Source organism: Schistocerca serialis, chromosome 7 (genome assembly GCF_023864345.2).
Source record: "Schistocerca serialis cubense isolate TAMUIC-IGC-003099 chromosome 7, iqSchSeri2.2, whole genome shotgun sequence".
Classification (NCBI taxonomy): Eukaryota; Metazoa; Arthropoda; class Insecta; order Orthoptera; family Acrididae; genus Schistocerca; species Schistocerca serialis.
Genome location: NC_064644.1, coordinates 73,849,703 through 74,138,060, shown reverse-complemented (window position 1 = coordinate 74,138,060; position 288,358 = coordinate 73,849,703). Strand labels below are relative to the sequence as shown.

At 43.9% G+C, this 288,358-nt stretch overlaps 1 protein-coding gene across 1 annotated transcript; it reads right to left on the bottom strand.

Moving 5' to 3' along the window:
- Positions 1 to 93,852: 93,852 nt before the first annotated feature.
- On the bottom strand, positions 93,853 to 233,433 carry LOC126412539 (zinc finger protein basonuclin-2-like). The gene is made up of 7 exons (XM_050082183.1): positions 233,177 to 233,433; positions 232,787 to 232,872; positions 168,757 to 168,859; positions 111,476 to 111,687; positions 107,503 to 108,474; positions 103,746 to 104,047; positions 93,853 to 97,914 (listed from the first exon to the last, which is right to left on the bottom strand). The coding sequence occupies exons 1-7, from the start codon at positions 233,193 to 233,195 to the stop codon at positions 96,549 to 96,551; spliced, it is 3,060 nt and encodes a 1,019-aa protein (XP_049938140.1). The 5' UTR covers positions 233,196 to 233,433; the 3' UTR covers positions 93,853 to 96,548.
- Positions 233,434 to 288,358: the final 54,925 nt, after the last annotated feature.

Below are 288,358 nucleotides of genomic sequence, written 5' to 3'. Positions count from 1 at the left end.
GGTGTGCCAGACGAAATACAAACCTACTAATAAGGCCTGCTCACTGAGCTGACACCGGTGAGCGTGCCCCTGGCACTGGGCTGGCCTACTACTTTTGGAATCGCTGCAGTCCCTACCTATGTTAGTAATGTTAGTATTCTGATTTTACGTTATTCTAGTGTAACTACTTCCTATCAAATCTTAGTGCATATGTCAAGTCCGGGAATGGTGCTCCTGCTCCCCTGATCCGACAACGCGGCGGATTCCAGTTGTGAGACAACCGGCCAGTACCGCGCTCGGCGGAAATTGCGGGTGCACCTAAGTCTTCATCGAGCTATATTTTTTGATCTCTAACCGTGTTGGTTACTAATAAAATCCCTCAAGATCTTTTGGGATATTTCATTTGCCAAATTGTTGAGGACATTGAAGGCCTCGGCAGGTCGCAATAATGTGTATGTGTCTCTGTTTGGTAATTGATTCCTAAGTTCGAGCGCCACATCGTCATATAACGTGCTGTCATAGACTACATGTTCGGGTGCTCCATCCGGAGCACCACAGTCGCACGCTGGTGTCGCCCGTTTTCCGAATCGACATAGATATGTCGGATATGGCCAGTGACCTGTAAGAAAGTACAGCAGATATCTGCTCGGCTCAAAGTGGCTCATTTGAAGCCTTTCTCTGATGTTCGGTAGTAGCTGGAATACCCTTCTTCCCGCTCCCTCAGTTTCCCATTGCTGTTGCCATAACTCTTCGCCCCTTCTCTTTATTGCATATCTATCCCCAAATTGTATCCCCATGGTTTCCCTGGTCTTATCTATCTTTCCTTTGGAGACCCAGTACCACGCTCCCTGTTCTCTAATTTTTATGTCTAAGGGACATAATCCTATTATTGTCAGTAAGGCCCCCCCAGGTGTTGTTCGGTATGCCCCGACTGAACCCAACAGCATGTTCCGCTGCACCCTTCTCACGGTCACTGCGGGCACCACCCTCGTGAGCCTGTGTGCCCAAACCCCGCTCGCATATCCTACTAAGGATGTTAGGATACTGTTGTGATAAAGTTTGATCAAGTTGGGAGGTAGGTGGAATCTTCTATGGCCTATACTGATAAGATTATTTAGAACTTCTAATGCTCGCTGCGTAATGTTTTCTATATGAGTATTATAATTCCATTTTTCATCTATTGTGACTCCTAGGTATCTAGCCTCTCGACGCCGAAGAACTGGAGTTCCTTCAATTACGACGGTTGGATTTCTCGCGAGACTGCCTTTCATTAATAGATATGTGGACTTGTGCGGTGCAACTTTCATTTTTGCTTCTTGGCACCATTTCTGAAGCACTATCATAGCTTGCTCTACCTTAGGCTCACGTTCCTCTCCGCTGCGGCCGCCTACCAGCAGGAGGAGGTCGTCAGCATAAGCTATCACGTTTAGCACGTCCTCAGTTGTAATTTCTCTAGGAGGGGTTCTATGTTTATATCCCAAAAGAGTGGCCCCAGAACTGATCCCTGGGGACACCCTTTCGTGATGGTTTTACTTGTTCTTCCGCTAGGCGACGATAGCCATACCACCCTGTCCATGCAATAGCTCCTTAGACAGCCATAGAGGGGCCCTGAGCACTCCTCACGCAAGCGGGAGAAGAACGAGGGCCACCACAGGTTGTCGAAGGCGCCACTGATGTCCACCATGTCCACATACTTGTGCGGGGTTGAGCTGCAGGCCTCAGCCGCCAGGGCAATTGCGTCAGACGCCGATCGCCCCGGCCTAAAGCCCAACTGCCTGTCGCTCATCCCGCGCAGCATCCTGTGCGCTGTCAGTCTGTCAGCCAGTAGCTTCTCTAACAGTTTTCCTAGATTGTCTAGGAGGCAGATTGGCCTGTAGGGGTCCTTATCCTTCCCTTTTTTAATGATTATTACGTTGGCCCTTTTCCAGATTTTAGGGAATCTCCCTGTTCTTAGACACTCATTGAACAGTCCCGTGAGAGACGCCACTAGCTGAGGGGCAAGGAACTGCACCACCTCCGCGATTATGCCGTCTGGCCCCGGTGCTTTGCCCTTTTTTAGTGATTTGATTTGTGCAGCCACTTCTTCCTCTGAGAAGCGGTACACCATGGTGTTGTTGGTGTATTCATTTAGATCCTCCCTGCGAATTTGTTGTTGGAGGTCATCCTCCCCATTTTCCTCGTCATCTGGCAGCAGAGTGCGAAGGAGAACTTCAGCGGTTTTCTGCCACCACTCTGTCATTCTGTCTCCGTCTCTGATTGTCGAGAGAACCGCAGGGGACCTGATTTTTTCCCTGACCAGTTTGTATGGTATTCCCCAAGGATCTGTGGCTAGCTGGCTCAGAACATACCTCTCCCAACTTTTCATTCTTACTTGTTTTAATTCTTTTTGGAATCGTTCTTTTTCTTCCCTGTACTGCTGCAGCCAGAACTGTTTTTCTTGCCAGACAGCACTTCGCTGGTAGTACCTCCTCGCCCGTCTCACAGACTGACGCATACGTTCAAGATCGGCAGACCATGGCGATGGGGAAGCCGCCATGGCTCTCCTCCTGGTTGGCACAGCGGCCTTGACCGCGCTGACTATCGACCCTACCAGCTCTTCGGCGTACCTATCTATGTCCAGGTCACCTTCCGGCAATGGCGGAGTGTCACACTCCCGAGCCAGGCAGTCCCAATCGGTTTTATTGTAATTTAGTTGGATTTCCCATCCTAGGTCCCAGCGGCACCCTTCTTCTCTGAGGCAGAAGGTAATTAAATTGTGATCACTTGTAGTGGCGTGTTCAATAACCTTCCATCCTTCAATGATGCTGATGGCGTTAGCAGTTGCCAGGGTGACATCGATGTTTGTCCCCTGCCCTCCATCTCTACTGTAGGTGGGGGGATTACCAGGTTTATTTGCCACTACAAGTTGGGAACCCATGATTAGTTCTTCAGCCTTCTCACCATTACCATCCCTTGTGCCACTGTACCACATGGGGGACTTGGCATTGATGTCTGCCGTAACAATAACCCTACGCCCACGTAGTGTCGTGATGATTCTCGCAAGGTGGTCTGAGAAATCTTCAAAATTTCCTCCATATTGGAAATACATGTTCACGAGGTGTATTAATCCTACTGGTGTTTGTAATTCTACTACATTGCAATGACTGTTTGATAGCTGTGTTAGTGTAGTGGCCCTTAGGGCCTTGTTTGTGACTATTAAGACTGCCCTCGGCTCTTCTCCGGTAGAGATAGTCTGCCAAGTGGTAGACATGAAGGAGATCTGCCCCGCCCTGGAGTATGGCTCCTGCAGACAGACTACATCCAGTCTCCTCTCCTCCACTACCTTCCTAAGCTCCTGCATGACCAGCCGACCGTTATGGGTGTTTATTTGTCCTATTACAATTTCAGATGTTATGGGAAGTAAGTGTGGAAATAGCAATCAGGCCATGGTTTGTTGTAATCTGAAGCAATTCGGCCATTTGCAAGGACAGATTGCACATAGATCTCTTGCATGTTGAATTCCTCTCCTCTTCTCTCGAAAACCCTTCTGAGCAAGTCACGCAGAGCTCCGAAATCTGTGGGAAGATTCATTGACTTTAACTGTATCCTATCCACAGCCTCCACTGTCGAGAAGGTGGCCTTTCTGCCATATTTATGCCATATACGTACGACGTGCCTGAGTGCTGTGGTAAGGACAGCCGGCTGCTCCAAGCGTGAAAGTTGCATAGCAAGCTCCGGGTTCGGGTAGATCCTTCTAGGATCCGGATCTGGGGCTCTCGGAAATGCTTCCATGTGCATTGTACTTGTGATTGTATTATCATGTACAATAGTTTGGAGAGATCCTTTTTGAAGCGGAACAATGCTATTACTTTCTGCCGGTCGCAGACTATCTTCTGTTTCCTCTTCTGGCTCCGTCTGTATGCATAGGTCAACCATGGTTGTCTGTTTCGGGCTTGTTTTTTCATGATTGGTGATGAAGCTTTCTGCCTCTGGGTTGAGTGTTGAGTTGACACTCAAATGAACCAGAGTCTTGGGCTCTGTCAAAGTATCTGAGTCAGCCATTTCTTCTATTTCTATTTCTGGTTCAGTTTGGGTGCTTGAATCAACCACAATTATCTCCTTTTTCTTTGTCTCCTGGAGAGATTTCAGAAATTCTTTGAATTTCTCTGCTGTATCAGCGTCCCTTCTCTTCTTACTTGGAGATTTTCTTTTATTGGTTGATCTGGTTCTGTTGTTGCCATCAGCCATAATCTGTTCTGGAGATTAGGCGTTGTTCGAGTAATTTATATGTTGGGCAATTCCTTCCGGTTGTGCCGCATGTCTTTTTGCCCCTTCGTGTACCTGGTATGCATACAGCGGATTTCCTTCAATCTTTTCTTACATGATCGTCCTCTCCGCATCTGGAGCAAGCCGGCTTCCTGCTGCAATATTTATGAATATGATCAATGTCCCCACAATTGTGGCAACGGGGTACAATTAGGTAGTCTTTCACGTTTATGGCGTGAAAACCTATGTACACCCTGCCCATAGCTGTCAGTTTCCTCCATAGTCCCCCTGTAACTTCAGCAACATGGTGAACGACGTCTCTATCCCTAGGTCCTGTCTTGAATCTGAGTTTAAAATCTTTTAGAAAGGTTTCCATACTTATATTTGAATCGTCAAGGTTTTGTTGATACAGGGTCTCACATAGGTCCTCGTCCGTCATTGATTTTGGGACCTCATACAGAATGACCAGTGGATTTCGCTTTCGGGGGGGTTCACATTTTACTGACTTACATAATTTTTGGTCTTCTAAAAGCTTATTTTTATCTTCCTCTGAGGCTACATCTACAATGACTACATTTTTTGTTACCTTTACCTTGTTAATCCTGATCTTTTCTCTTACGGGATTTACTGTGGTAGCAAAAACTTCCTGCACCTTCTTAATGTCCTGGCCGGGTAATGGTCTTAAGAAGACTGCTGTATTTGGTCGTTTAGAGACTTTTGAAATAGTCTCTTTTGTTGTTTGGGCCTTTGGCGCAGCTTGTGCTGCAACGCCGGCCTATGTCTTTCCTGGTTGTTTCCTGAGCCATTCATTTACCCTTTCCAGCTCTTCAATACTCCCTTCTAGCTTTGCATTGGCTATCGCCCATGCCTCCAGTTCATTTTTAATTGCCTGCACTGCAGCCTGACTAATTTTCCCATTTTTAATGTTCTGATCGAAAAACTGTGTAATCCTCATATGTCTCTCTAGATTGCTTTCTTCCGTGGTCTGACCCAGGCCATCCTGTGGCGAGGGATCAGACAGCATCGAAGCCCTTATGGGCGCACTTAAGTCGCTTGTCTCTTCAGTGGCCATCATTGTTAGACAAGGGAAAAAAAGGGGTTGGAAGCCCGTCTCTTACCCCGGACCGGCTCCTCTGGCATGAGGGGGGGGGGGGGGGACTAAGATGCAGCTCACCCACCAACCTCGTCCCTAGGTCAAGGGCATCCCTGAGCCGCCGAGTTCAGTACACCATTGCCAGTGTCCTGGTCCCCTTCAGTGGCCTCATCACCGACGATTTCTCCCAGTGTTTATCGGCAAGTGCACCCCGCATTCTGGAGAAGCGGATGCACTTCTCGTCCTTCGCCGCCTACTAGCCCGAGCTCCCACCTTGCAGGCCAGGGACCCGCTCCTACTCAGGTGGCGGGCCGGTCGCCCAGTCGTTCGACGGTCTGGACCCAGCTAACCTGGCCCAGGCGATGTCACCACCCCCTAGGTTTGGCAGAACACGCCCCGGTTACCCATGGGCGCGGCGAAGCGCACTTGCCGACTCGCGCCGAGGTCCCACGCCGACAAACGAGGTCGCCGGCATGCAGAGCACCAGCTGGTCTTGTGCCCTGCGAAAATAAGGGAGGGACAGATGGATAGTCCCTCAGACACAGCTCCCCCTGTGCCACGCACCCTTCGCTTTCGCCTTGGGTTGGGGGCGTTTAACGTCCTACCTTGACGGGAGTTTAACGTCCTTCCTTGACACAACGACAACCCTCACCGTTCCACAGCCCGGAGGTGTTATGAGAGTGATGATGTGATATAAATGATGCTATGGCCCGGGTCTTATATTGTGGAGTTAGACATCATCGAGACGGTGCGGCACTCAAACCCGAGGGCCTCCACACGTACTGGGGGATCATGGCCGACCATGTCTCACCCACCGCTTTTGATAATTCACGGTGGGCCAGTGCGGTTCAGTGAGGATTGCACCCAGTTAAGAGCTAGCCTTTTAACGTCATGCATGGACGGCCCTTCCCGTGTTAGCTTCACCCCATCTAAGGGGGTTACTGAGCGCCGGGGCCACGTCAAGGCCACGGGATAGGACGTTGCGGTCCCCGCCCCACTCAGGTTCCTCTGAGCCACAGAGCACTTCAGACATTCTGAAGGTTTCCGGGAATCAGAGGGTCTCCTGGCGGTTTTAACCTAGTTTCGGAAGGCAACACACCTTCCCCAGGTGGCGCCACGCAGACCGCTTTGATTTACTTTTGTGTAATTTTACTTGTTTTCTTTGTGAGGTCACCAGCCGTTTTGCTTTGGGGTCGTTCCACCATTCTTCTCAGTTTTCCCACCCGGGGGAAGGTGGTTGTTTATAAATTGGGTGGTCCGTTTTTCCCTTGTGGCGTAGAGGCGGGTTAGAGCAACCTGCATTTCGGGTTGTTCGATAATCTCCCCATCAATCTACCGTACGTTAGTTTGTCGGATTTGGTGTGTTAAGGAATTTATTTCTCGGAGTGTAACGGCCTAATACCTGAAATATGTTTTCATCTTTGGAAACTTTGATATTATTGCCTATGATTTTGAGAGGCGGTATCTGTGTACTGTAAAGCATCTTAACTATTGTTCGGCCAACCTTGTAGAATTTTATATAAGATTGCATTTCATGGGATTTTATTTAAATGATCATTTTAGTACATAAAGTTGCCACCCTTTCGCCGTAAGACTTTTTTAGAAGTTAAAATCATGTTGCACCTTCGGTGGCAAGGTTAATATTTTAATTGTTAGTGTTTTGTACCATTTCCATCCCTCCTATGGGGGGGGGGGGGGAGGAGGTGGATAGTTTGTGTGCTTTTGTAAATTGTTAAAACTCTTAGTTTAAAGTAATCTGGTGTGTTGCAGATTTGCACCAGTGTGATCTTTCAGAGGCTGTTGTGAGCGCTCGTAACTACGGCCGTGTCAAAAGGGAGCTGTAAGGTTCTCTGCGCGAAAGCTCATACATTCAAAACGTGTTTCTTTCTGCCTCTGAATAAATTGTAACTTTGATATTTAGAGGGTGCTTTCTGATTATAAATTTAAATCTGTTTCTTTTAAAAAATGCTTTTTGGCACTATTAAAGTGAATAAAATTACCCTTTCTTAAAAGGAATTCGGTTATGATTTCATCAGTTACTCCCTGGCAACTACTTCCATGCTTACACAGTGTGATTAAATGTGTTAATGTTCTTGATGAATCGCTAGTAAATAAAATAAATTCTTAAGAGTATTCTTTGTAAATAAATAACGGTTCAGGCCTGCTAGAGTAGTCCGTGCAGTTTTGAAATGCTATTGTGCCAGGGTGGCATAGAGGTTAGCGCTTCTGCCAAGTGAACAGCAGACCCTGGTTCGAATCGTGGCCATGGTACAAATTTTCGTTCAGATCCTTAGTCCACGTATATACATCACAGGTATTTGAGAGTTGAAAAGGTCTCTAGAACCACATAGTTTCATTTGATTAAAGAACCTACACTTGGGTCTCAGGCAGGACCCTACGTTCGCCGGCCGGAGTGGCCGAGCGGTCCTAGGCGCTTCAGTCTGGAACCGCGCGACGCTACGGCCGCAGGTTCGAATCCTGCCTCGGGCATGGATGTGTGTGATGGCCTTAGGTTAGTTAGATTTAAGGAGTTCTAAGTTCTAGGGGACTGATGACCTCAGATGTTAAGTCCCATAGTGCTCAGAGCCATTTGAACCATTTGAACTGTGCTGGTAAAGTTCTACGTTATTTGATACAAAGACAGCTGAGTAAAACTGAACGTACTCAGACAGTTCTCTCTTTACATATTCTGATCATCTCTAAACTGACACGTAATATTTTGTAGCACTACGCAATCTGAATTTCAATAATCCCTACAAAAGAATGGCCCTGACGAACAATAACCTATACCTTTCATGAATCACTTACCTCATAAAAATCTTCGTTACTCGAACTACTGCAATACAGCGAGCGTCAATACTGCCAGCTAATTAAAAGATTGCAACTACTGAAGGCACTAGCTACTGATAGGCATAATTAGAAAATGAAAGATTTTGATAGAGAACAACAATGTATTTACCTTAATCAAAAGTCATCATATATATATCTATCAATTCATGACATCCATCTTTACAAATTTCCTTTTTCTGGAGGACACACGTCCAGATCGTCTGCTTATAGCAACCTCTCAAAACTCTGGCATCTCTCTCTCCACATCCCCCACTGCTGGCGGCTCACCTCCAACTGCACAACGCTACGTGCTGTTCACATCCAACTGCCCAACACAACAATAGCGAGTATTCCAACAATGACAACCAGCCACAGACCTCACACAGCACAGTCAGTGATTTTCATACAGAAAGCTACGTGGCGTTACCAACATAAAAACCTAAACAGGCTACTTACTCATGTGCTGCCACGTGAGTGTTGAACAAATGGACGAAAGTCGAAGGACAGTACAGAGCCTGCACTGAGATGCAGCGTAGACCAACATTCATCGAATAACCGACATGAAAGCGCGAGGGGGGAGGGGAAGGGGGCTGGGGGACACCACGTGACTTTCTTCAACGTCTGCCTGCCGACGCACCCCTCTAAAACTCGATCTCTTGTGTACTGGTCTTGCTGCTGTGCAGAAGGCTTTAAGCTATCTATTTTTGCCACTCTTGCCTTTTAGCTCTACTCTGTCCCATCATCTCTCTTATTTTCAGCTCTAGTCTCTTAATGTTACCCTGCATTCGCCCTGGAATACGATCGTTCCTTATCCAATTTCTTTTAACTGTTGGCCACCCACTCCTACCTTGCCCATGGGACTGCTATATGTTGCAGCTGCATCCATCCTGGGTCGTCCCAATGCAAACCCTAAATTGCAACGAACGTAGAATTTTTTTATGACTTTCAGTCACCTTTGACAACCACCTGTTTTGCGCACACATCCCAGTCGCCGTCTTGTACAGTTTTGACACACTGGCAGAGGAATGGTTGACGCTGCTCTTCGTTCACAGTGACACAGAAAGAGCTGAAATGTGCCGTCAATGAGCTTCTTCATAATAATATAGCAGCAGATACAAATTGTAATTTAAAGGTCCCTTGTTACAGACTCGAATAATATTCGGTGGAGATTCTGTTCTGCGAACACCTACTGTCCTTGCAGGGGTGGTTGTGTTTGACACATATTTTGCACATATCTCCTCCTCCCCTATCTCTGTGACTACAACATTCTACTCCCCCCCCCCCCCCAACCTGTTCACGTCACTCTCCCACCTCTATCCCGTCCTTCCCCTCCTCTGCAATCTCTCTGTCTCTCCATTTCCTCCTCCAGTTCTCTTTGTCCATTTCTTCTGCCCCTCTCTTCAATCGTGTGTTCCTCCTTGTGTCCATATCTCCTCCCCTCTCAATGCACATCTTATGGCGGAACAAGCGCTGTATCGTTTGAGAGATACAGAGGTGAGCGACTCTGCAGCGACTTACCCCAGTTCACTGCTAGTAGTGCCACGTCACCAGAAGGTGAAGTATTGCACCATGATTAAGAATGAAATTAAAAGTTAAAGTTGGTTTTTCAGACTTTGTCATCATATGCTTTAGTGTGATAATGTTTAAACTGTCAAGTCTCAGATTCATTAAGTCAATATTTTTACGTAAATACGTATTTTTAAGAAAAAAATAAGTGGCGCTAAATAATAAAGCGAGGAAGCCAGCAATTGGCCATAATGTGCACATGAATGTCAAAATTAAGAAAAATTGAAGGCACTAAATACTAGACTTAGAAATGTGAAAATTTGTATGACGCTTTAGTTCAACATCACAATAATAACTACGTGACCCCATCAAGCTACCTCTAATAGTTTTCGAGTAACTGACTGAAAACTAAATTTGGAACAAAACGTCCTTATTTGTAGTATATTAAGTATCTATTATATTAATGCTAGAAAGTTTTGGTTACAGCATGTGATGAAACCTATTAAATAACACAGTTGTAACAAGTTTTAGGACCTTGATGTTAACAACAAGCAATACAAGGTCTCTTAAAGTTGTAGTTCAGAGGTCATGTTCTACTGTCAGTTCCGTCCTAAAACTTCTAGAAGGCAAAGTTTTAATGCAAGCGAGGTAAAACTTTTTGTGTAATTTTAACCAACTTAACTACAAACATGCAAAGATTACGAAGATACTAAATTGATTTGTAACATTGTTATTAAATATTGTGTGTCCGAGAGAGCGGCCGTTCAGAGACTGCTGCCGTATGCATACGACGGATGACAGCTGGTGCTGCCTCGGCCGTCGGCTGCCCCACGTATATAAATACAGCCCGAGGGCAAGACCAGGCACCCAGTCACCGTAAGATCCGCGGCAGTCAAACGCTGGAATGCGCGCTGCCTCGGATGAAGTCAGAGAGAGGCTGTTTGTTACGAAACGCTTATTTTCAGTAATAATAGAAAATTAACTCGTGAGGACTGGATCGCTTGAATTTCGCAAAAGTAACTGTTAGTCAGCTCCCATAATGTTAACAAATCCACGTGGCAAGTGGTGACAATTATTTTCCGCTTTTGTGGCGAACATTTATTTTGATTATCACTAGTCAGGGCTAAAACAATTTAGTACGAACTTACCTTAGAGGTCGCCTCTGAACAGCTCATAGTGCTGTTTAGGATAGAGAGATTTACTGTCAGTATGAACATAATGAATGTTACAATGTTGAGCATGTGAAACTTTATCAAATATAAGTAGCAATTACAACTCAAAATCTTCCTTTATAATCATAGTCCTGACCACGATGAGCAAATAGAGAATAGAAACATTTCTTTCAGTGAGTTGGACAAGAAAGAAGACTTGCAGACTGGGAACTATGGTCCGTATGTTCTCCATCGCTTTCTGGCTGACCACAGAAATAGTTGCCAGGCTCTCGTAAAAGATGGCGAACTATATTAACAACAATTCCAGTTTCCTCCTATGACTAATGATTATTATTATTATTATGACCAACCCGCCGCCCCACAATCTCCTCTTCCCCTCCCTTCCTCTTCCACCAACCCAATGTAGCTCTACAACCGCTACCTGCCACCTGCATCTCTCCCTCTCTCTTTCCACATCATACTCCTCCATAGTCCGTCTCCGTCTATGTCCTCCTCTTCTACGTCTCTCAGTTCATCTCATCCTACCCCTCTCTCTCTGTCCATCCCCTTCTACCCGCTCTCTCTGTCCATCACCTTCTTCAAATGGTTCAAATGGCTCTGAGCACTATGGGACTTAACAGTTGTGGTCACCAGTCCCTAGAACTTAGAACTACTTAAACCTAACTAACCTAAGGACATGACACACATCCATGCCCGAGGCAGGATTCGAACCTGTGACCGTAGCAGTCGCGCGGTTCCGGACTGCGCGCCTAGAACCGCGAGACCACCGCGGCCGGCTCACCTTCTTCCCCCTCTTTTTGTCTCTCTCTTCCATCCCCTCTCTCTGACCATACCCTCTGTGTTTATATTATCATGCCCTATCCCTCTGCACATATCCTCCTCCTTTCCTCTCTCTCCTTCACCCCCTCCCCCTCTCTGTCCTTCTCCTTCTCCCCACCCTGTCTTTCCACCTCATCTTTCCCCCTCTCTCACTATCCATTTCCTCACTCTGCTGTCTTTCCTCAGTCGCACCCATCTGTGGATGTAGCACCTGAAAGACATGGTGATACTACCCACACAACATGCCTCCTCCCTTCACTCTCTCTGTTTCTCTCTCTGTCCATTTCCTCCTCCTCCCTCTTTGTGACCATCACATACTCTCTCCTATCCATCTCCTCCTTCCCCTTGCAAGTCCACCACATTCTCCTCCCTTCTCTGCCCATCCTCTCCTCCCCACTTTCTTTCCCCAACTCCTCCACTCCCTCTCTCTGTTCATATTATCCTGCCCTCTCCCTATGTCCGTACCCTACTCCCTCTCCTCCTGTCCATCTCTCACTCCCAACTCTGTGTGTCTCTCTCATCCTCTGTGTCTCTCTTTGGTCATCCCTCTCCCTCCTCTCTCTGTCCATCACCTCCTACCCCATCTGTCCATTTCCTCCTCCCACTTTTTCTGTTCTTTTCATCCTTCCTCCCCCCTCTTTCACCATCACTGTCCTTCCCCCTTTGCTCAGCCATTCCACAGCCCCCCTGTAGCTACTGCAAGGCATGACAATACTATCCACACAATACAGCTCCTCCCCTCTCACTTAGTTCACCTCCTCATCCCACACTCTCTGTCCATCACATTCTACCCCTCTATATGATCATCACATCATCCTCTGTTTCTCTCTCTCTATCTCTCTGTCCATCGTTTCCTATCCCATTTCACTGTCCACCTCATATTTTCCCCTCTCTCACTATCAATCTCTTACAGCTTACCTCTCCACTCAGCCATTCCCATCAACACCTTTCAACATTACACTTGTCTACGTGATTAAATGGCCGCACAGAATTGGTAAGAGGTTAATTCGTTTGTACAGCTGAATGCTAGTAGGCACAGAGCTCATAGCACAGCAAGTCCGGCTCAGTCAAAGTGTTGCAGCTAGGCCAGCCAAGTGGACCGCTTCAGTCGAGCCCAGGTGCTTTGTTGTCATCAAAGAGCTGGATGTGAGTAAATTCCAGTACAGGATTTGGACGATGGTCGATCCTTTAAGAGGGCCGGTGATGCACCAGCAATGGCCTAATGTCAGACAAGCTAAAAGATGGAGTCTTACAGCACGCAGAAACTCGACATAAAATCACAGTCAAATAAAAAAAAAAAATCTGAATTTATGTGTAATCTCAGAAAATTGAAGCGCATCCAATGACATAACAATGTTTTCAATATCTTTAAAGCTACAGAAGTTAATACTTTACAGTAACTAAACTTTTCACAGTGAACCCCTGAATTAACAACTTTTAAAGGTTTCATGCGATTTTAACCAACGATGTCTCAGATAATAGCATTGCACTGTAGCTATCATCCTTGAAAGCTACATATATCTACCTATTCTTATTTATTGAATTACAATGTCTTTCATAGCGTTTTCATTATATAAATGTCCGTTAGAACAATGTATTCGTATATCTTTTACTATTGCAAAATCGATTTTCTGTCACTGAGTGACCATCTTCAGTGCTATATTGTGAGTCTATGTGATTGCCGTAAGCTTAGTGACAACAGTGCATCCCAATTTAAGTTATACAATATAGCACTGAAGATGGTCACTCAGTGACAGAAAATCGATTTTGCAATAGTAAAAAATATACGACCAATGCTGTCTCTTTTTTCAAGTATACCTGTTATCTGGTCGTAGTGCACAAGACAACATGGAGTCGCCAATCAACATTGTATTCTCCACAAAACATAGCAAATGAATGCAGCATGAATACCTAAAAATATTTTAGTGGAAGAATCTTTACAATTTTTTTTTATTTGTCGTCTACAATAAGAGCCACACAGCTAATACAAAATTTTAAGTTACCTTTCTTTTATCAATGAAAATAAACATTGAATTCTGAAAAAAGGAGAATTTGCTAAATGCTATACATTTTTCAGCAACAGCGAGGTAAGTGCCACTAAAAGGAACCTCAAATTCCTCAGTTTTTTTCAATAATAAACATTTACAGATACATTTCACAGATACATTACCTGTGATTAAATTATTTGTAATCCTCCTTTTCATTTTATAGAGCACAAAGCAATTTTAATTGATTAACCGTTCAATACATGTTCTTTTAGCTACTTTCAAATATGGCAGCATCTGTCGCAGATCCCTTTCTTTCAGCTGACAAGTTGTCATTATACTGAACATGACGCCTTCTGTTCGCATACTTAATGACTATCAAGGACTTCACATAATCATTGGTGACATAAAAGTCTTGGAATATAACTTTTCTTTGTTTATGTAAGGCACAAACACATGAATGCTTGCACTTAAACCTGAATTGAAACAAGACAGGTCACGGATTTATTTAGTCATCATATAGGCTAGGAATCGAACTGATAAGTCATTCCTCTGTAAAAATTCTATAAAACAACAAAATTCGCATAATAACATTAGATATTAGTAGTGAATATTTAGTACACACCTCTTCTTTAGGCTGCTTTTACTTCTACCAACAAGTTTTTACTGTTAACGTTAGGTTCCCCTTCAGTTCTAAGAAGCTTTCTCTCATTGTGAACTGTTTCCTTTTCGGATCGTGTCACTATGTAAATTCATCGTTTTAACAATGAACGTTACTGAAGTTAACATACAAAACAAAACAAAAAACAGAGTGTGGCCGCACAGTATTGTCAGACGTAATGAATGCAAACAATTAAAAGCTTCGTGGCACTTATCCTACTGTAGCCTCATCGGTAGCCCGGCACATACCTTTCGTACCATCTTTCCGACATTATATGCACTACCAGAAATGATCGTAACGCTTGGCCCGCTTTTTAGGCTTTTGGCAACGGCACTTAGCTTTGTTTTTGGGTTATAACTAACAAAATAAAATTTTGTCACTTAGCTCGTTATTCATTGCCACTTTACAAGTACTGATTACAAATGATAACACTAAATCATGGTAAATTAGAAGTGGTCAGTCTCTTGCGTTAGCTAGCACCACTATTGTAAGGAATGCCAAAAGACTGTATCTAAACACATGTAAACAACTACTTAGATAATATTTAACGACAATTTGTTATCGTTTAACGTCATCGCATTGGTGTAAGAACGCTGGAAATTTTATTTATGAACAAAATATTATTTATATTTATTGTAAATGATGTGAATGTGCCCAAATGTTTCAAAGATTTCTTTTCTTTAAATGTTGCTGAAATGTATTAGTTTAGCGCAGGAAACGATCAATTTGAGTCAAATGACGTAGAACTTTAGAACTATGTTTTTTTGGTGGGGATAACTGTCAGCTAATGGAGAAGTAGACATTGTCGGATCACCTCTGAAATCAAATTGGAGAGGGATAATCTCCGGGCAGTGCGCTCAAGAATGCGGTCGAGTGCACTTTCGCATTAGATCTCAAAGGACTCTTCTGTGTTAGTTCTGGAAGAAGGCTGGCCTGCCTGTAGTAACGCGCATGATTCGGGCGGTTTCTAGTCGCAACTTTACTGTATTTGATAAGATTATTTTTTGTATATATTTTACCTAGACATCCTAGGATTACTTTGCGTTTAATTGTTTAGTTGTTTGGTTGGTATGTACTTTCATGAATAAACATAATTCTCTTTATTCTACGTCAATTTCAGAGGTTGGAATAGAGCCCTTTTTATTAAATTATTTATTTATCTTTTATTTTATGTTTCTTTCTATGTTATCAATTAGTAATGCTAGCCAATGCATAGGCTATTTGAGTGCAGGATCGGAGCTACTGATTGTTATTTGTAGCGGATAAGCTGCTGGGGATGTAACCAGACGTGTGGGGTCCTGTGATTACACCAAGCTTCTCGTTTTCAATAGGGCGGTGCATAATAAAATTAACTAAGGTGCGAGCAAGGTCAGGTAAAGAAGAACTTGTTTGTTCATGTGGGATGATGTTTAGAGAGCAACTACTCGGCAGAATAACCGTTGGGTAATGTCGCAATGTGTAGCCCCTGCAGGGCAAGCTGGTGCTATCTGTACAACATGCCTCTTGTGCCGGACAGTATCCACGTCAGGGTTAGAAAATCATAGGAGGTTCTAACTACCACAGTTGTGATTCTCAAACACCTATCACTAGCTGATCCAAATTCGGTTAAAGCTGATTCTGTGGTGTAGGAGGAGATGCTGGCCATGTGCATAGACATTACATTAGTATTTACTTCTTTTGCATACTAACAGTTATAGCTATATAGTGTAGTATGCTTTTAGGTTGGTGAGTACCTGCAAGTACTCATGGCACAATCAAGCCGTTATTTTTCCTTGAACAGCGGGTCTGGTACTGAAGTGCAGACACATATACTAACAGGTGCAGCTGCGACCGTGCAGAAAAAAACAAGTAGTAAATTATGTGGTGTATTTGCACGAAGGCTGTGAGATGTAGAGAAAGAACTACTAACACATTGACGTGCGTACATATCAAGGTACCAATTACGTCAATGTGTGTACCAATGCCCATAACTCCCTGTACACTCATCAGCCAAAACATTACGATCACTGCCCACCGCGGCGTTGGATGCCGCCTGGTGGCGTTGCGGGCGCGTGACGTGGTAGCAAAACTATGTAAGCGGAGCAGACACAACGGGTGAGGATCACCCTAGCGAAGATATACGCTGGAAATGGGGAAATCCACTGAGATAAGCGACTTCGATAAAGGACACATTATTATTTCGCAAAGCCTGTGAACGAGCATCTCGAAAACGGCGAAGCTAATCGAATTTTAACGTGCAAGTGTCTTGAGCATCTACGGAAAGAGATAGAAGGACAGTGAAACTATCGCTAGGCTCTAAATGCTTGGACGTCCCAGACTCTTCACAGAACGTGGGGTTCGGAGGATTGTCTGCTCTGTAAAGTAGGATAGACTGTGCTCTGTGTCATTTCTGCCGATAGAGTGTAAGGTGTCAGGACATGGGCACTTACACGTTAGCTTACCAACATTAGTGTTAATAGTAAAGGGACTGGCAAGGGCATCAGATCATGACTCTATTGGATTATGATATATATGAGGCACTCTCGAGCAGTATTCCCTGCATGTTTGCATGATTGAGCCACTAACTTAAAGCCTTGGTGAAAAGAGTCGGAGGTTGAGAATTGTGGAATATAAAGTCTGCAGATGGCCGTAGCTCGGCGGGCCGCCGTGGGCGGCAGGTAGCGGTCACCGGAAACGCGGAACAATACGGCGATTTTGGGGACAGCCCGGCATCAGGAGCCACCTGTGCTGGGCAACACGTAGTGAAGACGGGAATTTCGTTTGCGTAGGGGCGTTATGACCTACTCGATCATTGGGTAGATGTCAGAAATGCCGTTGGGGGGATTTCGGCGATAATAGAGTGTTCGACATTGGCCGAAACTGGTATTCTTCTGCCGTGTTGTCGTACGCGTGGGAGACGGGAGAATTGTGGAGAGAGAGTGAACTTCGCCTTCAGCCATCGAGCGGTGCGGACTTGAAGTCTTGGCCATCGTCTTCGAAGGGGGATATACGGTCTGTATCGCAGCACTGCACCAACGCGCGTTCCGTGCAGAGTTCTGCGGTTAGAGCTCTTTGTGTGCTCAGGAGCGAGATTTTCACCAACGTTTAACCACTTCCAACAACTCACCTAATATTCTTTATCTGGTAGCTATCCTTGCGAGGTGCCGAGTATTTCAAAATGGTTCAAATGGCTCTGAGCACTATGGGACTTAACATCTGTGGTCATCAGTCCCCTAGAACTTAGAACTACTTAAACCTAACTAACCTAAGGACATCACACACATCCATGACCCCGCCGGGAATCGAACGCGGGAACCCGGGCGTGGGAAGCGAGAACGCTACCGCACGACCACGAGCTGCGGACCCACGGACGCAGGCTGGCGGGAGCAGTACTATGCTATGGGAGAGATTCTTCCTTGCTTGTGTGGGAAGAGTAGTAATAACCGAAGACAGCTGCGAAGCACCTTTGTCCCTTCACGTTTGATGTGTTCCCCGACGGCGATGTCATCTTTCAGCAGAATAGTTGTCCGTATGGAGCCAGAACCGTGCTGCAGTGGTTTAACAAGCATTGTGGTTAACTCACGTTGATGTCTCGCAGACCAAATTCGCCTGATGTAAACCCTATGGACCCCGTCTGGGTCGCTATCGGGCGCCATCACCGCATATGCAGATCAGCGGCCCGTTATTTGAGCGAATTACGTGATCTATGCGCAGACATCTAATGCCACATACCTCCACAAACCTACCAACAAGCTGTCGGATCCCTGATATGCAGTTTAGTGAAGTATTTCGTTCGAAAGACGGACAAGCAAACTATTCAGCAAGGCGGTCATAACGTCTTGGCTCATCAGTGGACATTACTTATTTACTGCGAGAGTCCTGTCGTCTGCCTTGTAGATACTATGGCTGCTTGCAAAATTTCGTCAACTGACAGAATGGGCAATCTTTGTCCAACTAACAGCTTCAAATAAAATCATGACATTCAGTCATAATGCATATGTGCAGTCTGGTTCAAAATTGTGATAGCAATTAGAGTAATAACAGTATTTCTAATGGTTTACAAAGTCTGGCCCTTCTTAGTGCAAAAATATAAAGTAAAACTATATGGCAAATTGTAGAAATGTAATTAAAATATAATAAGAGGAAAGCACGATTAATGAACTGGGTGAGCCATGGGTAAATTCCCATCGCAGCCGCTGGAGATTGTGGACTTGAAATGGTGTTCCACACACCATAGGCGGATAATCTTCCGTGTCACGGAACCAATTTTCCTTAATCAGAACGATCACTAGATTAGATATGCGTGATCTTTCTCAACTTATGTTACACACTTCTAGAGGCTGTAGAGGGGAATTAGTAGAAACAGTTTTACATAGGAACCAATTTCGGGAAGACGCTACAGAGCGTCACAGTTATAGGCGCCGGGGCCTGTAAATGTATGTATATACCGGGTAATACCCTGACAATGTTACATACTTTCTTGGATGATGGAGAAGCATATAATGTATCAATCTTAGGGAAGGGATCGAAAGTTACAAGCGTCAACCGTTCTGACACCTCTGAAAGTGAAATACATGTACTGGTATTGCTGTTGCTCAGATTATAGTGTACACAACTTTCAGGGGTGGTATTATGGGCCAAAGCAAGGAAAAACTGTCGGCTAAACATAGGCTCTAAAATGTATATCTTAGGAATTATGGGCAGTGGTTGAGTAGACGAGACGAAAAGGTCCTCATAGCTCAAAAGATATGTGTTTTAGAGCCCATGTTTACTGGACATTTTTTCCTTTTTTTTTGGTCCGTACCACCTCTGAAAGTTGTGCACACTATAATCTGAGCGACAGCAATACCAGTACATGTACTCCACTTTCAGTGGTGTCAGAACGGTTTTCGATTATAACTTTCGACTTGTTCGCTTCCGGTACAGGAACCCTTATCTCAAATTGTTACATTTATTCTCCTCCGTCACCATAGAAAGTTTATAACGTCATCATGACATCACCATGTATGTACATACATCTACAGACGCCTGCACCTATGACCTCGACGCTCTCTAACGTCGTTGGATAACGCTTCCGGACATGGGTTCCTATGTAAAACTTGATTCACTAAGTCTCTTCTACAACCTCTAGAAATGTGTAACTTGAATTGCAAAACACCCAGTGTATTTTGTTTCATAGATCCGTACTGAGGATGCCGGCCGCGGTGACCGTGCGGTTCTAGGCGCTTCAGTCCGGAACTGTGTGACTGCTACGGTCGCAGGTTCGAATCCTGCCTCGGGCATAGATGTGTGTGATGCGCCTAGGTTAGTTAGGTTTAAGTAGTTCTAAGTTCTAGGGGACTGATGACCTAAGATGTTAAGTACCATAGTGCTCAGAGCCATTTGAACCGTACTGAGGCCGGCCGCGGTGGTCTCGCGTTTCTAGGCGCGCAGTCCGGAACCGTGCGATTGCTACGGTCGCAGGTTCGAATCCTGCCTCGGGCATGGATGTGTGTGATGTCCTTAGGTTAGTTAGGTTTAAGTAGTTCTAAGTTCTAGGGGACTAATGACCACAGCAGTTGAGTCCCATAGTGCTCAGAGCCATTTGAACCATTTTTGAACCGTACTGAGGAAATCATTACTGGTGCAGTACATGTCATCAGACAAGAATATGTAACACATATTTAATATAAATGCCTCTAATACGTGTGCCCCTTCTACAGATCCTAAGTGAAAAGATCCCCATGAAAGTAGACTAAGTCAAAAAATCTGAAATATATTTGCACTTCTTAGGTTATACTAAACTTGTCACGAGTCAGGTAAATGGACAACACATTGAGGTGTGTATGACAGTTATTAGATTCTTGTAGCCACGCATCATGTCACGTAAAAACCAATGTAAAACACTTATTTGCGTTTACGACATTACATTACGTTATTAGATTCTTGTACCCATGCATCATGTCACGGAAAAACCAATGTAAAACACTTATTTTCGTTTACAACATTACTGCACTGATGATATGCTGAAGTAATAATTCGTGTAACATTCACGTGATTTTAGATTATCAATAACGTACACATCAATCGGTTCTACTCAGAAATTCCTCAGTGGAGTAGAAAGTATTGGCCACTAACAAATCCTTTTAAGCTTCTACACTTTACTGAAAGAAAGCAAGTGACTTTATATATCTAGGGAAATTATTTTTATTTCTAGTACTGATTCCATGAATTGAGGAGTTGGTTTGAGAAAGAGGTTTGCTATTTATGAAAACTCTCAATCTGGAATAGATCTGTTTGGAAGCAGTAGATAGTATCCGCATTTCCTTTAAAAAGCAACTGCAGCACGTTGTTAAGTTAACACAACAAATAATTCGTATGAAACGCTTTTTGACTCGGAAAATATTAACTTGGCTTGATGAGCTAGCCAAAAAAATTACCTCTTGTGAGACGATCTAATGAAAGTACGCGAAGTATGTCAGATTTTCTTTATTTTTATGTTACCTTTTTATGTTACAACACCCCCATTGCAGATGAATATTTGTTTTGACTTTCCAGCAATTTTTTCGTATGGTACTCCCAACTGATTTCATTATGAAGCTGTAATTCCAAAAATTTAGCACATCAAACACTTACATTTGCCCGTAATAGTACTTTAAACAATTTACTTCGAGGAATTCTCTTGCAAGTTGTGAACTACATATACCGAGCATTTTTAAAGTAATGAAAAGAAAAATAGATAGGAATCATTTATTAATGCCCAAGAATATTGAATAAACCCATGCTCTCTGTCTTAACGCACGAAAGCTTACGATGTGACCAGCAACAGGTGACAGTTTGTTATTCTGTGAAACAAGCTGCTTAACGAGTGACTTCATTATTCGTAACAGGCAGCGAGGTAATGCACTGGTAAGACACATTGAACTCCTATTCTGGGAGTCAGCGATTCAGATCTCCATCCAGTAATTCTTATTAACTTTTCTGTGATTTTCCGTACATCTCTTAAGACGAATGCCGGGATTTCTTTTTAAAAAAAAAAAAATAGAAGTACGGCAAATTTACTTCAGCATTGTCGCCCAAGTCAAGACTGTACTCGTCTGTATATATCTCGACGTCGACGGGACGCTAACATCCAGTTTCCATTTCCTCCTTCATACTGTTCATCTGCTATGGCAGAAGGCCGATTGAAACCTATTGTTTCTGAGCCTCCTTGTAGTAGTGACTCAACTGACAAAGATTTTTGTTTGAGGATTTATTGCCACTAGGATAGGGATAGATTTCTGGTGATCACTCAGTGCGAGATACGCCGCCTCTGCTCACAGGTGGTGATTATTTATTTGTCTTTTATCTAGATTCTAAAACAAACCATGTGGCGGAGATAAAGTTGTATAGAAAATACGTCATATATTTACATAAGACTGAAAATAACGTATGTATCTAAACATTATGCTGTTTACCGTAGAAATAAAGAGAGAGAAAGAGTAATTACAAATAACAAAATGGGAAAAGCTCTGCAACGCCCCACCGGTCATCTGACAGTTAAATACACTCCTGGAAATGGAAAAAAGAACACATTGACACCGGTGTGTCAGACCCACCATACTTGCTCCGGACACTGCGAGAGGGCTGTACAAGCAATGATCACACGCACGGCACAGCGGACACACCAGGAACCGCGGTGTTGGCCGTCGAATGGCGCTAGCTGCGCAGCATTTGTGCACCGCCGCCGTCAGTGTCAGCCAGTTTGCCGTGGCATACGGAGCTCCATCGCAGTCTTTAACACTGGTAGCATGCCGCGACAGCGTGGACGTGAACCGTATGTGCAGTTGACGGACTTTGAGCGAGGGCGTATAGTGGGCATGCGGGAGGCCGGGTGGACGTATGGCCGAATTGCTCAACACGTGGGGCGTGAGGTCTCCACAGTACATCGATGTTGTCGCCAGTGGTCGGCGGAAGGTGCACGTGCCCGTCGACCTGGGACCGGACCGCAGCGACGCACGGATGCACGCCAAGACCGTAGGATCCTACGCAGTGCCGTAGGGGACCGCACCGCCACTTCCCAGCAAATTAGGGACACTGTTGCTCCTGGGGTATCGGCGAGGACCATTCGCAACCGTCTCCATGAAGCTGGGCTACAGTCCCGCACACCGTTAGGCCGTCTTCCGCTCACACCCCAACATCGTGCAGCCCGCCTCCAGTGGTGTCGCGACAGGCGTGAATGGAGGGACGAATGGAGACGTGTCGTCTTCAGCGATGAGAGTCGCTTCTGCCTTGGTGCCAATGATGGTCGTATGCGTGTTTGGCGCCGTGCAGGTGAGCGCCACAATCAGGACTGCATACGACCGAGGCACACAGGGCCAACACCCGGCATCATGGTGTGGGGAGCGATCTCCTACACTGGCCGTACACCACTGGTGATCGTCGAGGGGACACTGAATAGTGCACGGTACATCCAAACCGTCATCGAACCCATCGTTCTACCATTCCTAGACCGGCAAGGGAACTTGCTGTTCCAACAGGACAATGCACGTCCGCATGTATCCCGTGCCACCCAACGTGCTCTAGAAGGTGTAAGTCAACTACCCTGGCCAGCAAGATCTCCGGATCTGTCCCCCATTGAGCATGTTTGGGACTGGATGAAGCGTCGTCTCACGCGGTCTGCACGTCCAGCACGAACGCTGGTCCAACTGAGGCGCCAGGTGGAAATGGCATGGCAAGCCGTTCCACAGGACTACATCCAGCATCTCTACGATCGTCTCCATGGGAGAATAGCAGCCTGCATTGCTGCGAAAGGTGGATATACACTGTACTAGTGCCGACATTGTGCATGCTCTGTTGCCTGTGTCTATGTGCCTGTGGGTCTGTCAGTGTGATCGTGTGATGTATCTGACCCCAGGAATGTGTCAATAAAGTTTCCCCTTTCTGGGACAATGAATTCACAGTGTTCTTATTTCAATTTCCAGGAGTGTATATGGCCACGCACTGTCCAGAAGTGAAATGCTACTGTACCTGTGTTCTATAGTCTACTGCTAGCTAGCATATTTTGTGAGTTATACGTCTGCACTACAGAAATCTACGTTGCACATGCTATACTACACAGAACTGCAGTACACAGCTGAATTTGCAGTCATATACAAAACTGCTTATTCCGGATGTCTAGACCCAGACGCTGTGAGGCATAATTCATCATTAACAGCTACCCTGCTATAAAGCCACCGTTAATCTTATTCTTCAATTTCGGGTGTATCCGCGAGAGAGATGGCTGTCAAGGCCTCAGAAAATCGTTCTGGTCGCACATGAGGCTCATCTTCCGGGTGCTTCCGTTGTGGCTGGGTACTGGGTGTCTCTCATGGCGATGATGTATGACTCCATCCAGTTCGTCTCTGTCAGGTAGACATGAAGTTCGTATGCCAGCGAATTCAGCTTCTGCCACAGCTCCTTGTTTCTTATTGTGTTTTGGACTGATGTGTTAGCTCTTAACATACAGAGCGTTTATAAATTAATTATACAGACGTAACCTTTAATTCTGAAAAAGGTAAGTTACTTACATAGATGTTGGATACAGCACTTAATGTAGTACATCTTCAAGTTTCATTTACAAATGTTCAGTCTGGCTATCTTCTGAACACTAGTGTTGCCCCATTTGTAACCTGTTTCCTGCCAGATCGTATGAAGCAAGTCTTGGTGTATGTTGGCAGCTACTTGTGTTATCCGTTGTTGCAGCTCGTGGACGTCTCCCGGAAACGGAGGAACAAACACTCTGTCTTTAATGTAACACCATACACAGAATTCCATTGGTGTTAAATCAGGTGATTGTCGTTCAATTGCTGCGTCATAGACCGATAGCCGACCGTACCCGACGTCCGATGTGGTACACAGCCAGTTTCGGTGAAACGATTTTACCGATTAATAACAGTTTGTCGATGATGCGGTAGCTCGTGATATTCAGTCCTGAATTACCACTGAACTGTAGGAACTGGCTTACAATTGGCGAAACCACAAACAACAATGCCCTCGCTCTACACCGTTACGCGTCACGATGCTGACTATTGTAATAATGCATTCGCTTATGCCATCTAGCGGAAACCGCGAGAACTATGAGTGTGGACGATTATTGCCGTTCAGCGCTGCGTGAAACATTTCTGTAAGTCATTTAGCCTCTTCAGAATTAAAGGTTACTTTTATATAAGTAATTTATAAACACTCATGTCTGTTGGAAGAATTCTAAACGATGTGGACCATGGTGCTGACTGCTCCTCATTGATATCTGTCTGCAGTGCGTTGGCGTATATTTAGGACACAGGTGGAATATGGACCATGTACCGACAAGTTGTGTATTCCTCTAGTGGTAGCGAGAGGAACGACATTCCTGCTGTTTCAAAAATGGTTCAAATGGCTCTGAGCACTATGGGACTTAACATCTGAGGTCATCAGTCCCCTAGACTTAGAGCTACTTAAACCTAAGGACATCACACACAGCCATGCCCGAGGCAGGATTCGAACCTGCGACCGTAGCAGTCGCGCGGCTCCGGACTGAAGCGCTTAGAACCGCTTGGCCACCGCTGCCGGCCCTGATGTTTCGTTATATCAGAGATGAACTTGTAGATTCTCCCCTTTCTTTCTGCCCTGCCCAGATTTTTTGCCGTTTTCTATCAGTATATACCTTTATTTCTGTCTTCGATGTGGCTCTTGTGCTCAATATCGCCTCCTCCTCCCATTTTCAGCCAAATTTACGCGTACCTCCCCCATCTAATCTAACCACCCCTCCTCTCTCTCTCTCTCTCTCTCTCTCTCTCTCTCTCTCTCTTTGATTGTTAATCCAGAGCTAGTAAGCCTCGTGCCACCAGAAGCGTCTGTATGTGATTCAATACGCGCCTGTGAGACTTTGGGTATCCTTTTTAGTGCTCGTCGAATGACATCCTCTGCCTTCACCTTCTTGGCTCTGCGAAGCCACACATAGTAACTCCATAGATCACAGAAGTGATTACGTTTCTGTTGAAATGGGTCCCTTGTCAGTAACAATAAGGAGAGGGGTAACTATTCATAAAATAAGACGTAGTTAGCTTTAGTCTAGTTGGGTTTAGGGAAATATTCTGACCCACGCTCTACGCTTTCTTAGAATTCACTGGCTGGCCTTAGCGGCAGAGGAATTTCCATGATGTTGCTGAAGATTTTTAGAGTCGGGGGCAAAACCAGACAAACGTAGGAGAGGACAGAAAGTACAGAAATATTGTCATTTAGTGTGAAAAACTCGTGATTTTTGGTTAAATGAGCTACTTTCGACTACGGGAATACAGAGTGGGGCACGGTGTTCTGAAAAGTGGAATGGGGTGTTCTGTTCATCGTATGGGCCACCGTATAACTGTGACAGGTTCGCAGCTTGTGTTTGTAGCGGTCGTTGCTGGCGGCAACATTGTTTTGGACTGTGGAGTTCGTAGATAACTGGGGAAACTTCCAATCGAGGAAAGCAATTTGCTTTGGATAAAGCAACAATTAATTAAATGTTTTCTGTGACAATTAACTTGCTTGCATTTGTGCATGTGGGCTCTCATCCTATTCTTCTGACGAGACTTCACTTTCCAGAGTTTTAAAGAAGTCCTTTCAACCCAGTAGACGACTAATTTGGAGCGGCAAGTCGTGTAGTTCTTCTTAGCCAGCGAATGGGTTCGAAATTTTCTACAGTGTAACCAAATAGCAACAGGGCTAATATCACTAACGGAGGACTGAGCTGTACTAGTCTCACGGCTCAGTGCGTGAATCTTGAATGAACTTTAAGCAGTTTGATATACACAGTGACGGAGGTGGTTCAGGCAGGTCCATCAATAAAGCATTTTGTTTTGTGATCGTAGGGTAATTACGGCTTGTAGAATAATCACATACATGGCGCTTTGTTGGCGGATATGAATGTCGAGAGCGCGATTTCTCCTTCAGTCACATAGACAAAAAGGATAATTTCATAATTAGCGATAATAAGTCAGCCATCCTTTCTTCTCAAAGCTTGAATTAGGTAGCACAAATTAGTGTTATGACCAAGAATGTGTTTTTCTTTGGCGACCTCTACGTCCTCATACAACGAGGAACCAACACAATATGACCAACTGCCTAACGCATTGTTGGTCCGTCTTTGGAAAGAGGTATAGCAGCGATTCTTTGAGTTACGGATTCTAAAAGGGCGTTATAGATTTCTAAAGGTATGAGGCACTTGATCATTACGCATAGATCACGCAAATAACATAAATAACGGCCGGGGGTTTATAGGTGCGCAACTGGATCTCGATAGCGTCGTAGATGTGATCCATTGGGTTCAGATGAGGCAATATTGGTGACCATCAAGTGAGTTCACTACCATGCCTGTCAAACCTCTGTATCATGATTTTGGCTTTATGATACTGCTGCTGGATGACATCGCTGGAAGATGCATGACGCGAGGCAGGTGGTCCGCAATTACATTCACGTCACGGTTGTGACGCTGTCTAAGATTAATATCGCAGGTGCCATGTAAGCCCAGGTTAATACCCTCCATAGCATCAAAGACGTGAAAAGCAGTAATCGTTCGCGCAGACTCCAGCTACACAGTGCAAAAACGATATTGCAAACATCTGCCGCAACACCAGCGAAAATGTGCCTAACACTCTTCGGAGAGATACGTAACTTATCACGTCACATGTCCGGAACGTCACCAGGCGGCAGTAAATCACGTGGTGAGTAGTGGTCATAACGTTTCGGCTCATGAGTGTACCGTTGCTTAGTGTTGGTGAAACTCTATCCTGATGAGATCAATCATAAACTTGCCACCACTAAATTACACTACTGGCCATTAAAATTGTTACACCACGAAGATGACGTGCTACAGACGAGAAATTTTACCGACAGGAAGAAGATGCTGTGATATGCAAATGATTAGCTTTTCAGAGCAATCACACAAGGTTGGCGCCGCTGGCGACACCTATAACGTGCTGACATGAGGAAAGTTTCCAACCGATTTCTCATACACAAACATTAGTTGACCGTCGATGCCGGGTGAAACGTTGTTTTGATGCTTCGTGTAAGGAGGAGAAATGCTTACCATCACGTTTCCGACTTTGATAATGGTCGGATTGTAGCCTATCGCGATTGCGGTTTATCGTATCGCGACATTGCTGCTCGCGTTGGTCGAGATCCAATGACTGTTAGCAGAATATGGAATCGGTGGGTTCAGGAAGGTAATATGGAACGCCGTGCTGGATCCCAACGGCCTCGTATCACTAGCAGTCGAGATGACAGACATCTTGTCCGCATGGCTGTAACGGATCGTGCAGCCACGTCTCGATCCCTGAGTCAACAGATGGGGACGTTTGCAAAACAACAACCACCTGCACGAACAGTTCGACGACGTTTGCAGCAGCATCGACTATCAGCTCGGAGACCGTGGCTGCGGTTACCCTTGACGCTGCATCACAGACAGGAGCGCCTGCGATGCTGTACTCAACGACGAACCTGGGTGCACGCACGGCAAAACGTCATTTTTTCGGATGAAAAGGTTCTGTTTACTGCATCATGATGGTCGCATCCGTGTTTGGCGACATCGCGGTGAAGGCTCATTCGAACGTGTATCGTCATCGCCATACTGTCGTATCACTCGGCGTGATGGTATGGGGTGACATTGGTTACACGTCTCGGTCACCTCTTGTTCGCATTGACGGCACTTTGAACAGTGGACGTTACATTTCAGATGTGTTACGACCCGTGGCTCCACCGTTCCTTCGATCCCCGCGAAACCCTACATTTCAGCAGGATAATGCACGACCGCATGTTACAGGTCCGGTCCAGGCCTTTCTGGATAGAGAAAATGTTCGACTGCTGCCCTGGCCAGCACATTCTCCAGATCTCTCACCAACTGAAAACGTCTGGTCAATGGTGGCCGAGCAATTGGCTCGTCACAATACGCCAGTCACTACTCTTGATGAACTGTGGTATCGTGTTGAAGCTGCATGGGCAGCTGTACCTGTACACGCCATCCAAGCTCTGTTTGACTCAATGCCCAGGCGTATCATGGCCGTTATTACGGGCAGAGGTGGTTGTTCTGGGTACTGATTTCTCAGGATCTATGCACCCAAATTGCGTGAAAATGTAATGACATGTCAGTTCTAGTATAATATATTTGTTAATGAATATCCGTTTATCATCTGCATTTCTTCTTGGTGCAGCAGTTTTAATGGCCAGTATTGTAGGAGCAGCTTAAATTTTGCAGGTCGCCAGCTGATCGTATTTGCTGCTGGGCCGTCACGTTCGTCGTCGAGAGAGCGTTCTTCCACCGCCACCGGCCGGCACCTGGGGAGGCGCCGGGGTCGGAGAAATCGCGGCAACGCCAGAGCAGCTTTGTGGGGCGGCACTGCCTCCCCAGAGAGGCTGCCGTCGTCAGGCGAGGGGGCGGGCAGTTAGCGGCCTCGTCCTAATCACCTCGCCGCTGATCGATAGGGCCAGGGGTCGTCTCCAGGCGCACACTTCGCCTGGGGTCGCACGCACTTTGCTGTCTGCGTCTTCATCCTCCGGTAACGCTCTACCATCTGGCAGCATGAGCCGTTGTCTAAGGCAGCAGGTGAGCTAGATCCAGTCTTCCTCGATTCCCAAAAGCCATTCAGAAACGTGCCACATCGTCAACTGCTAGTCAATATACCACAGGGTGATTCAAAAAGAATACCACACTTTAAAAATGTGTATTTAATGAAAGAAACATAATATAACCTTCTGTTAAACATCATTACAAAGAGTATTTAAAAAGGTTTTTTTTCACTCAAAAACAAGTTCAGAGATGTTCAATATGGCCCCCTCCCGACACTCGAGCAATATCAACCCGATACTCCAACTCGTTGCACACTCTCTGTAGCATATCAGGCGTAACAGTTTGGATAGCTGCTGTTATTTCTCGTTTCAAATCATCAATGGTGGCTGGGAGAGGTGGCCGAAACACCATATCCTTAACATACCCCCATAAGAAAAAATCGCAGGGGGTAAGATCAGAGCTTCTTGGAAGCCAGTGATGAAGTGCTCAGTCACGGGCTGCCTGGCGGCGATCCATCGCCTCGGGTAGTTGACGTTCAGGTAGTTACGGACAGACAAGTGCCAATGTGGACTCTCCATACAGTTGATTGTGGAATTTGCAGCTCTCTGCTAGCTCTGCGAGTCGATTTTCCTGGGCTGCGAACAAATGCGTGCTGGATGCGTGCTACATTTTCATCACTCGTTCTCGGCCGTCCAGAACTTTTCCCTTTACACAAACACCCATTCTCTGTAAACTGTTTATACCAACGTTTAATACATCACCTATCAGGAGGTTTAACACCATACTTCGTTCGAAATGCACGCTGAACAACTGACGTCGATTCACTTCTGCCGTACTCAATAACACAAAAAGCTTTCTGTTGAGCGGTCGCCATCTTAGCATCAACTGACGCTGACGCCTAGTCAACAGTGCCTCAAGCGAACAAATGTACAACTAAATGAAACTTTATAGCTCCCTTAATTCGCCGACAGATAGTGCTTAGCTCTGCCTTTTGTCGTTGCAGAGTTTTAAATTCCTAAAGTTGTGGTATTCTTTTTGAATCACCCTGTATAATACGGATTAAGAATATGGCTGTAATCGGCTGTAAGGTTTGCTTTTAACGCCACAGTGTTTTACTCGGCGTCTTCCTGCTGGAGGCTGTGTACCATTGCCTGCCTCCGGCGTTCTAGCTGACTTAGCCAGCCAGTTACACTGGTCAGCCAGATCCTTAATAGACAGTATGTTCACCTTTGGCTCTGCTAAAAGCGACGACGTCTCGTAGCATGGATGCAGTGAGGCCTTGGTAGGTCCCTGGATAAAACTGGCCCCACAGCTGCCGTAAATTCTGGGGAGGGTGGCGATGAGCTCTGACGCTACGATCAATCACATCCCAGACGTGTTAGATCGTGTTCGGATTTGGTGATCTGGAACTCGCCACTGTGTTCCTCCTTCCACTCCTTGTCTTGTGACATGGCGCATGCTGAAAAATGCCACTGCCTTCGGGAAATATGATCGTCATGAAGGGTGTACGTGGTCTGCAACCAGTGTACGATACTCCTCAGCTGTCATGGTGTCTCACACGAGCTTCACCGGACGCATGGATGCCCACTTCAATGTTCCCCAAAGCATAATGAAGCCGCTGCCACCTTGTCTCCATCCCGCAGTACAGTTATCAAGAAGCCCTTCGTCTGGAAGGCGACAGATTCACACCCTCCCATCATTATGGTGAAGACAGTACCGTGGTTTATCAGACCACGTACGCGTTTCAGTCGCAGCTGCCGATGTCGTGGTGTTAACATTGGCACAAGCATGGGTCGTCGGCTGCTGGGGCCCATCGTTATTAGTGTTCGGTGCAGCGTCTACTCAGACACACTTGTACTCTACCCGGCATTAAAGTCTGATGTTAGTTCCGTAACAGTTCACCCCCTGTCCTGTTTTACCAGTCTACTCAGCGTACGACGTCCGACTTCTATAATGAGGGGTGGCCAGCCAACCCCACAACATCTGGGAGTGATTTTACTCTGGTTTCACCACATGTTGGCAGTACTGAGAATACTTTTGTCGGCATCTGTACTGTTCGCCAATATTCCTTGCATTGACAGTAAGACAAAACTCTCCCTCGGACGTACTGGCAGTAATGTTGAACGTGTGAGCGCCCTGTAACTCGCTCTCTGCCCCACGAATTTCTTCTGCAGGTAGGATTGGGACTAATCGCTGGCCACACCGGTTACGCACCCCTGGTCCAGATCCCAGTACACTATACTCCACGGCAAACAGTCCAGAGAAAAGAAAGTAACATCAGTTGTGCCCCAAGAAAGCCTAATAGGGCCCATAACGCTTTCAGTGTATATAAGATATTGATGAGATAGGATCTGTAGCACTGTACCATTGTTCGCTGACGACTCTGTTGTGTACATGGAAGTATCGTCTTTCGACGAACGTAGGGAATCGCAGAAAGGCTTGAATAAAATTTCTTCTCTGTGTGTGATACCGATCGAGGTGGCGCAATGGTTAGACACTGGACTCGCATTCGGGAGGACGACGGTTCAATCCCGTGTCCGGCCATCCTGATTTAGGTTTTCCGTGATTTCCCTAAATGGCTCCAGGCAAATGCCGGGATGGTTCCTTTCAAAGTGCATGGCCGACTTCCTTCCCCGTCCTTCCCTAATCCGATGAGACCGATGACCTCGCTATCTGGTCTCCTTCTCCAAAACAACCAACCTTCTCTGTGTGTGAATGGCAGCTCTCTTTAAATGCGCACATTCTTGTCTTCGACTTTCATCTTGTATGGACACACTACAAGAGCGGTTACTGTACAAATTCATGAACAGTCTATTCCTGTCGTGTCTTTCCTAAAACTGGATATTCCATTCCACTTTGTTAGATTTATGTTCCAAGCCCACGAAGGTTTCACATTGCCATACACATTTTACGCAATATGTTGTCGTGTAAAATGTGTGTTGTTTAATATAAGATATCACAGAATATAAATGTATACGAGTTTTCGAGAAACAATGTCTCACAGACTGTCAGTGTAGGAAGATAAGAAGAGAAATACTGAAGAGACCAGACACAGCTTTGAGCTAACGGGCCGGCCGGAGTGGCCGAGCGGTTCTAGGCGGTACAACCTGGAACCGCGCGACCGCTACGGTCGCAGGTTCGAATCCTGCCTCGGGCATGGATGTGTGTGATGTCCTTAGGTTGTTAGGTTTGAGTAGTTCTAAGTTCTAGGGGACTAATGACCTCAGAAGTTAAGTCCCATAGTGCTCAGAGCCATTTGAACCATTTTTTGAGCTAACGTTTGGCCAGGCTGCAGGTAATCTAGAATTTTGCACCATCGGCACCAAATAAGTGAGAAGCCCTGCGATATTTGGTTCATAGCTCTTGGAATCTGAACTAAAAAAAAAAAAAAAACGAGGGTGTTTTCTCCAGACGGTCTGGAATATGTTCTACAGTTAACTGCAATATACAAGAAACGACGGTCGAGAGTATCTTCTAGAATTATCTGTAATATACTAGAAACACTGGTTGTGTCTTGTACATGGACATGCACTTTGGTCCTAACAGTGGACGCCTCATTTCGTCCTATGGACATACAGGGTGTTCCGAAATATCTGTTCCAAACTTCTCGTAGTGGTAGAGGGGAATGAGTACAAAATAATTTGAATAGGAACCCATGGCCCGAAATGTACCTTTCCTTTATACAACGATTTCAATTTAATTCTACTTTTACTTGAGGAATTTACTTAGGCGTGACACAGTACAGTTATTAGGTAACATTTAGAAGGGAGACATAACGAAGCATTAATCTATCATTCAATAACATTTATTTGTATTAACACTTAAACATTACATATTTGTATTATTCCAAAACAAATACGAACCCAGCATATTGTACGTACGTAACAGTACTGATGCATTACAACGACTCTATACGGTGACCACAGATGTTGTTACCGACATTGCACCTACGAAGCGTTTTCTGATACATACTCTCCATCCCATCTGGAGCCTATTCAGTTTTAGTACAGCGGCCGGAATTCTTTCCAGCCGATGTTCCTCTGTCTCTACAGCAGTCTCGTAAATTAAACTTTACATACGACTCCACAAGAAGACTGTAGGAGTCTACCCTATTGTGTACCAGGACAAGCAACTCGATTTTTCTCTTTCCCTCAGCAACCCTGGATGCGTTACACATCTGAAATGAAACCGTCGTAGAACGGAAAAGATAAGTTTAGGGACATGGGTTCCTATTCAAAATACTATGTGCTCACTCCCATCTACAAGTCCCGGAAGTTTGTAATGGGAATTTCCGAACACCCTTTATACAAGAAGGTCCTGCCTCGACTTGGCAGATAGTCGGATAGGCGCAGATGACATAGTACAGCAAAGAGACTGTGGCAGGGCACTGCAGTATTCGAGACTGTAGAGTTACTAGGATTCAGGTAGTGTTCAGACGTTAGTTCTGATATCTGATTTCTGAAGGTTACGCAGAAACAAAACTCACTGTGAACTGTCGTTCGCCAATGAGCAACGACGGCAGCGGCGTTATGTGGACTTTACCTGACAAGGCACTGACTGAGTCTCCGAGATATGCGTAACAGAGGGCTATGTCGTGAGATTGTGTGGTGCTAGTTGATCATTTAGTACACCCCTGATATGCTACAGGATCTATCCTCGGCGACCCACAGCGGTAGCTAGCTCCCCGTAAGATCATGCGGATTAAAACAAAGTTGCGCAACGGGAAACAGCTTCTCCAATTATAAGCAAATTACCAGGGGTGGCCCAAGTAAGCATGAACTATGGGTACCGCCGCTCACATACACGTTTTGATACCGGGACACATCAAACTACGAAAAGAAACTATGGGCCACTGCGGCGGGGCGGGTTGTTCTCTCACTGTCCTTTAAACAATCAGTCCACCTACGCGGATAGGCTTCAGGTTGTCTGCCCCTCCACTCTGCTGCGATGGTTTTGCCAACATCAATTACGCAATGTTAGTGACTTTCTCTCTTCACACCCGAAAGCACCCAGAAGTTACACTCCTGGAAATGGAAAAAAGAACACATTGACACCGGTGTGTCAGACCCACCATACTTGCTCCGGACACTGCGAGAGGGCTGTACAAGCAATGATCACACGCACGGCACAGCGGACACACCAGGAACCGCGGTGTTGGCCGTCGAATGGCGCTAGCTGCGCAGCATTTGTGCACCGCCGCCGTCAGTGTCAGCCAGTTTGCCGTGGCATACGGAGCTCCATCGCAGTCTTTAACACTGGTAGCATGCCGCGACAGCGTGGACGTGAACCGTATGTGCAGTTGACGGACTTTGAGCGAGGGCGTATAGTGGGCATGCGGGAGGCCGGGTGGACGTACCGCCGAATTGCTCAACACGTGGGGCGTGAGGTCTCCACAGTACATCGATGTTGTCGCCAGTGGTCGGCGGAAGGTGCACGTGCCCGTCGACCTGGGACCGGACCGCAGCGACGCACGGATGCACGCCAAGACCGTAGGATCCTACGCAGTGCCGTAGGGGACCGCACCGCCACTTCCCAGCAAATTAGGGACACTGTTGCTCCTGGGGTATCGGCGAGGACCATTCGCAACCGTCTCCATGAAGCTGGGCTACGGTCCCGCACACCGTTAGGCCGTCTTCCGCTCACGCCCCAACATCGTGCAGCCCGCCTCCAGTGGTGTCGCGACAGGCGTGAATGGAGGGACGAATGGAGACGTGTCGTCTTCAGCGATGAGAGTCGCTTCTGCCTTGGTGCCAATGATGGTCGTATGCGTGTTTGGCGCCGTGCAGGTGAGCGCCACAATCAGGACTGCATACGACCGAGGCACACAGGGCCAACACCCGGCATCATGGTGTGGGGAGCGATCTCCTACACTGGCCGTACACCACTGGTGATCGTCGAGGGGACACTGAATAGTGCACGGTACATCCAAACCGTCATCGAACCCATCGTTCTACCATTCCTAGACCGGCAAGGGAACTTGCTGTTCCAACAGGACAATGCACGTCCGCATGTATCCCGTGCCACCCAACGTGCTCTAGAAGGTGTAAGTCAACTACCCTGGCCAGCAAGATCTCCGGATCTGTCCCCCATTGAGAATGTTTTGGACTGGATGAAGCGTCGTCTCACGCGGTCTGCACGTCCAGCACGAACGCTGGTCCAACTGAGGCGCCAGGTGGAAATGGCATGGCAAGCCGTTCCACAGGACTACATCCAGCATCTCTACGATCGTCTCCATGGGAGAATAGCAGCCTGCATTGCTGCGAAAGGTGGATATACACTGTACTAGTGCCGACATTGTGCATGCTCTGTTGCCTGTGTCTATGTGCCTGTGGTTCTGTCAGTGTGATCATGTGATGTATCTGACCCCAGGAATGTGTCAATAAAGTTTCCCCTTCCTGGGACAATGAATTCACGGTGTTCTTATTTCAATTTCTAGGAGTGTATTTAGTCCAGCCCGATATTCTGAACGTCCTAACCATTCATTTACCCATCACTACTTGCGAGTTAACACATTCAGACGTCCTTAGGGTTTTTGTAACGAAGAGCTTGCCATAATGTCTTGTAATCTGCACGAAACAAGCTACACGAAATTTATGTACGACATGAAATGTTCACATGCGAATATCTCCTAAAATAAAGCACTCACGAAGCTCAAACTTTGACAAAATACTCAATACTGTAGTCGCTTTTCTTCAATGACACGAGAAGCAATGAAAATGCGCCACTTTCTTCATCGTGGTAAAAATCTGTTCATAGATAGGTATTTACCAGAAGACGGCTCTCGAGCGACTATGTCGAGTCATAGATCCGAGCCACAAAGTCCTACTCAAACAAGCGGGAAATGCTGAATTCCTATTGGCTAACACACAAGCGGTATTTCTAATGTCAGCCAGTCAGATTACCACAAGTAATTTAGATTAGAAATCTTGTAACTCCGAAACTAAATATATTTTAATGAACACAAAATGCGATTCCTTTCCACAAAATATGTTACTAATAAATTTAATATTCAATGCTCCTTCTGGCTGCCTGTTACAAAATTAAGCTCGCTCGGACATACGTCACGAATTCCTCTACTGCACAAGAACTTTCTCACGGGTACATTTACATAGTTTTAATAAAATATCACATTCTCCCTTTACGAATGTCCTCCATTCACTCTCTCAATCTCTCCATAAATGATACAAAGGATATAAAAACTGTGTTCGTGAATCCCACCTATGACTACTGAGCAAGTCAGTGAGCTAAAAAAAAGTCCTAGAAAGCACTACCGTGTACAAACACTCTCATCTAAGTGCATAGTGGCTGCACCTAGCTGGCTGTCAAAATCATATCTTGGTGCAAGGTAAGTGACTTCACACTCGTCAAGTCTCGATGATCACAAATATGGCTCATGTATACCTCTATAGTGACGTGCGAGTGCAGAGATGGCCCCAGCACATGTATTCTGGGCTGTTTTCGAGACATCTGGCTCTACAGCTCTAGGATGAAGCGTACAAAAATATGGTTCAAATGGCTCTGAGCACTATGGGACTTAACATCTATGGTCATCAGTCCCCTAGAACTTAGAACTACTTAAACCTAACTAACCTAAGAACATCACACACATCCATGCCCGAGGCAGGATTCGAACCTGCGACCGTAGCGGTCCTGCGGTTCCAGACTGCAGCGCCTTTAACCGCACGGCCACTTCGGCCGGCCCGGCGATGAAGCGTACAGTCTCAAGTTCTGCAGAGAAGTCTTCTCTACGGTGTCCTAAGGAGGAGTGAGGTCCCTGCAGCATCTGCCCTCTGTTACACTCCTCTACAAAACGTACTGCCAGTACCACAATTTCTTCGACCAATTGCAATAGAGCTTACGAATTCTGATCAACAACAATTTAATAAACTTGCTAAGAAATTCCGTAATCTTATGTATTCTGCTGTGGTTAACCACTGAAACACATATCTCTCTTGGAGTGGGGTATAAAATACGAGTAGTAAGTCTCCCCCTGTATGTGACCGATACCTCTACGTGACAGATACGACTAATGGGAACGTGTGCAGGCATACAAGCATAAGTTCTCTCCTCCACTATCAAAATAATTTCTGTGGGCCATCATGAATCTTCTTGTAAATAGTGAAAAATATTTCAGCTGACCTCTTTCAGTCCTAACAGCTGAATCCCACACTAGCAGCGTCCTGTTTTCTCCTCCCCTCCAGATCTCATCTTTGCTAACAGGTACTCTTCGCACTTCGCGCCCAATGAAACGGTATAACGGGCTGTGCTACCTTTGCCTGCTGATTCCCCCCCCCCCCCCCCCCCATATTGGGCTAGCAAAAAAATGTTCAAATGTGTGTGAAATGTTATGGGACTTAGCTGCTAAGGTCATCAGGCCCTAAGCTTACACTCTACTTAACCTAAATTATCCTAAGTACAAACACACACACCCATGCCCGAGGGAGGACTCGAACCTCCGCCGGGATCAGCTGTACAGTCCATGACTGCAGGGCCTGGACCGCTCGGCTAATCCCGCGCGGCGTTGGGCTAGCAAAGAGCGTTTTGCAGTGTGGATGTGACCAAGATCTGGCGTTCAGGAGAATCATTTGTTACGATCCTTGAACTTTACCTCATGAACCTCACCATTCGCCAGCCAGCTAAAAGTGAGCAGTGTTAGTGATTTGATTTGATTTACTAGTCAGATGTGTGTATTTATTTATTAAACAAGTTACAGGGCAGTTTCGGAAAAATCTTCCACGTGACAAAATCGCATCATATAATGTTTCATTACTGCAGCAGGAATAAATTGCCAATCAGCATGTTTGTCTCTGGTCACAAAGCCACGCAGGGTAGCCGCGATGAATGAGGCGTCTTGCCATGGTTCGCGCAGCTCCCCCCGTCGGAGGTTCGAGCCCTCCCTCGGGCATGGGTTTGTGTGTTGTCGTTAGCGTAAGTTAGTTTAAGTTAGATTCAGTAGAGTGTAAGCCTAGGAGCCGATGACCTCAGCACTTTGGTCCCACAGGAATTTACCACAAATTTCCAAAAAAGGTTCTGGTCGCATATAGAGACTACATTTTGGGTGACTCCGAAGCTGTTTGTGGATTCTTATTGAATCAACATACATTAGTTTACTCATATGGGCATCTGGCACGAGATTTTTATAATAATCTGTACGAAGATCTGATGGTGGTAACATAGTTTTACCGAAAGCTATAGAGTGTTTTATTGCAATCTTGGGTAAGAAGTTTTTCTTCTCCTAAGAATGAATCAATGTCGTTTGTTAGTGTAAAACATCTGATCAGCAGTATCCGGACACCCCGGTGTGATGTGGAATTGGCCGCCAGACGTCACAAGAAACAGACTCGCCAATATAAAAAGAAGTGGGCAGTACAGACGGTAGACAAGTAATAACAGCAGAATGGGTCGGTCAGGAGAGCTCAGCCCACTACTAGTGACGTGACTGTGACATGGAAACTTGGAGGCAGAACCACAGATAAACGAAGGCCGGGCAGAGTTCACGAACTGGTGGACAGGAACCATCGAGTATTAAGGAGGGTGGTTGTAAAAAGTAGCGTGAAATAAGCGGAAGGAATCATTCGTGAGCTGCAAAGTGCTACCAGCCCGACAGTTAACACAACGACTGTCGATGTCGTTGTTGTTGTTGTTGTTGTTGTTGTTGTTGTTGTGGTCTTCAGTGCAGAGACTGCTTTGATGCAGCTCTCCATACTACTCTATCCTATGCAAACTTCTTCACCTCCAAGTAACTACTGCAACCTACATTTTTCTGCATCTGCTTATTGCATTCGTCTCTTGGTCTTCCTCTACGATTTTTAACCTCCAAGCTTCCCTCCAATACTAAATTGGTGATCCGTTGATGCTTCAGAACATCTCCTACCAACCGATCCCTCCTTCTAGTCAAGTTGTGCCACAAATTCGTCTTCTCCCCAATTCTGTTCATACCTCCTCATGAATTACGTGATCTACCGATCTAAAATGGTTCAAATGGTTCTGAGCACTATGGGACTTAACAGCTGGGGTCATCAGTCCCCTATAACTTAGAACTCCTTAAACCTAACTAACCTAAGGACATCACACACATCCATGTCCGAGGCAGGATTCGAATCTGCGACCGTAGCAGTCGCGCGGTTCCGGACTGCGCGCCCAGAACCGCGAGACCACCGCGGCCGGCTACCGATCTAATCTTCAGCATTCTTCTGTAACACCACATTTAGAAAACTTCTATTCTCTTCTTGTGTAAACAATTTATCGTCCATGTTTCACTTCCATACATGGCTACACTCCATACAAATACTTTCAGAAATGACTTCCTGACACTTAAATCTATACTCGATGTTAACAAATTTCTCTTTTTCCCAAACGCTTTCCTTGCCATTGCCAGTCTACATCTCATTTACGCTCTACTTCGACCACCATCAGTTATTTTGCTTCCCAAATAGCAGACCTCATTTGTTACTGTAAGTGTCTCATTTCCTAATCTAATTCCCTCAGCATCATCTGATTTAATGTGACTGCATTCCATTATCCTCGTTTGGCTTTTGTTGATCTTCATCTTATATGCTCCTTTCAAGACACACTCCATTCCGTTCAACTGCTCTTCCAGGTGCTTTGCTGTCTCCGACAGAATTACAAAAAAAATGGTTCAAATGGCTCTGAGCACTATGGGACTTAACATCTGAGGTCATCAGTCCCCTAGAACTTAGAACTACTTAAACCTAACTAACCTAGGGACATCACACACATCCATGCTCGAGGCAGGATTCGAACCTGCGACCGTAGCGGCCACGCAGTTCCAGACTGAAGCGCCTAGAACCTCACGGCCACACCGGCCGGCGACAGAATTACAATGTCATCGGCAAGCCTCAAAGTTTTTATTTCTTCTTCACGGATTTTAATTCCTATTCCAAATTTTTCTTTTGTTTCCTTTACTACTTGCTCAATATACAGACTGAATAACATCGGGAATAGGCTACAACCCTGTCTCACTCCCTTCCCAACCACTGCTTCCCTTTCATGCCCCTCGACTATTATAACTGCCATCTGGTTTTTGTATAGTTTGTAAATAGCCTTTCGCTCCCTGTATTTGACCCCTGCCACCTTTAGAATTTGAAAGTGCGTATTCCAGTCAACATTGCCGAATGTTTTCTCTAAGTCTACAAATGCTACAAACTCTCGATAAGGAATTAAAACAATAAAGTTAAAAGGCTGAGCAGCTGCACACACTTCTGTATGCAATGGCTAGCGACCCTTGAGGTGGTGTAAATATTGACGCCACTGGACGGTGGATGACGAAAAACGAATAATTTGAAGTGATGAATCGCGTTATACGCTGTAGGAATCTGATAGAACGGTGTAGGTTTGTCTGATGGCTGGAGAACATTGCCTGACTTCTCGTGTAGCGCCAACAGTGAGGTACACAGGAGGTCGTGTTATGGTATGGAAGTGTTGTCTCTGGTTAATATGAGGTCTCCTTATTGTGCTTAATGAAACGACAAAACCGAGAAGATATGAACACATTTTGCTGCATTGGTTCTCTGTGTGCACCAGAGGAATAGTTCGAAGGAGACGATTGTCAGCATGACAATGTACTCTGTCATAAGGTAGCACCTATGAGGCAATGGTTTTTGACAATAACATACCTCAAATGTTCTGGCCTGCTCAGAGTTCCAACATGAATACACTAGCGCAGGTTGGGACGAGTTAAAGGCTCGATTTAGTCCCAGACTGCAGTGTGCGACATCGCTGCCTTCTCTCGTTTTGGCTCTTGAGAAGGAATGGGTTGCCATCCATTCATAGACATTCTGGCACCTTAATGAAAACGTCCCCATCAGGGTTCAAGCCGTCATAAGACGAAGGATGAACACACTCCATAATGGGTGTCCAGATATGAATGGTGTCCGAATACCTCTGATCAGATAGTGTACATATCAAATTATTACAAGTTTATAAGTCTTTCTGTCCTCCTGTTGCCACCCTTTTAAAAGCTGTTGCGATTAGAAGGAATCATTGCGTCTTGCCTTCACCAGACTCCGACACTGTGGCACGACCTCTCACGCCCTGTAATAAGTACTGAGGCGAATCAACGTTCGTCCCCGGGACAGTGGACCAAAGCTGGTATAATATTCTTAATATCCAGGTTGCGTGTTAGCAGAGCCCCTTCGAAATAATACGATATTATCTTCCATTCATGCCGTTTTTCAAAATATCACACAATGCTTGTCTCGTTCCTCTACCTTTCCTGAAGACGCACTGGTATTCGTGAAGATATTGGTCGATTTTAATTTACAATATTTCCTTAATGAATATCAGAAGTTTTTTTGTGGACATGAGGCGAAGTCTATGTTCCACCGTTTGGTCGAAGAAAGCCCTGAGCTCTGTCACGTAGCTCGATGGGTCGCGCCACGCCCCTGGGTTCCACAGGTTTTACTCCCGAGAGCGTTCGCGGCTGGGAGGCACGCGTGGTGCACGCAGAGCTCTCTTAGCGTAAAAGGAGCGAGAAGAGGCGGTCAGTCTGGAGTAAGACATGCACTCTTGAATAGGACAGTCCGCGTTTAGCCGCCGAGGGAGGCGGGTTTTCTGTCTGGGAGAATGGACACGGAGCCTGTGTTAGCGTTGGAGAGCGGCCGGGCATGCCGACACCCGGAATTCATCAAATCAACAGCGTCCCGCCAGCCGAGGAGTGGACAGGAGGACGCGTGGGCAGTGGCTCAGGGTGGAAGACGCCATCAGCGGTCGGGTGTACAGCCATAACAACCATGCGAGTCTACTACCACTGGCAAGGCTCCTGTCAAAAGACTATACCGGATAGGGGCGTTAGAGAACAGATTCAGAATTGTGGTTGCTTGACTCCATTGTGCGACCTCGAATCACACCTCAGCACCTAGTTTTGACGGGCCTGTTGTGTGACTGACACCTATTAACAATCATAATTCTGCACCGTTGTGTCAACCATGTTTAAGCGGTGGCTCTAAGTACTGTTTGGTTAAATCAGTGTCAGCTTTAAACGACCAGACATTCTGTGTCTTAGTCAGCGGTACTGCTCAGTATGTAGTGCTGCAGGTATACTCATGGGTTTTATTCTTGTTCTCTGTGTTTTGAAATAAGCTTTTGGAGATCGTTAGAGGTGTGCTGTTATCGTGTGCCAAATGTTAAGAGGACTTTCTCACGTAGTTTTACATCTGTATCGAGCCTAGTTGGAGAAACATTAATATTTTGTTCTGCTAATTATGTTTTGCTTATCGGTGACCAAATTCTGTCTGCATTAAGAAATTGTTGTTTGCTTGCTACTATCTCGCATACCACCGATCTGTTGTTACTCCTTCACTGAACTGTGAGGCTGGGGCGTCGCATTGCAAACTGGGCACCCGGCGATCATTTGTATTCTGTTGTATAGCGTTATGTCAAGGGAAAGGTTTTGATTCTGTTCTGCTTCATCTCTTTAATACAGGATATTTAAAGTAGCTCCCATTTGACCTGCGGCCAACTGATTTAAGTTTCTAAATTGTTTAGCTTATTAACAGCCTGAATAGGGTCGTATATCAGCATTTGTTATATTGAAACGTCCCCTTAGAAAAATTGTGAATGACTGTACTGGTAAACCTCTTACGTTATTTGAATTTCAAACAGCTGAGCAAAACTGGACGTACTCAGACAATTCTCTCTTTACTTATTCTCTTCATCACTAAACTGACACACAATATTTTTAGCGCAACGCTATCTGACTTTCAATAATCCCTACAAAAGAGTGGCACTGACTAACAATAACCTATACCTTTCATGAATCACTTAACTCACAAAAATCTTCGTTACTCGAACTACTACAATACAGCGAGCGCCACTACTTCCAGCTTAATAAAAGATTCAAACTACTTAAGGCACTAACTACTGATAGACATAGTTAGCAAATGAAAGATTTTGATAGAGAACAAACAATGTATTTACCTTAATAGTGTCCAAAGTCATACCAGTTCATGACATCCAGTCTTACAAATTTCCTTTTTCTGTCGGACACACGTCCAGATCGTCCGCTCTCATAACTCTGGCATCTCTCTCCCCACATCCACCACTGCTGGCGGCTCACCTCCAACTGCGCGACGCTACGCGCTGTCCACATCCTACTGCCCAATACTACAATAGCGAATATTACAACAGTGAGTCCAACCAGCCACAGACTGCACACAGCACAGTCAGTGATTTTCATACAGAGCGCTACGTGGCGTTACCAACATAAAAACCTAAACAGCCTACTTACAATATGTGTTTTAAGATACCTTGTGTACGTGTTTTAGAAGTGCCCAGTGCTTGGTTTGTCCGATCAGTGAATGCTGTGGCGCGTCCTGACTAGGGGTCGACGCCGGGGTGTCACTGGGCAGCGGGCCGATTGTGTTTTTCTGAAGCAGCTTTTCCTTGTTAATGTATTTTCAAACTGTCAGATTATTTGTCAGTTTAACGCAGCACTGGGAGATCTAATAAACTGTGTTATTCAGTTAGCCATTGTCCGGTCCTTTGCAAGAAACTACTAAAGGTTGACGACATATCAAGCATGTCCCTTTCTAGGTCTGAGGGTTGTTCTAGTTTTTGTATAGTCCGCCAGTAACTCAGTTGCACATGGGTACGTGGAGAGGAGTTGCAAGGGGCAGGGAAGGTTTACCTCTAGACTGAAGGCCAGACGTCCGTATTAATCCACGTGGCGCAGCGACTGAGTAGGAAGGAGGCCAGAGTCTGTGGGGAGGGACGCCGCTTCCTCGAGCAACCGTCGGCGGACGTCGTGAAGGCGTGAGTCTCGCTCGGATCCCCCCCGCAGCCCTCGCGCTGGCAACAGGTTTAAACAGCGCCAGCGCCCGGGACCCACGGGATAGTTGGATTAGACTGCCTCCGGCGCTTTACGGCGCAAGAAAACTCAACGGCGGGGAAAGAATTGGCCGGCGCGAGGGGAGTGACAAGGCGGCGTTTTATTACCTCGAGTGGATTAACTGGGCCCGCCCGGTCGCGTTGGCCCAGGCGCCGCCGTCCGGGGCGCTTTCAGGCCGGTGCCCCAGGGCGCTGAATAATTTAATACTCTCCCTCGGCGATGAGGCTTAAAAAACTTTAAAGACGGCAGCACCTGTTACCCTGTTGTCAATTGGTAGTGAAACGAATCCCCCGGCTACTGTAGCTGTGGGGTGTGAGGAAGGCCGATTTTCTTTTGAGAGTGTTCCTACCCTGTTCTGATAACACATCTGCACCAACATCTTTACTGCGCAAGCCGGCTTACATAGTGTGTCTGAGGGCACTTCCTGTACTGCTATCACAACCGCCCCTTCCGCCCCCCTCCCCCGTCCCTGTCCCACTCGTGAATGGTCCCAGGGAAGAACGATTTTTGCTAATCCTCTGTGTCAGCTCGAATCTCTGACTTTATCTTCATGGTCCCTTCTCGAGGTATACGTGAGAGGAAGCAATACATTCGTCGACTCTTCTAGGAACGTTTACTCTCGCGATTTTATCAGTCAACTAAACTGTGATGTGCAACGCCTGTCTCTTATGGCGTCTATGAATGGAGTTGGGTGAGCATCTCCATGACGCTTTCACACTTAGGATGGCTATTTTTTTTTTTTTAGGTCCAGTCAGTCGTGAAGTGTAAACCACAGTGAAACTCAAAAATGTGTTACTTGGAACATGTAGGTACAACTTCTACCTACTTTGCTAGATAGTCACCGCTCCGAGTTAAACATCTGTCGTGGCGTTGTACCAACTTTCTAATACCCTCATTGTTGGCGCCTGTGCTCTCCATCAATTCTCTACAACGATCTGCAGCTCTTTGTCTGTGCCAAAATGCTGTCCTCATACTCATCGTCTTAGGTGAGAAAAGAAACGAAAATCAAAAGGGAGCCAAGTCCAGTCTGTGCGGTGGGTGATCAGACACTTGCCACCTAAAACGCTTTTCACTGTTGACACCCCCATCTGTCGTTGCCAGGCTATAGGGACGCATTTTTTTTTTTTTCTTTTCAAGGTGGGCGCAGGGTGCTGTCGCTCCGCGATGGCCGCTTCGTGCGAATTTTTGCGTTTTTTCCTGATCTTTGATGGACAACAAGCTGAAACTCTTGGTCTTCATCCCAGTTAGGTTGTTGTGTAAGTAGTCTAAATGGTTCAAATGGCTCTGAGCACTATGCGACTTAACTTCTGAGGTCATCAGTCGCCTAGAACTTAGATCTAATTAAACCTAACCAACCTAAGGACATCACACACATCCATGCCCGAGGCAGGATTCGAACCTGCGAATGTAGCGGTCGCTCGGTTCCAGACTGTAGCGCCTAGAACCGTACGGCCACTCCGGCTGGCTGTAAGCAGTCTGTTTAGGTTCTTATATTGGTAACGCCACCGCCACGTAGCGCTCTGTATGAAAATCACTGGCTTTGCTGTGTGCAGTCTGTGGCTGGGTGGCATTGTTGTAATATTCGCTATTGTAGTGTTGGGCAGTTGGCTGTTAACACCGCGTAGCGTTGCGCAGTTGGAGGTGAGCCGCCAGCAGTGGTAGGTGTGGGGAGAGAGGAGACGGTAAATTTGTAAGACTGGATGTCATGAAGTGATATACTTTATGACTTTTGAACAGCTTTAAGGTAAATACATTGTTTGTTCTCTATCAAAATCTTTCATTTGCTAACTATGCCTATCAGTAGTTAGTGCCTTCAGTAGTTTGAATATTTTATTTAGCTGGCAGTATTCGCGCTCGCTGTATTGCAGTAGTTCGAGTAACGAAGATTTTTATGAGGTAAGTGATTCATGAAAGGTATAGGTTATTGTTAGTCAGGGCCATTCTTTTGTAGGGATTATCAAAAGTCAGATTGCGATGCGCTAAAAATATTGTGTCAGTTTAAGCACAGTCATTTATAATTTTTCCAAGGGGACGTTTCATATGTCGACCCTTAGCCGAGGATTTCTCACTGGAATCTTCTGATTTTTTCTTGTAGTTTGTGTAATTAGTGTAGCTATTGTTTATAGCTGGCGCGTAGTTGTAGAGTGAATCTTCTTTGTAGTTGTAGTTTTTCATTGTTGTACAGTAAAACAGGGGTGACATCCATGTAGATTTGCACCAAGTATTTCGCAGCTGCACTTGTAATTAACTAGATATTATTTTCAGTGCTATGTTAATGTGTTTCCTTGTTTTACTCTTCCAATTGTGCTTTTCTGTGTTATCGTGTGAAGCATTGTGACAATTATGGCGTGTGAAAAACGAAATACTAGGCTCCAAAGTAAACTGAGAAATGACAGTGAAGACGAAAGCAGTGTGTTAGCGCCACCGAGCAATGAATTAACTAATGTTCAAAGTAGTAATTTGGTAATTGTGCATAGGGAAATGGAGCAGGCTGCAAATAATGGTGTCGACAGTGAAATAATTAGTGAACAGGAAAGCATTATCGATCGATCGGTCGGCAACAGCTCGCCTCACGAATCCGAAATGACAGGAGACAATCTTGCAAATACTGTAGATTCAGGTTTTGCGTCCTCGCCATTTTCTCAAATAAGTCAAGACACATTTTCTGCTCGTCAAAATGTGAATGTTGCCGGTGCAAATGCACTGCCGAAAAGCGTAGAGGAACAGATTCCATACACTAATACATTATTATTGCAATTAATGCAACAAATGAAACAAACAATGTATTTACCTTAAAGCTGTTCAAAAGTCATAATGTATAACAGTTCATGACTCCAGTCTTACAAATTTACCGTCTTCTCTCTCCCCACATCCACCACTGCTGGCGGCTCACCTCCAACTGCGCAACGCTACGCGCTGTTAACAGCCAACTGCCCAACAGTACAATAGCGAATATTACAACAATGCCACCCAGCCACAGACTGCACACAGCATAGCCAGTGATTTTCATACAGAGCGCTACGTGGCGGTGGCGTTGCCAATATAAGAACCTAAACAGACTACTTACAGTTGAGTATCGTCGTTGTCCGACATGTTCGGTACCTCAGACTCTGTCGAACCGTGTAACTCTAGCGATTCAGCTTCATTAGATACGATGTCCTTCCCGTCATCAATGGTAGGTGTCATCATTTCACGTCTTGCTGAGAAACTTCAGCACGTCCGTTTCGGAGTCTCCTGTGCTGGGCGGTGATGAGGTGGTCTTGTACAGTAGGCAGTCGTTGAATTGTCTGGATACGAGGAGTATGTGATTCTAGTGCAACGATCCTGCTTCATTCCGCCTGCCGGGTTCCTGACAGCGATCTACTGTATGTCTGAGAGAGCGAGGGCTGACCTACTCAAGGTGAAGCCCCTGCAGTCCGTTGTCCCTGCGCGAGATCCTCCTGCGTGTCTCGTGTCCTTTGCCTGGTTCGTCATAAGCCTTGTCCGTCCGCCGTTGCCAGGGTCGTCGTAAGTGGAGCGGACGATGGGGCCGGCGGCAGGGCTTCAACTCCCACAGGACAGCAATCGGGCAAGTCTAGCGCGGCTGAGCCGGTTGCTACTCTCGCGCGCACTTCGGTCCGTATTGCGTGGCATCGCGCAGTCGGCTACCCCGGTCGAATACATCGTGAACGTCTGTACGTCCTGCTTCAAAGTTCCTTCAGAATTGCCACACTTTACTGTTCAGCCTTTTAAAAAAGTTGTGGTAAGGACTATGGGACCAAACTGCTGAAGTCATCGGCCCCTAGGCTTATGCACTACTTAATCTAACTTAAACTAACTTACGCTAAGAACAACACACATACCCATGCTCGAGGGAGGACTCGAACCTCCGACGGGGGGAGCCACGCGAACCGTGACAAGACGCCTTAGACTGCAAGGCTACCCCGCGTGGTTAAGCTTTCCAGTTACGTTACGTGGGCTGAATTAATTCAGATGCAGCCTTTCAGGCTGAAGAACTCGAATGACAGAATGCACCTCACGTCTGGTGGTAGACTCTGTTGTTCCAGCTATCTTTACGTGCTCACTGCGTGCTCAGATCTGAAAAGTGCTACGTGGCGCGATCGAGAGGCATGCTAGAGACAGTGCACACCACATCTGAGGAAATGTTCTTCATATTTGCACGGTGCTTTTAACCTGGTGATCAATCGGACCTCTGGAAGCCATTGCAGTTAACACCTCCACCTGTTTTGGCATCATTGCAGTGCCTGCGGTGTATCTTAGCCCTCAGAGATCGTTCGTCAAGGATGACCTTCTGCTATTATTTACTCGACCAAGAGAATTCTGCTCTATGGATACCGCAGCGCCAAGCACTTCGCGTTGATTTGGCGTTGTACCAACCCACGAGGGAATCAGCTGTAAGACTTGGAGGAACGACTGAAACCCGCCACATTCGAACCAGACTATCCAACTCATGCCTCAAACAATCCAGTCCACGGACCCGACGTGTTGGACATAGCTGTCACGAAAAATCTAAGGCTCGATCTGCGTCTTCAAACCAGTAATGATCTGATGTTCGGTGGTAGGTATCATCACAGAGGCGGTGGAAAATCTACGCCCTCCAGTACAGCAGACCGCGAACTGGGACCTGTACCAGGCGCTCTTAGCAATAATGCTCGCCACACAACAGCCGTATCGACAAGAGGTCTGACAGAGGAGGCCGTCCTTCCATTGACCAGAAACATCCGAAGGGCCTACTGTCAGGCTACAGTCGCAACTGAGCGGCGTGCATTCTACGTTGAAGAGTTCTCACCACCGCTCCTGGAGTTGAAGAACCTTACAAATGGGATTAAAAAAAACGATGGCAGCGGTACAGCCACCCCGAGGACCGCTGCAAACTCAAGCGTCTCTCTTGGGAGCTATACTATACAGCCGTTTAATTACGTCAAGAAAATTGGGGAGATAAGATAGCCCTCGCATTAAGTTGCCTGCAACAAAACGTGCTGCTCTTCTTTGGACCTTCTGCAATTCCTATGTCAATACCATCTGGTATGGGTCCCAGAGTGATGAGGTATATTCAAGTGATGGTAGAAAGAGGGCTTTGTAATCTGCCTCTATTGTGGGGGGACTACACTTCTTTCCAATAAATCTCAGCTTGGCATCTGCCATTCCTATTATTAGTTTAACGGGATGGTCCACATTAAGTCCCTTCGTAAGCACACTCATGATATACCGGGTAATCAAAAAGTCAGTATAAATTTGAAAACTGAATAAATCACGGAATAATGTAGATAGAGAGGTACAAATTGACACACATGCTTGAAATGACATGGGGTTTTATTAGAACCAAAAAAATACAAACGTTCAAAAAATGTCCGACAGGTGGCGCTTCATCTGATCAGAAGAGCAATAATTAGCATAACAAAGTAAGACAAAGTAAAGATGATGTTCTTTACATGAAATGTTCAATATGTCCACCATCATTCGTCAGCAGTAGCCGTAGTCGAGGAATAATGTTGTGACAGCACTGTAAAGCTTGTCCGGAGTTATGGTGAGGCATTGACGTCGGATGTTGTCTTTCAGCATCCCTAGAGATGTCGGTCGATGAAGATACACTTGCGACTTCAGGTAACCCCAAAGCCAATAATCGCACTGTCTGAGGTCTGGGGACCTGGGTGGCCAAGCATGACGAAAGTGGCGGCTGAGCACACGATCATCACCAAACGACGCGCGCAAGAGATCTTTCACGCGTCTAGCAATATGGGGTGGAGCGCCATCCTGCATAAACATCGTACGTTCCAGCAGGTGTTTATCAGCCAGCCTGGGGATGATGCGATTCTCTCACCCGTCGCGGTAGCAGTTTTGCTGTCCAGCGCCATCTGTCGGACATTTTGTGAACTTTGTTTTTTTTCTAATTAAACCCCATGTCATATCAAGCATGTGTGTCAATTTTTACCTCTCTATCTACGTTATTCCGTGGTTTATTAAGTTTTCAAATTTATACTGACTTTTTGATTACCCTGTATTTAATGGTCGTGACTGCTGCCAATGAACGTTTTGAAATCCTATAATCATACAGTGATGGATCTATCTGTCTATTTATGTGCAGTCCGTTATATTTCCTTAGGCTGAGGGTCAACTATAAAAACGAAGTAAGTCGCGTGCCCAGTACAGGATTAGTGTCCTTCTTGATTAAGTGTTCTTCATTCCATTGTAGTTACCGCATTGTTTGATTGCTGCCCATCACGTTTATTGCGACGATCAGTCTCCAGTTAAAAAGCAGGACGATAAGCTCATGTTTACGTGTTCAGATGGGCCGTGCGGGTCAGATTATCCAAAAAACGAATTAAGCGCGTCGATAAGTAATCCTCGGTGGACCGTGGTGAGGGCCGGCAGCACGTTATAATGTGAGGGCAGCTGGGGTGGGAGGGGACAGGTGCGCGGCAGGTGGAGGCGGATCAGCAGCGCCGTAAAGCCGTCGCCGCCTGACGAGGTGCTCGTCAGCTGCGGCTGCCCGCCGGCCCCGTGTCCGCGCATGGCGGCCGCACAACCTTTCCTCGGTGCGCGACTGCGATTCGTGATGACGTAGCAGCGCGGATATAGTACATGTGTCGCCCCGCCCGGGACGTTTTAAGGACCGGCGACACAGGCCAGTGCTTTGGGCGTCAAGCCGTAGAGGTGCCAGAGGCACCCGCGTGCAAGATTTGTACACAGGCTCTACCACAATTATCAGCAATAATTGCCACAGCTAATAGCATAGAAGTAAAAACATTCCAGTAAACTCGTATCCGTGGACAAGCCATCTGGTCAGTAACTGCGAATGTCTATTTACGAGATCCCCATTGATTACAGTATGGGGTACTGTTATTGTTACGAGATGCTTTTAATAATTTCCACAACGAAATTCTGTCTCGAAACCTGGCAGAACCCAAAGAGATTCTGGTCTCACATATTGCACACCAGTGGCAAGACACAGTCAATACCTTCACTGCGCGATGACAACGGTGAAGTCACTGATGACAGTGTCACTCTAGCAGAGTTATTAAACACGGTTTTCCGAAACTCCTTCACCAAAGAATACGAAGTAAACATTCCTGAATTCCAATCAAGAACAACTGCCAATAGAATAGATATCCTCGGCGTAACAAAGCAGCTTAAATCACTTAATAAAGGCAAGGCCTCCGGTCCAGATTGTATACCAGTCAGGTTCCTCTCAGAGTATGCTGATAAAATAGCTCCATATTTAGCAATTATATACAACCACTCACTCACAGAAAGATACGTACCTAAAGACTGGAAAATTGCTCAAGTCACACCAATAGCCACAAAGGGAAATAGGAGTAATCCGCTGAATTACAGGCCTATATCAGTAACGTCAATTTACAGTAGGGTTTTAGAACATATACTGTATTTGAACATTATGAAGTGCCCCCAAGAAAACGATTTATTGACATATAGTCAGCACTGATTCAGAAAATATCGTTCTTGTGAAACACAACTAGCTCTTTATACTCATCAAGTAATAAGTGCTATCGACAGGGAATGTCAAATTGATTCCATATTTTTCGATTTCCAGAAGGCTTTCGACACCGTTCATCACAAGCGTCTTCTAATCAAACTGCGTGCCTACGGAGTATCGCCTCAATTTTGCGACTGGATTCGTGATTTCCTGTCAGAAAGGTCACAGTTCGTAGTAATAGACGGAAAGTCATCGAGTAAAACAGAAGTAACATCCGGCGTTCCGCAAGGAAGTGTTATAGGTCCTCTATTGTTCCTGATCTATATTAACGACATAGGTGACAATCTGAGTAGCTGTCTTGGATTGTTTGCGGATGATGCTGTCATTTATCGTCTTGTAAAGTCATCAGATGATCAAACGACTTGCAAAATGATTTAGATAAGATATCTGTATGTTGCGAAAAGTGGCAGTTGATCCTGAATAAAGGAAAGTGTGATGTTATTCACATCAGTACTAAAAGAAATCCACTAAATTTCGATTACGCGATAAGTCACACAAATCTGAGGACTGTAAATTCAACTAAATACTTAGGGACTACAATTACAAATAACCTAATTTGGAACGATCACATAGATAATATTGTGGGTAGAGCAAACCAAAGACTGCGATTCATTGGCAGAACACTTAGAAGGTGCAACAGATCTACTAAAGAGACTGCTTACACTAAGCATGTCCGCCCTACTCTGGAGTATTGCTGTGCGGTGGGAGATCCGCATCAGGTCAGACTGACGGATGACATCGAAAAAGTACAAAGAAGGGCAGCTCGTTTTGTATTATCGGAAAATAGGGGAGATAGTGTCACAGACATGACACTTGAATTGGAGTGGCAATCATTAAAACAAAGGCGTTTTTCGTTGCGACGGGATCTTCTCATGAAATTTCAATCACCAGTTTTCTCCTCCGACTGCGAAAACATTCTGTTGGCATCCACTTACATGGGGAGAAACTTTCATCACGATAAAATAAGAGAAATAAGGGCTCGTACGGAAAAATTTAAGTGCTCGTTTTTCTGGCGTGCCGTTCGAGAGTGGAACGGTAGAGAGACAGCATGAAGGTGGTTCATTGAACCCTTTGCCAGGCACTTTATTGTGAATAGCAGAGCAATCACGCAGATGTAGATGTAGATGTGTGTGAACTGAGTTATGGATCCTTTCAGGCAACACCATATCATATCTTAAATCTTGACTAGAATGTAAAATTCGCTGCTGCATTTCTTCAACGGTAATAACGTTTGTTCGCATACTGAACAACTACAGTAGTTATTATTCATTAATAGAATAGTTCGTTCTTGTATCACACAAAATATGTATTTTCCTTTTAGGCTGCATGCGTAAAAAAACTGACCATATTTATCAATTTTCAACTATTTTAATTGCAAATTCCCTAAAATTTAACTACTTACGGGCGTGTTTCCATATCCAATATAGAACATGCGCTTTTAAAAAGGTGCTTATGTTTAACGCGCCAATACAGAAATATATGATTTTTTTCTGCTATGTCCCATGGTTTGAGACGCAAAGAGAAATAATTTTTAAATTAAGAATTAAAAGTTTTCACTGCTACAAAGAAAGCTAATTTTGTGTTGTCACTCTTTCCACTCAGTTTAATAGACAGCACGTTTTTATAGGAACTAGAACAATACAATGTGTCTAGTTCTTTCCACTTTCACCAAAAACTTGTAAAGTCTTCAAGAACAGACATAAATGGAAATAAACTGTTTCTTCTTTTAATAATTTGCACTGGAATAAGATTCGGAAGTAAAAGTAAATAATGTGTGAAAGGGAGGTGGGGAGGGGTCGCCAAATGATTTGTTGCTTGTGTGGAAAAATGTTGTCGAACTGGCCTTGCACGTCACAGCGGAGAACTAACGCCCAATATGCTACCTGTGAACATCTGAAGTTGCTGACTACCAGGAATGAAGACACAAACATCTACATCTATAGCCACCAAGATACCTTATGACGTACGGGGGACTGTACTATCTGTGCCACTGTCGCTTTTCCCTCTGTTATAGACGGGAATGGTGGATGGAAGGAACAATTGTTGCCACCCCTCCACGTGCGCTACAACTCTAATTTTACGTCTGTGGTCCTTTCATGAAATGAACGAGAGAGGATCAGTAAACTAGTTTAGTCTCCTAGGAACGTATGCAATCGCAGTTTTACAGTACTCCATACAGTATTTGATAGTGTCTTTCACGTATCATTTACCATTCGAATAGGAAGATCAGAGTGACGCTTATACACTAACAAAACGAGCTGCTCTTCTTTGGATCTTCTAATGGTTAGTTATTCATCGAAGGAGGGTTTTGTAAGATACCTCTTTCGTGGGTGGACTGTGTTTCCTGAGGACTTTTACAACGAACCGTAGTCTGGTATCTGCCATTCATACAACCAGTTTTACATGGTTATTCCACTTGAAATCGCCTCGTATGCCTATTCCAAAATATTTAGTGGATCTGGTGATTTGGCAATCGTGTAGCTAATGATACAACAACTGGTCTTACCGCCTATTTGGGCACACTATGTTACATTTCATCATGTTGAGCGTCAACTGCCGGGCCCTGCAGTAATGGTTGATACCTGCAGGACCTTTTGGATTTCGCTAAAATTTTCTAGTGTTGCGACTTCTGTGTATGCAACAGCCTCGTCCTCAAACACACTCGTGGAGCTTCCGATGTTTCCACAGCGTCATTTACTTCTACTGTGAGCAGCACTTTTTTTTTAAATCTCATTTTGTTCCATATTGTTTGTTGAATTTGTTCGTGGCAGATGTCCGACGAGACTCGTTCAGGTTATTCGTGGATCCGTTTACTCAGATTTTTTATTGTAGAGGGTAGCTAAACCCTACCGTGCCGGCGTACACTTCGAGTGTACGCCATATTTTATTGCTACGTCTCAAGTTTTCAGTTCTTTGCAAATGTCTGTGTTCTATTTGCTAACCAAACACAAAATTACACTGATATTTCGTGCGCTCGCATTTTGTTTAATAGGTGACAGTATGAAACTGTGTAGAAGTTAGGAAACTCTGTCCTCTGAGTCTCGTGGATGAACGTTGTTTTCGGTTCAAAATGGTTAAAAACGGCTCTGAGCACTATGGGACTTGACATCTGAGGTCATCAGTCCCCTGGAATTTAGGACTACTTAAACCTAACTAACCTAGGGACATCACACACATCCATGCCCGGGGCAGGATTCGTATCTGTGACCGTAGCAGCGGCATGGTTCCGGACTGAAGCGCCTAGAACCGCACGGCCACCGCGGCCGACTGTTGCTTTCGGAATCCATGTTAATTCCAACAGAGGAGATTTTCGGTTTCCAGAAAGGTGAACGTAAAAAATGTTTCAAAATCTGCAACAGACTGATTAGCCTTTAGTTGTGTGCCTTTGTTCGACAGATATTCTTGAAAACTGGAATGACTTGCACAGGACTGAGGAATCGAAATTACACACCGAACATTGACGCCACTACGCACACAGCGCAACGACAGAAATTCTCACTTCAGTACTGCGAAAAGCCGTGTACACAAGATTTAGCACCTCCTGGGTATTACGGTACACTGAGTGAGCAACAATTGTAGCGAAGGTGTCTGCAAACCGTTTTAGTGTCAACATAAATGGCGTAACTTTCGAAATAATAGACAGTCGTATGTGATGTACCCACATAGTGATTTCCAGCTACTTATTTACCAAGAACGGTTGGCTGTGGTAGAGTGTTATACATCACGAAATATTTACACATGTGAACTTATTTTATGTTGCAGCAGGCCGTAGTAGCCGAACGGTTGTACAGAGAAAAGTTACGCAATGGTTGTCATCTGAACTTCTCAACACTTTTGACCTTGGGTCCACACGTACGAGAGACTTGTCAAATCACAAAGACCTGGTAAGGAAGCTAAATAAATAAATAATAAATTGTCACACCACTATTTGCGGAGATGAAGGAGAACGCTTCTCAATAGCACTTTTAAACTAATCATTTTGCATCTGAGATCCACACGCTGAAGAGTGTGTTAGTGGAAGTGCGGTCACTCGCTATCAGAGACAAGTGCCACAGCTGGGGTCAGATGATTTTGATTTTGATTATTATGTTCAGTTCTGTCAATGGATTATCCAGCAATTACGACATATCGAGCTCCGTACAATATTTGTCCTTCGAACTGAGCTACTTCTGGTGTCACTATACTCTTAAATTAGCAGTATTTCGTTTCCGTTTTTTTGTTTTTTAGATATTTGAAATTCCGTCAGTTTTAATCTCATATGGAACATAGATTAACAGATAACTGGGACTTACCACTATACCTACATCTATAGTAGCGTGGACTCTCTCTGGTAGTAGAGATGTGATTATTCTCCAAGCTGTAGTTAAACGTGTAGAAAATGTTGAAGCTATAGGATTATAAGCCAGTTAAAGGCAGAAAGTCGCGGTGGCGGTCAACCAATGGTGCACCAGTGTGGTATTCTTATCGTCTCTTTCTCTTGCAATAATATTTGGTTGTACTCGAGTGTATAATATTATTTAACACAAATTAATTCAGAAAGTGTCCTGGTAAATATCGTATGGTGCTGGGTCTTCTTGTATCTCTCTTAGGTGCGTCTTTTATATGTATATTTCTGTGCTACTTTCCTTCCATTGGATTTCATATTAAATGATAGCTATAAACTGTAACGATACAATAAATTTTTCATATGCGTCATAGTATCTTTATGGAAAACTACGATTCGATGAAAAATTTGATATGGGAAACTGTGTAAAAAATAAAATACAGAACCGACTGAAAGGGGAAAGAACAAACGTAACCATTATTCACAGTGCTGTCCCAATATTATCATCACTGCAACAGCTACCCCTGCAGTGCCTGGCAAGTATGTTACGAGCACAACAGAAGTGCGGTTGCATTATGTTTCCATTGTTGTACAGGACCAAATAACACTCGTTGGCAGACTGGTGGTTTCTTAGATTTACTACTGGAGAGGCCGAGATCATACCACAGCACATAAAATAGTGCATCATTTCATTGCAACGGAAACAGGATGACAAACTTAAAGTAACTCTGTGAGAAGCCAACGTTACTGTTTACTGTATCTGTCGAGGTAGAAGTAACCCACAATACCGGCCCACAAATTAAGCATAAAATGATGACCACGCAAAATTGTTGTACGTGGATTTACATCCGACTGTACGTGTGACTTACAAGAATTGAACACGCTTTCACGAGTAAATTGAGCCATGTTCGTAAGCAGAAATAGGCGCATTTACGCACGTTTGGAGCTCGCTCAATACGCTTTCCCAATTCTTGGATCCTTAACGAACTGTCGGAAAAAAAATTGCAACACTAAGTTGCTGTGCGACATAACGATAATGGCTAGGCGTGTTTCTACATCTGAAAGATCATGTTTACTCAAATGTCGCACCAGGCACGTAACAGAGCCGTTAGTTGCACCACTATGCGGATGCAAATCATATTTGCTTCAAATACAGGCTGTATCGGTCGTGAGTGTTAGTTTCCTTTGAGACTGGACGTAATGAATTGATGGTTAAAAATGCCTTTAAGGTGACGGAAGTACCTTTATCCACACCTCACGGAATTTGAACGAGTTCGTGCAAGAGGGCCACGAGAAGCTTGTAACGCCGGAAATGCATATCCTCTTATTTCCATCTATTGTACTATATATATATATATATATATATATATATATATATATATATATATATATATAAACAGGGTGTTTCAAAAATGACCGGTATATTTGAAACGGCAATAAAAACTAAACGAGCAGCGATAGAAATACACCGTTTGTTGCAATATGCTTGGGACAACAGTACATTTTCAGGCAGACAAACTTTCGAAATTACAGTAGTTACAATTTTCAACAACAGATGGCGCTGCGGTCTGGGAAACTCTATAGTACGATATTTTCCACATATCCACCATGCGTAGACAACGTGTCTGGCGGAATGGCTTCACATGCAGATGAGATGTACTGCTTCAGCTGTTCAATTGTTTCTGGATTCTGGCGGTACACCTGGTCTTTCAAGTGTCCCCACAGAAAGAAGTCACAGGGGTTCATGTCTGGCGAATAGGGAGGCCAATCCACGCCGCCTCCTGTATGTTTCGGATAGCCCAAAGCAATCACACGATCATCGAAATATTCATTCAGGAAATTAAAGACGTCGACCGTGCGATGTGGCCGGGCACCATCTTGCATAAACCACGAGGTGTTCGCAGTGTCGTCTAAGGCAGTTTGTACCGCCACAAATTCACGAAGAATGTCCAGATAGCGTGATGCAGCAATCGTTTCGGATCTGAAAAATGGGCCAATGATTCCTTTGGAAGAAATGGCGGCCCAGACCAGTACTTTTTGAGGATGCAGGGACGATGGGACTGCAACATGGGGCTTTTTGGTTCCCCATATGCGCCAGTTCTGTTTATTGACGAAGCCGTCCAGGTAAAAATAAGCTTCGTCAGTTAACCAAATGTGCCCACATGCATATCGCCGTCATCAATCCTGTGCACTATACCGTTAGCGAATGACTCTCGTGCGGCAATGGTAGCGGCGCTGAGGGGTTGCCGCGTTTGAATTTTGTATGGATAGAGGTGTAAACTCTGACGCATGAGACGATACGTGGACGTTGGCGTCATTTGGACCGCAGCTGCAACACGGCGAACGGAAACCCGAGGCCGCTGTTGGATCACCTGCTTCACTAGCTGCGCGTTGCCGTCTGTGGTTGCCGTACGTGGTCGCCCTACCTTTCCAGCACGTTCATCCGTCACGTTCCCAGTCCGTTGAAATTTTTCAAACAGATCCTTCATTGTATCGCTTTTCGGTCCTTTGGTTACGTTAAACCTCCGTTGAAAACTTCGTCTTGTTGCAACAACACTGTGTTCTAGGCGGTGGAATTCCAACACCAGAAAAATCCTCTGTTCTAAGGAATAAACCATGTTGTCTACAGCACACTTGCACGTTCTGAACAGCACACGCTTACAGCAGAAAGACGACGTACAGAATGGCGCACCCACAGACTGCGTTGTCTTCTATATCTTTCACATCACTTGCAGCGCCATCTGTTGTTGAAAATTGTAACTACTGTAATTTCGAAAGTTTGTCTGCCTGAAAATGTACTGTTGTCCCAAGCATACTGCAACAAACGGTGTATTTCTATCGCTGCTCGTTTAGTTTTTATTGCCGTTTCAAATATACCGGTCATTTTTGAAACACCCTGTTTATATATATATGCATTTATCTCGATGTACAATTGGTTTGTTTTGTAAATATTATTTGGGGAAAACTATGCTATCGAATGATTACATCGATAGGTCGTGTGGAGAACCGAAGTGTTTAGGATCTTTGGTAGTGTTAACTCTACCGCGTGGAGCGTGGGCAGGGCAGAGTCTGGCTGGAGTAGGGCGGTGGAGCAGGTGTGTTGTGTGACACTCCCGCGAGTTGCGGCGCTTTCGGGGTTTGGCAGCATGTAATTGCGCTCGACTTCCTATGATAGTTTCTGACACGGTGTCGCGGACGGGAAGCAATAGCTGGCGCACATCAAGAGCCCGTTTCAACTGGTGACCATGTCGAGAAGAAGGCGCGCCAACATCCAGCTTCTGCAACAGCGACGGCCGACAATGAGTGACTGTCGCCACCTCCTCGATCGACGACTCCAAGCCTTCAATCAACCAACAAGGAAGACTGGAAGCACGTAAAGTTTTAGAACTGTATGGCAGACCTCACCTTTTAAAATTGTTCCATTTGCCTCACAAAATTACAGCATCTTAGCACGAACCTTTGTTGCTCATTGTCCGAATTGCATTATCAAGCAGGGTCTCTTCCTTTTCCGAAATGAACCCGAGTGTCGTTGAAATTCAAACGCCAGCATTAAAGTAATATCATTCCATTTCACTGCTTTAATTTCAAAGTTCAGTTAAAGTATTAATAGCTGGCTGCAATATTTAGATTACACAAGCACAAATTAAGAGTGCGAGTTTTGTTACCAAGTTTTAGCTTACCTGTGACTGCACTTCAGCTTGGTACGTACTAAATTCTACTATTGTTAATTGTTCAAAATCATTTAATTCAAGTTCAAAGTTAAATCTCTTATTTCTAAATTGCGTAGATTCAAGTAGCTTTTGAAATGATTGTTGAGGTAGCCCAAGACTAACCTTATTTTAATGAATTTCGTAGTGCTTCAGAAACAAAGTTCACTATTAATTTCAGTTACTAAATTAACTTTCAATTTTCCAGTTTTATTAATTCTTTTCTAAATTAAGTGAGAGTGGAGCGAAATTTATTACTTCTGACAAACATTCAGTTTACAGTGCTAATTTATATGTGCAATAACCTTTCTTTTTCAGTTATTGTAGTAGTTGTCCATAGGACTGGCGACCGTAATTTACCCCAAATCTCAAATATCTAATTAACGTCAGTTAATTGTTAATGTAACGACCGCACATTTACTTTCTTTATTAACTTTACCCTTTTTCTAAATTAATTTCCACCAATTTCACTTGCATTTTTCCTTTCGTTTAGATGTAACCCTTCCTCCCTCTATACCGACAGATTAACTTCGGTGACGATTGCTTTCCCCAAATTTCCATTAGGTACATGCGGTTTACTTCTTCACTGTCATTGAGGTCGATAAGTGAGGGGGAGGTTACAAGCTGGATGGTGCTTCTGCGATTTTGCGGAAAGACTTGGCAGGAATGTAGCCACTGAACATGATTGCTGACAGCGGTGGTAACGAGAATGTACGGTACAAGATGACCTCGCTGCGGACGGCCACGCCTCATTACCGGGAGGGAAGAACATCCTGTTCGACGTAGGGCTCTCGTGCAGCGTACTGCATCTGCAGCAGCGATCTGGGCAGTAGTTGGCAGCGCAGTGACAGAAAGAACTGTTACAAATTGGTTACTTCAAGGACAGCTCCGAGCCCGAAGTCCTGTAGAGTGTAATTCACTGACCCCAAACCATTCCCATTATGCGACCTCAGTGATATCAAGCAAGATATCGTTGGAGGGCAGGGTGGAGGCCTGTTGTGGTTTCCGATAACAGCTGGTTCAGCCTCGGTGCCACTGATGGCCATGTTCTGGTTAGAAAGAGGCCATTTGAGGGACTGTTTGCGTGCTAGTCGTACGGGACCTACACCTAGGGCGCGATTCCCTATGACAGCAGGAGCACTGTCACGATTATCCCACTCACTCTGACTGCAAATTTGTACGTTCCTCTGATGATTCGACTTGTTGTGCTGCCACTCACGAACAGCATTCTATGGTTTTCCAGCTGGATAACGCTGGCCCACATACTGCTTTTGTAACCCATCATGTTCTACAGAGTGACGACATGTTGGCTTGGCCTGATCGTTCACCGGATCTGTCTCCAATCGAGGACTTACAGGACTGTGGTGTGCGTACTGTAAGACCTTCGGTACACACACCGTCAGATTATTTGACTTGTCGCTCTAACGAAGTAGGCGAGTGTCAGCAATATGTCTCGTGGTCTTATCGTGGCGTGTTTATCTTCTGCCGTTAGGTCAGACGATAGAAATGCCACTTGCACGCTCAGAGTAGCAGATTGACGGTGACCAACTTAAAACAGAACTTGATTAATTTTCACACACATTTATTAAAATAATAACAAGCATAAACGTTACTTAAGTCGATTCTGGATGCTATTTACAATTGACAATCTGAAGTTCCTTTGGTCTTGGTACGTTAATCTATTTCTCACACATCTCTGATACTTGACAAAGTATCTATTTATTTATCTTCATGGCTATGTAGAGGAATATGATAATCTTATTGGGCGCAGACTGAAACTTGACTATAGACTGGTACAGACTGGTGCAGACAAATGCAGACTGAGTAATCGAAGGTCTGTTCACTCGTTATAATAACACGTGCGTTCATGTATCACTGCGCGAGTGTGATCCGCGAGGAGAAAAGGTTCTACGTTAGCAGCGATCTCATTGGCTGCGTTACATATTAATACGCGGATCGGCGGAAGCAGAATTTGGTCCGTCTCTGGCAGCGCCATCTCGTAGTGCGGAGACGGACGAGCGCTGCGCCTGCGCTGTTGTGCTTAGCGGGGCGCGCTCTAGTGGGAAAGTTGTGTACGCGCTGACTACGCGGAACTATGTACACAACAGGGACATCACTGGACGACAGCTCCAGCATCATCAAAGAATAACATTAACTATGCCTGTACGGTTAAAGGCGCTGCAGTCTGGAACCGCAAGACCGCTACGGTCGCAGGTTCGAATCCTGCCTCGGGCATGGATGTTTGTGATGTCCTTAGGTTAGTTAGGTTTAACTAGTTCTACGTTCTAGGGGACTAATGACCTCAGCAGTTGAGTCCCATAGTGCTCAGAGCCATTTTAGAACCATGCCTGTATTGACCGACCAAGTGCAACAAGCATGGGACCCAATCCCACAATCTGACACCTGTACTACACAATGCATGTATATTGGCATGCTTGCATTCAACATTCTGGCGGTTCCACTGGTTATTAGTCAGCGCGTACACAACTTTCCCACTAGAGCGCGCCCCGCTAAGCACAACAGCGCAGGCGCAGCGCTCGTCCGTCTCCGCACTACGAGATGGCGCTGCCAGAGACGGACCAAATTCTGCCTAGAGCCGCTCGGCCACACCGGCCTGCTTAAGTGGAATAGCCGTATAAACTACTAGTAGGGAAAGCAAATGCAAGAGTGGTATCATTGGAATAATCATAAAGAAGTGTAATTTACTGACGAAACAAGTGGCTTATAAAACATTCGTTCGACCAGTTCCTGACTGAGTCTCTTACCGGGCTGAGTTAATGTAGGAGATAGAGAAGATCCAACAAAGCGCATTTCGTCACGGGTTATTTTAACAGCCGGGAGAGCGTCACTGCGATGCTCAACGAACTCCTGTGGCATGCCATACATCAGAGGCGTCGTGCATCACTGAGAAGTTTATTATTAAACTTCCAAGAAAAGTGTTGCGACGTTTTGCGTTTCCCACATACGCATCGCGAAATGACTAAAATTCGCAGAAACTAGAGCTCATACGGGAGGTTTGGCGAGTCGTTCTTCCCACACACCAATCAGGGATGGCGCAGGGAAAATCAGTAAGAGGGGAGAAAGAAGGGGGAAGGGAGGGAGGTGATGATGGTACCAGAAGTAACCGTCATCACAAAATGGAAGTGTATTACGCAGTTACAGATGTAAATGACAAGGAACATGGTTCTGCAGTTCTTGCGGAGTATGTCCGTCATTACTTTCCAACTATATTCCTGGTATCATGAAAACAATTAAGAACCACGTCTGGTACATATCACAACAGCTGCCCTCACAGTGGATACGGCAAAGTAGCGATACTTCTCGCTAACGAGTGCTTCCATCCAGATACTAATACTCTTTTACTCGATACTTTTCGACTGTTACTTTTACTTATATCAGTACTTTGTTGCAAATACCCTACCGAATGACTCTATTAACGATTTATTGCGTTTTTATTTCTTATCGAAAATTTTGGCTGCACGACTCAGTTCCAACCGTTTCAACATTCTAACGAGAGAGCAACAAGGGGCCAACAATTTAAAGAGCGGCGTACGTGCGTGCAGCAGAGAGAGTGTGCGAAAACTGATCTGGACGCACTGAAGATAATCATTTGGTTGCGACAACATGATTGGTTGACTCAAGGTTCAGATTTATACATTTTCGGGATCCCAGAGCCTGTGGTCGGCCAAGATCTACAAGAAACCGCTGATCAGCCAGTAACTTTGCTGCTGCCGCTGGCATCAGCAGCAGCAAACCAGACTGTGGCTCTTCTCTTGAAACGGTACATGATTCTTGGAGTCATCGTAAGACAGATGCAAACAGCAAAGAAAAGTAAGACGATGGAGCAGTTACCTCTTTCTAAACTGCTCTGCGTCATAAAAACTGATAGAACGAGCCTTCATTCGCCAACATCTAAGTAACTACTGTTACCTAAAGCTTATACACTCCTGGAAATGCAAAAAAGAACACATTGACACCGGTGTGTCAGACCCACCATACTTGCTCCGGACACTGCGAGAGGGCTGTACAAGCAATGATCACACGCACGGCACAGCGGACACACCAGGAACCGCGGTGTTGGCCGTCGAATGGCGCTAGCTGCGCAGCATTTGTGCACCGCCGCCGTCAGTGTCAGCCAGTTTGCCGTGGCATACGGAGCTCCATCGCAGTCTTTAACGCTGGTAGCATGCCGCGACAGCGTGGACGTGAACCGTATGTGCAGTTGACGGACTTCGAGCGAGGGCGTATAGTGGGCATGCGGGAGGCCGGGTGGACGTACCGCCGAATTGCTCAACACGTGGGGCGTGAGGTCTCCACAGTACATCGATGTTGTCGCCAGTGGTCGGCGGAAGGTGCACGTGCCCGTCGACCTGGGACCGGACCGCAGCGACGCACGGATGCACGCCAAGACCGTAGGATCCTACGCAGTGCCGTAGGGGACCGCACCGCCACTTCCCAGCAAATTAGGGACACTGTTGCTCCTGGGGTATCGGCGAGGACCATTCGCAACCGTCTCCATGAAGCTGGGCTACGGTCCCGCACACCGTTAGGCCGTCTTCCGCTCACGCCCCAACATCGTGCAGCCCGCCTCCAGTGGTGTCGCGACAGGCGTGAATGGAGGGACGAATGGAGACGTGTCGTCTTCAGCGATGAGAGTCGCTTCTGCCTTGGTGCCAATGATGGTCGTATGCGTGTTTGGCGCCGTGCAGGTGAGCGCCACAATCAGGACTGCATACGACCGAGGCACACAGGGCCAACACCCGGCATCATGGTGTGGGGAGCGATCTCCTACACTGGCCGTACACCACTGGTGATCGTCGAGGGGACACTGAATAGTGCACGGTACATCCAAACCGTCATCGAGCCCATCGTTCTACCATCCCTAGACCGGCAAGGGAACTTGCTGTTCCAACAGGACAATGCACGTCCGCATGTATCCCGTGCCACCCACCGTGCTCTAGAAGGTGTAAGTCAACTACCCTGGCCAGCAAGATCTCCGGATCTGTCCCCCATTGAGCATGTTTGGGACTGGATGAAGCGTCGTCTCACGCGGTCTGCACGTCCAGCACGAACGCTGGTCCAACCGAGGCGCCAGGTGGAAATGGCATGGCAAGCCGTTCCACAGGACTACATCCAGCATCTCTACGATCGTCTCCATGGGAGAATAGCAGCCTGCATTGCTGCGAAAGGTGGATATACACTGTACTAGTGCCGACATTGTGCATGCTCTGTTGCCTGTGTCTATGTGCCTGTGGTTCTGTCAGTGTGATCATGTGATGTATCTGACCCCAGGAATGTGTCAATAAAGTTTCCCCTTCCTGGGACAATGAATTCACGGTGTTCTTATTTCAATTTCCAGGAGTGTATATCAATGAGAGGAAACGTAAGTTTTACTCTCCCAATTCCGTCGAGCGACATAATGCCCTTCCATCGTTTGTTTTGAAAGGCAGGTAGCGAGTTGTCAGTGTCACGCAACAGATTACTGCCATAACGACTGTATAAAATATTGTTTTGAGTGGCTACTCTGAGGAAGAATGAGAAGCTTGGATAAGATTTAATTTATTTACTTTTAGGTGTTATTTAGCTATTTTACTGATAATATGTGCTGTTGTTTCGTATCCGAAGATCCAAATTTTTAAAAACTGTGATCTGTGTAATGCTATCTGCCTTCAGTGTACTACTTAAGTCAAGTGAACTGCTCTCGGCAACTTGTAATGGCAACTATCCCAACACCGGTAATTCTGATTATTTTGGGTTGTCAGTCTCACTATAAAAGGTGCACCCCGTGTGAAAAGGGGAATTATTCTAAACAGAAATCAGTGGTCCATCTTACATTCGCGAAGACACAGTGTCCGTTCTTAAGGATCGTCGAACATTAGGGAAACAAGTGCAGCACAAGAGCCTAGCCTATGAACGCACAAAGATAATGGCGGACACTGAAACAGCGATGATAGCATATAGGACATTGAACACTTAGAGGTGGAGAGACAGACTGTTAAAGGGATAAGGCAATATAGATTTAAAGTGAACATTGTTTCTATTCTCATTCTTTAACATCAGTTTCCATGTTGTTACTCTTTGACAAATAAGGTCTCCTTTGGCCTTCCGGTTGGCCGTGCGGTCTAACGCACGGCTTTCCGGGCGGGAAGGAGCGCCTGGTCCCCGGCACGAATCCGCCGGGCGGATTTGTGTCGAAATACGGTGAACCGGCCAGTCTGTGGATGGTTTTTAGGCGGTTTTCCATCTGCCTCGGTGAATGGGGGCTGGTTCCCCTTATTCCGCCTCAGTTACACTGTGTCGGCGATTGCTACGCAAATAAGTTCTCCACGTACGCGTCCACCACCATTACTCTACCACGCAAACATAGGGGTTACACTCGTCTGGTGTGAGACGTTCCCTGGGGGGTCCACCGGGGGCCGAACCGCACAATAATCCTGGGTTCGGTGTGGGGCGGCGGAGGGGTGAAGTGGACTGCGGTAGTCGTCGTGGGGCTGTGGACCACTGCGCCTGCGGCGGGGACCGAGCCTCTCCGTCGTTTCTAGGTCCCCATTTAACATACAATACAATACAAGGTCTCCTTTAGTCTCTGTATTTTACGGTTTACACTATGACACATTATGTTTAAAGTAGTCCCTGTTACATCCTTAGATACTTTCAGGCCTTTCTGACAGTTGGTAAGACTCACAAACTACAGTCCTCAGTCTTCGATCGATCAGAGTTACTTACTCCCACCCATGAATGAAACTACGGAAAGTTTACTACGGTGCTGTAACTTTGACAGTGAGCCCTGTGTCTCTCCGTTCTCCGGCGGTCTTTATTGAACAATAGTCTCGTCCTCCAGCACCTCTCGCCGCTGTCACCACTTCACAGTTCCACTAGTAGCGCCAACTCCTGATGAGCACTCACTGACTTCACTCTTTTCACTCCTGTAATCATTACACCACTCTTGGCCTCTGCCCTCTTATGATCGACTGTCTCATAAACAACCGCAGAGACGAACTCTCATTGCCCACCCTGTTCCCTGCTACACCCATGGCCTCTCTTCCTCCTTCCAGATGACATTCCTGGTATAACTGTGGCCTGGGGAACTCAGCTATTGCAGTCTACGGGAAAGCAACACTTGGCAGTAGACTACACGTTTCCGTTACGGGTTTCCAAAACAGCCTCGGAGCCCACAGACCCAGTATGGGCCGCAAGGCGCCTCGACCAACACTTCCGAGAACGCGGCAGAATCTCTGTGTCGAGCGTTCGTAGGGTTCTCGTCACCGAGCGAGCGGGCAGTCTCCATCGCCGGAAACCGCCATCCAGCCAGCCACTCTCCTCGCAGCCGAAGTAGCAGTTTCCCATCCACTCCCTTTAGGTAAAATATGACCAGCATCGTGCTTAACCTTATCTCCAGACTGTAGTCCCGCTAAATGAGCCGTCACATGTGTAACGAAAACAAAAATTATTGCTCAATTTAACGCTTGGGTTATTGTACTCAAAAATTGTGAAAATCGACTATGTATACAGAGGGGTCCAAAAAAATGTATCCACTGTTTAACAGTCCATAACTTGCAAACTAATTGACGAAGTTGTCTCATTTTTGGTGAAAGTGTAGCTTAAAGTCCAACTTAAAGATATCACTGTAGGTGTTCGAAATGGTCACCATTTACATCCACACACAAACGATGCCGCCTAACTGCAGCGCGAACTACTGACTGCAACGTGTTCAGTTGGATATTTGCACATGAATGTAAGATGGATTCTCGAAGTTCATCCAATGTGCGTGGCTTTTGTCGATAAACGACGCTCTTTAGTGTTACCCACAGGTAAACGTGCAGAGGAGTTAGGTCTGGGGAACGTGATGGATCCTCCACAGTACGTCTACGGCCTACCCATCTTCCTGGTAGATTTTCGTTGAGATACGCCATAACACGAATTTGGTAGTGGGCTGGGGCAGCATCTTCTTGAAAGTAAACTCTTCCGTCTCCATACAAGTCTCGGATGTCAGGTAAAATGGATGTCTGAAGCTTCTGAAGGTACACCTCACCGGTAACTGTGCCATCAAAGAAGAATGGCCCAATCAAGCCCCGGTCAGACAACCCACACCACACATTTACTCCTGGCAAATTCACGGCTTTGTCTACATGGACGTTCGTATTTTCGGCGGCCCAGTAGATGCAATTGTGGCGATTTACTGTACCATTGAATTTCAACTGTGCCTGTACCATTGAGTCTGAACTGTGCCTCATCAGACCACACAATCATCTCTGCAAACTCTTCATCGTTGCGCACCATGTTAGTAAACCACTCGTAGTTCTCCATTCTACGATCTGGGTCGTCCTCGTTCATTGTGTGTAGCAATCGTGGGACGTAGCACTTCCACTTTGCTGTCTTCAAAATTCGCCGAACACTTGAGCGACTCACTCCAGTTTCACGGACACACTGTCTCACAGACTTCTGTGGCGAGCGAGTGAATTGTTGTAACACACGACTGGAGTTAGCTGGACTTGTTACTGTTACAGGTCGTCCTGATCGTTGTGTGTGCACATCTCTAACACAGCCTTCGGCTTCAAATTTGTCTCGAATGCGACGAATCGTTAAACGTGTCGGTGGCTCTGTTTGATACTCATTTCGTCACTGCCGTTCAACCTCATTAATGTTTTCGTACTTAAAATACCACTTCAAAACTGTCTTCCTTTCATTGAATGTAAGCCTTGCGCCAGCCATGTTTACTCGAGTAACTAGATGCAACTAAGAACAAAACACTGACTATCTGGCGACTGTCATCTGACAAAACAAAACAATGCAATACAACGCTTGTGTGGCGATTGCCAGAGCTACAAACTATTACACTACCAAAGATGAGACAACTCCGTCAGATAGTTTGGCAGTTATGGACTTTTAAAGAGTGGATACATTTTTTGGGACCCCTCTGTATTAGACACATCTTAAAAAATGAGATGAGATATCGAAGATAACTATCGATACCTGGAGGTATCAACACTTTTCTTTCGATATTTTCTTTAATTGCAGACAGATTTTAAAAACTGAGATGGGAAAATAGTGAAGAGAAGTATCGATAACTTAAGATATCAATACTCCTCCTTTCGTACTTCAAGGCGTACTTTTCTCACGATACTAGAATGAAGTATTAGGTCTTTTCGTTCGATACTGTGCCCTAGTCCGCACTGTTGGTCTACGACAAGAATCAACATGCATTGTTCGTAGGGGTGAAAGCAGCGACCTCGGACGACTGGAGCTCTTTCCCGCACAACAGCTGGTAGTGTGTCCGAGCCGGCGCCTGCCCTCCGCGGCAGTGCTAGATTCCCAGAACCGCGGACGCTGCGTGTTGTCGGACGCGACCTCTCCTCGTCAGGGCACGCCAGGCGGGCTGCTAATTGCACGTGGAGACGCCGAGGTGACTGACTGACACCGCTCCGGCCGGCCAGCCACGCCGCCGCCCGCTGGGAACGGCGACGCCGGCGACGCCGCCGACGCTGCTCGACGTCCGTCCGTCAAGGAGGACCGAGCAGCCAGCGAGGCCACGCGCTTACGTGGAGGGTCGCTGCACTGCCAGAGGAGCTCGGTGTGCGGTGCAGAGCAGCGCTAGCGAAACAACCACTGAAGCTTAAGGGGGAACGACAGGGTGACGGACGAAAATATTGCTCAAATTCAGCAATTGCTGCAATGAATAAAGACGACACTGAAGTTTGTATTGATAATGTTTTATTGAAAAATATAAATATCTTCACTGAGTAAATGGGACTTTCCCGGTCGTGCGGTAGCGTTCTCGCTTCCCATGCCCGGGTTCCCGGGTTCGATTCCCGGCGGGGACAGGGGTTTTCTCTGCCTCGTGATGACTGGGTGTTGTGTGATGTCCTTAGGTTAGTTAGGTTTAAGTAGTTCTAAGTTCTAGAGGACTGATGACCATACATGTTAAGTCCCATAGTGCTCAGAGCCATTTCGGATTTTCCCGAGGCAGCAATGGAAGGAAGTAGATGGACGGTTGTCACTTTAACACTGGTTATGGTTATCTGAAACACGAAATTAATTTTAGTTCATTGTAGGGACTTGCAAAACAAAAATTTTTGGCGAAACTATACAGTACTGGCCATTAAAATTGCTACACCACGAGGATGACGTGCTACAGACGAGAAATTTAACCGAAATGCTGTGATATGCAAATGATTAGCTTTTCAGAGCATTCACACAAGGTTAGCGCCGGTGGCGACACCCACAACGTGCTGACATGAGGAAAGTTTCCAACCAATTTCTCATACACAAGCAGCAGTTGACGACGTTGCCTGGTGAAACGTTGTTGTGATGCCTCGTGTAAGGAGGAGAAATGAGTACCATCACGTTTCCGGCTTTGATAAAGGTCGGATTGTAGCCTATTGCGAATGCGGTTTATCGTATCGCGACATTGCTGCTCTCGTTGGTTGAGATCCAATGACTGTTAGCAGAATATGGAATCGGTGGGTTCATGAAGGTAATACAGAACGCCGTGCTGGATCCCAACGGCCTCGTCTCACTAGCAGTCGAGATGACGGGCATCTTATCCGCATGGCTGTAACGGATCGTGCAGCCACGTCTCGATCCCTGAGTCAACAGATGTGGACGTTTGCAAGACAACAACCATCTGCACGAACAGTTCGACGACGTTTGCAGCAGCATGCACTATCAGCTCGGAGTCCATGGCTGCGGTACCCTTGACGCTGCGTCACAGACAGAAGCGCCTGCGATGGTGTACTCAACGACAAACCTGGGTGCACGAATGGCAAAACGTCATTTTTTCGGATGAATACAGGATCTGTTTACAGCATCATGATGGTCGCATCCGTGTTTGGCGACATCGCGGTGAACGCACATTGGAAGAGTGTATTCGTCATCGCCATACTGGCGTATCACCCGGCGTGGTGGTATGGCGTGCCATTGGTTACACGTCTCGGTCACCTCTTGTTCGCACTGCTGGCACTTTGAACAGTGGACGTTGCATTTCAGATGTTTTGGGACCCATGGCTCTACCCTTCATTCGATCCCTGCGAAACCCTACATTTCAGCAGGATAATGCGCGACCGCATGTTGCAGGTCCTGTACGGGCCTTTCTGAATACAGAAAATGTTCGACTGCTGCCCTGGCCAGCACATTCTCCAGATCTGTTGCCAATTGAAAACGTCTGTCAATGGTGGACGAGCAACTGGCTCGTCACAATACGCAAATCACAGTACGAAGCCCACGCCTACCACGGTAGCAGAAGTTTATATGCCAACTAGCATTGCAGGTGACGAAGGGATTGATGAAATGTATGATGAGATAAAAGAAATTATTCAGATAGTGAAGGGAGACAAAAATTTAATAGTCATGCGTGACTGGAATTCGATAGTAGGAAAATGAAGAGAAGGTAACGTAGTAGGTGAATTTGGAATGAGGGTAAGGAATGAAAGAGGAAGCCGCCTGGTAGAATTTTGCAAAGAGTATAACTTAATCATAGCTAACACTTGGTTCAAGAACCGTGAAAGTAGGTTGTATACATGGAAGACGCCTGGATATACTGAAAGGTTTCAGACAGATTATGTAATGGTACGATAGAGATTTAAGAAGCAGGTTTTAAACTGGAAGACATTTCCAGGGGCAGATGTGGTCTCTGACCGCAATCTGTTGGTTATGAACTGTACATTAAAACTGAAGAAACTGCAAAAAGGTGGGAAGTTAAGGATATGGGACCTGAATAAACCGACAGAACCATAGGTTGTAGAGAGTTTCAGGCAGAGCATTAGTGAACGATTGACAAGAATGGGGGAAAGAAATACAGGAGAAGAAAACTGGGTAGATTGAGAGATGAAATAGTGAAGGCAGTAGAGATTCAAATAGGTAAAAAGACGAGGGCTAAGAGCAATCCTTGGGTAACAGAAGATATACTGAATTTAATTGATGGAAGGAGAAAATATAAATATGCAGTACATGAAGCAGGCGAAAAGGAATACAAACGTCTCAGAAATGAGATCGCCAGGAGGTGCAAAATGGCTGAGCACAGATGGCTAGAGGACAAATGTAAAGATGTAGAGGCATGTATCACTAGGGGTAAGTTAGATACTGCTTACAAGAAAATTAAAGAGACCTTTGGAGAAAAGAGAATCTCTTATATGAATATCAAGAACTCAGATGAAAACCCAGTTCTAAGCAAAGAAGGGATAGCAGAAAGGTGGAAGGAGTATATAGAGGGTCTATACAAGGGCAATGTACTTGAGGACAATATTATGGAAATGGAAGAGGATGTAGATGAAAATGAAATAGAAGATATGATACTGCATGAAGAGTTTGACAGAGCACTGAAAGACCAAAGTCGAAACAGGGCCCCGGGAGTAGACAACATTCCATTAGAACTACTGATAGCCTTGGGAGAGCCAGCCTTGACGAAACTCTACCATGCGGTGAGAAAGATGTATGAGACAGGCGAAATACCCTCAGACTTCAAGAAGAATATAAAAATTCCAGATATGAAAATTACCGAACTATCAGTTTAATAAGTCACGGCTGCAAAATACTACAACGAAGTCTTTACAGACGAATCGAAAAACTGGTAGAAGCCGATCTCGGGGAAGATCAGTTTGGATTCGGTAGAAATGTTGGAACACGTGAGGCAATACTGACCCTACGACTTATCTTAGAAGAAAGATTAAGGAAAGGCAAACCTACGTTTCTAGCATTTGAAGACTTAGAGAAAGCTTTTGACTGTGTCAAGTGGAATACTCTCTTTCACATTCTTAAGGTGGCAGAGGTAAAATACAGGGAGCGAAATGCTATTTACAATTTGTATATCACATTCTTAAGGTGGCAGGGGTAGAATACAGGGAGCAAAAAGCTGTTTACAATTTGCACAGAAACCAGATGGCAGTTATAAGAGTCGAGGGGCATGAAAAGGAAGCAGTGGTTGGGAAGGTAGTGAGACCGTGTAGTAGCCTATCCCTGATGTTATTCAATCTGTATACTGAGCAAGCAGTAAAGGAAACAAAAGAAAAATTCGGTGTAGGAATTAAAATCCACGGAGAAGAAATTAAAACTTTGAGGTTCGCCGATGATATTGCAATTCTGTCAGAGACAGTAAAGGACCTGGTAGAGCAGTTGAACGAAATGGACAGTGTCTTGAAAGGAGAATATAAGTTGAACATCAACAAAAGCAAAACGAGGATAATGGAATGTAGTCGAATTAGATAAGTTCATACTGAGGGAATCAGATTAGGAAATGAGAGGCTTAAAGTAGTAATTGAGTTTTGCTATTTAGGGAGCAAAATAGCTGATGATGGTCGCAGTAGAACGTACATAAAATGTAGCCTGGCAATGGCAAGGAAAGCGTTTCTGAGGAATAGAAGTCTGTTAGCATCGATTATAGATTTAAGTGTCATGAAGTCGTTTCTGAAAGTATTTGTATGGAGTGTAGCCATGTATGGAATACGAGTGGACGATATATAGTTTAGACAAGAAGAGAATAGAAGTTTTCGAAATGTGGTGCTACAGAAGAATGATGAAGATTAGATGGGTAGATCACATAACTAATGAGGAGGCACTGAACAGTATTGGGGAGAGGAGAAATTTGTGGCACAACTTGACTAGAAGAAGGGATCACTTGGTAGGACATGTTCTGAGGCTTCAAGTGATCGTTTAGTACAGGGCGGCAGCGTGGAGGGTAAAAATCGTAGAGGGAGACCAAGAGCAGATTCAGAAGGATGTAGGTTACAGTAGGTACTGGGAGATGAAGAAGCTTGCGCAGGATAGAGTAGCATGGAGAGCTGCACCAAACCAGTCTCTGGACTGAAGACCACAACAGCAACAACAGTTCCTTAAGAAACAGTAAAAGAGATAAGGTGAAATCTTCCTTTTTATCCTAGTTACTGTAACTCCTGGGTAGACTGTATACTGCAACGCGAAAGTAGTATGCTGCACAGATTTCTGAATACGAAACGTGACTATACTGCACTTTGAACATCAAGTGCTGCAGAAATACACTAGACTCTCGCTAATCGGGCCCTCAGTAGTCCGGCCTCTCAGTAATCCGGCGCACATCCAAAAACACGTGCACAATGAATAGTGGTGCGTAAAAATGCTTAATGAGACAATGCTTTATATAATGTATTTGAAATTGTAGCTTACTTTACAGTTCGGAATCATGCTTTCTAAAAGGAAACATGTTACGCTAGACCTTGTAACGTCGCGAGTTAATGCGCTATAGCATTCGTTGCTACAGGGCACGCATTATTGGAGCCGGAGGCTGTGGAAGAAACCGCCACTTGTGTCTTAGCCAATGAGTCATGTACACCTGCTACTACGGCAGCGTGAGAATGGCGCCTGTGTCACTTCATAACGACTGTACATTCACCGCCTATAAGAACCTAAATAAATGATATTAAATATTAATCAATCATTTTCAAAATCGGTACACTACCTTTTGACATTCAGGAGAAGATTGTATCCGAATTTCAGCTTTATAACTATCATAGTTTCAGTGATGGAAAACATTGGTAAAAAAGTGGAAAAAAGGCACTTACGGAACTATATTCAGTTTGGAAATACAATAGTTTATCTTTTGGTATTATCTAAAAACATAAACAGAACTCTCCGTTTGCAGAATTAATTAATTGAGATTTTATATTAAAACTTTAATTATTTTTCGTGTTCTTAAGATAAAAATCAGACAAAATTATTATTTGTGCCTGATATTGTTGTGCGAATAAATGCGAGTGAATGAGAGTGTGTACGTGGGACATTAGTCAAATTTTTAGTGTTGCTTTACATACCGTCGTAAGTAACATGCAAGAGTTAGGGAATTACCCACTTTGCTGATGACGTACGTCCAGGCGTGATTGCTATTGCAACAGGGCAGCCAGAAAGTCAGCTGGAGTGTTATTTGTATCGAAATTATATTTCCAGATTTATTACCTTTTCGTTTATTAAATATTACTTTTTTTTCACAATAAAGGATGGCAGCCAAAAACAGTTGCAGGATAGAATTTTTTTTATTAAAATTTTAATAAAAAAAATTCTATCCTGCAACTGTTTTTGGCTGCCATCCTTTATTGTGAAGAATTTTAACAGTTGCTGCTGCAGCCATGTTTAAAATCTTGAAATATTACTTTAATATTTGTAGATCAGAATGGCGTAGATGCGTCTGCGTATAAGGACTGGTGCAGGCCAGTTTTGGAGCGAGTATGGTCATGGGCGAGCATTCTGGTTGGCAGCCAGTATGGTTAGCCAATCAGAATTGAGACGGTTCCCGCTCGTTACCTGATAGTTTTACTTGGAGTGAGGCTGCAAGAAAGGAGTCGCTAGCCAGCTTCGGTCGCGGAAGGACATGTTAAATGTGATGTTTCTAATTATGTGTAAAATGAAGGAATAATGAGTTCCCTTTTCTCTGCCTCGTAATGACTGGGTGTTGTGTGATGTCCTTAGGTTAGTTAGGTTTACGTTGTTCTAAGTTCTAGGGGACTGATGACCATAGATGTTAAGTCCCATAGAGCTCAGAGCCATTTGAACCATCTGATTTGAAATGAGTTCCTCATGTTTGATATGTGGCGTGACCAACGCTGATGTCGGTATGGACAGTTTTGTGAATGGAAGTTCTGGAGTTGTTTTGTTGGACTGATATTCGCGTGTGAAAATTTTGCCTTCATAGTATCCGCATGGCATGTTTCAGTATTCAATCACTGAGCATTTTTGGCGAGCAGTTTCTTTCTTTTAGAAATCCACAAGAAGGTCCGAATGCAATAACTCGAATTAGAGGGGAAATCAATGACTGTAAAAATGATCTTTGATTCGGGTCAGATTTGGACAGATTTCTGGCTGCTGTGCGTGTGAAATGCGTGTATGAGTTGTGAATTGGAGGGTAATAGTCAATAGTTTAAATGTGGACTGAATAGTACCGTTTCTTTGGGTATATGGACAAAATAAACCTTTTGTCTGGAAATTTCGCACATTATTTTCCAAACGCCAATCCATCTTCTTACTGCACGATAAATATTTTAATGACAGTTTTTCTACACAACGTTATTTCATTACTAGAGTTGCGCGGCCTTAGTTATTGTACGTATTAGATGGTGTTTTTTATCAACGCTGCTTTTTCATCATCTTGTAAGTATCTACGTTGCCGAGTGGAGGGACATCGACCAGACGCCGTTCTGAGGTAGATGATTTCTAATTTGCAGCCTGCACGCGCCAACACTCAAAAGCCCAGCCACGCCGCAACCACAAACAGAAACTCGAAATTTTAGATCAGTTAAGTCGAATGTCTTCGCAGAAAGCCATTGCTGTTGAGCTCTATTTATGACATCGAAAAGAAAGAATATGTTATTCGACAGTACACAACACAAATGGATTGTCAGTTAGGAAAACGGAAGTTTATGCGAAAGAGTGTGATTTAAGAATTGGACGCAGCTGTTTATAGATGGCTCACACTTCAACGCAGTAAAGGAATTACAGTCAGTGGCCCGATTGTTAAAATAAAAAAAAAGCAGCTGCATTTAACAGACAGCCGGCCGGAGTGGACGAGCGGTTCTACTCGCTACAGTCTGGAACCGTGCGACCGCTACGGTCGCAGGTTCGAATCCTGCCTCTGGCATGGATGTATGTGACGTCCTTAGGTTAGTTAGGTTTAAGTAGTTCTAAGTTCTAGGGGACTGATGACCTCAGCTGTTAAGTCCCATAGTACTCAGAGCCATTTAAACCATTTAACAGACAACTTGGCGGTAGTAACTTGTCTGTACGGAGCGAAGGTTGGTTATAAAACTGGAAAGAACGACATGGCATTCGGCAGCTTACAGTCTCCATCGAGAGTCTCTCATTTGATGATAAGGATGCTGATGACTTTATAAGCAAGATACGGAAGATAATAGAGGAAGAAGATTTAACTGCTGATGCCTTGTATAATGCTCATGAAACAGGACTCTTTTACAAGATGGTTCCCTGAAAAACATTAGCTGCCAATGTAAGTAGGCTGTTTACGTTTTTATGTTGGTAACGTCACCTAGCGCTCTGTATGAAAATCACTGGCTGTGCTGTGTGCAGTCGATGGCTGGTTGGCATTGTTGTAATATTAGCTATTGTAGTGTTGGGCAGCTGGCTGTAAACAGCGCGTAGCGTTGCACAGTTGAAGGTGAGCCGCCAGCAGTGGTGGATGTGGGGAGAGAAATGGCAGAATGTTGAGAGCGGACGATCTGGACGTGTGTCCGTCAGAAAAAGGAAATTTGTAAGACCGGATGTCATGAACTGGTATGACTTTGGACACTATTAAGGTAAATACATTGTTATCTATCAAAATCTTTCATTTGCTAACTATGTCTATCAGTAGTTAGTGCCTTAAGTAGTTAGAATCTTTTATGTAGCTGGCAGTATTGGCGCTCGCTGTATTGCATTAGTTCGAGCAATGAAGATTTCTGCGAGGTAAGTGATTCATGATACGTATAGGTTATTGTTAGTCAGGGCCATTCTTTTGTAGGGATTATTAAAAGATTGCGTTGCGTTAAAAATATTGTGTGCCAGTTTAGTGATGATCAGAATAAGTAAAGAGAGAAATGTCTGAGTACGTTCAATTTGCTCAGCTATTTGAAAATCAAATAACGTAAGGGTTTTACCAGCACAGTAATTCACTAATTTTTCTAAGGGGACGTTTCACCAAGAACGAGAAGAAAACTCGTGGTTACAAGCAACAGAAACAGCGCGTAACATTAATGGCATGTTGTATTGGAAATGGGAGTCATAAACTACCGATTATGGTGATTGGAAAATCCCAACATCCACGTCGTTTCAACACACTGAGTTAAATACTCTACCAATGCAGTATTGCGCTCAGAAGAAAGCGTGGATGGACAGACAAATATTCTCTCGGTTGTTCCATGAAACGTTTGTATCAGCAGTGAGTCAAAAGCTAAAGAAGAAAATGCTTTCACTGAAAGCTTTCTTCGTAATTGACAATGCTCCCAGTCATCCTTCAGATGTTTCTCTAAAGTCCGATGGACATGTACAAGCACTCTTTCTCCCACCCAATACGACAACCCTAATTCAGCCCATAGACCAGGGAATTTTGTAATCAATTAAACATCATTATCGACATTCACTTCTCGTCTCCTCGCTGAACGAAAGTGAAAACGGCTCTATCGACAATACGTTGAAGGCGTGGAAAACAATTAACACACTTGATGTTGTCTTCCAAGCAGCCGAAGCATGCGATAAAGTGGAGAGCGCTACCATAATGACGAACTGAAGAAAATTGTGGCCATGCGTTGATGCCGATTTGGATCCAGCAGTGAGTCACAGTAATGAGCCAGTCGATTCGGAATTATCAATTATTTTGTACACTGACACGTTCCACAACCTTCCAGGAGGAGAAGAAATTGATGATGAAAAGTTACTAAGTGGATGAATGAGGGAAACTGTGGTACGGTCTAAACTTTAACAGATGAAGAAATAATCAAAAGCGTGCAAGAAAGTAATGATGAAAGCAATGAAGAAGATGACACACGAGGAGAGAGCATGAAGATTTCTCACACTACTGGTGCTGAAGCTGCCGAGGTCTTCCTGGAGTACATTATGCAACAACCATATACATTCAGTACCGATGTAATGCTTGTAAAGAGGTTCCGTGATAAAGCATGCCACCGTCGCGTATCATCATTATGACAGTTAAAAATTAGGGACATGTTTAATAGTGAGTGATACAACTGTATAATTACGTATAGTATACGCTAAAGGGATAAGCTTTCTTTGAAAATCAATGTACTTTTGGATTTAATAAAGTATATCCTCTATGTTTTAAAATTGTATCCTTCGGTTTAATAAAGTACTGTACACTATACCCCCTATGTTTTCAAAATAAATAAAAAACAAAATAAATGAATAAAATAAATTTCAGACACTCAATAATCCGATACTTCCGCTAATCCGGCATCCATATGTGTCAGAAATGGCCGGATTAGTGAGTCTGGTGTATTCTAAAAGCAATATTCCAAATTGTAATAGGAAAGATGAACTAGTATCTGTTACTTATCACTTTCCAAAAGTTCAAACTGAGATATAAATTGGCTTAAAAAACAACCACATATATTTGCTGATACTATTTTGAATCTATATATGAACTGAGATGTAAACTGGTGTAAAGAACAGCCATTTGCTGATACCAATGTGTAAAAGTTTACTAGTCACAGAACACTCCGAATAAAATTATATCGTGGCCCTAATTTTAATTCTTACTTTCTCAACAAGGATAGTGAAGCTCAGCTCTGTTCAGCTTCTGCCTCCCTATTTGTAAGGCAATATTTTGCCGCAAGGTCGCCCGAAAGGAATAACGCTGCTGCTGCTAAGGCGCTTAAATAAAACATACAGTGTGCAGAAGTGTGAACACGCTACAAATCAGGCAACGATGCATGTAGTATGAGCATGTAAGTACTCAGCACGTTTTCAGTCGACAAACTGGAGTACGAAGGCTCCGTATCCAGTAAATCAAAAATCTGCATCTTAGTTCCTGCATTTTAACTGAGAATGCATAGGCGGTTGAAAGATTAGTATTTCAAAATGTAATATATCTCTGTTTAAACACTGTTGAATTAATAATCGCCTTGACACAAACTTAGAAACATGAAACCATGTTAGTAAATCAAACAATTTTACTAAGATCAGTTTCTATATTAAGTGTATTTAAAAGTATGAGAGATAATGTAATAATTCACTGATTCCATGCATGGTAATTTGAAATAACTACCCAAACAATATTGTGTTAACCAAGAACGGAATGTTGGCATAATGACTTGCAAAATGATGAACCTTCTCTAGCCATATCATTCAAACATTTGTGATAACAGCAAAAGTAAATACCTTGCCGGATACTACCTCATTTAGTGTACCCCGAGACGGCGACAGCAGAGTCGCGAATAAAAAATCCGTACCATCACTGACAACAGCACAAGGCCTACCAGAAGCGAGACAGCCGCCGTTTGACATCATGTACCCAAAAAAGCATTAACCCTTGTAACCAAAGAGATCTCCTTAATACGTGTACCCAGGGACCAAGCTCTCTGTGGCAAAGATTACAGAAACCACTGACACTTCTCCTCATACAGTCACCTCACAATTTTAAGAACAAGTTAACACAGGGATCGCTTACACTGCACAAAGACTAATCTATAGGATTCAGGTGCACCTCCCTATGGGCTTTATGCAAACAGCAACGCCTTGAAATACAATGTGCAGATTTTCATATTGTCTCATTCGCTACGCGCAAACTGCACTAAATTTAAGGTAGTTAAATTTTGTACTGTGATATGTTTTCGCAGGGGGCCCTAGTTATCGAATTACTCAAGAAAAATGCACAAAAGTGACCTTCAAAATTAACTAATATCCTACAAAACGTCCTGGTCATTTTTTCTATAGGATCAAAAGTTTATGTGTAGCGAGAGACTGAACGTGAAAATCTTATACATGGTTTTTGAAGGCATTGCAGGTTGCATAAAACCCATCAGTAGGGGCAGCTAATTCACCCTGTATGCCTCAGTGATCAAATTTCCTGTAGCTCACAGCTGTGACCTAAGGGCTTTTCCAAACCAAGTCCAAAAAAACTGAATAGTAGAATATACACTGCCTGGATCCTGAGATATCGTTAGATGCCACAAAGATGTCGATGCAAACTTATCTTCCAAAAACTGAAAGATTCGCACGAAAATGCTAATAATAATTTGTTCCTGAATAAATGAGCAAGCAGCTCTCAGTGAGTAAATACGTTTGTTGAAGACAAATTAGTTTGTAAAGTCTACGACCAAATGACATGCTAAATAGAACCATAAAATTTCTGCTATCAGTTTAACAGTGGCAGGGTACGTAAATACATTTAAGTAGATCATTTTCAGACTACTCAATACTGCAAATCAAAACATAGTTCATAGTACACAGAAGAACACACTTACTTCTAACTGAACCACGTGACATTCTACATCACCACATAACGACGAATTTACCCACAAAATATTCAAAAGATTTATGAAATCATCAGCTATCATTAAATGAATGATGAAGAGTTTTACATTGTCCCCTACGATTTGTTGTAATATGTACAGGAACAGAATTATTGTCCACGTGAATCGAGACAACATCACACGGTTACAGAGCTAGTTGAATCCTATCACTCTTAATGGTCCAGTAAAGTCGTGAATTTGCTGCACTGAAATAATACGCTAAGCTCTGCTATGCAAAGCATTATCTTGAAACTCATAGTTCGTGACCAGAAGACGCAGGAAGCAAGTCTCTTAGGAAGTTTGTACAAACAAAGCTAAGCAGCAACTGCCATACAACCTCTCCGTCTAAATACACTGGACTAGACACAGACAAACATCAAGACAAGCCTCTTTGTTCTTATCTGGACGCCGACCACGCCGCACCGGCCCGGAACGCGGTGATCTCTTATTGGACCAGGCACTACTCGCTAAAGGAAGTCGCTCCAACTATCCATCTTGACTGAGCTAATACTCTCTACACCTCAGACATCGACTACTGGGCATCAATAATACTAGCATAAGCACTCACGAAAAATAATGAAAGCCTATAATTCACATATCAGACAACCAACCATCCAAAGGTACACTCAAGATTTTCCGTATGGCTCTGAGAAAATACGACAACGAATTTTTCAGTTACATGAAATTGTCAGGAAGGTAGTTTCTAACGGTATTTTTTCACTCTTTTAGAATTGAGGGTAGATAGAATGACAGCGAGCTTCTACACGTAGTAACACCGTTTCAGGAGTTTGAGATCATTTCAGAAGTTTGTTGATAACTTGGCCCACAATCTCCGTGAAATTTTTAATGAAATCATTCCGCTTTTGGCTGTTAAGACATTTTTACTGCGCTTGCAAATGCGGCGGGTGGCCATTTCAAAACATTGTGGGATGTTGCAACCCATTCAGTAATATAAAGTTGTCACACGCTGTGTAAGAGCAGTTGCATGAGGTGTTATGAATTTACCTGCTGTTCCGTAATAGCATACACTTTAGAAAGCTGATCAAATAATAATATAAACACTTACGTTCAGGAGCGGGTCGTGATTAAAGGCTCTGCGGCGGTGCCGCCCCAAAATATGTATTAAAATAAATTTCTCAATACCGTATTATAGGATTTAAATTATCAGAACGCATTTCGCATATTTTCCACAAGAATATAAATTATGCAGGTCAATGTTTTTGGAACTATTGATGAGTGACGTCACGCAATGTGTTTACAACAGGTAGTAGGTAGTCTAAAGGCTGCTCCTTGAACTCCCGCTTGTCTCTATGTAGCAGAGGATTGGCGGCTCAGCTTGCTCGGAGTACAGCTCTTGTGAGCGTCCTGAAGGCTCTGGTGTTTCAGACTGAGGGTGTCCTACCAACCTGCACACAACTTCCACGTTCCACCACTCAGTTCAGAAGGGAATGAATGAACAGAGTCGCTGGAACTTCGCTATCGAAACCTCGTCTTTGCATGTCTCTATAATGCTTTGATGCGTCATTAATCGACGTTTAGTATTACTGTTTTGATAGTGTTTTAGACATTTTTATGTTTCCGCTGGAATAAATTTAAAAATGTCTCGCCAGAATGCACTACAGTACAGTAACGTAAGTATCACGACCTCGTGAGAGACAGGAATGATAGAGGAGAAAATATGCGGAATACACCCCTTGCGTCAGATACGTTGCGTTACTTTACTTTCCTTACATGCTGACTGAGGGTAACGTGCGTTATTAGCAACATACTTTTCGCGAGTGTATTGAGCACGAGTTTAGCGAGTTTTACGTCCTTGCTAATAACAGCAGCATACTACGAGTTCGAAAACAACACAATATGAATTCAGTGTGCAATTTATAAGATAAAATTTTGGAACGTGCGGATAGCATTAAAGTGAAGGAACTAGGTGCACTCAAACCTGATGTAAACACAAATCAAGAAGAAAAACGATGTAAATCCAGACAAGGTCAAGGCTATACACGCAATTTTAACAGAGCAATGTACAATGCAGCTGAGTACTTGTGTGCGGTATATCACTTGAAATGCATGTTTTTGTAGTACAGGCCGGCCGGAGTGGCCAACCGGTTCTAGGCGCTACAGTCTGGAACCGCGCGGCCGCTACGGTCGCAGGTTCGAATCCTGCCTCGGGCATGGATGTGTTGAAAGGTGGCTACACTGAGTCACAGCGCCAGAGATCGCGCCAAAGAGTTTTATTCCGCCGCCTCCACTGGCAGTGCTTGTTCAGAAGTGGTGGTGGTTAGTGCTTTGCTGAGAGGATGTTGATAGCTGTATTATTTGCGGCCATGTCGTGTGCAGTTGTTTTGATGGGCTAGACAGCAGATGTTGTTCGAATGGAGATGTTGTAATGATCAGAGTGTATTTTTAGTCAATATATATGAAGGTAAAAAACATTTTTTTTATTTTTTTTTAATTTTCCTAACTAACAATGCCTCTTGGTCAAAGGTTCAGTCAACAAATCATCTGGCTTGTGTTCATGTATTAGACTGTAATTCGGGTTTCTATGTGCAACTATAGTATTTCAGTTTTATTTAATTAATTCAGTGTAAATACTATTTAAAATATCTTGTCTTATTGAGGAAGAACCGTGCCAGATGTGTACGTTGAATCACACTTCCACACACAGAACAGTTACACTTGTGCTTTGTTGTTCGTAGTTTTTGTTTCGTAGCTTTTATAGTTGCTGGGGACTTAATTAATTAATTAATTGTGGTAACGGAAATTTCCTTTCATTCTTTGTTGTTATTCTATGCAGTCAGATTGCGTACTAATACTAGTCAGGGCCAACCGTTTACGAGACTTCGTAGCCGGACATACAGCGACTAAAATTAAAAATATTTTCATTCTATTTAATTAAGCCCCCATGAAGTGTGTGATGTCCTTAGGTTAGTTAGGTTTAAGAAGTTCTAAGTTCTAGGGGACTGATGGCCGCAGCAGTTAAGCCCCATAGTGCTCAGAGCCATTTGAAGCATTTTTTTGTAGTACACAAGTGTAAATACACAAACACGGTGTGTAAATTTCCATGTTGGTTGCTCGGATTGCTCATGTCAACCATTCACAGGACAAGGTCCGTGACGTCATGGCAACATAACTATCGTCACGCGAACCCATAAATGCAGCAATCTGAGTGCACAAAACGTGATACGTCTGAATTTTAGAAATTAAAATACCTAAAACGTTAAGCACACAGCAAATCTGACATACAACACATAAAGGTCTCTCAAAAACACGTCTTTTAGCACGATTTGCTGTGATAAACTGTCGGGAAATGTTGCGTTGCGGGATGAAAAAGCTACATATGGATTTCAGCTTGGACTTAGCTTTTGATGTTATTTAGTAGTTGCTTATGTTACGGAAAGACGATGCAGAATGTAAACGTTTGCCTAGAGTGTGATACACATCCTTCGCATCTCCATAAGAAGAAAGATCAGCCACCTCCTTACTGTGAAGAACATCCAGATGACATCGCACAGATCTACCATGTGATACGAGCATGTCGGCCGTAAAGATAACGGCGTAAGCTTCTCAAGAACATCAGAAGAGCAGGAATTTCCCAACCTACGTCTGTGACAGCTGTTCAGACCTGTCACTATTATCCGGTTTCTGAAAGAAGCGGGTATACAGGTATAACGCGGACACAGAGGCAGAAGAAATTTCACTACAGAAAGATTCCCGTACTCAACAGACCATGTGATACATTCTTTCATCGTCAGTTAGAATTACGGGTGACGTGATACGTGGATAGTGTTGAACAGTAGTAAGCAAGACGCTTCTGGCGAGATACACTCTTCCCATCAGTGCAGTGACCATCGGACTTCGCATATTCAAGATATCGCGACACTGTGTGCACAGAGGACTGTCCACATCGCCAGTGAACGTTTATTCCACACAGCTGTTGTGTTATTCCAAGCACTGAAACGAAACAGTAGCTTTCGGTTCTACCAAGTGTATCATGAAGTTGAAGCTGTATTACTGGAAATTAAAATGCCGAGATGGTGTATATGATACTGAATAACAGTTAGAAACTAAGCTAAGAAGTAAGTAAATAAAAAAAAGGATCATTTTAAAGAATGAAAATTCAGACTTGTTTATCTTATTCTGCCACCTGACTTTGGTGTCCCATAATCTTCCTAAATCGTCACTGTAAGCGGATACCAGAACTGTTCCTACCAACAGACCATATTCGACACTTTCCCCTCTCGTAGCTTCTTACAATGACATAAAATTACGTCAGTTCCTCCACTGTATGGTTATTATGAGTAGTAGAAATACTGGTACGACATAGCCTCTGCCATGCGTTCTACAGTGGTTTCCTGAGGATGTACTAGATACAGATCTATTTTTCATTGGCATTTTTATTTTCGGTTCTCGTTGTTCAACATATTACAGTTCCAACACTTTCTTAAAGCTCTGGCGTGTGCTAAAACTTCGTGTCATTGGTGCACAGGGCCAGTTCAACTGAAACAGAACGAAGTTAAAAAGTAAATATAGAATGTTCTCTGTGACATCAGCTGTATACACATGCGAACACGTTTTCATCGTCCTACACTTACGTTCTGTGCTCAAACTGCAGCAGACAGTTATGTCTCCGTCGCGTTTCACTGTCGTTCCACCACATTTTGTATATAGTATTGATAAGTGTCTAGCAAGTTACACACACGCGCGCCAACCACAGGACCACTGAATACTGCTGGATAACGGAAGCTGCTGTGAAATCTCTATGAGAGAATGTCCATTCATTCAGTCACAAACTGTGTTCCGTAAATGTGATTACGACGAACAGCCTTCGTTATCGTGGGCGGGTCAAGTTATGCAACACACGTAGAAGCAGCTACAGCGTGTTACTTCCGTAGAGTGTACAAAAATAATCATTACTGTAACTCTACACGCATCACCGTTAGCAGTTTGTACATGGTGAAGTCAAATTCCACAGACAAAATTTCGTGGCTCTGGGATATTTTCTGAGTATTTTGATAAAAGGAACACATCGTCCCTGGAGTTTCGTTCCAGAATAATTACTTTTTTGCTTTCTTACCACAGTTATCTTTGTCTCTGTAGAAACACCTTCACAGCAGCGGATTCCGCGAACCCGTACATAAACGTGAAGCGCGTGTCGGCGAGCTCTTCATCAGTATACCTGTCAGTACATACAACTAACTCTACAGAAAAAAAGCAGAACTGAGCAGTACTCCAATTTCAAGATTGAGAGCGAAGAGTAAAGTGGGCATTACTGTTGTCAACACTATGTACCGAGGGTACACGTAACATTGGCATTCTTGTCGGATGTTTCAAGAGCAGTATAGATAAAAAAAATAAATGTTGTAAGAACAAGTGCAATTATCGTGTAACGAGCCACTGGAGACCTCAGGTTCCTTATACCAAAATAATCAGGAAATACTTACGTACAACCGCCGAAATTTTGACAGATAAGTTCGGCTTCACTCAGTATATCCCAAAGTCAAGATCTGCTTAACCCTAACAGAGAGTTACACGGAATTTACATCCAAGAATCGAGATAGGATCTATTGTGAAGGATGACAGAAGGTGCGGTATTCATTTTCTTTGATTCTGAAGATTTGGGTATTTTCCATTTCCTGAGTGATAGCTACCGGTAACCTGTAATGTACTTTTACTCGAGAATATCAAACTCCATTCTAAACCCAAGAGAGGAATACATATAGTCTATAAGCAAATTATTTCTAATTCCCGTATTGTAGTTGTAAATTTCTGAGTTTTTCCTGAGCTCACTCTTGTTAACAGCCGTAAATACCATTAGGGCAGTGGTAGCCAGAGATTTTTGCTTCAGAACCAATACTCACAATACGGGGCATCACGTCTCGCCGCATACGTACCGAGCTTATTTTTAATTGGTAACCTAGATAAATTAGTTTGTTATGAGCCCCCAAAGGACAAGTTATAGAAGGACGCAATAAGTTGGGCATCGGCCCATAAGTACTGATAGATAAAAGTTGGTACCATTTAGAGTGTTTCGTGTAGACTGTTGTTCATTTCAGATTGGTGTCGCTCTCAGCGATCTCAAAGTTGTGACCCCGGAAATTATCTGACGAAGAGTTGCTTTATTGTCTGTGTGAGCGGTTGGTTAATTGATTGATGACAGTGACTGTACCTGTATTAAAATGCATTATGCAATCTGAGACACGCAAATGTTGACTACATGTATTGCATGTAATTTTTCGTCTACTCATTGCATTGCATCATAACGTCCTTAATTTAATTTCATATTCCTTGCTACAAATATGTACGGCATTTGTTGATGATCGTTAACAATGCGCATTCAGGAATCCATGTTTTCTGCGTTTGAAATTCATACCATAGCAGCTTATCAGTACGAATCGCGCGCGCCCATGAGTTGTCAATGATGGAAGACAAACAATAAAGCCCCTCTCCCCCCCCCCCCCCCCCCCGCCTCCGTCACTTCTTCTAAACACTGGTACTACCCCTCTGCCCCAGAGGTTAGCGACCAACTTCATTAAGCTCACAGCCGCATTCACCAGAGTCAACTAAAATTAAGCACGCCTTAAAAATATTTACCCTGTAAGTACTTTTGTTTGTTACTGAGCAGAAAAACTAAACTGTTGAGAAGTTCTTAATTTAAAGGACGTTTTTGGATTCGGCTGTTAGTTGTTAGATGCATATTATTGTAAGATATGTCTGAGAGCCGAAGAAATATTGGAAGGTGGAGTAAGGTGGCTACTGTAAATAAAATTGAATTTTCATGAAACCATGGATATTAAATGAAGCTTGCGGCACATACAGCTCCGATCTTCATACTGTAAGATATCACACCAAATATTTATAGCTGCGGTAAGAATACATTTTATAGGATACATTAACGTTTTTCTGAATGCTTGCATAGTGGCCACTTTTCCCTACCCAATGGGGTAAAGTGGCCTGATCTTTGCCACCATTCCCAAATAGATTGTTTAGTTTTAAAAAATGGGTAGGCTTATAGTTTTTATTTCAACATTGATTATTATTAGGAGAACAATAATACTAACGAGGAAGAAACGTATTGCAATACATTGTCGCCACAAAATAGTTAACAAATTCTAATTACATAAACAGAGAAATATACAATTAATTATGGATTTCTAATTCATCCACAGTTTATCCGGTTAGAAACAACGTTAAGTCATGTACAGAATTTGCTTGTGAAGTTGTCGTCGTCCCCGTCCCATCCAATACACAGTTCATGAACTCAGCGTTTACAGCTCCGACATCTTTATCACCTAGTCTTTGCCTGCCATTTCAGACTCTTTCTCGAAACGATGTGGTATTCTGTTGTGCTCTACCAACTGGAATGCCAATCGCCACAGGTCTTTCATTGTAATTCCATAAAATTGCTTTTCTTTTCCAAATGTGTAATTAAGGATTTCTTGCTCTTGTTCTTCACCGAACACTACCCTTAAGCTGCCCATAACCTTTTTACTGCCAACTGGACCTCTATTTTTCCCTAGAGCTCTTCGTTTTAGGGTATTACCTGGAATAATGAATTATTTTGCTGCTGCCGAGAAGACATGTTAAAACTACTGCATTACCTTTTGCATTGCAACAGGGTCTCAAGTTTGTTGCTCTGTTTTCTGGATGTATTTTCTTGGTATCTTGAAGCTCTGTCAAAGTCTTGCAGAAGAGCAGTATAACGGATATTAGTTTTGTGTATAAAACGATTTCTAATGCTTTAATTTCAATTGCTATACTACGCATTAAATATGGATTTAAAATGAAAATGAATTGTAGGGAAGAGTGGCCACCTTGGCCACTTTTCCTGACGTGTAGCGGGACCAGTTTTCCCGATCAAACGCCATGTCTGTATCAGCATCCCACACGTGAAACAGTACAACGGAGGAAACGACAGAGACTTATATTTGCAAGCCAAAAGGCATAGCGTGAACCGTGATATCGCAGAAAACTACTGCTGTGCATAAATTGAAGAAAGTAAAGTAATATGAGTGACTTAAATTACATCAAAGGATCGGAAGAACCTAAATGTTTTCACAGAAAGATTCCTTTGTCGACGTCAGTGACAACGCTAATGGTGTAGCCGGCCATGTGGCCGAGAGCTTCTAGACGCTTCAGTCCGGAACCGCGCGACTGCTACGGTCGCAGGTTCGAATCCTGCCTCAGGCATGGATGTGTGTGATGTCCTTAGGTTAGTTAGGTTTAAGTAGTTCTAAGTTCTAGGGGACTGATGACCACAGATGTTAAGTCCCATAGTGCTCAGAGCCAGCCATTTTTTGAGCGCTAATGGTGTCGATTACAGCTTGTCTGACCACTTCTCGGCAGGGAGCAGCACTACTGAAGACATCAAATAAGCAGGGGTCCCTTTCCCCAGCCTGGCCACATTACCTTCTCACCCCTTCTTGATCCGGAGGCTTGCGGTCCGCTTGCCGTAAAATAAAATGGCTCAAATGGCTCTGAGCACTATGGAACTTAACTTCTGAGGTGATCAGTCCCTAGAACTTAGAACTACTTAAACCTAACTAACCTAAGGACATCACACACATCCACGCCCAAGGCAGGATTCGAACCTCCGACCGTAGCGGTCGCGCGGTTCCAGACTGTAGCGCCTAGAACCGCTCGGCCACTCCGGCCGGCCCGCTTGCAGTAGTTCGACGAACACTGCGTTGTGAGGTACGTGTATTGACATGTAGGTAAAATAATCACTACATCACTCAATAAGATGTTGCAAGATAGTCTATTAGTAGCTTTACATGATATTCTCACTGCACGCTTCGTCAGAATTAAATCCAAACTGTACTGCCCTTAAATTATCACCTCTAGAGCTCACTGTGATATCTCCACTAACTCGTTGTGTCAGAAATCACAGCTGCGGCACTGAAGAACTGCGGCTAGGGTAAAATACTCTTTAAAGTGTTCTGTCGGCGCCTTCAGATTGTATTTTAACATGTTTGATTTGTGAACGCAATGTAAATCACATGAGGTTAATTGCAGTATTGAGCTGAATTACAAGACTATTGATTCAGCGAGAGAAAGTTCGTGGTACAACTGCGGAATGGGGCAGTTCTCGTCCAGTGGTGAAACCCGCGTCACCTGTCTGGCGAACACAACCAGGGCGGACCTTAGGCAACGGCGCAGCGTCCTGCTGCTACATATTGCATGAGACAATTAGCTGCAGGGCTAATGAAGAGGCCGTTCCTTATACATTCCGTCATTGTGCGTCAGGCGGGCGTGACTAATTGAGAGCGCCGCGGGGACGCTGGTCGCCGGATGTCCTCACGGCGGACGGAAGCCGCGCTGGCTGCTGCTCCTGCCTTCCGTGGCTTCTTCCCACCAGCTGACTGCCTGTCCTGTTCTAGAGGATGAACAGAACAGACAGACTGAGTAAGGCTCCAGTTATCGTTAACAGAACTTCAACAGTTTTGTAAGAATAACAGAAAATGATATGAAGTCGGAATTGCACAAGTAACTGCTGTTCAGATTGAAGACATGTCAGCCAGTTTGAACAGCAGATTCAAAGTGTTTGGTTACCACGCAGTGACTTACTAGAATGTCTAACTCTTGACTAGCTCTAGCAAACTTCAAACTCATTTAGATTATTCGCCCAGTAGAAACATAGACTGCTTGCCGCAGCTGGGGACTACGTTGTATGCACGGCGACTCAACTGCCCCTACCGATAGGTTTTATGCAACCTGGACTCCTTCTAAGAGCATGTAGGAGATTTTCATATTTTCTCGCTCGCTGCATACAAACTATTAGTCCTACAGAAAAATGAACAGGATTTTCTCGTATGAAATTTAATGTAGATAAATTTGCGATGTTTTCGTTGGAGGCCATAGTTTTCGAGTGTTTAAAGAAAAACGTGTTTGAAGGTAATTTTTGCTCGTTTTCCTTGAATAATTCCAAAACTGCGGCCTTTAGTGAAAATTTATCCCTGTCCAAAATGTAACTACATTAAATTTCCTGTTCATTTTATTCTGTAGAACTAAGAGTTTGCACAGAGCGAGGGAGAGAATAAGTATATCTTACACGTGGTATCTGAAGGCATTGCGGGTTGCATAAAACCCATGGGTGGCCACAGCTGAATCATTCTGTATAAGAGGAATATTTTCCTAGGTGCTAATCACAACGTCAGTCAAGTGAAACCGGGTCCAGTCACTTCTTTAAGCAACGATGTTAAGCGTTGCAGTCTTACACAAAGAGACGCGAACATAAGCTCTTTGGACAAGACACTAGACACTACCTCCAAAGGGCTAACGGATCTCGCCGGACCGCTGTAGATGTTGTAAAACTGGTACCAGGAGGTTACGTGATCCTCCTCGGCTGACGTATGTCGTGGCAGTGAAGTGGTGTGTGTATGGGTCGTTGATTGTGTGGAATCAGCACAATAAGATGGGTCCGCGTGAATACGTGATAGAATAGGATAAAGAATCTGTCGTGCCTGATCTTGTCCATGGCGGCTCCGCAACTGATGTTGACCAGTGTGTTGATATACACTCCTGGAAATTGAAATAAGAACAACGTGAATTCATTGTCCCAGGAAGGGGAAACTTTATTGACACATTCCTGGGGTCAGATACATCACATGATCACACTGACAGAAACACAGGCACATAGACACAGGCAACAGAGCATGCACAATGTCGGCACTAGTACAGTGTATATCCACCTTTCGCAGCAATGCAGGCTGCTATTCTCCCATGGAGACGACCGTAGAGATGCTGGATGTAGTCCTGTGGAACGGCTTGCCATGCCATTTCCACCTGGCGCCTCAGTTGGACCAGCGTTCGTGCTGGACGTGCAGACCGCGTGAGACGACGCTTCATCCAGTCCCAAACATGCTCAATGGGGGACAGATCCGGAGATCTTGCTGGCCAGGGTAGTTGACTTACACCTTCTAGAGCACGTTGGGTGGCACGGGATACATGCGGACGTGCATTGTCCTGTTGGAACAGCAAGTTCCCTTGCCGGTCTAGGAATGGTAGAACGATGGGTTCGATGACGGTTTGGATGTACCGTGCACTATTCAGTGTCCCCTCGACGATCACCAGTGGTGTACGGCCAGTGTAGGAGATCGCTCCCCACACCATGATGGCAGGTGTTGGCCCTGTGTGCCTCGGTCGTATGCAGTCCTGATTGTGGCGCTCACCTGCACGGCGTCAAACACGCATACGACCATCATTGGCACCAAGGCAGAAGCGACTCTCATCGCTGAAGACGACGCCTCTCCATTCGTCCCTCCATTCACGCCTGTCGCGACACCACTGGAGGCGGGCTGCACGATGTTGGGGCGTGAGCGGAAGACGGCCTAACGGTGTGCGGGACCGTAGCCCAGCTTCATGGAAACGGTTGCGAATGGTCCTCGCCGATACCCCAGGAGCAACAGTGTCCCTAATTTGCTGGGAAGTGACGGTGCGGTCCCCTACGGCACTGCGTAGGATCCTACGGTCTTGGCGTGCATCCGTGCGTCGCTGCGGTCCGGTCCCAGGTCGACGGGCACGTGCACCTTCCGCCGACCACTGGCGACAACATCGATGTACTGTGGAGACCTCACGCCCCACGTGTTGAGCAATTCGGCGGTACGTCCACCCGGCCTCCCGCATGCCCACTATACGCCCTCGCTCAAAGTCCGTCAACTGCACATACGGTGCACGTCCACGCTGTCAAGGCATGCTACCAGTGTTAAAGACTGCGATGGAGCTCCGTATGCCACAGCAAACTTGCTGACACTGACGGCGGCGGTGCACAAATGCTGCGCAGCTAGCGCCATTCGACGGCCAACACCGCGGTTTCTGGTGTGTCCGCTGTGCCGTGCGTGTGATCATTGCTTGTACAGCCCTCTCGCAGTGTCCGGAGCAAGTATGGTGGGTCTGACACACCGGTGTCAATGTGTTCTTTTTTCCATTTCCAGGAGTGTACATAAATGACCTTGTGGATGACATCGGAAGCTCACTGAGGCTTTACGCGGATGATGCTGTGGTATATCGAAAGGTTGTAACAATGGAAAATTGTACTGAAGTGCAGGAGGATCTGCAGCGAATTGACGCATGGTGCAGGGAATGGCAATTGAATCTCAATGTAGACAAGTGTAATGTGCTGCGAATACATATAAAGAAAGATCGTTTATCATTTAGCTACAATATAGCAGGTCAGCAACTGTAAGCAGTTAATTCCATAAATTATCTGGGAGTACGCATTAGGAGTGACTTAAAATGGAATGATCAAATAAAGTTGATCGTCGGTAAAGCAGATGCCAGACTGAGATTCATTGGAAGAATCCTAAGGAAATGCAATCCGAAAACAAGGGAAGCAGGATACAGTACGCTTGTTCGCCCACTGATTGAATACTGCTCAGCAGTGTGGGATCCGTACCAGATAGGGTTGATAGGAGAGATAGAGAAGATCCAACGGAGAGCAGCGTGCTTCGTTACAGGATCATTGAGTAATCGCGAAAGCGTTACGGAGATGACAGATAAACTCCAGTGGAAGACTCTGCAAGAGGGACGCTCAGTAGCTCGGTACGTACTTTTGTTGAAGTTTGTGGAACATACCTTCACCGAGGAGTAAAGCAGCATATTGCTCCCTCCTACGTATATCTCCCGAAGAGACCATGAGGATAAAGTCAGAGAGATTAGAGCCCACACAGAGGCATACCGACAATCCTTCTTTCCACGAACAACACGAGACTGGAATAGAATAGAGAACCGATAGAGGTACTCAAAGTATCCTCCGCCACACACCGTCAGGTGGCTTGCGGAGTATGGATGTAGATGTAGATGTAGAAGGCACTGTGCAAGCTGGTGGTGGCTTCATAACTGTGTAAGCTGTGTTTACATGGAATGGAGTGGCTCTTTTGGTCCACCTAAACCTATTATTGACTGTAAACAGTTATGTTCGAATACTTGGAGACCATTCCCAAACAATGATGGAATTTTTATGGATGACAATGCGCCATGTCACCGGGCCAGAGTTGTTCGCGATTGGTTTGAAGAACGTTGTGGACAATTAGAACGCCCGACATGAAGACCATCGAACTTGTATGAGACATAATCGAGAGGCCAATTCGTGCACAAGTTCCTGCACCGCCAACACATTCGCAATTACCGATGGCTGTAGAGGCAGCGCGGTCAGTATTTCTGCACGGAACTTCCAACGACTTGTTGAGTCCATAGCACGTCCAGTTGCTGCACTGCGCTGGGCAAAAGCAGACCCGGCACGATATTACGAGGTACCCCATGACTTTTATCACCTCAGCCTCTAGTCTCTTAAGAGCCTGGTTAGCACTTTGCATAATGGCAATGCTATTCAGCTGTGGTCTAATAGATGGTTCGCTCGTTTCGTTCGTCGTGTTATTCGGAAGTTAATCAATATTTTAACGCCCCTCTTTCAAAATGCTTTGTGAAATCAGATCATGAGATGAAAAATGAGATGGAGGAATGAACAGAGTCGCCAATCAGTGTATCACTTTATTGTTTTCAAAAGATAACAGCATCGCATCAGCAGTTTTCCGTATCGATCAATTTCTGCTTCAGCGTATTTTCTACGTAACAAGAGGAGATTTTGATTTTGAGTATCTTACTTAGGCGAAATAAATGTAACAATTGATTTCGGAAACAGATTTGCATTGTTTCTGAAATTGTGAATCCTTAAGTACTATATGGAAAGGCAGGAAATCAAATAAGAATGCTGGGATTAGATCGCAGACCTTTAATTGAAACATTTCTCAAGGAAAACGTACGTTTCACTATAAGAGAATTTATTGCAGTACGTATTTAGCAAATACTATCTACTGTCCTCTAACTTATTTTCCTTAAGTTATCAAATGGTTATGACTGCGGCATGTAAATAGCTGTACTATAGTAATAAAGGAAACACTTAACATTACTATGTAGGAAATACAGTTCATAAAATGTAGAAACTAAGTTTCTTATTGCCTATCATGCTGAAGAGCAGATCACAAATCAATTGTAAATTTCTGTTATTACATTTAAAGAAGACACAGCACATCAATTTCTCTAATACATGTAGGTCTATCAATTACGATTCTGATAATGTTACATTTATAAAGCGACGGATGGGTTTACATGTTTCCATGATCTACATAACGAAATTCAGAGTTCTCTCATGTATTTACAGCCCCACATTATACGAAAATCACCCTCAGGGTTCTATACACATAAATTATAATACATGACTGTCACATATTCAGCACATTGCACTAAATGAAACAGCTCGTAAAGCACAAAAGGTTTCTGGTCGGAAAGCAAGACTACGTCGGTTGTCCAAGTGGCCTGTATTCTACAACTGCCTTCAGTAAACAGTTTGCAAAACGAGTATATTAGCTTAGATTATCAGAAATCACAATGAAAACTTAAACTTGATTCAATACAAATAAAAAGTCTGCGAAATACGCTATGTAATATGGGAATAACGTCTCTTATTAGATGATCTCTAATACATAATATTCTACTATAAAATTGCACACACTATTAAAACTGCTGTGGATGAAGTTATGTAACGGAAAATTTGCTGCAGAATGTATCTAAAATGAGTAACTTGTACAGTTGTTTCGATGTGGCTTCTGCTATTGTACTTCAACAGAAATATCAAAATTTTGCCACTCACGCTACACTTTACCAGAGTATACAGAACTTCAAAACAGAATAAAGAAAATGAGAAAGAGAATATGTATAAACACATAATACTGTAATCCCAGCAACATTAGGGTGTTATGTCAGTCAGACATGAACCACTGGACTAGTGACTCTTCATTCATACTTCTGCCTCAATCATGACCGCTCACTTAATCACGTAATGAATCGTTATGTGGAAGCGAACAACAATAACGGAAATAACCTGTCCACAAGCTGAAGTTTTTATGGTAGCAAACCATCACGAACGTGGCATCTAAGGGCAGACCATTTCCTGTGTAAGTATCTGTATTGTTGTACATACAGTTCAAACGTATAATTTTGGATGAATCATAATGTCATGTTATCAACTCTTACTGCACGCTTCACATACACCACTTCATGTATTGATCTACCGACTCAGATGACAAACTTCTGTCTGTCTGACATTGATCTCTACTCTTCCAAACGTTCTCTCTCTCTGTCTCTTTCTTCCTCCCTGCTGCCTTCCTGCGTAGGTATTATTTTACACATATTTACCAATTAAGTCGTATACATAAATGTACTCTTTTTGTCCAGTCAACATTTTAAAATGCTTCACTTCGATAGCATGAACTCCATCATACATTCACTTGCATCAGCATTACACCAGTTTATCATCTTGCTGACGAATCAGTCACAATCAGTTGATAACATCCCACAATCTCCAATTACAGATATTACAACTGTCCAACTCATCCCGTACTGTGCTGCTACTACTGTATGACTCCAATGTAGGTTACCAACAGTATCAAGGGTTTTTTCCCGTTTAGCATCCCCAATATTCTGATTAGCAAGTGTGCTCGCTATCTTCTCTATATTGTTTCAAATAGAACTTGGCGTCAGTCACTAGCTAGTACCGCTCTATCTTTGAACTGTAGAAGAAAGTTAAAAGGTTTATTCTCTTCTGACTCGCATTACAGCACGAACCTTAACATCTGTCCTGTATGTATTGATATACACGTGTACCTGGAACTGCTGTCTTGTAATAGGCTTTGTGTTGTGTCCTTGTTAGATGGCACAATTTTTTTCTGAATTTAAAATAGAGGGAAAAGTTTTGACTTATTAAACATGTGAGGTTACTAAACCTCATTTTGAAGACTGAAATTATGTATATGCATCATTTTACCAGTAGATCACTTCGTGGCTTTGATGGGCCAGCATGAGAAGTAATATTATTGGGTTACTCGTCCCAAAGAATTCGCTTCCTCTGGTCCACTGTGGCATAATAGGAGGACGGGAGTTGTACTGAGGCACCATCGGTTCTGAAGAACCTCAGGTCAGTTCACATGTCGAAACGCTTGTGGTGGCACTGACTGGGGAACGCGTGCCTAGCGACATCACACGTGTCTTCTTACCTCATTTCAGAGAGCAGTACTATGGCTAGGCTTTAGTACGCTTATGAGCGGTAGCGCGGCACTGACAGGGAAGCGCGATAAGTAGTGTTTATTGGATTACTCGTTTGAGGTGGTTCGTCGGTTTCTACACAGCAGCACAGTAGGAGGACTGGGGAAGTAGTGAGGCAGCGCCGGCTCTCGAGCACCGCGGACCAGTTCCAGTTCACATATCGACAGACCTGGGGGAGGACTCGGGAAGTAGTGAGGCAGCACCGGCTCTGGAGCACCTCGGACCAGTTCCAGTTCACATGTCAACAGACCTGGGGGAGGACTGGGGAAGTAGTGAGGCAGCACCAGCTCTGGAGCACCTCGGACCAGTTCCAGTTCACATGTCGACAGATCTGGGCTGGCACTGCTTGGCAAACGCCTCGCTGGCGGCGTCGCTGTAGGCCATCATGTCGGCGAAGAGCGCGGCGGCGGCGGCGGACGCGGCATCTGAGTGCGGCGTGGACAGCAGGCGGCGGTGCATGCGCAGGTTGTCGCTGTGGCGGTCGCGGCTGCGGCGCGACGGGAAGGCCGCCTTGCAGCCCTGGAAGCTGCACGCGTGCACCAGCCGCATGTGCGCGCTCTGCATGTGCGCGCGCACCGCGAACACGTCGGCCAGCACGTCGCCGCACACGGGGCAGCGTCGCGGGTTCTCCGGGTCCACCTCGGGCAGGCAGCAGTCGTCGCAGCCGCCGCTCGAGTCCTTGGACGAGCCGGAGGGGCTGGTGGACGGCGCCGCCGACGCGGGGCTATGCTGGCCGGCGCCGTGCTGCAGGTACTGCAGGCCGCTGAACTGCCGCTGCGAGAGGCACTCCAGCTGCTGCAGTGCGCTGCCCACGCTGAACGAGGAGTTGGCGGATTGGTGGTGCTGGTAGTAGTACCCACCGGCGGCCTGGTCCGCCGCTGCCGCCATCTGGTCGGAGAACTCCCGCTTGATACTCCCGCAGGAGGCAGACTGGTAGTCGGGCTCTAATTTCACGCTCGCAGTTTCTTCCTTTTTCTCCCAACACTGTTCGTCAGGACCCATCCTGCTGGACTCGCAGTCGGCATTGTCACTCCTGGCGCTCTCACAGTGCACCACGTCTTCACTCTCCTGTCTTCCTTGCCAGTCTTCTTTCGCATTTACCTTCTCGTCCTCTTCCATGGGCTCCGTTTTCACTTGCGCCGTCAGTCTTTCGTTGTCAATCCTCTCCTCGTTACAAGCAGCTGAGTCATATGTTTCGTCACACACTGACCCGTCCTCCACCGACGACGTACCTTCTTTGTGGTTGGACACCATGAAGCGCGTCGGATTTTTGTTCTTCCTCTTGCGAGAACTCTTCGGGGACGAGACGCCGTCCACCGCCTGCTCCTGCTTTAACCCGGTGCCGTCGGCCGGCTCCAGAGGGGCGTCGCCGCCCTCCGGGTTGCTCTGCACCTCTTCGTCAGTCTTGGTCTCGGCGTTGAGCTGCGCCCCACTGGCCTGTGAGTCGCTCACACTGGCGTCTTCCGCCTCGTCGTTCTTCGAAGAATGGTCGTCAGTTTCGTCGCGTTCCTCCATCTCGTCGTCGTCCATGTCTCCGTCGACGACGATGCCGTAGTCGTCGTCGTCGAACATGTCGTCCTCCTCGGTGGGTCGGCTGCTGCTGCTCGACGCCGCGTTTTCTTCCGCAGGCCTCGCCAGGCTCATACTGTTCCACTGTTCCTGGCGGCATTCCTCGCCGAACCTGCACACAGGTACATCGTTATTAACACCTATAGTGCACGAAAGCACTACATATCAGCTAGAGTTGCTTTGGTTAAAGACTGTGGTGGCCATGATAATTTCTAGTTCAAGAAAACCTTGTCTGACTGACCCCATATAAGAGGACTATGTAGGGCAGTGCGAGGCAGTGACATGATAAGTTTTGCACTTGCATGGCAGCGCAATAGTGTGAACAAGGACCCCACTAATAAATACATGCAAAGCGTGTTAAAATAATTTGAAAGTTGGTACTCCTCAGCAAACAAAAAAGGAAAACAAGTATACAATGATCTAGAAACGTATAAATTCTGAGACCAGTATACTTTTTCATAGGAAGAACTGAAAGACGTTTTGTTGTGGAATTAGCAACAGTCCCTGCAATGACCCTCTCTCTACAGTATCAACAATGTTTTTTGTCTTTCTATGTGACAGGTACAGGTTCATCAAGTAGCTAATCAGTTGTGTGAATCGTGGCGTGCTGTGCAGTAGTTGTTTACCTTGTAAATCTAGATAAAAACCCTGGTGTCTCGCCTCCTTACACAACCATGTGGCCACGATAGATGAACTTTTCCAATAGCATCAGTCAAGTAATCAATTAAGCATATTCGATTGTAAGCACTGAAGGACAGTGAAGGAGAAATGGCGCCAGGATAGATAGGAGGAAATCAAGAAACGTATGATCGGCTGGAGGACTGATTCAGCATCTAGAGACGTCAAAACAACCTTTGGTGAAATTAAAAACAATTATGGTAACATCAAGAGTGCAACGGGAATTCCATTACTAAACACAGTGGAGAGAGTGAATAGCTGGAAGGAGTACACTGATGTTAGATATGAGAGAGGGAACTTGTCTGATGATGCGATAAAAAAAACTGGAGCCGATGTGGAAGACATAAGGAATCCACTACTAGAGTCAGAAGTGAAAAGAACTCTGGAAGACATCTGATCAAATAAGACGGAAGGGATAGATAATATTCCATCAGAACTTCTAAAATCATTGGGGAGGGGAAGGGGGGGGATGTGGAGTGGCGACCCAACGAGTATTCCAGCTGGTGTGTAGAATCTACGAGACTGGCGAAGTACTATCACACCTCCGGAAAAATATCGTCCAAACAATTACGAAGACAGCAATGGCAGATAAGTACGGGAACTACTGCACAGGTAGCTTAGCAGCTCATGCTTCTATGTTGCTGACAATAATAAAATAGAGAAGAACGGAAAAGAAAATTGAGGATCTGTTAGATGACGATCGGTGTGGCTTTACGAAAAGTAAATACACGTGAGAGGCCACTAGCACGTTGCCCTTTGGTAATGGAAGTGTGCATGAAGAATAGTCGGGACACGATCACAGGAACTGTCGACCTAGAGGAAGCTTTCGACAGTATAAAACGGGGCAAGATTTTGGAAATTCTGAGAAAAATAGGAGTAAACAACAGGGAAGGACAGGTAATGTGCAATATGTACAAGAACCTAGTGGGAAGAATAAGACTCGAAGACCAAGAACGAAGTGCTAGGATCAAAGAGGGTTTAAGACAAGGACGCACCCTTTCGCCCCTGTAGTTCAATATATACACCGAAGAAGCAATGATGGAAATAAAAGGAGGTTTCAAGAGTGAGATTAAAAATCACTGTGAAAGGATATCAATGATGAGATTCGTTGACGACATTGTTATCCTCAATGAACGTCAAGAATAAGTACAGCATCACTTAAATGCAAAGAACAGTTTAAAGGGTACAGAATATGGATCGAAAGTAAATCGGAAAAAAACACAAAAGCAATGAGAAGTAGCACAAAAGAGAAAAATGAGTTATTTACTATCAAAATTGGCAATCACGAAGCAGACGAAATTAAGGATTCTGATACCTCGGAAGCAGAATAACCCATGACGGGCAAAGAAAGGAGGGTATAAAAAAGGAGACTAGCACGGATGAAGAAAGCATTCCTGGTACAGAGAATTGTAGTGGTATCAAATACAAACCTTAATTTGAAGCAGAAATTTCTGAAACTAAGTTAGTCATGAACTGTATGAAAACCGGAAAAGAAGAAAATCGAAGCGTTAGAGATGTGATTCTGTAGAAAAATGTTGAAAATGTGATGAACCGATAATATAACTGATAACATAACTGAAAATAACTTATCTAACTGATAACATAAGATATTGTAATACACTAGGTGAACTGATAATACAATATAAATAGATTCTCCGCAGAATCAGCGAAGAAAGGAACATTTGGAGAACACTACCAATATATAGAGACAGGCTAAGAGTACAAGCGTTAAGACATCGGGAAATAGGCTCCATGGTAGCAGAGAGAGCATCAGAGGGTGCAAACTGTAGGGGAGTACGTACATTGGAATACATCTAACAATAGTTGAGCGTCTAGGGAGCGAGGGCCACTCTGAGCCGAAGAGGTTTGCCCCCGAGGGGCATTCGTGGCGGGGCTAATCAAACCATTAAGAGGACGGATGACTCAGAAGGAAAAAAGCACTGAAGATAACGAAAACTTCACGTTCATGGACCTCATTAATGCTCTTCTGACGAGACTAAATGTTACTGTTTTGACTGTAAGAACAACCTCTATAACATGTGATACTAACAGAACATCTTGCTTAATTTGTTTTATACTATTTATTGTATCCTATGGTATATACCTACATACAAATATGTGCAGTTGGAGTCCAGTAAACAGATATGATTTTGCAAGTTCCATCTGGCCTCCGTGTAAGCCCATGTTACAGCGAAAGGAGGACAGAGGGACTTGGTAGGAATATGGGTGTACATGGTGTCTGAATAGTCTGTTACATGGAAGATATCCTGTCTGGCTGTGAGAAAAAGTAAAGATTTGCTTCCAGTTTGAGTATCTATGGTTTTCCATTCCAGCTGCTATAGGATAAGTCACAGATGATTGTAGGTCAGGCTTCAGCAATTAGCATGTAAGTTTTAAGGTATTGCATATGAAATACTGATTACAGCATGTAAGGCACTCCGTCTTCAGGCCACGAGTGGCCTACCAGGATCATCTGACCGCCGTGTCATCCTCAGGGAGGATGCTGATAGGAGGGGCGTGGGGTCAGCACACCGCTCTCCCGGTCGTTATGATGGTATTCGGTCGAGTAGCTCTTCACAGCGCATGGCGGCCTGGATGGTCACCCATCCAAGTGCCGACCATGTGCGACAGCGCTTAACTTCGGTGATCTCACTGGAACCGCTGTAGCCACTGCGGCAAGGCCGTTGCCAATTACAGCACGTAAGTTATCTTTTTCAGTTGCGTCAAAGACCTCCATAGCAATGCACTCATGGAAGTTCGAAGATCCTAGGTCGAAATCTACGGTAGCTTTGCTTTTAGGAGTAGTAAGCTGTGAGGTGGTTATTATGTCATGTTGGTGGTAGTCAGCAAATGGACCGACGGCTGAGGTCCTGCAGAGGATAGGCTATGGATGTTTAGTGTCCTGGCAGCAATGTAAGTTGTGAAATGTACTGGTGAAAAGTCATAAGAAATGTGATGAGATGGAAGAAGTCGATAAGGGTGAAGTGTTTGGTATGATTGTTAACAGTGATTGTGGTTAAACTGAAAAGGGAAAAGCAGAAGATTAGGGTTTCAATATACATCGGAGTCAAGGTCAGTAGAGAAGGGGATTGGCGAAGAATGGGGAATGGAATCGGCCGTATCTTTTTCAGAGCAACTATCCCAGCAACTGTCTTAACTGACATATTTAATTTTTCCCTCGTGAACGGAATATATCCCACTGCATGGAAAAGAAGCCTAATTCGACCCATCCCTAAGATCGAAAACCCGCAACTGCCTAGTGATTACCGACCAATTAGCATACTGCCTGCTGTTTCCAAAGCACTTGAATATATTGTTCATGACCAAATCACTGAACACTTGCATGAATTCAGCCTATATGACAAATTTCAATCCGGTTTCCGTAAACATCACAGCACAAACACTGCTCTAATTAAAGTAACTGATGACCTGAAATATGCCATCGACAATCGAAAGGCAACAATATTGACGCTACTGGACTTCAGCAAAGCTTTTGACACTGTTAACTTTGACATATTGCTCAGAAAAATGCAGCAGCTTAATTTCTCTGATAGTGCAATGAGATGGTTTGAAAGCTACTTAAAAGACAGACAGCAGTGTGTTGTCTGCGTAAATGAAAAATCTTCCTGGAAACATGTTTCCTCGGGAGTGCCACAAGGATCAGTCTTAGGACCACTTTTGTTTTCTTTATATGTCAACGATATTTCGTCGGTTCTGTCCTCCTGTAAATATCATTTCTATGCCGACGACCTCCAGCTCTACCTAAGCGTCAGACCTGAAGATGTAAACACTGCAATCGCTCAGATGAATGATGATCTGTCTTCAGTAGTGAGATGGGCGAAAAACCTGGGGCTTAAACTAAATGCAAAAAAGACGCAAGTAATCTTAATAGCCCATCAGAAATTAATAAGTTCAGATTTCCGCGAACGGCTACCTCCTATTCTGCTCGACGGTACTCCAATACCATATCAGAAAACAGTGAAGAACTTGGGTGTAACTTTGGATGAGCATCTCAACTGGGCGGAGAATACAGTCGCAGTGTGCCGAAAGACGTCTGCTTGTCTCTATGCTCTCAAAAAGTTTCGTAACATATTTCCACAGGACTTGAAACGCCAGCTCGTGCAAGCACTCGTTCTACCGAACCTCCACTATTGTGATGTGATTCAACAAGGCATGAGTAGTGAAAGCAAAAGACGGCTAGAGCTAACCATGAATGCCTGTGTGCGTTACACCTGCAACATTCGCCGATATGATCAAGTTAGTGCTTCATACTCCGAGCTAGGGTGGCTGCGGCCAGACAAATTGCGTGACTACCACACTCTATGTCTACTCCACCGACTCCTCATCACGCAAGCACCCCAGTACCTTGCTTCAGAGATTAAAAACCTGTCATGTTATCATAATCGAAACACGAGGTCACTCTTATTTGGTATCCTAACTGTGCCCACTCACAAAACAAAAACTTTTGCAAACTCCTTCTCAGTTGCCGCTGTCCGCCTCTGGAACAAACTGCCCCTTACCTTGCGCAAAATTCGATCTCCTGCTGCTTTTAAGAAGAAGTTGACGCATTTCCTACTATCATCCTCACAAAGTTCTCCACAAAATTAATGTACAAGGACAATCCCCTCATCTGTCAAATAGCAAAGTTAGCGTCTCCTATCTTGCTCCTGAGATGCCTTCCTCTTCATCTTTCTCTATTAGCCACGCAATCTTCTTTTCCGTTATATTTCCTTAATTATGTTTCATCATGTCTCTATTCTTCGCCTCCCTTCATCATGAGTCTCCCTCATACTCCCTGCTGCCGGCACTCCGATCTAAAATCTGTCTCTTCAATAATGTCTAATTATAACAGTACTTGTGACCTAAGAATATAAACTCTATATGTATGTATTTCTCCAGGTGTACCTTTCAAATTGTTTATTTCACTTTTTGTACTAGATGTAGTTTAACATGCCTACTAAAACATATGAATGTAAAATAAGTAGAATGCCTGGTTAGATGTAAGAGAGGGCCTGATGGCCCTAATCTTGCCAGGTTAAATAAATCAATAAATAAATAAATAAATAAATAAATAAAATGTTCAACGAAACCACAGATAAATCAAATCTGGATGGACAGATGAAGATACGAACAAACGTCCTCCGGAATGCGAGATTACTGTCTTACCACTGGTGGCCGAGGAGGCATAACAGTTCCATATCTGCTCACGAGCAGTGGGCTACTTGTGCGGGTATAGCCCACTGGGTGTCTGCGTCGTATGCTCACCTCATGTCGAGTCCGTGCTTGAGCAGGTGCGGGGGCGGCATGAGCAGCGGGAAGGGCGGGAAGGGCAGCGAACCCAGGGCCGAGGACAGCGCCAGCGGGTCGCCGGCGGCGGCCGCGGCGGCGGCGGCGGCGGCTGCGGCGGCGGCGGGCGGCGGCAGCAGCATCTGGCGCGCCTGCGCAGACCGCCCGTCGTGCGGCGACATCTTGCGCCGCAGGTACGGCGAGTGCAGCTTGGGGTTGGGGTTGGCGCTGTGCCGGTTGCGCGACCTCCGCGAGCTGAACATCATGCTGCAGCCCTCCACCTGTCGACAAATAAGACTCAAAGTCCTGTGTGGGGCCAGATTTTCCTCACGCGTAACGTAAGGACCCTGCACAAAAAATTTGTCACCCCAGGAGACATTACGCTACTAAAATGTAAACTCACCTCTGAAATAAATAATTGCTTTATTTCGGCGAAGAAGAGACGCCCATATACAGCGGAAGCCATTAATTGATTATCATACTTCACAGAGCTAGCAAATTTCTGTGATAACTGGTTCAAATGGCTCTGAGCACTATGGGACTTAACATCTGAGCCATCAGTCCCCTAGAACTTAGAACTACTTAAACCTAACTAACCTAAGGACATCACACACATCCATGCCCGAGGCAGGATTCGAACCTGCGACAGTAGCGACCGCGCGGTTCCAGACTGAAGCGCCTAGAACCGCTCGGCCACCCGGCCGGCTGAGATAACTGGAAAAGGTTTTTGAAATACCTCCACAAGGCACAAAATTTGACTAATTTAGTTATTTAATTAACAAAATCTTTCGTGGTTACAACTCTTCATCAGACTACAGTGGCTGTACAAATAACATTTAACACAAGTGAACACAGAGATTAAAGTTTCTTGTGAAGCCCTGACATGTGCTGTGCTCATCTTTGGTCTTGTGAAGTGGCTGTCTTTTTACGAGTGTTCCGGTACCCCGTTCACAACTTCGAAAGGTAACTTGAAACACGACATCACAAACAACAGCGCAAGAAAACATGTTTCGTGAGTGGTAGCGGTATCTGAAAAACCTCTTCATATTTTTGAAACAAACATGGTCGGTTAACTGTCAATATGTCTTTAAATTCCTGTGATAACAGATAGCTAGATTTCATCCCACTATTCTAAATAGCCGCTGATGTTATACTGTATATGGGATGAAGATTGCGTGATTTTCCAGCGCGCCAGTCGGGTGCCATAAGCTGGCTGAGTGTGCGATAAACCAGGAACGTATACATGCAGTGCTGTGACCACAGCTGTCATCGTCTTGGAACGTGGGAGTGATCACAGCATACTCATCACGAAGAAGAGGCAACAATTAGTCATCGAGTATGTTGGATGATCATCCTGGTTCATATTCATCCTAGTGTGAATGAGAAGGTCCAAAAACACCAGTAATACATCACAAACCATCCTCTGGCCTCTAGATCTCTTACTGTAGATGGCTGTAGTTAGTTGGCAGATCATTTCCATTTTGTTACTGTGTGACACGAAGGCTTCTTTATTTGATAGATTAGACTCGATGGATTGACAATGACATTTACAATTTTCTTTCGGCTTAATTTTTCCTAGTCCGACCTGCAGTTCTATTGTTATTATTATCATTTTATTGTTATTTTATTTTTAATAGCCCTTTTGAAGAGTACAATAAATCAACATTTTTCTGCTTCATTGTTTTCGACTGTAGTTTCCTTTGGGTCCACACTCCTTTCATTCTTGGTTAGTGTTGTTCCTGCTCATCTTGTGACCACTTTCTTCCAGTTCTTGATTCTTTCCATCCTGAAAGACTGCTTTTCCTGTTTATTCTTTAAAATCTGTTTTCATTCTTATTGTCTCCAAGTCGAACCTGGCATTTTAATATCTTTTCCTACCTATCTCAATAATGTTGTTTTAAATTTCTGATTGTTTAATAGGTCAAAGATTTGTTTATACGTTCTATTATTATTCATCCCACATACGTGTCTACAGAATTTCAATATTCTTTTTCTCATAACATCTATCTTTTGAACTTTCATACACAGTTCTGTATTATATCTTAATATGTATTCTGATTCACTGCCGCCTTGGGGACCTAGTATTTTTGTTAGAATTCTTTCATTTTTTTCTGATTTATTGAGTTTAAGAGTTACTACTGCACTGAGTATTTCTGGTCTTACCACATTTCATTGTGTTTCAGTTTTGTCTTGCAGGACAAAGTCTTTTTAGTGCAGATGTATCTTGTTATCATTATTAGCCTATTATTATCACCACTGTCGTACCAACTTGTATTAATAACAACGCGTAATAACTTAAAAAATGTTAGAAATACGGCCTATTACATAAACAGACACAGTAGGTCTAAAGCAAACAGTCCTACGTATTGTGAAGGTCTATTTGCCTCTGTATGATCCACGTCTCCTCCTAAAGCCCTAGACCGATTTCAGCCAGACTTGCTACACATATTACTTACTATCTGGAAAGCAACGCTGTGAGAGTAAAAACCTATCAAAGGGGTGGAGATGGATATGACAAAGAAGTATAGCTCACAATACGCGAATCCCCACAATTTATTTATTCTCTATTCGAGAACGAGAGGAAATAGTGACTTGCACCAATCTTTACACATAATTTCAAATATTTAAGAAACTTTTTCGAGCTAAGAACCCCTACAGAATGATAAAAGGTAAAAATGTTTATCGCTTACTACAATTTCCGTGTTCATACAGTAAAACTACCTCGTGAAGCATGACGTTGTAATTTATTGCTTTTCTTCTAACAACTGTATTCACCACAAATTTTGCAGACAGTACCAAGGAATGTCTCTCCGAAATTGTACCACTGCCGACACATAGTACAGAACGTATGACGTCGGAGACACAGAGATGATTGAAAAACTGTCCCATCATGTATGGTCTATAAATTTATTACGTCTGTGCTATTAACTCTATTCGAAATAGAGTTGCGGGCAGTATAGAAATACAGCACTGGATGTGTGTATAGAATTATATCTTTTACGACGTATTTTTCAGGACATACGGCGTTATAAAGATTGAGGTACATTAAAACAGAAGTGCAGAGCGAAATTCGCTACAGATACAGGTGAAATACGAGTACGAATATGTGTTAAATATGGAAAATATATATGGCATGTGTGTATTCCTTAACCCTTGGATCGATTTCAACAAAAGTCGACACCCGAATTATTTACTAGCTGGAAATAAATACTGGGGTGGGGGGGAAGGGGGGCTGAGGGGAATGGAGGAGGCGAATCAGTATGCTCCTATTGGAGTGGGGGTGATAATGCGGGGAGAGAAGGGGGGGGGGGGCAGGTGACGAAGAAACAGTGATGAGGAAGGAGGAGATGGACAGAGACAGGGAGAGAAGAGGATGAACAGAGTGAGGATGAGGGAGAAATGAACAGAGGAAAGGCACGTGATGGACAGAGAGAACAGGAAGGAGCAGATCGACAAGAAAAGGGTGAAAGAGGAGATGGACAGAGATAGGGTCAAATGAAGTGAGAGGGGGAGAAGCAGATGGATAGAGTGAGGGGTGGGAGGATGAAGGTAGAGAGTGTGGAATTGAGGAGGTGGACTGTGGGGGAGGAGTAGATGGACAGCGAGAGGGGGAGGAGGAAATGGGAAGAGAGAGCTGGATGGAGGAGATGAATGAATAGAAGATTGGATTCATACCTGGGCAGTACTGGATACTCGTCTACTGAATAAATAATATTTATGCAGGATGGTTACTTACGGTGCACTTGTGCATCTCCCGCAGGTGGACGGCGGAGAAGTGTATCTTGAGAGCGCCCTTATCGCAGAAGGTCTTGAAACAGACGTTACACTGGACGCGCTTCTTGCCTGTGGTGGGGTTGACGATCTGTGTGCCCAGGTTGATGGGCAGGTCGCACGAGCCGGAGCGCCACTGGCGCTTGAGCGGCGTCGAGGTGGCCGCCGCAGCCGGCAGCTGAGGTGGCAGTTGCTGCTGTTGGTGCTGCTGCTGCTGATGCTGTTGCTGCTGCGGCGTGAGCGGCGGCGGGGGCGGCGGAGGCGGCTTGGGCGGCGCCGGACGCATCCTGAGGCCGTCCAGCGCGTCGCGGCTGAGGTTGAGCGCGCTGTGCGCCAGCGGGGAGCGCTCCTCGGAGCAGCCTCCGTTGAGGATGTCGGCCACGGTGTACTTGCGGCCGCCGTTGGGGGCGGCGCGTCCGCTGGCAGGTAGCGGGGCGACCGCCGAGTAAGGCGGAGGGCCCGCGGGCTTGGCGGCGGCGCGCCCGCCCGTGCTGAGGTTCATCGGGCCGCCGTTCGCCTCCGCCGCCGGCTGCTTGGTGCCGCTCCAGTCGGAGGGCGACGGCGCCTTCCCGTTGGCGCTGGAGGCGGAGGCCGGCGGCGGCGCTCGGCTGGCGCCGGACGCGGACAGCTGCTGCTGTTGCTGCTGGTGTTGGTGTTGGTGTTGGTGCTGGTGGTGGTGGTGGCTACCGTGGTGGTGGTGGTGGTGGTGGTGGTTGTTGGCGTGGTGCTGCTGCGGCAGGTGGGGCGGCGTCATGGGCGGCGAGGGCGGCGGCAGCACGACGGGCGGCGGCGAGGCGAGCGCGCGGCGCACGTCGGCGGCCAGCAGCTGCAGCGCCAGCGCGCGCGTCTCGCTGAAGCGCAGGAACTGCCGCACCACCAGCGGCTCCTCGTCCGCCGCGCACATGTGCCACCGCTCCAGCGGCGTGCCGTCCGACAGCTGCGCACACAGAGCACGACGCGGCACTCTCTAGCAGATCCCTGGACTCGCGGCAGTACGACGATGGGAAAGAACCGTGCACGGGAGGCTACTAAAACCGTACAGAATTGAGTAAAATGACTTTCGGCAGTTATACAATGATGTTCCTAACATACAGGGTGAACGCCAACATCACTATCAAAGTTACACAGGTTTTTCTGGCATATTTTCTACTTTGACTAAGGCACCCGTGGCTCGTTAGAGGGTAATTGAATATCGTTTAATTTCTTACTTACTCTAGTGGTCAAAATACATTATGTGTACATTAGCTTTAAAATGCCTTGCGTCGTGGCAACCCCATCGTAATAATGGCATGTATACTGGTCTGGTTGGTTCTTAGCAAAAATTGGAGGAGGATCATATCAGTCTCTATCCAGGCAGTGGCTGGATAAAGGCATCCCGAAAGGAAAGATGGCAGTGTCTTCCCTTCAGATTTTGTCGCCTAGAGCCCCTCTATTACCATAGAAGTTATTTCTTTATTCATTAACATTACAGAGTGACCCACTACTTGGTAACTATGGTGGGTAGTTTGCTACTAATCACAAGTAATAAATCTTTAGAGTCTGTGTCTTCACTCTTTTCTGCAGGTTTTCACAGTGCCGTTATTTGTCCTCTCCTTTACATAATTGCATTGTTACACTGAGAAACGTATAATACAAAAAATAAGTTTTGGAAAAGGGAGACAAATATTACTATGTTACTAAGAAGAAAGTAACAGGCGATTGGAAAGATTTCAGTAGAAAAAGAGGCTGCTTTACATGGCTGTTTCAAATGGGACAGCTTCGGTAAACACTTCGAGTCTGTCTCACCTGGAGTAGCGTATTATGCTGAGGTTACTATTATACAGGACGAATCTTATTAATATTTAGAAACTCCCAAATCGACGAAGATGACGCTCAGACAAATAATTTAATATCAGACACATGAGGCTGCACATGTCGGAAAATACCCGAAAAGTGGACAAATGTGAGCCATGTGACGTCACCGGATGACTTACCTCGCCGCAGGTGCAGCGGTTGAGCCCACTGGTGTGTGGCACCTCGTCATCCCGACCCAAGTATTCGTGTCGCTGTGACTCCGGACCAACGTGCAAGACTTGAACGCGTGGGGATCAGGGTTCGAATCTTGGATCTGGCAAGAATTATGTTTTTCACTGCAGAATCAATTATGTTTTTACATTGAGGTAAGAGTTATTATTTCATTTACCGGTCTCCGAGCCTCCACTGGTTTCTTGCCAACTAGGATCGACAAGCGCAATCGCTGCACTTGTGCCGAGGTACGTTATTGGTGACGCCACATGTTCAACGAGTGTCATCCACATTTGGGGTATTTCCCGACATTTGTAGCCCCGTGTGTCTTACATTAAATTACTTGTCTCAGCGTCATTTATGTCGCTTCGGGGTTTTTTAAACAACAATCATAGTCGCCTTGTAGATGTGTATGTCATGACATTAGTTTTACCTTTTTTGTGTGTGAAGTACGATAATACTGAAACTTCCTGACAGGTTAAAACTTCGTGTCTGACCGAGACTCGAACCCGGGATCTCTGCCTTTCGCGGGCAAATGGTTTACCAGATGAGCTACCAAATGGTTATATTATTTTTTTCTGCAATTACGTTCTCCATTTGCCCGGGCCATACACGGGAGAGGAGCTTACGAAGGGTGACCTCAGCCTCATCTCCCCGAAGGGCGGTTCTTATCTGTGTTGTGCATTAGTGTAGTAGTATAGTTAAATATTATTATACGGCATATGTATTTTCATGTTTAATATTATGTTTTACGATCTGCATCTTATACAGTTTACATACTGATATCGTAACACACTTGCTAACACCCGTTACGTGACGAAAAAATGAGTAAACAATGGAAAATATGTTATGTGGACATGTGTCCGGAAGCGCTTACTTTCCATGTTAGAGCTCATTTTATTACTTCTCTTCAAATCACATTAATCATGGAATGGAAACACACAGCAACAGAACGTACCAGCGTGACTTCAAACACTTTGTTACAGGAAATGTTCAAAATGTCCTCTGTTAGCGAGGATACATGCATCTACCCTCCGTCGCATGGAATCCCTGATGCGCTGATGCAGCCCTGGAGAATGGCGTATTGTATCACAGCCGTCCACAATACGAGCACGAAGAGTCTCTACATTTGGTACCGGGGTTGCGTAGACAAGAGCTTTCAAATGCCCCCATAAATGAAAGTCAAGAGGGTTGAGGTCAGGAGAGCGTGGAGGCGATGGAATTGGTCCGCCTCTACCAATCCATCGGTCACCGAATCTGTTGTTGAGAAGCGTACGAACTCTTCGACTGAAATGTGCGGGAGCTCCATCGTGCATGAACCACATGTTGTGTCGTACTTGTAAAGGCACATGTTCTAGCAGCACAGGCGGTGAATCGAGGAAGTACAGTACATACTGACGAAACTAAAATGAGCTCTAACATGGAAATTAAGCGTTTCCGGACACATGTCCACATAAAATATTTTCTTTATTTGTATGTGAGGAATGTTTCCTGAAAGTTTGGCCGTACCTTTTTGTAACACCCTGTACACCTGGCGTATTAACTGGGCAATGGGGCTGGCCGGAGTGGCCGTGCGGTTCTAGGCGATACAGTCTGGAGCCGAGCGACCGCTACGGTCGCAGGTTCGAATCCTGCCTCGCGCATGGATGTGTGTGATGTCCTTAGGTTAGTTAGGTTTAATTAGTTCTAAGTTCTAGACGACTGATGACCTCAGAAGTTAAGTCGCATAGTGCTTAGAGCCATTTGAACCATTTTTTGGGCGATGGGCATTCGGGGTTTTAGAAGCATCTTCTACTACGGTCACCAGGTTACATGCCAGATATCTGTGCCCAGTCCACACGGTAACTCGGCAGGTCACGCGGGGCCGGTGACTTGTTATGTAGCTAGGTTGGCGCTCTGACCCGATGGCGGGTCACTGAGCAGCAGGTACGCACCTGCAGGATGTAGCCGCGGGCGTAGTCGTCCAGCGACCAGCCGAAGCCGGCGAGCACGTGCAGCAGCTCGTCGCGGCGCAGCACGGAGAAGAGCCTGTCCAGCAGGATCTTGAGCCTGATGGGCAGCGCCTGGCAGCCGTACAGCACGAGGCTCGCGATGTCGAAGGCGGCGTTAGCCTGCACCGTCGTCTGGCCGCCCAGCTTGTCCAGCGCTGCAACACAACCACACGAGTCTTCCAGCACTCTGGCGGACGCCAAACGTCGGATTCCTATGCAGCATCTGACGCACGCGGCTGCTGTTTCGCGTCTGCCACACTGTACTGCTAAAGATGGCATTACGAGGGTCACTCCAAAAGAAATGCACACTATTTTTGTAAAAATACAATTTTCATTCTGCATGTGTGAAAGTTATACAGGTAGATACCTCCTTCCCGCTTGTTTTCAAACTTACAAGGGAATCTCCCCATCGCACCCCCATCAGATTTAGTTATAAGTTGGCAGAGTGGATAGGCCTTGAAAAACTGAACACAGATCAATCGAGAAGACAGGAAGAAGTTATGTGGAACTGTGAAAAAATAAGCAAAATACACAAACTGAGTAGTCCATGTGAGATAAGCAATATCAAGGAGTGTCCGAGCGTAGGAACGTCGTGGCCCCGTGGTTAGCGTGAGCGGAAGTGAAACGAGATGTCCTTGGTTCAAGTCTTCCTTCGAATGATAATTTTAATTTTTTGTTTTCAGACAATTATATCTGTCCGTCTGTCCGTCCGATGCGATCACTTTTTTGGGAGTGATAATCACATCCACAAGAAAACCTAAATCGGGCAAGGTAGAAGAATCTTTTTACCCATTCGCCAAGTGTACAAGTTAGGTGGGTCGACAACATATTACTGTCATATGACGCACATGCCGTCACCAGTATCGTATAGAATATGTCAGACGTGTTTTCCTATGGAGGAATCGGTTGACCTATGACCCTCGCGATCAAATGTTTTCGGTTCCCATTGGAGAGGCACGTCCTTTCGTCTACTAATCGCACGGTTTTGCGGTGCGGTCGCAAAACACAGACACTAAACTTATTACAGTGAACAGAGACGTCAATGAACGAACGGACAGATCATAGCTTTGCGAAAATAAAGAAAGTAAATTTTTCACTCGAGGGAGGACTTGAACCAAGGACCTTTGGTTCCGCAGCTGCCCACGCTAACCACGGGACCATGGCGCTCCTGAAAGTTCTTCGTCCATGTTGTTGCCTATGTTGCGCAAGGACTACTCAGTTTGTACATTTTGCTTATTTTTTTCGTAGTTCCACATAACTTCTTCCAGTTTTCTCGATTGATCTGTGTTCAGTTTTTCAAGGCCTATCACTGTTCCAACATATAACTAAATCTGAAGGGGGTGTGATGGGGAGGTTCCCTTGCTAGTTCAACCTGTTCCCGCGAGTGACGCCGTCACAGCATGTCTTCAAGATGGCTGCTAAACTTGACGTTCGTCAGAAGCAACGTGCTGTCATAGAATTCCTGTGCTGTGAAAACGAAACAGTGGGAAACATCCACAAGAGGTTGAAGAAGGTGTATGGAGATGCTGCTGTCAATCGCAGCACAGTTGGTCGGTCGGCAAGCAGGTTACGTGATGAAAGCGGGCACTGCAATATTGAGGATTGTCCTCGCAGCGGTAGGCCTCGTACTGCACGCACTCCAATGTGAAGAGAGTTAACGAATTGGTGACTGCTAACAGATGTATCACAGTGAACGAATTGTCACGCTACACTGGGATAGGGGAAGGAAGTGTTTGCAGAATACTGAAAGTGTTGGCGTTAAAAAAGGTTTGTGCCAGGTGGGTTCCCAGGATGCTGACAGTGGCTCACAAAGAAACAAGAAAAACGGTATGCAGCGAACTTTTGGAACAGTACGAGAATGGTGGAGATACATTTCTTGGAAGAACTGTGCCAGGTGATGAAACATGGCTCCATCATTTTTCACCAGAGACGAAGAGGAAATAAATGGAGTGGCTCGTGCAAATTCACCCAAGAAAAATAATTCAAACCCACACCTTCTGCTGGAAAAGTTATGGCTACGGTGTTTTTCGATTCCGAAGGACTCTTGCTTGTGGACAACATACCAAGTGGAACCTTCATAAATTCTGATGCATATGTGACGACACTGAAGAAACTTCAAGTTCGACTGAGTCGTGTTCGACCACATCGGCAAAAGTAGGATGTTTTGCTGTTGCACGACAATGTAAGCCCACATGTCAGTGAAAAAACCATGGAAGCGATCACAAAAAACTCGGATGGACGACACTGAAACACCCGTCTTACAGTCCTGACCTGGCTCCATATAACTATTATCTCTTTGGGAAACTGAATCACTCTCTTCATGGAACAAGGCTTGAAGATGATGACTCCGTTGTGCACGCTGCCAAACAGTGGCTCCAACAGGTTGATCCAGAATTTTACCGTGCGGGTATACAGGCGCTGGTTCCAAGAGGACGTAAGGCAGTGGAGAGGGAGGGAAATTATGTGGAGAATTGAAAATATTGTTCCTAAAGGATGTATCTACACACTGCAAAACTTTCCAACATGTAGAATAAAAGATAGATTTTTAAAAAAATAGTGTACATTTCTTTTGGAGTGACCCTCGTATATGGGACAGTGTCCCGCGATGCGTCTTCTTATCTACGGCTGACTCTAGTGCAGCGGTGTAGACGCAGCAGCGGAGGAAGACAAGGGAGCACGTCCGAGGGAAAAGTACTGTTTACGATGGTAAAAGATGAAAAGCTGGTGGAAATGGTTTCAAAATTTCCTTGCATGTGCGACGTATCCTTACCATTATAGAAGAATCGAACTGTGAAGAATATCGCTGGGAGCGAAATAGCAGATTTCGGGAAGAGAACAAGTAAGAAAATTACTATACATTTCCCGTTTATTCGTAATGTTTACTAGTTTATTTTCGAACAATTAATGCGTATTACAATAAACGAAAACAAGACTATTGCATTTTCCATTTATTAATGATTTATCATTACAATAATGAGGAATACACGAATTGAATATCAGAACCTGCTGCGTATTATACAAGTTTAATTCATAAGAATATCCATACATGTTTAAAAAGGTATTCAATAACCCGAGAAACTCCGAAACCGACAGAGTCCTGATAACTTCACTACTTTGCCAGGGTGTTATCCCTGCGCCCACATGGACGCTGAAGTATTTTGTAAACGAATATCACGCGGAAAAATCCCATCAGCATTCGCATAACCGCCACTCCTTCCTAACGGTCCAAGATTTTCAATAGGTAGTGGTTTAATTCAAACGGAGGCTCTTTTTCTTCTCTAAGGATGCATTTCTAAGTAAATTGTGTAAACAGCACGTTACGATAACAAAAATATCAGTCTTTTCTGGCATTGGAATGTTCGGCGAATTACATGTGAGAAATTTTTGACTTAAGAGGCCGTAGGCTTTTTCAGAGCTCTTGAAAAACAGTAGTTACAAATACCAATTTTGTCAGTTCCAGGACTCCCACGAGACAAAGCTTCATCATGTCTGGACATAATCAAAACGCCTCGTCGCCTACAAAACCATGAGGCACTAATATTTCCGAATTCGGCAATACAGTAGGGCGGAGGAAACATCTTACCACTTGCATGTCATTTCCCGATATTACTTTTGCCACAAATTCCAGGGTTGCCTTCCTTCCCTTACGACCCGACACCAATGAAAGCGAATCTGCAGTTTGCGTCAACCAAAGCAACAGGGACGGTAGATACAAAATAATTATAATTGTAATATAATGAGCCTCATATCGCAGGAAAAAAATTGCACATGTCTTCCATGTCCTTCTTGATATCTTCTCTGACGAGATAAAATGCGTAGTTGAACTGCGATATGTTCAACTCGAAATACTCCAGAAATTTCTGGTCATTTTTTACCAAATGCCGGCTGATGAGATGATCAAAACAATCTTCCTCATATCTTTTTCGGGAAATAGGCGGTGTTTCAGCATCTCACTCGCATAGCTGTAGTGAATTTCTTCATCTTCAAATTCTTCTAACATTGCATACAACGACATACCGCGCTCACTCATCCTTTCGATACAGACAGATGAGGACAACTAACTCCGTGCGCTGACGCTGTACAGGAATCGCCAGCCAAGCGTCGGCCGTGCTACGTCACACGCATAACGGTAGACGCATGCTTCAAACGCTGCGTAAGGATCCCATCTTAACGAATGCCTCGCCTCGGCAACAGGATGGCCGTCACAGGATCTCACTTATCCAGTATCCTATAGCAGAAAATTCGTGACAGCTTGGAACCTTAGTGTCGGTATTACACTGAAGCACAAATGACAGCAGATGAAAATTAAAATCGTGTACAGAGCTGCGACTGTGCTGAGATTTAGCCACAGAGACGCAAACGAAGTCACGTTACGCAACTCGTTGAGGCAGACGAGCAGAGCAGCCGTTCCAAGCTGTCTGAAACTGTCAGGGATTTTCTTACACCGACAGATACAGTTGTCACCTTCCACGAAACAAAAACATTTGCAAATTCCTAGTCTCTTGCTGTTCTCCACCTTTGCAAAACACTGTCCTCTGAGCACAACTGAGCGCTCTGTTGGGATTACGAAAATGGCGTAGCTCCTCCTTTTGTCAGACTCATAACCTATCCCTTAAAAATTAAGATAAATGGTGGTCTCCTTCTGTCAAACAGTAAAATAAATGCTCCCATGTTCTCTCACTTTTTTTCCCCTTGTGTCTCCGTTCGTTAATCACTCTAGTCAGTTTCTTTACCTCTCTCTTGATTATTTACATTCTTCCATGTTCCTCTTTCAGCTCTCTCACTTCTGTTACATCCACTGCTGCCCGTGCCCTCTATTTCCGTCAAGCTGCCTGTAATTTGTCTTCGTCGTTCTATTTTTCAGAAACGGACTTTTTTCTCCTATAGCTACAACTGTTACCATTAATTACGTGACACTTATACGTAAGTGGTATCCACAATAAATGTAACACATAAGTGCCCTCATGAACATAACATAGACAGAATGATAGTGCCTGATGGCCCTAATCTTGCTACGATCAATAAATAAATAAGAATAAGAGGAACTTTAAACGCGAACACTTATGTTAGGCTTTACCGTGACTGTTATTGGCATTAAATGAAACAACAAGTTTACTGTTACCAGTCACCGTTTTATTTATTTCCACGACGCGTTTCAAAGGTTTAAACCTCCATCATCGGGTGGATTTACATTAGTTAGTGTGACATTCGTTTGTGTGTTGTGTTACGATTTTTTGGAGGAACTTGTGGCACTGCCTTCAGTGGTCACAGGTTCTTTCCGCTGTCGTAACACATCACATGTATACAGTATACATGTGATGTGTTACGACTGTGAAAGGAACCTGTAACCACTGGAGACTGCCACAAGTTCCTCCAAAAAATCGTATCACAACACATACAAATGTCATACTAACTAATGTAAATCCACCCGATGATGAAGGTTTAAACCTTTGAAACGCTTAGTGGAAATAAATAAAACGGTGACTGGTAACAGTAAACTTGTTGTTTCATTTAATAAGAGGAACGTTATTAAAGAACGGAAACTAAACAAACTGTTGATTAGTAAGAATAAATCAAGAAAAGAAAGGAAGCAGTGGCTTTTAAAGAGATCGTATGTATGAAATTATGAACTTCAATAGCTGGAGTGATAAAATAGTGACTGATTCGAAGTACAGTTACAAAAAACGTCACGTTGTTTTTACTGCGGGGAGAACGGACTTAGACTGCAGATCGACCAATTTACGAGTCATCACCAGGTGTATACAGTAAAAATTCGAGTTCTTATCACTAGATATGTTAAAGCTCCGGAACAATGAAACATGAAGCACAGAAGCAATCAAAAGGAACAGCGTCAGAATCGCCAGGAAAAATTAAATTCGTCTTTATTTCATATTTTTCTCCATCCAGTACTGTTAAGGAACGTTTTCTGTTGACGCTCGTAATGAAAGCTAAACTTATATGATGTTGATTGAGTTGCTATTGAAGCGAGATATCAGTTACACAAATTTGACCAATGTGCTAACAGACAAACGGAAGGAATTCGTTGCTGACACGGCTTAAAGAGCTGAAACTACCAGTATCACTATATTGTTGTTTCTCTACAATGCCGCAAGCTAACAACCAGCGTTTTCATCTGGTAATTCAAATGCTTCGACCTCAATCACATGAGCTGATAAGACTTTTCCGAAAGATTATTGCGGCGGCCAAAAGACTTCCCGTATGTAACGCACTTGATCTTGAAAGCACAGTCATGATGAGGACTGTGGAACATGTATCGGAAAAATGCGGAAATTCATATCTATTTTACTATGAATACATCTTTTTAATCTTTTTGTGACCATTTAGGTCGACGTAAAGAGTGTTTTAGCTTTATTGACTTATTGTAATCGAAGCCGACATTCCTGAACTGAATAATGTCCCAAGAAGAAATACTGAAGTATGAGTCGCTTTTCAAATGGCCAAAGATGGTAACAGATTAACGAGACTGCAGAATTTAAATGCAGTTTAGAGAAGATAATCTCTTTCCGAGTAATGTAAGTAGTTTCTTTTGTGCGTGAAGTCTGTGAAGATCATGTGAGAGTGAGACAGATTTTTCTCTACTGTGAAGGTGTTTTAGGAGAGAACACTTGAAACATACAATGACTGCAAAAAGCAGCAGCTTTTGGGAAACTAAATGTGAGGTTAGTATAGTTTAGTAAAATCTTAGTAAACGAACGACTATTTCGTTACAAGATTATCTTAAATATCTTTAATGCGGATTGTCGACTTAACTTAAAAAATTTTAATTGTGTCACTAAAACAATCGACTTGAAGTTTTGATTTGTGTCAAGAGTTTACATGATTTACTGTAAAACACAAGTATATTTTTTGTGGAGTCACAGTCTCGAAGAATTTCTTAAATTATTTGATATTCGTCAACGACTGTACTGTTTATTACAACATCCACCACTGCAGTTCCGACCTTAGGTCATTTTCAACTGGTTACAGGTGCTGGAAATACAGCAATAATCAACATTAACAAAAAAAAAATTAAAATGCGAGAAGCCTCTAATGGTTCGTGTCAGTCTTAGTCATATAGATGATAATTAATTGAAACCCTCAGCTGCCGACAGGTGCTATCGACATACAGACATACATCGATGGGGACAGCTGAAAATGTGTGACCCGACGAGGACCTCCTGCTTACATGGAAGACGCTCTATCGATCTTTTTTTTTTTTTTTTTTGTCCGATGTAGTTCGTTGCGTTTGGTCTGGGCGGACGTCACAAGACATCCGTTCAAGTTGATCGTTGGATCGTTGATTCTTTGACTCAGGTTTTTATTACAGAGAGCACGCAGCCCTCTGACCGAACACGCTGAGCTACCGTGCCGGTTCTGAGCCACCGAGCACACAGATAAACAGTACGACTGCAGATACTTATCCCTTGCACGCTTCCCCATCGATGTATGTCAACAACACCTGTCGGCAGCTGAGGGTTTCAATTAATTATCATTTATTCTAGAGAAGCTCCACTGTCATCAATGGTATCTGTTCTTTCGAGAACAGTTACTATCTTCCTATTTAGTCATATAGAGTATCCGTGTGTGATGGATGGGATAAACACTCATGAAAGCCAATTCGTTCTCGCTGCACACGTCATACCGTAATGATAGCATTTCCGCCATCAACAGTAATCAACGTGATGTCGAAGAAGCAAATGTTGCCTTTTCAGAAATTTTGTACAGCTGTGGCATCTAGCCAAAGGTAAGTAATCGTGTGATAATATTATAACAGTAATTATCTACTGAAACTTGTGGGTGTTATGTAGGAATAAACTGCCTGTGCGGTGTAAGGTAAGGGTCAAAAATAAATAAATAAAGATGACTGCGCACACGTTAAGGCTTGACATTTGCTTGTTAGTATGATTAATAACAACTACATACAAATCTTGAAACTGACAGTGGTCTCTCAGTCAAATCAGCCTCGAGCACATCATTGTAAGATGGCTGTTGAATGATTCATAATATTTACGAAGACAGAATGAGTGCTCTTGATCCTCTTTCGCTGTCGAGCGGCATTGACCATAGAGGTAGGAGAGACCCGCCTGATATTATGCAGGCCCTCGCTGGCGATCAAACACAAATCGTGCGTTGCTCCCGGGATGAAAGGGCACGCAACACGCGCCTCTGTTTCGTTAAGGAGACAGCGCTCGGTGATTGAGCGCCATGTTCCGGGGGCCCGCCAGCGCCTCCCCCGTGGGAGTGGCCCGTGGCCTCGTTTAGGCGGGGCCCGCTTTGTGCGGTGACAAAGGGCGCTTCCTGCCGGCGCAGGGAGCCGCCCTCCGCCCTGGTGCAAGGGTTGAGACGCGCCTCGGACAGCGCGCGGCAGCACGGCGCAGCATATGTACGGGCGGGGTAGGGGACAGGGCACCGGGGGCGCCTTTGTGGGCAGCTGCAGCGGTCGCGACAGCCAATGACACGGGCCGCCTCGAAAGCCTGCTCAAGCGAGCAGTCCCCGTCCCGGTGTCCCACAGGCGGAGGGGGGCGCGAGACGACTACTACCACTTAACGGACGGCCCACCAGCGCCGCTGCGAATGCTGCACCCGCGGGCTCCCGTTCTCTGCGTCACTCGAAGCTGCAAGTCAAGCCCCTTGCACAGCTGCAGTGCTTAACTTGCAAAGCTACTCACGCACCAGCGAAGCTACGGTACCGATTCAGCGAGAGAAAATTTGGATAACATTACGGTGGTTCACTGGTACAATCCCCCAGGCTGTGGCCAGCAAGGTGACCGCACAGCAGTCGGATTTTTGGTTGGGGGGCGGGTTGTTTGGGGGAAGGAGACCAGTCAGCGAGGTAATCGGCCGGGGTGGCCGAGCGGTTCTAGGCGCTACAGGCCGGAACCGCGCGACCGCTACGGTCGCAGGTTCGAATCGTGCCTCGGGCATGGATGTGTGTGATGTTCTTAGGTTAGTTAGGTTTGATTAGTTCTAAGTTCTAGGGGACTGATGACCTTAGAAGTTAAGTCCCATAGTGCTCAGAGCCATTAATCGGTCTCATCGGATTAGGGAAGGACGGCGAAGGAAGTCGAAGGAAGTCGGCCGTGCCCTCTCAAAGGAACCATCTTGGCATTTGCCTGGAGCGATTTAGGGGAATCACGGAAAAGCTAAATTAGAATGGCCGCACGCGGGATTGAACCGTCGTCCCCGGATTTTTGCAATTTTTTTTGTATATACGAGGTGTTTCAGAAGTGATGGTCAATATTCAGTGATATGACAGGAACCATCATTCGAAACAAAAATGTCACGTAAACATGGGGTGTAAAACGCTTAGCTTATGGCCTACGAACTAATCTTGATCTTCGATACATTGAAACAGATCTCTTCTACAAGAAGCTCTTTGCTTCCCATATTTGGGGAAGCGATACTATGGACTAAAACAAGGAAAAAGTGTCCAGTAAATATGTGCTCTAAAATGGATACCTGAAAAGTTAAGAGCACTTGTTCATTCGACGAGTCGTGTTTCAACTAGCGAAGATCAAAAAGCGCTCATAGCTCTTGATCTATGCGTTTTAGAAGTCATGTTTACTGGAGATCGGTACAGTATATTGCGCGCTAAAGCCAACTTCGAGCCTCGGTCCGGCACGCAGGATTAATCTGTGTGGTAGACAAGTGATCACCGCCGGTTGGTGGACGTCACAAGAAAAGCATTCTATGGACTGCGTTCTGCGTTGTAGCGAAAACCTGTAGCCGGTCGGCGTGGCGCCTGCAGAAGGCAGGTACTTCCTCTTGGAGGTCGGCGGAGAGGAGCTGTGGACGTCAGTAAACGGCCGACCGCCGCTGAAAAGGCGGCGAGTGACCCGCCGGCCGCCTCCGCCGCTGCCGCCGGTTTATTTACGGAGGCAGAGGGGAGGCAGCGACAAGGCCGGCCTGTCGGCTACGCGCACAGCGCCGCCTCTGTCCGCCGCCGCCGCCGCCGCCCCCTTGCCGCCCCCGCACCGCTCTGTCCAGCCGGCCAAGCCTCTGGCCACTGTTCGCCGTGCGGCTGCACAAGAAATACAGGTTCACCCCAAGCCTGAAGATGGGTCCACTCTCGTCATAATGCCACCAGAGGGGCTGTGTATTCACCCCATGATATATCTTAGAAGATCGACTGAAGAAAGACTGACCTACATTTATAGCATTTGTAGGATTCCGTACCAACAACAAGGGAACACTTATAGGATCTGTACGTCTTAAACTTAATTTTCTTTGAGGCATTTGAGTCTCATCTTTATCTGCGATAATGATAGAAGAAGAAATGAATTAACATTTGTGCCATACCCAGGACTTGAACCCATGTCTCGTTGCTTACTAGGCAGGAATGCTAGCCATTCCACTACCACAGCACTGTACCTAATATTGCCGCCCAGATTTTGTCCAATGCCCTCCCTAATACATGCCTCATATCTTCAATTTACTTTCCCTTTCTGAGATCGCCACTATTGCTGAAAATCTCATGCACTGGAATAGCACCCCAGATTTTTTCGTAATAGGGAACTCCTATACCTCAGCGGTAGTGCTGCAGTGGTGTAATGGCTAGCGTTCCTACCTACGGGTTCAAGTCCTGGCCGTGACACAAGTTTCAATTAATTTCTTCAGCATCCATCAATATTGTAGACAATGATGAGACTCAAAAGTCTCGAGAAAAAATTAGTTATAAGATCTATAGATGACTTACACCTGAGGTACAGTATTTCTCCAGTAAGTCCAACGCTGGGGTGCTATTCCAGTGCCGGAGAGCCTCGGCTATAGTGACCATCTAAGAAGGGGAAAATAAGCTGAAGATATGAACTGAAGTTTGTGTTGGGGGGGGGGGGGGGGGGGTACAGGATGTGGGTGGTCCGTGCAAAAGTGTAAGCTATAGTGCTGCTGTGTTGTAATGGCTAGCATTCCTACTAGTAAGCAAAGAGACCCGGGTTCAAGTCCCCGACCGTCGCACAAATTTCACTTCATTTATTCAGCTTCCATCATTATCGTACTGATAGGATCAGTTTCTTGTGTACCTCTTAGACTATTAAGACCCTTTTCCTCACGAACAGATGAAGGTACCAAGCTCAAATTTGTGTCAGGCACCTTGGCGGTGCAAAAAGATTAACCTTCTATGTCGATGCAGCTGAATGATACGGCCATATACTTCACATACGCGTAGTATACCATTAAACAACAGGCCTGCAAACTGAGTGGTCGAGCGTTCGAATCTCGGTGATGCTACGGATTCTTCAGTCTCTGTTGAACACAGCCTTCACCTCTCAACGTTATGAGAAGTCGCCAGAAACAACACATCGATCCTATTCCACATTGAACTTTAGGTAATGTAGGGACACGCAGTTCGACTAAGAGGTGTCCGATCAAAGGATTTGCACCAAGCAATTAACCTACAGAAAATAATTATTATCTATAACGTAATAATGTTTGTGCGGAGCACTCAGACGGCGACACCTACCCACACTTGTTCGGTTTTTATTGTATTTAGAAAAACCTTCTGGTAGTGTTGACTGAAAAACTTCCTATGATATTCTTACGTTAGCAGGGGTAAAATACACTGGGCAAAAGATTATCTACAACTTGTAGACAAACCAGACGGCAGCTGTAAGTGTCGATGGACATGAAAAGGTAAGGAGTGAGGCAGGTTTTTAGCCTACGACTAACGTTTTTGAATCTGTACAGTGAGCAATCTGTGAAGGAAACCATGAAGAAATTTGGAAAGGAAATTGAAATTGGGGGAACGGAAATAAAAACACTGCGGATGACTTTGTAAATCTGACACAGACCGCTAAGAGCTTTCAAGAGCTGTTGAACGGAATGGACAGCGTCTTTAAACAAGGTCATAAGGTGCATACCAACAAAAGTAAATCAACTGTAATTAAATCAGGTGATGCTGACAGTAGTAGGTTAGGAAATGACACACTCCTTAATGAGTAGCCGAAGTAAACAGGGTGTAAAATGCAGGCTGACAATAGCGAAAAAAGCGTTGCTGAAAACGAGACTGTTTTCAACGTCGAAAGTAAATCTAGTGTGAGAAAGTTTCCTCTGAACGTATTTGTACGGAAATGAAGCGTGGACAATAAGCAGTCCTACCGAGAAGAGTATAGACAGATGAGTGTCGAAAAGTGATAAGGTTAGTTATAAAGAGTAACTAATGAGGAGATACTGAGTGGAATCTGGGCAGAAAGAAATTTGCTAGAAGAACTTCACTAAGATAATGGACTAGTTTATAAGACACAAACTGAGGCATGAAGGAATTCTCAGTTTGAAAGTGAAGGAATTGTGTGAGGGGAGAGGATGGAAGGGGTAATAGTTGTATAGGGAAAACAGGGTCTGAACACGGTAAGTAGATTCAGAAGGACGCAAGTTGCAGTTATTCAGAGATGAAGGGACTTGAACTGAAGAGGCTAGTGGGGACAGCTGCATCAGCAAAGTCTTCAGAGTGAAGACGAGAACAACAAGAGTGTGTAAGTGGAGTTACGCCTTACAAAAATCGCTCACGTACTGTACTATACGATACTCAGTTCAATATAAAGCGTCATTTTGGTGCTTATTACAAACTAATCTAATTTTAAATGCGATTTCATGTGTGAAATAGATAAAAAAAAAGCTGCGCGTTAATTGGAGTATTATTCGGTTAAAGAATATTTACTGAAGCTGACAGCAAAACAGGAAAAAATAATCACTATTTATGAAGATGAATGATTCTTAAACTGCCATTGTAAGGTGTTCACGGCCAATGAAAATCGCGGGACTCAATATCCTACTAGCCTGATATGATATTTTGCTATTAACTGGGTAATAAAATAAATTATAAACCACGTGTCGTTTGTAATGAAATCCAAAACAGCGTCTTCTGTTGAGACTGACTGTCGCAAGACATGAGCATAACATACTGGCATTCAGGAATGATATTTATATCTTTCGAGACATTTATTTTATGTGCATTAGGCTGTGGCCTTTAAGGGTAATTTCATCTTCTGTAGAAGGAGACTTTCTCAGACGAAATGTTCAGTAGTTAGTGCTACATTAGCAAGTTTACGTTTGAAAACTAACAAGCTACATCTTTATAGCCTCTGATGATGTCTCGCGTCTTAAACCACGGTATATTGCTGACAAAATGAATATCAAGGACATTTGAAATCTTTGTTTGGGTTTTTAGTACCTATTTGTAGCAAAAATTAGATGAAAATATCTTCAATTACTCTGTTTTACTGTGAACACACAGCCGGCCGGGGTGGCCGAGCAGTTCTAGACGCTTCAGTCTGGAACCGTGCGACCGGTACGGTCGCAAGTTCGAATACTGCCCGGGCATGGATGTGTGTGATGTCCTTAGGTTCGTTAGGTTTAAGTAGTTCTAAGTTGTAGGGGGCTGATGACCATAGATGTTAAGTCCCATAGTGCTCAGAGCCATTTGAACCATTTTGATTCGAAATGTTCCTTTAATGTGGACAGAGTGACATCGTGTGCAGTGAAAAGCAGTAATATTAGATTGAACTTGAAGCTGTCTATCTCTAGTATTTACGTGAAGGGAAACAGCGATCGTGTTGACTAAATCAGAAACTGTAACAGCTGTTTTCTAGACGCCATATTTAAAAATGGTAGCAAATTCACTACACATTTTAGCATGTAAACACGACAGAGAAAAACGGTTTCCGAAATTCGGTTTTCCCTGTTGCGGAAGGTGTGTCGCATGTAAACGTTGTGAGTAAGTGTGTCCAGTGCCCACGGAGGCGGGTAGGAAGGAGAGCTAAAACTGCTGCAACGACGGCAGAGGGCGGCCATAGTTCTCGAAGTGTCCGCCCGCGGCGCGCTAATCAGGCTCCGGGCTTTCTGTCCGCTGTTGGGCAAGCGTCTTCCGCCCGCCGGGCCGGCGTCGCAATTTATAACCGCCGCTTCCGCGCGTTCTTTTTGCGAAAGGGACTGTACGGCCCCGGCCGGTCGCCGGTTTTGTTGCGCCGCGCCATGTCCCGTGGAAGGAGGAGGAGGAGGAGAAGAAGAAGAAGAAGGCTTTAATTACGACCTACACGCCCGTACGCGGAGAAGAGTACTTCAAAGTGCAACAAAACAGCGAACGCGGGAACAATAAGAAAACCCATTAAAACGGCGAACTATAAAGGCCCTTCAGCTACACACGCGCGCGCGCCCGGCGCACACAGAGGCACAAAGTCGGTCCGGAGAAAAAGCGGCCGGCACGCTTGTTTTCTTGTTTACGCGCTTTGATTGCCGGCGCGGCGGCAGAAGTCGCCCATAAAGTATCGGGTAGGCGTTCGTGAAAAATGTCGCGGCGCGGCGCAGAGCGGTTGGCCGTGGGCAGTCGGGATGAGCCGGCCGCGTTAATTGCGACCGAGCAGTCTCACCGCGCAAGGCTCAGCGGGTCCTAAAGCGCACGCCACAGCAGGGTTGGGGCATGACTCACGGCAACGTTTGTATATAGTGCGAGGGATATTGAAAATAAAGGAAGATGAGGTGAAAAAAGTCAGCAAGAGGAGCAGATTAGTGTTTAACGTCCCGTCGACAATTGGGTCATTAGAGACGGAGCACAAACTCGGTTTAGAGACAGATGGGGAAGGAAATCGGCCTGAAGCGATTTAGGGAAATCACGGAATACCTAAATCAGGATAGTCGGAAGACGGTTTGAACCGTCATCCTCCCAAATGCGAGTCCATTGCACTAACCAATGCGCCACCCTAACTCGGTGAGACAAAAGTCATCGATGGCGATATGCACATATGGAGATGGCGACAAAATGGTTCAAATGGCTCTGAGCACTATGGGACTTAACATCTGAGGTCATCGGCACCCTAGAACTACTTAAACCTAACTAACCTAAGGACGTCACACACATCCATGCCCGAGGCAGGATTCAAACCTGCGACCGCAGTGGCCGCGCGGTTCCAGACTGAAGCGCCTAGAACCGCTCGGCCAGATGGCGACAGCATCGCGTTCATAATATGAAAGGGCACTGCATTAGCGGAGCTGTCAATTGTACATAGATGATTCATGTGAAAAGGTTTAAGACGTGTGATTTTATGATGTACATCAGCGCACCTGATGATGGCAACGTGGTCGATTTCCGAAATATTGTGTCCTATGCACACTCATACCAGGCTGTTCACCCGAGATTTATTTCGTCAGCTTTAAGACGTGTTTATGTCCGGACGACGGGAACTGAAACACTTTGAAGGCAGTATAGTAGTAGCAGCTAGACACATGGGACATTTCATTTCGGAAGTCGTTAGGGAATTCAGTATTCCGAGATTCACAGCGTCAAGAGTGTGCTGAGAATACCAAATCTCAGGCATATCCTCTCGCCGCGGAAACGCAGTGGCCGACGACCTTCATTGAACGACCGAGAGCAGAGGCATTTGCGTAGAGTTGTCGGTGCTAACAGACAAGCAACAGTGAGTGAAATAGCCGCAGAAACCAATGCGAGACGTGCGACGAACGTATCCGTTTGGACAGTGCGGCGAAACCGTGGTCTGGTCAGTTGTACCTCGATACCAGTTGATAAGAGCTGATGATACGGTTCGAGCGTGGCGCAGCCCATGAAACCATGGACACAATTTGTCAACAAGGCACTGTGCAACCTGATGGTAGCTCCATAATAATATTGGATGGGTCCTCTGGTCCAACTGAACCTATCATTGACTGGAAATGATTATACTCGGCTACTTGAAGACCATATGCAGCCATTCATGTACTTTATCTTCCCGAACAACGATGGAATTTGTATGAATGATAATATACCACGTGAGCGGGCCACAGTTGCTGGCGATTGGTCTGAAGAACTCCCAGATCGACGTAATCTGGAGGTCAGTTCGTGCACAGAAACATGCACTGCCAACACTTTCGCAGTTATGGACGGCTATAGAGGCATCGTAGCTCAGTATCTCTGCAGGGAACCTCCAGCGTCTTGATGCGTCCCTGTCATACCGAGATTATGCACAACGCCGGCTAAAGAAGGTCCGACACGATACTGAGAGAGACCCTATGACTTTTGTCACTTTAAGGCAATGGCAAACCACCTCCACCAGGACCTGGCCTAGTACGGCTGTGAGGGTCTCCCGAATCGTTCCCCTACGCTCTGTCAAGGAGTATGCGACTTCATCATCATCAGTGTTACGTCCTTTGGAAACCATTACATATGCTTCTAGGGGATGGTCATAAAGATCTGTTTATAACATAAAAAAGAGAGAATATCATAATTAATTTTTTTTTCATTTCTTCATAGGGACACGTGTGCAGTTCTGCTACACTCGTACAATGAAATCCCCACGCCACAGTACCGTAACACACGGCTTGAGTGCACAGAACAAAATGGTACAGCCCTTTGATAAAGAGGATTATACCCCATCTTGATGATGCCATTGGTTGAGGATGACATGGCGTTCGGTGGGGCTCCATTGCCCCGCCTATGGCCAAACGCGGGTGCTTTCCCGTATTCCATGACATTCAGTGACTGACGAAGAAGTCGTGCCGTGGCACGAATTTCCAGTATGACGGCGAGCGGTTTTCAAGGTGGGACGTTTCCTGGCAGGAGACTTCTACGACCAGTGTCTACTTCAAATCATCCATCGTGCAGAAAAGCTTGATGGCCCGAACGTGATTTTTTTCTTGATGATATTCGAAACTTTATGACTGCCCTTCAAATTTCTGTATTGGAATTATAGATTGTGAAAAATGCTTAGATGCAATGTCATGCGGAATCCATATTAAACTGTAGTTCCTTCTATAGCTGGCTAGGTTAAGTGGTGTTCATACCAGCCTTCACGTTGATGAGACGTTACTTTACGTCTTTCTTTGCCATACAACAAATAAACAATATTTATTAAGGGAATGCTGGCTTCCTCGGCGAATTTCATTGATGCAATCTTCTCGGGTCATGGGCCGAGTAGTGGCGACGTGTTGTAACGTATCGACGAGTTTCCCAGTTATCTTCTGTCAAAGTAACTTCATTTGAGGATGACGAGCAGGAAACTGGTTGAAACGTTGCGTCTTTGGCACGGCACGACTCATCTGATGACCCGAGATGATTTCAACAGTAATTATTTAGTTTTCCGCGCACCCTTAAATGAACTTCTTGATGCAATAATTTACCAACAGCCGTATGTATTATAGATATTTATTTTATTGTATGAACTTCTATGTCCTACCAGTTTCTGCATTATATTAATACCATCTTCAGACCCCTGTACAATGAGTAGAAGAAATGTACTGTTATATTAAAAAATTTATAACATACGTTAACAACTGACAGGTATCATGTTACCTATTTGCCGGCCGGTGTGGCCGTGCGGTCTGGGCGCTTCAGTCTGGAACCGCGTGACCGCTCCAGTCGCAGGTTCGAATCCTGCCTCGGGCATGGATGTGTGTGATGTCCTTAGGTTAGTTAGGTTTAAGTAATTCTAAATTCTAGGGGACTGATGACCACAGGTGTTAAGTCTCATAGTGCTCAGAGCCATCTTTGTTAACTATTTAAGTGGCTCAAAAAACATATTGTACATCACTAAAACTATATGTAACATTAGGGCACATATGCCTCTGCCTATGTCATGCTGCTGTTAATAGTTTTCACTGTTTTACTAGAATATAGCATGATATATGAACATATGTATACGCTATTATTCATAAAACCATACCACACAGTTGCAATAGGCCATGCAACACATCAAATGTACTGCATACAATCGTATGTCCAGTGGAACAGAGGAAGAATTTTTTAATGATAATTAACTAATATAGATAACAATAAAATAAATTAAAATACAAGAAAATGTGACAACCATGTCAGAATACATAAGTTACATATGTGTGGTCTAGGTCGTATTATGTCTGGTACGACAAACAGCTACCGCAATATTAACGATAGAAAGCGTAAAAGAGTTTGTCTTAAAACCCAATTGCATTCGCGAAGTAAGCCAATGTAGTCGTACAATAAAATCATCAAACACCAGGTCATCGTACGCACTTCATTAGAACCCTTATGAAGGACAACCCCACATTGTGCTGAGTGGATTAATGCAATGCAAGCAGCTGCCTGATATAGCCATGGTTACAAAGAAGATTCTCAATCTCTGTATATAAAAAATGTCTATCTCCCTACATGTAAGTCCTATACAATCATGCAGAATTATACCAAGTGGAATCGATTGAATAAAAAGGAAAGGAAGAAAAAGAGAAATATAGGAGGCCGCCTATATGTCTGAACATAAATCTCTAAATGAAATGTATACCATCCCTAAGACTAAGGGTATCACCTATAACAGTCTCAAATCATTCTCAGGTTACATTAAGGCTGGGTGTAGTAGCGTATGAGATGATTATCCGCATCTTAAGTACAACATCCAGTGTCATCATATTCTGTCTAATGACCTTAGTGAGTCGGAAACTATCTGCATGGGTCAAAATGTCATGGTACCTAAAAACTGGTCAAAATATTTGACTAGCTAAAATCAAACAATAACGGACATCTACTCATTAGCTAAGTGTCATTAAATGCAATGATGCATGAAGTATAAAATTGGTTAAGTGGCTAATCAAGAGTGCAATGATAGGTGAACAGCACAGCAATCCACAAGGGTTATAAAATGATGTTGGACACATTTGCAAGTTATGGCAGTGGACAACTTCCATGGGAGGAGAAAACTGTAGAATTGACCATAAGTGTCTCATATTGGCAAATATCAAAATAGCACCTAAGTATAAGACTATCCATAATGGATCAATGAAGAAGCTTAAACGAACTGTTCCAACGCTCCCGCTTTTGTTACGATGATGCTCTCCGCACGCTCCCCTGCCTCCTCCCCGGCGGTACTCCAGTTCCCATAGACTGCTCACTTGATTTCGGGGGCCGTCTCCCGCGCGGCTCGGCCATCCTCCCCGTTCCCTGAAAACGAACGCAGGCCGAGGAGCGGCGTGCTCGCTTTATTTGCTCTTGGGGCGGTCCTTCTCGCTGCGGGAGGCGAGCGCCGGCAGGGCTGGCGGGCAAGAGCCTTTAATTTTTAAAATTTCATAACCTCGCCGCGACGTGCAGGGCGGGACGGAACGGATATGCGAGAGGCGGGAGGGGGGGGGGGGGGGCGGGGGGCGCTGCAGATCAAACAATGAACGCGGCCTGGGCAGGGCAATTTTCTGCAGCGTTCAGCGACGTGCAGACTCGGGTCGCAGCGGCGGCGGCAAGGGGTTGCGCCGAGGAGCTGGCCACGAGACCGGAGCCCTGAGGCAAGCCGGATCCACCCCTCTGTGGCCAGTCATCTCTCAATAACAGGTTGAGCACTGGGCCGTGCTAAGTCAGCAGGATTTCCCAGAAATTGCCAAACTGTATCGTCGGGAACTAAGAATTTCAAAAGCACAAATATCATAAAGACTGGATGCGGTTTAACCAGCTTCACACTCTGCCTCTGCGTAACCTTCCCACTACGCTTGTGTAAAGCTAAGAACAGCTCATGACAACGTTTCAACACGTTTCCGACTCTTCATCTTCAGACGAAGTATTGTACGGTTTTGAGGTAGCTCCATTTACTTCAATTGACTAATTTCTTTTCCGTTTATAACTCGTTCGGTGTGGGTCTTTGTCTCCATCCTAAAATGTTGCTTAAAGCAGTGGAGCCCATAACAAATAGGACTAACAGAGAACATCTCAAAGGAGGTGAGCAAGAATATTCACAGGATTTGTGACGATAATTTATAGGCAGGTGGCATACTTTTGTTCAGTGATAGACTGTTGAGGAAGTAAAATCAGTCTACAAAAGAGACTTCTTCCAAAGCACTCGTGCAACCCATTTTAGAATATCGCTCAAACGTTCGGGTCCCATACAAAACGGAACTATCAAGGGAAATTCAACGTATGCAAAGAGTGGCAGTATTTACGGTCACAGGTTTGTTTGGTCCTTGGGAGAGTGAAAAGTAAATCCTCAAACACCTCAACTGACAGATGCTTGAAGTTGGCGCCAACCTTCAGGACAAAGTCTGCTTACAGAGCCTTAAGAACCAGCATTAGGTGGTGAAACCAGGAATAAACTAAACCCTCTAAATATTCAGAACGGTGTACTTTTTGGAAGGCATTCTAAAACTCTTAGAAACACGTGTACTGTAATATAACGCTTGTTAATATGGGTGTTCAAACTTATGGTAAAATCAAATGGCGCTGCAGTTTTATTGGGCCCTTCGACTTTGTGTGTCTACAAAAGTTGTTACTCAAGGTAAAATCTTTCAGGTTGTTAAGCTGTGACGTGCTTCTCTTCAATTTCTTCTGCTAGATCGACGTTTCAACGCCGCTATTAGGATGGTCTTCAGGATCTTCTCGTGGCCTGTCAGCTAACCGTGGACACCAGATATTCCTGAAGAAGATCCTAGTATAGGTGTTGAAACGCCAGTCGTGTAGAAGAAATTGAAGAGGAACACATCCCAGTTACTACATCACAGAATAGTAAGGGGTAAAAATTGAGAGATCGTATGAAAAAGTACTCACATTGCCACAGCCAAAATCAAGTCATGCGAGAGGCTTTCCCAGAAATTTGAAAGATTCATATCTCATCGTACGTGTGTTTCGTGGAGTATTAGGAAAAAAATGAGAATCGAATGCTGAACCTCGCAGATTCCTACGCTGGCATCTTAGCCGTTTACGCTAAAGATATGTAAAACGTTTGTTAACTGAATGGTAAAACCTTTTAATGCCTAGACCGCTATTTTCTTATTACAGCTGAAGTACGATAACAAGTTTCGGTCACCGTCTGCAACCATCTTCAGATCGTTCAAAATGTAAAAAAGAGGTAAATATGCGCTGGAAACCACCGTTAGCTGTAGTCATGCGATGACATGCTTTTTTCAATATCGAGACAATCACAGCATCTATTTCAAAAACATAACAATGAGCAAGCCATATTGTACACCGTCATCTCCTGGATGATGGTAATAATGATAGAAAATGGCCAGTTCCTTCATTATTGCCATCGTCCGGTGAGATTGTGACACACAACTTGTCTTGTCCACAGTGTTGTTTTTAAAATAAGTACTGTCATTCTCTTGGTATTTACGAGAGCATGTCATTGCATAACTGCAGCTAACGATAGCTTCCAACGCATACTAACCTCTTTTTTATATTTTGAACGATCCGAAGATGATCTACATCTACATCTACATTGATACTCCGCAAGCCACCCAACGGTGTGTGGCGGAGGGCACTTTACGTGCCACTGTCATTACCTCCCTTTCCTGTTCCAGTCACGTATGGTTCGCGGGAAGAACGACTGTCTGAAAGCCTCCGTGCGCGCTCTAATCTCTCTAATTTTACATTCGTGATCTCCTCGGGAGGTATAAGTAGGGGGAAGCAATATATTCCATACCTCATCCAGAAACGCACCCTCTCGAAACCTGGCGAGCAAGTTACACCGCGATGCAGAGCGCCTCTCTTGCAGTCTGCCACTTGAGTTTATTTAACATCTCCGTAACGCTATCACGCTTACCAAATAACCCGGTAACGAAACGCGCCGCTCTTCTTTGGATCTTCTCAATCTCTTCCGTCAACCCGACCTGGTACGGATCCCACACTGATGAGCAATACTCAAGTATAGGTCGAACGAGTGTTTTGTAAGCCACCTCCTTTGTTGATGGACTACATTTTCTAAGCACTCTCCCAATGAATCTCAACCTGGTACCCGCCTTACCAACAATTAATTTTATATGATCATTCCACTTCAAATCGTTCCGCACGCATACTCCCAGATATTTTACAGAAGTAACTGCTACCAGTGTTTGTTCCGCTATCATATAATCATACAATAACGGATCCTTCTTTCTATGTATTCGCAATACATTACATTTGTCTATGTTAAGGGTCAGTAGCGACCAAAACTAGCTACCGCACCTGAGCCGTAATAAGAAAATAGCGGTCTAGGCGTTAAAAGTTTTTTACTTCAACAAATTTTTAGTTAATAAACTAAATTGAGATCGCCGTCCCCTGCCTGACAGTGTCAGGCTTCAGTGATATCGTTGCTTTCCTGCGGTATCCCATAGGTTCGTAAGACTCTGAACCTCGATATGTCGAAAACGCTTGACAGGCGCATCGTGCCAGGGGAGCATTCCTTACATCTACACTGAAGCGGCAAAGAAACTGGTACAGGCATGCGTATTCAAATACAGAGATATGTAACAGGCAGAATACGGCGCTGCCATCGGTAACGCCTCATAAGACAACAAGTGTCTGGCGCAGTTGTTAGATCGGTTACTGCTGCTACAATGGCAGGTTATCAAGATTTAAGTGAGTTTGAACGTGGTGCTATAGCAGGCGCACGAGCGGTTCGGACACAGCATCTTCGACGTAGCGATAAAGTGTTGATTTTCCCGTACGACCATTTCACGAGTGTACCGTGAATATCAGGAAACCGGTAAAACATCAACACTCCGGCATCTCTGCAGCTGGAAACGGATACTGCAAGAGCGGGACCAACGACTGAAGAGAATCGTTCAAAGTGACAGAAGTGCAACAATTCCCCAAACTGCTGTAATTTCTAATGCTGGGCCATCAACAAGTGTCAGCGTGCGAACCATTCAACGAAACGTCATAGATAAAGGCATTCGGAGCCGAGGGCCCACTCGTCTACCCTTGATGACGGCACGACACAAAGCTTCACGCCTCGCCTGGGCCCGTCAACATCGAAACTGGACTGTTGCTGACTGGAAACATGTTGCCTGGTTGGACGAGTCTCGTTTCAAATTGTATGTAGTGGAAGGGACGTGTACAGGTATGGGGATAACCTCATGAATCTGTGGACCCTGGATGTCAGCATGGGATTGTTCAAGCTGGAGAAGGCTCTTTAATGGTCTGAGGCGTGAGCAGTTGGAGTGATATGGGACCCCTGATACGTCTAGATACAACATAAGCATCCTGTTGTGTTGACGCCGGCCGGAGTGGCCGTGCGGTTCTAGGCGCTGCAGTCTGGACCGAGCGACCGCTACGGTCGCAGGTTCGAATCCTGCCTCGGGCATGGATGTGTGTGATGTCCTTAGGTTAGTTAGGTTTAATTAGTTCTAAGTTCTAGGCGACTGATGACCTCAGAAGTTAAGTCGCATAGTGCTCAGAGCTATTTGAACCATTTTGTGGTGTTGGCAGAAGAACCAACACCGTGTTTCTAGTGGGGACCGAAATGCACGTGTTTTAGCTCACGCAGGCTGGCGTGAAGAGGGAAGTACTCTATTGACGTGATGTATAGAACATAACAATTTATCAGAATTCAGAAAGCGGACGTAATTAGTTTGATACTTAACTTTCATCCATTAATGATGAACGTCGCTATTGACGGTACATGATTCACCATATTATCTGTTCAGAATAGTAACGGAATATGGCGCCTTGCTAGGTCGTAGCAAATGACGTAGCTGAACGCTATGCTAAACTGTAGTCTCGGCAAATGAGAGCGTAGGCAGACAGTGAACCATCGCTAGCAAAGTGGGCTGTGCAAATGGGGCGAGTGCTAGGGAGTCTCTCTACACTAGACCTGCCGTGTGGCGGCGCTCGGTCTGCAGTCACTGATGGTGGCGACACGCGGGTCCGACGTATACTAACGGACCGCGGCCGATTTCAAGGCTACCACCTAGCAAGTGTGCTGTCTGGCGGTGACACCACACATCCTGTCTGGTCACCTGCATCCATTCACGTCCATTGTGCATTCCGACGGATTTGGGCAATCCAGCAGGACAATGCGACGTCCCAAACGTACAAACTGTGGCTCCAGGAGATTCTTCTGAGTTTAAAGACATCCGCTCGCCACTAAACTCCCTAGACATGAACATTATTGAGCAAACCTGGGATGCTGGTGGAAGGAGTATATAGAGGGTCTATACAAGGGCAATGTACTTGAGGACAATATTACGGATATGGAAGAGGATGTAGATGAAGATGAAATGAGAGATACGATACTGCGCGAAGAATTTGACAGAGCACTGAAAGACCTGAGTCGAAACAAGGCCCCGGGAGTAGACAACATTCCATTAGAACTAATGACAGCCTTGGGAGAGCCAGTCCTGACAAAACTCTACCATCTGGTGAGCAAGATGTATGAGGCAGGCGAAATACCCTCAGACCTCAATAAGAATGTAATAATTCCAATCCCAAAGACAGCAGGTGTTGACAGATATGAAACTTACCGAACTATCAGTTTAATAAGTCACGGCCGCAAAATACTAACGCGAATTCTTTACAGACGAATGGAAAAACTAGTAGAAGCCGACCTTGGGGAAGATCAGTTTGGATTCCGTAGAAATATTGGAACACGTGAGGCAATACTGACCCTACGGCTTATGTTAGAAGCTAGATTACGGAAAGGCAAACTTACATTTCTAGCATTTGTAGACTTAGAGAAAGCTTTTGACAATGTTGACTGGAATACTCTCTTTCAAATTCTGAAGGTGGCAGGGGTAAAATATAGGGAGCGAAAGGCTATTTACAATTTGTATAGAAACCAAATGGCAGTTATAAGAGTTGAGGGGCATGAAAGGGAAGCAGAGGTTGGGAAGGGAGTGAGACAGCGTTGTAGCCTTTCCCCGATGTTATTCAATCTGTATATTGAGCAAGCAGTGAAGGAAACAAAAGAAAAATTCGTAGTAGGTATTAAAATCCATGGAGAAGAAATAAAAACTTTGAGGTTCGGCGATGACATTGCAATTCTGTCAGAGACAGCAAAGGACTTGGAAGAGCAGTTGAACGGAAGGGATAGTGTTTTGAAGGGAGGATATAAGATGAACATCAACAAAAGCAAAACGAGGATAATGGAATGTAGTCGAATTAAGTCGGGTGATGTTGACGGTATTAGATTAGGAAATGAGACACTTAAAGTAGTAAAGGAGTTTTGCTATTTGGGGAGCAAAATAACTGATGATGGTCGAAGTAGAGAGGATATAAAATGTAGACTGGCCATGGCAAGGAAAGCGTTTCTGAAGAAGAGAAATTTGTTAACATCGAGTATAGATTTAAGTGTCAGGAAGTCGTTTCTGAAAGTATTTGTATGGAGTGTAGCCATGTATGGAAGTGAAACGTGGACGATAAATAGTTTGGACAAGAAGAGAATAGAAGCTTTCGAAATGTGGTGTTACAGAAGAATGCTGAAGATTAGATGGGTAGATCACATAAATAATGAGGAGGTATTGAATAGGATTGGTGAGAAGAGAAGTTTGTGGCACAACTTGACCAGAAGAAGGGATCGGTTGGTAGGACATGTTCTGAGGCATCAAGGGATCACCAATTTAGTACTGGAGGGCAGCGTGGAGGGTAAAAATCGTAGAGGGAGACCAAGAGATGAATACACTAAGCAGATCCAGAAGGATGTAGGTTGCAGTAGGTAGGGAGATGAAGAAGCTTGCACAGGATAGAGTAGCATGGAGAGCTGCTTCAAACCAGTCTCAGGACTGAAGACCACAACAACAACAACAACAGGATGCTGTCCAGAAGAGATGTCCACCCTCTCGTACGCTTACGCATTTATGGACAACCCTGCAGGATTCATCGTGTCAGTTCCCTCCAGCACTACTTCAGACGTTAGTCGAGTCCATTCTGAGTCGTGTTGTGGCACTCCTGCGTGGTCGCGGAAGCCCCACATGATATTAGACAGGTGTACCAGTTTCTTTGACTCTTCAGTGTAAGTATGAACTTCAGTCGTCCGAAAGATGAGCTCCTCTTGTGAGGGCAAATAGCGAGTGTCTAACTCCGTGGCAGAACCACAATCATCCTGCTCCTTCATAAAACTGCCACGCCGTAAATCTTTCTGCGATGCGGAAGCAAAAATTACCGCTCCGAGGCAGGCGAGCGAGGCGCACGATTTATTAGAAGTTCGTGGCCGGCGCAGGAGGTGCGGGGCGGTGGTATTCCATATCACCGGCGGCGGAAGAAGGGCTCGGAGGGTAAGAAGCGAGATGACTGGTGGAACGGCTGTTTGTTCGCTGGCGCGCTTCTTGCCGCGTCGCGGGCCTGCGTCCAGTCCACGACCGCGGGGCTTCCTGGAACTGGAAGCCGGGGCGTCGCCGCCGGCCGCCGGCCGCGGGCGGCGACGCGATTCAATTTCTCGCGCCGCCCGCCTCCGCCGTTTGATGTCGGGCCGCCGGCCGACGAGTCAATCTTGTGTAACCAGCATTGGCCACGCCCCGCTCCGACGGGCGACTTTTTTTTTCGCCGAGCGAAGCGGCCGCGCTCAGGCCGCAGGCCGATCAGAGGCGGCCGGGCGGCTGCCAAGGACGCGGGGAGCGCACCGATTGCCATCTCTGGTCACGCGGAGCGAGGCGTCGCCCTCGAGAGAGGGTCGCTGGCACCGAACCCAGTTCCTGGCAGCGCGGGGAATGTCGCTGCAGTCCGATTAAAATTACTTCCCAGTTGACACTCTAAATGGTTCAATTGGCTCTGAGCACTATGCGACTTAACTGCTGAGGTCATCAGTCCCCTAGAACTTAGAACAACTTAAACCTAACTAACGTAAGGACATCACACACATCCATGCCCGAGGCAGGATTCGAACCTGCGTCAGTAGCGGTCGTGCGGTTCCAGACTGAAGCGCCTAGAACCGCTCGACCACACCGGCCGGCGACACTCTAAACGTGGGAGCTCGTTTCCTCTAATCCGAGGGCTCAAGGTCATGTGCGAACAGTTTGCCGTTGCCAAATTGCCACAACAAAAGGTCAGTCAACTTGCAGTTGCTTGTGAGGCTCTCTTTATGGATGAGTTTGGTTCCCGAATCGTGGGTGCGGCTCTCTTATTTCGCATTTCATCAGACACAATAGCCACAACAAAATCTACACAGACATACACACTACTACGATAACTAAATTGCATGTTTCATACACAGAACTAGCCAAACACTACTGGATCATTTACAAGGGGGACCTAGTAGACAGTGTCGGAAGTTCCATGCGGCTTTTCGCGTATGATGCTGTAGTATACAGAGAAGTTGCAGCATTAGAAAATTGCAGCGAAATGCAGGAAAATATGCAGCGGATAGGCACTTGGTGCCGGGAGTGGCAACTGACCCTTAACATGGACGAACGTAATGTATTGCGAATACATAGAAAGAAGGATGCTTTATTGTATGATAATATGTTAGCGGAAAAAACACTGGTAGCAGTTACTTCTGTAAAATATCTGGGAGTATGCGTACGGAACGATTTGACGTGGAATGATCATATAAAATTAATTGTTGATAAGGCGGGTGCCAGGTCGAGATTCATTGGAAGAGTCCTTAGAAAACGTAGTCCATCAACAATGGACGTGGCTTACAAAACACTCCTTCGAGCTTTACTTGAGTATTGCTCATCAGTGTGGGATCCGTACCAGGTCGGGTTGACAGAGGAGATAGAGAAGATCCAAAGAAGAGCGGCGCGTTTCGTCACAGGGTTATTTGGTAAGCGTGATAGCGTTACGGAGATGTTTAACAATCTCAAGTGGCAGACTCTGCAAGAGAGGTGCTCTGCATCGCGGTGTAGCTTGCTGTCCAGGTTCCGAGAGGGTGAGTTACTGGATGAGGTATCGAATTTAATGTATTGCTTCCCCCTACTTATACCTCCCGAGGAGATCACGAATGTAAAATTAGAGAGATTCGAGCGCGCACGGAGGCTTCCCGACAGTCGTTCTTCCCGCGAACCATACGCGACTGGAAGAGGAAAGGGAGGTAATGACAGTGGCACGTAAAGTGCCCTCCGCCACACACCGTTGGGTGGCTTGCGGAGTACAAATGTAGATGTACATGTAGATGTACGTACTTGCCCTCACCGATTCGACTCATACTGACAAGACGTGTAGGGCACGACTTCGACTTCAACACATTTGAACAGGGCGCAGCTCTCATCCCGATCTACCGAGCGAGGTTGCGCAGGACCAGCATTCGGGAGGACGACGGTTCAAACGCACGTCCGGCCATCCTGATTTAGGTTTCCCGTCATTTCCCTACATCGCGTCGGGCAAATGCCGGCATGGTTCCTTTGAAAGGGCACTGCCGACTTCCTTCTCCATCCACTCTTGACGCGATGTGACCGATGACCTCGCTGTTCCGTCGCCTCTCTCGAATCAACCAATGAACTCAACTACTTTCGAGAAAATCGTGTTCGAAAAATTTACGTGTATTTCTACATTCTGCATGGTAACTAGTACTCAAAAAGTACGCAGCCAAGCGTGTTAAGCCGTCAGTTTGAATGAGCCTGCTGCCAGTTCTTTCTTTTTTTTTCTTCCCACGTAATTATTATGACAGTGCAAACTGTCTTTACAGAATGATTCATTTATAATCCTCATAACTTAATCCAGAAAAAAGGCAGCAAAGAAATTCATAATGAGACAGGGAAAAAATGGTTATACGAGAACTTTCAATTAAATCGATATAGTCATTTTATTTATATTACATTATCTACATGTGTGGGGAGTATAATGTGTAACCTATACAACACTGTATGAATCAGAATGATACTGAGTATAGAAACACGGGAAACAATAATTATTTCGAAGTGCAGCACAGACAACAAACGTCGCATCTTCGCATGTGCATAGTGTCTTCAGTGTGTCCATAGCAAAACAAACTTGGGTTACATTTGTAAGCGGTGCTCGGCCATCACACAGCTTCGCTGTGTGCCACCCACATCGGTTGTTACTATTACGTGCACCGAAAGCAAGATTCGAGCCACAGACATCGCGTTTTTAAAATTACTTGCTTATTCACTTGGTTGTAGATCCGTAGATTCTGTCACATAAAGACGAAAGCACGCGTAAAAATGTTCAACTCGATTTTTTCGAAAACGGTTGATAGTTGCGCCCTGTAATTTTCATGTGTTGAAGCCCTATTTGTGCCTTATACAGCCTGCCAATACGAACAAAATCGGTGAGGGGAATTTCGTATGGTCCCTTTGTCAGACGCGATCCGGCGTCACATGCACAGTTGTTATTATCACAGAGACTGGCCTACAGTAGATAAGCTTCATACGTCATCCCATGCGGTCCAACTTTTTGCAGGGAGCAAGTCATCGGTGTGACTTTATCTGTAGAGGAATAAAATTAAAGCTCTGAGAGTATGTGGTGCTGTAGTGTAGTGGGTGAGTTACAGTCCTCACATCCCACGAGTTCTGGGCTCGAATACTGACAGCTGATAAAATTTTGCTATTGTTAAAGCTTTATTATAATGATTTTATTGTTATTTTTATTCAATTAAACCGTTTAATTGTGATTTTCTTTACTTTTTATTCTTCGTTGTATCATTTCATTATTATATTGACTTTTCATTTGCTGTTTCTTTTCCTATCATTCTCTCTTCTTAGGAATCTGCCTTTGGTCGGTCGAACTCGGATTTGAACCGCGTCCGTCCCGAATGCGAGCCCTGTGTCTGGTCACTGCTTCCCCGTGCACGTGAGATGTTCTACAGTATCTTTCTGTAAATAACGCTATACTGATAGCTTAATATAGGTTTCGGCTACTGCTACCATCAGATCAAAACTTAGAACTCGTAAAACATAGTTTATTGCAATAAAACGTAGACTTAAGTTTTATTGAAACTGTCACCGGTGTCCGTTTTACGAGTTCTTTTAAATTTTGATCTGATGATTGCTGGAGGAAAATAAATACAAAAAGTGATCTAGAAGACTATCTCCGAAAATAATTTATAATGATCGGAGATTTATTTAAGGAATATATTTCCGTAATTAATAAGTTTTATAGGATCGTTAGTGTAGATAACTCAATCGGAGCGCGTGTCCACGGAGACAGTGAGGAAGGGCAACGCTCAGGGGGACGTTTACAGGGGTTGCAGACCACCCTGACCCTCGCTGTAGTGCGTCGTCCCTCTCAACCTCCGTCTCAGAGCCTCCTCGGAGATTTCTTCCCTTTTTTCCCCTCTTTTTATCGCCGCTCGACAGGGGGGAGAAGTGCGACCTGACATTTGGCGGGGCACTTGTTGAATGTCGCCCCGGAGGTCCATACGACAATCTCCTTGTTGATACAACAGCCATTAAGGCGTTCTCCAGGCCCTTGGCGTTTGCCCTTCTGCCGGGGACCGTAGGGGGAGCGACTACAATGAAAACGGGCCGCTCTTAGACGTCACACTCTGGTGCTGGAAAAACCCATCACTTCTGCGCAATTGTTGCGCGTCTTTCAATGGGAAAGTGCGTGAAACGTTTTGGTCTAGGTTATTTCTGTCTGTTAAGAGTTCCGGTTAAGATGTGCCCATCCCGCAAGAGTGACATCCCTAAAAGCAGTGACCTATCAAACATCTTAATCAACGTCTACTTGCATCGCAGCGTAGCACCGAACGACTGGTGACAAAACCGCTCACAATTATCAGGAAAAAACAGAAATCAGTGCGTTTTCTGAATGCCTGAATGAAGGAAAATTTACGGAAAGCCTTCTCCTACTGAATGACCTTAACCTCTTACGTCAAGACCAGTGACGGAGACGTCTAACCTCATTACCTTAGCCTACGAAACTAAACGTCAATTGAAACACAACTGCACGTGGCGAAGATGGTAAAAGAATTTTTTACAGCACTGTTTTACTCTCACAACCAAGACAATCAACCGCCGCTTCACAAAACAAAAAACCACTATCATACTATGGATGCTGATATATGAAGAGAATTGCGCAATGTTGTCATTTACCGTATTGTACAGAAACACACGAACTGTAAACTAAAATTTATAGTACAGTGCAACAGTGGGTACCTACCACCAGAAGAACCGGATTCATATGCAGTCGTCAGTTCCTAGACGAGCGTCATCTGAATATGATGACATTTATCGTCGCTGACGGGCCCTCGTGGAAAACAAACACGTAAGGCACAGCCTGTGAGTAACAAGTAACGCCACTATCTAATGCAGCTAATCGTACATTATGCCAAATGATTCTACACCCTGGGTTGAGTGGTATCGTCTTCTTATGAACGAAATGGTGTATATCTCCACAGATGATTAATCTTTCTGTCATCTTCCGTCATATACGACTATGTCTCCAATCATTGCTTTCCTGTGCCTCGCGGAGTAGCCGCGCGGTTGGAGGACTAAGCGGCCCCTGCCGCCGGAGGTTCGAGTCCTCCCTCGGGCATGGGTGTGGGTGTGTTGTTCTTAGCATAGGTTAGTTTAAGTAGTATGTAAGTCTAGGGACCGATGACCTCAGCAGTTTGGTCCCTTAGGAATTCACACACATTAGAACATCGCTTTCCTGTGACAAAATTTTCTCTTTGGTCCAATCTTTCCCCTATCTCGCTTTTATCCAAGGCCACTGGAACACACTGGGTACCTAAGCCCGATCAAAAGTATCGGGACACCTATTCGTTGACATTGATATGGGGTGTGTCCACACTTCGCCTTTACAACGACTTGAACCCTGCTGGGAACACTTTCAATAAAGTGTCTGAATGTCTTTGGAGGTACGGTAGCTCATTCCTCCTAGACCAGAAACCCTTTAAGGTAGTGATATTGAACACCGGGGTCTGGACCGAAGTCGACGTCATAATTCATGCCAAAGGTGTTCCATTTGGTTGAGGACGGAACTCTTGGCTGGCCATTCCAATTTTTGAATGTTATTGTCCACAAACCATTGCCTCACAGGTGCTGTTTTGCAACAGGATGCACTGTCATGCACATACAGTCCTTGTCTCAGGAGAGTTCCTCTACTTCAGGCAGTAAACAATGCTATAAAATTTGTTCGTACCCTTTTCGCATTTAGCGTTTTCCTAAGCGCAACAAGTGGACCATACCTTAAATGATTCTCTGCCGAAAACACAATACTACCTGTGGTGTCACCGCCAGACACCACACTTGCTAGGTGGTAGCCTTTAAATCGGCCGTGGTCCGTTAGTATACGTCGGACCCGCGTGTCGCCACTATCAGTGATTACAGACCGAGCATCGCCACACAGCTGGTCTAGAGAGACTTCTTAGCACTCGCCCCAGTTGTACAACCGACTTTGCTAGCGATGGTTCACTGACAAAATACGTTCTCATTTGCCGAGACGATAGTTAGCATAGCCTTCAGCTACGTCATTTGCTACGACCTAGCAAGGCGCCATTACCAGTTACTATTGATACTGAATCATGTACAGTCAAGAGCGACGTTCACCAGTTATGGATTAAAGTTAAGTATTCCACCAGTTACGTCCGTTTTTTCTAAAGTCTAATTTCGTTGTCCTGTCCCAGACCTCACGCCAGCCTGCGTGAGCTAAAACGCGTGCCTTTCGGCTTCCTCTAGTCACACGGTGTTGGCTCTCCTGCCAACCCACAACACTACCCGCCTCCTTTTATACTAGCGGGTCCGCTTATCGTGACATCTGGTGGTCAGCTCCGAATTACATAGGGTGTCTGGATGCTGTATGTGACGTATGAGATTTAATGATTTAGGAACAGAATTAATCTTGATGAAATCAAATTCAGCACGTTGTTATTTACTCACAGTGTCCAAAACGTCTTTTACTTAACAAAAACTATATTTGCACCTCGTGTAATTAACACTGAACCTTTACATTGATCCCAACTTACAAAAATGTAAGTCACAGATGATGGGATATTAACAATGTTATGTAATACAATCCTTTGCACAAAGTCTGGAGAAAGAGCATCGTAAGGCCTCACGTTTATGCACAAACGGAACCTGACATGGCATCGGCATATAGGTTATTAGGGACGGAACTATAGATCAGTCGATAAAATGTGTTGATTCAAGTAATCCTCTCGAATTCGCTTGCAATAATAACGGAGACCTTGAAAAGCCTAAATCAGAAACACTAGACGAAGAACTGATCTTCGCATTTTACCCCTGCCCCTCTTCCCATCGCTCCCCCTTCCTTCTACGAGATTCGAGCTCGGTCTCTTAATCATTGCATTACTTCGCACTGATGGCGTGAATCACACATCCCAAGAAAAGCTGTGTAAGCCTACGTCAGTCTTGTACCTAGTGGGATGCGAAACACTCTGGCACTATCTTTATCTCTCCATCACTTTTACGGCAGCTAATAAATTAATATTTGGTTAAGGAAACGTATTTCTTCCACATGTTACCTACTCAACACACTCCGTTGCACACGCTGATGTTGCTACAAAAGAAAACATTGCTTTACAGAACACCCTTGTTACCTGCGTAAATCACCCCTTGTCAAGATCCGTGGAGCCCATAATTCGGCCTAATCTCTCGCGATTTAAGTCTCAAACTGATGTAAGAAGAAAAAAACCTTTCGTGTGCACCTCTTCGAGTACCAGAGTGTGTCGTGCCGTGCTTATAACGTAAACCGTACTGCCAGGAAAGTTTGTTCGCCGTAGTAAAACTGAGTAAAGTTAATGACTAGAATTAAGGAACAATTTCGTTTCGAGACCCGTCATTCGACCCAGGGCGATTTAACTCCCTGTTTCAGATTTATGTAATCATCGAATACGAGTAACGTTTATGAATTCGTAAAACGGGCCACAAGTACTTTCAGTCGTGTTAAAAAAAATTAACGTCTGTTCTTTCAAAGTTTTAAAATTTCCTGTAGAGCAAGTAATGTTTTGAGGAATAATTCATTATTTTCCATCGGAGTGTGCTTTCAATTGTTTACTGTAGAGCATAGAAATCTCTCCTCACGTACATGAATTATTTTAGCATTCTCGTTCCACACTCAAACTTCCGATGCATAGCTGTAATTTAAAGCCGAAGGGAACGTGGAATCGATCACACAGTCAAAATACGTGTAGAGAGGAGTTTACAACTATCCATGCCGTCTGCTTGCACCACAAAGGTAAATTTAGTGGTGATCCTTCACTACGTAGTTATGAGTTTATTTCAAAACTGATGGAAAGAAATGTTAGTACTTGTTTTGTTCTTCAATAAAGAGCAGGATAAACGAGCAGCACCTTCTATATATGATCACTGCAGAAGGTAAAGTGTAAGAAGTAAGATATTTTTTGCCCATAAGATAAGTTCCCGGGGCGAAGGCTGGCCTACTATTATCGAGAACAATGGAACTGTATGTTTGGAATTACAGTCCCGTGCAGATGTGTTACGTGTTCGGAGGAAACAGCGACTACTGGAAGTATGTTGTCACAATATGTTTGGACTAAATTCGCACTTTGTAAAGGCAGACATCTCACATTGCGCAATTCATTTTCAGACAAAGTTTAAATCTCTCAACCACGTCCTCCTTCAGCACAGTTCGACAGTGATTCAGACATCGCATGAGGCTGGCAGGCCACACGCAAAACCACCTGGTAACATCGTGAGTAGTGGCTTTCTGGTTATTTCAAACGGTGACATCCTGTTTTGACCAACTTCTTTTTATACTTTTTATTCCTGGCGTGTTACACTTAGTAACGTGTATTTTGTCAACATTGCACTCAGGTACACAGTCCTTAGCAAATATGGTTCGGAACTGTACCTCGACACCACGTTCTCCAATTAGGGGCACTTGCATCACTGACGAGTGTCTTTGGAAATCCAGCACACCCTTCAATTCCCTGATTATACTGTATAACTCTCGTCATCTCGTTTTAACTACGTTGTGATTCGCGAGTGTGACATTCGGTTCTGCAGTGACTTTTGTAACTGTCACACTCCGTTTTTCACCACAATCATCTTCAATGGCCTCTTGTCACGACCACTCAACATACACCGTCGTCTGCATTATGACTTGGCCTGTGGTGTCTTCCAGAGATCGCGGTGCCACAGGAAAGTCGACAACATGAATCTATAGCACAGACATTAGCGAGGGTTCGCTGCAACCAAAAGACGTATCGGTGGCACTCCTCAATACCAAGCGTCTCCCGCAATAGTGCAGCGCCCTCGCACGGGGGTCAATACAGTGTTGCGCATTCAAGAACTCACCGAGTTCGAAGCTTCACCTATAACAGTCAGCATCACCTAGTAGGACAGTGACAGATAATGTTTCAAATAAAATGTACTTTCACAACTGTTGCGTTTGCAAGGAAACAGTTTGATAATTTGTGTATCAAGTGATACCTTGTCAGTCAATGACAGTTGTAACCTATCCACCAACCCTGTGGCAAAGAAGTGCAGCAAAGCTAACTAAATCTTTTATTCATTAATGTAATAAACTGCACTAGTATTTCATGTGTTCTAATGTGATGAGCTTTCTCCCACACCAATGAAAGAACCCACTGTTGTTGGTGGACGAAAGTAATTTCTCCTGGTCACAACATAGCCTACGATGTTTTCCATTTTCCTGGTATGCCGTATAAACCTAAGATACGGTGCTTCTTGAAACGCCAGAGATTTCGCTTACCTTGGTTACGGAAGTACCCACCATAACGACACCAACGATTTTCCCACTTCCGAACTCACTTAGGTCCGATATAATAAACTCAGAACACTGATCTGACCACAACCGACACTTGCAACATCTTCAAGACATTACACAGCTAGCATTTGTAGTTACGCTGAAGCATGCATTTCTCGCGGTGTTTGCATATTTTTGTGCAACTCATGTGCGTGTCCACCTGCAACGCTCACATGAGATGTCCGGCTGCTACAGCCAGCCCACATCATCACGTTTTCGACTCTAATGACGAGTGGAGTTGTACAATACATATAATGCAACTGATTTGATTACGTCAAGCTCTATGTCATCCTATGGAAACACTACTTGTGTGTGATGTCCTTAGGTTAGTTAGGTTTAAGTAGTTCTAAGTTCTAGAGGACTTACGACCACAGCAGTTGAGTCCCATAGTGCTCAGAGCCATTTGAACCATTTTGAACTACTTGTTTACCTTCGAGCCCCCCCCCCCCCCCCCCGCTCTCCAGCCCGTCCAATACTTCCCAGACGTACGTAGTACATAGTAAACCACACACGCTTACCCGCAGACGCAGCACCGTCGTTTTCGATTAAGTAGGCAACAGGACGCACCGTAATATTAAACACGATATTGTCCCGGACGGGAGCACGAGACGAGAAAAAAAAGCCCGGAGAAACAGAAAAGCAGAGAGAGAAAAAGGCAGGCGGTTAGGCGGGGAGTCGAAGAAACGAAGCGGCGTGGAGTCGCCGCGCAGGAGGCCCGGGCCAGAGATATGAGGGGACAGAAAGAGCAGTTAAGCGGGCGGGCAGGCGAGCGGGTGATTTATCTGTGGGCAGCCCTTTGTGCGGGCATTTTCACTTTGGCCGACCCTGTTCGCGGCGGGGCTCCGCGGCTTTGTCTTGCGCGGCGGCCATCTTAATGACGTTGTGTCCCCGGCTGAGCGTTATTTATGGCCCGCCGATCGGCGTTTATCGAGTCCGACCCGGCGCTGCCCGGCGTGCACCACGCGGCCGCAGAGAGCGGCCCGCAGGCAGAGGCGACGCCGGACAAAAACTGGGCGGCTGCCGGCGAGGGCGAAGGCGCCGCCCACCTGCCGCCCCGCCGCCCACGCGGCCGCTACTGGCCGCTACCTGCCGTTCCACTGACCCTCGCTGAGGCAGCTCATCTCATCCTCAGGCCGGAGGAGACTCTACTGTTGTGATCTGCTGTCCGTAGAATAGTTTGATGCTGCTCTCCTCGCTAGTCCATCCTGAGGAAGTCTCTTCGCCAGTATTCATTTACTATTGGTAGCAAACAGCACTTATACTTCACACACCTCCTCCAATCTCCTGTCTCTGTCTACGGCCTCCGCCCCCTATCTCGCCAACCATCTTATCCTGCCACCTCCTCTCCTCTCTCTGTCTGACCATCTCCTCCTCCCACATTCTCTGTCCAACTCATCCTCCCCTCTCTCACTATCTGTCGTCTCCTTCCCTCTATTCTCTCTGCTGAACCACACTTGCCCCCTGGAAGACATTGTGATACTACTCGCATAACACGCCTGTTGAGCAGGCTAACCTAAATGTCAGGGTTTACCAACGCTGTTCACACACCCCCTGTGGGAGCTAGGTGGTTATTACCCCTGCAGTACCAATTCTCATGTGATAAATAGTATGTGTACCTAATTTGGTTCAAATCGATCTACTCACTCAGAAGGACACGAGGAACATGCATACACTCACAGGCATACATACATCGAGTTTTAAGTATGTTCTGTCTGACAATACCTGCATTTCCCAGGTATTTATCTTGGCAGTTTTGTATTAGAAACATATATTTTCTGTATGATGCACACAGCTGCTTCACATATCTACAATGCGATTTTGTAAATATCTCAATGCCTCTTGATAGCTATATAGACAGCTATTGCTTACCCATACAGCCATTAGTGCTTTGCAGTTGAAAGCTGCCGAATTCACTGCTAGGTGTCAGGGATTTCCTCGACTTGACTGTATGCAGTGTCTAAGTAGTACAGAATGAATGTATTAAAATTTAATGTATGGTGCTGTATTTTTTCATGCATGTCAGTGTTAACGACATCATATCTCTTGAAATGTGTGTCATACAATGTCATATTTGTGTAGGTACATCCAGGGGCGTGTGTGGATACTGTCTGTGAAATTTATTGTGTAGGAGCTTGTAGTGCAGAAGTAATAAATTGAAACGTCATGCATTGTGTAGGAGTTTTTCACACATATTATTGTTTGTGATGTCATATCTCCTGAACGTTGATAGGTAGGTGGTTCTTTGCTCCACAGCAATAAGAGATATGTGTACTAAGTTTGGTTGAAGTCTGGGTAGTGGTTTTAGGAGGATGTGTGCAAAACACACAAACACACACATATTTCTAGGTATCAGTGTGGTTCTTGCAGCCTCAACAACCGCTACCTAGAAGCCAGTATAGTTGTATTTCCACATTGCTATAGAAAAATATATACGACTGTAATCAAACATTCACTCTCTCACTTGTAATGTAGTACAATAATGGGTCAAATCAAATATAAAATAAAAAAGAAAAACCCACCAAAATCCTTAAATCATGACTTACTGGCAAATTCTAATCTCTACCACTGGAACAGCTCAGGGTTAAGAAATCTATATTCTTCAGGAAGCCCCTGTTGTGGAATTCTGCATCTCTGACCTACGCTAACATTACTTTCATCTATGTGAGTCTGACCCAAATTCCTACGAACAACATGCTTAATCCCTAGGGCTGGAGTTCCAGGGAACACACACCATCTACCTATAATCCCAAACCCTCTGTGCGCGAGCTGTAAGATGGCTCAAAAGGTGAGCTAGCGCTATCGTCTGCAGTCTCAATGAGGTCAACCAATGGGACAACCGTTTCTTCCCCTCACCGTTACAAATGTTCCTTCATTCTACTGGTTTTGCCACACCTGACTCGTTTGTGGAAACGTATCCACAGTACCTTGTCATTCTCTGTGTAGGGGCCAGTTCCAGCATTCATGAGTGCTCGGTGTTATTCGCTGCACTCACAATATCGGTTCAGCACTATCATCTACAGCTGGGGTTTCTCTTACAGTGCCTTCATTTTCTACATATTTTCTAAGACAGCTGCCAGACACCATATCTGCTGCTTTGTTCACAAGGTGCCATTACTCTTTGTCATGGCACTCTAGTACAGGATAGTCAGATATACCAATAGCACCATATGCACTCGTGTTTATCGGGCATTTCTTTGTGTTATCTAAATATTTGGAATAAGACCCATGGCCTGTCAGACACTGCCTCTACACAGACTGACATGGACTGTAAACATCCTCTCGTTGATGTAAGGAGATGTACGACATACTTTGCATTCTGCTGTGATATCCAATATTGCCTACATCCACTTGAATGTGTGTACTGTATACAAGTCTGAATGATGTCGCAGCCATTGTCACTGGTCGTGAAACCTTCTGCGTTGTCAGGCCCTATAATATTCGTCTCCAAAAATTCTAATATACTCCCTCCGCTGGGCTCTTCTTCGGCAACGTTATGGCGTCCCCGGGTGACTGAACACGCAGAGTAGTTTATTTTAGAATTTCGATGACTACTACTGTGAGGGGCCTCACAACACAGAATATTTTAACTTCTGTGTTTATTTTATTCAGAACTTTGTCTGTATGTTCGTATCCTTCCGCTTTTACCATTTTCTTAAGCACAATAAGGAGACCACACCAAAGCTACAGAAACGGCACCATACTGTAACACCACCTACCCTGTGCTTCACTGTTACTACGACACATGATGACAGGTAACGTTCTCCATGCATTCACCTCACCCAAACCCTCTCATTAAATTAAGCCTGATTCATCAATCCAAATCATTCGTTTCTGGTCATCCACTGTTCAGAGGGCTCCGCTCCTTACGTCATATTAATTGTCGCTTACTGTTGACTACAGGAAGAATAGCCTATGAGTAACTGTTTGACTGCTGCACCCATTCTTTTTAACTCTTTACGCACAGCCCTGTGCGAGCAGGACATCTGTCAGCACTCTGGAAGGAAGGAGTGACTCCTTTCGCTGATTTTATGCAATTTTTTGGAACCACCATTTACCGTGATAGGCGGTCCCTATCCGCCAGTACAAGAGGTATGCCCGGTTTGCTTTAGCTGTCGTTGTTCCTTCGCGGTTCCACTTCACAATCGTTTCGCCAACAGTCGACGTGGGCAGGCAGCTTCAAAAGGGTTGAAATTTTGCTGACGGACCACCATCTGTTGGCGGAAGTAAAATTTACCATTTCATTTTCGACCTTTTAATCGCCAGTAAGTACTGGTGATCCCTTGGTGTCTCAGAATGTGTCCTATCAACCGATCCGTTCTTCTACTCAGGTTTTGCTCTTTTCTCTACGTTTCTATTCAGTACCTCCTCATTAGTTATGTGATCTACCCATCTAATCTTCAGCATTTTCCTGTAGCACCATATTTGAAAAGCTTTTATTCTCTTCTTGTGTAAACTGTTTATCGTTCCTGTTTCACTTCCAAACATGGCTACATCCCACACAAATACTTTCAGAAAAGACTTTCTAACACTTAAATTTATATTCGATTCTTCAGAAACGCTTTTCTTGCCATTGCCAGTCTACATTTTATATCCTCTCTACTTCGGCCATCATCGATTATTTTGCTGTCCAAGTAGTAAAACTCATCTACTACTTCTACATCGCCGGCCGAAGTGGCCGTGCGGTTAAAGGCGCTGCAGTCTGGAACCGCAAGACCGCTACGGTCGCAGGTTCGAATCCTGCCTCGGGCATGGATGTTTGTGATGTCCTTAGGTTAGTTAGGTTTAACTAGTTCTAAGTTCTAGGGGACTAATGACCTCAGAAGTTGAGTCCCATAGTGCTCAGAGCCATTTGAACCATTTTTGAACTTCTACATCATCTAATTTCATTCGACCACATTCGTTTATCCTTGTTTTGCTTTCGTTGGTGTTCCCAATCTTTCTTTCAAGGCTCTATCTGCTCCGTTCAACTGCGCTTGCGAGTCTCTGGCAGAATTACATTGTCATCTTTGAGATGCCACAGCCGATTTCCTTTCCCATCCTTGATACAATCCGAGCTTGTGCTCCGTCTTTGAAAACCTTAACGTTTATATCTCTTCTCCTTGAATTTTAATTCAAACTCCATTTTTTTTGTTTCTTTTACTGCTTGCTCAGTGCACAGGTTGAATGACATCGGGAATAAGCTACAAACCCGGGGTCTCATTTCCTCCTCAATTACTGCTTCCTTTTCGTTCCCCTCGACTCTTCTAAACACCGTCTGGTTTCTGTACAAGCTGAAAATAACGTTTCGCTCAATGTATTTTACCCCTGCTACTTTCAAAATGTGAAAGAGAGTATTCCAGTCAACATTCTCAAATGCTGTAAGTGTAGGTTTGCTTTTCCTTAAACTATCCAAAGATAATTCGTAGGATGAGTGTTGTCTCTCGTGTTCCTACATTTCCCTGTAATCCAAACTAATGTTCTCCGAGATTGGCTTCTACCAGTTTTTCATTCTTCTGTAAAGAATTCATATTAGTATTTCAAACTAATAGTTCGGTGGTATTCGCACCTGTCAGCAACTGCTTTCTTTGGAACTGGAATTCTTCTCGAAGTTTGAGGTTTCAAATGACTCATCTTGCAAAGCAAATGGAAGAATTTTTCACGTCTGCCTCTCTCAAGGCTATCAGTAGGTGTGAGAAAGTATCATGTACTCCCGGGGCCTTGTTTCCACTTAGGTCTTTCAGTATTCTGTCACTTCCACTCATCTTGCAAAGCAGATGGAAGAATTTTTCACGTCTGCCTCTCTCAAGGCTATCAGAAGGTGTGAGAAAGTATCATGTACTCCCGGGGCCTTGTTTCCTCTTAGGTCTTTCAGTATTCTGTCACTTCTCCCAGTATCACGTCTGCCATGTGTCAAGTTTAACTCTCTTTTTACTTCCCGTATATCCGACGATGAAAATACGCCGAAACACGTAATCTGTTCAGACGTAAGCTATTCAGACAAGTTAATTTTCTATAAGCGCTTCATTACGGTCGCTGACCTTTACAACGAGTTTCCGTCTTCTAATGTAACGCAGCATAATGTGTTTCAATGCAGTCGGTTAAACGAACAAACAGGCGATCCGGGTGACACTTCGACTTTCGTGTTCCGCGGCGTGAAACGCTCATCACTGGCTCAAAGAGACCGGTTCTCGATTCCCCGTTCTCCGCGCTCATTTCCCCGTCCCGCCAACCATAACGAGACACTTAATAGCGGGGATGCCCGGAACGGACTCTGGGCTAGACAGGTGTGGGAGAACGTCCAGCGGGCCGACACCTCGCCAATTACCGAGGCTCCGGCGTCCCACGGCTCGCGGCGAGGCGACGCTGGGAACTCTGGCGGCGGACGCCGGAAGCAGGCAGTGACAGCGGCTCGTGCGCCCCGGCGCTCTAATTGCGGCGGCGTAACGAGGCGGCAGAGCGACAAAGTGGCCCGGCCGCCAGGGGCAAACCGCAGCGCCGCCATTCAGTGTCCCGGCCCGGCACGAGGTGACGCCTCTGCAGTGACTCGCTTGTCTGCCCGAGGCCGGCTGCTGTCTGCGGGTAGCTGAGTGCCGTCGCAGATTATTCAGCAGTAGGCCTATTATACGCGTCGTCTGGTGACATGAAAGTTTCTGCTTCTAAGAATTCATTTGGGCACACAAAGCTCTCTAGATCTCAACGTCAACTAGCTAGATGTCGCTTCTCCTTCTTCTTCTTCTTCTTCTTCTTCTGATGCTCTACAATTCATGGTGAGGGCCTCTTCAACTATCTCATTCCGTTCATCTACATCTACATCTACGTCCATACTCCGCAAGCCACCTGACGGTGTGTGGCGGAGGGTACCTTGAGTACCTCTATCGGTTCTCCCTTCTATTCCAGTCTTGTATTGTTCGTGGAAAGAAGGCTTGTCGGTATGCCTCTGTGTGGGCTCTAATCTCTCTGATTTTATCCTCATGGTCTCTTCGCGAGATATACGTGGGAGGGAGCAATATACTGCTTGACTCCTCGGTGAAGGTATGTTCTCGGAACTTCAACAAAAGGCCGTACCGAGCTACTGAGCGTCTCTCCTGCAGAGTCTTCCACTGGAGTTTATCCATCATCACCGTAACGCTTTCTCGATTACTAAATGATCCTGTAACGAAGCGCGCTCCTCTCCGTTGGATCTTCTCTATCACTTCTATCAACCCTATCTGGTACGGATCCCACACCTCTGAGCAGTATTCAAGCAGTGGGCGAACAAGCGTACTGTAACCTACTTCCTTTGTTTTCGGATTGCATTTCCTTAGGATTCTTCCGATGAATCTCAGTCTGGCATCTGCTTTACCGACGATCAACTTTATATGATCATTCCATTTTAAATTATTCCTAATGCCTACTCCCAGATAATTTATGGAGTTAACTGCTTCCAGTTGCTGACCTGCTATATTGTAGCTAAATGATAAGGGATCTTTCTTTCTATGTATTCGCTTCACATTACGCTTGTCTACATTGAGATTCAATTGCCATTCCCTGCACCATGCGTCAATTCGCTGCAGATCCATTCTTACAACCTCTCGATATACCACAGCATCATCCGCAAAAAGCCTCAGTGAACTCCCGATGTCATCCACAAGGTCATTTATGTATATTGTGAATATCAAACGGCCCCTCGACACTCCCCTGCGGCACACCTGAAATCACTCTTACTTCGGAAGACTTCTCTCCATTGAGAATGACATGCTGCGTTCTGTTATCTAGGAACTCTTCAATCCAATTACACAATTGGTCTGATAGTCCATATGCTCTTACTTTGTTCATTAAACGACTATGGGGAACTGTATCGAACCCCTTGCGGAAGTCAAGAAACACGGCATCTACCTGGGAACCCATGTCTATGGCCTTTTGAGTGTCGTGGACGAATATCGCGACCTGAGTTTCACACGATTTTCTTTTTCAAAGCCCATACTGATTCCTACAGAGTAGATTTCTAGTCTCCAGAAAAGTCATTGTACTCGAACACAATACGTGTTCCAAAACTCTACAACTGATAGACGTTAGAGATACAGGTCTATAGTTCTGCACATCTGTCCGAAGTCCCTTCTTGAAAATGGGGATGACCTGTGCCGTTTTCCAATTCTTTGGAACGCTACGCTCTTCTAGAGACCTACGGTACACCGCTGCAAGAAGGGGGGGGGGGGGAAAGTTCCTTCACGTACTCTGTGTAAAATCGAACTGGTATCCCATCAGGTGCAGTGGCCTTTCCTCTTTTGAGCGATTTTAATTGTTTCTCTATCCCTCTGTCGTCTATTTCGATATCTATCATTTTGTCATCTGTGCGACAATCTAGAGAAGGAACTACAGTGCAGTCTTCCGGGTCCCTTGCTGGCATTTACTTGTTCCTGTAGCCCATCTTCCGAAGGTCTTCTATGACTCGTCTAGTTTTCGGTCGACCACGTCCTCTCCGTCCACCTGTCTTTTTTTGGCATTTCTGAATCGCTTTCCCGCCTACCTCACCCAAGATGGCTTCACAATTCATCTAAGAGGCTGATCTTTGTAGATGGCGTACAACTCGTGGTTGTATCTCCTCCTCTATCTTTCCCTTTCGCAAATTGGGCCGATGATTATCCTGAGTGTCCTTCTCTCGAATGCACCCAGCGATTGAGCATCCCTTGCTGTCAGATTGCAGGTCTCAAAGGCAGACATAAACACTGGTCTGACCAGAGTTTTATAGATGGTTAGGTTGCTGCTTCTAGTCAAAAGCCATGAAGATACAAGCTTTGTTAAGGCGAAATAAGATTTACTGCTGGCATTTAGTGTCTGCTCTATTTCATATGAGGTATCATTTAGGCTGATTACAACCAACCTCGACTCTTCAAAGGTACCCATCGTCGTTTCGGCTGGCATGTTCTCCTGTGCGCTTTCCCAGCAGATAGGTATTTTATTTTTGGATCATTGATATTTAGGCCTATATTCCTCTGGCCTGTACAAGTGCGGTGAATGGCTCTTCCATTGTCGTCGGAGCTCTTGCTGCTACGTCGACGTCGTCCGCATAGGCCAGTATCTGTACAGCTTTATGAAAAATAGTGCTCCTATTCAATATATTTGCTTTTCTCATCACCTTCTCCCAGGCGGTCTTGAATGGAAGGCATGCCAGCGCGTCAGCTTGTCGTACTCCATTTTTAATTTCCAGAGTTTTGGACAATATTCCTCCAGTCTTTACGTTTTACCTAGCGTTCCTCTCATTGTCATTCTTACTGCCCTTATCAGTTTTTTTGGAACACTCAATTCATCTAGACCTTGGTACACTTGACCTCGTACGTTGCTTTAAAATCAATAAAAAGATGATACGTTCCGACCCATATTCCTTTGTTTTTTGCAGAATTTATCTTACGGTAATTATCTAGTCAGTACTTGACTTACTGGGGATCAATCCACATTCGTACGTCCCTGTTTCCCTATGTATAATTGGAAGGAGTCGGTCGTACAGCATGTTAGAGAGGATTTAATATCAGAAGTTAAACAGTGTCTATAGTTACCGTATTCCACCCGGTCTCCTTTCTTATATACAGGGCACGCAATTCCCTTTTTACATGTTTCAGGCATCTCGTCTTCTTCCCATATTAGATTAACCAGTTTCAGGATCTTCATTTCCAATTGATAAATTCTGCTGGAATACCGTCCGTTCCTGCAGCGTTATTCTTCTTTAATTTTCTCGTTGCAGTTCTCACCTCTGCTAAGCTAGGTGTGTTCACAGTATTATCTGGGTCCTCTTCCTCCTGTATTTCTGTTGGGTTCCTTGGTACAAGTGGTCTTAGATTGAGGAGTTCATCAAATTAGCGACGCCACCTCTCACATATCTCCTTCTCTTCGCTTATAATTTTGCCATGACATTGTAATTCTGTCAGAGACAGCAAAGGACTTGGAAGAGCAGTTGAACGGAATGGATAGTGTCTTGAAAGGAGGATATAAGAAGAACATCAACAAAAGCAAAGCGAGGATTATGGAATGTAGTCGAATTAAGTCGGGTGATGCTGAGGGAATTAGATTAGGAAATGAGACACTTAAAGTAGTAAACGAGTTTTGCTATTTGGAGAGCAAAATAACTGATGATGGTTGAAGTAGAGAGTATATAAAATGTAGACCGGCAATAGGAAGGAAAGTGTTTCGGAAAAAAAGAAATTTGTTAACATCGAGTATAGATTTAAGTGTCAGGAAGTCGTTTCTGAAAGTATTTGTATGGAGCGTAGCCATGTATGGAAGTGAAACGTGGACGATAACTAGTTTTGAAAAGGAGAGAATAGAAGCTTTGGAAATGTGGTGCTATATAAGAATGCCGAAGATTAGATGGGTAGATCACATAACTAATGAGGAGGTATTGAATAGAATTGGGGAGAAGAGGAGTTTGTGGCACAACGTGACTAGAAGAAGGGATCGGTTGGTAGGACATGTTCTGAGGCATCAAGAGATCACCAATTTAGTATAGCAGGGCAGCGTGGAGGGTAAAAATCGTAGAGGAAGACCAAGAGATGAATACACTAAGCAGATTCAGAGGGATGTAGGTTGCAGTGGGTACTGGGAGATGAAGAAGGTTGCACAGGATAGAGTAGCATGGAGAGCTGCATCAAACCAGTCTCAGGACTGAAGACCACTACAACAACAAATCTTTCATTAACCGTAGCTAGATATCGTTACCTCTCATATTATAGCCGTAGCTTTTATTGCGAATAAAAAAAACAGTACTGCACAGCATCAGTGCATTTAATGCACAACACTGGGGAACCACCAAAAGCTGTTGCGTGTCCTAACTGTTATTTATTCACAGAAAATTAGTTTCGGGCAAGTGATCATCTTCAAGTCACTTACTAATTATGAGTAAGTATTGCTGACACAGTATGTAAAATTTAATCTCTTGTTCGATGTAAGAGAGGGACCTGGGACACTGCAAGCCGTATGTTTTACATATATGCAGTGGCTTGGCTGAGTAACATATAGCTGACAAGCCAGGTGGCTGTATTAAGTGAACGAGATGTACACCGAAAGAAAGGTTGGGAGAGTCGAGCCGTTAACGGCTGTGCAATTGTTTCAAGGAAATCTCGTGTCGTTACGTATACCGCATGGCCGAACGGTTGCAGCCAACATGCTCACATGGCGAATTTCTGAGTGTATCTAACATTAATTTATATTCACTGAGGTGATAAAAGTGATGGGATAGTGATATACACATACACAGATAGCGGTGATATAAAAGGGCAGTGCATTGGCGGAACTGTCATTCGTACTCAGGTGATTCACGTGAAAAGGTTTCCAACGTTATTAGGATCGCAGGACGGGAATGTACTGACCTTGAACGCGGAGTAGGTAATAGTTGGAGCTAGGCACATAAGACATTCCATTTCCTAAATCGTTAGGGAAATCAATATTCCGAGATCCACAGTGTCAAGGGTGTGCTTAGAATACCAAATTTAAGGCATTAACAACGCAGTTGACGACGGACTTCACTTAACGACCGAGAGCAGCGCCGATTACGTAGATTCATCAGTGCTAATAGACAAGCGCGACTGCTTGAAATAACAGCAGAAATCAGTGAGACGTGCGATGAACGGATCCATTATGCCAATGCGGTGAAATTCTGGGCTAATGGACTACGGCACCATATGACCGACAGGGGTGCCTTTGCTAACGGTACGACGTTGCTTGCAGCGTCTCCCGTGGCCATATCGTCTCGACCCTGGGCGACTGGTAATCGGTGGCCTGCTCACATGAATCCCAATTTCAGGTGGTAAGAGCTGGTGATTTGGATCGGGTATGGCGCAGACCCCACGAAACCATGGAACCAAGGTGTCAACAAGGCATTGCCCAATCTGCTGGTGGCTGCATAATGGTGTGGGCTACGTTTACAAGGAATGGACTGGAACCTTGAGAGGTGGCATGAGCCCCCTCTCATATTTATATCTTACTCTGAGTAATTCGATTTTCCTCTCTAACTGCATGCGGTGTAAAGTCGCTATTCCTTCACATGCGGACTTCCCACGCGGTGTCTCTCGTCACCCGGGTGGTCTGGTGACAGGTGGGTTCCGCTGAGCTTGAGAGGGTTAAGCCGACGGGTGTGAGGGAGTCGAGTGGATGCTTTCCAGACACCGACATTGTAATAAGAGCAGGAGCGACATGCCCAGAGGGGCCAGAAGGGGCGGCTGGGCTAGAGATTCCGTTACTTGGCAGAAACTTAGTGAAAACACTGTCTGGCGGGCTACCAGCAAGGCATGGGAATTACTTGTGTTCCCAGGCAGTCTTGGCAGGCAAATTCCCGCGGTTTCTGCAAAATCATAACCGTGATTGGCTTGCTCAGGGAATAGCTCCGTGACGTAGCAAAATCGGCGCAGAAATTGGCGCCAAGTCGAATAGTGCTGTGTCGGCAATAGAGGGGAATTATCCGCCGGTTTTCGAGTTGCTGATTGGAACGTTTAACCACGACCACTATCGTGGGGGCGGCTATGTTCTGTGTTCGGCTTGTACGGGTGCTCTTGAGAGAGTCGGCTCTCGCCTTTTGGTCGGAGTGGGTTACAAGACTGAGTTCTCGCTGCTCTGGGCAGCCTGCCCTGTGTTGGCTGTCTAATATACTTTTATTTAATTGTAACTGTTTGACAAAGTTGCTGAAGTTTCGACTTCAACTAACTTTCCGAGTACAGCTGGCAATTGAGCGTTTTGCGTACAAGCGGCCTACGTTGTCTGTCTTGAGCAGTTTTTGGCTAAAGTTGACTGTATCGGACTTACTGTGTGACTTCGCTTGTTAAAACCAATCACTGTGCTGTCAGTGATTGTGTGGTGGGCCTTCTTTGTCTCCCTCAGGGGCGCCTTTCTATTGCTAGGAAGTCTTTAGTCTGGAACAACCAGACCAGGATAATTTGTTTTGGGCTATACTAGCGATATTATCATCACCACAACGGGACGTCGAAGCAGCCAGCCATCGCCTCCGGTACGCCAGATCGTGTTCTTGCAGTTAAGAATACAGCTTGGTAATGTATGTCCGCAGCACCAGCAGATTAGGGAATTTTGCTTGGTGATAATAAGAGCAGATTAGAGATTTTGGTAGGTGATAATCAGAGCTCAGCAGAGAGCGCCTGTTCGTCTTTTCTAACTTTGTACTGTCTTGGGTGTTCATCCCGTAAGGTTTACCAGAAGATATTCATTGTCTGAGTTCTCACTACTGTAGCAGCAATTAATTTTGGGTTGTCTGGGTGTTTCTCTTAAGATTTGAGTTGCAAGGAATTGGCTCCTCATACCACTTGGTCATAAATGTCACAATCTAGTTTATGGACAACTTCACCTTCACAGCCTTTATTTGAGTATCCAATTTGATGTATTGTAAATGTTTCATGTGTTTTGTTTATGATTTTGATTTTAGTCATAATAAATCAAATTGTTATTTTGGACAGAACTTTCATTCTGTTAATTGGTAGAGCAACCCCTTCATTTCTCACTACGTTAATGAAACTTTCCTTTATTTAACTAGTTTCTATCAAATTAAATTATTGCAGGTGCCAAACTCTTTTCTACTCCACTTGCAGGGTCGATTACAGTGAGTTCGCGTTTCTTCTTAACCCATGTGCAACAGCAAAAGTCGGAGTTAGAATAGGGGGGCTTAGAGCATAATTTCCATATGACGATTCTAGAAGAATTTAGTGTTAAATACACTGCTAGCTCCAGCACCTCTCAACCTCTGGTGCGACTCAACCGGTTACTGACTGGAAATGTTTCCAGAATGAGATTTTCACTCTGCAGCGGAGTGTGCGCTGATATGAAGGTGGGAGACGAGATACTGACAGAAGTAAAGCTGTGAGTACCGGACGTGAGTCATGCTTCGGTAGCTCAGTTGGTAGAGCACTTGCCCGCGAAAGGCATAGTTCCCGACTTCGAGTCTCAGTTGGGCACACAGTTTTAATCTGCCAGGAAGTTTCATGACTGGAAATGGTTATGTTTGTCTACTTGAAGACCATATGCAGCCATTCATGGCCCCTAAGGATAGATGGATACTTGTGTTGACTCATTGTGCCATCCAGACTGATGAGGTCATCCACAGAGCGCCACTAATACATTCCCGAGAGCTTCATTCTCCCTCCTCCTGTCTGTACCCTTCAGACGATTGTTACAATATGTTTTCTTTTTGTCCGATGAAGCACAAAATGTGATCCATCTGAAACGGCCAGCGGTCGCCACTCAGTGGACGTCCATTTGCGGTATTGCGTGCAAAATCCTAGTCTTAGTCGCCGATGAAGAGCAGTCAGGATGGATGCATGGTTCAAATGGCTCTGAGCACTATGGGACTTAACATCTCAGGTCATCAGTCCCCTAGAACTTAAAACTACTTAAACCTAACTAACCTAAGGACATCACACACATCCATGCCCGAGGCAGGATTCGAACCTGCGACTGTAGGGTCGCGCGGTTCCAGACTGAAGCACCTAGAACCGCTCGGCCACCAGCGGCCGACTGGATGCATGAACCCGGCGCCTGCTGTGGAGGCAAAGTTCACTGAATGGTTGTTGAGGAGACGCCTTCGGTTGTCCCTTGGTTCATCTGGGCGGTAAGTTGCTCTGTAAGTAGGCTGTTAGGCTGTTTAGGTTTTTTTATTGGTAACGCCACCTCTGTATGAAAATCACTGGCTGTGCTGTGTGCAGTCTGTGGCTGCTTTGCATTGTTGTAATAATCGCCATTGTAGTGTTAGGCAGCTGGATGTGAACAGCGCGTAGCGTTGCGCAGTTGGAGGTGAGCCGCCAGCAGTGGTGGATGTGGGGAGAGAGATGGCGGAGTTTTGTAATTTATCATGAACTGCTATATTTATATATGATGATATCAAGGTAAATACATTGTTTGTTCTCTATTAATATCTTTCATTTGCTAACTATCCCTATCAGTAGTTAGTGCCTTCCGTAGTTTGAATCTTTTATTTAGCTGGCAGTAGTGGCACTCGCTGTATTGCAGTAGCTTGAGCAGCGAAGATTTTTGTGAGGTAAGTGATTTGTGAAAGGTATAGTTTAATGTTAGTCAGGGCCATTCTTTTGTAGGGAATTTTGAAAGTCAGATTGCGTTGCGCTAAAAACATTGTGTGTCAGGTTAAGCACAGTCATGTATAATTGTTCAAAGGGGACGTTTCAGCTCAACAGTAGCACGTCTATTTTCCTGTAGACATCTCAGCAGCCTCCGTTCACTACGGTCATTATATGGGCTGTTGTGCACCACAACTGCCATGTCGCCAGATTTGGATGGCGCCATTTTGCCATGCACGGTATACATTACCCACGGTAACACGAGAAGAGTTTACAGCCTAGTCGTTTCGGAAAAATTTTCTCCCTTCTCCTGAAACCCAACGATTGTGCCATTTTAACGTCAGATAAATCGTCCGTTCCTGCAATACAACAGTTGCGAGGTGCCGGGGCTAGCGGTGTATTTAACACTAAATTCTTCTAGAATCGTCATATGGAAATGATGCTCTAAGCCCCCCCTTTTCTAACTCCTACTTCTGCTGTTGCACATGGATTAAGAAGAAACAGGAACTGACTGTAATCGACCCTGCCAGTGGAGTAGAAAAGAGTTTGGCACCTGCAATAATTTAATTGGATAGAAATTAAGGAAAGTTTCATTAATGTAGTGAGAAATGAAATGGTTGCTCTACCGATTAACAGAATGAAAGTTCAGTCCAAAATAACAATTTTATTTACTATGACTAAACTAAAAATAATAAACAAAACACACAAAACATTTACAATACATCAAATTGGATACTCAAATAAAGGCTGTGAAGGTGAAGTTGTCCATAAACTAGGTTGTGACATTTATGGCCAAGTGGTATGTGGAGCCAATTCCTTGCAACTCAAATCTTAAGAGAAACTCCCATCCAACCCAACATTAATTGCTTCTACAGTAGTGAGAACTCAGACAATGAACACCCAAGACAGAACAAAGTTAGAAAAGACGAACAGGCGCGCTCTGCTGAGCTCTGATTATCACCTAGCAAAATTGCCTGCTTTGCCGGTGCTGCGGACGTACATTACCAACTTGCCTTCTTAACTGCAAGGACACGATCTGCCATACCGGAGGCGATGGCTGGTTGCTTCGACGTCCTGTCGTGGTGATGATAATGTCACGAGTATAGCCCAAAACAAATTCTCCTGGTCTGGTTGTTCCAGACTAAAGACTTCCTAGCAACACAAATACGCCTCTGAGGGAGACGAAGAAGGCCCGCCATACAATCACTGACGGTACAGTGATTGATTTTAACAAGCGAAGTCACACAGTAACTCCGATACAGTCAACTTTAGCCAAAACTGCCCAAGACAGACAACATAGGCCGCTTGTACGCAGAACGCTCAATTGCCAACTGTACTCGGAAAGTTACGTTGAAGTCGAAACTTCAGCAACTTCGTCAAACAGTTACAATCAAAATAAAAGTATATTAGACAGCCAACGGAAGGCAGGCTGTCCAGAGCAGCGAGAGCTCAGTCTTGTAACCTACTCTGACCGAAAGGCGAGAGCCGACCCTCTCAAGAGCACCCGTACAAACCGAACACAGAACATTCCTGCCCCCATGACAGTGGCTATGGTTAAACGTTCCAATCAGCAACTCGAAAACCAGCGGAAAATTCCATTCTATTGCCGAAGCACTACCATTCCACCAATGGAGATTCATGCCACCAATTTCTGCGCCGGTTTTGCTACGTCATGGAGCTATGCCCAGAGCAAGCCAATCACAGTTACGATTTTGCAGAAAACGCAGGAATTTGCCCGCCAAGACTGCCTGGGAACACAAGTCATTCCCACGCCTCGCTGGTAGCCCGCCAGAAAGTGTTTTCACTAAGTTTCTGCAAAGTAATAGAATCTCTAGCCCCTTCTGGCCCCTTTGGGCGTGTCGCTCCCGCTCTTATGCCAATTTCGGCGTCTGGAAAGCATCCACTCGACTCCCTCACACCCATCGGCTTAACACTTTCAAGCTCTGCAGAACTCGCCTGTTACCGGACCACCCGGGTGACGAGAGATGCTGCGTGGGAAGTCTGCGTGTGAAGGAATAGCAACTTTTCAAAGCATGCAATTAGAGAGGAAAATCGAATTACTCAGAGTAAGATAGAAATATGAAAGGAGGCTCATGCCACCTCTCACAGTGACCACACTGTTTGCCGCGGCCACTCCCCTCTCCATCCCCCGACGCGCTTTATATGGCCTCCACTGTTAGTGCTGCGAGCTGCGAGTGGTTATTGCATTTTGACTTCGAACACAGGTGGTGATCACATTAATCTGACTGGAATGTGCAGTTGAGTAAGCCTTACGTAATTTTGCATTTGCAGACATCGTGCTGTGAAAGAATACATGTTTTCTGATTCATATAACAACGCTTGGTGTGTCGTTACTTCCGCTATTTAGGGACTTTAATGAATAGTTTCTATGTTGAGACAATACGTTCGTGGTTTCTGCACAGCAAACGCAGGATCGGTGACTCAGTAGTAAATTGCCAGATTACAAATCCAGAGGTCTCGAGCTCGATTCCGGTCAGTCCTACGATATTTATCTGTCACAAGTGACTTCTTTAACCTCCGGCAATGTTTGCTCATGTGGAAAACGATGTGCTGTCATTCGGAATTCAGTCAGGCTGTAGGTCTCCCCATAACTAGTTGGGTAAGTCGGCTCAAAGCCCGAGGGAGGCAACGACGCACTACCTCCAACAGGGCCGTGCCTCGTAAAGCACTGTGATGCTCGAAACAATCCTCGGTTGATGATCGCTTTACTTACACTTGTGGCACAGACCCACCCTCCCAGAACGGGAGGCCTTCCGTCTTAGACAGTTAATCTGCCGTGGAGAGACACGCGTGGGGCACTACAGTCTTGCAGAGAGGCTTCCGCTCCGGGCCACACGTGTGCCTGAAGAGATGACGCTGACGCAGTGAAGGAGGTCCCTTGTATGGATCAGCACGAGCGCTGCAGCGTAAACACCAGCCTTGTTTACAGAACGGACGACGAGGGCGGCAAACTGCGCCTCGAAAGGCGTGGTACCCAAGGCGGTTTGTTACTTGGCTGGGCTGTCCCCGCGTCACACCAACATGACGTTTGGGGAGTTCCGTAGTCATATGAAAGAGAACATTAGAGGAAGAGGTACAAATATGGAATAGGGATAGTAATACGAAATGCTAAGATTTATCGCCTTGTAAGTGCTGTACTCTGGTGAGCTACTTGAAAACTACGTTCAGCAACTGTAGACTGCTTTAGAATGCATTCACACTGCAGTTGGCAGCCACTGCGAGTGAGTGGAACTGTTTTAACGAATTCACTAGGACGAATAATTGTTGCAGATTTGTGGTTTTCAGCTTCATTCTTGTGATAATACTTAAATTATTAATATATCTTCAACACAAACATGTAGCTAACACATTAAGCTGTAAAATGGCGTGTTTGTTGCCTATTTAAAATTAATTTTCGGTTTTATTTGCGTTTCTGAATTTCAAGATGGCTGTGTCACTAATATGAATACTAGTACTCCATATTAGTACCGTGCTTTCACAACCAGTTTCATTTATAGATATTGCTTCAGAAATGACTTCACGAGCTCGAAAGCAGTGGTACGAGTCTGCCATTCAAGCAGCAATTAAAAAGGTCAGAGAAAAGGAGATGGGCTACTTGAAGGTAGCAAAAACTTTCAAAGTTCCCAATGTCACCCTATATAGGCTAGTAAAATCAGATTTACCAGCTTATTCAGCCACAAAGACTGAACTTGAGCGAAAAAGTGTTCTATCCAACGAACAAGAACAACAGCTAATTGAATGTAGAAAGACAATGGTAACTAAATTTTTTGGACTTACCCGAACGGATGTCCAACAGATGGTATTTAAGTCTGCCAAAGCCAAAAATATCCAGAATCAATTTTAGGATTAACAGGCCGGAAGAGAGTGGTCACGCCTATTCTTGAAGCGGCGCAAAAAGGATATTTCGATACAAAAGCCCACAGCAATCTCATTTAATAGATCTCTAGGTTTCACAAGAGAAAATGTGATAATATTTAATAACCGAGAATGATATATTTAGTGTTTTTCTATTGCACTATTATGTTCTATAGCGTGTACTTTTAACAATGAATTATTAGATTCTCTAGTATTCGTTTTAACTTTAACAAGCTTCAAACGAATGCGCTATTCCATACTAATACCGCAAAATCTCAAGAGCCAAAAATATCAAACTTTGTAATTAAGCCTAATTTAGAAAGGTTTCTAACGTAGTACGTATTCGAAAGTATGGGAAGTATTAAAGTACCTCCCACAGTATGAGCTACATGTATTTCATTAGCTTAACGTGAAAAACTGAGAAATTTGTGAACTAAAAACAAAATGGTATTCAATATTTGTGCCATTTGCTCTACATGTGTGACACCAGAAACTAAAATTAAATTTACCAGCTTATGCATAGAAATGTATGTTAGAATGCGGCGTCGGGTTCGGTGAGTGCAGGACAGCTTCTTGATACTGTCGTTTTTGCCACTTGCCGTTAGCCGAATGATTTATCGGCGACTCCTCCCCACGCTCCAAAACACAACTGTAGTCCGTCATCAGGTGGTTTAGCAAGTTTGCGAGATTTAATCTCTACATATAAAAGGCTGTGCCTCGACTGACTAACTCATAGTCGGCCATTCCAAACTACAAAGGATAGAAACTTGACATTTGCAGAGGGTGTTGATCTTATACTGTAGGCGTCGTTTAAGAAGGGATTCCATCGCTAAGGGTATGAAATAGGAGGTGAAATGATTTATGAAAATATTTCAGTGTGAATACATTTTTAAACCTAAATCTTTAAAAACTGGTCTTCAGCTTCTCGGTTCGAAATAAAAAATATGCGTTTCCCTATTTTTGAAATTCAGTCTCTAAGGGGATGAAACAAGGCAATCATCGCCCAGCCAAAACTGCTAAGGACAGAAACTTGACATTTGGACAAGGTGTTGATTTTATACCGTAGACATCGTTTAAGAAGGGATTATTTGAAATTCCACTCTTAAGGAGTTACATAAAAAAATGCTAAACCTACGAAAATCTGTATATCACTTCTCAGTTAGAGATAAAGAAAAACCAACACAAAAACGTAAGAGACATGATTAACCGGAAGCTGGAGTCCAGCTCTTAGAACTGCTTTTTGATTGGAAGTACATTCTGAAGAGACCATGCTCTGTTGCACTTAATTAGCGTGAAAAGTTTAGATGGCTTTTGAATTTGTGGGCAGCACTACAATTCGATTAAGGGAAAATTAAAAAAAAGTGTAGACAATGTAGTCCACACCAGCGAAGATACTCTTATTTATTATTTCTGAAGTCGACATCTCTTTTTCTCAACACTTACTAATCATGCAGTGGTGAATGAGGTACCATTAGAAAGACAATACGAAAAGGGAGTCTCTTATTCGTGATTAATAAACTACCTTCGTAAAATATAGCTAAGAAGCTGGGCACCTAGATGCCCTTTCAGCTATGATAGTTGAAAGCCTCTTTTATTTTAAAATATTCCACAAATATCATTTCAATTGTTTCAAAGTACTTCTTAACTGCATAATTTGCATACAACATTGTCATAACCGCTATCTCTCTGGTAGTCCATTATCTCTTCCCGACATACAAGCTGACTTTTCTATACGAATACGCTTTCCGGAACGACAAACGTATTTTCCATTCTCGTCCTGAATTGTGATTTACCCATTGCTGCTACGGGGGAACGTGTTTACTGCAGTTAGAAATTTTTGTCGAGTTAAAGTTATATGTTATTTGGTCCTACCGACAGTTTCTGATCTCTGCCCGTGCTACAATCCGGGACAAACATTGCGAATGCAAAGCACAATTTTGGACTTATGGAAAAGCATATACAAAGATATATTATAAATCTGTGATTATTATTTCACGTCGTTCGGTTCATTTTGAAAGATGTTTTCTCTTCGTTTCCACAGCTATCCGTATCCCAAAAAATATACTTATTTCAAATACTGTCATTATTTAAGCCTACAAAAGAGTGAAAGTTTCGCAAGGACCCCACCGTTATGATTGAAAGGAACACTGTAAAGTGTTTGACTTGAAACATTACAAGTGCATCCGAGAATTTGTCCTTTCTGAGTCTGTTCAGGTCATTAAACACCTAAGTTCAATCACAACTAGCGAAAACACAATCTTTTGTCTTCCGGCAACGGGAAATTTGATAATCCTAACTTCTTGGAAAATTTAGCATGTACTGGAGGAATACCCATATGCCTACCATCCTCTACATCTACATCTACATAGTTACTCTGTAATTCACACTTAAGTGCCTGGCAGAGGGTTCATCGAATCATTTTCATAGCACTTCCCTACCATTCCACTCTCGAATGGCGCGTGCGAAAAAGGAACACCAAAATCTTTCCGTTAGAGCTCTGATTTATCTTGTTTTATTATGAAGATCGTTTCTCCCTACGTAGGTGGGTGTCAACAAAATTTTTTCGCATTCGGAAGAGAAAGTTGGTGATTGAAATTTCGTAAATAGATCTCGCCGCCTATGTTTCAGTGACTGCCACCCCAACTCGCGTATCGTATCAGTGACAATCTCGCCCACATCTTCCACTGCAGCCTGCTACCGATGCAGGCGAGCCGTGTCGCGGTCACTTCGTGAGGAACGAGGCCGAACTTGCGACTCAGAGGGAAGATTGCACTATAGTGAATTAAGTGTAATCTTTTAAGGACTTTAGACAAACATGTTGTAAAATGGAACTTTTTTGGACGGTAAACTTCACCAGTGTCCGTAAACAATTCAAAATACATATTTGCTGTAGAAACACGGAATCTGGAAGGCCGACGACATTTACTGCATAGGCAGCGGGTGCAGATGGGAGCGCGATGTGTTATTCAGTTTGTCAAATTCTTCTGAAGTGCTTAGTAGGTGCCGGGCGAATGCAGCGGCTGCAGTCCGTTGAAGACCGCAGGGAGACTCACCATGCGGCACCCAGCTGTGGTTACAGCCGTCGCAGTATCTGACGTTGCTCTTCCCAGGGCTGAAGCACTCGCATGAACAGTTGGGCACGGTGCACCGGATGGCCTGCAACAAGCACGTCCACACATCTTTAGTTTTCAGCTCTAATGTTGCCTTAGTGCACACAGCCTTCGTTTTCACCTGACTAGTTGTAGTTACTGGTACAGTTCTTAGGAATTCTAGGAATATTCCGGTTGAGCTTGGAAATCAGGTAAAGAGGAGGAGTCCGGTATTACTTAAAGGAAGGCCATCAAGCTGGAGCGCTAAGACTATTTGGAAGTTGTGCAAATATGTAAAAAAAAGTAGGACACTTATCGCATTAAGCATTCCCATAATGAATGAGAGGCTTCGGACAGAGGCAGCAGAAAATATGAATTTATCCCTAACGTCAAGGACAGGTTAATAGTGACATTTATTCACCCGTCGAGCGGTGTGATACGTTACTAGGTCAGGCATCGCCCGAATCCTAAGCATCCGTAGAAAATTAGTCTGTGCACACGTTGTGGGAGTGTGCTCTTTACGAAGATCCAGCAGCTATTGGCGGTACGGCATTCAGGAGACCGGATCCCAAAGCAGCACAGAGGAACCAGTCGATATGGTGCGTTTTGGTTGGCACTGCACCCGCGGTATCCGTGCAAGCCACGGAGGACTTCAAGAGGTATTCAGTCATGCGCCAGCATGCTGCCATCATAACAAGGCAAAATTTCGTGCTGATGCAGACAAGGTAATTGAGTTCGACGACCAGTGAATGAAAACATTCATCAAGACTGTCCGCTGCATTAGTGCAAATAGCCAGCAGACAACAGCGGTTGACCTAGACTAAGGGCTGATCCAGCATCCAGAAATAACCCTCTGTAGTTTACACACAGTAATACAGCAAGGAAGGGCGGCCGTAATGAAAGAACAGAAATAGGTGTACCGATTGTAGTCACAGAAATAATAGTACTGGCAACAGAACTAGTAGTTGGGTAACTGATTAACAATAGTGATAAAAAGTACACTCTCTTAAATTTTATTTTTCTCCATTGTAATATTAAGTGTTTTGTAGCGTTGGTGAAGAATAAGGGTTTTTTTAACCACTCATGGTCGGTGTTGATAGTCATCTAAAAGTACATTACATTCGCCGTTGATCGCAAAAATTATTTATTTCGTAATTGTAATTTCGGCCTTTTGGGCCAAAATGCTTCAAATGGCTCTAAACACTATTGGACTTAACATCTGAGGTCATGAGTCCCCTAGACTTAGAACTACTTAAACCTAACTAACCTAAGGACATCAAACACATCCATGCCCGAGGCAGGAGTCGAACCTGCGACCGCAGCGGCAGTGCGGTTTCGGACTGAGGCGCCTAGAACCGCTCGTCCACAGCAGCTGGCTTTTTGGGCCATTTTCAAGTGGCACTCCAAGTGACTTTGTTTCGACACATGTCAGAATTTAAGGTTTTCCGACATATATATGAGTCATCGCCAGAAAAAGTAAAACATCCTATTTTCACGGTCAAATGTATACATGTCGGAGAATGTTAAAGCCTGACATATGCTGAAGGAAAAATAGGACTGTTCACTTTTTCTGACGATGACATGTATATACGTCGGAGAATTTTAAAGTAAAATCTTTTGTAGTACCGCCTGAAAATGGCTCAAAGGCCGAAACTGCAACTGTAAAATAAATAATTTCTACAGGCAATTGCAAATACGATGTTTTTCTTTCATTTTTTGCTAGTACCACGTAGTTACAATTATTAAATATCATGGGTGTGGGCGAAAAGAAAGCGACGACCATGCAAAAGACAATAATGTAAATACAGACGGTAGTGAAAAAGGTTTGAGCTTTCGGGGCCAAGTTCTGCCTCACAGCCGACACTAAGAAGACGCCCACAGAGGCAGCCTGCGCTGGAGTAAATCCGTCGGTATTAGCGTGCCAGGCAGAGAGGCTTATCGCTAAAAGGCTCTGGAGAGCGGCCACTAGCGGCCTGACCCGGAAACTGGGGCGCTCACACACACACACACACACACACACACACACACTCACATTAAAGGGGACAGATAATGGCCGCTGGTCCTCGGCCCACGGGCCGGCCCACCTGATTTATAAACAATTATTCAGCTCTGTCCGGACGGTAATTCCAGACCGGTAGCTGTTTGCATACGCCGTTTGACGATGCATCTTCTCCTAACAAGCCCGGGGCTTCGTAAATGAATTTCAAATACGACCCGCGACGGGAATAGATTTCCTGTTTCCTCTGTCGTCATTCCAAATTGCTTCGTTTCAAACAGTCGTGCATTTTATTACGGCTGCCTCACGTGTCGTCCCCTACAGTCTATTGATTCATACGGTGTACACTGTTCTTTAACGTAACCTTCAACGGTCTCACTACAGGTGATGTGCCTCCTAACATGGGTAGATAAAATGTGCTTAATGTGGAGTTACGGCAGCTTCGTCCCGCACGAGACACACAACTATTCACCGTCACAAATTATTGTCACATGGAATCTCTCCTAAGAGCTAACATGTGAGTTTTTATAGTGCTTCAAAAGACACTATGAATTTAGATGGCATTTTATTTTTATTTTATTTGCACTTCAAGTTCCGTAGGTCCAAATTGAGGAGCAAATCTCCAAGGTCATGGAACGTGTCAGTACATGAAACTACAACATAAAAGTAATAACAGATAAAAATAAAATGTTTACGAAGCCGAAAAAAGTCAAGCCATAAGTTTAAGTAAACGCAGTCAACAATACAACGAGAAGCAGCTTCATTTCTCAAGGAACTCCTCGACAGAATAGAAGGAGTGACCCGTGAGGAAACCCTTCAAGGAATATCGCTCCGATTACTCCGTGACTGGACATTGCATACCACACAGTCACCCGTTGAGGGTGCACAGACTTCCCGATCGCGAAATGCGGATTCTCAGCTTCCAAATGCGCCAGTTTTGCTTATTGACGAGCCCATCCAAATGAAAGTGGGCTTCGTCGCTAAACCATACCATACTAATTCCCATCATCCCCCGTGGCCAACCGTGCAGTTTGAACGTCCTGCTGCAAACAGTTCCGAAGTTACGACGATTTTATTTCATATGACTCACTAACTGTGATCCTGCGTGTGTAGCATATTGCGCATAAATAGGCTGAAAGACCGATTTCTGCCCCATTACTCTGTTGGCGATAAGTCGGTGGAAACTGTAACAGCCGCAATGTATCTAGGTACGTCCGCCTGGAGTGAACTGTAGTGGAACGATCACATAAAACTCGTTCTATGAAAAACGGGTGTCACGATGTGTTTCATTGGAACAATCTCGAGGAAATGTGATTGATATACAAAAGAGGTGGCTCACAAAACTCTCGTTCGGCAGATTCTTCTGTTCTGGTCGTCACTCTGTGATCCTTATCAGACGAAACAGAGAAGCTCCAAAGAAGAGCTGCATGTTTCGTCTCGAGTACTTTAACCATTTGAGCCTCATTGGTTTCTGCCTTAAACCACCATTTCAATAATTTTTAACCTAAATGCCAATGCATTTCGTGTGAAACCATCGATGCTAGAGCAGGGCACATTTCTTTCGCCACACTGAGGTACTTCTACGAATGCAGCTAACTGTAGCATTCGTAGCATTCAAACCTACAATCGACACAAAGATGGTGCTACGTCATTCTAGGACACTCTGACATGCGTTTTCTTTTTTGTAGTGTACCTAATGACGAAATCATTGACAGTGAAAGCAGTCGTGTGGCAAAACGGCCTGGTATAGGTCTTTTAATTGGACGCCTCTTCGGCAACTTGCGTGTCCCGAAAACCAACGGCATCTTTCCTCGACGGTCACGCATCTATGTATTATCCGGGTCGAAAGTTGTTTAACTTCGGTGATCGGGTGGCAACCAGAGCTACTAACGTGGCAAGGTCGTTGATCTGTAAAAGCAGTGAAAGTAAATATACGTAAAGCAATTGTAACGTAAACTTGAGTTTGTACTATTGCTTTTATGAGTAGTTTCAAACTGAAATCACTGGGACAGTACGTAGATGTGGTACAAAATTTGTTAAATTTAGACCCATTTTTGCTTGTTATTTAGAACTATAATACGTTTTAGGAGTTACGAGTTCACAAAAGTCTCTAGATGTGGGATTTGGTCTAGAAAAAATGCGAATTCCATTCAAGTATATCGCACGAAATGATGCGTGGTTCAAAAGTATAAATTCCAAGGGTTCCAGAGCGAAACCACTTGCTTAAAACAACTAACTGTTTACCGTTTGTGAATTTCATATCGTATTCGTTGCGTACTACGAAAATAAAGACTAATTTCGTTAAAAATATTTTATGTTTATACTCCAAAGTGCACAACACATTGCCAATTTTTTTTGTATTCGTAGCTTACCATGACGCCAAAGGTTAATTATGTCAAAAACTTAAATTTTTGTTTCATAGTGTTTGGACTCGAAGCTTTTCGAGATGCTAAAAAAACTCCATTGGCATACACTGCAAGAGAGACGTTGAGAGTCACGGAAAGGTTTACTATTAAAAGTCCTAGTACGTATGTTCCATGTATACTAAGCTAACATACACCGTCCGTGGAAAACCTACTTTGGTAGCTTGAAGCAACAACTGTAAACAACAGACGTGTATTCGACCAGTCAATCTTGGACATACGGTGATAATTGTCACCGTTGTTGTGTCAGAAATCGCAACTGAGCAACGAACTGAACATTTCTAAATGAAGTGTTCAACACATTCTTCAAAATGTTCTGACAGAGAAACATGTGTGTAAAGTTGGTCCCGCATACCTTGACTTCCGAACAATAACGACGAGTAAACCCTTGACACGATTTGATTGAAATGGAAAATGCAGACAATTCTTTTCCGGAAAAAATCATGACGGGTGACGGGACTTGGTGTTATCAATACGCACCTAACAGAAAACGACCAAATGCAGAAACGGTCTCTGGTTCGCCAAAGCCAAAGATGATGCGAATATGGCGCACGAGTAGAATAACATCCCAAAGAAAGGCTTTTGTGAAAGATTCAGATGGTTACATTATGGTTCTGTGCGTTGTAGTCGTGTGGGGAGACTATGTAGAACCTCTAGCTACACCTACGAAAGAGACTGCTTGCACAATGCTTGCCCGTCCTCTTCTGGAGCAATGCTGTGGGCTTTGGGATCCGCATCAGATGGGACTAGCTGAGGACACAGAAACAGTCCAAAGAAGGGCAACTCGTTCTGTAATATCACGAAATAAGGCAGAGTGTGCCACGGACATGATACGTGAATTGGAGTGGTAATCATTAAAACAAAGGCGTTTTTGGTTGCGGCAGTATCATCTAGTGATATCTCAATCAACTTTCTCCTCCGATTGTGAAAATGTTCTGTTGGTGCCCACCTAAATGAAGAGAAATGATCATCACGATAAAATAATTGAAATCAGAACTGACACAGAACGATGTAAGTGCTCGTTTCCCCCGCGCGCCGTTAGAGAGTGGAACGGTAGAGAAATAGCTTGAATGAGGTTCGGTGAATCCTGTGCAAGGCACTTAATTGTGAATTGCAGAATAATCGTGTAGATGCAGGTGTAGATGTAGAAGGACTGGAACTACCATCTTATCTTCTCTCTAGTTTTGCTAATTCAGTCTCGGAACGTTTCGAACTGGCCACGTACATCTCGTGAAAGGATCACAAAGCCGGCCGCAGTGGCCATGCGGTTCTAGGCGCTTCAGTCTGGAACCGCGCGACCGTTACGGTCGCAGGTTCGAATCCTGCCTCGGGCATGGATGTGTGTGGTGTCCTTAGTTTAGTTAGGTTTAATTAGTTCTAAGTTCTAGGGGACTGACGACCTCAGATGTTGAGTCCCATAGTGCTCAGAGCCATTTCCTTTTTTTTCTTTTTTTGATCACAAAGGCAAATGTATATAGTTTAGACCAGAAGCTTACAGACAATTATCTCCCCGCGCACCATTCGTGAATGAAACAGGTGAGGGGTAAAGTAATAGAGAACAAGTAAGGTGGCTTGTGGGATGTGGATGCTGATGGACATGGAAATCTGTTTGCGTGTGCGTTTCTGGAAAAGAGAAAGGGAGAGAGAAAGTATTACTTTCCATTAAAATCCTTTCAAAACGTAATTACAACACTTCTGGTGATGACCATAGGGACAACATCCCAAATTTGAAAAAAAAATTAGATTTTCCCAATTTTAATGAAACTGGATGGTGACCCAGCAAAATTTTGTGACACACGGAACTTACGCTAGGCTGCAGAGTTCCACATTGACTAATTGCCCCCAGTTCCTGTTTGCAAATCACCTTCCAAATAACCATTCACCCGCCGATAACCGTTTACGTGCTTAACGTCAAACATTTAACATATTAACTCAGTTGTAAAGCAATCAGGCTTCTTAATCTGTTTTATACATCGGAGTTGGATTCTTTAAGGAATCGGAGGTAAGAGGTTACTGGTGTGTACTACACCGGTACGTCCTGCACTGAACGAAGGGCTGTTATTTCTTCAGTACGATTAAATTTATGGTGGCGTGTTGATGCTATTTTACGATATGTCAGAAAACAGTCTGTGACGAAGGCGGCAGGAAGGGCGACAAGGGAATCACTTCCATCAACTGCAGAGGCGGGTCCGCACCGTGTCGTGTCAAGGACTACGTGAAGGGAGGCAAGGTGCGGCGTGGCCTGGGCGCCGTCCTTTGTAGTCGCGCCGACAACGATTTTTCACTGGAACAAGTGTCAGGTGGGTAGAGAGGAGGGGGGGGGGGGGGGATGTCCCGTTGTCGCGCCCTGGCACGGGCTGTGCGGATTGATCGCTGGCGACGTCGTGCCGCGGCGACTCGTCCTCCAGAGCCGCGCAGACGGCCCCGCTATCCAGACCAGGGCACGCGAACGTTCGGGTCAAGGACACACATGTGAGGTTCAAGGCGGCGGCGCGCCCAGGCCCTAAAGAGATCGTCCAGCCACTTTACGATCCGGCAGTTCCGGTTCCAGCGTTATAATGTGTCCGTCCGGGTATTATCGCAGGTCTGCAGGTATCACTCCTGCTTACAGGTCGTGAACAGCCTAACGAGCTGATAGCGGGTACATGTGAAGGCACAGTATGTATATTTGTGTACGGTCACTTGTTACGACTCTATCGTCGACGTACACCAAGGGTGCAACAAGAACGAACACATCATTTCAAAACTTAATGTACTCTCATACTCGGTGGAAGAGCGTAGCGGAGAACATGCTGATATCCTCCATTGTCGTTCTAGGCAAGGTCCCAGTGGAGGTGGTTTGACATTGGCTTCCTGCGACCTGTTGTGAAGACTGAAGTATGAATGACTGTGTCAAGAATTTATAGAGGGCAGTGTTGTGTTCGTGTTGTTAATGGTGAAGGAAAGGGAGAGATTAGAACTCTGTGCCACTACATAGCTTTCTGCTCTCCAGTAGCATCGAGGGGGCTGCCGACTGACGAAGTACCAACATCAGCATCACATGCCTACACCTCACGAGACACTACGGACAGTTTAGGAACTCAGTCCGGGAGAATGCCACACAAAGTGATGACTGTGAACTTCATGTCACCACCTGTTCTTCTCTTGGCGGCCGAATACTGGCAGTAAAAAATTTCCACCGCTGGGATTCGAACTGGCTTACCTATGAGGCGTGCGTTAGCGACCTCGGCTGCGACGGCGTGTAATGCAGACTTCATTAGATGATATCTATAACAGTTGGCCCCAATTATTATGGCACTGCCAACTAAACACGTTTCAAGTTTCATTGGGCTATGCACCGATGATCTACAAGGTATTAAAAATTACTGACTAATATTCTGAGAAAAAAAATGCCAACAGATAGGGCTTCGGAAACGTCTACTTTCTGAGACCCGAACATTTGTTCATAGATGGGACTGAAAGACGTCTGGTTGTGGATATGAACACAGTTGTTGTGTTGGCGTTCCTTCAATATGGCTTACAGTGTGTCTCGATGTCTTTCTGCATACTTCTCTACAGCAGCACTCCTGTTAGACGCTATTCCCTAGAATTAGATAATCTGCGGTCTGGAATGTGGATCGATTTATATTTTACTGTAATTTCATTGTTGTTAGCGTGTGTTACTGTACTCCAAATTATTCGCAACTCTGGGTATGTTTCGTGATGTCTTACCCATTTACACAAGATGGTTCAAATGGCTCTGAGCACTATGCGACTTAACTTCTGGGGTCATCAGTCGCCTAGAACTTAGAACTAATTAAACCTAACTAACCTAAGGACATCACGCACATCCATGCCCGAGGCAGGATTCGAACCTGCGACCGTAGCAGTCGCCCGGCTCCAGACAGTAGCGCCTAGAACCGCACGGCCACTCCGGCCGGCATTTACACAAGAGACTTCACTTTTGTATTTTCTGTTGTTGTGCTGATTGTACGTGCGACTGGTTCATTATACTGCTTTTCTCTTCCCCACCATTTGTTGACAATAGAAGTGTACCACTCCACAACTGATACGGCGGATATGATTTTCCTCTAAGGTTTTCTTGCTATTTTCAATCTCCATTTCTATCTTCTGTTGATAAAACGTACGAAGCTGAGGTCGTTTCGCATCCAGTTCAGTTGGCCGTGCTTAGCTCATAAATCACATCGAACTTCATCTTGGCGATTGGTTTCATTGTAGTGCTTTCATAGTCAGTCGTAATTGCAAGCAATTCCCTCCAATTAGTGTTCCTATATTCCTAGACAAGACTGCTTAATGCATGACATTACCATCTTAGTTATACCGTAATCCTGACTTGTAAAGGGCTACGACCTTACTAGAACAGCCTTACGAGCTACTGCAAGTGAGCTGAGATGACACGGCCCCTATACTCAAAACCGTGTTAGAGAGCCACATGAAAAACAACTTTCCGTCCGACTTCTACTAGTGTCTTGTAGACATGGGTTCTCTAGGATAAAAAAAGACCATATCAACAGAGGAACAAATGTTATTTCATGAGATTCCGCTGTGGTACACAAATGTTCATTCACTTATTTTTTATTGGAACGCTTCGTGCTATTTAGATGCTGTATTTCATCCGTTCCACGTAAGGTTACACTAATTTCTCAAGAAAACTGAATCTGTAGATGGTTGACTTTTTTTCATCCGAAACTAGTTATTTATTTACTGTTAGCTGATTCTGGTCTGGATAGTTAAAATTTTTAAATACTTTTTTGAACAAAATTTATGTGAACGTGTATTTGAGGTCACTTATCTCCCTCTTGACAATGCCAGGTGATAACTGTTTTTGTATTTAGGACCACCTAGCTGCTCTGTATAAACATAGTGTGAGGTCGAAAGGATGGTATGTGGCGGAGGGAGGCACATCTACACGTCCCTGGTAGCTGCTCTTTCTCGCCCTGTGCGAATTTTGCGTGAGCACCGCCTGCAGCAAGCCACGCGATGATCCACTGGCGCCGGCCACCAGCGAATACTCGGCCCCTGCCGTCCGTTCCCTCATAGACACTCAGCGCGATCCGGCGCTCCTTCTACATCTGCAGCCTCAGCGGACCGCCGGACAGGGGACACGCTAACCGAGCCACACCTAACGGCACCAGCTGCGCTTTTCCGCTTTTTTCCCCTTGCCCCTCCGCCGGGACAACTGTCGCCACTCATTCGCTGCTGCAACAAAAACCCGCCTCACTTTGCTGAGAGCCTCATTGTTCCTGCGGTCAATTGTCATTGTTGACGACAACGAGCACGACTCCTTTTCTACGCTGATCCTTTTTCGTCGCGGTCAGTCCTCTGTGCTGGCGAGACAAACGAGCACGACTCCTTCACTCTTCCCTATTGTGCCTCCCCTGGTCCCCCACCCACCTTTCTGAGTACTCACTTCACAACTCGAGTCTAAACCTTGTTTCCTTGCAGCATTTCCCCCACAGATCGAACGCAGACAAAATAAATTTTTGAATAATCAATTTTTGTCGCAATAGCTGTGAGCTACTTCGTTAACAACTAGTTTCAGTGAAACAACCCACAACAAAAAAGTTGTTAACTCCAGAACGAGCGTCCAGTCACGATCATTTGTATTTGTACGAGCATCTACGATCAGTATTATACATTAATTACTTAATTATCTGCATCAAAATTACAGAATACAGAACAGCAAATGATGCATACATAAGAAAATACGTTGACAGGAGAAGCACATGGCCAGACTAAAATACAAAGTATCGTAATTGAATGCATGTCTTCCAATTAACGTCGATTTTTTTTTTATATCTGAGGATGGTGTGTTGTTTGACGAAACTGACTGTTTCAGTAAAGTGACATACAGCTATTGCGTCAAAGCACCGAGTTTCGAAAACATTTAGAAGCCTCTTAAAGCAATATGGAAAATAATGTAGTTTAGTATGAGATCAGACGTTACGGTAACAGCGAATCTCATACAATTTAGTAACCTTCCTAGTCCTTCACTCGTTCATTTCGTTCTCTGTTAGATGTCTATGGTCTGAATTAGAAACGAATGACTCGCTGAGGGCGATAGAGAAAAAAAAAAAAGAACTCTGGAAGTAATAAAACAAAGGCAGAAACATAATAAGAGAAGTAGAAAGTACGATGAGGAAGTTTACAGAACATAACTTTTAGACCCAACTTCTCGTTCAAAATATTTTTCAACGCAACGTGTTGCACAAGAATAGGCTCTGTAAAAACACACTGGACCAGAATAAGATGCAAAATTGAAGTTACTGGCGATTTGTTTGAACATGTGACCCATCACCAAGTGTGTGTGTGTGTGTGTGTGTGTGTGTGTGTGTGTGTGTGTGTGTGTGTGTGTGTGTGTATGTAAGGAATGGCATGTGGTTCGACTTGGAACGCACACAAAGTGTTGTCAATTGTTAAAATCACGAACAGTGCCTGAAGTTGTAGTACAACCACCTACAAATTGAATCTCTTAGTATCTGAAATATTAATCGAACACAGTGTTGTTCTGTCTGAATGTAATTAATGGCGGGCTATAAAAATCAAAACTTTCTACCGGAGCATAATACGTGTTCAGCTGTTGATATTAATTTACTTGATACATAAACTTGCAGTAGCCAGTAAGGCAGTTATAGTAATGTCGTAGCCCTTTAAAGGGTATAACTAAGATGGTAATGTCATGCATTAAGTAGTCTTGTCTAGGAATTTTGGAACACTAATTGCAGGCAATTGCTTAGAGTTACGACTGACTATGAAAGCACTACAATTAAACCAGTCGACGAGATGAAGTTCGATGTGATTTACGAGCTAAGCACGGCCAGCTGAACTGGATGCGAAACGACCTCAGCCTCGTACGTGCTGTCAACAGAAGATAGAAATGGAGATTGGAAATAGCAAGAAAACCATTCCTGAAAAAAATGTTAAACTCATAAAAATCTCAATGTTAGGAAGGTTTTTAAAGGTATTTCTCTGATATGGACCCTTATACGAAAGTGAGACGTGGATGGTAAACAGAAAATACAAGAAGCAAACAAAAGCTTTTGAAACACTACGCTATATAATAACACTGGAGAAGAGATGCTTGAGAACAGTAGTGAGGAAGATTCAATTCAGAGGTCCTACAATGAATGGTAAAGTAGTGAATCGATATGTTGTTGTTGTTGTTGTGGTCTTCAGTCCTGAGACTGGTTTGATGCAGCTCTCCATGCTACTCTATCCTGTGCAAGCTTCTTCATCTCCCAGTACCTACTGCAACCTACATCCTTCTGAATCTGCTTAGTGTATTCATCTCTTGGTCTCCCCCTATGATTTTTACCCTCCACGCTGCCCTCAAATACTAAATTGGTGATCCCTTGATGCCTCAGAACATGTCCTACCAACCGATCCCTTCTTCTGGTCAATTTGTGCCACAAACTTCTCTTCTCCCCAATCCTATTCAATACTTCGTCATTAGTTATGTGATCTACCCATCTAATCTTCAGTATTCTTCTGTAGCACCACATTTCAAAAGCTTCTATTCTCTTCTTGTCCAAATTATTTACCGTCCATGTTTCACTTCCATACATGGCTACGCTCCATACAAATACTTTCAGAAATAACTTCCTGACACTTAAATCTATACTCGATGTTAACAAGTTTCTCTTCTTCAGAAACGCTTTCCTTGCCATTATCGATATGGGGAGAAAAGAAATCTGAATGAAAAGGAGTCGGCTGAGAGGGCAAATCCTGAGGCATGGGAGTTTGGGTATAGAGGATAGGGTTGCGGTTAATAATTGTATACGAGGACCTTGTGTTGAAAACAGTAAACAGTGTCAAACGCATGTAGACTGCTGTAGTTCCGCCGAGGTGAAGAGGCCTGCACAGAATACTCTAGCATGGACAGCGGCGTCAACAAACTTCTCACCTCTGACTCTGTACAATCATAGCTTTCTCTCTGGCGTTTCTCATCATTTTCGCTCTAATTTTTACTTTGAGTACCTGAAAATTCGGATTCCAAAATGTGTGTGGTACTTTTAGTGTGTTATTTTGTAATGTATTTCCCTCAGCATTATCCTTGTTTTACTTTCGTTGATATTCATCTTATAGCCTCATGTCAGTACACTACCCATTTCGTTGAACCGCTGTTCCAAGTTCTATGCCGTCTCAGACAGAATTACAAAGACATCGGCGTGTTGGAGTTGTAATCCGACGCTATCCCACGCATCCGCCACGCAAACCCTTTGCTTGTAACTACGATGCTCTTGTTAAACTGAGGGCAACAGGCCAGTAAAAAAATATTGAGTACGACTTGTGGCTGTCTGAAAAGCTTAATTTTAGTAGTCGCAGTGTCGCTCTGCTATTTTTAATGGTGATAATGATAGCGAGTGTCAGCGAGATCAGCCCGCGCAGATAGCCGAACGCGTTAGCGCGCCGCTTCCGGAATATGGGGAGGCGGGCCTGCCCCGTATCGAATCCGCCTCGCGGGCTGGTGAGAGGTTACACCTGAATGCGGCTTTTATGTGGATTCCCACATTCAGCTAGGTGAATAGTGTGGTTGTACGCACGACCTGCCTCAAAATACACGTTCTCACACTCGAACATAGATTTACTATGGACGCAGGGAGATCGGCTGCACAAATTCCATCGCGATGTAAAGGTGGGAGGGGGCGTTAGGAAGGGTCACAAGCTGCCGCTAAAATTGCCCATTGCGTCCATCGTTATAAGAATTCCGATCCCGTGGAAGAAAGGGCAAACGCAAAGAAGAAGACGATTGTGAGCGAGGTAGTCGTGAAATTGGTGATGATCTTGGTCGTACTACTGGGGGTGTTGGTTCAAATGGTTCAAATGGCTCTGAGCACTATGGGACTCAACTGCTGAGGTCATTAGTCCCCTAGAACTTAGAACTAGTTGAACCTAACTAACCTAAGGACATCACACACATCCATGCCCGAGGCAGGATTCGAACCTGCGACCGTAGCGGTCTCGCGGTTCCAGACTGCAGCGCCTAGAACCGCACGGCCACTTCGGCCGGCGGGGGTGTTGGTGGTAGTACTTCTGGTAGCAGAGTTGGTCACAGTGGTAAATACTGTAGTAGAGAGTACTCGTGGGGGTGTTAATGCTGAGTAGAATGGAGGAGATGAGAATGGACTTGGTCACGAAATTCCGGAACGCAGCACACGACAGAAGCGGGAGCGCAGCCTGAGTGAAGGAGCGCCGTGTCCACCGGCTGACTGTAGTGTCTGCGGCGTCGTGGACTCCAACGGCGGCCATTAGCGAGCGCGCTGTGACGCGGCTGACAGGCCGTCATTACCCGCACCGTGTCCTTGTGGGTATTCAGATCGTGCGGCCGCGGCACATCTGCATACCTGATGGCCGGCGAATCACGGACGATAAACACGCACCAAACTGCTCCGGACCCGTCGCGACCACTGCGACCGAGTTCTGCCAACATTTCAGTCAATTACGTACCACGAGACGCAGCAGAGGACTAACCATTCGCAGCAGCTACTGTTCCACGGGAAACATTCAGCAGTAACTTCACGCTACGCAGCTGCGGACCTGCTTCGTGCTGAGCGCTCTCTGTTTTATTTAAGTTTAGCGTCCTGTCTACAGACACTGCTTTGCCGACGAGTGGATGGTGAGATGGTAATGCGCTTGGCCGTTCGGGAACTTGTCCACGATTTACGGTGCTCACCTCTGACGGCACTCACTGACGCCCATCCTGCAGCTTTCTTGGAATACGGCTTGTTGAGTAGTCATACGGTTTGCCACAGAATATTCGCAGGAAAACGTACGATGACTGACACATCCGCATTCCACGTGATCGGGAAAGGGAAAAATCGCATCACGAGATAAGCACACGAAGGAGCAGCACGCTACTCGCCAGGATAGCCCGAATGTCTTGTAATTGGAAGATATGAATACCTTTTCTTTGCGTTCGATTGTCTAATCCAAGTTTTATATTCGGGACATTATAGCGTTGTGATTCTTTTCAGTCAATTACCGGGAGGGAGTGGGCAAGAGGGACTCTCATGTCAGTTCATCTGGGAGGGGATTTCTAGTTACAGCATTTGCCTTACAAAGAAGGGACGATTCCCGAATATATTGGTAAGGTACTACAGAGGCGTTCAATAAGTATTGTGGGATGTCGTTAAACATTCCCGCTTCGGCACCTATAGTTTCATGAAGTTTCCATATACTTCGAAATGGAATCTGTAACGGAGGTGCGGTCCAACCAGACTGCTGTCACTGAGTTTCTTTCGGGGAGAAACCAGAATTTCGCGGATGTTCATAAGCGCATGCAGAATGTCTACGGAGACCTGGCAGTAAACAAAAGCACGGTGAGTCGTTGGGCGAGGCGTCTGTCATCATCGCCACAAGATCGCGCAAACCTGTCCGATATCCCGCGTGCCGTCAGACAGCACACAGCTGTCGCCCCTGCAATGTTGGAACGTTCGGACGCTCTCATTCCAGGTGATCGACAGACCACAATCAAACGTCTCGCTGCGCGACTGGACGCCTCAGTTGGTGGTGCTGACACGCCCGTCCACCAGTTGGTCTACTCAAAGCAGCGGCATTAATCATTTGACTACGGGTGCGGTCTGGAGTAGTATCCCAGACAAACAATATTGCTTTTGTGTATCCACAGAAAAATTCGATCTCTTTCTCGACCTGTACTTTGTGTCATTCCCGATACTACAATATTTATACAGAGTGTCCCATGAGGAAAGGTCATTAGTCAGGTATATGACACGAACGATCATTCGAAGCAGAATAGTCGACTAAACATGGGCTCTAAAATGCATACCTTTAGAGCCGTGAGCAGTTCTTCATCTATGCCACTGAACAAGCCCCCACAACTTTTAACGTACCCCTTTTATGCACCATATTTTCTAGACAGTCTTGTCTCATTTAGGTACATATTGATGATGATGATGAGTCCCATACTTCTTTACCGAGCGTAGGGGAGCGACGCGGGAGACCCTTACTAGGCAAGGTCCTAGGGAGGTGGTTTGCCATTGCCTTCCTCCGACCGTAATGGGGATGAATGATAATGATGAAGACGACACAACAACACCCAGTCATCTCGAGGCAGGAAAAATCCCTGACCCCGCCAGGAATCGAACCCTGGTCCTCGTGCTCGGGAAGCGAGAACGCTACCGCGAGACCAGGAGCTGCGGACTCGGTCCATATTACCTCCTTCTAAAATATGCAAAGCAAAGGGGTTGCAAGAGAAGAGATTTATTTCACATTATCGAAGATGAAGAAGTGCTCATAGCTGTTAAGGTGTATGTTAAAAACTCTTGTTTACTAGACCCAAAGCTTCGAATGGTCGCTTCTGTAACATCCCTGAATCTTGACCATTACTCCTGGGAAAACGGTATTTTTAAAATAGTGGCCAAAACGTGCGAGACGTACACAAGGGCATAAGAATTCCATGTTTTGTCTCGATTGTAGCAATCCCCAAAAGTGGTGTCAAGTTTAGCATCTCTTATTCACTGGTGTTGATGACAATTGCCATATACAACTCCAGGAGCGGACTGTTTTATCTTTGGTTAATGCCGGCGGTACTCGGGCAGGACACTGCACGCTACGAACATGTGCAGGGGGATACCTGTGGCCGCTGGAGTGTTGAAATATATGCGAGAAAGAATGCACACTAACTGCATGACCTTACGAACTCACCCCGCGGCAATTACGACCGGCAAGAAGTACAGTGCCGCGTGGCTGGAAGGGGGGTAGGGGGGATGGGAGACCGTAAGGCTTTTGTATGCTGACAGAGCAGCGTTCCCGCGGATAGCACGCCTCGCTGTGGCAGATGCAGCGCGGGCCGGCGACCTCTGCAGTGCAAGATGCGCCTCGTCTTCCGCCGCCGCTGTGTTCCCGCGCCTGGGGCTGTAAAAATAACAACCCGGCGTCGACTCCCCGGGGTGGCGCCAGTGACTGCGGGCGCGGCCGGCCCTGGACAGCGTCAAGAAAGGGGAGCGCTAAGGCAGGGTGGCTGGATGGGAACCTCCGTGAATTCCGACTGCACTCCACCTGCACTGCCTCGTTGTACTCTCCACCTTCTCCACCTCGCTATCGTATCTCAGAAACGTATATAGTGAATTTGTGTGTTGCCAGATGATCTCACTTTTCTGCATACATTACTTCTTTCAGGTCTCCCGTACTCGAGAATTTTGTTTCAGAATCTATGTATCTCCAGAAAGAATGATTGCGGTACTCCACTTTTGCCCGGCTTAGTAGTTAATCAAACAGTCCACGGGTGTACTGACGGTCCGTGGTATTCATCGGGCACAATACTTCGGCGTTACGACGTATCGCGGTCGACAGATGGGTACCAGTCGATGGGGATATGTTTGGTCGCCGAAATATTGAGCTCTTGTACACCATGAAAATCTGGACTGTTCCATCAATGTTACCTTTTACTAAATAACATTCCAGCCTTTTGACCTTTAGGACTGTTGCACTTTCGGTTCTGTAGCCATTTCCAAGCCGTTCATTACTACCACTTGGCAGTGGCTGTTCTTGTTGCCGTCTGCAGCCCGAAGACTGCACTGCTACACCTCCTCACACTGTTCTACCCTGTGTTTATCTCTTCATCTCTGCATAGCTAATGTGATGTACATCCGCCTGAACCTACTTACTGCAGTTAAGACTTGCTCACAATGTACCGCTTTTATGCTCATACTTGCCTCCATTACGAGAATGCTGTGTTCTGTGGACCAGTTCCTTCTTTCAAACAGTGAGAAATTTATTTCCTCTCCTCATCGATTCAGTACTTCTACATCGGTTATCCGAGCTACCCCCTATAACCTTCAACATTCGCCTGCAGCACCACTTTCGAACTGGTTATCATCCATGTTTCGCTTCAGTAAGTTTACAAGGCTATACTCCAGACAGGTATCTTCAGAAAAAAAATTCCTACTGTTTATACACGTACTCTGTACTAACAGATTGCCCTTTTTCAGAAATTCTTTCCTTGTTATTACCAGTCTTCATTTTACATCTTCTCCACCTTGGTCACCGTCAGTTATATTGCTGCCCAAATAGCAAAGCTTAGCTGCTTATCTTGTGCTTATGATTTCCTCATATGATTTCGTCAGTCTGACTTACTTGATCTTCGAAGTCCTCTGACGTCTCAGAATGAGTTACAATGTATTCGACAGTTTCTTCTCCCTGAATAGTAGTTCCTTTTCCAAACTACTCATTTATTGTTTCATCAATGTACAGATTGAATAAAATCGGGGAATGGTCTCGTTCACTTCTCAGCTACCGTTTTCCTGCCAAATCATTCCACTATTACAGCTGTAGTCTCGCTTCTGTACAAGTTTTAGATAACGTTTCGGTTCTTTTATTGTATTCACGTAAGCCCTACCTTCTCACTTACAAAGGATGTAGTTTAATCGATAGTAAAATTGCTACAAATATAAGTTCGACTGAAAATAGTTTCAAAAAAATGCACTTTCCTATGTGTCTTAAACAAGAGTACGTGACTGGGACTCACAAAAATAGGAGAATAACCAAATTTTAATTCTAACCAGAGAAAAATAATAGCTCAAATAAAGACTGTTTGGTTTCAAAAGCTCTATTTTTTTATGTACCTAAAATCACTTGAATGACATATTCTAACACATACAGTGAATGATAACATCTTTAAAATAGGATTGCGGTATTTTTTGCACCTGCTCGTACAGCTTAAAGCACATTGCGCTAGCCTGTGAGAGAAGCTTGTGACAGACACCCGGATGGAATGCGCGACCACTGGCCTGACACATCGGCCAGCTTGAGAGTCGTTATTAGGCGGTTTTCCACGCCAGTTCAGAGAAATGCTGGACTGGCCCCAATTACAGTGTCTGAGAACATAGTACGCAAACAGTTAAAATACGATGACACTCAGAACAAAGTTTCCACGATTCGCAGACACATGACGACCACGACTTCCCTCCGTTAGGTCAACTGTCGACTGTCATGGAAGTGCAGCCTGTACGGGAAAATCGCTAGGAAAGGGAGGCCTAACGTTGGGAGACTCGCATAAGAAAACTTCAGTGACAGAACTCCTTTGTAGATCTAACAAGAGATTACGGAGCAAAAAGAGATTGAATTTTGGGATTTTTGTGCTCTTGTCGCTACCTGTTCGATGCCGTGGATCCTGCATACCATGTCTGATCAAAGTTAGGTACCCACACGCCTATAAGTCGACATTAATATGCGGTGTGTGTATCCTCAATCATCCTCAAGAGCCGAAACCAGAGAAGGGAGTGATGTACGTTCAGGTGTAGAACGAAGTCGACGTTAACCCATCGCAAAGGCGTTCCATTGGATTCGGGTCGGGACTCTGGGAATCTCACTCCATTTTAAGTATATTATTGTCGACAGACCATTACCTGACTGATGCTGCTTTGTGACAGGGTACACTGTCATACTGGTATCAACAGTATGGTCTCCAAACTGTTCCTCAGCCGTACACAGCATACAATGCTGCAAAATGTGTTCATATCCTTCCACATATAGCGTTTCGTTAAGCGTGATATGGGACCACATCCTAATCAAGAGCCCATTCCTCCCTCCTCCCCCCCCCCCCAAATACTGTAACACCTCCTTCTGCGTACTTCGTGTCGGCAATGGTTGCAGGTAACGTTCTCCTGGTATTCACCAAATCCAAACACTTCCATCCGGTTGTCTCGCAGTATCACTCCAAATCATCCGTTCCCGGTCATCCACTGACCAGTGGCGTCGCTCCTTATTACACCACCACAACCTTGCCATCGGCTACAGAAATTCGTGGTTTATGAGAAGCTGCTAGAGCGCTGTACCCCATTAACTCCCTACGCACAGTAATTCTGTTAGTTGGACTGCTGGTACAACTTTGGAAATGACGATTGATCTCTTCCGCTGATTTCGTGCGATGTTTCAGATCCACCCTTCTTAACGCTTGAAAGTCGCTGTGCGTCAGCACATGAGGACTGCCTGCTCTACGTTTAGCTGGGTGTTCCTTGGCGTTTTCCATTCACAGTCGCATCATCAACAGTCGTCTTGGGCAACTTTGTAGAGGTGGTTCCTGACTGAGTGGCTGATTTGGGAAGGGGAGGGGCGGGGGGTAGGAGACCCAACAGCGAGCACATCGGTCCCGTCGGATTAGGGAAAGATGGGGAAGGAAGTCGGCCGTGCTCCTTTCAAAGGGACCATCCCGGGATTCGCCTGAAGTGATTTAGGGAAATCACGGAAAGTGGAAATGAGGATGCCCGGACGCGAGGTTTGAACTATCGCTAGCCCAGATGCGAGTGTGCCAACCACTGCGCCACCTCGCTCGGTGGTTGATTCTCAGATGACATCCAGTGACTACTCACGTTCGAGATAACTGGTCCTCCCGAATGCCTCGTTCTGATGTTACTGCTCCTCTAATGAGAATAGCACGCTCACTGTCTCCTTCTATAAATGTGGGTCCGCCTTTCATAACATCTCTCGTTGCATTTTTTTACGCTAAGACACATTTCTGGTTTTTCACTTGTCTTCTACGGGCGTAATAGGCGTAAATTTTTATTTTATTAATACTACATTTTAGTTCCTAACTGAAGCCACGTGAGAACTAGACACTTGATTTGACTATATAAAAAGTGGCTGGTTGCTGTACCTCGTCAAGTAATTTAATCCATGGCAACTGAGCACAGCCACCATCATCATTAATAAATTAATGAGAGAGTAAACTCGCCGGTGCAGGACCATTCAAATGGTTCAAATGGCTCTGAGCACTATGGGACTCAACTGCTGAGGTCATTAGTCCCCTAGAACTTAGAACTAGTTAAACCTAACTAACCTAAGGACATCACAAACATCCATGCCCGAGGCAGGATTCGAGCCTGCGACCGTAGTGGTCTTGCGGTTCCAGACTGCAGCGCCTTTAACCGCACGGCCACTTCGGCCGGCGCAGGACCATTCAAAACGCCTCAACTACACTACAAAAATCCCTATATTCAATATATCTCAAAAATTAACTCTAACCGTCTGAAGATGGACCGTCCATGTTGATTATAAAAATAAAATTATTCTCATATGTTCTCAGTTTGTGGTGGATGTGGAGTTAGAGCCTTTAAAGCACTAGAGTCCTGCCCGGTAGGTCCTGGTTTCAAACTCGGACAGGGGTTTTTCCTCTTGCCAGTCCCTCCAGGACAGCCCCAAGTTTACTAACCCTCCTACAAAGTGAGTACCGTGGGTGTTTCCTGGGTGTAGAAGACGGTCAGGCCAACGAGCGCGCCCCGTACTCCTCCTAGTGTAGAGCCGACAAAAGCCTGTACTCTAGGCCAATCGCCCGGTCACAGACATCAGTTTTATAGTCAGAATTTAGTCGTTGGTCGTTATTCTTCAATGTCTTTTAATCTGGAGTGACACTAATATATCGTTATAGGCCATTATTATGTATACTGTCGAGTATAATAGGCGACGACAAATATCGGGCCCATTAGCTTCGTACCGGAGCCTTCATTAACAGAGTTTCTCGATAGGAGATGGACGGGATTAAACAACGTGACGCGCGTGCGCGCACTCTTTGCGCACCTGTCGATCAGCGTGTGTATCTCGGCTGGTATCAAAACACGGGCCCCACAGCTGACAGCGGAGGGTCTTCGATTTCCTGGAACGAGCGCGATCGCAATATCCGACGGCCGGCCCGTAGCCCCGTTTGCCGACTTTTGCTTGACAGGTGCCGGCTCGTTACAATAACAAGGCAGCCGATAACATTGTGCTGTCGCTTCCTGCACAAACACTCCGCTCCGGCGGCGCGCCCCGTGCCGCACGCACTCTTGCACTCTGCGCCTCGGTATTGAGCGGTCAAGAATCGCTCGCTATCAAGTTAATTGGCTGCGAGCACACACGTCACCGCTGCGAGCAAAGCTTGTTGTCGCTCTGGCGTCGTGATGTCACTCGGTGATGCCTAGTGGGAAGCGACGAGGTCACCCCCTCCCCCGTCAATACGGGGCCATCTCACCCGGCGTAGCAATGTCATTGACACTGAGATTGGCCGCTGTACGTGGTATTCCTTTACACACGACGGTAGGAACCGTAGACATCGGGGCTTGTTCAGCGACACGCAAAAAGCCAAGTCAAAATTATATGAAACCCATCGGAGCAGGAAGTATAGGACGTCGTTCTTACCTCTATATTACTGAACCCTAGATTGTCGTTGGGTATAAATCAGAATATTTTGTACTTAATCTGGCATGTAACATACCACTGGAGATCTAATAATTCTAATTAACTAATGCACAACCTACAAATTATGATTTCCTCTGAATAAATTTTGGGCACTACAATTTACGATGGTTTAGTAGCAATGTAATAATTCCCTCTTTAGTGCCGTAGGGCTGAAAGGGCCCTCAAAACTCTCCGGACAAATTATCAGACCTTTTACTTCATTTATTACATTTCGCTTTTTGGCTGAATGATTCTGCCCCTATGGTTATGATGGGATGGATTAAGATTGTTTTCAGTACTGCACAGTTATGGTAGTAGGTTAGAGTCCACGCAGTCATTTAACCACGCCACGATTTCACATTTTAGACACCAAGTGTATCCAAACAGCAATGATACAGCATACAACTTAGGAGTGTAACAACATTTACTCACGCCTCCTATGACAATTCTCCAAGTAATTTACGCTTCTACTATATCATTCAACCATTTCAACTACTTCGAGGCCCTTCAGCACTTCTTTCGTTCTTTACATCGTATTAGTAAATACGGCTATTTTCTTTTGTCAACCAGTTTAGATGCCCATTCAGTCTGTTCCTAAAGTGTTGTACGTACTGCTACAAGTCTTTTCAATTTCACCTGTTTATCTTTCTTATAGTTAAAATATAGGTCATAGAGTAAACAGTGCATATTATAAATCTGTTGCGCTAAATTTTTATCAAAAATTATAGTATGGTGTATGCTGAAATTTTTCGGACGTTGCCTTTACACTGTGGGCATCGAATCTATACTGGCACTGAACAGTAGGATCTGAACAGAGGATCAGATGGCAAGGAGATTCCTTTTCGTAAATGATGATACCTTAGGGAAGTGTGTCATTATTCGAAGCTTAAAACAAAGAGACACTGAACAACTGGAAAGAGGAACCGCTTTAGTGGAATACATAACTAAAAATTTTTTGTCTCTAAGACTAATGATCCCCTCTCAAAGCGCATGCAAGAACATACCGAAGCCATTCAGTACAGAAGTTGACAATAACAGAATTTCGATACAACGACAAACAAAAAAGTGCCACTATACTAAAGGCGAATCGCTACGAATCAATTCGCCACAAAATATTTGATGAACAGAATAGCCGGGCGAAGTGGCCGTGCGGTTAAAGGCGCTGCAGTCTGGAACCGCGTGACCGCTACGGTCGCAGGTTCGAATCCTGCCTCAGGCATGGATGTTTGTGATGTCCTTAGGTTAGTTAGGTTTAACTAGTTCTAAGCTCTAGGGGACTAATGACCGCAGCAGTTGAGTCCCATAGTGCTCAGAGCCATTTTTTTTTAACAGAATTCATAAGCGGAAGAGTTGATGTTGCTACTTCCCGACATTTTCTAAGAAAATATGGGTACCACATCTGCATAACAATAATTATTTTTGCAAAACAACGTAAAATAGATTTACATCTAAGTACTAGTTAAAAATAATCCATGCTGTATTTTTGGTACATGAATGTGCTTAAAGCTTCAAAATGGGTTGAAAACGTGAAAGAATTTTGCTAAAAACAATAGCAGCTACGTAAATTTTGCTTGACCGAATAGCTACAGAAGCAGACGGCTGTTGGAACTCGGGATAGAGTTTAGAGTTGCAGATCTTTACTTTAAGGATAACACGGCTAAATCAGTGCTTGTGTGATCATCTGAACAAAATTAGTCACTTTTTGGTGTCAGTTCAAAGTAAAATTCGCACCTCTCACGAAACCATTAACCAGATTCATCCTCAGTTGTTGGAGCGAAAGTAATGTAGTCGCTTCAAACACAGTTATTCTATCGGCTAGTTTCACTGCGCCACATTCAACCGCAGTTCAATGGTGAAGCAAAGCTAGAATATAATCATACCGAAAGCGAAAGACAAATAATGACTCTAAAAATGGTAATCGGAGCAGTCTGTACGCATAGATGACTCTCGTCGAAACTCAGAGAAAATCGTTAGTATGATGATAGAACCAGTCCTGTTTTCCATGGTTCTGATGCTTTCATAATTATATGTTTTCATGTTCCGCAGACTTTCTTTGTCCGAATAATGTAACGTACAGTGCTATATCAAACTTAATAATAAGAAAATTGTTTGATATTCACCATATAGTTATTTTTGCTTTGTGCATACAATTCTAAATGATCTAATTTTGGTTACTACACAAAAATTACTATTGCAAATTTAATGTTTTTTATTAAGGTAGCGTAAGTATTAATACTTATCAAATACTATAATTACTTTGTACTCTGAAAATGGCTGGGTTTTTGTTAAAATCGGTTACAATATAATAATTTTACAGTCTGCTGCTTTACATTCGGAATGTTGAGTGTTTAATCGGGTAGCAGTTTCATGAAGATACTCATTATAAATTAAAATTTATTGTTGACGACATATTATGTCAATATTTCACGTTTCTGTGCCTTTAGGAGTTCAGCATCCCGGAGATGGCGAGAATTATACGTATATTATTTAAGCAGGGCGTGATTCTGAAAAGAAGTCGTGTTGAAACAACCCGATCGAAAATTGTCTAAAATTATGTACTTAACGTATCTGCAGTGGATCGTGAACCTCGGTTCCTCAGACAGTTCCACGTGTTCGTTATTCTGATCGCAGCGCTACGTCGCCCCATGACTCGGCAAACACGGTGCATATTTCAGGTTACATGGCGTAAATATACATCAGGTTCTAGTTATCACCATGTCTGGCATTTAAGTTGTTCGCATTTCATCACCTTAAAATTGTTAAACATCTTTTGTAGATTTAGCTATGGCTAATTGATCGTAGGTTATCACGCCACTGTTTCTCTATTTGTAACCCATCTGAAGTTGGCAACAGCCGAAACCATTAATTGCGAATTCTACAACTTATGTGATTAAGACTGACCTTTACAAATAAAGTGCCATAACGTGATCACGCACTCATTTACAGATTCTGGGTCTTCAATAGCCAAATGAATAAGTTTGACTCGCCTCATCAACCCTCTTTTCATATTAATAAATGTATTTTAAGTTTCTTAATCACAGACTTAATTTCAGCTTAAGTTACTGTATTTGATAACGGTTATTTTTAGTGGTTTCAGGCTTTTGTACATTGAAATGTTAAAAAATGACTCTGAGGCTGCTATATGGGCAGTGTCCACAAGCCATTAGTAAATGTAAAGAAAGTTCAGTGAGGAAACTATCGTTTTTCTGTTTATCCTTTTAACCTAAAATTTCTCATGAGCTAGTTTACAGAACGATAAACAATACAATTCGTTACCATACAACAGTCCCGAGATCGATACCCAGCGTTGTAAATAATGTTTACTTGGTGACTGAAATACCATGCTCGTTGAGACAACAAACAGGTACTCGAAGAATAAATGGCGGGTACTGCTGCGAAGCCAGACAGGCTCCATTGTGCCACGTTAGTGTAGAAGGAAAGAAAAGGAAAATCGAGATTTAACGTCCCGCCGATGACGGTGTCATTAGTGACGGAGCACATCTCTCATGGGAGAGGGTAGGGGAGAGAGCTGGCCGTGCTCTTTGCACAGGAAGATCTCAACATTCGACTTAATCGATTTAGCGAAACCATGGAAAACCTAAATCTGGATGGCTCGAAGGGGATTTGAATCGCCGTCCTCCCGAATGCGAGTCCAATTCTTCGGCCACTCGGCCTGGCTTCGCTGCCTGGCAGAGCAATAGGTCATCGATTCGAGTCCAGTTCTGCCCATGCATTTTTAATTTAAATCTGCTGTTCTTACGTGTTTGTACCCGTTATTAGCTGCGAATATGAAAGCGACAACCATACATGTGCATATGACAATATTATAAATAACGAACGTGTCTTCAAAAGAACTATAAAGCGGTTCTCAGAAAGAAGAATATAGGAATTATAAAATGGTTCTCAGAAAATGGACTCTCTCTAAATTCTGAAAAAAAACCACTGTATTCAGTTCTGCACAACAAATAGAATCGTAACAACAATTGATGTAGCACATTGTCAGGGTTCCGTAGGTAGGGTAGGATGTTCCAGATTTTTGGGTGTACAAATTAATGAAAATTTGGAATGGAAGGATTGCAATACCGAGCTTCTCGAACAGTTAGGTTCAGCTTCTTTTACTCCTAGTTTGCTAACCTTGGAATCAAACGAATAAACCTCCTGAAATATTTTGGGTATTTCCACTCAGCAGTGACTAATTGATCATTTTTCTGGGGTAACTCATCACTCAGAAAGAAAATATCGATTGCGCATAAGCGAGCAGTAAGGAGACGAGGTACTGCCGGAATTAAAGCTCTGAGGACGGGTCGTGAGTCGTGCTTGTGTAGCTTAGTTGGTAGAGCACATGCCCGCGAAAGGCAAAGGTCCCGAGTTCGAGTCTCGGTCCGGCACACAGTTTTAATCTGCCAGGAAGTTTCAGTAAGAATAATGTGCGATTTTCACCCGCGAACGTCTTCTAGGTACCTCTTCAAGAGCCAAGCACTTTAACTGTGCTATCACAAGGTATATATTCGTTAATAACATTGCTCATAAATAACACATCATATTTTTACAAGAACAGTGATGTCTATGCCTACAAAGCTAGAAGGAAAAATGCTCGCCATTACCCACTACTAAAACTCTCTGTGACTCAGAAAGGAGTTCAATATGTAGCAACAAAAAAATTTAATTATTTGCCCAATAAAATAACATTTATGACAGGTAGCAAAGCAAGTTTTGTATATCATTTTGTAAATCATTTCTCCTGGACAACTCTTTCTATACCAGTGACAAATTTCTGCTTAAAAACTGATGACCAATAGAAAAGTAACTCGTGTTTCAGAAGAATTACATGAGTAGTTGCTTTCAGGGGCTTCCGGCTGCTTCCTAGATGGGTCGCCTTGCCAGCCTTTCTTCCTCTGTTTCCCTTTCTTTTTTTTTTGTCCCTTATCTTGACTTCTTTGACCTTTCATAGACCTTGGTGTTTTCTTCCCCTGGGTTTTGTGAGGTAGGCTTTCTCTGTTCTACGATCATGTAGACCGGTCTGTTCGAGAAAGCTGGGACTGACGACCTAGCAATTTTGTCCCTTTAATCATGCAAACAAGCAACCACTGATCAGGTTTACATATCCTGTAAACTGACTGTGTCCACATCATTTCGATAGAAGAATCGTTCAAATGATCTATGGAACATGTAAGTAACTCGTTGAGACAGCTAAATGGATGTATAGCCAATAGACATACTAAAAAAAGTAAAAAAGGAAATACAATAACTGGAATAACTAAAAACCGATAAAATGATTTTAAAGTACAGAGATGTGCTCGTTCTACCACCCATCAAGATCTCTTGTTTGTAATACTATGCGTTTGTATGAAGTCAGTGTTTGAAGGTTAACGAATACAAGGACTCTATATGCGTAATGGGCTGAAGAAGCAATACCATGTGACAGACAGCGACGAGCAGCAGAATCACAAAAGTCGCGACGTATTATTTGACGAAAGTGCATTATAAGACACATTCTATGATTACTGAGTCACGTTTCCCTGAAAGCGAGTGAGTTTGTTGTACGTTCTTCTCATATTCGTCATCGAACTGCAAATGCGGGTATTCAGTGAAGTGATTAAATGGAACAACATTCACTTTCCACAGAGGCAAAATGTCGACCATGCTACATCACTTTCGGTTCATGCACAGTGCAATAATCCAGTGAGAAAGCCACAATGGTCACATTACCCAGAACAGATCCGTAGTGTTTTAATGACTCAAATGAAAATCCCCACTTGCAGTTCGACAGAGAAAAAGGATAGAAAGCACGAAAACACAGTAACGTTTATTTTGGGAAATTTGGCTCCGTAAATACTGCATGTGACTGGAAGTCTACACTTCTACTCGCAAACGACAGCAGTTCTAAAGTTCTTTCCAAGTGACTCATTATTCGTTCCAAGAGCGCTTACAAATATTAGCACCCGTTTGACGGAAAACCCCATTGTTTACGCCATTCATGATGTGCAGGAATCGTGCGCGAAGAAGGCCGTATTGCAATTAAACTATTGAATCCTTAGCCAAAAAAGTTGCTATCACAGGAACACTACCTGGACTCCAATTCAACGTACGGACTGCCGACGTTTACAGCACAGAGGCAAGCAAGTACACAAAAATTCACACGTCAGCTCTCTATTCTAGGAATCCCCATAGACTGTCATTATCTAGGCTCCGCACCTCTCTAATAGTCAAACTCAAATTTAGCCACGGATGTTTGCGTTAACATCTTCACAGGCTGAACATCGTAGATGTTCCTCTTTTGGAGAGGGAGAGGACAAAAAAAAAAAGTTCAAATGCGTGTGAAATCTTATGGGACTTAACTGCTAAGGTCATCAGTCCCTAAGCTTACACACTACTTACACTAAATTATCCTAATGACAAACACACACACCCATACCAGAGGGAGGACTCGAACCTCCGCTGGGACCAGCCGCACAGTCCATGACTGCAGCGCCTGAGACCGCTCGGCTAATCCCACGCGGCGGAGGAAGACAAAGACAGCCTTTGTTTTGGGTGCCTCTGACTGCCAGGGAGCACTGCAATCCTCTTTCATGGACTTACGAAGCTTGGTCATCCATTGACAAAGTGCACTTTTAGCAACACAGGATGACAGACTTTTCAACTCGAGCTACAGATTCGCTGTTCCCGCTGGTATCTGCATCTTACATCAACGTATTACAGACAATAAACATCACTAAAGTTTTCTATAACATCTGAGTTTACAGTGACTATACTGTACTGGGCTATCTGTAACTATGTATGCTCTAAATTTTGTCCATTGCTGTTAGTGTTACTATTGTGAACTTATTACTCAAGTCAAACCGCCTTCAGTTACAAATCGTGCGTTTTATTTTCAATGCACAATACATTTAGAATGTTGGGCACTCACTTCCAGATGCTTCAACAGTTTACACCATTTTTTAAAAACAATTAGGTTCCTAATGGTCCTATTAAGGGTACACAGATGTATAACAAGATGGCATGGTTTTATTTATTTTTTATTTTTTATTTTATTTATTTATTTATATACTTTTTTAAAACTAGGACTCAACCTAAAAATTGCTGTTTCCAGTAATGGTGACATAATGTTTGAGCACATTGTGAGTAGATATATTTATATACATTTGCACACTTCTTGTCTCAAAGTACATTTGTAAACTAAATTCAGATTTTACATAGATCTAATCTATCTTTGTGCAGATATCAGACGTGACTTTATGTTATGAGACGGTTGCGACTATTGGAAATTGGAAATCTGAGGTAAGTGCTATGGGACCAAACTACTGAGGTCATCGGTCCCAACTTAAGCACTACTGAATCTCACTTAAAAACTAACTTACGCTAAGGACAACACACACCCATGCCCGAGAGAGGACACGAACGTCAGACGGGGGCAAGCAGCGCGAACCGTGACAAGACGCTGGCTGCACACCGGGTGACTGCAACTATTAAATCCTTGTTTCCAGAATGAGATTTTCACTTTGCGGCGGAGTGTGCGCTGATATGAAACTTCCTGGCAGAATAAAACTGTGTGTCGGACCGAGACTCGAACTCGGGACCTTTGCCTTTCGCGGGCAAGTGCTCTACCAACTGAGCTCGCCGGCCGCTGGTGGCCGAGCGGTTCTGGCGCTACAGTCTGGAACCGCGCGGCCGCTACGGTCGCAGGTTCGAACCCTGCCTCGGGCATGGATATGTGTGTTGTCCTTAGGTTAGTTAGGTTTAAGAAGTTCTAAGTTCTAGGGGACTTATGACCTCAGCAGTTGTCCCATAGTGCTCAGAGCCATTTGAACCATTTTGAACCAACTGAGCTTTTCTTTAGAAAAAGATAAAATTTTGGAATTGATGCAATAAGTGTAGCTGTTAAACTCCGTTCATTCGACAGTTTTTTCAAAAAATTTTCTGTGTGTAACAGTACTTTTAATTGTTCTAGCAAATCAAGTTTTCTAATATTATTTGTTCTATAATTATTTTCTGTAGCAAACCGTATAGCCACAAGGTACTATGTACGACTGTGGTACTGGAAGAATAGAAACTTCACTTGTAATAGTCATGAGCTTTTGCTTCACTAGATTTTAGGCCCAAAAACCTTCCAACAACGTTTGTATACAAAAAATGACGCGAAAATGACATGCTCATCCAGTCGATAATTTCATTATCTATTATGAGACCAAAGCTGATCGCTACATCTAGCGACAAACTCTCTGAAAATGGCTCTGAGCACTATGAGACTCAACTTCTGAGGTCATTAGTCCCCTAGAACTTAGAACTAGTTAAACCTAACTAACCTATAGACATAACACACATCCATGCCCGAGGCAGGATTCGAACCTGCGACCGTAAAACTCTCTGATCTCAATCTAAATTTACGTAAAGTATATTCCAGTTTCTTGTACATAATGCGTATTTATAGGAACAGCGAAACATTGCTTGTTGATTCCTTAGATACCATATGGCCTCTGAAATTGTATTTTATGATGACTGTAAGACATCCACACTTCGATTGTTGAAAATATCTTAATTCATTGCCCCACATTTTGCTACCATGGACTGAGGCTCCGTAAAATTAAAAAATGGTCCAAATGGCTGTGAGGAGTATGGGACTTAACATCTGAGATCATCAGTCCCCCAGAACTTAGAATTACTTAAACGTAACTAACCTAAGAACATCACACACATCCATGCGCGAGGCAGGATTCGAACCTGCCACCGTAGCGGTCGCGCGGTTCGAGACTGAAGCGCCTAGAACCGCTCGGCCACACCGGCCGACCCGTAAAATTAAAGACCATAATAGCATAGTAGATGTCATGGGGTACTTACTTATTTGGCTAATTCCAAAATTGTGTTAGGTACTAACACAGAAAGCTGTGATGCAATATTAAAATTCAATTAAATGACTATTTTGAAAAAAATACCACAGGAGGAAAAAGAAAATTGTAAGTTTGTGGTAAGATCTTATGGGTCCAAACTGCTTACGTCATCGGTCTCTGCCGGCCGTGGTGGCCGTGCGGTTCTAGGCGCTACAGTCTGGAACCGCAGGACCACTACGGTCGCAGGATCGAATCCTGCCTCGGGCATGGATTTGTGTGAAGTCCTTAGGTTAGTTAGGTTTAAGTAGCTCTAAGTCTATGGAACTGATGACCTCAGCTGTTAAGTCCCACCGCTACAGTCGCAGGTTCGAATCCTGCCTCGGGCATGGATGTGTGTGATGTCCTTAGGTTAGTTAGGTTTAATTAGTTTTAAGTTCTAGGTGACTGATGACCTCAGAAGTTAAGTCGCATAGTGCTCAGAGCCATTTTGTTAAGTCCCATAGCGCTTAGAGCTATTTGAACCCTTTTTTGAAGTGGCGGGAAGGCTTCAGGACCACATGAAATACCTATAAGAATCTACGTTGGTTACGCGAACTACTCGCTGCCGTAGTAGTAGCAGTTTATCGTACATCGTTCGTGCAGCGAAGGGTACCTAGCGGCTGGAAAAAATGTGCACATCATTCCCGTTTTCAAGAACTGTCGTAGCACGGATGCAGGTAATTGTAGGTCTATATCGCTAACGTCAATCTGTTGTAGAATTACATAACATTGCTTATGCTAAACAATTATGACGTTTTTGGAGAACGAAAATTTCTTCTATAAAAATCAGCATGAACTACTCAACAGTGATCTTTGAAAATCAGCTCGCTCTGTTCCTCCATGAGATCCACAGCGCCGTAGACGACGGCGCTAGCTTTGATGCCGTATTCCTTGACGTCAGGAAGGCATTTGACAACGCCACGCGCTGCCATTTTGTGAGAGCAAGACGAGCTTATCGAACATCAGACCTAATTTGCTACTGGACTCAAGACTTCCTTGCAGACAGAATTCAACAAGTCGCTCTTAAAGGAATAAAATCGACAGATGTGAAGGTAATTTCCTGAGTACTCCAAGGAGGTGTGACAGGGTCGTCACTGATTACAATGTATGTAAGTGATCTAGTAGAAAGCGTCGGATGCTCTTTAAGGATGCTCTTTAAGGATGATGCGATTGTCTGTAACAAAGTAGCAACGCGAGAGGACAGTATCGATTTACAGGATACCCTACGGAGTGTTGGTAAACGATGTAGGCTCTGGCAGTTGACCCTGAACATCAGTAGATGTAACACGTTGGAGATAGGTAGGAAAAGAATGGCACTACTGTACAACCACACTACTGATGAGAAACTGCTGGAAACAGTAACTACCTTAAAGTATATAGGAGAAACTATGCAAAGCGACCTTAAGTGGAATGACCACGTAAAACAAATAATCAAACGGATGTTAGACAGAGATTCACAGAAAAATTCTTCAGGAAATGTATCCCATCCACGAAGGAAGCGGCTTATAGGACGCTTGTTCGACCGATTCTTGAGTACTGTTCATCGATACGGAATTCATATTAAGTTGGACTGATGGAAATAGAGAAGATCCAAAGAAGAGCCGCGAGCTTTCTCACGAGATAGTTTAGTCGACGCGAGATGTCCAACAAACTCCTGTGGCAGACGTTAAGAGAGAGGCGTTGTGAATCAGGGAGAGGTTTACAATTGAAATTTCGAGAGAGCACTTTGCGGGAAGAGTCTGACAACATATCACTTCCTTCTACACACACCTCGCGTAATGCAAACGAGGAGAAAATTCGAGAAATTAGACTCAATACAGACACTTACAGTCGTTGTGGAACAGGATAGGGTAACGAGTTAGCGGTGCCAGAATTACCCTCCACCACACAGCATTGGGTCGCCCGCGGTGTATGATGTACAAGGTCTGTTCAAAAAATTCCGGAACATTCGTAATTTCGCGCCAACGGTGCATTGGAACGCGAAGAACGATAACCATCCCTACACACGCCTGTGTTTAATGTGTAACTGCTGGGACTTTCATTATTTCATGTCTGTTAGTTATTGTTCAGTGGTGTATTGAGTTGAACGTCGTGTGGCACAGTTTTCGAATTTGGAGATGGTAGAGTTAGAGGAGCAACTCTTCTGCATTAAAATTTGCTTGAAACTCAAGAAAACCTTTACAGAGACACACGAAATTATGCAGGAAGCCCGCGGTGATGAGCCGAGACAAAGCTCAGTCTCCACAATGGATCGGGAAAGGTTCTCGAAGATCAAAAGAAGCTCGTTAGGTCAGGTCAAATGTCAAAGCCATGCTAATAGTGTTCTTTGAAGGATTAGTTCATCAGGAATTCGTGCCACAAGGACAAGCTGTTGATCTATGGTAGTATCGGACACGGTGCGACGCTTGCGAGAAAATGTGAGAAGGAAACGGCCTCAAATGTGGCGAGACAGTTCATGGCTCTTCCATCACCATAACGCATGCGCACATTCATCCTTGTTAGTGCGTGACTATTGAACAAAACACGAAATCACTGTGCTGCCTCATCCTCCGTACTCTCCGGAACTGACCCCTGCGGATGTTTTTCTTATTTCCAAAGTCGAAAACCCTGCTGAAAGGCCGCAGATTTAGAAACGATAGACGAGATAAAAGAAAATCCGCAGACGGCGCTTCGCACTGATCAAAAAGAGGCGTACCAAGTCTCCTTCCGGAAGAGGAAACGGCATTGGGAGCGGCATATCAATTGTGGAAAAGGGTATTTCGAAGGAGACGATGCACAATAAGTAAAGGGTAAGGCCAGAAAAATTTTGCGGACAAATATCGGGGTATTCTGAAGAGACCTTGTAGATGTAGATGATGGGACAAGTGAGCTTTGGGGTCTGAAACGTGGAATTGAGTGCAGGCAGGTTATTTCATCTATTGGATTCGTGGCATCACTGAATGGCTGCTGAATGAATATCTGCCAACTCTGAGGATAGGAAACGTCACACGATACAGCAACGCCGCGGGCAGTGTGGGGGGGGCAGCGACGGGTCGTCACGGCGCGGTAGGCTGGTCCAGATCGCCGAGTCGGCATTTTTTCTAAAAATCTTTTCCGTTTAGACGCTTCCGCCCAGTTGTAACGTGGCCTGTCACTCGGGACTGCACGCACCCCGCGGCGGCGGCTGTTTCGCCTGGCAGCTGTGCGGCCCCTGGGGCCGCCTCTGCCCTGTGCCAGACAGCGCGAGCCTGGCCCAGCCGCCGCCGCCGCCGCCGCCGCCCGGGGCTGTATTTGATCAATAATTGAGTTGCGAACCCCGCGGCCGCGGCGCTCGCCGGCCACTGCAACACGTCGGGCGCGCCTCCGGCCGGGCCCCGGTGTCAGATCCTGCCGCGGCCGCGCAAATCCAATTACAGTTCTGTCCAAAATACCCTCCTGTATGACAAAAACACCGGCCGCGCAACACAACTCACCCCCGATCCGAGGGCGGATTCTACCGAGCCACTGATACCCCACAAGCCGTAATGTCACACGACTTGGCCACTTATTAATTACTTCCGGTAGGAACAATGGTTCGAACTCCCGTATTAACAATATACCTTTTTCCTCACAATTTCCGTTTCACGACTTTCAGAGTCGCGCTAGAGTCGTACTTTGGTGGAAATGGGAGCGCACACTTGCAACAAATAGCCACAACAACCAGCAAGCATAATGTCTCAAACGCGCTTCAAATCGAACCCAGCGCCGTAATTTTGTGTTTTTTTAGTGTATATAACTAACTCATTTTTGTACTTCACACTCCTGTCATTATTTTACTGCGAAAATTGCACTGGTGGAACTACTGTTGGCTGTACGATCTTTGTTGGCCAAAACCAAAATGAATAAAAATTTTAATAAAACTAGTACGAAAAATATTATTCTAAACAGTTGCCCCGTACAAACAAAATGTTGGTCGACCAATTTACAACTCCATGAATTAAGTCTCTCTCTCTCTCTCTCTCTCTCTCTCTCTCTCTCTCTCTCTCTCTCCCCCTCTGTCTCTCCTTTTTTTCCAAAAGACAAGACGAAAGTTAGTTTGAACACCACATTGCTTTACTAGGCATGGTTCATTTCGACGAGGTATGCTGTTGCCTTTATCCGATGTTATCTGGGAGATTGGCGATTAAAAACTCTGTCTTATTATAAAGGTTCGGTTTGGCGTTGTTCCCCTAAATCGATTATGTCGTATGCCTTGGTGGTTCCTTCGAAAGAGCGCACAGAAATCTTCCTCAGTCCAAGTCTGTTCTCCACATTTAATGGCATCTTCGTCAAATACTTCTTAGAATCTACCAAATCTGCTACAGAAATGTAATTATTTGTTCCACAGCTATTCCCGATCTTGTGAACTATTTGCGGCCAGAACACAATCAGAAGCTGTAAATGAGACATGCAGCAACATAATAATAGTAATTTCTGTGTCTTTTAAGCTGAGCCCCTGGAACATAACAAAGTAGTGAAGAACAATTTGTAAAACAAAATGCAGTCTCGGTAGTTTAGTACACAACCCCATCGCACTGCATCCTGGCTTTCAACTCGATAGAGTTTTTCACAGATTCCTCCCAGCTCCCTTTCCCTTTCGCGCTATCCATTATCTCTTCATTTCAATCATAATAGTGCCGCTTAATTTTTAAAATTTCTCTGGAAGTGCCGCATTTTAAGTGTTTCGCTTCTCTGTAGCGCGGTTTCACTACCAAACAAGGACTCAAATGGCTCTGACCACTATGCGACTTAACTTCTGAGGTCATCAGTCGCCTAGAACTTAAAACTAATTAAACCTAACCAACCTAAGGACATCACACACATCCATGCCCGAGGCAGGATTCGAACCTGCGACCGTAGCGGTCACGCGGTTCCAGACTGAAGCGCCTAGAACCGCACGGCCACACCGGCCGGCCAATCATGGACTATCAGGAGCACTACGTGTTTAAAATACTGTCTCACTACTTCCATGGAATTTACCGTATTATAATCCTCACGCGTTATCCATATTGAAAGTACCAGCACTAACCAGGTCATAGTGGGTTGCAGCCCAACCTGAGATGAATCATAAGTGACTTGAATGCACATCTCATCACATTTATATAAACAAAACTTAATTCTTCTTAACACTGAATATCTTACAACATTCTTGTGAAACTTCTTGAGAATCGTTTTTTATTACTTCTAGTACCATTATGGCTAGAAATCAACATACAGATCATCACCAAACAAGTAAATGGCTTCCAGGAGTCTTAGCGAACGCCTGATGACTAATACGTACAACCTCTCGGTGAAACGCAAGCACTCTTCTCCGATTTTTTACGGTTCATCCTCTTTGGTCTTTTATTAATTCTTAATATTTTGATTACTGAAGTCTAAATAAACTAAAGTTCATATGTTTGTATGAAAGTACATTTCATAGATACTGTTACAGTGTTTACAGCGTATTTCCGCGATTGCGCTGTTTTTCTCCCAAAAAGTTTGATACAAGTACTTAAGAGATCTCAAAGTGGCGTGCAAAGTAGCCGATAAAATTTCTACATGCAGCTGCGTTTCTATAAATTGTACTCTTACTCTGGAAAAAAGTAGTGGGTCATGTGTTTCGTTACTCTGATGAAGAAAGGAATTAAGGTTAATACCGAAAGTCTACGTTATTTCTCCTGTAAGTATACAAGATGATTCAGACAACTCACACAACCAATGAACAGGAATGAAATGGAAACTTTGTTCAAATGTTCAAATGTGTGTGAAATCTTATGGGACTTAACTGCTAAGGTCATCAGTCCCTAAGCTTACACACTACTTAACCTAAATTATCCTATGGACAAACACACACACCCATGCCCGAGGGAGGACTCGAACCTCCGCCGGGACCAGCTGCACAGTCCATTACTGCAGCGCCTGAGACCGCTCGGCTAATCCCGCGCGGCGGAAACTTTGTGTATGGAAGTACTTGACGAGTAGTAAACAGTAATTCTTGAGTATTATCTCCTCGAGAAGTGTACGATATATCTACTAATGAAGGATATATCTGAAGTTCTATTTGCCACCAAAGACAAAGGACTTCTCTTATCTGTAGGTGCAGATCTACCCGTTCTATTTTAGTGTTTCTATCAACTTCTAGGTCGTCCAATATTGAATATGTGTTCTTTAAAGAAAAGGTTTGACGTAGAATCCGTCAAAGAATCTCACACTATGTGTCTTAGAACATCCATGTGTACGGTGTTTCCATGAAATTTATTCAAGTGAGCATCTCATTCAGTCTGAAACAAACATTTTACATCCTGCCAAAACGTGTCACTTCCGTTACGCTATTTGTTTATCAGCTTTGTCTTAAATATTTAAGACTTTGAATATCCCTCTCCATCCAGTTACCCAAAGGCAAAACATAGATGACCACGTAGTCGTTTCTATATTGTATTAATATTAACGATACGAAAAACACATAACATAATATGAAAACTGCACCGACGGCAGCAAAGTCCATATCAAGCACATCTCATCGTCTTCTGATTTAACGCTGTTTAAAATACAATCCTGTTTTCGTTTTAAACTGCGAGCACTTTCTCTTTACCTCTTCTCTGAATATGTATGGCAACCGGAAACATAACGTGCACCCATAATTTTAAAGTAAGCCGGCAGACGGTAATATTTAAATTGCGTTGATTATACATAAGCATAAGCTCACGTACTGGAGTTAGTTATCCATTAACTACAAATTGGTTCCTGAGCTATTTATATGAGTTGTGGTGTTACAAGGCGCTTGAAGGAAGCGTGTAATTATGTAATGAGATTATTACGCCCTCTTAACAGGTAAGCTGCTGCCATGAGTCTGATCAGTAGAGAAGTGTATGCCATCCTCATAATGGAACGACGAGACAGCGACCAAACAAAGATAAAATCGTATCGACTTCTGATTCAGAAAACCCCACAGTCTGTTATCATTTATTGCAAGAGGATTTGACGTTTGACAAGCAGCTATCATCAGTCTACTGACATTACATTTGTTTGAGATAGTTGTAAACAGACTGGGGTACACTAATTGTGCGTCTGGTATTCAGATTTGGAATTTTGTTGATCAGATGTACAAATATCGAAGTTGTCAGAAAAAGAGGTCTCAGCTTCTTTCGCTCTTAGTATGCGCAAAAATCCTCTTTGACTTAGTTTTCATTTTCGTTTGGTGATTTACGTCTATCTGAAGACTTATTCAGCCGACCTGCTAAGTCACGACGTTACTGAATCGAGCATACACCGCATAGATTTCCTTTTCTTTATATACATCTAATTTTATCTGTAATCTACATGACGTATTAGTCTCTGTGGCTTCCGGTTATTGTTTCTTTCTACCGCTGCCAAATTAATCGGTCCTCTGTTTCACGCACTCGCTTAATATACTATGATTTCCACCGTCGAAGAACACTTTCCTTCGCTTACCAATATTCAGTTTGTACTCGTATGTTACCTGTTTCGCCGAAGCTAAGTAAGACTACTTCCTCTTCAGCAGAATTGAATTCATTTCTTCAGTTTCAGCTCATCATGTTTTTGCACTTCTTCAATGGTTCTTCACCGTCGCATTAGTCACTGCGCAAAGGTATTCTACTTCAGATACACTTTTATTGACTTTTCGATGGTCATACCATCATCAGATTGTGGATCACTTAATGTGTTGCATCACGAACTGCATCAGCAGCGTGTACATGCAATGGTTTTTGTGAGCCTCAATATGGCGGACAGGTAAAAGCCATTATATGAGAGAAAAATATAGCAGATCCCTTCTGGAAGAGATAGTGTTTAATTTGAAAACAATTACTATATTTTATTTCACTGGCACCATTAGAACCGCTCTTAAGACCACCTTTTATTGTCTTTTTATTGTTGTTTTCTTATTGTTCTCGAATAAGAAATACCTTTTACTTCGCACGATCTCTGAGCGACGATAGAATTCAGTCTTGAAACACACTGTCTTTCGCTGCAAAGAATAACCCGTCATCACGTTTAATTTCTTGTCACCATACTAAATTCAAAACACCTATTTCCTTTGGAAACGAAAACAGTCCCGCGTCCGGGAGCAGCTACGAAGAAAGCCTCGCACAATGATCGCATTACAGAGAACTGATAATAACCTGCAAGGGCAAGTCGAAACGCCGTCCCTGCTAACTAGCAGCGCTAGCGTGTTGCTATAGCGCCAGTTCAAGGTGCCAGAAGTTAACAGCTGGTGAAAGGTCGTATTTTCACACGTTAGTCGCCTGTCGACATGTCTGTTACGAAACATACTTCCTATTACTATTTGCTACGTACATCCGAGAAATGAGTAACGCTGGTGAACTGGTTTTTCAGCACATTTGTTCACTTGCATATATTATTTAATAATACAAAATGTTTCGAGCTGTAAGTTCATTATCAGGCCAAATGGCCTTATAAAACCAGTGAACATAACTATAAAGCTGATAGCAGGAGTACACGAGAAAAATAAGTTTTCCGATTTTCTCCCTGGAAACAATAAAAGTGCTCTACACTGTAAATGAAGCAAAGGTTCATCAACTCTTCCCGCTTCGCCAAAGGTTCTCTTTCGCCTTTAAAACACTAAAACGAACTTGTTTCGCAATTGAGCATTTTCTTCACTACTGTATACAAGCTCTATCATTTGAATCTGGGGAAGCTAAATGGGGCACAAAATTGATTTCTTTCGTCTCTTACACTTAGCTCGATGACGAACTGTCTATTTTTTCGGTATTGGTCATAGTTACTGTGGCAGTTAATTTCTTATTACTCTGCAGCATAAAACGTGAAGGGTTTTCAGTGAAAAATGTGGTCGCTCGCTACTTTATTTGGCTCATTTTAGGTTATACGCTGCCGTGTACTAAATGTAGATCAAATGGGGAGATTGCTTTTATAGTTGGTAGGAAAGCAACATCTGACTAAAGTACTGAGAAAATATGAGTTAAAGTATTTCATCTGTGACCGCTGCAGCTCTTTCGTCATCTGTTCGTGCAAGTGAAGACGCGTTTCTCAAATCAGTGATCGCGATTGATTGTTTTACTTACTGCTGGAAGAAAGTGATAAAGAAGTAGGCATTCGACAGAAACAGGTACATAATGGGAAAGCTGAAACAAATTTTTAGAACAAAGCTTGACAGAAGTTTCTGTGCTACATCTATCAATCGTCATTTAGTAACGAATATGATTCATAAAACACAATATGTTATAGTGAACTTATAGGTCTGGGCCTAATTTAAAACATTTGTATAAATTAAATTTTAATGCAGCCTACTGTATTCATTTAAAGTAATATATATGACAGTTCGAAATAAATTCGCAGACTATGAATATCTTGGCATCGGCTGTGTTAGGTATGGATATACTACCTATTAGTGACACTTGAAAATTCACGCCCGATCGGGCATCGAACCGGGGTTTCCCACATATCGTGAGCTGTCCTCTTAACCACTTCGCTATCCGTGCAGGCCGATGTATATCGAACTATTTTCGGACAACCGTCGAACTTCATTAATGGCGACTCAGCCAGGCAAGCAAGTAAATAATACCCATGAGTTACTTTCAGGTTGAAAACTTGAATGAAAACTGGAGCACCGATACAAACAGTGTAACTCTTGCACTGTGTCCCAAAGCAGCTGTCTCTGTTGGAAGTTAAGTTCATGTATTTGCACAAAGTCCCAGGAAAGGAAAGTAAGACGTAAAATAAAATTGCTGCAACAAAGAAACCGAGATTTACAAAGTAAAGTAGCTTCATTGTCCTATGAAGGTAAAAGCGGTGGGAGTTGACAGATTGCAAATGTGAACAGTAATCAACTTAAAAGCTACGTGGTAAGTTCATGTCATAACTTGTGTCATTGGCGTTTCTTTTCATATTCTTTTCCGTTTAATTGCTCAGAGTAGTTCCTGGTCGTAAGAATGTCCCATTCGAGCCTTAGTAGCAAAGAGCTGTCGCTTCGCGTTTGCTCGGTGTCAATACGGCGTCGAGTGCAACGCTTGACTTGATACAAATCAAAGGAGCCGCCATGTGTTTTCCTTTCTGTGTATCTCCTATTCTGCAACGAGGCTGAGTGCATCCCGTTCCAGTCCTCCAACGAAGGGAAAATGCCTAATAGTAACAGGATCGGACCAGTTGCTGCAAATAAGCAATTAGACACACTGACCGCAGCAGGCGAACTTGCGGGATGTAGGTGTTTCGATACCTCGAACAGTAGCATCATCGGTGGCCACCTGTGTACTGCCAGTACCCCGCTGCTGCTCTTCTGGGCCCGGTGCAGCTCACCTGGAAGCCGGCAGTAGCGCCTGGGCGTGCGCAACCCCGCTGCTCTGCCGGGAGCGCATTCGCCGACGCCCACGTGAGGCCGGCGAGCGGCCGCTCTGTGTGCTTTTCCCAGCGGCTAACACATTACCTCGAGGGTCATCCGTCTTTCTCTTTGTCTGGCGCCCTTAACGGACGGAATGACCTGGCAGGCCGTCGGAAAAGTCGCGTGGAAACTGCCATCACTGGCACTGCATTATGATTCATCCTTCACATAATCTGCTGTTCGCTGTCTCACATAGAGATGTAATCGCACGAAGGAGAAAGGGAACTCTGAATTTCAAACAATGTCAACGTTACACACCCCCGTCTTTTATTGCGAAGAATAATGCAGAGGCAATTTCCACAAGTTCTCACAATTCGTGGTAGTTAAAAATACTCCTCCAGCAACACACGTCATCTGTGAGAAAGTAATCGCTACGATTTCTCAGAATCAAATTTCTATTATTTCACTACACGCAGTAATAGTTTCCTACTTGATAAAACTATCGATATTCAAAGAATCATAACTGGCAGCCATTAGCAGAGAGCACTACTTGTCGCTTCTGAACTGGGATCCTGATACGGTAACGATATTCAAATTCTGTCTGTAACAGTGCTTACGGTAGACTACGAAGGAAATATTAGGATGAAAGAAGAGTGAGATTTAACATCCAGATGGCGACTAGCTCAGTAGAAATGCTTCTCAAGTTCGGACTGGACGAAGAAGCTGAAAGAAATTGATACTTGTCTTTTTACAGCAACCACACGGGAATTCGCCGTGAATGGTTCCGGGAAAACTCTGTGGAAAATCAAAATCTGAATGTCCTGACGATGATATGAATCCTGATCGTCAATTATGCGAGTCCAAAGTCTTAACCATTGCGTCATTTTACTATCCAACTCTGAAAATTCTAGTATGTCAACTAATCTCTACGTTGCTTATAACTAGTAGGAATTCAAAAAGATTCGAAAAAGGCTCAAAGATAAATAATAGTAAAACATACCAACACTACAGCTGTAACGCAAGTAGTTGTATTTCACAAAACCGATTAAATCTTACTAAACACCTATGGTGTAAATGAGTTCCAAAGAAAGCAATAGTACGGCTTTGGCTTGTATGATTTATCCAGGAATTATTTCCAAGAGGCCGTGAGCTATACTTTTTATTTAAGAATTTTTTCTCAGAATTTGCGTGTTTTAAGACTCACTTATTTCACGAATGTCTCTGAGCCAAATACCGGCAAACGAATATCGGAATTACGCGTACAATGCGCAGAATGTATAATATAAAACGACTTTAGCGTGCGTCATCTGTTCAGCAGTTATTTCCGAAAGACCGTGAAATATGTTTTTGATTTAAAGATATTTTCTCTGAACTCGAGTATTTTAAAACATTTATTTTTATGTTTTGTCTGAACCGAATACTCGGAATCTAATGTCTGGAAGACGCACACAGCACACAAAATGTATTACCCAGAAGCTGAGTTAAGCGGACGCCATGTCAAGGATCCTCTGTGGTCAATAATATTTCCCATCATTGGAAGTATGCGTAAAGATCAAAATAAATTAAGCAAATAATTCTCAAGACTTTGTTTTAATAGCATATTTTTTACAAATAGTCCTCCCTTAGTAGCATACTTTTGCAAATAGCACGCTTTCTTCTCCAGTCACACAAGAATGGTTTACATGTAAACAGATTTCCTATCCATCACAATCAATGGTTCCCATAGCCAAGGGCAAAGGGTGGGTCGCCACTCCTCCCCCTTATCCCTCAGAGAAAGGAAGGTGTTTTTCTTTCAATAATGTATATTCTTTTTATTGAGTATGAGTATCTATGCCCAGTGTTTTAGTAAGAGGACAAAGCTTTTCACAGAAAAATGGTTCAAATGGCTCCAAGCACTATGGGACTTAACAACAGAGGTCATCAGTCCCCTAAACTTAGAACTACTTAAACCTAACTAACCTAAGGACATCACACACATCCATGCCCGAGGCAGGATTCGAACCTGCGACTGTAGCGGTCGCGCGGTTCCAGACTGAAGCGCCTAGAACCGCTCGGCCACTGCGGCCGACGCTTTTACCATGATCGGAACCTAAACTCTTTTTATGGCTACTGAGAAGTCGCCGTTCATCTTCCAAAATACTGAAAATGCTCCATACCCCCAGATCCAGCTCCCCTCTCAACAAACTCTCGCATGGGCGCCCTCGATCATGACGAAAATAACGCTAAGATTGTTTCGAAACACAACCAGAAGAAGATGACACCGGCATAGTTACGCTGAATGAACAGTTACCGCCCAAAGACGATCTTCAGGCGATGACGTACTGTTCTTACGCGTATTCAAATGTGAAGCGCGCAGAGAAATTGTTCTTACTCTAATACAAAGTGCAAATAAATAAACATTACATTTTAAGCAAGCAAAGCATTTGCTGTATTCCTAGAGACAATACTGAGGCATCGATCTAATCAAAGCGAGTTTGGATGACAGAATAAAACATGCAGCAGCAATATGTCTGGAGCAGTCTAGAGGAATCCTTCGTTCAGCAGTGCTTATCCAGTGGCTGTTGACGGAAGATGCCTCTCTGCATGCAGTACCGACCCTCGAATCACATACTTTCACTTGTGTCTAACTGTTATACACTGCGCTATAACCTAAAAATATCTTGCATCATATCCTAAATGCGAAATGACTTGCAAAATTATTCGGTGGATTTTTAAAATTATCCTTGAATGTTTTGTATTGCTGTTGTTGAAGGCCGCGCGTTTCATACACAGTCTTTTTCCTTTTTCTGTTGTATTTACTAGACAAAATCTGTTGTTACGTAGTCCTATATATTTTATTTATTTTTCAGAGCAGATTTTGAGGAACAAATTAATACTTTGTCAACGAATCTGCAGAAAACCACAAATCCAGTTTGTTGTCGTTAACCTTACTCTCTACAGAGAAATACTTAAAAGTTACGTTCCCCGGCTTTCTAGAGGTAATCGAGGGTTTTATAGCTCTGCGACTCAATCTGTCTTTTCATACTGTATAATTGTGAGGAGTAGAGACATATGAAAATCGTCACACCCTTTTAATATTACTTGTTTCTCTGATTCCAAGACACTACGCACCCGAAAGCTAGTTCGGTATCGCCGATGTTGTATTAGGTTGATAAATATTTGTGTATGCTACCGGGGTAACCAAATATTTATGTCATCCGGTAATGAGCGCTACATGAGTCTCCTTCATTATGAAATACTTCATTAAACATGAAAAAGAAATGTCTACAACATGCAAAAATGAACTTAAAAGACACTAGTAAAAGTCATGAAGAATGGCAACTCCGCAAACATTGAAACTTCCTCATTAAACAATTTACGTGTTGCTTACCCTCGTAATGCAGTGATAACTGGTAGACGATCATGTTACATAAAACTATTGCTTATAATTTGATTATTGTTGTTGAATAAGAGTGAAAATTCAGTGAACAGCTCCAGCACAGATCATAAGAAACTAGCGTACCGAAACAGGAGGTAGGAAAACGGATAGTATCGACAAATGTCCAGAACAGTCCATAAGAATAAAAACTAATTTCCGTTCAGAAGTATACAGAATAAAAAATCAGAAACTGAGTTAAAATCATAGGTACGCACACGCTGCAATTAATATACTACAAAGCAGCAAGAAGAAGAAGACGATATTGCTGCAACAAAGCAAAAGACGTTAGGCGAATACCCACAAAATTTTCATAACAGGGTGGCGTTGTCATTCTACAAACAAAGAAAGTGACTTTTTTTTAATAATAATAGCTTCTATTGAAAAGCTACATAAAGCGATAAATGAGAACAATAGGGACACACAAGCGAAACAAGTGTGTACTTGTTGACGCGATACCATATTAACAAAAAAACGCACGTAGGAGGAGTGGGAGTAGAGTCTCCTGGCTCCACGAGAAACACTTCAAGTGCTTAAAACATCCTGTACAGTTTTAAAGATATTAATACAGGTTATAGTAATGTCATAAATGACTGATGACCTCAGGAGTTAAGTCGCATACTGCTCAGAGCCATTTGAACCAATGTCATAAATGAATACGGGAAATGTCTGTAACCCGAGAGATATATTTTCGTTGTACTGTCAATTAAATAGAATGGAATAGTCCGTATTTCTGTTGACATACTGATTATCACAATACATTTAGGCGTCTTTAAAAAAAAAAAAAAGTGGAGAGACGCTAAACGAACATTCATATAGCGCATTGATTTGAGACCGCGGAGAACAGTGCATAGTATTAGCGTATAATAAATCAAGCAGAAAAAAATATGCGCCTGCGAGTGGCAGGAGTCATTGACCTTCGAGTAAGAAGATACTGTCCGTAACCATTATTTAAAGAAGTTCGTTGATCTTACAATATATACGTTATCGCTATTGTTGTTGATACACTGCTTGTTTCTGCAATTTTCCACCATTGTCAATTCCCTGTATACAGTAACAGCGGAGGGAGTCTGGTAGAGATTCCGACTATATCAAGCGAAATATGCTAGATGCAGAAGAAAAGTTACGTGTCGCAAACTGAGATGCACAACCAGTACAGAACTATTGTTATTTTTCCTCGTGGACTTACTGTTTAAGTTATATGCGACACTGAAAAACATCAAGGTCTGAAAGTGTTAGTCTCCCAGAGATGCATAACATGACAGTCCAAACTCCTCATTGATTCCAGCCAGAGCTGGAAAAATAACGAGGAAAAAAACTCACATCGTCGTAGTGCTGGAGTAATTCTATGAGAACAGCACTTTCTGACCGATGCCGAGTGTGCAGTTTCTTGTGACGTTTAGTTAAAATTGTACACGGGAAGAGCGACCGAGCTAGAGGCCTACAACGCAGTCACCTCGTGCAGTGCCGCCGCTCATTTATGATTCCTTACACAGGCGCTCAGGAACACTCAAAAACTCTCTTCACGTTTACCGACTTTGTTAAATTACATTGGACGCCGTATCTTGACACAGGAAAATAGCAGTCTTGTATCTGAGGGCCAATGTATGACACTAAGGGGCGGCCGATGTGGCCGAGCGGTTCTAGGCCGTTCAGTCTGGAACCGCGTGGCCGCTACGGTCGTAGGTTCGAATCCTGCCTCGGGCATGGGTGTGTGTGATGTCCGTAAGTCAGTTAGGTTTAAGTAGTTCTAAGGTCTAGGGGACTGATGACCTCAGATGTTAAGTCCCATAGTGCTCAGAGTCATTTGAACCATTTTGTGACACTATGGACGAAATACGTTTCTTCATTTGTGGCAAGCGCTGCATACGGAACAACAACGCTTGTGTAACACTTTTGCAGAGTGATACATTTTACAGTTACTCCCCGTTAGAAACGACGTGAACAGTTCTGCTGGCTATGAGGTCATCAACCCTAACAGAAAACAGATCTGTTAGTCTGTAAAGAAGTTTTGTATTCTCTAGGCGACATTGCAGACTTGATCAAAAAGCAAATCGTATCGACCTGAACGCAGGTATTTACTGCCTGGCAGATCTCACGGACGAACAGAGTGAGCCGAGTCCGGAGAGAAAGGGGAGGGTGACCCACGCAGCTGAGAGTTTGCTGAATGCGGCGAGTCTCGCAGGAATGCAGGAGGAGCGGACCTCGATGGCGGAACAGGGTGGGTGAGGGTCGCGGGCCGTGTGCGCGGTAGAGAGGCGCCGCCGTCGGCGCAGCGGCAGCCGGCATTGTATGCTAATCCCGGGGCGGCGCCGCCCACCGCGGCAGCGGCTGCTGGGCCGTGGGGCGGCGGTCGGCACAGTGCTCGCACTGTGCGTGCGTGTGGCCCGCCAGATGCGGCGCGAGGCAGCGCCGGAAAACGCCCACCACCCTGCCGTAGCGCTAGTTTAGAGACAAGCGATTTCGGCATCCTGGGTTGCATTCAGTGTTGAAGAAAAGCATCGAAACATCAGCATCACTACACATTACCATGCCTAAGACGGCGTAGGAAAACCGTTCGCATTTAAAATAGCATCCAGTCGTCTCAGAATGGTTTCCAAGCAAATCTTATACCAGTCTTCCTGCAAAATAGTGGCAACTTGTAATGGTACTTGAATTACGCAACCATTACGGCACCTCAACGTAGTTAACGTATTTCTGAGACAACATTCAGATTTGCTTGCATTAATGTAGAGATACTTTGATGCATCGATATGTTTATGTTGCAATGATATTATTCTTATGCGTATTCTTTCTTTTGTCGATATGATCTTTGTCGTACTTGTAACTCTGATTTTTGGGCGCGTAAGCGATTATTAGTTAACAGTTAGAGAGTTGGACCTTGAAAAAGTCAAGTGTTGGACGTCATGTTGGAAAGACGCATATTGTAGCCAGTTTATAAAATGTGAACTTTAACAGTGATTGTGAGGAAGACGTTTTCAAGTATGTTTTGTATTGTGAAGTGAGGTTTGTGTGTCACGTGATATTGCAATAAAAGCAATTAAAAGGAAGTGTAACTTAAATTCGGAGTGCTGATTACTTTTTTTACATCACTATTGTGCTAACTTTGAAAGGTTTAATCTTCAAGAATTGTTTGTGAAGCGCATCTACAAAACTTTTGAATATCGCAGAATAAAACCTAGGCCTCTTTGCATCCGAACTTGGAATCACCACCACCTAGATTTTCGACGATTGAGCCATGATTTTACAGCCGAGACCAGCGTTGGAAACACGAAAAGATGAGTGCCTAGTTTATTCATTGTTACATGAAATGACTTTAATAACTGTGCTCTAATGACACCTGCCACATAATAACTTTGTTGTTGCCCGAAAATGCAGTATTTAGCAGCGTGAGCAACACCACAATCATTATTAAATTTTGACCTTTGTTGTGGTAGGGTTGTAAGAAACTGCGGGCAACGATGAGAGAGGTGGATAGCGATCACGGACCTTTCTCTCCAAAGTACGTGACAGAGGCTCAAAAAGGTTGAGATCTGACGTCTGTGGTGGCCACGGAAGATACAACAGCTCATCCTCATCCTCATAAAAGCAGCCCTGGACGGTGCAAACGGTGTGAACACGAACCCTATATTCTTTGAACACAGCATCACAACTAGGAAATAAACATTTTTTAAGGGGATCGATCTGATTAGCCAAAATGGTCACGTAGTTCTCGGAAGGAATGTGACCTTGCCGGCCGAAGTGGCCGTGCGGTTAAAGGCGCTGCAGTCTGGAACCGCAAGACCGCTACGGTCGCAGGTTCGAATCCTGCCTCGCGCATGGCTGTTCGTGATGTCCTTAGGTTAGTTAGGTTTAGCTAGTTCTAAGTTCTAGGGGACTAATGACCTCAGCAGTTGAGTCCCATAGTGCTCAGAGCCATTTGAACCATTTTTGAATGTGACCTTGCTGGCTAATCAAGGGCCCGTAAAATACCACGACATGGCTGCCCAAATCATTGTCGTATCCCCGCCATTATGTATACTTGGTAGCAAACAGTCTGCACTCTAGCCTTGGGAGTGGGTACGAAGATGCAAACCGCGCCACAAGTTGGAAGAATTATGAAACAAAACTCATCCGACCAAATGACTTCCTTCCATTGATCCGTAGTCCAAGTTTTATGGCTTCGGTATTACGGGCATTTGCATCACCGATGAGTGGCTTTGGAATTGCAGCTCGTCCTGTATTTCCCTTCTGATGGAGATCCATTCGTATCGTTTTGGTACTGAGAAGACTTGCGAGTGCGACATTCGCTTGTGCAATGATTTTTGCAGCTATCGTCCTCTTATTTCGTCCGAAACTAGTGGTCTAGTGGCTAGCGCTGTTGCCCCTGGATCACGGGGTCCCGGGTTCGATTCTCGGCCAGGTTGGGGATTTTCTCTGCCCGGTAATGGGTGATCGTGTTGTCTCCATCATCATCGTCATCATCATCCGTGACAGTGGTTACATTGTAATGTGAAAAAAATTGGACTGTGTGAAAATTGGTAGTGAGATGACAGCGCAGTTGAGCGCCCCACAAACCAAACATCATCATAATCGTCTTATTTCTCATCACAACCGTCTTCGACGACTGTTTGTCATGATCACTCAACACACATTTTCGTGCGCGTTGTGACTTAGCGGACGACGTTTCTCCGCTTTTGCAGCCTGCGATGTAAATCTTCGATAGGGTCCTCCTTAAAAGATCAAACACTCCGCTCCCTTGGCTACGGCAGAACCTGCCACACCATCACCAACAATATCCCCACGTTCAAATTCACTTCTCTCGGATATAAATCACTCAAAACTACAAAGAACAGTGGTGAATTCTTCTCTGGTTATCAGCCTAGTGGTGGCGTCCTCTTGTCTCAAAGTTTCGATGAGTTTCGTACACATCATCTTCTCGCCAGAAGATGATGGTTACTAAACTCATCGAAACGTTGCGACAAGACGACACCACCACTCGGCTGATAACCAGAGAAGAATTCATCATTGGAATCCGCCGAGAAAGACTGCAATCGCATATACGAAGAACAGTGTTATGACCGCGAATGGCGCTTGCAACGCAAGGACGTTGCGCCGGTGCCGTCCGTGGTCAAGTACAACATCGCAAGCATGTACTTCTGTCTGTTTTCCATATTTTGTCCACCTCCTGTGTGGCATGACATTTCTGGTTTCTCAGCGTAATTCACTGTCGGAACATACTCGGGATATCAGAGCATAGTAACATGGCCTGATTCAACGTTGACGTGTGGAATAGTCCGAAAATGAGATGTAGGAAACTTTTTCACTCACGACATCAAGAATACGATCTTAGAAGGCTGATAGATCGAGAGGACTTACGAGTCATCAGTATGTTATTTTGAAGTCTCTTGTCAACAGCATTCACGAGAGATTTCATGATGTGTAATCCTCGGCCTACATTGGATGTAAAACAAAACGGATCTTTTGAAGACTCCTTTATGTGTCTACAGTACATCAATGCCATTTACTTCTAAACAATCGCCATTACATATTAAACACGTATGTCAGCACTTTTTCCAAACTCCGAAACACTTTTGGGACTCGATCTTTCGCATGCGTTTATAATTTTATCTATGCTTGTAAAATGACGAGCCTTGCGTTTTGCTTTATTTTTGGTAACAGAAAAAAAAATCACGTGGGAAATGTCTCGAGAGTATGGAGTCTGGAGCATCATTACAGTATTGTTTCTCGCCAAAAGTTAACGAGTAACCACAATGTGTGAACAGCACTTTTTTCGATTTGGTTCACGCAAACGGCGTTGAACTTATTCTTTGCTGATCGTTCATCCTTGTGGCAAGAAAACATGGTGTACTGTGCCGTCAAAATCGAATAGCACGACAAGCATAACCTTTACATATGAGTGCACTTGTGGAGCTTTTTTCGGTCTTAGTGATCCAGATGCTTCCTCTGAGAGAACTGAGCATTAGTAGAGATGTGGTATCCCAAAACCCAATTTTATTCACCAGTTATGACATATTTCAGTAGTTCTCCATCGTCGTTGACTTCATCAAGCGACTCCTGGGCAACTTGCATTCGCCGCTGTATTTTATTTTTTTGTTTATTTTTTTTCGAAATTCAATAGCTATGGAATAAATTTTGCAGTCCCTCGTTTCATACAGAAAATATCTGAAAATATGGTGGCTGAAGGCAGTTAATATTCCAGCGTCCTCAGCGACTTCCTTTTTGTGATCTGGTGATTGCTTAATATTAATCTTTCACTTTTCCCAAGATTACAGCGGTTGGTGACGTGCAGGGGAGTCAAGGGTGCTGGTCATCGTCAGTGTCTTCACTACCTCCTTAGAAACGGTTAAACAACTTGTAAATCGTTATTTAATCATAGAAAACATACCGAAGCAATATTTAATATTTTCAAAATTTTTCTGCATTTTATTCTGCTCTTATAACAGAATTTACAAGAAATTCTCACATCCAATTTTTATACAAAACAAATTTTCGCAGATACTACCAAAACAAACGTAACCTTTCTTATAGCGGACACTTCGATAAATATCTGGTATGTCTAACATTGTACACTCACTATTCAGACATTTTCATCAACACAGCAACGAGAACTTGCGTGAATCGGATTACTGCAATATATGAAATCGCAAAATTACCATCACTTTTTGAGCAAAATTTGTAAACAGTCGATTTCGAAATAGACATTCAGTCATCATATTTACCTGGGAAACCAATCACATTCACATCGATTCAGTAAAATGCGTCTATGATTGGACAGCCGATAACCACCGGTATCCTGCCATACTAATTCACAATGTAAGTAAAATCACCTGAAGTCACGCGAAAACTCATTTACAACACATACGAAACCCAAATTGACAGCGGAACGTACCACTAAAAGTTTTGGTTTTTGATTTTCGTACCCTTCACGGTCGGTCCGGGTTTCTGCTGTGTTATAAAATAGGAAACTAACATTCGCATAAGTTCACGCGATTTTAGCCACGTGCTAAAGCGGCCTGGCAGGAAACCGGTCGTTGTGGTGTACCCATGTACGGACGTGTTTCACTGATCGATATGAATGCGGAATTGATCATAATTATTGTATGAATAACTAACATCAGTAGAATGAAGCCTGGGGAATGATGTAGCATGTCATACAAAAAAATTGATTTGCGGTTGCATGTCTCCGAGATGCCAACGTCAACAGCGATGGAAAGATTAAAATTCATAACGAAAATTTTCTCGGAACGCGAAGCGCATCATTTCGTTAGCAAAATTGTCTAGATTTCGGGAACTGCTGACTGTTCGATGCTGATTTACTGTGTACACGAGGATACAACAGATCTCCCTTCTCGTTTTATTTTTGATAAAATTTTACTCTGACTTTAACAAAAAAGGCTGTCTGTCCATGTATGTGGTGATATAACAGCTTTCACATCTCATTTTATTTTGGGTGAAATTCTACTCCGGTTTCAACAGATAAAACGATTAGGAGACCGTGCCCACCTTGTTCTTCAGAATACATTTTTCGAAAAAAATTGTAGGGAATTGTTAGTGTTGTTCGAAAATAGAAAGATTTACCGTTTACACACAACGATCGCAAAAATTAAAAAAAATAAGGGTTTTCTTTTTATTTGTATTCTTACATGGAATTCCATTGTTGTACTTGAGAGATACACGCCTAGCGACAATAACAATCTTCCTATGATGGATAGATGTAGTGACGTGTTACTCGAATGTCACAGGTTCCAGTCTCTCACATCATCATATTTCCATTTTATTTTATTCATTATGTGCCAGCTATAGTACAATCAAATCCATTTTAATACCGCGTACCTTCTGATGTAACGGACACGGTGAAAATTGCTTCACAACGTTATTCTGGTCTCTCAGGGGGCATGCCTGACAAATGGGAGCTACGTGTTTCATTAGACAGGTGCGCCTCGTCTGAAGTTGGATCAGAAATACCGCGCCATTCAGAATCAGATTCATAACTTACGACATGTTTTGATGGAGACTGTATTCTATTTCTTTAAGTAGCGTTGATGAAGCCTAAGAATAGTAGATAAACAATATATGTATCAACGTATATTGCTAACAATCTAACCTGTCTTGCATCATGATGAACTGGAAGTAGGGATGATGTTCTGAACTCATATACAACGAAAACAGTCAGGTCCCAATAATCTTCAGAGAACGTACTAAACGTTAAAAATCCACCAACCCAGTTGTAAGCTTCACAAGTTCTCAGTAACCGGACTGTTTTTCTGAAGTAATCTATTGCATCGAGCCTTACTATAAATTACTAGCTGTCAAGCTGTTCGACTCTTTTGTGCATCGAATCAGTTAATAAAGTCATGCCGCCGGGATGTCTTACCCATTCTGGTAAGATAGAAGTAAACTGGGCTAGATTTAATACCAGTAAGAAGCCAACAGTATTGTCAAATGATACTAAGAGGCACTTGAAATAACCACATACAGTCACAAGAAGTCGATTTACAAAGAAACAATGTGGAAGGAAGTGAATGAAAACAATCAGATACCGCTTTGACACATCTTCTGATTTTTCTACGGCTCAGATGTATAGTGAATACAATTAGTAATACCGTGAAGTAATTTAACGAATGACAAAAATGTATTTAAATGTGTCCAGCCGTACTGTCGATCATACTTTATTCCACGGAAAACATGGATATCTGACTTTTAAACGGAACGGAACCGACGGTAATAGATTCATGAAGAAAATCTACGTTTCCATCTACCTTTAATGTAGTGCTTACCATAAATGAAGGTCTTTAAAATTTAGGTCTGTCGTTACAACTGCTCTGACTAATTTAAAACGTGGTAATCGATTTCGGATTAGTGCAATCGCAAGTGCGACTGGAATATTTCCCTTGTAATTCATCAGAAACATCTAAAAAATAAATAAAAAGTAGATGAACGCCATGTATCGTTCAAGAAGAATCGCTGAAATGTCAGGAATGCAGCCGGATTTTGTCAGTCTCTCATACGAAGTAACAACAACTTGCTACATTTCTAAATAATTTTCGATTACCTTAGCGTTCAGCAAGTTAAGTCTGAATTTGCACGCAGGACTACAGTGTTGCCACCGGAAAATTAGATTGTGGAATACCTGTCAAAGAACTCATAATACACAGATCTTACTGTAGCGTTGCCGTTAATTTCAGTTTTATGGTACACTGCACCAGTTTGGCCTTTCATGTAGAAATGGGATAGTAACACTGTTTCAAAATCAAAGATGATGTTGACTGCTACGTTTTTACGTGTGCTAGCAGCAATGACATTAAGAGAGCGATAAATTTTTGCCGCTACGTCTCGTAAATGATTATCAAAAAGGTAAGTAAGGTCGTATTTTAAGGACGAAACTTTGTTTCGTTTTCGTTCGTAACAACTATATGAAGAAAAGCAGAATGCACGATGGCCACAAGTGTGTCCGCACACTCCGGTGACGTCTTTAGTAGGTGTTTGTAATTGACTGACGTACTGTCGCTAAAACTTTAGACAAGATGTTTGCAGAATTATAATGTTTCAGAAAGCAGAATATATTACTGGAACTCCGTCTTCAAACAGTAAAAAAAGTATCACTTATAACTATTAATGAAATAAATGTGGACAGTGCAATTTTCGTAAGAACTATTAGCAATCACACTTGAAAAAGTGTGGAACTTACCTCTCGCATCTGTAATGTAAACAGACAGTAAGATTGAGTTTGTTTAGGAGATCGCGAAAGATTAACTTGCATATATAGCATTAAGAGGCGCGTTTTTCTCTGCTAATGACCACTTCTCAGTCTGATGAGGGGCTGACTTCGACAGAAACAGTTAGGCGATCAGAACTGCACAGGCGGCTCGTTAAGTTGGCCTCTAACTGACGGTGATTATGTGCCTCTGATGATGTCACCGGGGCGCTGCAGGGTACCTGCCAGTCACTTTTGTTCCCGACTGACTGACGTACGCTGCCCAATGATAATAATTTCTGAAGTAAGTGGTTATCGCAAAGACTCGAATAAAAGAAGTGCTCCCGCTGGCTGTCTCTTCGCAAATGGTGGGACACCAGTGGCCACGCGTGTAAAGACGTGGTCGTCGTACGTTGTAATTATCTGTCGTGTAACAGCTTAGAATGGTACACTTTCGGACACTGTGTGAAGGTGTGGAATGAAAATGTACACTACTTTATTACTGTGGTCGTATCCATGTTTAGATTTTAAACCACTGTCTCAGCAGACCTATTCGTAGTTACAATCTGTTCACTGGGCTGAATGTCTGAACATGATTTCGTAAATATCGCGGTTAGCATAGTGTGCTTCCTGACCTGAGGGACTTCTATTGTGGTAGGTGTTGGCTATTAGAGCGGTTTCCCCATAATCAAAAAATTGTAAAGTATATTTTTTCTCACGAATCTGGACAAAAGCATTTACTTGTGCGCATCTGCGGACAGCAGCTAAGTTTAGAGAATGTATAGCGGTAAGAATTAAAGAGCTGCCTTTCTTCTTTACTACCTACAGATGTTATGAGTACACCTAAGGGTGCATCTGACTAGCCTTTGAATTGATTATTACGCTAAAGTATTCCAGCCAACATAAGAGCCTAAAGGCATTTTATTTTTTCATCATCGCATATTTAGATCTTCTAATAATTCCATAATAGAGGTTCAAAACACGAAGCTGTGAATGTCTAGTAGCAATATAATCAATTTACAAGCAGACTGTCGCGCTATGGAGTGATGCTCACGTAACTATTCGTATTCGAGGTATAATAAACGTAGTACATCACTGCGAGACTGAAATATTACCGCCTTTTAAGCAAGGGTCATTGCCTTCACTTAAAGTAATTTAGGGTGGCTATACAAGTCGTAAATCGCGATGGCTGATGAAGGTATTAGCCCCCACAACGTTGTACCTCGTATGTATCACCTGTTCCTATCTGGCATTCCTCTCCGAAATGTTCTGACAATAACACACTAACAGCTGTCTGCAAAATCAAGAGATTATTAATCACTTAAAACACCAAGTAAACGTAAGAAGTTACATAACACAACTCTGGGATGAGATCACAAATTACCTATCGCGAGTCACATTTTTCTCCCTGAATTTCTGTGTCATTCCGCGCGCGAGGCTTGCAAGGCCGATATTTGGAGATCCCCAATCATATTCGGCAGAACTGTATGATATTCCATTTATGTAGCTTACGAGACCTCCTTGAGAATGTTTTCTTTGAAGAAATATTAATGAAAAAACAAGATTTTTCAGAAACAAATATTGAGGCAAAAAGGAGAAATCGTTAGCCCAATCATTCAATTTAATATATGTAGATTTTTTAACTGGGTCTCTCTTTTTCTCCTTGCTTGACGGTGTGGTTTACCGTTACAGTGTCGAGAACGCACGTTTCTACAAATGTCAACGAACATATTGCTTCCTCCTTTAAGCAGCCACCCCAGGAAATGACCGTGAAGGTCAAATTATAGAGATTCGAACTCTTACGGAGGCTTAAAAACAGTCGTTCTTCCCGAAAGGCACGTATTCACTACTTGCTGCTGAAGTTCTATACAGATACATTCCCGGCTATAATATTCTCCGTCGCCGACGTCAGTGATAGCAAATTTTCACGCTGTCATGTCATATAGGATCATATTTCAGGGCCACTAGTGCTAGGGCCGAAGAATATTATTAATCCAAAAGAGATAAGTAATAAACTTTGTTTAATAAGCTGGGTTTTCTTGCTCTGACATTGCAGCGAATCATTTCGCTTCATTAGATCTGTAGTTTACAACTAGAATACGTTTCAAAAGAACAGCAGCTACCATTCAATCAATACAAGAAACATTACATTATTTATCATCAAACAGCAACATACAATTTCAATACGCTTCAGCAAGCTTTCAAGCCATTTATTAAGAAACCGTTTGTTTCGAAACTCAAGCTGATGACATCTCTGTCAGCAAATTCCTCCTATTTCCTGCAAAATATTTTGAGCTCTATTAAAAGGACGCTTTTCTCTTAAACAATGGCGCAGAAAAATAGTTCAGTTCATTTAAAAGTCGTTAAATTTGGAAATTTGTGGTAAGGTCTTATGGGACCAAACTGCTGAGGTCATCGGTCCCTAGGCTCACACACTACTTAATCAAACTTAAACTAACTTACGCTAAGGACAACACACACACACCCATCCCGAGGGAGAACTCGAACCTCCGACGGGGAGAGCCGCGCGAACCGTGACAGGATGCCCTAGACGGCACGGCTACCCCGCGCGGCAAAAGTCGTTTTAATTACTATTTTAACTTAAAGCAGCGAATTAAAAAGCACGAGAAAGTTCCCATAAAGAGGATTCAGGCTTGCGTACCTAGTCCAGACATCTTTACTTGGATTCCTATAATTTTCCAAAATGATTCGAGCAAAATATTAAGATAACGACAGATAACTGGTGACTGTAACTGGTTCAGGAATACACCCACATCTTTCATTACAAAACAGAAACGAAAAAACAATCTTTCCAATATGGCAAATGATTATTCTTTCTTCTTTACTTTCCCATTATGGAAAGTTGTAAAACGCAGTAAATTCTTTGCTCGTGGATGTGTTATTCGGGACAGACAATTTTTTGTTTTTTACTAGTATTATTTGCTTTCATGGCTATATTAGTCTCGAACTTCGTAGTGTGATGATTCATACTCTTCTACCCTTTCAAAATTTCATGATATCATATGAAGCGCCGTGTGACCTCGTGTAATTTACACAGTGCTCTATCAACTAATGAGTAAATAGCACAGGAGAATGATATGTGGGTAAATGTGAGAGCAGTGATATATTACGGCGCTTCGACGCATACCTGACAAACACGAGAGAGCGCAGCAGCCGCTAGCAAATTAGTTTCTTTAGCGGGCGGTGCGATGGACGCGCAGCGCCCGCCGCCGCTGTTTATTTTCGCGTTTCGGGTCCGGACCAGACGCTCACCTGATAATTAAAACAATTACTGCGAACGCGGCCGCTCCGGCGACGGTAATGGACGAGCCGGCGTCATTACGCGAGCAGCGCCGCTAATAGAGAGAGGTATTGATTATCGGCTGATTGCAACACAAACACGAGCCAAATCCGATCTGCCGCCGCTTAAAAATACAGTCGCCCCGATTGTTTCTGCCCCCGCGCGCGTGGGGGCGGACGTCCGAAAAAAATCCGCGTGGGGGCGACACTGGCTCCGAGAGCTGTTTATCGGGCGGGGGCGGACCGCAAAAAAGAAGAGCAAAAATACTGAAAAGCTTTTGCCGTGACACACACCGCTTTTCGCTAACGTTGTCGACGTGATCATTTCTCACTTCTGGGCCGTTTAAAAACGTCACTTGCTGAATGCCAACGCTTACATAAAGATACAGATGTGAAGGGCAATTTCTGTGAAATAGTTACGTAACAAAAACCCATCCCTCTGTCTTCTTCGAATTCAGCGCTCTACAAAGGCGACATTCAGACGTAATATTCGGTAGTTCAGGATTTAAAAAGAACAACTGGCGTTCAGGATTTAAAAAGAGCCACTGGCAATTATTATGTTGTTATGCATGTTGAAGTTCACATCCGCTACTCATGTTCAAGAACAAAATAGCTTTTAGGCAGTATCCCTGCTATCAATATTGTCTAAAGATCCGACTGCGAGTTTTTGACCAGTTGAGGAATTATTACGAAACCGTCTAAATGCAACTCTCTTCAACAATTACACAGATATCAAATAAGATAAATCTCATTTATCTTACTATCAACTTCAGCGAAGTACCGATGGAGGTTGCAATTTTGTCAAAAATTCGGAGAGTATGTTTCTCCGTCAGAAATTCATTTTCAAAGCATATCCGAGTTGCCCGGCGATCATGCGGCTAATATAAACTGTAATCCGCCGTAAAAATAGTGTAGAAACGTAAGTGAAACCACAAGAAGAAAATCGCAGAACATTCTTCGAAGTCTACCTCGCAGGCGCTATTCGGAAACAGAAGCCTGTTCTGAAAGAAGCGCCTTACTGGCTAGGTACGCCAGTGTACTAAGATCAATTTCAAAGGCTTTTTTCTGACACATTTCAAGAGGTTATATTCTATGTTTCCTCAAGTACATGCGGAGTTCAGGAACTGTCTTTCGTTGTCCAGTTCTCTCGTCAGTTGAAGCTTACTTTTAAACGATAAAATAAAAAGCAAGCATTAGTTTTGTGTGATGAATGAGGTAGTTATGTGTGAGTATAGCATACGTCCTACAAATGCCAAAAAGGCATTAAAAGTCACCACTGAAGTCGCCTAGAATATACAATTTCACACATCTTCATTTACGCCTAATCAGCGCAGCAGAATTGCCTAGCGATTTTGTGCCCCACGCACAATTGATTTGAATAAATTACTTTTTACGAAAATTCACGTATGCAACCTTACGACCCACAGCGAAATCAGTTACTGATGTAATGAAGCGTAGATATATAACTTGTTTCCAAAATGAAGGCTTCATTTCTTCACTACGTCTGACAATAAAGAAATAGGTCGTAATTTTCTTGAAATGGCTGTCCCGACGTATGAGTGAAGTCATTCAACATGCCACGAAAAGAAAATGAAGTTTATTAGCCAGGAATTTTATTCGGAATATTATTAAATCTGTTTCCAACTTTTTATGTGCTGGTCGCCCACTCCTATAAGACATTTGAAAATGATATTCGTGCGAAATAGAAACAGGTACCCGCTGTCTTCAACACGTTTGAGTCAAAGATGGTAGTAGTTTGTGAAACAAGTGTTCTTGCGATTCATTTCACCGTACTGCCTTTACTTGCAACTGAATATATCAGTGCTATTTTTACTTGGCAGTAACTACTGTGTAGTTATACAAACAATTCTGTGATTTTCTTGCCGGTTGTTTGAGTACAACCAGTAATATTTAACTAGTACTGATTTCGAAATCATACACACAAAACACAGTAAATCATTATCTGCAAATATGTGGTCACCATCGAGTGTTAATCGACACGATACGTATTTCACAGCATAGTACGTAACACAAATATTACTGATTTCTGTGTACACAGTATACATATTGATCAGATTAATTGTATATTGGCGGTCAAATAAGAAACCGATTTATTATGTATCATGTAACACATTGCAAAAGATCAGCGGTAGATTTTAAAAAAAATTAGTCATGTTCAGAAACAGATTCTATAAAGACGAGCAGCATTACGATTCTGTGCACTATGGTCGTAATGAGACCTGTCTCATCTTCTAAAGATAACTAAAGTACTTAAAATCCATTGCCAATACACAGGCCCTTATCTTCAAAATAGTAAGAGCGTAATTTACATAATATGCATTAATAATGCGAACTTGAGACGCAAATCTACTATTACGGGTACGAAATTAAATCCTGAACTGTTTCCCGTTTGGTTTTATTCAAACTGTCTTTTTATTGATTTTTGTGTCATCACATAAATCTTGTTTCTACAACTTTGTAGGTGAGAAGAGAAAATTTAGGAAAGTCGTATGGCGTGATCGTGAAACCGTCGTAGCAACATGATTTGGATTGCATCCTGGTTGCAAACGAAGCAAATGTAAGTTGTCTCCTCCGACAGTTTTCGATGCTTGAAAAAAAAAATCTCATCTCCGTGGATACAGCAATGAGTTTCTCTAATCCGTTAACTGTTAAACTTCTCCGATGCTAGTAACTGTTGTCCTGATTAATTTTAAAGGAGTTCCTTTCATACAATCCCTCAAAAAATAATACATTAGGGACTATTCGTAGCGTTTGTAAGCTAGAAAAAAAGTAAGAGATGACAATTTATAGTCATCATATTCTACAAAGAAAGAGGGAATAGATAAAAGAAAGAAGGAAATCATTTATACATGACGTTGTCTCGTTCATAAACCTATCAGATCTAAGTTTTTGTGTCCCATAACGAACACAAAAAATTTCCTTGAGTCTTATTAAATAGAATACGTACTTGCTCAGCACTTAACAATAACAGCAACTTTTTCGAAACGAGGATGAGTAGACCTAACACTCAAAGTCTTACATTAGTGAATTGAACTTGAGAAAAGGTTATTGTGCAGCAGCAAATATCGCAGAAGGTAAGGAAGACAGATTATTTGGACATGTTACACACATAAACAGGAACAGTAACCACATTAATGAATTTTCAAGCAATACTGACGATGAATGCACGCTGTAATTCTTTAAAATAGTTACTGGGGACAATTTTTAAGTTTACTACGTTAACTCAGCGCAACCGATACGTTAAGCGCTGATGGGTATCCAGAAATGTGGCAGCTAGTATGCCAGAAACCTAATCGTGAAAAGAAAAACGAAATCTCATTTCATACTCAGCTATATTTATAACATAGGGCAGAGTACTAAAGACACATACAACACCATCACATGCGAAATCGAATTCTGTGTCACTTTATCGTCTGTATAACTTACAATTTGTGGTAAATGGGTGAAATTAGGTGGGGGCGAGTAGTTATCTGAAGGTGCTAAACATATTATCAGACGAGGAAAAGTGATACATACACTCGTGCTCTGCCGACAGAGTTACTGTAGTTTCAGGCCTAATCCGTCCTTCGAAAAACACATCCTGCTGACGCTTCATACGCTTCTCTCCTGGGAAGAAACCGTGCTCTTCCGAGGCAATACGGAGTTCAGGGTATGTTCAGTACAGTACAAGAACAGCACACAGAATGCATATCGGTCGATAACACACCTAAACGTAGTAAAATATCTCAGGATTGCAGTGCATACTATTTAAGGTCATAATGTTCACGCTCTTTGTTGATGTTTCCAATGTTCTCGCCTTGACTGTTTCATTCAGATGTATTATGGCGTATCCGTCAACTCATGTTTCTTTTTTTTTATCTAACAGAATCTGTCGTGCAGGGATCACTACGCTCAAGATCACCTCGCTCACTGAACGCAGCGAGGCACTGAATCTGCATTCTTTCACTATTCATATAAAATGATTTAAAGAGATCAAACAACCCTTTATTTACACGGCAAAGGATTCGATGCGGTCCCCGATAGCTGATCTATCATTCCGCACCGCGAAAATGTCAGAACGTCACTTCATAAAATCTAAATAGTATACAGATATGTGTGGCCTTCAGGCCAAAAACCACAATTTTAAAAAAATGTAAATATATAACACGTGTTATATGAGTCATGCAGATTCAACTCTACTTGTAAGTCTACCTGTGATTCCCGCAAATTTAACACAAATGTCGGTGTGTAAAAACTTGATATCGCGGAACAATGCGCATACGCCTGGAATTCTAGTAGTAAAACGTTCTGGAGCAGATATTTCTTTGTTATTTCTATATAAGAATTACGCTGATTGGCGTTGAGGTGTTGCAAGATTTATGCGCCTCGCATTTTTCTCAATTTACAGAATAAGTACATAATTTGCATCAAAATACTCGTCGGAGAATAGCGTAATATATCTCTTCTGAGTTTACGTTGCAATTTTCTGTATTCATAACGGGGAGTGCGTCCAACTTTGTGCCAACGTAGATACTGGGCTACGTTAGAGACTCGTCTGTTACCTGAATCCTATTCTCACTCACGTTCGTCGGCTTCGACAGCTCATGACCAGATTGCAAATACGCTTTGCGCTGTATTTCTCACAGAGCTGATCCCTGCTCGTTTAGCAATGTAGCCCTTAGTTTAGTTTGCGTAGTATGGTATATGAAAAACCGTATCAGGTGATTTGTACAGCTAGAAGTGTTCTCGGATGCGGTTACCTTCCGTAATATTACTTTTCGGGTACAAGCCAGCTACGGGTACTAGCAATAGTAATTACTTTATGGACAAAAGTTAAAGGATAGTATTAGTACTACTATTTTCGCTCGTCTGCAAATGTGCACCATAAAAAAGTTCTTGCTTTAAATCGTTATTATCACTCATAACAGACAGATTGACGCTATGTTAGTTTCATTCTGCAATGACCTGCAGGGGTTGAATAAGGCGATAGGTTGTTCTTTCAGGCAATCCACACACTTGCATCTGTTTTTCAGCAGTTGCCTTACGACTGCGTCATTCATGTTTCTTTTCCAGTAGCAAGTCACTTACACAATTACCGAAAGCTGCTTCAAAGCTAGTGTAAGGCTCTTCCAGGACAATCTCTATGCTCTGGAATCATCGCTTCGTGGCCTGACTCCTGTTTGTTTATCGCGTACGACAAGTCGTAAAAAGTGTTAGTAAATCCACGAACGTTCATCTTAAATTTATTTACAAGTATTCAATGGAACCCTAATTGCACTGAAGCACATCAACATGATTCGACATTGTGTGGAATAAACGTAAATATAATAAAAGTAATTAAATGACTAAATGTAAACAGTACGCAAAATGTGACGATAATTTTTAACGGAACTTCATTCGACTTCCTAACATTGTAGAAGTGTATCGCAGAAAGTTTCAGAAAATTCAGTACAGCAATTATGTATGTCATGTACATAAGAATAAACATTACACTTATCCGTCTGAATATTTTCCACTAAACATGTATCACCTGTTTGTAATAGGCTTCAACACTGGTTTAATTGGAAACAAAATCAACCGTCACTTGCAAAAAACGAATAATATTTATTCTCTTCTACATGATAAACCTAAAAGAAGAACAATTGCCACAAATATTAGCAACGACTCAGTTATTACGACGTAAATTTGCAATATTCCGAACGTATCAAGAGTACGATAGGCTAGCTTCCATTAAAGTGTGTTCATACTCAGCCCCCACGTAGGCCTCCCTATAGAACGGAATGTAAATTTCCAGACTCGACTTCAGCAAGCGAAAATCTATGCCAGGAGAAGTTATACCGTAGGATCAGTGCCTTACGAAGTTTAAAAATTAGCCATCGCGGAAGGATGAGTTGTGGATGCGAATAAGGCGCTCGTGTATGGATCTCCGTTATCATATCGGCAGAGGCACCTAGATATAGGCAGTTTTGTTGCGTAAAAAAGACCGAGGACGGAAAGTAATCACACGATAACTGCTGCAGTTGTTGGCCCTTTATCATTAACAGCTGAGTACTCTGATGTTTTCCAAGCGAAAGACGAAATTACTTTCTCGAAATCAAACTTTGATGTTTCCTCTTATGATTTAAGTGGGCTGTTCATTACAAATTAGTTTTGCTCCGTCTCTCTGAGCCGCTTAAGTATTATACACCCTTAAGGTGATTTCGCATAGTATGTGGAAGGCCACGTCAGCTGGAGTCTATAGACCCACGACGCCCAGTGGGCCAGGGCGATTTTCGGTGTCAGGCGGTAACTGAACGAGCAGGGCAGAGTGTCGGAGCGAGAGGTGAGCGAGTGGGCTGCGACTCACGTTGAGAGGCGCGAGGCGAGATGCCGCTCCGGGAGAGCCCTGCGCCGGCGTCGGCGTCGGGCGCTGCGGCGACGGCGACGGCGGGGCGGCTGCGGCGACGCCGGGCGTCGCGGCGCTGTTCTGCGTCAGCATCGCGCGGCGCCTCACATGCCGCACGTCGTGCGCGACAAAACCTGACCGATCCCGCTGCGCGAGTGTGCTTTGACTACCCGATCCTGGGCGCGCACTGCTGCGGCGAGTGCAACCGCCGGTACACTGGCCGTCGTCCACCGACCACCTCGAGCCGGCCGCGTAATTTGTCAACCGGGCACCGCCGAGAGAGAGGAGTCAGTATCTATCGGCCTCTCAAGAACCGAGGGGGGGAAAACACGCCAGGCGGAGACTTACTTGGGAACTCTGCTGGTAGGGGGCCGCCGCGGTAGGAAGGTAGGAGGGTGATGGGGGGGCGGGGGGCACGGAGAAGAGAAGATCGTGCAGTGCTCGTACTTACCACTTCCATCATGAGGCCGCTGGGCGCCGACTTGAGCGCTGATTGGTCGTGGGCAGTGCGCATGCGCCGCAGGGTCGCGTCGTAACCTGCGGAAAAGACACACGTATCCATTACTGTCCGACTATTACCTGTCATTTCCATACTTATCCATTTCCATACTGCTACACGCAGAGGCTAGACATACACAAATACCACCGTATGGCACTGCCCTCAGAACATAACACAATACGAAAAAATGTCTTTTTTACCCAGACAAATTATAATAAAACAGCAATATTTTATGTAAATAAAGTTAGTTAGTGTACATAATTTGTTTTATTGTTTCTTGTTATTAGCATCGTTGTCTTTATCCCAAGGAGGTACTAAAACGAACCACTCCACACAACTTACTTGTACCCATCGGCGACATCGCGGGATACATCGGAAACCAGCGGTCACTGAGCCCAAACAGTGCCTCCAGCTGTCTCTGTGATTGTCATAACTCTTCCCCGCTCGGCTGCATGGCTGTCAGTAAGGAGGTGTCCCCTGGCGCTCTGATCGCAATCTCCTCCCGGGCGTCGGCAGGGCGCTAGATCAGGGTGACAGTGCGGGCCAGGTGGCTGTCGCCCGCGCTACGCTCGAGCGGTGCCGACGCGCGTGCTGCAGCTGCGGGGGACGGGCGTAGACTGGCGCCGCCGCCGCCCGCCCGGCGCGGCTTCCCCCACCACGGGGACGCGTCCCCACTCCTCGTCCGCGCGAAGGCCCACCCCTTCCCCCACCACGGCGCCCGGACGACTGCCACACTTCCCCTACCGCGAGCAGCGCCGCGCCTCAAACGACCCGGCGCCCAGCGCTTTAACCGGTGCAGTCTGCTTCCGAACAAACCAACTTCGCGAGGGCATTCACCATCTGCAGCGCAACGCCTGAGCAACAGCGGTACGGAGCCAGCTGTTCATAAAGTACTAGACTGCAATTCTCTGTGTATTACACTTCAGCACACGTTTCAACGAACGTCATCCCCTCAGTTCACGAAGAATGGCATTATACTCCCACGTAATAACTATTCACACTAGAAACCTCTCGACATGGTAGCAGACGGGAGCAGCAGACGAAAGTGGAACGGTCTCGATTGGTAACAACAGCTTTCTCTTTCGCAGATAGTTACATTTAACTATCAGACGACACTGTTCTCGGTACGTCTACATACTCGTACAGGAAACGATATTACTCGTTTCAAATAATGGGAAGTGGAGGCCTTCTGCATATAAGAAATGACTTTTACACAGAAACAATGCACCTAAAACAGTGCCAGTGTAACACTGTTATTAATTAACGGGTTAGCGACGGAAAAAAGGTCATGCGAGTGGCAATGGCGTCACATAGGCATTTTCACTCCGTGTTCGTACTCGTCCACGGAGGCGGGTTCACTATATTTAACAATTCAGAAATAATTAGGAGAAAGTAAACTGTTTAGTGTATTCAGAAACACTCGGTATAAGACAGAGTGTATATGATGCGGTAATTTTAAAAGAATCGTTTTAAATAATGACAATTAAAAAGTAGGAAAATATGATGGTTTGCTCCATGCAATCACTTTTAACAGAATACCAAGCAACGGTCGATTTAGCGACTTTCTGCGGCATCTACCGATCAGAACAAGGAAGGCTGGGCATTTAAAGATTATACAGATTGTTCCTTTATATTGATCACCATATTTCACACTCTCTGCCTGCTGACACTGACCGGTGGCATGAAATTTACTATCAGTGCAAAATTCTAGGGATACTCCTTGTCTGTGATTGATAAGCGTAAGGGAAATAATATACAGAAAGAAGACGCATTACTCACCACACAACCACACCAGTATGTGCATCAGGCACTCCTTAGACAAGAATATGGATATATCGTCATCTTGTATCACAAACATATTATGCAAAGGACGATACTGAGACTATACAAAGTCTCAAGGTGCTAAAAAAAATTAAAAAAATGTGTGTCATTCTGAACAACCATATCACGAGCAATAATTTTAGCAACAAACTGAAGTAAGTGAATTAAGCTATTTTCCTCTAGAATCGTTTATGTTGTTGACGAATATAGACCTCCTTTTCAACTCTACAACGTTGGAAATCACTGGTAATCCCATGAAAACATAAACACACAAGCATAGTCTATCTTGTTGCTGAAATTGGCATATTAATATTTGTTTGTCATCTCGCCAGGGTTGTTGAAATTTTTTTAAATGAACCCAACGCCATTTGACTGTATTGTTATTCATTTAATTATGACACAACTTCCGGTCTTCTATGCCATTTTCAAATGAATGAGTTCATGTGTTTAACATTTATTGCAGGACATCAAACTCAAAATTGGCCATAAATTAATATGTTAATGACATAAGCTCAGTCACTTGAAAATGTCATACAAGAACGAAACTTGGGTTGTAATTAAATAAACAGCAATACAGTCAAATGACGGTGCGTTCATTTAAAAATTATTGTGTGACTGTTGCTCAGCAACACCAAAAGCTATTAGCTGAACTTTATTGTTTTTATATAATTCCATGTCTAACGTTGGATGATTTGGAACAACTTAAATATTCCATATTAACTCAAAAACAAAACAAATTTACATATAATTAATTTCTATTTAAATTTTTACAATGTATGCTCCCTCAGTCATGCATGCATGTCTGAAGAGACAGACACTGCTGACGATCCACAGCAGTATTAAATACGAGGGTCTGCTGAGAAGTAACAGCTGTGAATTTTTTATGGGAAAACCTTTAAACCTTTTTAAATAAAACGAAACGTTAACATTCTACAGATTTCTTCGTCATGTCTACATGTTTATTTCTTAGCATAGCTACACTAGCGACGAGCACATTACTCCCAACGAGGGACCAGCTCTTTGATACCGTCATTACAGAATGTTTGACTTTCTTGCCACAGCCTCATTCATGCTTGCGTCGCTTCATTGCTGTCAACGGTGTTCTTTAAGTTTTTGCTCTCAGGTTTGAAAACACGAAAATCGGTTGGGAAGAAGTCGGGACCGTATGGCGGATGATCGACGACGTGAGTCCGAGGCGTCGGACTGGTGCTGAGGCCGCAGCTCTCGCGTGTGTTGTGACGTTGCCATGCTGAAGGAGACGATGCTCCAAGTGTGGACGAACGCTTCGAATTCTAAACCCGATTACAGCAGGCTCTTTCTCGCCCACCGACGTAGTCACGCCACACACTGCCATGTTACAGGCTGCAGTTTGGAGCTGTCTGGCGGTTGAGGGCTCCTAATATGTGGATATGAAGAAAAGAGATGCAGAATGCTAACAATGCTTGTTTTATTTCAAAAGCCTTAAGAGTTTTCATACATAAAATTCGGAGGCATTGCTTTTCAGCAAGCCCTCGTATTACGAAACTTATGCACAATCTGCGAATACGTTTCGTAATAAATTACCTTCGTAGATTTTTAAAAATGTTTCTATAGTATTAGTGCCTACACCGGACGTTCGTAAGTGTGAGCTAACATCAGAAACGGAAGTGTTTCAAGAAATCCCCTACTAAAGAGTAACTTGAAACACTCATATTTTCCTGTTTTTGTGGTAGTAAATATTGACATATAATGTTACTATCTATTGGAAAACTCAACTCGGAGCATACCCTAAAGTTCGGAATACATTTTTTTGTGTTTTCATTCATTGTTGTGACGCAAGATATCTTCAAAATTCAAAAGTATTTCAAGCAACCCTAAAAGACGGTAGCTTTTTCTACACAAGTTTACACATGCACCGAGCCTATGGTATTCATACACAGTCACACATGCTCACTGGTGTAGATGTGGTATCCTGTCATCATCAGATTTGAAACTACTGAGCCCGAGACAATTTTCGTCGAACACCTTGAATAACAGGCGCTTCATATACTCCTAGCATCGTGGGACTGTCCACAGCAGGCTCGTCCAAGCTGCGCCCCTGGGGCGCTAGCGCCCGCGATCGCCCGCGGCCAGCTACCCGGGAGAATTCGTATGTTGCTGCAGTGGCCGAGCCGTGCCGCTTAGCTGGCCGTGCGGACCACTCGAACGCCATCCGATAGATATATTTGTTCGCCCGTTTTCCCTTCGGGCAGAGGACGTCTCACAAGTGCTTCAACTAGAGCTGATTGACCTACAATGCCATATCCGCCTGAAGGACCGCTTTCTTATGTATAAAACTTTGTATGTCTTTAACAGCTGTCTTCCACGAGAGAAGTATCCTCTTTTGCACAAGCACGCGGCCAAAGTTCTCTCAATGTTTGGTTCCACGTATATTTGTGAGCGCTTTTTATCTCTTTTACAGCTTGCTAAAACTAAGAACCGTTCATTCCTTGGCGATAAAAATTTGACCAATTCTTTGAGGTTAGCAGTCTCACGGAATATTGTACCAAGCCTAGACAAAATCGTTTCCTCGAAACAGAAAAACGTGTAAAATGTTAATTGTCTTCTTTAACAATGTTCACTGTAAGAATTAAAGAGCTTTATAACCTTAATTCAACTTTAATAAGTTTTCAAACTTGGTCAGTTAAAATTGTTACGTACAAAACAGCAAACTAAGGATCCGATTTCTTAACTCTGGAAAGGGATACAAAAAATTGTAGCAAGAATTATAACAAAAAATACTTACTTGTAACTACTAACAGTAAGAATGAGACTCTATATCCCTTACATTAAATTAATTCTAAAATAGAATATTTTGTTTACGATAGATCTGACCGCGGGACAGTCCAGCCAAGAGCAGTGCTGTCCGGTCTCACTCGCTCTGCAGCTCTCTCTCTCTCTCTCTCTCTCGCTCCTATGGCGACACTAGCGACACACGGTCGCGGACGGGGCGCTGAACTACACTGTCTTGCGCCCGTGGGGCGCGGTCGCGCCCGCCGAGCGCAATTCTTTGGATGAGCCTGGTCTATAGCATCCAGGTCGTGCTAGTGATGTGCTGCAGCCTGTCTTGTATTTTTACGATGCAAGATGACAATATGTCCTTATTTCTGTTTGAGGAGTGCCTGATCCAAAGCCTGCTCTGGTTGTGTGATCAGTAGTGCGTCTTATTTCTGTATATTCTTTCCCTTACTCCTATCAATCGCAAACAACGAGTTGTAAAGGTTTCTATCGAGTATCACTAGAGCGTTGCAGCAACAGCCGATCTCTTACCTCATGTCAGTGTCAACTCTCAGACAATGTTAAACTCGTAATTTCGTGATCAGCGGATGAGAACATTCAGCATCATGAATTAAACGCCTTTCCGTTCTAGTTCAGGATGCAGATATCGGTAATAGTAGCTGAATTAATACCGCTACCATACGCAGATATTCCGTTGAAACTGACTGCGAGAAACAGAGCGAAACATCACATTTTCATAATTTTTAAATTAGTATTATTTGAACGGTTTTTTCTCTAAATCGCTACATTGTATACAGCCTGTGTAATATCGAGTGTTTTCGAATACACAAAACAGTTAAGTTTCTCCAAGATTATTTCTAAATTATTAACAATAATTAACCCACCTCTGTTGCTGATGACAAGCACTGAGTGGAAAAACGCTATTGACGTTGGAGGGCAATATCCGCTGCCGGAAACAAGGGAATAGCTGTCACTAGTGATGGGCCTTCACCGTCTTCTGTCTAACATACCGCCTCATTTCGTTGCTTATTTACGTTCCACCAGCTGTCGTGGCTCATTTAGTTCTTGGTAAATGCACAGTTTCATAGCGATCTTTAATAGTTTATTGCAATTAATACTAGCTGTCTGAACACACGTACATGCAAATCTAAGCCACTGCGAAGTGCATGGTCTAAGTAGGCTCTTTAGGTTTTTATGTTGGCAACGGCATGTAGCGCTCTGTATGAAAATCACTGACTGTGCTGTGTGCAGTCTGCGGCTGGTTTGCATTGTTGGAATATTTGCTATTGTAGTATTGGGCAGTTGGATGTGGGCCGCGCCTATCGCGGGATTAATCTTAAGGTGGTATACTTAAGCATCTGCGCCTAACGCGGCCTCACAATATTTAAGTAGTGGGCTTAACCCACGAACTAGAATAGTAATACAATACTTAAGTACGGTTAGAACAGTTTTTCTGAAATTTTATCTAAACTTAATAAATCTGTAAAACTCGTATTGTATAGAGTCATGGATATTCTTTTCTTAAAATTATACTTCGTAAAAATGTAACTAAGAATTATCTCGATAAATAAAATATTGGGCAGTTGGATGTGAACAGAGCGTAGCGTTGTGCAGATGGAGGTGAGCCGCCAGCAGTGGTGGATGTGGGGAGAGAGATGGCAGAGTTTTGAGAGCGGACGATCTGGACGTGTGTCCGTCAGAAAAAGGATATTTGTAACACTGGATGTCATGAACTGATATATATATGTATATAAACGACTTTTGAACACTATTGAGGTAAATACATTGCTTGTTCTCTACCAAAATCTTTCATTTGCTAACTATGCCTATCAGTAGTTAGTGCCTTCAGTAGTTAGACACTTTTATTTAGCTGGCAGCATTGGCGCTCACTGTACTGCAGTAGTTCGAGTAACGAAGATTTTTGTGAGGTAACCGATTCATGAAAGGTATAGGTTATTGTTAGTCACTGCCATTCTTTTGTGGGATTATTGAAAGTCAGATTGCGCTGCGCTAAAATATTGTGCGTGAGTTTAGTGTTGATCAGAATAAGTAAAGACAGAAATGTCTGAGTATGTTCAGTTTTGCTCAGCTGTTTGAAAGTCAAATAACGTAGAGGTTTTCCAGCACTGTCATTAACTAATTTTTCTAAGGGGATGTTTCAGTGGAAGAGGTACTTCCCATAGCACTACCCAAGAATGGCTGCTTAAACGTCTCTGTGCGCAGTGGAGTTAGTGTAACCTTGTCTTCGTGTGCCTACGGGAGCGATAGGTATGAAGATCTAAGTGTTCCCAGAGTCCTCACTTGTTACATTGCGGACGGATACCGAATTTACTCGTGTCTCGGGTGTAAACCATTCTACATCTACGTCTACATTTATACTCCGCAAGCCACCCAATGGTGTGTGGCGGAGGGCACTTTACGTGCCACTGTCATTGCCTCCCTTTCCTGTTCCAGTCGCGTATGGTTCGCGGGAAGAACGACGGCCGGAAAGCCTCCGTGCGCGCTCGAATCTCTCTAATTTTAAAAATGTTTCAAATGGTTCTGAGCACTATGGGACTTAACATCTGTGGTCATCAGTCCCTAGAACTTAGAACTACTTAAACCTAACTAACCTAAGGACATCACACACATCCATGCCCGAGGCATGATTCGAACCAACGACCGTAGCAGTCGCGCGGTTTCGGACTGCGCGCCTAGAACCGCTAGACCACCGCGGCCGGCCTCTAATTTTAAATTCGTGATCTCCTCGGGAGGTATAATTAGGGGGAAGCAATATATTCGATACCTCATCCAGAAACGCACCCTCTCGAAACCTGGACAGCAAGCTACACCGCGATGCAGAGCACCTCTCTTGCAGAGTCTGCCACTTGAGTTTGCTAAACAACTCCGTAACGCTATCACGCTTACCAAATAACCCTGTGACGAAACGCGCCGCTCTTCTTTGGATCTTCTCTACCTCCTCCGTCAACCTGACCTAGTACGGATCCCACACTGATGAGCAATACTGAAGTATAGGTCGAACGAGTGTTTTGTAAGCCACCTCCTTTGTTGATGGACTACATTTTCTAAGGACTCTCCCAATGAATCTCAACCCGGCACCCGCCTTACAAACAATTAATTTTATATGATCATTCCACTTCAAATCGCTCCGTATCCATACTCCCAGATATTTTATAGAAGTAACTGCTACCACTGTTTGTTCCGCTACAGAGAGATCTCGTGATAACTCGTTATAGAGAGATCTCGTGATAACTCGTGTTTTCCACGCGCTGTCTGTAGATGACATCTGCTGTGATATGTTTTACCTACGTCGTCTATTTAGGTGTTTGCACCAACAGTCAGTCTATCAAACTTGGCTGCCATCGTGTACTTCTTGCTTATTTAGCATTTTGATCCCATTTTGATAAGTTTTACTTCAAATTGTTCTACACGGTTCAGCCGCATTAATGTGACCACCTTTTGCAACGCGGACGTGCAGGAAGAGAGACAACGACGTTGTGGAAAGTACAGACAGGGATGTGGAGCCATGCCGACTCATGTTCCGTTGTCAGTTGGCGCTAGGTTTCTCGGTAGAGGATCCATGGCGCGAACAGGCCAATCGAGATGTTCACAGAGATTCTCGGATGGGCTTAAATCCGGGGAGTCTGGTGGCCAAGGGAATGCGGTAACCTCGTCATGATACTTTTCGAACCACGCACGTACTCCACGAGCTGTGTGACGCGTTGCATTGTCGTGCTGCAAGATTCCAACGTACCGAGGAAAAAAACAAGTAGGGGAGGACATCGTCCTTAAGGATAGATGCGTGCTCACGTTGATCCATTGTACCTTCCAGACTGATGAGATCATCCATGGAATGCCACGCAAACATTCCCCAGACCACAACGCTCCCTGCTCCTGCCTGGACCCTTCCGACGATTGTTGCAGGGCCGTACACGCCAACGGACTCTGTCCATAAAACGTGATTCATCTGAGAAGGCCATGTGTCACCAGTCAGTAGATGTCTAGCAGCGGTACTGGTGTGCGAACTCTAGTCTTCGTCGCCGATGTACAGCAGTCGCCGCCCGGGGTGACCGAGCGGTTCTAGGTTGCCACAGTCTGGAGCCGCGCGACTGCTACGGTCGCAGGTTCGAATCCTGCCTCGGGCATGGATGTGTGTAATGCCCTTAGGTTAGTTAGCTTTAAGTAGATCTACGTTCTAGGGGACTGATGACCTCAGAAGTTAAGTCCCATAGTGCTCAGAGCCATTTGATCCATTTTTTTTTTTACAGCAGTCACCGTGGGTGCACGAACCACGCGCCCACTGCGGAAGCCCATACGCAGCAACGTTCGCTGAATGGTCGTTGAGGAGACACGTTGGTTCATGTGGGCGGTCAGTTGCTCAACAGTTGCACGTCTATTCGCTTGTGCGCTTCTCCGCAGCCGTCGTTCATGCCTGTCATCTAAGGCCCGTAGTGCACCACAGTTACCTCGACGCCGGATTTGGATAGCACTTTAATCACGGCGGCCCACGAACAGCTTACAAACTTACCGTTTTTGGAAATTCTTCCACCCTTGGCCCGAATGACAATGATCAGGCCTTCAGAACGTACTTTTTACCGCATCCTCAACACCCCTTGACACCCGTTAAATGCTTTGTATACCCTCCACTGAGTGATTATTGCACGTTGACGTCGAACGAAGGCGGTGGCAACAATAATGTGACTAGATCCTGTATTTTCGTCTTGAATTTCCTCCTGCTTTAGAGATGGCCCCGTCCAGAAAACAGAAGGAAATGAATGAATCTTAAACACGTTCAGAGCTTTTGGCGATTGTTATTCAGCTTTTCCTAGTGATGATGAAGATCCGGGTGACTGTGTGGCTGAATGTTATTATTGTTCTGATGACGATTCCGGTGACTGACATCATTAGACCTGTTTAGAAGCGTTAGTGGCAGTTTTCTGAAGGGATTCCGTCAATAACGATTAAGGTGATTCTGCTTCTTGTGAGTGATTCGATTTATTATAGTGTTAACCCTTTAGAGACGGCACCTGAATCTCACTCAAGCGCTGGCTAGTGTCTTGAACCTTCTATCTTTAAGCATTCGCCAATTCATTTTCTTCAGTACTGCCGAGATAAATCTATCAACATTCGTGCTTCCTTTCTTTGTATGCCTTTATTGACTCATGTCCCATTTGTGAAGGAAGAGTCCCAGACACAAGAACAGTATTCTAAAATGGGTTCTATGAATGTATCTCCAGCAATCTGCTTTGTAGACTGATGGTATTTGTTAAATTCTGTCTAGTCTAATCTGGGGTGTTTAGGAAATCTGCTTTCTCGGATCGCTAGAGAAACAAATCAGACAAACCGTATTAATGAGTTTTATTACGAAAAGTAAATGAAAATACTTAACTTCGAGAATTTACCTAGATGTGTCGCAAGCAAAGGGCGGCATCCGAAATAAACAAGCTTCTTCAGCATAACAATTCTAAGCGAAGTAATGAGCTTTGACGCTTGTATTGACATCGCTAGTCTCGAAGCTTCTCTTCGACTGAACCGCGACCAATCGGGCGAGGCGCTTATGTCATCTTCGGATAGACGCCGCTGCTGTCGCGTTGTCGTCCTGGAGAGGGGTCGGTCTGCGCGCGGTTGGCTGACATCTCGTCGCAGCCCTGTCTGCTCCATTGTTCCCGATTGGCCTGCCGGCTCCTGACTTTACGGCGTAACAGTGTTTTCCATGGACCCTGGCTGACACTTGCCGCTTGCTTCGCCTATGACTGAACCTACGTGATAATACCATCTGATATCCCCATAAACTGTTACAGCCAGCTGTTTGTATCTGCTGACTGTTTCCAGTAGTGGATCGCTGATTCAAATGGTTCAAATGGCTCTGAGCACTATGGGACTTAACATCAATGGTCATCAGTCCCCTAGAACTTAGAATTACTTAAACCTAACTAACCTAAGGACATCACACAACACCCAGCCATCACGAGGCAGAGAAAATCCCTGACCCGCCGGGAATCGAACCCGGGAACCCGGGCGTGGGAAGCGAGAACGCTACCGCACGACCAGGAGATGCGGGCTGGATCGCTGATATTATGATCGTGAGATTCTACGTTTTTGCTTCTTTTGAAGTGCACACATACACATTTCTGAACGTATGAAGCAACTTGTAGATCGAGGGACCCGTTTTAAATCTCATCAAGATCTGATTGAATATTTGTGTAGGTTTTTGAGATACTTCGTCATTGTGGATAACTGTATCATTCACAAGAATAATTATATTATTAGTAATTTGCCAGCCAGGTGATTAACATGAACATGAAGAGCGACGGTCCTTATTTATTTCTCTGGTGCATGCCTAAACATACTGTGGATTGATAATATACTATCTCCTTTTGCATCCGACATACGGGCCATTAGCGAGTGTCCTCCATTTACTTCTTTGCAAATGTGGTGTTTAATTTTGTTCATTAACTTGTTTCATACTTTTTATTGGATGGGTACTGTGTTATCTGTCTTAAATATAGAATTAACTTCTACATCATTAATAAATTCAGTGTAGGGATTACAGGCGATATTCTTTCCACTTTTGTCGTATTCACTTACACTTGATATAACGTTTATCCAAGTTACGTTTTACATTAAAAGATGGTTCAGATGGCTCTGAGCACTATGGGACTTACCTTCTGAGGTCATCAGTCCCCTAGAACTTAGAAATACTTAAACCTAACTAACCTAAGGACATCACACACATCCATGCCTGAGGCAGGATTCGAACCTGCGACCGTAGTGGTCGCGCGGTTCCAGACTGAAGCGCCTAGAGCCGCTCGGTCACAACAGGCGGCTTTTACATTAAAAGATGCATACATTAAATCTCTATTGGTGCACACCGAAAGAGACAATCAGTTAACCAGTTCCCTTAGGAACCCGGAATATTGAAAACTGAATTTCATTTTCTTGAAAAATGTTTCTACTATGGACCAAACGATCTTTGTCAAGTACTATGAACGGTGGCCTGAGAGACAGCTAAACCCCTACAAAATCAAGTTATACAAATATTGTGTACAAAAATATCATTATCAGCTAGAGTAACAGCAGAAAATATAGTGTCAATCGCTTGGTGTTCTTTCACGGAAAGAATTTGCAGAATAAAAGTATAGCGATCGGCTGTTTTCTTCTGTGGTGGAAGTAATTCTCAACCAAGATTTTTCCCTTTACGTTTGATTTGCTTAGAAAATTAATGAATAGGAACTGACACGAAATGGGTCGAAAAGAAATGTATCAACCATCGTTGATCCTGAGGCATCAAGCAATCGTGAATATGGTTATGGAGGGGTGTGGCGAGGGGAGAGGGGGAGGCGTAACATTGTAGAGGGAAAAATAGGGATGACTGGACTACAGTAAGCAGCTTCTAATAGACGATGGCTGCAGTATTTATTCGGAGATGAAGAGGCTTGCACAGGACAGATTAGCGTGAAGAGCTTCATCAAACCAGTCTTTGTCATGAACGCCGCCACAACACAGAGGAATAATCGGGCGACCTGACAGAATAAATAACTAAAGCGTGACTTTCATACGTGTGCATGTTTGTGTGTGTGTTTTTAGGGTCTTTCTACTCAAATATTGTAGTTCTCTTTTTTTCTACTATGGCCTAATATCTGTCAAATTGCTAGAATTAAAAGCCTTCAACAGTCTTAATGAAACATCCTCCTCTCAGCTCTCTCAAACGATTTCCGTTGTCCAATTAACTAGACAACAATGTCTTAACACATTCTCCAACACATCGATCTTTTTCTAGAAAGACCGTCCCGCTGTTCTGAAATACGTTTATTTCATACTGAACTTTCACCGTAATTATACAGAACAAATAATTTCATGCTTGCCCTCGCTGTTTTCTTGTTTTACCACTTTCCATGGATCCTTTCTGCATACTGCATTTCTCAACACATAGCAATCTGAGGAGATATTTTTCCGTCGATTACATGACAAAGTTCGGCAAATGTGGGTTTATATAGTTGAAATACTTTTCTTCTTTTTCTTACGTATCTGTTACAACGTCTCTGCCTTGGTCGTCTTGCAGAACCCTGGACGGCAGAAGTTACTTACAGTTGCCTTTGTCGCCCACAGTTAGGACGATAAGCGTCTTTTTGTTCGTGTTTCAGTTGCTCTTCGTAGTTAATTGTGCTCACTGTGGCTGATTTACAGCTTAGGTTGCACTCCATAGTTTCATAATTATTTTTATATTCTTAAAGGAACTGAAAGTTTGCACGCACGCCCTAAATTCAGTGTGCACACAGCCTTAATGATGATCAAAATATATACGAAATGCATCGCCACTGACTAAATTAAACTATAACGTCAATGCAATGTGGCTGACAGCAGTATAACAGAAGTAAATACTGTCCTACCTCGTATCTCGCCTTCGTTAAGTGGATTCTGAATTTACTATAGAACTTGCTAATTATTTTAATACGTCTTCTAAGCCGTTCTTCTTTCCCCACAGAGCTGTCGTAGTGTTTTTTTGTGAATGCTAAATTTTACATTGTCAGTTGTGAATGAAAGTGTATAAACGTGTACACACACACAAGTTATGTCCTGTGGGACAAATAGGGTGAATCAGAACTCCAAACTTTCAGAGGTAGACAGTACTATGAACTAAAATGCGTATTCAGTTATCAATCAACTGGATAAATTTTTGTGTATAAATCTTGAGTAACGAGTCAGGGAACAAATAATATTTTTTTAATTTATGAGGAACATCAGCTCGTTGTTCAAATATTACAGTTTGTATATTATTTATAAAAGCTCGAAACTCAAGAAATTTCCAATCATGGCGTATCATCTAGAAGTATACACTTGACAGAAAGACACCTAGTTCAAAGACCTTGAAGGATCACTTCTTTCTTATATACTCACATGTTTCTTTTTCTGTTCTGTTAAAACTACGTATTTTTGAACCCATCCGACAGCCTGGAATATTTGGTGTTCGGAAAACACAGAAGAAGCTCATTGTATATAGTCTCCATGGAGTGATGGCTTGATACTTAGAAAAAAAGTGCAATGTCATCAGCTGAGAGTTGCCTGTTGGTCGGGCTTCATTCACAGTTCACTGAATTAAGTATTACATGCATTACATGCATTGATCAAAAATGATAGTGCATTGAGGATGGCTAGTTTCTAGCTCAAATCTAGATCTGCCAATAAAATTTCAAAAGGACGACTGTAGCTGAAATCTATTATTTACAAATAACCGAGCAGTGTTTAGGAAGGTAACACACTGTATTTGGTGCTTTCCCTAAGATATACTTGATAGCTGATGTGAAGCCATCATACAACGGTTATTCGTGCAATATCGAGGATATTGAGCCCAGCTGTCAATCGTGCAATTATTGTCGTAATATCCAGAATGAAATTTTCACTCTGCAGCGGAGTGTGCGCTGATATGAAACTTCCTGGCAAGTTAAAACTGTGTGCCGGACCGAGACGCGAACCCAGGACCTATGTGTTTCGCGGGCAAGTACTCTACCAACTTTCTTTTTTTAGGTTCGTTATCGTTCGTTTTATTTGGTCGTAGCGGACGTCACATGACATCCGTTGATCCGTTGTAGTTCTTTGTTGATCCCTTCAGTCAGTTTTTTTTTCTACAGAGACCAGCCAGATCTCTAACAGAACACGCTGAGTTACTGTGCCGGCACCAACCAACTGAGCTATCCAAGCACGACTCACGACCACTCCTCACAGATTTACTTCTACCAGTATCTCGTCTCCTACCTTCCAAACTTATGAGGACGGGTCGTGAGTCGTGATTGGGTAGCTCAGTTGGTAGAGCACTTGCCCGCGAAAGGCAAAGTCCCCGAGTTTAAGCCGGCACACAGTTTTAAACTGCCAGGAAGTTTCATTGCCATAACATGTTTCGGGACAACATCATCCCATTTTCAAGTGCTAAAAACATGGAAACCAGATGAAACCATCCTCCTTATACCGACAGACATATAAGGGTTATTGACGTCCTGAGTTATAACCTAACTTATGTCATAAAAAAATTTTAAGTTAGGTTATAGCTCAGGATGTCTGTAATTCTCATTTGTCTGTCGGTGTAAGGAGGACAGTTTAATCTGGTTTTTCTCGTTTTATAACTTGAAAATGGGATAACGTTGTCCCCATACATGCTGTGGCAATAATCACACGATAGACAACTGGAGTGAATATCCTCGACACTGCAATACATGCTTTCACACTGTATTTTAAGTTATCCCCACGTCAAAGATCTCTCCAAAACACTACGGTTTGTTACGCTACAGTGTCGGCAAATGTGACGTCAGTGGATAAACGTGGTATTACTTAGTAGCTGATTATGGAGATACAGTCTGTAAACTTTAAATAGAGAGCCTTGACATCATAGTTCCGATCAGTAATTGTCCGAAAATACAGTTTACAGATTTCGTAGTGACACCGTGACATTCTGGCACCAGTAGTGTCAAAATTTCAATGAATTTTTTATACGTAGTACAGACAGTTTATAGTCATGAACATGACACCGCGATACTTGAGACCCCACAGCAACGCTTTAGATGTACGAGAACTGTGCGACAGTGTAAGTCAACTTATCAGCAGAAGACGGCAAACATTTTATCTTGAGACGTAAAGTTATAACCCTAGCGTGGGTCACTATACTATTTGGCTGACTTTGAAAATTAGTTGAAAATAGCTAGTTGAAATCATAACAAACCCTCGTTTCTTACCTATATGTATCTGCATTAAATTCAGATGTTAAAACTACGGTTCAGTATGTTATTTCATGTAATTTCTACTGTGTAATAAATGTACGTTAGTGACCTATAGAGACTGTGATCAGCACATAAAACTGACAGGCTGCATTGTAACCACACTGTGTTTTGTACACGCTTTTCTATTTGTCTTATGTGTGTTTCAGGTCAGTTATACAAGATAAAACTTAGCATGACTTTTACTTGTTGTAACAGATCTGAAGATGTTTAAGCAAACCGATTAATCATTATAAAGAGAAATGCAAGAACAGACTGCAAGAAATATTAGAATAAAAATCGGTTGTCCTGCATATATCTCACAAAACATATGACGATGGCTAAAGTACAGAGGATATAAAATGCAGACTGGTAATAGCAAGAGAACCATTTCTTAAAAAAGTTACTATACAGAAAATAAATTTAAGCATCTGGAAGTCTCTTCTTAAGGTAAACCCAATTCCCTGGAATGTAGCCTTGTATAGAAATGGAACGTGGAAAACAAAGCGGACAAGAGGACAATAGATGCTTTCGAAATGTGTTGCTACAGATAATGTAGAAGATTGGGTAGGTACCAAGGACGTTCAAAAAGTACTGCATCACATTTTTTTCTGAAAGCAGGTTGGTTTTATTCAGAAATTCAACACATCAATTATTCCCCAATCTGTTGGCTATAGAACCCCATTTTTCAACATAATCTCCGTCCAAAGCTGTACCTTACGCCACTTTTCAGGGAGGCTCGCATTTCCGCATGGTACCATTCTACTGGCCGACGTAGGAGCCAACGTCCTGCTACATCACTGACTTCACCATCATCCACGTACTCCTTCCTGCGGAGTGCATCCTTCGTTGAGTCGAACGGATGTAAGTCGGAAGGTGCGAGATCCAGGTGTTGGGTGGTTGAGAAAGAACAGTCCAATGAAGATTTGTGAGCTCTCCTCGGTATGCGCAGACTTATGTGAGGCTTTGCGTTGTCGTGGGGAAGGAGAAGTTCGTTTGCATTTTTACGCCGACAAACAAGCTGAAGTCATTTATTCAGTTTCCTCAGGGTAGCACAATACACAAACTTCAGAGTTAATCGTTGCACCATGAGGGAGGATATGAAGCAGAATAACCCCTTCGACTCCTAGAAGACCGCCACCATGACCTCACTGGCTGAGGGTCTGGCTTTGAACTTTTTCTTCGGTGGAGAGGTGATGTGGCGCCACTCCATGAATTGCGGTTTTGTTTCAGGTTCGAAGTGGTGAACCCATGTTTCATCGCCTGTGAGATATCCGACAAAACACTGTCCCGATCAGCCTCGGAACGCGCAAGCAATTACGCACAGTTAGTCAGTCCCTCGTTCCTCTTTATGGTCTGTTAGGCAGCGAAGAACACAACAGTACCTCAATGGTGGACGAGTGTGTCAGCGCGAGCAACAGAGACGTCCAACTGTGCAGCGAGGTGTCTGACTGCGATCCGTCGATCACCTCGAATGAGAGTGTCCGCACGTTCCAGGAGTGACAGCTTGTGCGGCCGTCCGGCACGCGGGAGATGGGACAAGTTTGCGCGGCCCTGTTGCGATGACGACAGGCGCTTCACCCAACGACTCACCGTGCTTTGTTCACTGACAAGTCACCGTAGGTACTCAGCAAGGGGTGATGAAAATTTGCGATGCTCTGGTTTTTGGTTGAAATAAACTCAATGACAGCTGTCGGCTTTTGAAAACACCTTAGCTACAGACACCATTTTGAAACTATGTGCAGCGCCGCCACTTATCGGAACTTCATGAAACTATAGGGCGAGAATGTCCCACGATGTCCCACAACAACTTTCACATTTCTTCAGTCGAACTTGGCGGAGAAAAAAGAGTGTTGCATCACGTATTGCAAACTTCTCATGAATTGAATAGCTAATGAAAAGGTACTGTAACGAAGTGAGGAAAAAATGAACTTGTGCCACAACGTGGATAAAGGAAGGTATCGATTAATAGGACATATCCTGAGCCATCAATCAATTGTCAGTTCGGTAATGGAGCGAAGTGTGTGTGGCAGTAGTCGGCAAGGGGGGAGGGCTGGCGAAAATGGTGTGGTGGTGTGGTGAACCCGTAGAAGAAGGCCAAGGCTGTAATAAAGTAAGCAAAATGGTTCAAATGGCTCTGAGCGCTATGGGACTTAACATCTGAGGTCATCAGTCCCCTACAACTCAGAACTACTTAAACCTAATTAACCTAAGGACATCACACACATCCATGCCTGAAGCAGGATTCGAACCTGCGACCGTAGCGGTCGCGCGGTTCCAGACTGAAGCGCCTAGAGCCGCTCGGCCACAACAGCCTAATTAACCTAAGGACATCACAGACATCCATGCACGAGGCAGGATTCGAACCTGCGGCCGTAGCAGTCGCGCAGTTCCGGACGAGAACGCCTAGAACGGCTCGGCCACCGCGGTCGGCAACCGTAAGCAGGCTCAAATGGATGTAGGTTTAACAATTATGATATTACGTATCAATACCACCTGATGGCATATCAAGGTTGATAATGGAATGGCTAGTTTCCGTCTGACCCCGATACAAGTCGTGAGGCATCTAGAGGACCCAGAGGTGCACGTCTGGTGACACACACTTGCAGCAGATCTGTGCTACGAGCGCCCTCTGCGGGTGGCAGCCGTTCACCCTACTTGCGCTTGGAGCCACTATGCTACAACACCTTGGTTTGTGCTTAGGACAGCGAAGCTCGTCCTAGTTGCTGCTGTATGAGCTGGTCTCTATTCTTGTTGCATCATTTGTAATGAGCCTTTGTCCGTTTGGAGGAATACAACTTAAATAAATCTTCTGTTGGCTGTGTTACTTGTTCACTAATCATTTCTGCGCCTGTGTAGGTTTTCTACAACGACAGCTCTTGCGCCATTCTGTAATTCGTCTCTCCTTACCGTTGTGTATGAAGTTGTAGACAACAACAGTTATGCTGATATGAAGAGACTTGGACAGGACTAGTGGGTGGGGCAGGGGGAGGGGAGCGTAGGGGACGGAGGTGGTGGGGGTGAACTTGAAGAGGGAGAGCAAGGTTCGAACACATTAAGTAGGTTGGTTGTGTGTGAAATCTTATAGGACTTAACTGCTAAGGTCATCATTCCCTAAGCTTACACACTACTTAACCTAAATTATCCTAAGGACAAACACACACACCCATGCCCAAGGGACGACTCGAACCTCCACCGGGACCAGCAGCACAGTCCATGACTGCAGCGCCCTACACCGCTCGGCTAATCCAGCGCGGCATTAGTAAGTAGGTTCAAGTGCTTCTTGCCTGCAACAGTCGGGCGGCAGACTCCGAGGTGTGTGGACGTGGGTGGAGCGGTAGCAGCAGCCCCATTTCTCTGATACAGAGTAATTTAGTTTATGAAACTTCCTGACAGATTAAAATGTGTGCCACACCGAGACTCGAACTCGGATCTCGGTCTGGCACTATGTTTTAATCTGCCAGGAAGTTTCATATTAGCGCACACTCCGCTGGAGAGTGAAAATCTCATTCTGGGTAATTTGGTTTAGTTTGTATTTTTTTCACGTAGTTCTGCGAAGAAGAGAACTACATCTGTGTATCTTACTGCGTTGGCTAGTGTTCAAAAATTACTCTCAATTGTTCTTTTGCATAAATGTTTGTGAACATTCTTGTATAAGGCGGATTCCTCGTGTAATTTTCCGCCGTCAGAAGCGCCACGTCACGTATCTACGTTTAAATCTCGTGTTAGTACACAGTACAATGTAACCTCACGTAGCAAGCGTAATTCGTTCCAAAATCTTACTCGTAGTGTGAAACACTCGTTAAATGGAACAGTTTATCCCGTATAAATTAATGTAAAACACGATAACGCGTTCCAAGCAGAAAAAGTACTGAAAGTTTTACCTTATTCACGACATTTATTCAAAGAAAATTATAGATACACTATTATGTACTTTATTATTTACGATACACAACTAATTCTTTTGTACTGGGAAGCTAACTATACTCATTTGTTTCTGCCGACGCTTCAACACTTAGCGAAAGTACGAGACAGCCTTATCGTCGAATGAACTTGCAGAGTGTGTAGTCACTGCTTTATTGGGGTGATAATTTTCAATGTACAATGCAACCGATTTCCATGCTTTCGGTATTTCTCTTATCGCGACAGAAGATTGCTGCTTTGCTGTTACGGCGTTCTCTTCTGTACAACTTCCTTCTGTGCAACACACTGCAGCTCCGTAAGCTCTTCGGTGGTCATTTGATGGCTGTAATCTTCCACAAGCTCATCAATATCACTGTTACCCACTTCTAGTGACAAAATCTCTTTGACTATAGGCCCCACAGGTACTGACTCAAATGCCTCAGAGTCACATTTGACAACGCACTCCGGCCAAAGCGTCTTCCAAGCAATAGTGAGAGTCCTCTTGATAACTCCTTCCCACGCCTTTTTGATCATCTTGACGTAGCAACGACGTTGAAGTGCTATTTCCAAAACTCTCTGAGAGTGAGATTGATAGCTTCAGTCAAATCAAAGCAATGCTAGAAGAGTGCTTTAGTGTGGAGCTTCTTAAATTTAGAAATAGTCTTTTGGTCTACAGGCTGGAGTAACGGACTGGCGTTGGGAGGCAGAAACTGTATCTTGATGAACTGAAATTCTTCAAGGAAGTGGTTTTGTAGGCCTGGAGAAGGCAAGACGTGGAGTGGCAGATTCATCTCAGCAAATATTTTTTCACCAAAGGACCGAACACTTCATTGATCCAATCACAAAAATTATCATGTGTCACTCAACCCTTGTTGTTTGACCTCCACATCACATTTAACAAGCTCTTCTGGACTTTACACTTCTTCATGACTCGTGGAGCTTCTGAATGGTAAACAAGCAGCGGTTTAATTCTCAAATCACCGCTTGCGTTGGCACAGAATAGCAGGCTGAGACTGTATTTCCTTAGTTTGTGACTAGACAATACATTCTCCTCTGCTGTTATAAGGTACGCTTCGGCATCTTTTACCAGAGAAGACATGTCTTGTCACAATTAAAAACCTGTCGTGTCAGATAACCCTCAGATTCCACAAGCATCTTGAAGTTGCTGATGAAATTTTCTGATGCCTTCGTGTCGAAGCTAGCTGCTTTACCGTGCATCAAAATGCTCAGGATGCTGGTTCGTCTCTTAAACTTCGAACTACCCAAGGAATCCCTTAAACACTTCTTCGCCCGCTGATGATCCTGGCGTCTTCTTAACGAGGCCGGTGAAAATCATTCTCGCCTTCTCACAAATGTCGCCTTATAAGTCCTTTTCATTTATCCATATAAGGAGCAGCCTTTCAATATCGTCCAGAATACAAAACCATTGTTTACACACTCATGTCACTCCCTTAGCAACACCTGTCTTATTAATCTTGTCCTTGTTCTAGAGGATAGCGTAAACAAATGGCTCTGAGCACTATGGGACTAAACTTCTGAGGTCATCAGTCCCCGAGAGCTTAGAACTACTTAAACCTAACTAACCTAAGGACATCACACACATCCAAGCCCGAGGCAGGATTCGAACCTGCGACCGCAGCGGGGCGGCGGTTCCAGACTGTAGCGTCTAGAACCGCTCTGCCGATCAGGCCGGCGATAGCGGAAACAGTTGATGTAGATCGATTGTATGTGCGTGCTAAATCAGCAACATTCACACCTCTTTTGCGTTTTTCAACTGTTTTACGTCTCATTTCTAATATCATTTTCTTTTTCATATGGTGTCTTCTTGCGGCTTTATCTTCGGGGAGATTCCTACGAAGCTTATCAAAAATTGCACACAAAAAACAACGTGTGGACTGAAGTTTGAAAAAATGTGTGATCACAAACTGCACTAAGATGGTAGCAGAAAAAGCGCTAAACCCATACTGCACTATGTACTAAAGACATTGTTCACATGCCGCTGCCGACAATGAAAGGTGTTTATATTGTCGGACGTTTCCCCCGCTGCACGCGAACGGCTGGTGACGTCACACTAAATCGTCGTCACATCTTATGCGAAACATCGCTCGTTAAGCAGTCTTTTTTTCTCTTTTTATAATTTTTTTGTTCGTTATGCGAATGGGAGGTGCTCTTTAAGCGAGGTTTCACTGTATGTAGCTTAGATCAGTGCAGTGGATTCTTTGCATTTATTTCGTTCAGTAGCTTTTGGGTAAGCAGAGTTTCTAGTTTTAATGCGGAATCCTTACCATGCAGGACTGACAAAAGAGAATGGGAAGATTCGACGGAGAGCGGCGCGTATCGTCAGGGGACAGTTTAGTTGGCGCGAGAGCGCCGCCGAGAAGTTCAGCAAACTCCACTGGCAGACGTTACTAGAGAGGCGTTGTGCATCGTGGAGAGGCTGACTTTTGAAATTTCGAGGAAGCACTTCCCGGGAAGAGTCAAGCAACATATTACTTCCTCCCACATACGTCTCGTGCAGTGACCTCGGCGAGAAAATTCGAGAAGACACAGCCAAACAGAGGCAGACCGACAATTGTTCTTTTCAAGCGTCGTTCGCTAGTGGAACACCAGGGTAGGAGGAACAAGTTAGTGATACCAGAAGTACCCTCCGCTACACACATAGGCAGCTTGCGGAGTATGAAGGTAGATGTAGATGTTATGCGCAGATGACGAGGCTTTGACAGAACTGACTCTGGGGGAGAGGGGTGCCGCAGAGGACCAACTTGTAGAGGGGGACCAAGTCTCGAATACAGCAAGCAAGTTCAAAGAATGTAGGTTGCAATAGTTATGGAGGGATGAAGAGGCTTGCACGGTATAAGCTAGAGTGGAGAGTTGCATCAGCCCAGCCTTCGAACTGGAGATGTAAACACAATAACATCTTCTTGTCACAGAGCCAGTACTCAGCATTACGTTACAAACGTACACTACTGGCCATTAAAATTGCTACACCAAGAAGAAATGCAGATGATAAACGGGTATTCATTGGACAAATATATTACACTAGAACTGACATGTGATTACATTTTCACGCAATTTGGGTGCATAGATCCAGAACAACCACCTCGGCCTTGATACGCCTGGGCATTGAGTCAAACAGAGCTTAGATGGCGTGTACAGGTACAGCTGCCCATGCAGCTTCAACACGATACCACAGTTCATCTAGTTCATGACTGGCGTATTGTGACGAGCCAGTTGCTCGGCCACCATTGATCAGACGTTTTCAATTGGTGAGAGACCTGGAGAATGTGCTCGCCAGGGCAGCAGTCGAACATTTTCTGTATCCAGAAAGGCCCGTACAGGACCTGCAACATGCGGTCGAGCATTATCCTGCTGAAATGTAGTGTTCCGCAGGGATCGAATGAAGGGTAGAGTTACGGGTCGTAACACATCTGAAGTGTAACGTCCACTGTTCAAAGTGTCGCTAATGCGAACAAGAGGTGACCGAGACGTGTAACCTATGGCACCCCATGCCATCACGCCGGATGATACGCCAGTATGGCGATGACAAATAAACGCTTCCAATGTGCGTTCACCGCGATGTCGCCAAACACGGATGCTACCATCATGATGCTGTAAACAGAACCTGGATTCATCCGAAATAAATGACGTTTTCACAGCTTCGTCGTTGAGTACACCATCGCAGGCGCTCCTGTCTGTGATGCAGCGTCAAGGGTTACCGCAGCCATGGTCTCCGATCTGATAGTCCATGCTGCTGCAAACGTCGTCGAACTGTTCGTGCAGATGGTTGTTGTCTTGCAAACGTCCCCATCTGTTGACTCAGGGATCGAGACGTGGCTGCACGATCTGTTACTGCCACGCGGATAAGATGCCTGTCATCTCGACTGCTAGTGATATGAGACCGTTGGGATCCAGCACGGCGTTACGTATTACCCTCCTGAACCCACCGATTCTATATTCTGCTAACAGTCATTGGATCTCGACCAACGCGAGCAGCAATGTCGCGATACGATAAACCGCAATCGCGATAGGCTACAATCCGACCTTTATCAAAGTCGGAAACGTGATGGTACGCATTTCTCCTCCTTACACGAGGCATCACAAAACGTTTCACCAGGCAACGCCGGTCAACTGCTGTTTGTGTATGAGGAATCGGCTGGAAACTTTCCTCATGTCAGCACGTTGTAGGTGTCGCCACCGGCGCCAACCATGTGTGAATGCTCTGAAAAGCTAATCATTTGCATATCACAGCATCTTCTTCCTGTCGGTTAAATTTCGCGTCTGTAGCACGTCATCTTCCTGGTGTAGCAATTTTAATGGCCAGTAAATACGTTACTTGCAAGCTTCCCATGTGAAGATGAGCCTGAAAGATCTCCGATCTAGTTCAAGAAAATAAATAATTATCTTATAAGTGAATGGCCGTAGTTATTTGTATTTATATTCAGCAATCACATAATCCACATGAGTAACCTCAAGAGAAATTACCGGTTTCCCGAACAGCTGCTTCGACTGTACAGGAGAAGCGTCTGTAGAGGCGGAGTTCCGGTTTCTCACGCGGCCGACCGCTGCGGCACAGCCGTGGCACAGCTGGGACCGCGACGTGAGACTACCAGGGAGTCGGTCGTGAGTTCTCGCCACGGCGCGGCAACGCGGCGCTCAGCGGGTAGCGGCCCCTAATTACCGAGAGCCATTCAATTAGAAGCCAACAGGTCCCAGAGGCCGCCTGCCCTCACGCATAATTAATTACTTACACGCACCTCACGTAAAACCACCTACGCACTCAAGTGCGTGTGCGGCTCGTGCGCGGAGAACGCAGTTGGTGGCGCGCTTGCTACGAAGAGTTCAAAACTCGGCTAAGCACACCCCCAGGCCACGGCGGCGGTAGGGGCTTAGGGCTGCAGATGAAGGGCAGTGTAGAAGTTCAAGTTTAAGAGTTAGTCGATTCACGAGGTGTGCTTACACTGTAACGCTAAGGTTTTATAACCGTGTGCCTATTTTATGATCGGCCCCAGTCTCTTTCTCGAATCAAGTTATCTGAAGTCGTTGATGGTGATGGGGAAATTTTGAAACACGTCTTGAGAGATTTGTTAAATACTAATAGCTGGAGTGGAAGAGACGCTATTATCGGAATAAGGTCTGGTTCTATACAAACCGTTCATGTACTCCCAGACGGGAGGCGATCTTAGATAGCAAAAGTCCAATGCTTTTCTCACGGCCGGCCGGAGTGGCCGTGCGGCTCTAGGCGTTACAGTCTGGAACCGAGCGACCGCTACGGTCGCAGGTTCGAATCCTGCCTCGGGCATGGATGTGTGTGATGTCCTTAGGTTAGTTAGGTTTAATTAGTTCTAAGTTCTAGGCGACTGATGACCTCAGAAGTTAAGTCGCATAGTGCTCAGAGCCTTTTCTCACAGATTTGAGGACGTATCTTCGTACTTCCATTTTCCGATGGATCGTGCGAGGACAGCTGTTGTTATGTCCTTGTGCAGTATTAATGACATCGGCAGTTGTATTTAAAGGTCTTATTTCTATTGCATTCGTTTTCCTTGTTACACTACAGCATTTGTAAGTCCCTCTAAGATAACAGGTGATAGTATTTAAACTGGATATTGGTCAATATACTCCAACTTAGTTGTTGTGTTGCCACAGTTCATTCCCCAAACAGTAAAGCAGATTCAGCATACAGGACATCGATTTCCAATACCCTCTTCAAGGTGTAGAGTGATGATCATCTTGTGTAGTAGAGGGGCCCGAAGATTTATTTATTTAATCGTATGGCTTTGGCCCTCCGTCAGGCAGGCCGTTCGCCGGGTGCCCGTCTTTCTATTTGACGCCACTTCGGCGACCCGCAGTCCCTGGGCGGAGAAAATTCCCCGACCCAGCCGGGAATCGAACCCGGGCCCAGAGGATTGACAAGTCGTCACGCTGACCATTCAGCTACCGGAGGCGGACGAGCTGAAGATGATGCAACAGAACATCGATATCGACTGCAGGAATAATAAGATCTACAAAAAGGTGAGATGTCGTCCCTTATACATAAAGTTAGAGGAGGAATTATCTTTGGCATTTCGTGCAAAGATACTAAGTAACATGTAAACAGAAGATGCTGAAGAATGAGGCATCAGGCTTCTGTTCAAACGTTCATTGACACTGAATGAGGTTAAATTGACTTTCTTAGTGATGAGTACTGGGTTAAAAATATGTGATGAGTTTCGACTTTTTCACTACCATCCCGATCGACTTCCGGTGGTCTTACTTATATGACTAATGAACCTGCAGAGCAATAGTGGAAGGGGAATTAAAAACAACAATGTTCGCTGCATTCCGCACATAGACAATGAATAGTATCGTATATAAAGATGTTTCATTTTTTGTCACTTTTGCGAAGAATTCATCAACCGCTGGCCGTTGTGGCCGAGCGGTTCTAGGCGCTTCAGTCCGGAACCGCGCTGCTGCTATAGTCGCAGATTCGAATCCTGCCTCGGGCATGAATGTGTGTGATGTCCTTAGGTTAGTTAAGTCCCACAGTGCTTAGATCGATTTGAACCATTTGAAATCATCAACCTGTAAGAAGCTCTTGTTTCACGATACGTATATTTAATGTCAGTGATAGAAGGACAGATGTCAATTGTAATTCACAGACAGTAAGCATAAGGCGTAATAAGTAACCTCCGTATTGCGTTCATTTCTTTTGAAAAACAAACCATGTGTTGGAAAGCTGAAACAGTCTTCTCTGGCTACGTATTTATGTTATAGATCCAAATATATTAATAGGTACGTGTTGTTAGCACTGCGTCATATCTGATTTATCGAATAAAAGTCATTTTATTCATCGTTCCTTGTGTCTGCAGTTACTGAAGAAACCTTCATCATTACTATATTTGTTGTATTTAATGATCACATATGTTTGAAGTACATGTATTAGCAAATTGTGCTCTCATTGTTTAAGTATTGTATTCTCCACAACTGCAACCTGCAGATCTATTTCTACAAAGTCCGATTTAATTTTTTTTGCATCTTGTAAGGTTTTGAGGTCAGAATAACAACTGTGTAAGCTGTAAACTTTTTTGGTCTAATGTAGCGATTTTGTGACAATGTTATGACAGTTGTCAAACAGACGCATCTCGTCCTCAGAAAGTGAAATAATTCTAAGCATAACAATGGTAAATTTTAACTAGAGGTTTCTTTACAAAATTATTCCTACCACTACGTCATGATGTTGGCCAATACTACGATAAATCATCTGATTCCGGTTCAAAGTTCGGTACTATTTAGGATGAAAATCAAGTCTACGGAGGATGGTTAGTTTTGTGACAAGTTGAGCAAAAGGTTACCCAAGGTCGCTCGAGTTTACATTGGATGAAAGCTGGTGAACCAACAAGTTTACGCCTCTGCTCGTGGTATTTACCTTGGCTGCGATGAGCTGTCGTCTGCTTGGCTGCTCTCGCCCACTGAAATTCCTATAAAAACTAATAAAGCCTTTCTCGTAGCCGAACTGTCTCCCCACTTGGGTTCTTTCGTTATCCGCGTCACAGCTTTTTTCGACCAATAGGAGTGCTACTCTTATTTTTTGGAAACTCTCTCTGCCAATCGCAAGGACCCTACCATTAAACTGCGTCGAAATCTCGGCACTTTCCTCCTTCCTAATTTGTTTCCGCCCTCTGCCAATCGCAAGGATCCTACCATGAAACTGCGTCGATATCTCGGCACTTTACTCGTTGATAATTCGTTTCCGCCAATCGGACGTTTTGTGCCCGCTCCAGACGCCTAAAAGTTCCATGCGTACATCATATGTGTACCATTCGTTGATAACATGATCAGCTGCGTCGCTGGTTTTGTTCGTATCCATTTGGAATTAAGAAATACAGTTTTCTAAAGCTTCTTACTGTCCTAATTCTGGTGGTCCATTACTTGCTCTCCAGTATGCGTCACCTGTCCGATCGCTGAATCCCACCGCGGGACGCCCCCTAAGGGCTTTTCGTGGTGCCTTCCATGGTGCGGCCTCTGCTTCTGCCCGCGCACGTTTCCACACAAAATTTTTCCTCTCGCTGCTTGTTTCACCTTCTGCTCATTGTCATTCATTATATAGGAGCGGTGTGTTAATACTGTTGATTGAGTGTCATCCCTTTTGAATTACATACTTACAGGCAAATCTGCTCGTGACTGCCGAAGTAAGTTAGGTATCGTATTCACCTTCCTGTTACGATGTATAACCCTGCAGCGGAGTGTGCGCTGATATGAAACTTCCTTGCAGATTAAAACTGTGTGCCCGACCGAGACTCGAACTCGGGACCTTTGCCTTTCGCGGGCAGGTGCTCTACCAACTGAGCTACCGAAGCACGACTCACGCCCGGTACTCACAGCTTTACTTCTGCCAGTACCTCGTCTCCTACCTTCCAAACTTTACAGAAGCTCTCCTGCGAACCTAGCAGAACTAGCACTCCTGAAAGAAAGGATATTGCGGAGACATGGCTTAGCCACAGCCTGGGGGATGTTTCCAGAATGAGATTTTCACTCTGCAGCGGAGTGTACGCTGATATGAAACTCCCTGGCAGATTAAAACTGTGTGCCCGACCGAGACTCGAACTCGGGGCCTTTGCCTTTCGCGGGCAGGTGCTCTACCTGGTGTTATCAGTTGTTTGCTGAGAAGGTTGATGGTGCTAATGTGCCAGCAAAGAGTGCCATGCAACTCTTAGACCGAAAATAGCGTCCAAAACATTCCAAACGAGTCAAAAAACATTCCGAAACATGCCCGCACGTCAGAAAATGTCACTACAGTGCACCAGAAAATACTTCAGAGTCCTACCAATTCAACCCGACGCCTGTCGCAAGAGACCGGTACATCACGTCCATCATCCCGACGAATATTCCACCTGGACCTGCACACGCATTCTTACCGAGTGTCTGTTGTTCATGCATTAAAACCAACAGATGCTCCCTGTTTGTGAGCGGCTGTTCACCGAGATAACAATGAATGGCATGGACTTGGATCTGAGTTTTATCTCTGATGAAGCCTGGTTTCACCTGAGTGATTAAGTCAACTCACAGAATCGCAGGTTCCACGAAACGCCATGCATGATCATTTTCTGTGCCGTGTCTGCACGTCACATTATTGGTCCCATCTTCTTTCATCAGAAACTAGTTTCGGGGCGTTACATTGCCAACATTTTCAAATCATCTGTGGCGGAATTAAACGAATGGGAAAAGATCTACAGTTATTTCCAACTGGATAGAGCAACTGCCCATGCAGCCGGCCGAACCTTGGAGCTCATTTACACAATCTTCACGCCTGGAAGGGTTGTTAGCAGAGGCTAGTTTTCTCGCGGACCTAGCTGGCTACTCAGGTTACTTGATCTGTCAGCGTACAGTTACTCTGTCTGGGGAACCCTTAAGTCTGAGGTGTATCGCAAAACCCTCATATTCGTCAAGAACTGGAGCAGAACATTTTGCGTGAGACTGCGGCGGTACCAGCACTCCAACTTCGATCCGCCATCAGCAACTTACTGACCAGGACCCAAAAGTGCCAAGAGAGGAGTGGTGGTCACTTTCAAAATCTTTTGTAGTCAGGTTATTACTTTATTTCCTTTCCTCTGGGGTGTTTCTTTGTAACCTGGAACTTTGTCTTCCGGGCCACTTTTATCTGCCGCACCATGTATATTGGGCACTACGATTAAACTATATCTTGCTTTGTAATCCTTCCAACATCCAGTTCTTTTATTTGTTGACTAACATTCGAGGACTACTTGGAAAAGGTACTAGATAGTATCCCGCACAAAACTGGTACGCCTCATGTGCCGATTAATCATTCTGGTCAAACTGCTTGTGAAGTGGCAACACTGTCTCGAAGGCTGGCTACACTGCATTTTATCTGAAAGTCGAGTGCAGCTATGTGTTCGTGCGCCAGTTGTGAGAAGCTCATATTGTTGATCTGTTATGGAAATTGGACAGTTTGCACTAGAACAGCAAATTGATATTGTGAAATGTTACACAAAGAAATGCTCCATATAGCAATGTAAAGAAATGTTTCGGAGGACGTATCCTGGTAGGAAACTTCCCACGAGCACCTGCAATCAAGATCTGTACAAAAAATGGAGTTACGTAGAATCTGTTCAGAATGTGCAGAGGAATAGTTGACTGACTCAGAATTCCTGAAACTATAGACAGAATTCGCATAGGTGTTACGAGAAGTCCCCCCAAGTCTATAGCGAAGTTAGTGCAGCAGGCTGGTGTACCTCGTACATCGCGTTATCGTGTACTAAGAGATATTAAATTAAAAGCTTATCATGCGAGTGTTGTGCAAGAGTTGAAATTTTAGGATCAGGAACTTGGACCCCTTGCTTTAATTCATGTCAGATGAGACCTGGTTTTATTTTCTTGATTATGTAAACTGCCATAACTGCAGATACTGCTCATATATCACATATTCTGCTTGAAGAACCTCTCCACAAAGAAGATACGTGTTTGGTGTGCGTTGTCTGGCATGCGCATTGTTGGCCCCAGATATCTAGATATCTTGGATTCTTTCTAAGCATGTTAACAGATGCAGGGAAGGTGCTTGCAGTATTACAACAAGATGGAGCAACCGCTGATAGTCCAAAGTGTGGCCTAACTCATCAACGTGATTTCTGAAGAAGAGACTCTTGTTAACAGAGGCCCCTGGCTCCAAGGTCGTCGGACTAACAGTCGTGTGACTTTTGTTTATGGCGCAAAAGAAAAAGTCAAATTTATGCTGACAATCCTCGAGCAATAGACGATTTAATCGGAACATTTCTAGAGGAATAAAGAACATCACGCCCGCAGAATTACAGCATGTTACTGGTAACCTCATCACACGAAGTCAGCCATGCCTGGACGTCCATGGCCACCACTTATAGCATACCTTATAAACAGGTAACTACATGTTCTTTAACATATATCTATTCTTTTTTAGTTAGTTCATTGTTACCTGATTCTCGGGAGTGAGGCGTATCGGTTTTAAGTTGGGACACCCTGTACTATCGATAGTAGTATGATGTAGTAAATCCTACCCCTTACAAATCGTCCATTCTCCAAAACTGTCGAAGCAACGCGCTATTTGTCCCTCATTGGTACTGTCGTACTGTTTTACGTCCAACAATGCCCAAACGCTACCGGTAACGCGCCAATACGCGAGAAGAGTGTCATTGTTCGGGTTTCGCGCGGAACGGTCGCGTGCAGTTGCGTTGCACCAAAATCATTTGAACACTTTGCTACAGCTCTGATTTGTGTGTTTGTAAGTGCTACGCCTGTTGTTTGCGTAATAGTGAGTAATGATACGGTTTATCCGTTGAAGGTGGATGAGTTGGTATCGTCATTCTTAGACTATAGCTTCAGTTAGTGGAATATGTTATGTATATGAGTTGTTATAGAAAGTCTACCCATGACAGCTGTAACGTGAAAGATTTCGGAAAGGCAGTACAGCAGTAACAAACTTCTAGTTTAAAGTGTGTTAAACCATACTGTTCATACAAGCACGGCTGAGTCTAAGCGTTGTTACGAATGTTATTACCTTCAAAATGTACATCACGTTAGGCAACACGGTCAGACTCATTTAGGAGCTAAGGATGTTCATTTTGTTAAACATTACATATCTATATCCGATCACCGCAAATTAATATAAAGAACGGTAAGAGGGAGGTTACATACACGGTCCAATCACATTGACGAAACCACCTTCCATGTTCGAGATCAACTTGCAATAGCCGATCAAAGACTACCAGTGAACGATAGTGGAGGGTATTTAAAGTGCATCGGGGGAGGGACTTGTAAAGCAGTGCAGTCGTTGTCAAAAAAAATGTTCAAATGTATGTGAAATCTTATGGGACTTAACTGCTAAGGTCATCTGTCCCTAAGCTTACACACTACTTAACCTAAATTATCCTAAGGACAAACACACACACCCATGCCCGACGGAGGACTCGAACCTCCCCCGGGACCAGCCGCACAGTCCATGACTGCAGCGCCTAGACCGATCGGCTAATCCCGCGCGGCTGCAGTCGTCGCAATGTGGAAACGGAGCGATGTATTTTTTTTTTAAACTAGTATCATGAAACTAAATTTCATCACACAACAACAAATAAGAACTGATTTTTATTATGTTCTTTTCAGAGTGTTCATTATTGTTGTAAGCTGTTTGAAATCCTACTGAAAACTGGTGAGTGCAGTTTACACGAGATCACGTTACTGTCATTAGTTCAGATCGTTGTTTACGTTCGATAAACAATTATAGTTGAGTTGAGTGGCCCAAAAATTGATGCCTCTTGGTAGAATCATCGGTTAGTAGGTATTTTTCATCTGGAACCTACTTCCAAAATTCAACAATTGAACAACTTCGTGTTGCAGGTCCAACAATTTTAACTCTTCAGCTGTTAAACTCTTCACAGTCGCCTTGAAATGGGAAAGCCATCCCCTACAACTACAAGAAACAGACTCTCCAAGAATGTAAATGAAGGTTTTAAGTTCTTCAAAGGACTGACCTCACTAGAGAAACAAGTAGCACATTTAGCCATTTTGCATAAATACTCTTCATTTCCCATCTGCAGTTCAGAAAGGAGTTTGAGTAATTTTCTTCAGACATCTGAAATTAGCCGATGTTTTAGGCTGAAGGTCTATCTGAAACAGACTTACGAAAGTTAAACACACACTACGCTCAATCAGAAATAAGCTTTCCACTTATTTGTAAGTAAATGTTCAGCGTTTATAAATGCTGAAGAACACCTAAATAATAGTTAGAGCTAACAAGCAGCGAGAGTCAACAAGTTTAGGAAAAGATTTAGCTTTTTCTTGCAGAAAGTGTTTGACTTAATTCAGTAACTGGTAAGATCTGTCTTGCTTAGTGTTAGCCATCTAACTAAGCAGTTCCAAGATACGCCAGGAAGTTCGTCACTGTACATTTTTTCTTTGAAGTATTGGGACCGTCAGTGTGATCTCAACCCAATGGATGTGCTCAACAGTTTTTAGAAATATCTGTGTAACTAATGTGATTTTTTTTTGTCAGAGTGAGACGCTTGCAGAATTAGGAAGAAGCTTATAAATAGTAAATAATTTATTCGAAAACAAGTACACGATAACAGTGTATCAATTATATATAAGAATTAATCAGCATTAGAGTGCCGTTGCAGACGTGTTTGTTTTATATTTGTCGGCAGAGGAAATCAGTTCCAAAACGTCGGGTTTTGTTCTCAAGTAGGAGTGGAGTTTATCTCATGATTTGGTGATCTCAGTCTTGGAAATCAAAATGGCTATCAAAACTGCGAGAGTTAAGTGTGCTTTGCCACTTTGAAGAAAAGCTCTTTCGACAGGTTCGTTACTTCCAGGCAAACATAAAACTTATTCAGTGATAAACGAATTTTCGTACAGTTCAAATTTTTGTCACGGAAGCGTGTGAACAACTCACCCCAACGGTCTTTAATAGCGACATTTTTTGCGCTTCAGCTTGATGCTTTTTCATCTGCGTAGTTGGGAATAAGCGATTATATCGAATACGCCCGTATCTTGGTCCTGCTATGAAATCCATGTGTAATCAACAAATCCGTCACATTTTGTATTTCTTCCCATTCAAACATTTCTAAGTCTGCATTGAATTGACACCAGTGATTCAAGTATTTACAAAATTCAGACGCCGCAGTTGCCACAACCTGAAAAACAGCGTCAGTTTCTAGTAAATTTTTTATTAGATTACGGTCGATGTGAGGAAGAAAAAGCGAACTCTTTACGTGCCAAGTTATATCGGAGACTCTTAATTTCCTTTGTAAATTCAATAGCAGTCACGCACTGTACTTCAGTTTTTAACACAGTTTGATGGAAAGTTGCTGTCTGTCCATGCAAAAAGTATACTCATACTTAAGAGGTGGGGTTTTCGAAAAATAGTTTTAAAATATTTTGGCATTTATCGAGGCTCAGAAAATAGCTTTTTAAGGGCTGAAACATTTTTAAAGTTCTTTCAAGAGCCGACATTAACGCGAGACACCTCGTTTTGATGTAGCCCAGTAGTTTCTGATACTCTGTGTGACTGCAATCACAGAACTCTTTGAGAGGTTTTGTAAATGTAGATGTAAAAAAATTATTAAATTTTCACAGTGATACATTAGCAGTCCACAGGGAGGCAATCTGAAGGTATTTTGGTCGCGTTGTGAACTATATGGGGTTCACACTCAAACTCAGTCAGTTGCCTTCCGAGTGATAGGTGTAGTTTTGCGTAAATGTAATTAATCCCTTTTCTGTTCTTTCCTCGAAAATTGCAGGTAGCATTATTTCTATAAAAAATGTCACAGTTTTCTTACCTATCTAAATCACTTGACGATAATTTCTCCTTCAAATCATCGACAACAATATCCGATGTTTCACCAAGCTGCTCTCGATACTTTAAAATCTTTGACACCTTAATAAGGTAAAAATATCGAATCAAAACAGGAAATAATTTTAGTGAGCCATGATTTGAAGCATCCGTTAATAAAGATATGTAGTGGGCTTCAAAAGATGCTCTTTCAAATCATCCCTCATCATAGGTACCAGCACATTTACAACAGTAGCCGTGGATTTTGTACAAGCACATCAGAATTTTTTCTCAAAACATGTTAGATGTAAATTAGAAACACAGCCATTTGAGCGAAAGCTAGGGTTTTCTCGAACCGTGTGATGCGGCCGTGTACCTTCCACTGCAGCTACATCCAAATCCTTCGAAGTCGGCAAACCGATTCTTTGGGAAAAAGCAAGCATTAACGAGATGGAAGCAGCAGCTTGATCGGAAAGTATGTGTTTTTCCGATTTTAAATGTTTCTCAATATCGCCGGCACCACCATAATGTACGCTGAAATCAGAACCGGTACGACACTTTCACCCTGATGCATCTTTCTTTTGTTTTGTAAATGGATACTTATTTTGAACAATAATATTAAAGGTACACTTGCGTTTAGGCATTTTTCTGATTTTACAAACACACAAAACGAAAACGTTGAATGAGTCGTTTGAGTCTGCACGTTCGCCCGAACATTCCAAAACAAACTAAATCTTAACAACGTTACCGCACATGAAGTTCGCATTCCCGCGATGTGATTGGCTGAGTTGAGTGGCATGTGTCTTGCTGTCGCACGTTACTCGCTCTCTCTTCTCGACGCTGCCGTCGTCACGTTTCGAATATAATGTAGGCAGCTAGAGGGTGCGTCTAATCAATTATCGTTTGGTCTGTTTGCAAAAGCGGGACATCTTTGTTCTGGCTGGGGACAATGGGACAGACAGCCAGAAAGCTGGACTGTCCCGCCCAGAGAGGGGCGTATGGTGGCATTATGCACAACGTATGATTGTTGAAAATCCCTGCTGTGTAAAGCTGCTATAAACTGACGCAAGAACCGTGACTTGTGAACGGTGTTATGGCCGCCCTTGACATAACGATAGCTATTTTAGGTCAGTATATGGCTTAGGTCGGTACGTACCCAGCGCTACGTGCACGAATATTACTGCAGTATTGTGATTTGTGTGACAAAGGTATTGTTGCTACCTTTACTTCTGGGTGTCTTACGTGGGCAAAAAGGAAACAAACGGTCACAGAATTTACCTTAAACTTCCTGCATTTTATGAACAGAATTTTATCATGATCAGCGCGACGAGATAACGGAGTCGCATATTTCAGGACGAAAATGTGATTTCAACTGGAACTCTGAGTCACATATTAATTTATGCAAAATGTGGATGAAGAACAGAAGAAATCGTCAGTCTGCGGTTGAGAAATAACTGGATCGTTTTTTTCATTCTTATTAACAGCTTTACGTGACATTGTAGATGAGAGACTAATAAAAGTTGTGTGTTGCTGTAACTGCCCAAATTTCAGCCCATGACCATGATGTCAACAGCACGGGATCTGCCTCGCGCTACAGATACGATACACAGATGAAGGTGATCATTTCTGGACCATTTTGTAACAGGTGATTAGACATGATTTCCCCATTCAATCGTCATGGAATAAAACGCGTCTGTAGGGCAGCCTCACTGTACGTTGTAAAGATGTGAAATGCCGCCAGACGGTTCCTTCGAAGAAAGCCTTTAGAAGAGGCAACAATCGATGCAAAACCGTATAACGAAACGTTAAAGAAAGCTGCGAAAAGGACGCCAAAGAAACGACGCTCGAGGTTGAGTTCTGGTTTCGTTTTGTTGCAAAGCTCGTCCACACTCAGCCTCGAAAATTCAACTCTCGAAGAGTATAAAACAGGATTTGTCTGCGTACCGTGAAGATGTGATTTAGCTCCCAGTGATCGCCTCCTTTTCCAGAACACGGTAAAAATGGCCGTCACGATAGCTTCTCGCAAACGATAATGATCTTGAAGATAGTACGGAACCGTCTTTAAGATTGCTGGCGGCAAAGTGTTACGATGAGTACTCACAGAAGCTTGTCTGCTATTTCAGCGTACCTTGTGTGTTAATATTGCTGGAAATCACATTGAGACGTACCGTTTGATTGTAGTTTTAATATGTCAGCAGTAAACATTTATTAGAGGTAGTAGCGTTTTCTCGATAACGAAATGGAAGCTATTTTCGGAATTTCGAGCCTACAAAAATAGAGACCTGAATCCTTTGAGCAGCTTCAACTAAAATTATATACGACAGCGAATCACATAATTCTGTATTATTTAGAAAGGTCAATTCTGATTGCATAAATGTGTTTTAATATGTTGTCTTGATGAGAAAGTTCATATTTGTGAACTGATTTTATATGAACGCAATGTATCACTTTCTTTCGACAGTTTATGGATGCTGTGGTTGTATATCTTTGGACTGCAAAGTCAAAGATCAGCAACTAAACAGTTAACAGTCACACTCGAATGTATGTGTCTTTAAAGGAATTCGAGCAGTGCGTTAGAAATTCTTCGTGAGACGCAAATCATACACAGCTACTGTTAAAGGTATGGAGTAATATTCTATAGTATCTTGAACCAAACAAGATCCAATAAATTGCAAGGATATGATACGTGACAACCCGTGAATATAACAGCAGCGCTGATGTCGCCTATTCAAGAAAAACTTAAGGTAACATTTAGCTTTATGTTACACCATGTAGCCACCTTAGATTATTTTTTTAATATTTAATCATAGTAGTTTAATAATAATAACAATAATGCACCGTAGTCGTAAGCGTTCAGTCAGAGCTTTTTGTAAAGGGAACTTACCTGCATTATTGCTGGAAATTACTGAAAATTAACAGTAACCGTAGCAGACACGTTTAACATTTCATTAAACATCTTTACAGAGTAATCTTCATCGACTATAATGCAGGTTTTGTTAAGTTTGGTCTGTCTTATAATATCTGAATTTTTACGACGATTAGTTCAACATAAACGAATTAAAATAACAACCAGTCAGATTGGGTTTTGGTTTAATTTAATATGGCAGTTACTTTCGCCACCCTTTGTGACTTGTCTTCATAGCGGAATGCGCCAGAAGAAAATATTATCAACTCTAGTCCATAGCATTCATTGACGACGTCGATATTGAATCTAATTTTCTAAAGAAAAAACTGTTCAACGCATTTTGAATTAAGAACACCTCGGTAGCACGGTATAGGCTCAAGATGAGACGTGCTGCTTGTCGGAAAAGAGTCTAATCACTTCATAAAACATTTTCATCTGAATAATAGCCAGTTCACCTAGAAACTGGTGGTAAAACATCGGCTAATGTATAAATCCAACGTTGTTTTTGTTACTTTGTTAATTCAGTTCATACTGCAGTTTAGTCAAGCACCTTATATCACAAAAAACTTTTTAGCTTCTTAGTTAAACTTTTTATTCTAGGGTACTTCCTCTCAACGTATCGTCGGTCGGTAGGAAAGACGATTTTGAACAAATATTTGACACTGAAAACCACAAGCACTTCTGCTTATATGTTACGAAGTGAGTCCGTTCTTCAAACAATTGGAAAGACTGTTATACGCTTTAGCAAGTAATGTTTACGCATTGCGAATCCTAGTGAAAGCAATACGTCAACAGTTTTTGAAATAAATTGTTTACGGGCTGCGCACTTGACTGACTCTATAGAGTCGAACACATAATTTCTTAGAAAATTGCAGATTCTCGTTCGTTGAAGTAGTTGTTCCTTTGCGCTAATGTTAGTACTTTATTTCGGAGAGTGCAATATAGCCCACCAGCAAAGGCTAATTATAATACAGATGAATCCAGCCCTAGAAGCTGCGAGCACTGTTTCGTAGGCAAATCTATTAGTCTGCATTCGTTCTTTCATTATTTTCCGTAAATCCTAACAAGATTGAGAACTTTCAGGAATGTGGAACGAAAAGGCATGCAGAACAAAAATCAGGGAAATTTTAGAAACTTAGTGAACATATTATATTAACAGTAAAGTATCAATGCAGTGCTTAATGCTAATCATGCAAGGGTAAATTAGAAGCTATTGTGTTGAAAAGAGCTGCTGCCTCCTCAGTTACACTAAGTGGGTGCTGTTAATATCCTGCTGGTAGCTCATTATTTACTTTAAACGCCAGAATTTTAGGTAAAGCATTGCCGTTACTGTTGTTGATGATAAATGAATCAACGAGTCCACTGCTACCAGTTAGTGGTAAACTTGTTGTTTCATTCCAGCTTCCTTGATTACAGTGGTATTTATCAAAGAAAACTGTTACCTGCACCTGTAAATACTAAGTTCTATTTACAGTACGGTACTATTTGTCATGCAGCTTTATAATCAACACCGCTAATTGCCACCTGTCTAAGAAGAATTTCAGTCACTAAATACAGATAGATTATTTGTATAAGAAGTGGCTAGTCAGATACGCACTCCATTATCTTTTGAACTGCTTCGGGTTCCGAATTTCTTGCTTTGTGTTAGATGGGAACTAGGTAATACTTCTGCACCAAATTACACATCTACACTCTCTGAACCCCAGACAAGCAAGCAAAGTCTATCTGAAAATTACTTTTTTTGTCTTGTATTCTGTTTGCGTACATGTAGCTCAACTGTAAATGATTTTTATTTTCAGATAAAAAACGTTGTAAATAAATATTTTTCGGAAGTTGATGTAGAAATTCCAGCATCCTTAAAGCGTCTTCTGTGAGATTATTGATCATCCAATTTACACAGTTTCTTAGTGCTTCTGCTGTATGAACGCATTATTTACTTTAGGTGGACTGTCCCATACGAAAATTCCATAAAACAGCAAGGAATGAAAACAGCCAACATTGGGCATTAAGCGTTGTTTCCTGGGACAAATCATGCCAAACTGAGCTTCTTGATTATTTTACTGATGTGTTACCACTATTATAACTTGATATCGAACGGGACGCCAAGGAATTTCCCACGAGAGATATACAACTCATTTCATTTAGAGTGTGACCAGTAATGTTTACTTCTAGTCCTAGCATCTCATTTTTTGTGTGCGTGAAGTTGTGTAATATGAGCCTTTGTGAGATTAAGACGTAAACTATTAGCTATTACGACGTTTCATGCGGCCGTTGCACTATTCCTCCCCCTACAAATCACTGGAAGTTCTAGGATGACGTGAATAGAAAAAGTTTCAAACATAAGAACTCTAATGTTTAGGGTCATGAACATTATTTTCTCAGTTCATCACCCAGAGCCCAATAAAGATCCACAAAAAATTACAATATAGGTACCAGTCTCCATCCTTTCTTCTGAATAAGAACTACAATTACAGAAAACGTCAGCTGACACCCACTTTACTGTCCAGTGCTGCATACAAAAGCAGAAAGTGCATTATTAGCTACAACGCTTTCTATACTGTCTTCTCCTTTCCGCGGTCAATGCCATGAATTTCCAAACCCCTGCCACAGCACAGGTGAGCTACTTGCTTGACTTTTTGAACCATGAAATTCACACTACGGCCGACTTGTCTTTCGTGTTATCTTCTCTTAAATTACCAGTCAAAAGAATGCACTGATCTTATCACGTGCAACTGATACAAAAGCATTCTTGCTTTAACCGTAAGCTATAGCCCCATTTCTTTGTTTTTAACTTCCTTAAATCATTTCATTTTTGATGAAATAGATCTATTATTCAACATATTCCGGTATATCCGCTTTCTCAAATATAGTGATGCAGAGCTTTTACAACTGGAGCTCGAATTTATATGCGCTACAACGTATGAATATAATGTCTACGCACTAAAAATACGGTAAATACTCTCTAAAAACTTTAACATATGCATACAAAATAAAATGCGTGGTTCCAACTTGCTCACATTTATCAGTATTGATGAATTAATCAAATTGTAACTGTATTCTTAAACTCAGTCATTAACAAAATTAATAGTTATTATTGTCTTTCTGTTTTAGCGTTCGTTGTTTTTATTGTAATAAATAGTTGAAAATTTCACAGTTTTCTGGAGGGGACGATTTCCATCTGTCATTTAAAATGTTTTAGTATGAAGAGAAAAGTCCCTCTGCTTCACTCGGACTCCTTATTCACATCCAAAGAAACATTGAAACTGGATTCCATGCGCCAGTTTTCTCAGTTTTATTCCGAAAACACTTTCCTTTTTCTCCTGGTTCGTCTCTGGTGACAGCTGTTTCGTATAGCCGTAGGGAAGAAGATAAGGCGTCCCTTTTTCTTCCATATTTGTCATTGCGTCTGAGAGTTTGTTAAATGGAGAATCTTCTAACTGCAGCAGGGATACTTGCCACTGCATTTTTGTCGGTCACGTCGAGCATGTTTTTAACGTTTCATGAATTATCACTGCAAAGCAGAACTACTTAAATCTTTTTTTCCACATCTCGTGACGACTGACTCTGCAAACGAGTATCCTGCATCATATCAGTGAATAATTTCACTCTTGATGGAGCCTTCTCACTTGTTCCACAGAGGAAATTAAGGTATTTACTCCTGGAAAAGTTTCTCGAATTTCCTCTACCAACCAGTCACGAACATCGGCTAAACAATTCATATGAAGTGCCTTGGGATAAAATACCTGCGAAGTTTTACCAGCCTTAATTATGTGTGCTACAGCATCTGTAACTATCTCTAGCAGGCCACAACACACGTAGTGTATCACGAACGACCTCAGCAATCGTTTAATCGTTCATTTCTCCCAGTACCCTGGAGACAGTGAGATGGGGTGTTCCTGGTGCAGATTCCGACACGTTTACCATAACGACACTGTCAATAAATCTCCCACAGGAGTCAGTTGTTTCGTATGTAGTTAATATAGTTAAGAAGTTTGAGTTGCCTAGAAAAGTTTTAAATAAATGATAAGTTTTTCTGAAGCTCAAAATGTTACGAGGGTGGGCGTTGTTGACACACAAATTAATTTCATTAAATAAATTTTCTGACTTACCTCTTCACAAATTTTGCCAAGGTAGTTTTCCGTATTGTTGATTCATTTGAAACTTTTCGGGATATCTTTCGAGGAACGCTTGCAATTCCAGTCCTACGTTACTTAACTTATTCAAAGGGATGCTGCGACTTATGCTTTGCTGATACCTTTCTAAAAATTATCATTGTCATCATTTTCACTTCTGCTTCCAGAAAATGCAGCAGATAGGGTTGTTTGGATTTCGGAAACTTTTTTATTAGCAGCCTTTCTATGAGCAGCAGTTTGTAAATCTTATATAATCTGTAATATTTTCTCGCAGGGCACCTGTAACAATGGTATAAAAATAATGTGACTTATTTTAGCGAAAAAAGAACGATAATACCAACTCGAAAGTCAAGTTGATTTTTAAAATATTTCGAAAATACAAAAATAAAACTTCCATGTATCACACGTATCACAGTATTTTATTCCCATATGTAGGATTTCCATTAATCCATTGTACAAACAAATAATCTGCACTGTCCTCGTTGAGCATTGTACGGGTAATAAACATTCTGCCACCTTCCGCTCACACTTCAGAAATTAGGAGTAACTACACACTAGTTACAGATTTAAAAGGTAACTGAAATTGGCACGTTTTAATTCTTGGAAATGTTATCGTTGCGACAGACGGCTTCGTTTGTAACATCATACAAACCGTATTGAGTTTTATGATGCGACAGTCGCACAAAACCTTAAAAATGGTCTAATGATTATTGAGCTGTGTTAAGCTGTTGAGCAGCATATATTTTTACACTATGTCAGGAATCGCTCATTGTTGATAGCTATGTTCTCTACATCTTTCGATGTCCTTTTATGGATTTAGAAACCAAATAGATAAACTTCTTCTGCATAAACAGAGCAGTAAAAGAGAAATTTGCTCGCGTCTTCCTCTTCTTTTGAAAGTATCTTGGTGATATATTTTTATTTCAAAAATCATTTCAAATGTTGAAACGTGTGTGAATTCGTAAGGCACCAACTTGTTGAGGTCATCGGCCCATAGACTAACACACTACTTAAGCTAACTTAAACTAACTTAACGCTAAGGGCAACGCACACCCATGACCGGGGGAGGACTCGAACCTCCGGCGGGAGCGGCTGCGTAATCCGTGACATGGCGCCTCAAACAGCGCGGCCGAAAACCATTTGCTGAAAAAGTAAAAGAAATGTAAAAATATGTACGAATTATTTGAATATACTCTAATCCCATTTATATGCTCTATAAAACTCCCATAATAAATTCCTTACAACATGGAATAAATTTATTCCTTGTATGCTTATATATTACTATCGAGCAGTAAACACCCAAAAACTTCAGCTATACATATGACACGTAGCTAGAGATGAAACACGGTAAATGCCACATTCAATTTGGGCTAAAGGAAAATTGCGACTTCGATATACCCTGCAAATTCGGCTTGTCAGTCGAGGATTTGTTTGCAGTTGAGAGTCTAAGTGATCCCTGACTCCACCGTAATCAGCCGAGTCAGGAATCGTAAGTTCCCTACTTTGGCCACGCAGAGTCCGAGGTCATTTGCGTGCTAGCGCTAGCCTGGCTTTTGTTCACTCCGTCTAAGCTCACTTGCATATTGTGTTGTTAATTCTCCGCTCTGTCTTGTTTGTACCTGGCCGCATTGTCAGATTCACTGCTTGACGGTTAGGCTGACAGCCCATGTTTATCGCGGCATCAAACACAATGGTACTCCACGCTCACTCCGAACATTTTAATGGACGCAGATATATTTTTTATGCGAGATGTCGATGTATCGCTACTACCCTCAGCTGCTAATCAAGTCCAGTCAAGATCGAGCGAGGTACTGCAGCGGTTAAGACACTGGACCTCGGAAGAAGGGGATTTTAAATCCCTGTCCAGATATCCACATTTAGATATTTCGAGAAAACCGCTTGAGACAAGTGGTTCCTTTAAAGAGCGCCTAGCAAATGCCCTCTACATGCCAAGTTTGACTTCCTTCACTACTGGTCTCGTCGTCGATGGGACGCTAAGGCAGCTAACGTTGGCGTGCATACAGATGGGATAGCCAGCGTCACGAGACACAACACCTTCGGCACATGGCAGGTGCCAGTTAACGTGGTTTCTCACTCTCAGCTCTCACCAGCGGCAGTTATCGGCTTTGTTTGGCTTGCAAAGCCTACAGTTGGTTCACAAAAATGGATGTGCGTGGAATACACAAACAAAAACTTCCAATATCTGCGAACATATAATATGACAAAAATGAAAGATACGTGTCAACTTAGTAAGGTCACCAGCTTGTAAAAGTTCACCAAATCGAGCACATGACTCCCGACAGGTTGTATTTTGATGTTCACTCTCGTGAAGGCTTTAATAGCCAAAATGTTGATAATAGACATTTAATTATAACAAATCCTAACAAGAGCAACACACTCTCATGAATCATGGGTCATTGCCTTACAACGGCTTACTCTCATAACACGCGAGTTGTAACGCGAAAAGGACTAAGTGCGGAAAGTCTTTCACCACCAATCTGACATTTCCTTTCATTTTACTACAACAGATCGTACCAATCGTTCTCGAGACATTCAAATGTCCTGGTGCGTAGAAACAGCATGTATATTCACTGGATATAACGTATAACATAAAAACAACCGAGTATGGGCTACTGCTGGCAAATACATTGTGGCGTCTTGCTTTGTGCTTGTGACATAGGAAGCGTTATGACCTCTTATAGGTTCTACTTGACGTGTCACGGTGTCGAAATGGAAGTGCGGAAATGCCGTGTGGATAGGGCCTGCCGTCGGGTAGACGATTCGCCTGGTGCAAGTCTTTCGAGTTGACGTAACTTCGGCGACTTGCTTGTCGATGGGGATGAAATGATGATGATAAGAACAACACAACACCCAGTCCCTGAGCGGAGAAATCTCCGACCCAGTCGGGAATCGAACCCGGGCCAGTAGGTATGACATTCCGTCGCGCTGACCACTTAGCTACCAGAGGCGGACAGTGTCGAAATGTCACACAACTTATTTTGTGTTTCACGTGACGAAATTGGTCCTCAAAGTGAAAAACCCGAAGTGGCGTCACAACAATCGTAGAGTTCCACGTCATGATTACGTAACTCTTTCCCTTTTTCCTACCTTCCTTGTTATCGAGTAATAACTCATTTACTCGTATACCTCTGTAGTTCAACTTCACACTCTCTAACGACGTTTTGTACAAGTATCACCGGTAAAGCGCGTAACATTTTTTAATAAACGACTATATTGTTTCCTTTAAATTCCTTTCCAAATCCCGTTACTGAGTAATGTTACTTGTAATTCAACTACTCTCACGAGATCTTGCAACATATGCTTCGACATTCAATTATCACCCATATCTAATGGTGCTCACTTTGCTACTATTCCAGCTTTTCTTAAATGGGTAGCATATGTTGACAGTTTTGTAGACCAAATTTTCGTTTTTTGTATTTCATTATCAGGTCCCACAAATAGATATCGTTACCGCGTTTAATTTCTTAGCAATTAATCATCAGATGATCAAGTTAAAAATAAAGTCAAAAGGAGGATTAGTAGAATACAAGTAAACTGATTACCAAATAAAACTAGCATCTGTACACAATTATACGCTCTTGAATATGAAACATTGTGCGTCGTCAAAGTACGACTTCAGGCCACGGGAGGCAATCACACTGTAAGCCTGTCTGTTACATTGTTGGAACTGAAGGCAACATTTATTGGCAAACTGTTCAGCAGTGGTCGCAAGCGTGCTATACATAGTCAATATGTATGAAATGTGAAGAGAAGCCACTATTAGACAAGAGCGAGCCAGCAGAAGAAGTAACTCTAACAAAGGAGAAAGGCAAACAACAGTGAATAGAGACATCTGTAGATATGAGAAAATCCTCCGAAAACAGCTTCTTCAAAGGAATCACTTTGGTGAACCGATGCTTTTTTGGTCAGTAAACATTTTAATTTCTTTAAGTGTATTTAAATGACATTCCTTTGAAGTATAACGAGAGATTTCCAGATTGTGACCTATGCATCCTACCTTATGTCTACACTGTCAAGTGAGAACCACAAACTCTTTTTATTGATTCCTCTGTTACAATATTTTCTAAAGCGTACAGCACAAGATCCGCCCCTTCAGAATGTGTAAGATTTCTTGTGGTTGCCACATCTTACGTTATGCACACCTTACTTTGGCTATTTATTATTACTTACTACTCCTTAGTTATTCCAACAATAGAAAATTCTGCATGGAATAACGACAAATGGCTCTAAGCACTATGAGACTTAACATCTGAGGTCATCAGTCCCCTAAAACTTAGGACTACTTAAACCTAACTAACCTAAGGACATCACACACATCCATGCCCGAGGCAGGATTCGAACCTGCGACCGTAGCGGCCTCGCGGTTCCAGACTAAAGCGCCTATAGCCGCTCGGCCACACCGGCCGGCAGACTTTTTAACATTGGATCTCTGATGTTTCTCATTATGATAAAGACCTTCGTGGAGGTGCTTCAAGAAACGCTAAGTGTGAGTTTGTGACATGACCTAGGATTCACACATTTGTGAGAAGTGAAAATGGCTATTTGTGTCGTGAAACACTTATAGGCTTTGTAGCATTCGTGGTACATGATATGTGCCGTGTTAAAGCAAATTTTTTTCAAGACTCCGTAGCCTAAGTGTGTAACAACATCGAACAACAAATTTAAGAAAAGGTGAAGACAGAGGTAACAATGTATCTGAAGGGAAACGTGTTAAATTATGGGTGTGAAAATGTAGGAGTAATATCATCCTCACTCCGCAGGCTTTGAAGGTTTCCGGCCTTGAGAAACTAACCGTAATGATTCCTAAGCGAGTTCCACACAACGCGTAGACTACGACCAGCGACCACGGAGAGAAGACCGTGGCAGATGTTATGGCAAGATGGATAGATCCCATCCTGGTACATGCATTCAGTTTTTGTTATACTGGTAAACGTCGCTTCGTGTGCATTTAATCTATTCATCTTCCAGTATACGGCATCTTACGGTAATCGTAATGTTCGTGTTTCGTTGAAATGGATAAACCGAAATACTGTGGCATCATAAAATTCTTTGCTTTGGACGGTGTGCCACCATCGTTCACAGTTCATGAGTATTTATATGACAGCAGCTCCTTCATTTTCCATATTGACAAATGCATAGTTGAACCAAAACATTTCCATGATAAACTTGAAGATTACTTAGGTTATAGGTGAATAGTTATCTAAGAGAAACGTTGGTTCCAGATGGATGTCACATTAGTTTCACGACTTAAAGAGTATGAGTTTTGTGCATGTACTATGAGTAAATACAAAGAGGAATGACATACCACTAAGACGAAAAAATGATTTAGAAATATAGAAACCAATAATACGATTACAGAAATGCCCAATACTGATAGAGGTGAAAGCGTGATTCTAGTCAGTTGATATTACGTAAATAACCCTTATAATTTGCCCCAGGAAAAACTATAATATTCGTAATTAGTCTTCGCCATGGTTTTACAGTATGTAAGAGAGCGAAATGATTTTAGAATGTAATAATAAAGAAACTTAAACTTTCTGTAACTAGTAAAACGTTCATTTCTTGTGGTTTAGGCTCTGTGTGAATACTGTTTCCATGCAGTTTTATGGTGATATAGGGTCACCTGTAGAAACAGGCACAGGTACTTCACTGAAGGGATAATTGTGTTTTTCGGCAATGAACAATCGATAAAATGTGGTCCAGTTAAAAGTGGGATATTACATTGATGCTTAATACCTAAAACATCAAAAAATCCGGTAATTATGAACTGTCTGCTTTGTAATACAGACATCTACAGCGTACACTAATTTATTTGCTTCGGTGCAGCATGCTAGTGGTTGCAATACTTTTGATGTATGTAATTACCGAGCAGTTTCATTGTCCTCGGTATCTCAACCATCGCCTGCATTTTCTCCTTATTGTTACAAAGAGCTTCTAGCTGGAGTTTCAATGGGTTGTGAGTCTAGTTGACGATACGTGTTAAAATATAGCCGTTACTAGCCGAAAATCAAATCACTATCTGGTACGTTTCTTCGCTTAAATCTCCCACCCCTTCCGACATACATGTAAGATCCTTTTGCTTGCGTCCCACCGAAATTAACAGTATCCAGCAGTACGTGCAATTAGGTTCCCTGACTCCACATTAAGATCCCCAGATAATAACCGAGATCTGTTGGACCTCAGAGTTCCACATATTTCGTTAAGCGCTGATCGGCCCTGTTCTTCAGCATTTACATCATCTGGATTGCAGTACATAAAGACTATTTAGCAGGGGTACATGAGAATGGTAAACTTGGAAGTTAGATGATAACATAAAATAAAAGTATTTCTGCACACACTCTGAACTAGATTTCATTAACTCACCTCAAAAAAGGACTGACGATATGACTAGCTGCGTAAGTAATCCACCCGTCTCCTACCTGTAGGGCAATCAAATGACGCTGAATTCCTGGAGCTCGTTTTCCCGCTTTGGGTGGTTAACACGAGGGAGGCCCAAGCGGCGTTTAGTTTTATTGGAGGGTATACACCCATCTGCGGGAACCCTTTCCTGCGGTCCTAAAGGCCAAAAACGACCGCCTCCCGCCGCAGCACCATCAACACCTGGAATGGGACTAGCCGCCTGCGCCTGGAAAAACTCCGCTAGAGGACGATGTTCTCTTTAGGACGAGTCCATCTGCAACTTGCTCACCGCAGGGAAGTGACAAAATCATAACACTTCTTCCAAATTCTCTCGGGTGGTTCCTGATCGCTCTCAGTATCGATAAATCTACATGTGGAGTTGTGTTGACACGTGGAGTAAGTAGCAAAAACGTCTCTTCAGCCACATGTCGCGATAATCCTGGTGAGCAATAATTGTTACCAGAAGTGAAAACGAATACAATGTCAACATGTTTTACAACACGAATGAGTTAGTGGAAACGTGCTTTCTGTGTCACTTGCTATACCTCTGAAATGCTCGAAATTTCTTTGAAGACTTTAAACAAAAGGAGGGAATGGCTGGAAATTATCCGAAACATCTAAAATCAAGATGGAAGTGAAGAACAACCAGGCAACACACAAATAGGACGCCATAGTGACCCCCTTACTCTTTTACTTTGCTTAAGTTTTTTTTCGTTTTTGTTTCTTCCTTCTCCATTTCAACATCTGCAGAACATTGTATATACATTACCTAATTCCTAACTATGTTGTAGAATTTTCTGAATAATGTGAATGATCAACATCAAATACGAATTAATTGTTTGGAAGTTCTTTCTCCTAATTTTGTCTGCAATGTAGACTTATACAGAAGCAAAACGTGGACGATAGGCAGTATAGACAGAAAGAGACCAGAAGATTTAAAAACGGGGTGGAAGAGATGTATTCTGAAGATTAGATGAGTAGATCGGATAATTGATGAAGAGTTACTGAAGCAAATCGGGGAGAAAACGAGTTTATGGCACTACATGACTAGAAGAAGGTAACTTGATAGGGCACGATAATGAGACATCAAAAAGTAGTAGATTTGGTAATGGAGGGAAGTGTTTGGAGGGAGCAGGAGTAATAGTTTTAGAGGGAGCTATATCGTAAGTAAGTACAGGTGAATACAGTATGCAGAAATTATGTAGTGATGAAGGTACTTCCACAGCGCAGGCTAGCGTGAAGAACAGCATCAGTCCAGTCTTCGGCACGAAGAATACAACAGCAACAGCTCTTAACAATAGTAGCCGCAGAGTAGCAAATGAACAGATGACGTGGTAACGTCCGCCACAAATACAAAGCGTCATCATTATCATCCTCATGTAATTGCAACGAAAGCAGACACTGAACAATTTTTTGAGACCACTGGCTGCTACATCACAGTGAGAAGCTAGAGAGCGAGAAAGAGAGAAGAAAAACAATAATATTGTTCGAAAATGATAGAGAAGCTACCTTTTTTGAATTAAAAGCTACCGAGTCGCCAGACACATATATGGAGGAAATGTTACAACAGCTGAAATAATTAGCATTATTGAATAGTATTACGACTGGAAGAATATGTAGGCTAAAGAGAGACTGAAGTGGAAGGCGTACAGCAAGCAACGGACCAGTTCGAAGGATTTCAAAACCTTGTGAGAAATTAATGTCGTGTGAGGTTCCACAACGGTTATAAATAGCGTCAGCAAGCAGGCCGTTTGAACTCCTATAGCGCTTGCAAACTACTGTGGATCATGTGCCAATAATAGCGATTCTTTCCATTTAGCAGTTTTCAGAACAGGGAAATAAATGAATGCATGGAATGAAACATTGTATGACCAAGTAGTTAATTCAACGCATTATAATCACCCTATATGATCACAGTGCACACGCTAGTTTATTTTGTTAGGTTTTTTTGTATAAAACACAGGTTGGCGGTGTTGTCTAAGACTACCCATTTTAGTTTAGGCATTGTCGAATTGCTGTCTCTAGAAGTCTGCATCTTGAACACTATCAAAGGGTACAAACATCGTTTGTCATCCGCATCAAATGGTTAAAATGCCACTAGCTGTTAACGAAGCTCTCATTTACGATTTCCAAGTGATATGATTGCCAAATTGCTGCTGGTAATGGTGATGAATACAAACGCTATTTGCGGGTTGTGACGCCACTGTTGTTCCCGGCATTGTCATGTACGAACATACCTCATTCGGCTTTCGATGTGCCCGCTTCAGCCTCTTGTCTTGACGACCTGCAGCTCACTTGTCAGCGCAGCTTTGGGTCCAGCGATCACGAGGATGAAGCGGACACATTGAACGCCGAGTCAACGTACTCCCGGATATGGCAATACCATGAACAAGTGTCGTCACAGCCAACAACTAAGAGTATGTAAGGGCGTACGAGCAGCTCATGGACAGCCATACCACTTGACCGTGGACAGGAAGTGCTTGCCCGAAAACTCGTTGTGTTCTGACCACACGACGCGTGTGGAAGCCCGAGAACATTTCATTCAACAGAACTACAAGTTAAGTCATTCACTCTGTCAACAGGATATGTGTTATAAACATATGATCAATTGAGTCATTATTAACTCAGAGAAACAAAAAATAGGTACATGTTACAAATGGTTCAAATGGCTCTGAGCACTATGGGACTTAACATCTTAGGTCATCAGTCCCCTAGAACTTAGAACTACTTAAACCTAACTAACCTAAAGACATCACATACATCCATGCCCGAGGCAGGATTCGAACCTGCGACCGTAGCAGTCCCGCCGTTCCGGACTGCAGCGCCTAGAACCGCAAGACCACCGCGGCCGGCCGTACATGTTACATTGCGCACGACCGTGAACATTATGAAAATCAACTGGAAGTACAAATTTCTGTTAACATTCATATTTACTGTATTACACGCCCCACTACATGTTTCGAAGATTAATACTTATTTTAATAAATACAGAATCCATGCATTTTGTTACGTATTTTTATTTATGCTAATAGCCGTTTTGGTCTCTCAACCATTTTCAGTTAGCGTAGTACGTACTTGAGTTTTTAGACTATACGTAGTTACAGCATCGGCCGCAAACTGGATGCTGAAGCTGCCTTTCACTCTGCTTGTTATTATTCCGATTCTCGTCCTTATGGATTTGGCAGACACACCTTTTTTCTTCTGTATTGCACAAAAACAGCTCAGTATCCGTCACGCTAACGCTTCACGTCATTTTTTACATCTAAAAATTTTCGGCTGGTAATGAAATTCAAGCCCAAGTGCGAGGTCCACTATGATGGCTGTGAACTAACAGCATTTGCTATTATTTTAATTTAATTTAATTTATTTATTTATGTGGCTTCAGTTGTCTAAATGAATTAATGGGACAGCACTTTGGGTGCACTCGGTGTAGCACTTATATCCAACTTTCTCAACTATTAATTCTACATGTTTTAGTCTCCGTGGCCTAGCGGTTCTAGGCGCTACAGTCTGGAACCGCGCGACCGCTACGGTCGCAGGTTCGAATCCTGCCTCGGGCATGGATGTGTGTGATGTCCTTAGGTTAGTTAGGTTTAAGTAGTTCTACTTTCTAGGGGACTGATGATCTTAGACGTTAAGTCCCATAGTGCTCAGAGTCATTTGAACCATTTAGTCTCCGTGCTCCCTCACGGTATTCTTTCTCCACAGTTCCCTCTAGTGCCTCAGAAGTTATTTGACACACGTCCTATCATCCTGCCCCTCCTGCGATTTCTACAGACTTCTTTCCTTGGCGATTCTCTCATTTCTTGATTTACGTTTTATTTTCCTTCTGAAACAACGCGTATTAAACACTTATTCTCTTATTTTCTGCTGTATCCACAGCCTGTGATTCACATTCATAGGGGCTTGTACATAGTTGTGTGTTATTTTTCCTAGGAATTCAAAAATCTTCCACCAGTTTGTTGAGTCGAAGGACTGGTGTAAGTCTGTTGCATAACTGCGTCTCATATTCATCTACCTCTCCTAAAACCAATCTAATTTTCACGCAAAAACCCACAAATTTCTTTTTGTTCTTCACTCAGAAATCTTTGCCTAAGTATAGTAGTATACGTCCTCCTAGACTCTGGCAACAGAGGGTGAAGGTACCGATGAACTCTACCTCCAGACGCACCCCCCCCCCTTTTCAGACACACCGAGGATGATCTGCAAGATACCATCTTTCTAATTAAGCCTGGTCCTGCCAGAGGAGTCAACCTCGCAACACAAAAACAGTTGCATAAGCCGGAATAAGCTTCATTAGCGAGGCAATGCGCGTGCGGAACCCGCGCTTACACCGGTCCGCGTTGTCCCAACAGCAGCCGTCACGGGCCGCGAGGCGACGTGACAGCAACAGCTTAATTGCAGAGTCGGCGGCCGTGCCGCGGCGGTAACTTATTTTCTCGTTTTTTCCCGTTTCGCTCGTTTCCTGCCCGGCGGCCATCGCACGGAGGCTGTGCTCGCACCGGCCGGCCGACGGCCCGTCACGAGATGGTAAGCCACAATTACGGCGATAGCCATCGACCTTGGGCTAATGTCATGTCTCGTTAATGATAAGGCATCGATGGCTAACTGGAGAGCAGATGCGGTCCCTCCCGGCCTATTACGGGCTAATTGAATACTGTGAGGTAATTAGAAGGCGCAAGCCGGGCCTCGCCCACCGGCCGGACACGCCCGGCCCCGGACCGCTCGCTCCACCTGGTCCCACGCACCCGTATTAAGATATAAAATTATCCGTCGCCGTCCCCTAATCATTGTCATAGCGCGCGCATCTCTTTAGCTATGCTAAATAAATGCGTAACTCCACAGCGGCGGCTACCTGTAGAACAAGGTCAGTTACGGTCTTTGTGCTCCGTGTAATATTTTCACGGGTTGGGGATTCGTTTCGCATGGTATCGGTGAGTTCACTGATTTTCACCACACGGTATCGATATATTCATGTTGTGATTTTCGAGTCGTATGCTTCCAGACCGTTCATTTACATTTCCTAGAGCGCAGTTTTCTACTAATTGCAAATGTGTGTCTGACTCTCCGTGTCCGCAGTCTCGATGATTCGAAGCGATCTGCAATCCTGTGTAAATAAAATGTCTTGGTTTTCTTGCGTTGCGTAGTCAGTCGGGAAACCTCAGATCAAGCGGAAAGTTTGCTTTGATAGAGTTTAATTATCCGATGAAATATTGGAGCTCTTGGATATAATAATTGCAGGTTCGTTTCCAATTCATCGGAAGTTCCCTTCTGATTACCAACGAAACGACACCTCCGTGCAAATTTCCAATTAGAGGATACATATATAATGAAATTCCTTACGCACTTTTGATATAAATGCTCAGTATATATTTTCTTGAGTAGCATACAATATATTTCCAATCTCTTTCTTCCAGTAATCTCGATAGCAAAATTACAGTTATTCAATGCGGCTATTCGGCACGGAGAAGATCCTAGAAGTTCTCTCAACACATCAGAGAGAATATTACAAAGAGTAATTATGCGCTCATGGAATAGTAATAGCACTGTAGTACTTTGCGCATCGATTCTGCGAGTGTATAGATGGTCAAGTAGGAAACGTAATTCACTCATCGAATTGTGCAGGGATAATTAGTAGAATATAAAGAGATATTACACGCCCTTTCATCTGTGCTCCTCCAATCATGCGCTGCGATACGGTAGCATAGGGATTTCAATGTGTAACAGAACTGCTGACATGTATGTGTCAACCAACACATGATTAATTACGTAACTTCGTTTATTTCGATGTCGTAATTAAAACTTTGTGACTTCCTCTCTTATAGGAATTACTAATGTGCGGGTCTTTGTCGTATCCAAATCATTTTGTTTGGTAATATCAGTATTTCCTTCTTATCGTAAATTTCTTGTAACTAGAAGAACTATTTTAAATCTGTAACCCAAAAATATTTAATGGGAGCGTCAACAAAATTTGTAGTAAATACCAAAACAATTTCGCTCATCAGTTGTGTTAATTTTTTATTATGTTTATTGTTTTCACACTATCTCTTCCCACCACATTCATATTTTACAGCACGGGTAATGTAGTAGAAGTGGTAGGTGTGATTGGAAGATGGAGTTGAGGTTAGAGGAAACGTATTGTGAAGGCCAGAAATAAACGTTGTATTTGCTGAAAATTTAATCAGTAGCTCTACTTACCATCCAAATCAGAAATGATTATATGACGTCATGTATGTCCATTTATTCAAAAATCCGGGATGCCCGAGTGAAGTTGTTCTACAACCAGCTACAATTAAATACCGTCAACAATGAGGTAACGCAGATGCATTAAAACTTTAGTTGATCTGCTTTTTCGCCATTATTTTTCACAATGTGCATAATGTTTGTCATGTTGGAATTAAATAGACTTAGAACTGATATATTATAAATTATTTATGGTAGGTGAGAATGAGTGAGCTTATTTTTGTTTGCCACGCTACTGGCACAGATCATCAATGAGTACACTATTTTTAACGTTAAAGATTATTTCAGTCAATGCTCATATAAATTTTTGATGGTTACACCGGTTGTTACCGACTACGTATTACCAACGGCCCACAAACACTTCTTTGTCGAAGCCAGCGTCAGATCAAACCTGGAGTCACCACTTCGAAGAAATTGTAAGAAAATGAAACACCTACAGCCGTCCTTATATTGTCATTTACTGTGTAGCTGTCAGTTTCGGCGCTTCAGTGCACCATATTCAGGCCTTAGTTGATACTGAACTGGTTGTCACAATACATACACAGAAGCGCCAAAGATACTAGTATAGGCATACGTATTCAAATTCAGAGATATGTAAACAGGCAGAATACGGCGCTGCAGTTGGCAACGCTTATATAAGACAACAAGTGTCTGGCGCAGTTGTTAGATCTGTTACTGCTGCAACAATGACATGTTCCCAAGATATCAGCGAGTTTGAACGCGGTGTTATAGTCGGCGCACGAGCGATGTGACACAGCAGCTCCGAGTTAGCGATGAAGTTGTGATTTTCCCATACGACCATTCCACGAGTGTACCGTGAATATCACGAATCCGGTAAAGCATCAAATCTCCCACATCGCTGCGGCCAGAAAAAGATCTTTCAAGAACGGGACCAACGACGACTGAAGATAATCATTCAACGTCACAGAAGTACAGTCTTCCCTCAAATTGCTGCAGATTTCAATGCTTGGCCATCAACAAGTGTCAGCTTGCGAACCATTCAACGAAGGCCCAGTCATGTAGGCTACGCTGGATGACTGCACCACACAAAGCTTTATGCCTCGACTGAACCCATCAATACCGACATCGGTCTGTTGATGACTGGAAACATGTAGCCTGGTCCGACGAATCTCGTTTCGAATTGTGTCGAGCGGATGGGCGTCCACGTTAATGGAGACAACCTCACGAATCCATAGACCCTGTATGTCAGCAAGGGACTGTTCAAGCTGGTGGAGACTCTGTAATGGTGCGGGGCGTGTGCAGTTGGAGCTATATGGGACCCCTGATACGTCTAGATACGACTCTGACAGGTGACACGTACGTAAGCATCCTATCTGATCACCTACATCCACTCATGTCACACCTCCAGAATTGCTACGGAGTGGCTCGAGAAACACTCTTATGAGTTCAAACACTTCCGCTGGCCATCAGACTCCCCAGACATGAACATTATCGAGCATATCTGGGATGCCTTGCAACGTGCTGTTCAGAAGAGATCTCCAACCCCCTCGTACATTTACGGATTTATGGACATCACTACTTGAGACATTAGTCGAGTCCACGCCACGTCGTGATGTCGCACTTCTGCGTGCTCGCGGGTGCCCTACACGATATTAAGCAGGTGTACCAGTTTCTATGGCTCTTCGGTGTATATACGAAGCATCAGTGGCCAACAACTGCTTTACGCAGACTACCTGTAACTGTGATGTCGTCTCTCCAACCATCAACGGTCAGCTGTTGACAGTTGACTGTTAATTGACAGTTGGAGGTTGGAGAGACGACATAACAGTTACAGGTGGTCAGCGTAAACCAGCTGCTGGCCACTGATGCATCGTGTAGATGGATCGTGACAACCCATTCAACATCAACTAAGGCCTGAAGGTGGTGCACTGAAGCGCCGAAACTGGTAGCTACACAATAAATGACAACATAAGGACGGCTGTAGGTGTTTCATTTTCTTACCATAGTGACCGCCCTTAGTCAAAAATGGCTCTGAGCACTATGGGACTTAACAGCTATGGTCATCAGTCCCCTAGAACTTAGAACTACTTAAACCTAACTAACCTAAGGACAACACACAACACCCAGCCATCACGAGGCAGAGAAAATCCCTGACCCCGCCGGGAATCGAACCCGGGAACCCGGGCGTGGGAAGCGAGAACGCTACCGCACGACCACGAGATGCGGGCCGCCCTTAGTCCCCCAGACCTCTTGGCACAAGGATGGACATACAAAAACTTCCAAAAAAACTCCTATAGAGCACAACATTCAAAACAACATGCATGCGGACATCATACGCATAAATGATGT

What these genes read in the sequence shown, in the direction of transcription:
- LOC126412539 (XM_050082183.1), bottom strand. An exon ending in CCACAGCTGGGTGCCGCATG is followed by an intron (nt 111,688 to 168,756) that starts GTGAGTCTCCCT and finishes GTTGTGTTGCAG; the next exon opens with CGCTGGACAAGCTGGGCGGC. An exon ending in GGGAGATGCACAAGTGCACC is followed by an intron (nt 104,048 to 107,502) that starts GTAAGTAACCAT and finishes ATTTGTCGACAG; the next exon opens with GTGGAGGGCTGCAGCATGAT.